At 45.9% G+C, this 277044-nt stretch overlaps 20 protein-coding genes and 7 long non-coding RNA genes across 57 annotated transcripts in view; 15 read left to right on the top strand and 12 right to left on the bottom strand.

Moving 5' to 3' along the window:
- Positions 1-1335: 1335 nt before the first annotated feature.
- Positions 1336-16650, top strand: ntn2 (netrin 2). 3 transcript variants are annotated; one of them, XM_037278502.1, is made up of 7 exons: positions 1336-1399; positions 5706-6955; positions 11406-11594; positions 12144-12293; positions 12812-12865; positions 14578-14652; positions 14719-16650. In XM_037278502.1, exons 2-7 carry the CDS (start codon positions 5917-5919, stop codon positions 15078-15080), a joined length of 1869 nt encoding a protein of 622 aa, XP_037134397.1. In that variant the 5' UTR covers positions 1336-1399; positions 5706-5916; the 3' UTR covers positions 15081-16650. The 3 variants fall into 3 exon arrangements, with proteins under 3 accessions (XP_037134397.1, XP_037134396.1, XP_037134395.1); XM_037278501.1 differs by lacking the exon at positions 1336-1399 and adding an exon at positions 1994-2148; XM_037278500.1 differs by lacking the exon at positions 1336-1399 and adding an exon at positions 3189-3352.
- A 3588-nt stretch (positions 16651-20238) lies between these two features.
- Positions 20239-27010, top strand: LOC119138494. Its single transcript, XR_005101157.1, has 3 exons — positions 20239-20335; positions 24744-24815; positions 26929-27010. It is a non-coding gene; the product is annotated as an uncharacterized LOC119138494 (long non-coding RNA).
- On the bottom strand, positions 25913-30778 carry LOC119138455 (alpha-1,6-mannosylglycoprotein 6-beta-N-acetylglucosaminyltransferase B-like). Of its 3 annotated transcripts, XM_037278498.1 has the most exons (17): positions 30612-30777; positions 30273-30341; positions 29495-29740; positions 29321-29433; positions 29192-29259; positions 28949-29122; positions 28716-28880; positions 28459-28628; positions 28256-28387; positions 28055-28188; positions 27365-27489; positions 27129-27284; positions 26901-27047; positions 26721-26837; positions 26588-26662; positions 26361-26521; positions 25913-26292 (listed from the first exon to the last, which is right to left on the bottom strand). In XM_037278498.1, the coding sequence occupies exons 2-17, from the start codon at positions 30320-30322 to the stop codon at positions 26103-26105; spliced, it is 2223 nt and encodes a 740-aa protein (XP_037134393.1). In that variant the 5' UTR covers positions 30323-30341; positions 30612-30777; the 3' UTR covers positions 25913-26102. The 3 variants fall into 3 exon arrangements, with proteins under 3 accessions (XP_037134393.1, XP_037134392.1, XP_037134391.1); XM_037278497.1 differs by having other exon boundaries at positions 26361-26662; positions 29192-29256; positions 30612-30778; XM_037278496.1 differs by having other exon boundaries at positions 26361-26662; positions 30612-30778.
- On the top strand, positions 27779-29631 carry LOC119138493. The gene is made up of 3 exons (XR_005101156.1): positions 27779-27930; positions 28444-29041; positions 29503-29631. It is a non-coding gene; the product is annotated as an uncharacterized LOC119138493 (long non-coding RNA).
- A 987-nt stretch (positions 30779-31765) lies between the features above and the next one.
- tbc1d24 (TBC1 domain family, member 24) lies at positions 31766-36240 on the top strand. Its single transcript, XM_037278516.1, has 7 exons — positions 31766-31854; positions 32585-33664; positions 33941-34099; positions 34158-34221; positions 34290-34385; positions 35062-35308; positions 35391-36240. The coding sequence occupies exons 2-7, from the start codon at positions 32682-32684 to the stop codon at positions 35543-35545; spliced, it is 1704 nt and encodes a 567-aa protein (XP_037134411.1). The 5' UTR covers positions 31766-31854; positions 32585-32681; the 3' UTR covers positions 35546-36240.
- Positions 36241-38327: 2087 nt separating this feature from the next.
- atp6v0cb (ATPase H+ transporting V0 subunit cb) lies at positions 38328-41854 on the top strand. The gene is made up of 3 exons (XM_037278555.1): positions 38328-38592; positions 40416-40599; positions 40857-41854. The coding sequence occupies exons 1-3, from the start codon at positions 38520-38522 to the stop codon at positions 41059-41061; spliced, it is 462 nt and encodes a 153-aa protein (XP_037134450.1). The 5' UTR covers positions 38328-38519; the 3' UTR covers positions 41062-41854.
- A 139-nt stretch (positions 41855-41993) lies between these two features.
- On the bottom strand, positions 41994-43733 carry nubp2 (nucleotide binding protein 2 (MinD homolog, E. coli)). The gene is made up of 7 exons (XM_037278539.1): positions 43623-43733; positions 43232-43350; positions 42882-43080; positions 42651-42808; positions 42456-42566; positions 42313-42382; positions 41994-42192 (listed from the first exon to the last, which is right to left on the bottom strand). The coding sequence occupies exons 1-7, from the start codon at positions 43660-43662 to the stop codon at positions 42053-42055; spliced, it is 837 nt and encodes a 278-aa protein (XP_037134434.1). The 5' UTR covers positions 43663-43733; the 3' UTR covers positions 41994-42052.
- A 1441-nt stretch (positions 43734-45174) lies between these two features.
- On the top strand, positions 45175-47034 carry spsb3b (splA/ryanodine receptor domain and SOCS box containing 3b). The gene is made up of 6 exons (XM_037278533.1): positions 45175-45281; positions 45359-45551; positions 45641-45828; positions 45906-46008; positions 46157-46282; positions 46345-47034. Exons 1-6 carry the CDS (start codon positions 45201-45203, stop codon positions 46752-46754), a joined length of 1101 nt encoding a protein of 366 aa, XP_037134428.1. The 5' UTR covers positions 45175-45200; the 3' UTR covers positions 46755-47034.
- A 164-nt stretch (positions 47035-47198) lies between these two features.
- On the bottom strand, positions 47199-49169 carry LOC119138468 (probable crossover junction endonuclease EME2). Its single transcript, XM_037278526.1, has 8 exons — positions 48721-49169; positions 48477-48598; positions 48306-48401; positions 48106-48218; positions 47954-48017; positions 47769-47884; positions 47484-47673; positions 47199-47412 (listed from the first exon to the last, which is right to left on the bottom strand). Exons 1-8 carry the CDS (start codon positions 49067-49069, stop codon positions 47257-47259), a joined length of 1206 nt encoding a protein of 401 aa, XP_037134421.1. The 5' UTR covers positions 49070-49169; the 3' UTR covers positions 47199-47256.
- mfsd1l (major facilitator superfamily domain containing 1-like) lies at positions 48515-52862 on the top strand. Of its 2 annotated transcripts, none has more exons than XM_037278518.1 (14): positions 48515-48615; positions 49875-49975; positions 50042-50151; positions 50251-50306; positions 50543-50686; positions 50789-50947; positions 51010-51125; positions 51205-51305; positions 51381-51492; positions 51567-51704; positions 51787-51926; positions 51992-52103; positions 52173-52361; positions 52555-52862. In XM_037278518.1, exons 2-13 carry the CDS (start codon positions 49943-49945, stop codon positions 52311-52313), a joined length of 1362 nt encoding a protein of 453 aa, XP_037134413.1. In that variant the 5' UTR covers positions 48515-48615; positions 49875-49942; the 3' UTR covers positions 52314-52361; positions 52555-52862. The 2 variants fall into 2 exon arrangements, with proteins under 2 accessions (XP_037134413.1, XP_037134412.1); XM_037278517.1 differs by lacking the exon at positions 48515-48615 and adding an exon at positions 49404-49583.
- Positions 52863-53416: 554 nt separating this feature from the next.
- Positions 53417-61899, top strand: LOC119138458 (actin-binding LIM protein 1-like). 12 transcript variants are annotated; one of them, XR_005101147.1, is made up of 21 exons: positions 53417-53898; positions 56167-56292; positions 57054-57237; positions 57338-57447; positions 57856-57982; positions 58063-58156; positions 58282-58369; positions 58432-58490; positions 58560-58616; positions 58867-58944; positions 59070-59231; positions 59369-59398; positions 59472-59592; positions 59717-59782; positions 59894-59941; positions 60076-60134; positions 60230-60275; positions 60358-60365; positions 60543-60621; positions 60750-60830; positions 60902-61899. XR_005101147.1 is itself a non-coding variant. In XM_037278504.1 (21 exons), exons 1-21 carry the CDS (start codon positions 53595-53597, stop codon positions 61013-61015), a joined length of 2037 nt encoding a protein of 678 aa, XP_037134399.1. In that variant the 5' UTR covers positions 53423-53594; the 3' UTR covers positions 61016-61894. The 12 variants fall into 12 exon arrangements, 10 of the variants coding, with proteins under 10 accessions (XP_037134405.1, XP_037134403.1, XP_037134404.1 ...); XM_037278504.1 differs by having other exon boundaries at positions 53423-53898; positions 60543-60617; positions 60902-61894; XM_037278511.1 differs by lacking the exon at positions 53417-53898 and adding an exon at positions 54301-54435 and having other exon boundaries at positions 60543-60617; positions 60902-61894.
- Positions 61900-62811: 912 nt separating this feature from the next.
- On the top strand, positions 62812-84375 carry si:ch73-103b11.2 (protein outspread). 6 transcript variants are annotated; one of them, XR_005101146.1, is made up of 27 exons: positions 62812-63457; positions 64894-64971; positions 66199-66264; positions 70275-70426; positions 70673-70757; positions 71001-71045; positions 71414-71633; positions 71693-72218; positions 72751-72880; positions 72951-73070; positions 73865-73921; positions 73997-74065; positions 74132-74221; positions 74752-74861; positions 74992-75030; positions 75742-76414; positions 76480-76596; positions 77240-80722; positions 80982-81129; positions 81276-81381; positions 81510-81669; positions 81740-81847; positions 81909-81995; positions 82100-82262; positions 82349-82434; positions 82538-82622; positions 83294-84375. XR_005101146.1 is itself a non-coding variant. In XM_037278463.1 (26 exons), the coding sequence occupies exons 1-26, from the start codon at positions 63338-63340 to the stop codon at positions 83363-83365; spliced, it is 7110 nt and encodes a 2369-aa protein (XP_037134358.1). In that variant the 5' UTR covers positions 62812-63337; the 3' UTR covers positions 83366-84375. The 6 variants fall into 6 exon arrangements, 5 of the variants coding, with proteins under 5 accessions (XP_037134358.1, XP_037134363.1, XP_037134359.1 ...); XM_037278463.1 differs by lacking the exon at positions 82538-82622; XM_037278468.1 differs by lacking the exon at positions 82538-82622 and having other exon boundaries at positions 71693-71873.
- LOC119138488 lies at positions 63294-63662 on the bottom strand. The gene is made up of 2 exons (XR_005101150.1): positions 63572-63662; positions 63294-63483 (listed from the first exon to the last, which is right to left on the bottom strand). It is a non-coding gene; the product is annotated as an uncharacterized LOC119138488 (long non-coding RNA).
- LOC119138489 lies at positions 82629-83093 on the top strand. The gene is made up of 2 exons (XR_005101151.1): positions 82629-82906; positions 82937-83093. It is a non-coding gene; the product is annotated as an uncharacterized LOC119138489 (long non-coding RNA).
- A 10289-nt stretch (positions 84376-94664) lies between the features above and the next one.
- On the top strand, positions 94665-95028 carry LOC119138496. The gene is made up of 2 exons (XR_005101159.1): positions 94665-94753; positions 94845-95028. It is a non-coding gene; the product is annotated as an uncharacterized LOC119138496 (long non-coding RNA).
- Positions 95029-95285: 257 nt separating this feature from the next.
- On the top strand, positions 95286-95806 carry LOC119138747. Its single transcript, XR_005101198.1, has 2 exons — positions 95286-95526; positions 95598-95806. It is a non-coding gene; the product is annotated as an uncharacterized LOC119138747 (long non-coding RNA).
- On the bottom strand, positions 95406-97170 carry LOC119138737. 2 transcript variants are annotated; one of them, XR_005101181.1, is made up of 3 exons: positions 97035-97170; positions 96728-96777; positions 95406-95773 (listed from the first exon to the last, which is right to left on the bottom strand). It is a non-coding gene; the product is annotated as an uncharacterized LOC119138737 (long non-coding RNA). The 2 variants fall into 2 exon arrangements; XR_005101180.1 differs by having other exon boundaries at positions 96728-97147.
- Positions 97171-97549: 379 nt separating this feature from the next.
- On the bottom strand, positions 97550-125185 carry plce1 (phospholipase C, epsilon 1). Of its 7 annotated transcripts, none has more exons than XM_037278567.1 (46): positions 125007-125185; positions 122597-122794; positions 121854-122301; positions 121422-121784; positions 121151-121351; positions 114341-114534; positions 113791-113936; positions 110383-110567; positions 110149-110316; positions 108868-109013; positions 108661-108808; positions 108413-108526; positions 108233-108342; positions 108063-108173; positions 107672-107704; positions 107344-107472; positions 107088-107224; positions 106918-107024; positions 106710-106834; positions 106428-106572; positions 106190-106354; positions 106010-106124; positions 105783-105939; positions 105595-105717; positions 105393-105523; positions 105082-105320; positions 104956-105017; positions 104728-104893; positions 104505-104612; positions 104319-104435; positions 104071-104229; positions 103865-104003; positions 103668-103709; positions 102751-102872; positions 102557-102674; positions 102269-102406; positions 101907-102200; positions 101677-101840; positions 101178-101439; positions 100861-101117; positions 100600-100797; positions 100227-100424; positions 99929-100141; positions 99752-99866; positions 99488-99499; positions 97550-99448 (listed from the first exon to the last, which is right to left on the bottom strand). In XM_037278567.1, exons 3-46 carry the CDS (start codon positions 122268-122270, stop codon positions 99315-99317), a joined length of 6927 nt encoding a protein of 2308 aa, XP_037134462.1. In that variant the 5' UTR covers positions 122271-122301; positions 122597-122794; positions 125007-125185; the 3' UTR covers positions 97550-99314. The 7 variants fall into 7 exon arrangements, 6 of the variants coding, with proteins under 6 accessions (XP_037134462.1, XP_037134460.1, XP_037134461.1 ...); XR_005101160.1 differs by having other exon boundaries at positions 99328-99448; positions 99654-99866; XM_037278565.1 differs by having other exon boundaries at positions 97550-99499.
- Positions 125186-126652: 1467 nt separating this feature from the next.
- Positions 126653-130114, bottom strand: slc35g1 (solute carrier family 35 member G1). The gene is made up of 5 exons (XM_037278932.1): positions 129670-130114; positions 129059-129233; positions 128351-128485; positions 128095-128291; positions 126653-128010 (listed from the first exon to the last, which is right to left on the bottom strand). The coding sequence occupies exons 1-5, from the start codon at positions 129971-129973 to the stop codon at positions 127598-127600; spliced, it is 1224 nt and encodes a 407-aa protein (XP_037134827.1). The 5' UTR covers positions 129974-130114; the 3' UTR covers positions 126653-127597.
- A 212-nt stretch (positions 130115-130326) lies between these two features.
- lgi1b (leucine-rich, glioma inactivated 1b) lies at positions 130327-136180 on the bottom strand. The gene is made up of 11 exons (XM_037278851.1): positions 136080-136180; positions 133996-134231; positions 133854-133925; positions 133467-133538; positions 133332-133403; positions 132540-132611; positions 132304-132473; positions 132076-132240; positions 131781-132001; positions 131467-131713; positions 130327-131400 (listed from the first exon to the last, which is right to left on the bottom strand). Exons 2-11 carry the CDS (start codon positions 134187-134189, stop codon positions 131051-131053), a joined length of 1635 nt encoding a protein of 544 aa, XP_037134746.1. The 5' UTR covers positions 134190-134231; positions 136080-136180; the 3' UTR covers positions 130327-131050.
- On the top strand, positions 135267-142816 carry fra10ac1 (FRA10A associated CGG repeat 1). Its single transcript, XM_037278981.1, has 14 exons — positions 135267-135390; positions 135740-135822; positions 135922-136014; positions 136115-136160; positions 136237-136313; positions 136386-136469; positions 136539-136623; positions 137284-137329; positions 141318-141431; positions 141827-141869; positions 141936-142045; positions 142138-142182; positions 142435-142516; positions 142699-142816. The coding sequence occupies exons 1-14, from the start codon at positions 135373-135375 to the stop codon at positions 142739-142741; spliced, it is 969 nt and encodes a 322-aa protein (XP_037134876.1). The 5' UTR covers positions 135267-135372; the 3' UTR covers positions 142742-142816.
- Positions 140839-150826, bottom strand: pde6c (phosphodiesterase 6C, cGMP-specific, cone, alpha prime). 2 transcript variants are annotated; one of them, XM_037278735.1, is made up of 22 exons: positions 149752-150826; positions 149007-149159; positions 148847-148936; positions 148630-148770; positions 148485-148559; positions 148346-148410; positions 147920-147986; positions 147756-147803; positions 147495-147644; positions 146906-147049; positions 146750-146815; positions 146533-146688; positions 146235-146342; positions 146063-146172; positions 145908-145995; positions 145740-145840; positions 145440-145547; positions 145304-145367; positions 145157-145231; positions 144976-145059; positions 144508-144661; positions 140839-141017 (listed from the first exon to the last, which is right to left on the bottom strand). In XM_037278735.1, the coding sequence occupies exons 1-22, from the start codon at positions 150217-150219 to the stop codon at positions 141013-141015; spliced, it is 2520 nt and encodes an 839-aa protein (XP_037134630.1). In that variant the 5' UTR covers positions 150220-150826; the 3' UTR covers positions 140839-141012. The 2 variants fall into 2 exon arrangements, with proteins under 2 accessions (XP_037134630.1, XP_037134629.1); XM_037278734.1 differs by lacking the exon at positions 140839-141017 and adding an exon at positions 143233-144255 and having other exon boundaries at positions 149752-150825.
- Positions 150827-152422: 1596 nt separating this feature from the next.
- Positions 152423-154419, top strand: rbp4 (retinol binding protein 4, plasma). Its single transcript, XM_037279020.1, has 6 exons — positions 152423-152577; positions 152712-152820; positions 152890-153026; positions 153099-153205; positions 153561-153773; positions 153862-154419. The coding sequence occupies exons 1-6, from the start codon at positions 152438-152440 to the stop codon at positions 153882-153884; spliced, it is 729 nt and encodes a 242-aa protein (XP_037134915.1). The 5' UTR covers positions 152423-152437; the 3' UTR covers positions 153885-154419.
- Positions 153995-159864, bottom strand: cep55l (centrosomal protein 55 like). Of its 2 annotated transcripts, none has more exons than XM_037278862.1 (11): positions 159758-159864; positions 159112-159364; positions 158887-158994; positions 158628-158783; positions 157589-157630; positions 157237-157524; positions 156973-157166; positions 156735-156858; positions 156571-156642; positions 155726-155851; positions 153995-155612 (listed from the first exon to the last, which is right to left on the bottom strand). In XM_037278862.1, exons 2-11 carry the CDS (start codon positions 159298-159300, stop codon positions 155409-155411), a joined length of 1503 nt encoding a protein of 500 aa, XP_037134757.1. In that variant the 5' UTR covers positions 159301-159364; positions 159758-159864; the 3' UTR covers positions 153995-155408. The 2 variants fall into 2 exon arrangements, with proteins under 2 accessions (XP_037134757.1, XP_037134758.1); XM_037278863.1 differs by having other exon boundaries at positions 159112-159321; positions 159758-159854.
- Positions 159865-166474: 6610 nt separating this feature from the next.
- On the bottom strand, positions 166475-257473 carry nrg3b (neuregulin 3b). The gene is made up of 10 exons (XM_037278801.1): positions 257463-257473; positions 238056-239475; positions 196749-196884; positions 181520-181593; positions 178255-178281; positions 176754-176856; positions 175700-175820; positions 172094-172188; positions 168690-168872; positions 166475-167390 (listed from the first exon to the last, which is right to left on the bottom strand). The coding sequence occupies exons 2-10, from the start codon at positions 238867-238869 to the stop codon at positions 166862-166864; spliced, it is 2082 nt and encodes a 693-aa protein (XP_037134696.1). The 5' UTR covers positions 238870-239475; positions 257463-257473; the 3' UTR covers positions 166475-166861.
- On the top strand, positions 257022-262402 carry gfra1b (gdnf family receptor alpha 1b). The gene is made up of 10 exons (XM_037278884.1): positions 257022-257488; positions 257582-257890; positions 257967-258050; positions 259828-260006; positions 260066-260238; positions 260466-260575; positions 260697-260831; positions 260896-261089; positions 261631-261678; positions 261759-262402. The coding sequence occupies exons 1-10, from the start codon at positions 257449-257451 to the stop codon at positions 261894-261896; spliced, it is 1410 nt and encodes a 469-aa protein (XP_037134779.1). The 5' UTR covers positions 257022-257448; the 3' UTR covers positions 261897-262402.
- Positions 262403-264632: 2230 nt separating this feature from the next.
- atrnl1b (attractin-like 1b) overlaps positions 264633-277044 on the bottom strand; it is a 22425-nt gene continuing 10013 nt past the window's right edge. The window contains exons 21-29 of the mRNA XM_037278647.1: positions 275540-275592; positions 274252-274346; positions 273973-274051; positions 272688-272845; positions 271572-271633; positions 270273-270351; positions 268129-268239; positions 266002-266116; positions 264633-265936 (exon numbers count right to left, since the gene is read on the bottom strand). Coding sequence (XP_037134542.1) covers positions 265812-265936; positions 266002-266116; positions 268129-268239; positions 270273-270351; positions 271572-271633; positions 272688-272845; positions 273973-274051; positions 274252-274346; positions 275540-275592 — 877 coding nt within the window. The 3' untranslated portion in view covers positions 264633-265811. The remainder of the gene's footprint in view (positions 265937-266001; positions 266117-268128; positions 268240-270272; positions 270352-271571; positions 271634-272687; positions 272846-273972; positions 274052-274251; positions 274347-275539; positions 275593-277044) is intronic.

Genomic DNA, 277044 nt, shown 5'->3' on the forward strand with positions numbered 1-277044 from the left:
TTCATTTGGCAAGTGTGGCCATTTTCGTGCGGTAATATCTTTGAAGAAATCGTCTTTGAATTCCACGGCTTACGGGAGGAAGATTTGACCATTCGCGACTACGACGTCACCCAAGAACACGTCGCCGATAACGACGATATTGTCAACGATGACAGGGACGATCACCACGTGGAGGATGCGGCCAATGAAAATGAGTTGCTAGTTAGCGCCAACCAGATTTTGGAGCAAGTAGACGAACACCCGTTGCCAACCATGCCGAACGTCAGATCCAAAGTTGAGGAAATCGACGACGAGGCTTTCCGATGGTGGCACGAGTTTGACTACAACTTTTCAGAGAGCGCCGGCATCGATGTCGACGAAGAAGATCCTCCGCCGCAGGGATCCGAGAAAAAGAAGCAAGAAGCCAAGAGAGACAAGAAGTCGGGATCGCACGGCATCGGGAACTTGGGTGAGGAAGAAGAGGCTTCCGAGGAAAGCGACTTTGTCTCGTGTTTCGCTGAAGTGGAAGTAGAGGCGGAGCCTTCGCCCGGACCATCCAGGAAGAGATCGAGAGAGGAGGCCGGCCTCAATCAAGAGCCGAGACGCAACAAACGTTTCTGTCGGTGGTCGGAATGCGATGCTAAGACTTCTGACGGGGGCGCTGAAGACTCGCTTGTGGGCGGAGCTACAAAAAGGTCATGAGATAAGTCCTGGGACCAAGACTGAGAATCTACACAGACTGTGTTTTGTTTTATTGTGGTTCATCAGATTTTCAAGGCAGTGCTGCCCGTGAATATGCACAATTTTTTTTTTATTATCATTTTCCAGGTTGCTGCTCCTCAATTTTTCAAACTCCTATCAAGTTCAAATAAGAACTGTTTAATTTTTTTGTTTTTTATCTCTGTTATGATTCAATAGAAAAGTTTCTTTTATTTTTTTCTCCTTTCTAATTCTTTTTTGTATTTGTTTATCGTCACATTGGCTATTTTTTGGATTCAATGTTTATATATTTCTACAAATGATCATTATATTTGTTTAATTTGTATATTTTGCTGCAATAAAGTTAAAAAAAACAAAAAGGGAGGAAATAAACATGTGGCCACCAGAGAGCGTCCATTCACCATTGAAGATCAGTTCCTGAGAGTTTTAAGCTCAGCAATGGGGCAAAACCTCAAGAAGAATAACTGGTAACTAACTTTTGATTTGGATGATTTCAAATTTGATGTAAATGTCAGACAAGCAAATTTTAGAAAGGAAAACGCTACCCAAAAATGTAACTCATTACTCCCTGCCTCTGCCAACAGGAGGTGCCAGAAATGAAGATTTCCCCCCAAAAAAACAAGCTGGCATTGATTGTCTTGTGTCCACTGCAAAGTGTCCCCATCTTGGACTACACCGTGTAAAAACTCCCTAGGACGCCGTAAGTGTTTCTTTTTGTTCCTTTTGTGACGCTCACGTTGACCTTTTTCACAGTTAATTGAAGAATTGATTACCATGGAGAAACCGCTGCGTCTCTTTGTGTCTGTTTTCTTTTTCTTTCAATGGAGCAAATGTTTGTTGTCGTTATCTCTGCCACTCACAATTCACATTCAACGATTATTCGAGTCATATGGGACATTTCACTGAAACAAATTAATATCGATTCGCGTGTCAGAGTCAGGTGACCTCTTTGACCCCTTAACTTTATTTTGAATGGTACAGTAGATTCTAAAGGAATGTTGATCAGCTTAGAGAGATTTTAGAGGCAAAGGGGAACAATCCACATTGTGTATTTCACACGCACTAATCAAATGTATGACAAAATAGTCGCTTTGGTTTTGGCTTGTGGTTGCTTTGTGGTTTCTTGGCAATGTTTTAATTTGTGCAAAATCAAGTCCAACAAGGAGAAAACACATTAAGAGTGTAATTGGAATATTTGGTTCCCCTCCTCTTTGCACACACACACACGCGTCGCCCCCCCCTCTTCTCCCGCACACACTTTGGGAAAATGTGTGTTTGATTTGAACGGGGAGTAGCCTCAGCCCGGGCTCGCTTTTCAACATATGGACGACTGCTCGCTTCTCACTTGGGTCCAGGCACGCATGAGAGAGAGGTGGTCCACATTTTCACTTGTGGGATTTAGTGGCATTTTTCTTTACTCTATTTAAAGGCTAATTTGGATTCAATAAGGTGAGTTGGATATGATTATTATTTGAACAAGCATGTGTTAGGCAATGACAGGTTACGTGAACCCGTTTTTTTTTTTAAATGAAGCTGCCGTTAGCTCGTGCACGCGCGTTCACAGACAGGTGCCACTCTGGAATTGGGTAGAAATAAGTGTGCAAGAGGAGGTGGAAGCTGAAGGGGCGATTGTGAGCCAAGAGTGCATGCGTGCCAAAGCAAGCGGCGCGCCTCTCGGCCGCCTTCGTCCTTCAACATGCGTTTGTCACTTCCAATATTTCCTCAGCGTGCACCCCCCCCCCCTTCTGAAAAGTTAAAGTTACACTGTAACGTTGCATTAGACATCAAATCTAAAAAAAAGTAAGTTTGATGAACTTAGCATCTTATGTCATTAAAATAATTATGGAGGATGTTCTGTAATTAATTCCTTCATCATTTCACCTCAATTCTATTGCGATTAGTGATTGCATCAAATATTTTGAAATATTATATAAGAAGTCAAAATGTACGTGCAAAATTATCAAAGTGAGTCATTCAAAATTGCACTCAAAACTGTTACATTTTAGTTGTGTGATGTCATCGACGATGACACATTTTTTTAAATTTAGGACATATTTTAGTTCCATTTAGTGCAAATCCAATCCAATTTTGGCTTGTTTGGTGTTTTCTGTGCTGACTTCCCCGAATATCAAACATGCTCCAATGTTAAACTCCGCCCCCTTGAAAGTGCACACAGCCTGCTCTCAAACAAGTCTGGAGCTGAAAGCGACAGTCCCGTCCGGCACTTGTTATCTTAACTGCTTGAATGGCCTTAAAGTATGCCCCTATTGCCCCCTTGAAACAGTGTCAGCCACTTGACCTACTTCTCACCATTAAGCGTCGGAGTCACTCCACGCAATCGGGAATCGTCTGTGATTATTTTCATCGGGTCCACCATCAGAAGAGGCGGTTGCAGTCGCATGATGTGTGCGAGATAATCCGAGGCAACACTCTGCAGATTTTGCTCATTGTGTCACTCATTCTCTAAGTTCCATTGAAGTGTGTGTGTGTGTGTGTGCTCCCCTCGCCTGTAAGCATTCAAATACCTGCTGTCCGTCGGCGTGACACTCCAGATGTGTCTGGCAACGGGAAGACGGTCCAGGAGCAAATATCGGCATGCTCGGTCCTGCCCGTCCCCCGCGTCCCGCTTGGCCTGCATGCACGTTTTCTCCAGGTGTGTGTGTGTGTGTGTGGTCTGTGTGCTTGTCATATCGGCATGTTTCTCAGCGGTCGTGTTTGGAATGTTTTGAAAATGTCTCGGGCTTTCCCCGTGCTTGACTGTTTTGTATCGTCGTGGCCAATTAACCCCGTTTAACCCTCGGGTCTTGCGTCATACCTCAAACTTTTACCCCTTTTTTGTTTTTTTTCCTCCCCTCCTCTGCCATGACCCTTTTTCACCAAAGCATTGACCTCGCAGAAAACGACATCGGCAATTTTGTCTGAGAGCTACCTTGACCTCGTTCTACACCTTGAACCTTCTCTGAGACATGAGAATTTGTCGGTGATCCCTCTGCTAATGACGCCCTCAGCTGGGAAAGTTGACCCCTTCCTGCCCTCCCCCCAAACACACACACGGGAATTGTCGTCACCACCGTGAAGATGGCCGTCATCGAGCGGGCCGCTGACCTCTGTTACCTGAGTCCTGTCAGTCATGTTGACTCACGTCGACATCTTTATTTGCTCTGTGTGTGTGTTCCATTTTTGGATTTTGCCCATTGTCGAACAGACTCAAAATAAACTCGTTTATCCGTCAGAATTGGCAATGTGTCAGCAATATTGACAAAAAATCCTCAGTAGTTGTGGAAAGATGCTAATAACCCCACCAGGGATTACTGTGCTGGAGGGGGACAGCAGGGTACCACATCGGGCCCCCTCTCACTGTCACCCGATAGAAGACCTCCCTCCGCTCCCCGTCTCAGAGAGGGGCTACCCGACCAGCGTGAAAGGCTCCCACTTGGGATACAAAGCGGCTCAGCTGTCCCCCCCCCCCTACCCGGAGCCCTCCACTATCCACCCAAGCCAAATAAAGCCTCTCAGCGACTTGTGTTTTCCTAATCGGTGAACTCCGACTAAGGCGCCCATGCTTGAAAGAGAAGCGAATCAACGTGGGATGATCTCCCGATGACGGGGGGGGGGAGAAGCTGAAAACCTCAAGACCACCCCGTCGTCCTCCCATCTACACATGAAACTTGTTTCTCATTATGATAAGTCATGAGGTAGAAGAAAAAAAACAAAGCTGGCGTCTCCTCTAGTGTGTTGTCACTGTTCCCAGTCGGTTGAAGCACCCACCCACCCACAGCTCTCCCATATTTAGTCATTCCAGGCACTGACACGCACCGTCGCAGTCGTCCACCTTAATCTGTCTCGCTCCATCCATCTCATATTTTCATGCCCTAGTCACCTTCCTCCATTAATCTCCAGGTCTGCTCTTCTTCCATTTATCACGTTGTCTTACTTTTCTTGACATTTTTGTCCAACACTAGAAAACAAGTGGGGGTGGGGGGGTTGTTTCCTTTTAGCACCACTTGAGAAGAGGCCAAATAGTTGGAGTGCAGATGAGTGCTCCCATTTGCCAGTTTTTTTTGTTTAGTTTTTGAAGGGTTGCAATCCCCGTAGCCCTTCACACGTAAGAAGAAGGAAACTTTTGTCTTTGCGACTGGCCTTTAACTCCCATCTGTCTGCTTTCCGCCGCGCTTGACTGAAGTGGATACAGAGGCCACCTTTTGTTCTTCTCTCTCAGATGAAGAGGGATGGATGGCGTTGTATGAAGGGGAGCCCGAGCGGGAGCGGCTGGCTGCCATTCATTGTAATTTAATAAATAGCACACAAAGAGGGATGCGGTTGCCTTCAGCTGTCACTTTTCAAATGAGGCACCTCTCGATTTGACACCCAGGGAAGGAAAAGGGGGATTAGGCGAGGAAAAGCCCCAGGCCGTATTCACCCCCCCCCCCCCTCCTCAAATGGCTTTCTCACCCCGAACCCCTTCTTTGGAACCAAGAGGCTCCTTGTCTAGCCGAGCATTGTAGAAACAATGTCACCCAGGTACCAAGCATGGAACCGTATCACTGGTGAATTGACTCATCGGGGAATGTCGGAATTTTTACCGTCACATCGTCTTTGATGAGAGTTTCTCTTTGGCGGTTTCACTTCTTCAAACACAGAGACCACATTTCTGGTCCGTCGCACCACACCATTACCAGGGATTATGGGATGCCATGCTACCCGAGCATGACCACAAAGCTCGGCTGCTTTTGACACCGGCGGAAGAACAGAAAGAGTCGGCCATTTTGGAGGCATCCACTTCTTTAAATGGCCCGTCTGTCAAGAAGTGTATATATTTTTTTATTCCAGCCAGCCAAGCATTTCAATCTTCTATGTTAATTAATGTCGGGATTTTTCAGACGGACGTGATTGCTCAGCCTTGGCAGAGGTCCGCGCTTGACTGAGTGGCCCTTTTTGGTGATTTCCTTTTGTGGTAACAATATGAGTTTGACACTGACCTCCGTGTTTGTATCTGTCTCCCGCAGGAAGGGCCTCGCGCCAAGGGTCACCGAGCACCGACAGTCTCCTTCCTCCGGGCCGCAATTAAGGCCGGCTCGGGAGATTTTTAGCGAGAAGTCGGACACGTCCGCACGCAGTCTCGCTCTGGCGTTTACTGGCGCAGCTTCTCCGCTCGACTCGCATCTATTTGCCTCCCAAGACGCGTGCGGTGGTCGGGAGCCGGGCCCTCGGAGCAGAATGAGGGAAGCCTGGACGTACTTGCTGTGCTTGAGCCTCCTGGCGGGCTCGGCGGGGTCGCACGGCGCCAACAACCCCTTCGCCGGACAGCAGACCCCCGCGGACCCTTGCTACGACGACGCCGGCGCGGCCCGCCGTTGCATCCCCGAGTTTATCAACGCCGCCTTTGGCAAGGAGGTGGCGGTGTCCAGCGTGTGCGGGCGCCCGGCGTCCCGCTCGTGCAGCGTGGTGGAGCGCGGAGACGAGCGGCCGTCGGTGCGAACGTGCCAGATCTGCGACGCCGCCGACCCCCGGCGCGCCCGCCCGCCTTCCTACCTCACCGATCTCAACTCGGCTCACAACCTGACCTGCTGGCAGTCGGAGAACCTCAACACCTCGCCGCACAATGTGACGCTAACGCTTTCCCTGGGCAAGAAGTTTGAGATCACCTACGTCAGCTTGCAGTTCTGCTCGCCCAGACCGGAGTCGCTGGCCATCTACAAGAGCATGGACTACGGCAAAACGTGGACGCCCTACCAGTTCTACTCGTCGCAATGTCGCCGCGTGTACAACCGGCCCAACAGAGCCGCCATCACCAAGCAGAACGAACAAGAGGCTCTGTGTAGCGACGGCCACACGGACCTCTACCCGCTCTCCGGAGGCCTCATCGCCTTCAGCACCTTGGACGGACGGCCGTCCGGCAAAGACTTTGACAACAGCCCGGTCCTCCAGGACTGGGTGACCGTCACGGATATCCGCGTGGTCTTCACCCGGCCCCAGCAATCGCGGGAGCCGGGACCGGCCGGGCGGGACGAAGACCCCGCGGCGGCGGCGGCGCCCGCCACGCTGCCGGCGTACTTCTACGCGGTGGGCGACTTCCAAGTGGGCGGGAGGTGCAAGTGCAACGGCCACGGTGCGCGCTGCCTGAAAGACAAGGAAGGCAAACTGGTGTGCGACTGCAAGCACAACACGGAAGGGCCCGAATGCGACCGCTGCAAGCCCTTTCACTACGACCGGCCGTGGCAGAGGGCCAGTGCCCGCGAGGCCAACGAATGTCTGCGTGAGTACTTTTTGTTTTTCTTCTCTTTGGGTCCAAAGTCAAAACAAATAGTCAGCCATACCATCGAGCCCTAACTGAGCACTTAGACACGGACCCGTCAAAATTGAATAAAGACAACCGCTGGCTGGCCAAATATCCAATGACCGCCTTTGGGCAGCCACAATCGAAAATAAAATGTTGATATTTGGAATCTTTTTTTTTTTGCTAGCCGCCCGCACTCGAAATCGGTCACTCGGCTGCGTTTCCCATCAAGCGTGTAAATGAAGTGCACCTCTTCAGGGAAACGCTCATGTTTTCTGGAAATGTCTAAACAGCGGATGACAACTATTCAACTCACTGGCACTCAGCGAGGGGTTAAATCATCCGAGTCGTCATGCGAGCGAGTCGTGTTTACGCTCTGGGGACCGGCCATGTCAAATTGTTATTCTTATTTACGTGCCAACGGCTGCTAATGTAATTGTATAGGCAGTTCCGTCGATTTTCATTTTGGACGGTCTGGCTTCATATTAGATTTGCGCACCTGTTTTAAATCAACAGACATCCAGTGAAATTGAATTCAGCTCAATTTGGCCTGTCGTGAAAAACGTGGCAGCGAATTAGTAAGCGCTGTCCCCGTTTTCACCTCGCTGATGAAGCCAGAAAGTTTCGGCGGGGGGAGGCAGGGAGGGAGGGCGGGCAAAAGTGTATATTTTTCTAACGTGTTGTAATTGCCCGGCGAGCTCGCCTGAGATCATATTTAGCAAATGCCAGATCTGCTTAAGGGTGACCAGGGGTGACAAAACCAAAGGCCAACTATGCAACAATATCCCAGCGCAGATCCCTCAGCGCTTTTCCTGCGCTTACGCCCTCTTTTAAATATCCCCTTGCTCTTTCCCAAATGTTACACCCGCTTTACGTATATGTCGCCGGGATTTGCCAATGAAAGCTCACTGGCCGCTTTACCTTCCTTCCTGGAACCCAAAGCGAGGCCTGAGGGCGCTTTTTAGTGAAAGGGAGCAGGGGCGTGGGGTCGTGACCTTTACGCAGGATGGTGACATGCTTAAGCTGACGGTGACATGTTGTTGGATGTCAGGAGACGTTTTGATTTTTGCCTCCCGAGTGGAGTACGGGCTCCTCTTTAGACCCATCTGGTGCCTCCATCTTGGTTTTTTAAAAAACCCCTCCGTCCTGGAGGTCGGCGAGGGCGACCCCGCTGCGATTTATCTGCCGAGTGGTGCGGGACAGAACGAGGAAACAGATGCGACGCTTGTGTTTGCTTGCCGTTTGTGATTGAGTATTGTTGTTTTTGCTGGCGTGCCCCACGCCGGAATGTAAATACTGTTTGTTGACTTTCAAATTAAGTCTGCTCAAAGAGACTGTATCGGATGAGAGGCCTCTTGTGGAGTCAAGTGACACCAGTCCGAGATGATTTATGGTACCGGCAAATTATTTTCCAGTCCTTCCCTCTTCCTCATTTGGAGCGCAGGAAGTGCAGCTCGGGGATGCTCCGAGGCCAGAAGCAGGCATCATCCATCGCTAATGGAGCTTAGCTTAGCCAGATCCAACAGTGCACCGACGCCACGGCTCATTTGCAAGCTGCAGGTTTATTTTTCAAGATTGCAGGTGAGCTGTGGTTGGCAGCGCCGTCGAGGGTGTGGCGCTCAATGTTTTATTAGTCAATCATTCAACCTAACCCTTTTAAATCACATCAGTCGAATAAATTAGTTGAAGGAAATTTCCTTCATTTGTTAAACCTAGAGGACGACGTCGTTATTTTTTTTCTCCCCTCTGACAAAGAGCAGATGGGTTTTTTTTATACTGATTAGAATTTCAAAATAGGCCTTCCATCCCTTCATTGCTTTTTTTTGTGTTACACTTCTCGACCAGCCGAGGCCAAGCCGGGGTCAGTCTGTGTTCTACTTTCACGATTTGAGAAATGAAAGTGAAAACGTCCGTGTCGTTTTTAATCGGTTGTAACGCGAGGATGTCGGATTCCCTTCAAATGGAACGCGCAATTTTCAAAGCTGTGTTCTTTCGCCTGAAGGCAACATGGGATAAAAGACCATGATGAGATTTATAATTTTAGAAAAGAAAAGCCGCTTTGATAGCGCTGCCCCCTATGTGTCATTATCCTACTTTTGCTAATCGACTCCCCGGAACTCCCGCGTCGCCGGAGGCTAGCTAGCGAGGGCTCGTCACATCATTTGAATTTTTTTTTTTTGCAGCTTATCCCAAGGTTGAATGGGTTTGATTGACACTTCTCCCATCAAGTCATTATAAAGAGGTGAAATCACGTTAATTGCGTTAATATGCGCCGCTCTATCAAGTCGCACACCCACACATGGTAGCAATCAACCCCGACTTTCCCACCAGTGACTTTTTCTATCAAGGAGCCCCTTCGGCTGAAATCAGAGCCTGGCTTTTTTGTCGTTGGAAATTTTGCCTTTTTTTTTTCAATGTTGTTGCAAGCCCGCGGGCTCTGCTAACTGCGGAACGATGCGGTTTCCAGCCGACACGCCGGCCGCTGTTGTTGGTGGCTGTTAAGCCAGAACATGAGTGCAGGAACTCTTCCGTGAACTCTTGTGTATATATGAAATTATATGAGAGTGTCATTAGCACATTTTTTTGTGTCTTTTTATTATTACAATCTTATTTTGTGTGGGTTTCACCACACTGTGTCGATGCCACGGATCCGACAAGGAGGTAATTAACCGGGTGTTCCCTCCCGGTGTCCTGAGCAGGTGGCTGGAGCAGCCAGACACTGTTCAGCTCACACACACACACACACACCATGTCGAGAGTAACACACGGTGTCTGGACGTCAGCCCGACCCGAGAAGAGAAAGATGGCGGTCAGTGTGGCCCTCCACTCTTTGAGGACCAATATTAGTTGAGGGGAGGGGTGAGTTGCACGGGCATCCAAAATGTTGGTAGAGGTGAAGGAAAAATAGAATTAGATTTATACGGAACATTTGCATTTTATTTGTTGAAATCGGTTTTCATTCAACAGGCCGATTTGTCACGTGGGGGGAAACGCCAAGCTGTTCTTGAGTCAATATGTTACCTGGCACGTTGTCGCTATTGAAAGGTCTTTGGAGATGGGGAAGTCAGAAACATGTGCGAAGGAGGAGGACGCTGGCTCCCGCTTGCGTGAAGCCGTCATTCCGTCGTCACGCAGTACCTCCAATTTGTTGCTCTTTATCTTAATGACTTATGGTTCTTTTCGTCTCCCGTACTAAAAAATGATTTGTCGTGGCTGTGTTTGCCAACCGCAGCTTGTTTGTTTTGCCATTTCCTTGACAACACGCGAATTCTTTTGGCTACATGCAAAGGGAATTTTCCTTTATTCTTTTTTTCCACACATAAGCTCAAAACAATAGATTTGCCGCTCGGTACTTTGAGTTGCCGCGCGGCCGTAAATCAACAAGATGCCAGAAATCTGCCGTCGGTTCTTCAGCTGCGCTCGCGATGCAAAACGTGATCCATCACTTTCATGTTCCAGTGCAAGGTGTTAATGGTCCCACATGCTCACAGCTGGATACGTGTTTGAGATGCTTGATGGCAGAAACAGCATCCTGCCTGCCCTGGAAATTTCCTTGGAATATTTCACACTTGTGGTGAAGATCACCTCGTCCACACCGACTCATTTTTTTAGTCAAATTTCAAATGCTATTTGATTAGCCTCTGAATTCCAAACAAATTGGGCTGTAACCATATGGAATTGGGAAACAGTCTGGGAATGTGCCCCCCCCCCACACACACACGCGACCCCTCCCACCCCCTTTTTTTTCCAGGATCTGGAACCAGGAGAAAAACACGGCCTCATTTCCCCGGCCCGGTGACAGGCTTCCTTTTTTAAATGTGGATCACGTACAGCTCTCGCCACAGTAGCGACAAAATGTCGTCGTCGTACCTTGAAAATAACAGCCGTGAATCAAAACACGTTAGGGCGGCGATGTTTCAATGCGGATGTGGTCTGTTAATTTTAACGTTGACGTTATGACAATGGATTTACTGCTTAAATACACAAACTGTCCGGGTTGCTAGAAAACAAAAACAATTATTCCTCGGAGCTACTTTAGCTCCTAAATCAAACTCTGCTTTCGTAATCGTCTCGGCAACCTCAGTGAACCAGTCGGATCTCCAGCTTGAACCGTTATATCCTGGCTCACCTCATCGGGAAGCTCAAATCTCTATGTGAGCCCGGTTTTCCTTTAATAGGTCATCAGTGAGATTGACGCCGGATTAACGTGTCTCGCTGCGGAGATTAATAAGTGATGGACTGAAGGAAGTTGGATTCATAAATCACCAAAAGGGAGAAATGAAGGCTACAAATATCATTTTGATGGATGGGAAGCAGAGCTGCCGCCAAGCTCGGAGCTGCCATGTTGTAAACGCTTACCAAACCACAGCGTCAAAGTAAATCTTAAAGGTACCGTGTATGTTCTGACAACTGTGTCGTCCGTCCGCAGCGTGTAACTGCAACCTCCACGCCCGGCGCTGTCGTTTCAACATGGAGTTGTACAAACTTTCGGGGAGGAAGAGCGGAGGCGTGTGCATGAACTGTCGCCACAACACGGCCGGCCGCCATTGCCACTACTGCAAGGAAGGCTTCTTCCGAGACATGGCCCGACTAATCACTCATCGACGGGCTTGCAAGGGTACGTGCTATTTCGATTTCTCCATGTGTTAGAGGTGAAAGTATGTTGAGTGTCACGTCTCAAGACAATAAAATACAGGTGTTTCCAAAAGGGGGGAGGCGGGGCAAGCGTCTGTTCCTAATCAGACCTGCTCTGCAAATGAGCGCCCATGAGAGCGGCGGGGAATGGAGCCATGAAAAATATCGTGAAGTGTAAAAAAAAAAAGAAAAACAATCATCCACAATTTGCAGAGGTTCGATGAAGAAAAGACCGTTTTAAAGGACTACAAATCCCAAGGCGACGTGTGTCACAGCTGCAGTCACGCAGGCTTGAAAAGTCATCAACATCTGAGGACTTTTTACTGCTTCTTAACTGGCCCAAGCCGCCTTGCTCATAAAACCTCGGGGAAAAAAAACAGTTTGAGGAGAAAAGGAGGGGGCAGAGATCAACACCCCCCCCTCCCTCTTCCCTTACGACCTGCTCATATTTGCCCGGTTGTTTACCGAACACGGTGGACAAAGACTATAAACTGTTTTGTCTCATGTTCTTGTTCCTGCGCCATCTTCTCAGCCTGCGACTGCCACCCCGTCGGAGCAGCGGGTAAGACGTGCAACCAGACCACAGGTCAGTGCCCCTGCAAAGATGGCGTCACCGGCAGCACCTGCAACCGCTGCGCCAAGGGCTACCAGCAGAGCCGATCTCCCGTGGCCCCTTGCATCAGTGAGTGGACGCTCTAGCTAGCTCAAAGCTAAATGGAGCTCTTTCAAAAATGACCTTTGCTGATGCAGCGTCACACTGCGCCACGCCACGCGGTGCCACATGGCGCCGTGTTGTTTCTCTCGCATTGCAGCTCCGGAGCAGATGGTCCAAAAAAAGCCACGGTCATGGATGGTCGACCCCGACCATTTCATTGCCGCTGAACCATCCCAGGCACCAAAGGGAACTAAGCGCGTGCATAAATTTAGCTCTATTAGGCTTAATGGCAACTTTGGGTGTGACAATATGGCCTCGTGGGGAGGGGAGGGGGCGAGGCTGTTAAGCAGCCAATTAGTATTAGTACGGATCCTTTCATTGAGCTTCACAAGATGTTTTTTTTTTTTTAATGCTGTCATGCATAATTTTAATGCAGATTTTTAATAGTCCAAATTGCCTTCCAAGATCTTCAAAAATGTGTTTGCCGCTCAAATCTAGCATTTATGTTTTAGCACAGCACTAAATGTTTGACGTTTGCGTTCCAGAGATCCCCGTGGTGAACCCCACAGCTGTGGTGAGCAGCACAGAAGAGCCAGCAGGTTGGTGTACGCTCACTCACACCCCGCCCCGTTCACCAGAAGAACAAAAACATCTTTTTTTTTTTTTCCCCCATATTTCTGGGCTCCAGTTTGAAGGTGTGGAATAAATATTAATGGCGGATGGGGCGCCTCCCTTTTTTGAAGTGCTTTGGCCCAGATGAGATTTTCCCCCTTTTGTCTCGGAATCCCAAAGCCCTCGGCCAAGTTTCCTCGACCTCGAAGCATCACGACAAGGCCGAGGTGATTGCTAGATAAAGTGGAAGGAAACGTTTTGAGGCGTGAAAAGACTTTTTGGCAACTTGAGGAAATTGATTCGGGCTCTCCCGTGGGAAAACATTTCCACCGGCGATTCTCCTCAAGCGCTCGAAAATACCTCATCCGTGTCTTTCTCTCCATCCTTAAACTTGAACTGTCCAAAATGTCGGTTTTTGTGTAGAAGGGGGCGGAGCACGCAATTTGTCCTTGTCGTATGTAGAGAAAAGTGTTTTCACTGGGCCGCTCTTCCGGGTCACTAGGCGATTATTTATTTTTTTCTTTTTTGCAAGAGCTTTTCCAGGTGAAAAGTGACTCCTCATGGGAAAAGGAGCTTTTGCCCGTTTTCTCGCTGCCAAGGTTTCAGCGCCAATACCTCGGAGAAGGAATGCGAGCATATTTGGCAGCGCTTTAATGAAATCCATGCGCATGTCATCTACATGCATGCGTGTCGCAGTTGCACGCGCACGTTCATGATAATGAGCTGAAAAGAAAAAAAAGAATCATTTCAATTTGGCAGGATTTTATTTTCACTTCCAGAGACTAGAAAAAAAAAATAATAATAATAAATATTTGTAATTAATAACAAAAAAATAATGAATTTTTTATTTCTTTTTTTAAACACCCCAATTTAGTTATTAAAACACTTTTTTTTCCCCCCCCTCTTCCTTCCTTTTTTCCCCTCACTGAGCCTTATAAAATCTCCTGCTCGCTGATTCACAGCCAAACATCCTGGATGTTTTTATGACTTTCTTGTCCTTCCTAAACTCCTTCAATTACTGCAAAAAAAAACAGCAAAACGCAACGCCCTTTTCGTGTGCAGCCGCTTTTGATTGATTTACTTTGGTAGCCGACATGACTGGCTGGTTTTTCCTCGCGAAAGTAGCGAGACCGCAAGGACCAGGTCCAGTTCTGTGTGTTTGGTAGTCTTGACATTCCAAGCAGGCAGCACGCTCGGCTTCCCGTGTCTCCGTCGGGACTTCAAACATGGGAAATGTTTTCCAATGTTGTCACTCCATCAACTACAAATATGCAAATTCAAAACCGTTCCACATTTTTTCTGAAGATAGCGCTCATCTGTTTTCAATATTTCATATGACCCCCCCCCCTTCTCTCTTTTCATCATCACACAATTTCAATTTTGATAACTATCAAACATTTCCATGTGCGTTCTCTCCGGCTTGCCTGAGGGCTCTCCGTCGAAAATTGAATTATTGTCTTTTTTTATTTTTTTTTCCGGGGCTTTCAGAATGTGAAACTCTGAGGGAAGAGCACATTTCCATTGCGGATTTACGAGCAGGATGACGGAGTCGTTAATATGGATCTGGCCAATGTGTGGTCTCGGGCATCACACTCGCTTCCACCTCGCTCTGTTTTTTCTCTCCCCAACCTCCAAAACATGTCAAAAGTTAACACTTTGAGTCCTCTGTTGTGTTTCAGCCGCCATGTTTGTTTTATAGATTGTGAGTCTTACTGCAAACCGGTGAAGGGGAACTTGAAGATCAACATGAAGAAATACTGCAAGAAGGATTATGGTGAGTTTGGAATTCATGACGTGACGTACGCACCGAGACCGCTCACCCGAGACTTGTCGTCCTCAGCGGTGCAAGTGAACGTGCTGGACATGGAGACGGTCGGCGACTGGGCCAAGTTTTCCGTCAACGTCATGTCCGTGTACAAGAGTCGCGGCGAGCCCTTAAAACGAGGCGACAACATCCTGTGGGTGCACATGAAGGATTTGGCCTGCAAGTGTCCCAAGATCCAAATGAGCAAGCGCTTCCTGGTTATGGGCGGCAGCGACGGCGGGACCGGCTCGGGGCCCGGGGTCGGGACCTCCAACCCGGAACGTGCTGGGCTGCTGGCTGATAAAAACAGCCTGGTGATCCAGTGGAGGGACGTTTGGACGAGACGACTGAGGAAGTTCCAGCGCAAAGAGAAGAAGGGCAAGTGCGGCAAAGCCTGATTGGACGGCGCCGTGGAAACTTAACCCCGCCCCCTTTTCCATTACGGGACATGACCAAGACTGCATGTACCCGAGGACCACATTTTGTGTATATTGTATAATTATTTTCCTTTTTATTTTTTATTTGTCACATCTTTCTCCTCCAACGGTTTGCCTTAAAAAGGGACCGCTAAGGGTACAAAGTTCCCGCCCTCGCTGACGACGTTGGAACCTTCCGCTCCGTTTCCAACCACTGCAACAATGAAATCCAAGGAATCACAACCTTTTTTTTTTTTTGGGATACCAGACATCAGGAGGAACTTTTTTTTAATCAAGTCTTTGGAATTTTCCACAACTGCCATCAGACTGGACTTATTCAAGTTGACATTTCTGAAGGCCACATGGTTGGACCCTCAGTTTCTGAAGGACGCCTAAAGTGTCATGTGACTGGCAGACAGAAGCGAGCGGAGCTGACTATTTAGTCTGAATGAACGAGGCTGGAACGTTCGTGGAGAGCATACCGTACTAGAACACGAGACTATCGCGTTTCAATCCTACAAAGTTTTGTCATGTTTGCATGTTTGTGGTTTGTGCTGGTCCATCAAAGCCCCCCCCCCCCCCCCCCCCCCATCCACCCAACCCACCCACCGCTCCAGAACCAAACCGTTGCCAGCATCCAAAAAAAAAAGTTATCTCCCCCTGTCATCCTTTGCCAAATGAGCACAGTCGGAGTTTTAAACCTAATTAAGAGACTCTGAAAGTCAAGAGAGGAGGAAAAAAAAAAGTCTGGTCGCTCTCCAGGTTTTCCTCCGCCTTTCATTCTGTGAAAGACATCATTGCAATGTCTCGCTATAAGCTAAACAAGAATCTGAAGTTTGCGTCGAGCTGGCGCGGCGGCCATCTTGCTGACAGGCATGTCTTGAAAGTTGTTTGGCTGCGGCCGCATGTTTGGCTTGTCGTTCTTCCAAAAGACTCTCCTCTGCTGCGTATCGGCCAAGCCCCCCATCACTCCCCCCCGCCCCCAGGAGCCATTTTTGCATGTTATGTATTGAGTGTCTTTGATAAGTGAGTTGGAGATTGCCAAATACGCTCAGTGGCGCACTGTACTCCTTTCCCGTCAAATGTCCGTCAAACTCTACCCCGCCCCCTTACAGCAACGACGTGAAGATAAGAGCTGGCCAGATGTTTTCTCGTCCTTTTTAGCGAAAGCCGTCATGTTGTTTAACGAGGCCTAAAGCTTGGCAATGGAAGCCGGTCCCCTTTCGTGCTTTGTTGCTTTCGCCGCCACTTTTTATTGCGCTTGCAGGTGTGTGTGAGAATACATCCATGTGTGTGTGTGTGTTAGTCCACGCAAGTAAACAAGTGATATGCACATCACAGAATGTTTTCTACGACAAACGTCCTATTGTAAATAACTCGGGGGGGCGGGGGGTGGACGTAAAGATGTGACACGGGGATGCTTGAGCTAAGCCCCGCCTCTTTCTGTTGGATGAATGTCTCGTCCCCATTTCTATATCCGAGTCTTCCTCGAGGCAACGAACCACTGACTTTTTCATCTAAGTGATACAAAATAAATTATTAGTTAATGAGCCGTGTGCCGTGTTTGATGATGTGTCTCGGTAATAGCGAGCTGCGGAAATTCTCATTTCCATTCGACCAGGTTGGGAATGCTCCCTTTGAGTCCAAATGTTCTGTAAATAAACGGTGAGGCCTCCAATCAATGTCAGGAAGGGTTTTTAAATCCCCTTGTATTTCACTCTGTCACCTTCAGGGTCCTCGTTGTCTGAATTCCCAATTTCTATCCAAACAAAATCCTCCTCTAAGCTGGAAAGGAACCATTTATCACCCCCCCCTAAATTGTGCCTGGATGTTTGTAGACCTTCAGCATCAAACACATCTGTCTTGGACATCCTGTCTTCCATCGAGTTGTTGTGCCAACTTGTATTACCGGACAACATTTCAACTTAATGGACACCACTTTACGGTGGGATCAGGGAGTCGGTGACGGGGGCAGATTGTTAGAGATTGGCCAGATCGGACTTTGAAAAATTGCCAAGTATTCCAAAGGAGGCTTCAAAATTGTTTGTGTGTGTTAGCCAGCAGCTGGTTTTTTTTTTTTTTTTTTAACACATGGTTTTGCCGAGCTGCTTTTTGGAAAAGCTGTTTTGAGGATTTGGAAAAGTATCCAAAGACGCCGCGTTCTCCTCCACATTCTTCTTCCAGCACTCGCCGAACTTGCTTTCATAAGCTGCCAGCGCAGCTTCGTTGGCTTTTAAATGGAGCCTCATTACCACTCGGCTTTAAAGTTCGACCGCCTTTTCCAGCATACGCTCAATTGTGTGTGTGTGTGTGTGTGTGTGTGTGTGTGTGTGTGTGTGTGTGTGTGTGTGTGTGTGTGTGTGTGTCTAACCACACATATAACCCCCCCCTCTTTTGTAAACCGCAAAAAATGTGGCAAGAAATCTTTGTAAGGGCTGCATCATAAATATTCAGCGCTGAAGGTCTGATCTGGATCTCTCTTTTTGGGCCGCACGTCTTCGCTTTGAGTGAAAGCAGCTGTCGTGTGAGGAGACAAAACGTACGTGATGATGCCTGAACCTCTGGAGGTAATTCATAATCACACTGTTGACGCACTCCCAATTTTCAAATTCCGCATTGTGAAGAACGAAGCCTTCTCCAACGCTTCCTCAGGGAGCCGAGGAGCACTTTCCCTCCGGGGGGGGAAGAGGGGGCGGGGTTACGGACAAGCGGGGCCTTGTGTCAACCCGACTCGGGCTTCTTACTTCAACAACAGCCCCCGCACCTGTCAAAATATGGCCGACGTATCCACGTATCAAAGCAAATAAGCACGCTTGGATGACAGGTGCCACTCGCCGTAGAACACCTCGCCGCTACCTATAGAGCCGTTTTATGTGTGTTTGGACCTTGCCAAACTTTTGCTCTCCATGGCAGAGCTACTGAGCAATAAATGTTTTGGATTGGCCTTTTTTTTTTTTTTTTTAATAACACATTCCAAAGAGGCTATGTCACATCTTGGCACCTCGGCAATAAAATCTGCGGAAACCTGACTTCCTGCTTCTGCTTCCTGTGCAGCAAAGCTTCAAGTCCGGCACCAGCCAGGATGGCACAATTGTGACCTCAGCGGTGGAATGACGCCACCGACCAAAAGTAAGTAATATAAGTATATATTCTTTATCCTCTGCACAAAAGTGACAGACTGCAAAAAACATTGAGACCTTTTGTACATCTGGGGAAGTTGGACTCCACGACCTTGACTATTTAATATCCATCGTAATGTTCGGATGACGTTGTTTGAAACCCTTTTTTTTTTTTCTTTACAAGTGCATATGGTTAATCTTTTTGTTTTCCTCACTTTTAAAAGACACCCAACGGACACTTCTGGAGTTCCACCTGTTGGACATCAAATAATAGCATTTTACCGTTATAATAATATTTCGAATGTTGTGCAACGTGAGAAATATCTGAGTCATTTCGCCGCAAACAACATAGTGAGCATTGATTTTTGGGTTTTGGGTTCCGTTTGGAATGTTGTGCTAGGACCCCAAGTGCAATGTGGCTCGGAGTCGCCGCCCTTGTTTCATTTTATTCCACGGAGGGGTCACAAGGCTAAAAGGGCCCTTTTGTCTGATTAATGGTGTTTGCTTCACTTGCATACTTGCTGCCCGGCGTTGATGAATCCCAGCGTCCTCGTAAAGTGAAAGCGCGCACAAGTTGTTTCTAAATGGCAATTGTTAACAGCTCGGTGGTCTCTGTAAACACGCACCGACGGAGATGGGGGGGGAACCGAAAAAAAAAAAAGTGAAAAAGACAGAGGCTGTTAAGATGTCATGTCGAGGTCGCCGACATGAAGCTTCATTTATGCTTCACCGGAGACCAAGTTTATTTATTAATTTTAATTTATTTATTGTGCAAGCCTCAAATAATTGACAGTTATGAAATTGTGCAGGGGCGGGTCCCTTAAAAAAAAAAAAAATTGTCTATTTGCTGGAGGTTACAGCTGTGTACACTTCAAATGTGCTCCGAGGTGAGATGTTGAGTGTTCCCCCGAGTCAGCATGTGATGTCTTCCTGTCAGCCCCCAAAGTGGTCCACGGCTGTTTTTTTGCCACATACGTGCAAAGCCTTGGACATCCCCCGTCAGCCGCTTTCTCACGTCCATCTCCGAGCCAGAAGATTCCTCTGGCTCGCTCTTTTTGCTTGTTTGTCTTGACACCTCTCCTCATGCGTGTCCACCTTGCAGCTTTTCTCCCACGCAGTCCCGAATGACCCCCCCCCCCTCTGCTTTATAGGGTCATGCACGCTGTAAAAAATACAACCTGATGTTTAAAAATGACATTGCATATTTGTGTTGCAATCCCATCTGCTGTGCGTGATTTCATTTCAGCTAATAGTCGGTGGATTGTTTTAACTACAAAGTTAATATCGGTGCTGAAACACGACCTGGGACTTTTCTTCTATTAAACACAACGCTGATTGTAATTGCAATTTGCTTACATTTTACAGATTGGGTGTTCGCACGAAAAGTTGGAAATCATATTCAAAGGTAAGCAAGCATTGCATATTTATTGTACAGGCAGCCATCTATATAGCTTATTGTTTTCCCCAACGTGAGCTCTGCCAGTTTTCTTTTCATTACCCGACCTGCAGGTTGAAGCGCCACTATCACAATAAGCTTTATTTTTATCGACGTGTCCAGACGGAAGCGGCATTCCTGAGAATTAGGCTCAATTTCACTTCTTGGCCTCCAGTGTTTTTAGGGACCCCCGCCCGCCCTCGCCATGATGTCTTTGCATAGTGCACCACCTTTGAGTTTATTGATCAAATGTATTTTTTTTAAATATTACCTTTCTGACCTCAGAATTGAACTGAAAATATCGGTGTCATGTTCTTTCATAGCAAGAAAAAAAATCCAGCAGTGGTGGTGCATGTTAATTTTGGATTTGCATGCAATATTTGACAAATATTTTCACCTGTTTTCATTCATGGGACTCAAATGTCCCCAAACAGGTGCAGGCATTCCTTTCTACTCTCGCTCCCTTTCCTATTGTTTAATTGCACTTGGGAAAAATGTCTAAATGTTCCCGCTTTGATGCATATGTGCATTCCTGGCATCTTTTGGATGTCAATGTGGCTTTGTGGTAATTCAAGCCTTCTTGAAAGGGGAAAAAGAAGGCAAGCCCGTTCTGGACAGACGGCGGCGGGGACACCTGCAGCTCTGGAACGGCAGTGACTACAGATGACAACACTCAACAGCAGGTTAGAAATGTGCACACACACATTGTCCAAATTGTGGGATTGCCAGCAGCACACCAAATGATGATTGCCAAATGCTTTTCAACAAATATGCATTGGCCAGGGTGTGAATTTGTGGAGGTGCTCCGGGGGGGCAGTCCAGGTCAAGCGGGTCACATGGCTGCGCTGGGAAGAATTTGTTTTAAATTCATCCCTACCTCCACTCCCACCTCTGTCAAATTGTTTCCAGCCCACGGCGGCCATCGCAACGCTGTTCTCGCTTCTTTCCGTCCTCATTCCTGCTCTTTGAGTCTTCGCTTACACAAATGGGGGAGGGGGCGGAGTCCGGTTCTGCCTGTGCGTGCACACTGCCTCGCTCGTCAAAGGTCGCCCCTCCAAAAAAGCCAGCGCCCGCCATAATTTCGAAACGATGTCTCGTGATTTCACGCATGCTTGGCTGAGGTAATCGATCTCTTTGAAGTAGCGGCCCGTCTCGTTTGGAAACCAAATCAATGGATAATTTCGCAGAGTTGTTTAACATCAGGTTGGATTGATTGCGGAAAATGAATTTGAATTGAATTCTAAATTTACGAGGGTCATTTTCTATAGATCGAAGATTTATAGCCCACAGCTTTAGACGAGAGTTCTAATGTGACTCTGGAGAGGAAGTCTCCTTAGAGTTGTGGTCGCAGGTCATGGTTCTGGATCCCAGCTGCGAGCGCTTTGATGCTTGGTTAAGTTCTTACGTGGAAAAAAAAACAAAACTTGAAGGCCAAAGGTGCAAGATTGCATATGTGTGAGGGAAATGGGAGAGTGCGAGTTCAAAATTGCCACCAGGAAAATCTGGAGATGCCGTGCAAGGCGAGGCCCGAGACTGAGGAAGGTGGAGGTCAATGAGAAGCAAATGTCGTCCCACAGATACCGGACCGAGAACGTATCATGCGCAGTAATCATCTTCCAAATGGAGAAGATCGGATTAATGGTATCCCCATTCATCTCTATGGGAAAGTTCATTTGAGTTACAAACTTTTGGTGAAGAGGCGGATGCCGATGGAGCCAAAGAGTGCATCCATGCACGGTGGATTGAAAGCACATGTGCTCGCCGGAGGTGAGGACACCGCCGCAACACATGCGAGGAACAAATGGCGTCACTCGGCCCCCACCGAGGACCACACGCCGCACGTTGTTTGCCCGTGCTGCCTTTCATCTCTTCTCACAACTTTTCTAATTTTATTTTGAAAATAATAATGGAAAAATATGGTTTTATCTTCAGTCTCCTGACAGAAGATACCTGTATGGAAGGAGATGGAAGAACCCCTAGTGGTGGTGAGACAACCGTGCTATGGGAAAAGGTTTTTTTGGGGTGAAACCGAATGAAGGAGAAGAAAAGCTGGACACAAAAGCCTTTGAAAAAGGCAGACAGCTCCCTTGACGCACGCCGCAAAAGAGATGCGGCTGCTCATGCCAAGAGGGGGGGAAAGGAGCCAGCGAAGGAACTGCGGAGACACTTTTTGAATGTCATAAAAGCTTGAAAACTTTGTTGCAAAGGGATTCTCAAAACTACCTTGGTGGTGCTCAAGTACCCTCCAGCATGTGTAAGTTTAATGGTGGTCTGGTATGGTAATGATCCAAACTTTGATGTGGTGCACGGGAGACTACATTGTTTGGCTCCTGATGAATTGATTGAATTTATTAGCTTTGTTTGATGGAACTCAACACCTGAACTTGTTTGGGAATCTTAATCTATATTGAAATGTAATATTTAGTTTAAAGGAGATGTTGATATGGAAAATGTTGGTCTTTGTGCCATTTGGCTGGTGCTATATTTTCATCCATTGTGTGTGACCCCGCCCCCCCTCATCGTACTAAATCCACACTGGACGCTGTCTCGTCCTCACACAAACAAACACACCCACTTTGTCTTCCTTCTGTGTCCCGCTCCTCCATGAAATCAATTCCAGGTCCCTTTTCTCCCACCAAAGAGCAAGACACATTTCCGTGCCAGCCTCGCAATTCCGCTCATCTACCCACAAGGCTTATTTGCCTCGCTCCCACAATTCATCAGTGCTCCATCTGAATCTTCTCAAATCCAAGTCAAATTGTTTGCTGCATGAATCGAATAGCAATATAAAGTGACTGGGGAAAAAAAAAAAGTTGAAAGGAAAAAAGGCCCCTCGCTCTCTTGCTTTTAGCCTTGACCTGCGAATCACAACCAGACCTCGACCCAAACATCGGAGCCTCATCGGTGATGTCATCGTGAGCCGCTCAAATTTGAAAAGCACGTGTTAGCAAAGAGGCGGCGCGACATTCGGAGGCTTCCATCGGCGCCGATTAACTCCGGAGAGCTTCTATCGAGAGAGACGGCGATACGGCGAGTCGTTAAAGCGGGATGTTATAAAAGTCGAGATGACACGTTCCAGATTCTTAGCGGATGAAGAGGAATTTTCCAGATTTGACCAAGTCGTAGAAAAGCTCGGGAATCGTCAGTGTAAATTAGAATCAGAGAAGGAATGAGCCTTGATGCTTTCCATATGATGGATGGGATGGCTGCTGGAAAAAAAAAAAAAAGAGACTTCACAGATTCTGAATTTTGGAATATTTTTCTTCTATTCAACCAATTTTTGGTTGTTTGGTTTAACACATTGTAGCACTTTTGTCTGGTGGGGTCATGTCAAAGAAGTGCTTTGGCGCACTAGACGTAATAAAACAGATGTTTGCTCATTGTGACTTGATGACAGAAGATCATCAAGAAGTTGGAAGCTCATTCAATCTTCTCATTTGATTCCAAATCCCCAAATTGGCTTCAAGTGAGGCAAGATGGTCATAGCGGAGCTTGTATCGTTGCCCCAGGTGATGCCCGCCACTTTTCCCCCTTAATCCGCACTGACAGGGTTGTCATCATCCGGCCGAGCGGGAATGATGGAGGACTCCTGGGAATGGGGACGAGGAGAGGGAGGGGGGAGGAGGAACTCTCCACTTCTCGCTCCACCCAGCAGCGCTTAGGGGTCTCGCGGCTTCAGCAAGGCCCCCTTTGTGTCGCTTATCACCAAGTGCTGAGTGATGCCGCCTCAAAGATGGAAGAGCTTTAGCTTGGAATGTTCCCAGGTGAGAATGGAAGAAAAGAAGGCGGCATTTGTAGCGATCTCGCAGGTGCAAGAAAAGAAAACGCGGGCGGAGTCCTGGGAGAAAAAAAAAATAATCAAGATGGCCGCCGTGATGTTTTGCCGTGGCAACCGCCTCCTTATCGTGGTAGATCTCCCCTTCCGCCCTCGACGCACCTGTGGTAGCTCCCTCATCTGTCTGCAGAGATAGCAGCATCACAAACATTCCTGGACCTGTGCACCTGGGCTGCAGGCTGTCATCGCCGTGGTAACCGGCCTCCAGCTGCCTGCGTCGCTATCATCTCCCTCATCTTCTCCGATAATAATTGGCCCGGCGAGAGCAAAAGATTGAAGTCAATCTTACCCTAAAAAAAAATCTCCACCTTGGACTAACTTTTCCTTCAGGTTGTCATCCAACTCCAAAGTGACATCACGCGTTAATAAAATCCACATGAAGAAAAAAAAAAAACACATGACCACCCAGATTAAAACATCAGGTCTTGTTATTCCAATTTAATACCACAAAAAAGGCCTCATTCCTGCCTTTTTAAAAGGTCAGGATCAGGCGTGAGGGAGGGGGAACAAGACTTTTAAAGGACCCCCTGCATGGGCGGCTTTTATGACATCACAGGAAGCGGCGGCGGCGGCGGCGCTTTAATGCCAACCACCCTGCTCGCCATCTTGTGACTCTTGAGTGAAAGCAGAAATGCCGTTTGCTAGCTTTTAACGCGCTAGCCGTGTGTGGCGTAAGCACCGTGCCGCATATGTGCAGGCGTGCCTGCAGCGAGAGGACATCAAAAGGTGGGGGCCGCTGCCCCCCCGCGGCACCCCGCCGCACAGCCCATTGCCACTCCATCCTCACTAAAACTCCCACCCCAAAAGGAGCCATTTATGAGACAATAAGAATGGATTTATGAGGCACCAGAAAATGAAGGCACTTTGGAGGTGTGGGATGAAAGATGACAAAAGGATTTCGTGGGAGGCAAGTTGCACTTTTCCCTCATGATGGCCTCCATCTTGAGAAAGCAGTAAGGATCCGAGATTTTATTGGCTTCCATCGAGGAGCTTTTTAGTTGTTCATTACAATCTTGGCACGCCAATAAGAGCTTTTTTAACGAGAGCAGATGCACGGGATTAAAATACTCTCTTCCCTCGCTATCTCCTTTTCGGAAATAACACACTGATTGGGCTTTGGTCCGAATCAGCATTTCTTTTTCTTGCGTGTTCTGGTTCAGTCATTTTTTTAGCATTGCCATGACTCCATATAGACAAAAATTGGGAGTCAAGCAATTATGCAGGAATTAACGAATGCATTTTTTTTTTTTTTTCAGTCCAAGAAATTTCCTGCAATCCTGTCGAAGAGCCTTCATTTTTCTTGGCTGCGAAGTGTGACTTTGTGAAAGGTAAAGCAAAATCCATTCCATCAAAACTTCCCGTCCCGTATGTAAAATTTCCAATAGCCAACCTGGAGTGTCAACATTCCTCGCTGTCTGTCAGCACGTGACCTCACTTGGTGTTTCCTTTTCGGCTCGCTCCATCAATCATCTCTTATTTTCACACCGTCTAATGGTTATTTCAACATGGACGAGGTGGCACGAAACTGGCACTTGGATAACATGGCCCAGGGTCGTTCAGAGATGGCTAATATAAAGTTTCGCAAGTTAAAAAAATGAAAAAATTCCAATGTCCTTGATTTCCTCCTTTGGTTGCACAATTAAGCCGAATTCACAAAGTGACCACACGTAATCAGCACCGTTGTTTACATTTTGGAGACCAGTGATGACATCATGGTTTTGCTCCATCCTGCTGTGACGATATATTCCCGTCGCACGGAGCGCATCAGAGTAAGAAAAAGATTCTCCCACTTTGGCCAATAAATGTCAATTCCGGGAAAAGTCTCCCGTCGGTTCCAGTTTGAAAGAGCGAGATTTGTTGACGCCGCTTTGGCCAACACAGCTGCAACGTATCGGGCCAGAATTAATCACACGGGTTTATTATGACCTGGATTTTGGACCTTATCATTTCTTTCATAAGGCATCTTCACATTTGTGCTCCAGAGCCACATTTCAATTTTAAAATCTACCAACGGCCTTGACTGACAGAATATGTGTCGGAAAGACAAACAGTGTGGTGGGGGCGGGGCTTGCAAGTTAAACAAAGCCAGGACAGTTGGGAAGTGGCGTTTCATATGACAATATAATCACGCTCATATGGCAGTGACCACCCAAAGGCATCCAGAGGTTATCCGTGATTCACTTCCATAATGAGCCTCATCACTTAGGCTGTCAAACTATCTCCTAAGAGGCCCCGGCCCATCATTTACAGCCCACCAGGAATCAAAGAACCATGCAAATGTGACCCGTATGATTCATTTGCAATTGTGCGTGATCCAGAACCCCAAAAAAGTGGAGTTCAGCTTTCACTGTAATTAAGAGATGGCGAATCCTCTTCTGGTGTATTTTATTTTTAACAAATAAGCAATAAATTCATTATTTATATATTACATCAAATTAATGAATTTAGGGAGACTAATTTGGTTTGCACACTTTGGCCACCAGGGGCAGTATAACACAGAAATAAAGACAAAAACAAAGAGGAGTTTCACAACTAAGCAAATATTCTGCAGTGATAGCAACAACAACAAAAAAAAATTAAATATGTGTAAAGGATTTGAAATACTTCCCTAAAGATTAAGGACTGAGTGCAACCTGTCCAGGTTGGTAAGTTCTGCACGGACACAAGCGGCGGTGAGAAGAGTCCGAACCGGCACAGCTGAACAACAGCGGCTCTTGCTGCAGGCGACAATGCCGACCCCACGGGGTGTAAGCGGGCAAGATGTGATTGACGTCCCGGGCCATGCTGGAACAATCGATCGCAAGCCTGTAAAATTGCATTAAGCGAAAGATTGAATCGAATCCATCGGTCAAGAAAATCATAACAAATTTAACCTTGCAAAGACTTCGGGGTTGTTGAGGCGGTGAAACTGAGAAGGTTCGCACACCAGCGAGGCGCGGGTGCACACGCTGACGCATGACTGCCCGAGGGGACCCATGTGCACCCTTAGCGCGCTTTCCGGCGGCCACGTGACGATTGATGGAGTACAGAAATTCTGGAAAATCACATTGGGGCTGATTAATGATATGTCAACATTTCTGCTTGGTGAATAAGACGTAACCTGCTGTGTGATATAATGATGAACCCGTTCCAGCATTCCCTCACAGGAGAACTCTCGAGGAGCGAGAGGCTTCACCTGCAAATTCAACGCAATGTAATTTCATGTCACGTAATGGAAAAGTATTTTGCGCTACCTCTGTGCGTAGAATTTCTCGGACCGCTTCCCGTACTCTCGTCTCATTGGTCACATCCACAGTCCACACGTGAGGTCTGCCAATGAATTCTTCAGCGTACGGGTGCTGGGAGGAGATCTGCCATTCAAAGTTGATTATTTTTATTCAAATTAATTGATTGTATTTTATTCCAACGCATACCTTTCTACTTGTGGGTTTGCCTTTGTAGAAGTCGTTATTGTCCGAGGAGTGAGGCGGGTCGAGTCGCGGCTGCAGGAAGACGCAGCCCAGAGCGATGGCCTCGATGGGCGCCGGACCCTCGTAGGGGAAACCGAGACCTACAAAAACCTGTCAGGAGGGGGTGAGTATGTTCTCCACTAACTGTTGACTTCAATCTGCAAGCAATGTGAAAAATGGCTGCTGTCCGACCTTGGCTCTGCGGAGAAGTCTCAAGAACTGCTTTTGAGAGAGCAGGCCGTGATTTCTTACATAGCTTGGCAAAGCGGAGACGTGTCCAGAAGGTTGGTAAACTGTAGCGTGAGTCTCCAGTTCTTCACTGATTACCTTTACATACTCTGAAAGCCCCTGAAATATTCACCAAAAAAGCAAGACAGCATGATTTTCCATGTAAAATTAAAAAAAATGTACATTGCTGTTTACATTACCTGCCACATGTACTCTTGTTTGCCGTAGATGACGGCAATCTTCTCTTTCCTGCTGAGGTCCGACTCCGGGCCTCTCTCCGCGTCCTCGCTTACAAAGCCCAGGAAGGAGTTATCAGGTGTATGAGCTACAAACAAAAAGGGAAGCATTTAGATTTGTGCAAATGGACCTAATGGAATGTCCAGTGCGTGATCAAACATATTGATTTGAATGGAGGAAACAGAACAGATTCAAACCCAGAAATTTTTACACTGCGAAATTGACGGTGAATTGATGTTTTGCATTGCTCTGTCGCCCTCTTGTGGTCAATGTCTGAAGCACACGCTTAAACCATTCTAAAATATAATATAATGGAATGTAATATATTCCCTATGTGTATTTTTGCCCCGCAGGCTGTGAGACAGAGAAAGTTTTTTATTATAAACCATCTGTCCAAAGTGGCCTTTAAACCTATCTATCACTCTCTCCTCCTTCGGCAGGGCAAATAAACACGTTCGGGGCCGAGGGATGAAAAGCGACTCATCTCGGCACATCCAGCTTGTCTCCATCTGCCAACGGGCCAGGAAAGGTGACAAGGCGAGGTGTTCCATTGAAAGTTCTGTCTGGACCACCAGTGGATTTCACCTCAACAATTATTTCTCACCATGAGAATACTTGAACGTATCTGAGGGAATTATGCAATACACACTTACGGAACATAGTCATGTACTGCAGAGGTTGAAGGCCCCAGCTACCCCAGAGTGTTTGAAAGCCATGGGCACGTGCGTAACTGGCCAAGTTGAAGGCTGGTTCGGTGCCAAACGAGTCCAGGATCCTGAAGCGGCATCTGAAGTACAATTTTAGAAGCATACGTTCAGAATAATTTCTCTCCTACAAATAATGGACAAACTTACTGGTAATGCTGGAAAGCCAGTCCCATGGCTCCTTGTAGGTGAGCAAGACCGTGATAGTCGGTATAGATGAGGTCAAAGGTCAGGGGCCCCTTGATGGGACAGCTGCCTCGGCCCGGAGCCGCACCGATCAGTCTGGACCATCCCCAAACATGCTCAGTTGCTTCTAATGTTCTAATTCTACTTGCCAGGTTTTGGTTGCCCACCTGTGGAGGTGATGTTGCGAGGTGGTGAGGATCACATCGTGACCCAGGATAGTCAAACAGGCGCTAAGGTCTGCCCACTGGACCAGCTCTCCAAGAGGACCCCCTGTGTCCACCGTGGCTTGGAAATGTTGGCCTGCAGGCCCAGCGAGAGCACCGGGGTAAAGCAGAACCTACAGGTCAATAGAAACACGAAAAGTTCAAACCTGTTGTGGCTCCGCCCCCCCAGTCTCTACCAGTGACAACAAGCATGTTCAAACCCTCATGAGGGATGCATGTGTCTTGTTCTGCTGCATCATCTTGAGGGCAGCCTGTCTCCAGCATTCCGACATCATTTCCACTCTGGAGCGCATGAATCCAAGTGCCGGGCCGCTGCTGTTATTGATGACTTCATAGAGTGAACTCATAGTCGTCCTTATCATTGCCTGCGTGAAAAGCAGCAAACTGGTGTAGGGATGTCAAGCAAGTGGAGTCCTCATTGAAATTCTGATACCTTCTTTGTGTAGGGCTGAGCTTTCTGATGCCAAGGAGGTGAAAAGTGGTTTCGTCCAGGTTGAGGCGGGCAGAAGTTTTCTATTTGACTGAGGTAAGTCAGTATGGAGCAGGCGGTACCATCCATGCCATAAAAGGCGTAGCAGGGGTCTGACTGCCATTTGGCCTGCAGGAACTTGAAGATAAATGAGAATTCCATCAAAATGATAAATACACATTTTTTAGAGAAAAAACACTTTGTCACCTCGACTTTCTCCGCACATAGTGGATAGGCAGGATCTACAGGCACCGCACATTCCTCTTTGGGTCCTACTAGGAAGATAGCAAAGATTTTTTTTTATCAATTATAATTGCAAAAAGACGTGGTTCTCACGTGTTGCGGCTGCATGAGACAAGCGATGATGATTGAATTGGTCCAGTTTCTGGGAAACCCTCTTTAGCTCGGTCTCCACCAAACGGGCCAAGCCTTGCTGGTCCTGTCGAAAGCTAATCATAATAATAATAAATTGGTTTTATTGTTATTTTATTTTATTATTATTATTATTACCTCTGTAGAAGCATGTGGAGAGCCTCTGAGGTCATGGTAGCATCACGCTCTCTGCTCAGCCGCTGCACCTGAGTACCAAGAGCTTCCAAGCGAAGGGCCAGCCTACGAAAACGAGGACCTCGCTGACCCTGGTCGTCAGCAGGAGACCTCCCAGCAGGGTCATGTGTGGACATTTCAAGAGGCACCCAGAATGTCTGCAGCAGCAAAGTGAAGGCAGACACACCAAGGCAGAGCACCAGGCAACCACTGGAGAACGCAATAGACAAGGTGAGATGAGCGTTTCAATCCTGACACCCTAACCGCCTTGTAATTCAAAACTTCTGCCGAGCTCAATAAAATTATTTTACTGGTTGATTTGTATGGAAATACAATTACATTTAAATACAATTTATTTTTTATTTTTATTGGAATAAATAGTCTGACAAAATATAGTACTATATAAAAAGAAAGCAATGTTTGGGAATCATTCATTCAAGCTGCAATATACTTTGTGTCCACAAGAGAGCGGTGTTTTACCAAAATACAGCAATTAATTAATTCTCTTTGTTTTAAAAACGCCCAGATTTCACCCAAAGTACATTTTTAAGTGACTAAAGGGTAAATGAAATAATTATGATTATTGTATTTTTATTAAAGAATTATATTATTATTATATTAAATTACATGTATCAACTAAATTGTCTACAACGTAATGTGCAAATAAAGTCATTCAGTTATTTGAGCTAAATCTGTTGCATTTGGAAACTGTGAGTATTAATCTGATGATGCTCAGTCTTACCTGCGTGGCCGCAGTGCAACACGCATGACCTCCTTTTTATGCAGTCGCATCTGTCGGTGTCGGGCCTCACTGCCAAACACAGGATGAATCGAACTGTACAACATCATTGAGTTAGACAATATCAAATTTTCAATTAATTATATCTTTATGTTATGCAAATGCGTGGCTGGCCAATAATCTGGCCTCGTGTGTTTGGCAGAAATTTCAATCGGCACATAAAAAAAAAAAAAAAAAAAAAAGCCAAGTCAGCAAATTGTGAATAGCATGATCTAGATGTCAACACTTGTTATAATAGACCAGCCACATGCACACACGCCAAACCTCCTGAGATCGGCTTACCCTCTGCCAGGCTCCCATCAGGCCTGTTTGCAAAACATACAGATTTAAAAAAAAAAAAAACAAGCAAAATAAATGAAGTCTGGAAAGTCGTTTTTTGTCTGCCGACGCTCTCTTTACATCCTTCTCTGGCAGCGCCCTTTCTCTGTCTCGCGACCCATGGGTGGGCATCCTGTGGTTGCCGTGGTAACCTGACTCCCCTTTTTAAGGGAAACAATACCCACTGTAGCACTGGGGCTTTTCACGGACACAATGGAACCCACGCTATAGGGGGACGGAGTTTTCTTTCAGGACTGCTAAACACAAGTCTGGGCTGTGAAATTGATAATAAGATGCTCCAAGCACCAATCACAAAAAGTATGTTTGCTGTTTATTTATTTATCCAAATGACACTTTCCTGCAGGGCGGTGCCACAAATAGAAAGTGGTCAAATACACAGAAGGTCATGACTTCTAGGCCCATCTTCCCTTTTTAGAATTAAGTAGTAGTAAGTATCCTGAACTCTGATTGGCTGAAAGCACCAACTGCTGGAAATCAAAAAATCGACTGTCAATGCTTTTAGGTCATCCATAGTTGTTGTTTTGTATTTGTTCACTCCTTGTTGATATCATGCCATGAGTGAGAGCGGAAAGATTTGACAAGCATAAATCTCCATAAGCTAGGCCCTGAAGGCTTACTGGCTTTGGACCCATCTGTCTCGCTCGCCGTCACGCATGCACAATCATGATATTTCACCACAAATATCTCACAATCATAAACTTAGCGTTTGACAAGGATTATGTATTATGTTTCCATCACCTGACTTGCAGTACAGTATTATAAAATGAATGACATCATGGAGCGACACAAGTTGTTGCAAGTTGCACGGAGGTTCTCCACAATTGAATTATCAGTAATAAGTGTCATGTGTTGGCTGGTTAGTCTTGGTGGTAACTTTGACCTGAGCACAAAGGAAGCTTTTGTTGCCTTATTAGGACGCTTCCTGTCCAACTGTCATCCACTTAGACAGCCTGGAGGTAAACAAGTAGCTTAGATAAGAAATACTGCATCTGGTCTTGGAAGGTGTGTGGAAGAGCTTTAGTCTTAACATTGAGTAAATATATCTAAAAATAAATAGTCCATTTGAGCTCTTGAGCTTCTCGTGCAACTGCAAATGGATCCTGGAGCAAAGTAGCTTTTAGGAGCAAATGCGCATGCGCGAGGCGACCATGAATTCCGCTTGACGTCTCAAGACATCTGCATCCAGGTAGGAGTAATGTCGGCATTTTTCTGCACCGAAACACGCTCTAACTCCCGAAGACTCATATCTGCTGCTTCCTGAAACCGGGGCTTAGATGCACTCGAGTCTGTTTCTTCATTGTGAAAAGTCAAGCGCCCTGTAAATTCGTGTGGCTGTAGGTGACATTTCTGCTAGCCGATGCTAAACTGTTAGCTGATACATTTATACGAAGTTATTTTGTGTCAGGGCGGATATTTGCACGGTTTGTGTGTATGCATAAGGCGTAAGTTGCTATGCGTTTCAAATTGTGGTAGTTTGTGTCAGTTTGACAGGAGCAGCTTGCTGCTAGCTCATGCTAACAAGGCTAACTTGACTAGAATGAATGAGACAGTTTCGTTTTTATTGCACCTTACCTAATTATATGAGGATCGCGTTTGGATTTTATTGCCTAAAATGCTTTAATTGCATTTTTGCAGCTTCATGTTGGTGCAACCAGGTGGTTGACCCTTCTTTCCATTAATTTGCAGGAGACTGCAATATTTATTTATGCTGCTTGTCAATGTTTTTAACATCTGGTGTAGTTTTTTGTGGCCTTATGTTTATTTCTGGGGCAAAATATAAAAACGAATACAAATTTAGCTGCATTCCAGTTACAGCTCAGATTCACTTGATCTAATTTTCCCAGATATTTTTGTGCAACCCGATTGGATTAGGCTGGCTCTCAAATTCTCTTTTCCCCACCCCATTTTCTTTGCAGCGACAGTCATGGGGCTCTCACTAGAATAGGCCGGTGATCAGCTGTGTGGAGGAGGCGTTCAGTCATAGCCTCCGTGAACCCCACTCGGTTTCCCAACATGGCCGAAGAGGACTATGGCACCTTTGTGGACTTCACCCAAATGGGGGATCTGGAGAAAAGCAGCGGGCCCACCAAGGTGGACTGCAAGGACCTGAGAGAGTTTAAGCAGATGGCTCGCCAGGGTTACTGGGCCAAGAATCACAAACTTCGGGCGCAGGTGTACCAGCAGCTGATCAAAAGCATCCCCTGCCGCACGGTGACACCGGACGCGGAAGTCTATCGAGACCTCATGGGAAGCGCGGCCGCCAAGAAGCCGTCCACCAATATCCCCCTGCCGGACTTTGTGGACGAGAACCCCGTGCCGCGTTACTGCCTGAAAGCAGACGCCGTCGGCTCCGCCCACCGCATCATCAACTGTCTGGCCGGTCAGTTTCCTGACATTTCCCACTGCCCCTCCCTGCCGGCCGTCACTTCTTTGCTTCTGCACTTTAGCGCCGACGAGGCTCAGTGTTTCGAGCACGTGAGCCGCATGCTGGCTTGCAACGAGCCGGGTAAGCGGCTCCTGGACCAGACCTTCCTGGCCTACGAGTCGGGCTGCATGACTTTCGGGGACCTGGCCAACAAGTACTGCGCGCCGGCGCATAAACTGATCGTAGCCACGGCCCGGGATGTTATGGAGGTTTACTCGGACTGGCAGCGATGGGTGCTGGGCGACTTGCCCTTCAGCCACATAGTTCGCATCCTGGACGTCTACCTGGTGGAGGGCTACAAGATTCTCTACCGCGTGGCCATAGCGGTACTCAAGTTCTACCGGAAACACAAGGCGGGAGCCGCCGCGGGGCCGGCAGACCAGCAGGATTCCGGCAAAGTCAGGTCGGACATTCAGGCCTTTGTCCAAGGAATCGCTTCGGTGGTTACGCCCGATAAGCTGCTAGAGAAGGCCTTCTCCATCCGGCTGCTGAGCCGCAAGGAGATCACCTTGCTGCAGCTCACCAATGAGAAGTCCCTGCAGCAAAAAGGCATCACTGTCAAGCAGAAGAGGTAAAACGAAGAGGTCAAGTGTGCTTGCTTCAAGCTGTTTATTTGTTTTGCGTTCTGTCCTTGTTTCCTCCTTAATTGTTCTTTGCCTTGTTCTATACATTTTCCATCTCACCGCCACTTCTGGTTCAGATTGAGGTGGGTTCTCACCTGTCGTCTCCCATCTCCATGCATTCATTTCCTTTCTTAATATGTTGCTAACTTATAAAGCACTCACGAGGACTGCAAGTAGATGACCAAGCGTCGCTTCCTTTGTTTTGCTTCCCTCGGCATGGCCAGGAGGAACGTGCAGCTGGCGCTTAACCCGGACACCTTCTCCTCGGAGATCGTCAGCGCTAAGGAGATGCGTGACATCTGGTCGTGGATCCCCGAGCGCTTCGCCTTGTGCCAACCGCAGCTCCTTTTCACCACCTCCACCCACGGCTGCAGCCTTAACAGGTACACTGAGTTTTTTTTGTACTGTTAAGCAGAGGTTAACCGTCACTTCTTCTCGCAGATTTTACGAGCATTGCGAAGGCTACGAACCCACGCTGCTCCTTATCCGAACCACAGACGGCGATGTAAGGCAGTTCCCAAACAAATGTTAAACATGATGAAGTGAATCATGATGTCGTGTCTTTGGGCTCAGGTGTGCGGAGCCTTCTTGTCTACCGACTGGGAAGAACGCAAGAGGGGAGGCAACAAGCTGAGCTTCTTTGGCACAGGGGAGTGCTTCGTCTTTAGGGTTAGTTGAATTTCCTTCTTTTCACAAACTGTTTTTCTTCCCTTTGCAAAAAAGAAAAGTATTTTGCGGCCACAAATCACCATTTTATTTGTGTGGTATGTCTAAATTGTAGTTGGTTATTTTTTTTATAAGGTCTGAGGCTAATCGTGTGCAGGCTGTGCTGTTTTGCATTATGGCCAGCAGAGGGTGCTGCGTATTCGTTTTTGACGCTCTTGAATTAGGCGTCATTGGCTGCTCCAAAAAACTTCTCAATTTCAGGAGCCAATTTTTTAGTCATGTTGGACATAAAAAAACACTCAATTGTCTGTTGCAATTCGGGAGTTTATTGCTTTAAAAATAGAAAGGCTATTATGTCTCATATTTAGCCTTTGTGTGAATTATTTACTCACCGTTGTTTGGGGTGTCAGCGCTGTGCACACCATCAAGCGCACACATGTTCAAGCGTGGGTAGATCCGGAGCAGCTGTAACCTGATCTGCTTTTTATTCATCCCGGCATCACATGACACCAGCATGAGTCAACGTGTGACGCTTATATGCTCCTCTAGCTGGTGCTGCGCTACTGTATTTATTTTGTGACTTAGCTTTGATTATTCTTCATTTGAGCTCAGGATGAATTTTCTTCAACACACATCCTCACTGACAATTCCTGACTGAATCCAAATTGTTTGTCGCCAGCTCAAGCCAGAGATGGAGCGCTACGAGTGGGTGGTGATCCGTCACCCGGAGTTAGCCTCCGCCGTTAAGAATCAAGTTCACGACGACACGGAGCCCTCCGAGAGCCAAAACTCTGACGGCGATAGTTTGCAGCAGCCAGAGAAGGCGCTCGGCGAGCTTTCGCCTTTCCTGTCCGCCCGCCACTTCAACCTCAACTCAAGGAACACGTCCATGTTCATGGCTGGGAACTTTGACTCCATCATTGTTGGTGAGTGGCAGACGGCACGGTCCAAAATAAAAAATAGGTTTTGCCAGATTCATTTAAAGTCAGATATATGTTCTCCGATCAGGTGGCGGCGAAGGCAACGCTCTCTACATCGACTCGGAACTCAACCACGGGCGTACCGGCCGCTGCACGACGTTCGACAACCCGCCGCTGTGCGCCGAGAGCTTCCAGGTGGCCCTGCTGGAAGCGTGGGGCTTCCAGGACACCATGGCAACATAATGCCACGCCCACCTTTCCGTAACAGTGAGCACTTCTTCTACTCTGCTCGCAAATAAAAGCCACAACAGAGACTGGGGGGGATTAGAGAAAGGCATAAAAGCGTACGTCCAGAGATTTTCCAAATTCAACTTCAGCCGTCCTTCATAATATCAATCCATGATTGTATTTGTCCAAAATGTGAGATTTTTTTTTTTTTTCGTGCTATATTTGTATGCATCTTGAGCGGAAGCAATTAAATTAGTGAATTTAAATGTCCGTTTGGTGTCGTGATGTTTCCAAGATTGTGGCAGTTCCCGAAAAAAAATGGCCGTGTTAGTCGTGTTTCCTCTCAAATAATGTGCAACCATGAAGTATTTTGTAAATGTGGGATGAACGAGATTCAAATGTCATAGTAATGTGGATTAGTATGAGCAATGTGCTTGTGATGAGACTTGCCGTTTTGCACTGTTTATTATGCCAAAGCTGCCGAGAGACTGACAGCTAAGCAAGCCATTTTTGTTTTTTTAATAAATGTCTATTTGTTTTGAAAGCAATGCTAACTATCCTCCGTTTACCGTTTGGATTTTCCGTCCTTGTGAATCGAGGCCTGAAATCGTCTCACTTCTGCAACCTTTTTGATTTTTGATATGTGTGGATAAAATGTCTATTAAAATGTCACAGGTGAATTCCATGTCATAATACAGCACTTAATCGAGTGTCTTGAGGTCTTCTTTCTTTCCTTCACTCCCTGAAGTATGCCAGATGCCTTTTAAGGTCAGCTGACCTGGAATTTAAACCTTTAATCCGTATCTGCTTGTGTGCCTCGCTCGTAACTCATTCTCTGAGTTAGTACTGCAATTTTATTTCCGTGGGATAGTCTTGTTTTATGCGCAACAATTTTAATGAACTTAATGATGCTTTTAAATCGTTAATATAGCACTTTAAGTCCATGGAAATAGATATGTGCATGTGCAGGGAAAGAATTTACTCACCTCTATTTTTGTTGTTTATATAGGGGAAGTTACTGACTGAAGGGCATTAATGGAAATTATGTACACAGTTTGCAGTCTGTCGGTAATTCCTTTTTTTTATTCATTTAAATAAAATTTGTGTAACGTGTTGGGTTTGACATTAACACAAAGTAGGAAGTCAACATTTAATACAATTATTTGAGCCACTGTAACACGCACAGATTAAAAAATTATTTCAGCAATACTTTTGCGCACCACTAGAGGGAGTCTGTGAGCTACAATATTGAAATTAACTGATTAAAAGAATTTATTTAAGAAATATTAAAGTATTAACACCTGCCTCACAGTTCCGAGGTCGAGGTATCCATTTTGGACTTCGGCCTTCCTGTGGGGTGTTTTTTGACAAATCAATATAACCACAATTGAAACATTACCCATTGTTATAGTAGACACAATGATTTAAAACTCGTTATTAAGAGCCAATTCATTTGCAGTGGGTGTGGCTGCGTAATGCATCCTGTGAGATGTCATATCCGGGATGGTAAAGCGGCGTCGTAATTCCCACTTTACGATAAGTGCCATTGACTCTGGCTTGCCAAGGCTCCACTCTTCATTGAGGATTCTGCTAATCACGCATGCGCTTCTATATTTAGCTGCTGCTTTGGGTGTTGGTCTGGCGCATCTCATGAAGAACATGCTTTCCAGCATCCCCTGCAATAAAATGCTTATGGCTTAACCCTAGATGGGCTTCTTCTCTCCACTAGCCCCCCCTTTAAAAATAAACAAGGACTTTAAGAAGCAGTTATGTGTCATGTGAGAGGGGGGGGGGGGTGCTTTTAGAGTACCACTGTGACCTCATCATGCCCTTGTGAGAATTTGTCACATTTCCCCTTTACAGAGGCTCTGACAAGGACAGTCATGCTACAAATGTTGGTTTCTCTGTCCTTACCTGATTAGTATAATAACCTAAAATTGTGACCAATATTTTTTATCGTGCAGCCACTTGAAAAAGAAGGCTGCTGGTGAAATTGTGACGTGTGATGGGGCTTTGCTGTGACACAAGGGGGGGCGGGGGGGTCTGTAGTGCTGACTGGGCTGCAGAGGAGGAAGGATGGAGGAAGAGGAGGCAATTTCTGACGCACGCACTAGCTCCCCATCCCCTCTCTGAGCCGCCTGGAGGAGAGGGGATTTCTCAGCAACCACCCCCACGTCAACATGCGCACGCTGCCTCAAATTCTCTCACTCTTGTGCCCCACGTTGCACCATGTCACAGCCAACTGCAAAGCACCCGCCGCTGCACTGTAGAGTAACAGTGCAAAATGCAGGAATATGTGTGAACGCATGGTCTCATTCAGTTACGTCAATTCATTGTGCTGCTCCCTCTGCTGTGCACGCCTTTGCCACCAGGGGGCGGTTTAATGCAGTCATACAGACAAAAACAAACACGTCACTACTAATATCCGTGGCTCAAAAAGCTACAATAATAGAAAGTGTCATAAAATTCATACACAAATATTCTTCATCTTTTGTGATAACAACTGTCAAAGATGTTAAATTATTGGATTCTGTTGATGTTGCCTCCAAACGGTCCAAAGGACGCCCGCAGCGGACTGTACCAAACGGACTCCTACATAGGGGTGACCTTCAACAAATGAGCGACAAAAATCAGTATTTTGTCCAAAGTATAAGAGAGCTTGGATATATTTTTAATTTAAACGCCGTTTTAGACATTTCCCGTGGAATACGTTATCAGCTAATGTTCGCTTAATGTAAATAGACACGTTGATGGCCCCGAGACTGGTCAGGTGATACATTCCGCTTCGCCATTTTGTGCCTCTGCACCCGGTATTTATCACAAGAGTCGTGACTGAGGTGCGATACAAGCTACTGCTAGTTTAGTTGGACGCGTCTTGCCTTTTTCATCCGCCTACTCAAGCCCTTCGGCTGGGTTTCCCTTTTTCACTCGACGTAGTCACCTCACTCCTTTTCTGCTGTCTTTTTTAAAACGTATTTTTTGTGGAACCATGTCGGCCGAAAGTCCCGAATACGCCTCGTTCTTCGCAGTGATGGGTGCCTCTGCGGCGATGGTGTTTAGCGGTAACTATCACTCAAGCTTGTCTTTAATATCGTCAAAATATTATGCTTATTTTTTTTTATAACCATGTTGTTTTCAACAAAATGGCGACGTGTGTGTTTTTATTGTCATTTTACGCCAACAGCTTCCACCAAGTTCCGCTCGAAATGACAACCGTGAAATGGGTCTTCAAGCTAGCTCGCTAATGTCAGTTGCTCAATTTAATTAAAAAAGCATTTGTTTTCGGTTTAGTCGAGTCGTAGCTGAATGGTTTTATCACAGTATAGCAGGCAATCAAGCTAATAGTGCTAAAGCTAACAGATGACGTCCACCAAAATGAACCTAAATTTAAACAGACTGAAAAATAAATTCTCACATTATCAATTCTCACACACGGAAACACTCGTATAAATAATGCATTAGAATCAACAAAGTAGAATCCTTAAATGGTTTGACGAATATCACAGAGGCTGGCCACAAAATTCCACGTGTAACGTCAGAAGAATGAAGAATTATTATGACATTGGAACTGCAGTAGACTGTTTTCCCCTGTAGACCAAACAGATTGATCGATTGTTCTAGTCTGCACCACAAGATAATTATGCAAGATTTCCGTGTAGTTTGGTGTATCATAGCTAATACAGTCCTAGTTGTGGTTTATTGAATTGGGCATTTACGGACAGGCCATATTTTAAAGTCTCTGTCAGAGTTGAATCACTCTTGGGGGATTGAGAATATCACGAACTGTCGTTTTGGGAACTGGGCTCGGAGGGCTAACTTCCTTGTAGCTCACAGGAATGACACCAAGTCACATGACAATCACATGATGAGCCTTCTGACTCGTACCAGCCATCTGACTGGTCTTGTGAAAAATTCTTGAGAGGAATACCTTGACGTGACGTCTGTTTAACGTGTCAGGTGTTTTATTTTATGGACACGAAACAAGACTCTGCGGTCTTTAGGCTAAACCGCAAGGTAGCTGCAACACCGAATTGATCAGAAGTTAGATCGCTAGGAGCAATGTCGAGAAGTGACAGCTGGGGAATTAGCATCCTGTGGGGTGAGGGGTTTGCGCTTTCTTGGAGAGAGAGAGAAGCGGAACTAATCAAGTTGGTGCCGTGGCGACATTACCTGCTGTTTCTGCTTGGCTTCACAAGCTTCAGTCAACATAATGTGTGCTTTTGGGATTTTACGATTCATTTAGCTGCAATAAGATCTCTTTCCTCCGATGGAAAGCATTGTGTGCACTCAATGTATTGAATTAAGTATCAGTAGTTAAATGATCCCACGGCTAATCTTGGCTACGCCAGCTCTCAACACATTGCCACAAGAAACGAGTTAAGTGAGAGCATCCCCAAGATGTCTCTTGAGGCCTTTTAGATGCTATTAAGTGTTCTGTAGAGAGCTCCCGTGCACTTCTCCATGTCTTTTGTTCACAGGCCACATCAGCAATGCAGCGTGTTGACTGAGCCACGTAGGAACCAGCTTTATTTGGTTACTAATTTCTAAGCTGGGTATTTGTAATGCTCTCAAGAGGCACATGCGTGGGGCCTTGTGCTTCTTCTGTGTCAGTCTGATTGGAAGAGGAAAAAAAAAAAAGCAATTTGCTAGCTGTCTTTTGCAGCTGCCAAGTCAAGTTCAGGCTTGAAATCCAATTGTGATATGACCTTGGAACAGGAACTATCTTCTACTCTATTTGAATGGAAACAAATTTCCCCCCATGTCAGCATGCTGGATTTTTGCGAGGAACTGAAAGCGACGAGACTTTTTCACATTTCGTCATTCGGACGCGATGTCTCGTCTGTGCAAATCCTAACTGGTTTCGTTTTGTCCTGTTCCACGGTAGCCCTGGGAGCGGCCTACGGCACGGCCAAGAGCGGCACGGGCATCGCCGCCATGTCGGTGATGAGGCCGGAGCTCATCATGAAGTCCATCATCCCTGTGGTCATGGCGGGCATCATCGCCATCTACGGCCTCGTCGTCGCCGTGCTGATTGCCAACAGCATCACAGAGCGGGTCACCCTCTACAAGTGAGTTTACTTCCATGCAATTTTGTCACCCGTTTTTATGAAACAAATTTTGAAGAGAAAACAATACACTGAATTAATTGAATTAAAAAAAAAAAACAAAAAAAAACAATAGAATAAAATACAAATACTATTCAAAATGTCAGTTTTCACATGCCTTCAAACTAAAACCTGTACCTTAACAGGAAATGCAAAAATAAAACACCAAAGCAAACGTCAAGAATAAAACTTAAATAAGACTTTCTGTCTCCGTGTTCAAGGAGCTTCCTCCACCTGGGGGCCGGCCTAAGCGTGGGCCTGAGCGGGCTGGCGGCCGGCTTCGCCATCGGGATAGTGGGCGACGCGGGCGTCAGGGGCACGGCTCAGCAGCCGCGACTTTTCGTGGGCATGATCCTCATCTTGATTTTCGCCGAGGTCTTGGGTCTCTACGGGCTCATCGTCGCCCTCATTCTGTCCACGAAATAAACGCGGGCCGCCACGCATCACCTCTCCGCTACAAGATCTGGCCCACGTGTCGCTGCTGGAGAAGGAGTGTGAATTGTGTGTGAGTGTGCGTGTGTGTTGTGAGGGTGGGGTGGTCTATTTGTAAAATTTCTCCAACACCAAGTGGAAGAAGAGAAGATGGTATCAAAAAGAATCAAAATGGCTCCGTGATAGGGTCTCATCTCAACAATGTGTACAAATTTGGTAGTCGACTTGTAAATGAGCTATATAGTCATTTGTCTGTCTTGTGTGTGTGTGTGTTTGCGTTTCAAAACAATTGTATGATGAAAGTTCCTCAGCACCCCCCACTCTCCACTCCACTCCACTTATTTGGGGCCTGGAGCAGCGCTCTTGAAAGAGCTGACCAAATTCTCCTGCGGGATGATCTCGAGGATCTCTTTGTAAAATGGACTTTTTTTTTCCTTTCTCCTCTCCGCTGATTTTATTTATAAGAAATTGTCCATTAAACTGTTGATATGCATCAAGTCTAACTTCCCAAGATATATATTTACATCTATACAGACATAGATAGGTTGAATATGCTAAGTGGCTGGAATTCTTCAGGATGTAGTTGTCGGTTTCCTCATTTCCGACGGCCCAGGCTGTGTCGCTGTTGGGCCGGGAGTTGTCATGTGTAGCTGTGTTCCAATCATTAACTGCGAAAAAAATCGTTCTCAATGTTTTTCCCTGTAGTACTGATGTTTGCATTAAAGGCGCGAGCGTGCGTGTGCCCAGTTTCGGGTCTCCCAAACGCTCCCCATCATCGTACCCCTTATCTGTTGCTGTACCTCGTTTTTTTTTTCCCCTTCCATTCCAGCAGCTTGAATCCTGCACGGATATATTTCGCAAGTCCTGAATGCACAAACCTTATGATCCTGTATTATATTTTCACAAGCAAATTAGTACAGTCAAAGCCAAGTTCATAAATTCTTGTTTATTTTTTAGTTTTAACACACTGGGATAAACTTTTCATTCAGGTGATTTGAAGGCTGTTGAGGAGAGTCTGAGTAATTCCGCTAATGGCACTGAAGGTGGCGCTGTCTGGGAATGACTTGAGGAAGTCTTTGCCTTGCTCCACACTTGCGCTCAGCTGAGGATCCAAAGGCACCGAACCTGGATGGGAGACGGATGCCCATCACTTATGACACTCAATGATTTGGATCTTAATAAGCCATTATTAATTTAACTATCACATTTCCTCGCTGACAATATGGTCAATTTGTTTTAACTCACCTAAGAAAGGTGAGCCGGTAAGTTTGGCCAACTCTTCACCACCACCTTTGGAAAATATATTACTGCATTCCTAGAAGAAAAGGAAGAATATTAGTCAAAATATTTTTGGTAAAAAAAAGGAGCCGGGACAAAATTCCACTCACTGAGCAGTGCGGGCAAACGAAGCCGCTCATGTTTTCTACGATCCCGAGGATGCGCACTCCAGTTTTCTTGCAGAAAGTCGCCTCTCTCCTGACATCCCCCGTTGACACCGCCTGCAAGACCATGCAAGGGGCTTTTAAGAAAACGTCGAAAAATGTAAGTGTTGAAGTTCACGTCATCTGTCGTGTGTTCTTTACCTGAGGGGTGGTGACTAAAACCGCCCCGTCAACTACTTTGTGCTTCTTGAGGTTCTCCAAGATGGACAAATGCTCGTCAGATGTCCCCGGCGGCGTGTCCACCAGCAGGACATCCAACTCGCCCCATGCCACGTCTGACACAAACTGACCAATCATTGCTAGGAAGACAAAAAGGTGCAAAAAAAAATTCTCATGAAGGTTCCCTCCACATTTGATTAGAAACTAGGCAACCTGTTTTCTTGGGCCCCCTCCACACCACAGCTTCGTCCGGGTTGTCCAGTAGGAAGCCGATGGACATGAGAGCTAGGTTTTTCTCCGCGTCGGCATACACGGGCACCCAGCCCGAGTCGCACTGGTGCACATCTTGACGATGCACGTTCAGCATGCGCGGGATGCTCGGGCCGCACAGGTCGACGTCCAGGATGCCAACCTGGTGGAATAAAAAGTTATTGTGCTGTACATGATGGCCCAAAAGGTTGGGTGATAATGCTGACATTTATGACAGGGACTTCCTTTTGGCCCAGCATGTAAAAGTAATATAATCAAATGAGCTTTTCTTTGAGTTATAAATGATCACCAGCCTTTTTGCCAGCATGCCTCAGTGCCAGAGCTAGCTCGGTGGTGATAGTGCTCTTCCCCACACCTCCTTTTCCGGACAGAACCAAGATCACATGGCGCACTTGGGCTAGGCTGCTGCTATCTAGAAAGGAAGAACACGTTATGTGTAGTGGTGGGAATGAATGGACAACAAACATCGCGTTATTGCACTTTATTTTTAAGGTAAAACTACTTTCTGTTTGTCCGTTTTTCAAAATATGAATGCAATTACAAAATACAGCAGTAAACGAATCCAACGACATTCGGATTTTTTGCTTGTATTAGCCATTTGAAAGACGCTTAAACGTTTTATTCGTATCTGTTATTATAATCCTACAGGTGTCTAGAAGAATTGTAAACTGACGAAACACTCACCGTTCTGTTCCATAACTGTTATTAGTAAACTACGCAGCATCGGTACACATTGAATGCCGAGCGCACTTCCGTAAATGGCCACCTGACTAATCTCAGCCAATCGAATGCCGCTTACAACTCTAAAGTGGCCAACGGCAGAGCGCGTGGCGTTCAATTCCTTCATAGTTGCTCGGATTTTTTTTTATTTTAATTTGCAGTAACTGTAACTGACTTATCATACTCGAGAGATATGCTTAGTCGTAGAAGTAACCGTTTAATATATTTTCTTAAATTAATGTAATTTAAAAAATATATTGATGACTGCAAGGAGCACGGACGCAAAACCCCTCCCACTTGTAGGTCTTATCCAATGAGCGGAAGACGGAGGCGTGGCCAGGTCATGTTTACGTCTGGGGGGAGAGGAAGTGGGCCACAGCAGAGTGCACCTGTCGCACGCTCGGTGTGGTGGCACGCTGACCGTGAAATGAGCCACTGCTGCGAGGCAAGTCACTAGAACATTCCAGTAAGGTAAGACCACGAACCTTTTGTTTTTAATATAACTTAGACTGACAAAATTTCATTTCTGCACGCTGAGGCTGCACATGTGCTATCTGATGTCACATCGCTGTCTGACAGTTCAACCACTTGCTGGCTTTGATTTGATGATGTCATTACAATTGCATTGGCAATGCTTATTAGTATTCGAAACGAATGTCAAACTAACTCATTGAAGCTGTTCACTCACACCACAATACTGGCTGCTCATGAGTCCAGATGATGCATTTCCAGTATGTAGGCCAAAACCCACTTAAAGCGAACCCAGCCCCAGACTAACTAATCTAAATTGTTGGCAATTATCTGGTCCACCTGCTTGGAAAAGCAGTGACCAGCTGCTATGAACACTGGTGGCGCGGGCCCAGGCAAATCGATCTACAGTACTACTGCAATTTCTCATGTAACAGGTTAAGATGACTTACAGTAACTTGTGAATTTGTCAATCATTATTTAAAAAAACTTTTTTTTTTTTTTAAAGTTCCCTCAGCTATTTTCTATTCTATATTTTATTGCTATAATTTACATTATGCCCTGTTGTATATCTTATAATGAAATAAATAGCATACTTCTTTGAAAGGAGTTGGAAATGATCTTTCAGAAGCTGCAAGGTGAACGTCAAATGCTCGACATACAGTATGTGACCTAATTTGTGCACAAGTATAGATGAGACTTGCTCCAGCCGACATGGCGGCACACTATCAGCAGAAGGCTGGATTTAAACGTTGCACATACCAATTGCGGCATATGGGAGAGGTAGAAAATAGGCACACTAGAACGCAACGCTGCGTATGCTGACTGCGAGGAACCTGAATGAAATAAAACGCAGGGTAATACACCGTACCGTATTAAAGTCATGTATCTTTTATTGATTTCAGAGCTTGATCTGATTTGAGGGAAGCTACAATACCAAAAGAAGGTAAGTTGCCATCTAATGAATTGAGTTGACAGTATTTCCTATGGGAAGAATGGACTACAAATTACAATGATTGACTTGAAAATGCTGCCTTCTCGGAACAGGGGGCTTGACATTTGGCCAGGAACGAAATGTCCCAGGGGATGGATTCCGTCACGATGATGCCAATATCATCTGAAGGGCAAGAATGGGAAAGCCAAACAACAACACAGGTCCAGTGTCAATCAAACTTGCATTGATTGATGATTGATCACTTTCCCAAACTGGAATACACTGTTGTATCATGCAGATCAGTGACGTGGAGTCTGAGGTGGATGACCTGGTGACCCAGACGGGCCCTGAGCTGATGGAAGTGGTGTCCCCATCCAGACTGGCGCCCGTGCTCGGGGAGGCTTTCTGCCAATGTGCCTGGGGAGACGAGCCGAACCCGGGCTTTGGGATCAGCGCCGACTGCCTCTGTGGGGAGGACGACGACGTCGACGGTGTGCTCAACAGTGGATGTTCATTTAAAAAAAAAAAAAAAAAGTATGAGATCGTATGAATGTTTGTTCCTAATCATATCTATCTTCAGACTTTGACTGGGTATGGGACCAACGCATGAAGTCGTCCGGCGCCTTCCTCAGCTGCGACGACCGGAAGGTGAGCTTCCACTCGGACTACAGCTGCGGCACGGCCGCCATCCGCGGAACCAGAGAGCTCACCGAGGGTCAACACTTCTGGGAAGTCAAGATGACCTCGCCCGTCTACGGAACGGACATGGTATATACTCATAATAGTATACTCGTAATAAAATATGTAAGGTCTCTCTTCCACTTGCTTGTATGTGTTTTCTGCAGATGGTTGGAATTGGAACTGCAGAGGTGAACCTGGAGAAGTTCAAGTATAACTTTGGCAGCCTGTTGGGTCACGACGAAGACAGCTGGGGGCTCTCCTACACAGGTTTGGGGTTGAAACTGGGATTAGCGATAGTCTCGTTTTAAAGGAAAGATGTTGCTTTGTCGCCGCCTTGTGGTTTCTTCGGGAAATTACAAGCATTTTGGGCCTTGCTGTTTTTGTCTTGAAAATATGTTTTTTATGTCTTGTATAGGTCTCCTCCAGCATAAAGGTGAGAAAGTGGACTTCTCCTCTCAGTTCGGTCAAGGCTCCATCATCGGACTGCACTTGGACACCTGGCACGGTACCTTGACCATCTACAAGAATCGACGCTGCGTAGGTGTGTTCCTCAACTTTTTGGGTCACTTGCCAGGGCCAACATCTCAATTATCTGCCCTCCAGGTGTCGCTGCCACCAAGCTGCAGAACAAGAAGCTCTACCCCATGTTGTGCTCCACAGCAGCCAAGAGCAGCATGAAGGTGATCCGCGCCTGTTACACGCCCACATCCCTGCAGTACCTCTGCTGCACGCGCCTTCGCCAAATCCTCCCCGCCTGCCCGGATGTTCTGAGCGCCCTGGAGCTGCCTCCGGGCCTGCTCGCGCTCCTACGCCGGAGGCTCGGCTGGGTGTTCTCCGTTATGCAAGACGAGGGGTCAGGCCCAGTCGTCCTCAGTGCCTGCGACTCGCCCAGTTCGGAAGCGGAACATTGTCCCGAGTCACCGTGTGGTCGCTCCCCGCTGACGCCGCCCAGCAGCGACAACGAAAGTTCAGAGCCAGAAGATCATCAGAGTAAAAGATGCCGCTGGACATGAAGCCTGCCGCTCCCATCAGTAAGTCTGTGGCAATTGTTGCCGTTTAAGATGAATTGAACGCTCAACTTGTCTGAACTGAAATGTGACAATTGACAAGCATCATTTCTAGCGGTAGAGCTTCAAGCGGAAATGACGGCAAACATTTTCTTTGTACTATGCAGCCCCATTAGTCTAAATGTGCTAGCCAGATTAATATTGCATTCATTACTTGGACTTGGCTTCTGCTTTGCTCTCTTTGTAAGCGATATTCAACAGATTAGACCCCCCCCCCTGAAAAAATTTAAAAAAAAAAAAGTGGAGGGAAAAGCTCAGTTGAAATGTAATAGGAGCGATCCATATCAGGAAAGAAATTAATGACTTTTTGATACTATGAATATAACCTTTTGTAACATCACTTTCTTACTTGTACACTAAAAAATAAAAACCAAAAGACAAAAAAAAAAGTTCTGCTGCAGGTTTTTAAGTGAATGCTGTAACAAGATGTACTGTAAACATTTTCAAGTCAGTCCAGGACTAGTTCCGGGTTTTGAGCGGTGAGGCAGCGGTAAACTCTAGTAGAAATCTCGGGTCCCACCCGCCTGTCTTTGCCTTCGCCCTTCACTGCCAGATCGGCCAGCAGTTTCTTTCGTTCCGCCTCTGAGCCTGATGCCTTGTAAGCCTGCAATGTAATCAACCGAGAATTATTCTCACACACACACTTGATACACCTCACTGAGGTCCAAGGCGTACCTGCAGCAGTAGCTGCGGCGACGGGTAAGCGGCTGTCACACAGGAAGCCGTGGCCTGACTGACTCTGTTGAGCTGCTGGATCTGCTTGCTCCACACCTGCTTGAGCCCGGAGCCGTCCTTCTCCACCCGCACCCCGCTGGCCCACGAGCCGTCCACGCAAAAGGGCAGCTCCGACTGCTCCGTCAGCTGCCTATACGGAGAAGCGGAACAAGAGGTGGGAGTAACTCGCATGCGTTCTCTGACATTGTGCTGTCGATTTAAATTCACCCCTCTGGAGCGACGTACTTAAAAGGGCGTTTGGACAAGGACTTGGTGACGGCGCACACGTGGTCAGTGACGTCCTGCCAGCCATTCACAAAGACCACGGATATGTTCTTATGAAGCTGCAGATACACGAGAACCTGAGCAGAATGCAAAGGACGCGTTCAGTATGTCTTTTCAGCAACGGCAGCAGATGCGATATGACTAACCTCCTCTACGTCCAAATTCCCCCCGCCGTATTTGGATTGGATTGTTTCCCCTAATGTGTGTCTCCTGTTGGTTAGAAGCACATCATCTGCAGTTGACAAACCTGACTCAAAAACAAGGTATGACGAATGATAGTGTATCTTTTGACAGTCACCTGTAATCCATCTGGGACTCGGTTACCAAGAGAGTGATCGCCTTTACACCGTCCCGATCGAGGAAAGGACCGAGGACAGAGTCCACCACTGGTTCTTCCTCATTGTCCATCATCTGTAGTAATAATTACACATGCAAGTAAATTCAGGTGGGATTTTTCTTGTCTCCATAAATACCAGACGCACAGGAACAGCCACTTACTTTTTTCACAGAGGTAACCATGTCTAAGAATTCAGATGGACGTAGCACCTGCACGAGCTGGTCCTCCGCAACCGTTCCAGCGCCATCCTCAGCCAGCTGGACACAGTCAGACATTTTACGGTGATGATCACTCTTTGCTATGTTCATAAAAAGAGAGAGGGATTCTTTCACCTGAGGTAAATCCCTGATCCATGTGATGCTGTTTGGAAGGCGCTGCTGTTGGATGCTGTACCTCCATTCAAAAGATGACAGGGTGCCTAACAGGATGTCACAGCCTCCCTGTTGCAGGAGAGCTGCAGCCAAAGGACAGGTAAGCCGAAAAAAAAATTTCAAATGGTATTAGAATATTTTTGATGGTTTTAGGAAAGAGGTGGGGTTAAATGTGATCAATAGCAACTTTATAAAAGCAGCAAACCTGAATCGATGCAGACTGTTAAGCGTTTGAGATAATTCTCCGGCTTGAGACTGTTAAGATGTTGTGCAGCTTCTTTTCTTTCCTGCTGCTCCTTTCTCTTCTCTTGCTTCTCTCGCTCCTTCGCAGCTCGCTTCTTCTCTCGAGCCTCCCTCCGTTGCAACGCTCTCTCCCTATCCGCCTCGATTTCCTCCTTGGAACGGCGTTTTTTTGCTGGACTCGGCCGATCGTGCCCTGGCGGGGAAAAGTTTCGATCTCCGGAGTCTTTAGCACTTTCGTCACGCTGTAAATCGTCTTTTGATTCTTCATCGACCTCAGTATCTGAATCGGAAATTTCCCATATCGCAGACATTTTAATCAGAAAAATGCTACAAATCCCAACGATCGATTAAAAAACGTTTTGTTTACATTCTGCATGTGACGGTGTCCTCCGAGGGTCATTTCAGAAAGGCACCTTACGGTGTTCGTTGGTGATCAAATTTAAAAACCGCGTTTAATATTTTTGGCTGTAACACACTAACATGTGTTATAGAATGTTAGTATCAGTGCTTTAATATTCAATAAGAACAATTTGAAGACGTTTTAATTGCCTATGGGTGGTAAAATGGCTCAACAGTTTTTGAGACTATCACGTGATGAAGGTAGTAGCATCTGCGCTTGCGCAACGTCAGCACTGATTTGTAAACAACTTTCGGCCATGACAGTGCACGAGCCGCATCCACGTTGTTGTGAGATTTAATGTTCGGTCGTTTGCTAATGTCCACCTAAACAACACTAGTAGCTCTTGTAAACTGGACTTTCCCCCTTTTTCTTTTCTTCATTCAGTCTTCTTTATCCTCTCAGCATGGCACAACCGGCAGAAAAAGGTACGTTTCACATAAACGCATAATTCTGCTTAGTTAGTCGCGTGACAATATTTTTCCTGTGTCGTTTAACGGGGACACTTAAATAGCCAACTCAGCATGCTTGCAGTGTCAAAAGTCAGGAATGGGAATTTTAACAAAACCTATTTGAATGAATGCACACTGAGATAGCAAATAACTTAGTGTAACCATCTTTGCATTATGAAAGCCACTGCAAAAAAAAATAAAAGTCATAATGAGCACTGAGCTCTAATTAATTGATAAACTGTCATTTTTATAAAACGTTTTTTCCAGGTTATTATCGCTTCGTGGTGCTGCTCTTCAATTGCTTACTGACTTTCGGCTCCTACTTCTGTTTTGATATGCCCAGCGTTTTGCAAAACCAGTTTCAAGGGGTATGTAAAGTTGCATCCTAGTTGTTCTGTCAAATTAATCACATGATAACCTCTCCATCCCCCAAGAACCTGACATGCCCCAATGCAACTGTAATCAATGGGACAATGGACTGTGTGGAGGGCTTGGGGATGACCCCCCAGGAGTACAATCTTCTCTACGCTATCTATGCATGGACGTAAGTACCCAAAAGCAGGGGGTTCTCAATATTTGATCTGATGCACACAGGGTTAGGTACTTTTTAAAAGATGGTTGATGGTGTTTCTCTCATCTTCAGGAATGCAATTGTGGTGATCTTGGCTGGCTTCCTGATTGACAAATTGGGCAACCGATGTAAGACCATTACCATATCACTCTGTGTTTTTATTATATTTTCAAACCAAAGTTGTGGTAGGAACAAAAACTTACCAAAATCAATAATTTTGTTGACAAATTAACGTTTGTATTGGTTATCTATGTAGTCAAGCTGATTACATCCCCAGTTGATCAACTTATAGAGCACTCAGTCACTTTGATATTGATTTTGGCCAGGGACTTCTGCTAAAAGTTTTGTTTTTGGTTCTCCACAGTTGGAGTGTTTGTTTTCTCCTTCTTGTGCGTTTTGGGCTCCTCCCTGTTCGCTCTGGGCTCCCACTTTAAAGGAACTCCCTACCTGCTGCCCCTGATGCTCACAGGACGACTCCTCTTCGGGTCTGGCAATGGATCTCTGACCAGTAAGAATCAAAACTGCAATCACTTTGGAATGATATGAAACTGTTTTGAATTGATAGCGGGGGGGGAAATACTTGATGTATAATTAAAGTGTTCTTCTCCAGTTGTTCAGAACCGCATCACTGCCTTCTGGTTCAAGGGGAAGGAACTGGCCTTAGCCTTCGGGCTGACCTTGGCCTTCTCGCGCCTGGGCTCAGTCCTCAACTTCTTCCTCACGCAGCGCTTTGAAGAAAGGTTTGGCATGCAGTGGACCCTCTGGGGTGGTAAGTAACAACAAACTGTGATTATTCCGTAAGCCTGCTGCCATCTTACTGTACTTCTTTAGGTGCACTCTTGTGTGTGCTGGGCTTTACGTCTGCCATCATCGTGAGCTCGCTGGACAAGGTGGGAATGAGGCAGCTAGGTCTTGATGGGGTCATCCAAGAGGAGTCTCGCAAAGTGGTACAAAACCTGACTTTGGTTTCTGTTATACGAATCAATCATATCGATATAATTCCTAATTCCTGTGTTGCTTCTGTAGAGAATTCAGGATGTGAAGCAGCTGTCCCTAAGGTACTGGCTGCTGGTTCTGACCATCATGTTCTTTTACAACGGAATCTTCCCTTTCATTGCTGATGCCAGGTATTGAGAAAAAGAGGAGAGCACGCATTTCCAGGCTTTTGATGAAAAATCTTGACATTGTGATGATCTGTGCAGTAAGTTCATTCAGGATAAGTACGACGACTACACTCAGAAGGAGGCGTCCTACGTGGCCGGGGCCGTTTACGACAGCTCCCTCGTCCTCTCCGCCTGCGTCGGCATTCTTATCGTAAGTTGAGAGGATGTTTTTATTATATCGGAATCGATAGTGAATTGAGAAATTTGTTCCTGTGTCTCTTTTAGGATTACGTGGGTCTGCGGGGCATCTTCGCCGTGTCCTGTGCCGTACTAACGCTGCCCGTGTTTGGACTGCTGGCGTTCACCTTTGTGGCTCCTCTGGTCTCCACTATCTGGCTGGGAGTCACCTACTCCTTTGCTGCCGTCAGTTTGGCTCTCCCTCCAAGCCAACGCTTAATATTGCATTCATTTTTCCATTTAATTGGCATTCTGTGCTGTGGTTCAGGCAAGCATGTGGCCATCTATTCCTCTGGTGGTGCCTCAAGCGACCATCGGCACAGCCATGGGCATCGCCACCTCCGTCCAGATGATTGGGATCGGGATTTCCAATCTGGTTGTCGGGCAGATTTTGGGCACCGAGTTCAGGTAGGGAATCCCGCACAGTGCATCGTCGTTGCGGTGCATAATGTTTTGATTTCCTGGCCACTCAGTGACACAAAGATCCCGCTGTGGCGCTGGCAGAGGATGATGATCTTCATGTTGGCCAACACCATCGCTTGCATCGTCACCTCGGTGCTGCTCAACATCGTCGATGGCAGACAGGTCTCGCTTCTATTTCCTCGATTTGAAATGACTTCCTCCCTCTTTGGGACTAAAATGTGTTTGTTTTAGGGCGGGACTCTGAACAAGTTAAGCAAAAGATCGACACAGGCAGAAGCGGAGTCCGACACGGAGCCGCTCACCCGTGGAGAAGAAGTGGACGATGAGGACGAGAGGGATGCACGGTCGCCGTCTCGCTCCATCAACTCCTGACTTCTCCATTGTCCTCAAGTTTGAGCATTTCTCTAAGCTTATTTGATTACTGAGCCGTTTGACTTTATAGTGACTTACTGTCAATGAACACTTCATGATTTTTACAAGAAGCTCAATGAAGAGCAGTGCTTTTGTTTTTAAACTCAAAATATATTGCATGATTTTAATAGTTCTGAAGAGTAGATTCAGATCCATACAAAACAATTAATCAAAGCACATTGTCTTGAAAATAATACCTCTGACTGTTACAGTTTTATTCCACAGCTATATGGTTGATCTATTTGAATTTTTAAATTTACGGCTAGTGATTTTAATATATTCTTGAAGAAGGGAATTATATCAAGCCATAAAAGATTTTTTTTATTTTATGAAAAAAGGTTTACCAAAAGTGACCACACTTCAAAACTTTACAATGACGTATACAGATGTGACTTCAATGTCATGTGCAGGAGATGAATTGATATCGCCGCAGTTGTTTTTACAAACATAACCATTAAAATATGACTTGAAAAATAAATTAAAAATGATACATTTCTTTTCATGACTCAACTGACGTTTTTCTATGAAGAGGCTTTTTTTTTTTCCGTGTGAACATTTGACACATTATAGTCTATAGGTGGAGCTGTGACACTAGCAAACAAGCATTTACACCGCCTAAAATGGATTTGTCAAATCTGTATTTATTTATTTGATTCATTTCATTAAATAACTGCTCCTTTGTTGTTTTAATGTCATCCACAAATCAATCCTTTTGTCATAGCACAGAAAGTGGATTAGTAAAAAAAACAATCACAAGTTGTGTTTTCGGCCAGTAGTTATTTGGTACAGTTGTTTCTTTTAATCCGACTCAAACTCAGATAGAAAAAAAAAAAAAAAAAATCAATTTTGATGCCTTGTTGTCTCCTGTGAGTGCTCATGCATTACATAGAAAAAAAAAACAAGTGACAAAGAGGGACTATATTTAAAAATCAAATTTAACAACCAAAATACAAACTAAATCATTTCCCATGATGCACCTGATGATCTCTATCTCCGCACAATGGTTCAGTTACTTTCTTCTACTTGCTGCGTTGCCTCCCATGGTGACATACTTGGAAGAATGTAACCTGCGAGACTCTGTTCACTGCGAAGAGAAACACTAAAAATACACCTGCCTTAATCTTCTTACAGGACCTGTGCTGCCTGATGGACCACACACACACACACGCACACACACAAAGGCAGATTGATCCTTAAGAGCAACCTAATTCGTCGAATCATCTCGTTCCAGGGTCCGCTCGTATGGTTTCTCTGCTGGAGGGGCTGTGCGGCCCGGACTGTTTGGACGAGATGAACATGTCGAGCCGCCTCAGCCTCAACAGCCTGGGTCGCATCTGCGGAATCGGACCCAACAACGACACGGTGGTGCTGGACCGGGTCAAGCGGAAGAACTCGGTCAGGCGCATGTCCATCATCGAGGACGGGCAGATCGCCGAGGTGCTCTACTTGATCCCCAAGCAGTGCATGATGGAGCAGCTGCCGTTCCTCAATCCCAATGACTACGTCCTGTGCGAGAAGTTGGCGGGCATACCTGCTGATGTGTCAGGTACCCACACACACACACGCCACGTTTTTCCCCCCATAATCTGAAAAAGTTTCTTTTTAGGGACATTTTTAAATCCTCTTTTAGTCCCTCTGGTCACCAAATATGTCCAAAAAGGTGAAATCATCATATGCAATGTTTCTTTGTTGTTTGATTGCAAACTACGAGACTTAATTGGTGAAATGAATTGGCTGATTAATTTAAAAATATATATCCTCCTCAAAAAAAAAAGCCAAGGAACCACTGTATCTATTTCCGTGCGTACGTTCGTGCAGACTAAAGGAAAAAACACACATACTTTCCATCGAGCGGATGATGTCATGGCTCAGAAGCACATTTACTCCCTTAGCTTTCATTTAGAACACACACACACACATGTTCCCCCTGCACACACATTTTGTCACATGCACGCTCGGCCTGCTGGGACCGCCCCTCTCCCATTGTGAAGCAATAGTCCAGCTTGTTCCCGTTCTCGCTCCGATTCACTGCAGTCAAGAATTCTCGCCGAAAGACGCGCAGTCACCGCCATGAAAGAGAAAGGTAGTGTGTGTACATGTGTATGCATCTTTAAAGTTATTTTTTTCCCCAGGGAAATTATGATCAGCTCAAAAGTTCATAGCATATTTTTATTATTCCTACTTGTAGCATGTTGATTTGATATGACAATTTGAAATGATGACTTTGGAAAGTGTTTGAAAGGATTTGCTGTTGTATTTATGTATGACACGCGACTCCTTTGAGTTCATCTTTATAGCCGCAAAGTTTCCAAAAAAGTTTCAAGAAACCCAGACTTGCAACGTTTACGGAAGGAAAGAAACTGGAGGGAAAAGACATTTCTTATTTTCAGCTCCGATGCGCATCACCCTTGACCTCAGTGCGTCTTTCCAGAAATGTTTAAACTGACAGAAGGAGAAAATAGTCGGGAAGCAAAATGAAGGGATCCAAACTTTGTTGTTGCCAAGTGTGGAAAAGAGAAAGCTCAGCTGGTGCAGTTAAACATAGAGCAGCATGTGGATTGTGCATGACCATTGAAGAAAGAAAAGGCTCCTTTCACATACCTACTATTATTTTATTTTTCTTACACAAGTGCTCTTTTGTGACTTATCTGCTTCGTCAGGGCGAGACGTTTTTCACTTGCAATCATAAGTGGGAAAGAAGTTCTCTCCTGAGACATTCCACAAGAATCTCATGAGCTGCCTCTCAGCTTACCTCACAATTACAAGGTCATCGTTTTGCTCAAATGTGACTCATGGCCAAATCAAATCCCCTCCCAAGTTTTCTGTAAAAGAATACAACATTGTTTAACGCTTCCTGTCTGCGACGTAAAGATAAATCGCGATACCTTAAATAGATTCTCGGCCGCACGATTAGGTGAGCGTCTCGGGTTTCTCGCCATTTGCTGTCTTTCTAAATCTACCGTTTGCTAATACCTGACAGCAGATCAGCTTCACGGGCAGAACTTAAGAACTGCGCGGTGTCGTTCGGATTGCCTCATCGATTCCACGCATTTACGCATTTTATTATATACAGCGGTGATTGTGCGCCCTCTAGTGGTGTGTGAAAGTATCACTTAAATTGATTTGACAGAGTGATTATTTTTATTTAATCATATTTTTGCACATGTAATAAAAAAAAAAAGTCAAATGAAGGAAAATGTTTGCTATGTTGCCAAAGATTAGCATGATTTTTCAACGTGCTAGCACACGATGTTGAAAAGATGACCAGTCCGGGCCCCTCTCTGAGTATAGCTTAATCAGTTAACGTCATCCTTTGGAAAGCATGTTCTTGTAATCTTGTTTGTTGCTGCATACATGCCTGTAACCATGGCAACAAATCTCTTCTATAGCAAGGCCGCATACCGATGTCTCAATTTTATTAGCTTTCACGAGGCGGAGGTACGCAGTCGCGTTAGTTTTTAAGTTCAGCTGAGATACCAAAAGAAAAAAAGCCATCCGCATGCAGAGTGGGAGAAGCAAAGCTGTCAATGTGTCACATTTGTTCCTCTGCCAATCACAAGCGGGACCTTTTGCAGTGGCCTGTGATTAGATTGTGCAGGCATCCTCGCTTTCTGGCTGCCAGTGAGTGTAGATAGAAGAAGAAGAATGCTGCCCCAAGCGCATGCTGCCATGTGACATAACTCGTTTGCGAGCCGCCAAGTCTCTGAGGGGAAAACACATTTTTTGTATTTTAATGATTAATATTTTTTTTCATACAAGCTGTATCTGTTTACCGTCAAGTCATGCCGATGACCTTGTGTTCTCCCCCTCGCAGTGCTTCACACTCACTCTCCCGCACCCAAGCGGGTCATCAGATGCGTCAAATGCAGGGAGGTCTGCAAAGGGGAGGTGCTTCGAGTCCAGTCCAGTCACTTCCACATCAAATGTTTCACCTGCAAAGGTCGGTGTACCGTTCCGATGACACCCGCAAAGCAATGTGAGCAGGTGGAAATACTGTAATGCTGCCAAAGCTGTTCTATTGGCCTTTCACAAGGATACATTTAATAAAATAAAAAGTTGATTACACAGTTCCAAATTGCCGCTTTAATTATTCAAGCTCGATTCATTGCAGAATATTCCCTTTTCAATGGGCTCTCGTGGTTGCCAGACAACCACGTACCGGAGTAACGGCTTCATGTTTACCCAGCAGGCCTTTGTCTTCACCTAATTGAGCCTGACAGGCTTCTCACGTTGTTTTCTTGTGCTGAGTTTACATCAAAAGTGCAGTATCAATTAATAAACAGATAAAAATAGTAGGAATTCAAAATTTCAGATTCAAACCCAGATGGTGTAGCTATATTTTTTTGGAAGCTATCAAATGACACAACACTGTTTTATCAGTAATCCCTAAACCTTTGACTAGTTAAAATGTAATAAATTGACTGAACGAGAGGACAGATGCTTGTTTTCATTGTGTCCAACAATGTTCTTGTATGACCGAGTCCCAAGACAGAAATAGACAGCCCTTGGCCTTCGAGTGCATTCTGTCGAGGTGCAACTGTTACGGGCTCAGATGGAGTCAAATACTTTAGATTTTTATTTTTTTTCATTTGTCTTCCAGCTGTCCAAATCATTTTTAAACAGGAAAAATATTTGGTGTGCAGGGATTTTTTTTTGTTACTCATTGTGCAATGTTTTTCTTCTCCCGGTGTGTTTGTGTAGTTTGTGGCTGCGACTTGACCAGGTCGGGCTTCTTCATAAAGAACGGCGACTGCCTCTGTCCGCTGGACTACCAGAGGCTTCATGGCACGGTCTGCAACAGCTGCGGGGGATTTGTGGAGGGAGACGTGGTCGCCGTTTTGGGCAAGACTTATCACCCGACCTGCTTTGTGTGCACCATTTGCAAGTAATATTAAAACATTTCTGTTGTGCTCCTAGTTTATAAAGGTGAATTTGTGATGACTGAACTGCAAATCAACTGTCCCAAAATGTTTGTTATTCCTCAGGCAACCTTTTCCCGCGGGTGATTGCGTCACCTTCAGTGGGAAAGAGTGCATCTGTCAGCGGTGTGTTAACCCGTTGACCCCTCCGCCAACTGGTATCAGATACTCCGACAGTAGGTGCATCTTTGTGTCATTTTCAGGGGAACAATGTGTCTTAAAGGCTTTTATTTTTCCTATTTCGATACATGTACACTTTTCGGTTTTTCTTTTGGGAGCGCGTCAAGCGACTCGGTGACCTGAGCTTGACTTGACCTCACTTGGAACTGTGCAGCGATCGAGCCAAGTCTCGGGATTAGAAAGACAATTGTGCTCAACACAAAGGGATGAGACAGGCTGGTGTTTACTTTTTGCACTTATAATGCGCTCAGGTCGCTACTTTGTCCGGAACGGCATCCTTTGGAACATTTACTTGAACACAACATGTCGAGGACATCTGCTAGCTAGCTGAATTGAAAGCATTTTGCTAATGCTTGGGCCATGTTCGTATTAGCAAACATAATGTTGTGTTTGGATCCTCGTAGACTGCAACGGCTGCGGACGCGATATCAAGAACGGGCAGGCTTTACTCGCTCTGGGCAGCCAGTGGCACCTCGGCTGCTTCAAGTGCAACATCTGCACAAAATTGCTGAGTGGAGAATACATCAGCAAGTAAATAACAAAACGGATTATTGCATATTTTACATTGGATAAATCTTATGGCATTCTACTGTGTCATGTTCACCTCGCAGGGATGGCGTTCCATATTGTGAGAGGGACTACCAGCTTCAATTTGGGGTGCAGTGTGACGCATGTCAGAAGTTTATAACGGGGAAAGTCCTTGAGGTACCGTCGTTTACATTCATTCCATTTTTTTTTATGTTTGTTTCCTAAGCTATTTTTTTTATCATAGCATATAAGCTATGTCCACTTTGTTTAACTGCGTCATGATCGTTTCCGATTTTCAAAAGGCGGGGGACAAACATTATCACCCGGAATGCGCGAGATGCAGCCGATGTGACAAAATGTTCACCGAGGGCGAAGAAATGTATTTGCAAGGTTAGTGTGAACGCAGGATTATGCGTCAATTGTTAAGTGATGAAACGTCCTCCGTTTACTAGGCTCAGCAGTGTGGCACCCGGACTGCAGAGAGAGGAGCAGGAACCATCACAGCAACAGGGTAAAAATTCAACACTTAAAATGAGGGATGAAATGCAAGTCTTAGCCAATGGGATCTACTTCTCCTCAGGTCCGACGAAGCAAAACACCTTGTCTTGATTTCTTTTACCCTCCGAGTGAACTGAAGGTTAATCTGATGAGCGGCCTTTGCAGTTTGATCTGTTTTTTTGTGTTATGTCGTAGTTTGAGATTCAGCAGCTGCCATCTTGCGTCACAACACATGCCTCCTTAACTCTTTGCTCACTTTTGTCTGTGTTTGATATCATTGTCATATTTTGACACAACCATTGTAACCTTTATGCACATTATAGTCTTTTGGCATGTGCAATAAGAAAATAGAAGAAAGAAAAATTCAAATGCGTCTTTCTCTCCCTCAGTCGACTCTGACTTCGTCCGAAAGCTCCTGCTCCAGACCCGGCTCGTGTACCCCTGGAAGCCCCGGTCGCTCCATTTGTGTAAGTCACGGAAATGTTGTTCGTCCCCTGTCCGACATTGACAAGCGTGCAAACTGTCTCAAGCCGTAATGTTCCAACCCTTCTCCTATTGCCGCCACCTCCCACTCCCACTGTCCCCCACCCAGGCCAAAGTAGATGATGAGATCATTGATTACCGAGACTTAGCAGCAATTCCCAGAGTCAAGGCTATTTATGACATAGAGCATCCCGATATGATGTCCTATAAGAGTGACGACCTCACCTCAGCTGCTTTGGACGGCACACGGGACAGAAAAAGCTCTGCCGAGGTAACGTCATTCAGCGGATGCCAAAATGTGCCATATTTAACCTTCATCTCTTTTTAGTTTTTAAAACCACAAAAAATAAGCGGTGCGTCCAAGTTGAGTCTTGCTGGCTAATTCTGTGCATCTTTTTTTTTTTTTAGTCTCCAGCAAATGCATCCGAGACCACCGAGGTAAATATAGTCAGCGTTCAATCAGTATAACATCAACAATCATCCATTTGTATCCTTTTTTTTTTCTTTCAAGGAAGGTTACGAGCTGAGGAAATGCATTCCCAAATCGGCGAGCCACGGATCATTCGGCGTTCGGTCGTACAGTCGTCACAGCTACACGCCGACGCGATCGCCTCAACACTTCCACCGGCCCGGTAAGACTCTCGAGATTTTTTTATTCCAACTCAATAGCGCCCCCTCTCCCTCTTGCTTCTACACCTGGCCGCCTTTCCACGTTTTCATCCTCCACTCCCTTCCTTCCTCTGGAATAACAAATAGGCTCATTATTTTCTGCCAACGACACCTTGGCAACTTCCTGTCACCTCTTAGCTCCTGACAGCGCAGGTAAGATCACAACAACCTCTGCTACTGCGCACTACCCTTATTTTGAAAAATGTGATGGATGATGGCACGTGTTGTCAAACATTTGTTAATGCCACTTTTGTCCCGTTACAGATCAAGGTTTCAACATGTACAGAAAACCTCCAATTTTCAAGCAGCAAGGTACTTTGAAGTGTTTGTTTCATAAAACAACAAGGTTGCCATGGCGGCAACATGTACACATACAGCATGGCGGCAGAAATTGACAAAATAATTGTGAAGAGACTGAGAGAATCTGCTATTTGACATTGACATAGATCCAAACTCCACCCAAACGTCCTCTTTGCCTGGATACAGTTGCAACGGCCTCAGTCCAGTAGGTCACTTTATTCTTATTTTTATTCAGGCTGCCATTACGGACCCCCATTTTGAGAAATTATACATCATTTTTGTTTATTTTTTCCTACTCAGCCACAATCTACTGAATTCCTCCGAAGCAGCGGCGACACATTAAGAGGTATTTTTCTTTTTTTCTTGAAACTCTCATCACTGTTCTTGTTTTGTGTCAATCATTCTAAAGCAAGTACTTTCCTTTTCAGATTTCAAGGTACGTGAGAGGACTTAAATCCGTAACACTTCTTCTTCTCCCCAATCAAGCCTCCACGTAACATAATGGCGTCTTGATTAACCTCACAATCTAAAACCGCACACGATTAGTTAAATTTGCCTTTTAGGCTTAACGGTGACTAACCTCATTGCGGCAAGTGTTTGCTTGTGTCTGTAGCTCCCCCATGACTGCCTGCATCCATTTGCACGAATGGACAGAGGAGTGTCAATGCCTAATTTGCTGGAGCCAAAAGCAAGTATTGGCGCTTCCTTCCAAGTTGTTGTTACTCTTTGCTAACTAAAACTAACCAAGCATGTATTTTTTTGCCCATACTTTGACCATTGAAAACATATCCTGTATTTTGTCCTGCTTTGTTGTGTCAAGGTCTACCCGTATGAAATGCTCACGGTTGCCAACAGGGGGCGTGCGAAACTTCCCAGAGAGGTTGACAGAACAAGATTAGAGGTAAGGTAACGGCATCAGTTTTGCTCCGACCGGTGGAATTTGAAAATTGCTTTTGCATTCTTTTATTTCAGCGTCATCTGTCCACAGAGTCCTTCTTTGAAATCTTTGGCATGACCATAAGAGAATTTGACAAACTGCCGCTTTGGAAACGAAACGACATGAAGAAACAGGCCAATCTCTTTTAAATCATTGCTATGTTCTTTTATTTATTGTCAGATTGCTCTGACTCCATCTTCCTCATGGGGGCACTAGAGCAGCAAAAACATTTTTTTTTTCTTTCCTCCCTGTCTGTTCAACTTCTCATATTGAAGGATTCCGTGGACTAAATGATCTGAGCTAAAAGCTGAATCATAGGAATGTCTGCGCGTGGAATGTTATGTTAAAGCAATCTGGAAGATCTCAACGCGGGGCTTCCAATGTTAAGCTTCCCATCTTACCATTGCGACACTCATGCCTCAGTTTATACTTGCCTTCAGAAAATTATACAAGACTTATTAGGGGATATATATGTATATATTTCTAAAATTGCTGCAATCATAATCATACATTCAAAGAGAGAAAATAAAGTGTATTAGCCTGCCATAAAAAAAAAAAGTTATTGATTGGGCGATGATGTCATGTATTAGTACTGTATTGTTTTAAATCTGCTTACAAATATTGAAAGGTATATAAAAATAGCTATTCAAGCGCTGTAAAAATATGAGCCAAAGTGGATATTCATGCCTATGTGTGTGTTTCACATTTTAAAATTATTTTTGGCTCACGTCCCTAAAGAGTTGCACATGAATGCCTCAAATGAAAAGTACCGGGTTGTCATTTTCCACTTTCATGTGGACCTCAAAGAACCAGTTTATGATGACAGATGACTTGATCTGCTTATCTGGACTGTGTAGAGAAAGATACTCTGTATCTTTTGGGCTATTATCCTGTCTGCAGATTATTTTGAGCTAATTTCAATTACAGTCTATGAAGAAAGCGGTAGAAAAAGTATTGCTATTTCCATCCTGTTTTCTTCTTTAATTTTGAATCTATTCTTAAATTAAACCTGCTTTTTGCCTTCTTTACTGTATTCTTCACTGTATTTCAGATGCTTCTTTTTTTTTCCTCTTCTTTCTTTTCTTCAAAATGTTTGCGTCTTTAATTCTGTCCCCGGCTTGGTTGTCTCATCCCCAAACGTGATGTCATGTGTTTTGACTGAGTTTCAACGAAGCTGCCAACATTTTGCAAATGTTTTGACACTGTCATCTTTCCTGTGTGTCCTTTGTCCTGTTTTTCTGAACTTGCAGAGATTTACACAGCAGACAACTAAACAAATTATCAGCTGAAGAAATAACCTTGACTGATAACGAGAGTAAGCTGAATAAACGGAGGAGAAAGAATGAAAAACATTGTCTCAGGTTGATGTGGAAATGACTTTTTTTGTAATCACATATTCTTTAAAACAGTGTTCCTAAGTCATTTTGTGACACAAACTGGTTATATTTGTCATATTTTAGCATCTTCATTTCCTTCACCTTGACCAAGGTACTGGTTTCATCTGTGGATATGGTGTTGTTCTTTCAGTTGAGTTGTACAGGATGAAAAGGTTTTCAAATGATTTATCATGGTTGCATTTTTCAACACATAAACCTGCCATTTGATTTGTATCTTCATTTCAGAGTCTGTATTTTGTTATTTGAGTTGATCACTGCTTGTACAGATGACCACTTTTTTATTTTAATTTTATTTTAAATAACACCTTTGTCTTTATTCATCTGTATCCTTAGGAGTACTTTTGCTACCTCTGTCCAGTACCGAATGTCCCACGGAACGGTTCCGGTCCGCGGCCCTGTGGTTGGTGACCAAAACTTTAAAGCCCACCTAACAGAGGAAAGGTGGGTCTTCATCGGCGTCCAATTGGTTAATTTACAGAGCGTCCGCACGGGCAGGCGCCTGATTGGCCAATGTTGCAGTCAATCACCAACTTAGCCCCGCCCTTCTTTGCAGACAGTTGATGTCCGGCCACTAGCAGCATTTAGACGAAAACATTCAACTCAGCTGCACGAATTGAGCAGCGTCCATGGCGTGTTTTTCAACGTGAATTATGTCCGGACTGGAACCCAATCGCGTATGAACGCTCGTTAAATAGCAGTCCGGAGGTGGAGGAGGCGGATTGGACTCCCTTCGGTAAGTTGGCGTCGTTCCCCCCGCGATGGAGGCTGCTGACGGGACCCGCCAGGACCACCGCAGTGTCGTCCACCACTCGTCGACGCTTGGTTGAGCAACGCATGTTCGACCCAAACATTGCGCACTCCTGTCTCCATTAGTCGACATCATCCAGAACTTCTTGGTCGGCTCCAGAGACAGCGAGAAGTTCTAACGGGTGAACGTTAGCCCCCCTGGAGCACGATGACCAGCATAGACGTGACCTAAAGAGCCATTTCGTATCATTTGTTTCCCCCCCCAAAAGTAATTTGTTTTTTCAATTTTGAAAGAGAACACACATCCCGTCCTATCCTCGACCCACCATGTCAGTCAAAGAGAACCCCTGTAGGAAATTCCAAGCCAACATTTTTAATAAGAGCAAATGTCAAAATTGTTTTAAGCCTCGAGAATCTCACCTGCTCAACGACGAAGACCTCAACCAGGTGAGTATTTGGTCCCTGCAGTGTTTCTGTGCAAAAAAGTCAAAGTACTCTTTACCCCAAGTAGAATTAGAGAGCCTAAAGTTTTGATTCAACTTAAGAGTAAACAAGACTCACCATGAGAATGAATGGCCTTGCGCTTAGGTGTGTTTTTGCTTCATGTGTCAACATAGGCTAGAAGTGCAAAGGTTTCTTTCTCTGAATTCAATTAGTCATCAACCCAGGGATGCTTATTGACCTTAATTTCACGCAGAACTCCCAAAGCTTTCGACTCAAACAATCACCAGCTTCATCATCTATTTGTCACACTGTCCAAACTCTTATGTGGCTATGCTCCCCGCAAATCGCATTACTGTATGTTCCATTTGGTTGATTAATTACAAATGGTCATATTCCAACAGTATTTCCCAGCTGGTCAGAGAGTGATGTCTCTGGAAACGTAACAGCGCACTTTCCTTCAAATATGATGGAAAATAGCTCGTCTTTCCCTGCGGAACACCGGCTGTCAACCTCCAACCCAGCCAGTCGTGTCTTAGTTGTAAAGTTTTCCGACAGCGGTGCGCTTGGAGGCACGCCGGTGTCATTGGGTTCATGTCTCGAGCCCAGCCGGATAACATTTTAGAAATCTTTTTTTTTTTTGCCATAAGAAACAATTGGAACTGACATTAGGCCACGTTCTAATTGGTTGAACGAGGAGGTCGGGGGCTGTGGCGACACGCGCCGTTTAACCACCAAAGCAATGAAGGGGAAAGCTTGACCTGAAATGATCAGAGTGTATTTTTCAAACGGGGCCTGCTGTTAGGTCACGTGAGGAAAGACGACAGCTCCTTTTGGGTTTCGGGCATATTTTTACAGGCTATCAGCGCAATTCCTTCCTACAGGCGGGCCCGTTATCAGATAGCCTGGCCGCAAAGTTCAGATTGGAAAATTGCGGTTCTTTTATTTTGTTTACAGAGCGACCGTAGCTGAGCTCTGTCCCGCCGTACCTTTTGCAATCAAAACAAAAGCGGATTTTAAGGTGGATTAGATGTGGCTTTGCGTGGGATGAAGTTATGACTGTAATCAAAACCCCCCCGACGGAGGAGCCGGCCGGCCGTAAATGTCAGAGCTTAATTTCTAGCCCACTGTTTTGTAGATTATTCATTCGATTTATTATTTTACATCTTATCATCTGAGCGGCAACGTCTGGCAAAATTCCTCGCGACATTTCTCACCATGCACACATCAAGCCAGCCAGCTGTGGTTAGGCCGGGCTTGTTTGACTCGAAATAACTGCTGACTACTCAAGTGGCAGGAGTTCAAGTATGTGGCACAACTATTTAAGAAAGCATGCCAGGCCAGGCTAGCCCACCTTTGTCGAGTTGAAATTGCAAATTTATAACTTTCCCTTTTCCCCTCTCAAACAGTTGATGTTTATAATCGCATCTTCTTATCAACAGGCGAAGCCGATTTATGGTGGATGGTTGCTGCTCGCGCCAGAGGGAACCAATTTTGACAATCCCTTACACAGATCTCGGGTAAGTGGCTTCAATTCATTATGAAATGGATTAAAGAAGCTGGCGTCATGATTTATATTTCAAGAAATTAAACGGCCAATTTATTTTTTAATTCACGTCGACTTTCACGTCTCGTCAAAAGATATTTATTTTCACTTTGCCAATGGCTGTTTTCATTTTGCTATCTTTACTTACACTCTTTGGGAAAAACTTGACTTTAGCTTCCTGTGGGAGCGTTTGGGTTTTTTTTTCCCCCCAGAGCGACAAATGGTTCACAAGCAATAACGATCCCGATATTGACATGATTCCGCGAACCCTGCTCCCCTTTGGCACGGTGAAACGCGAGCCTGCCTCCGTCGAGCCTCCTTCTTTATCAACCCCCAGATAAAACCGTGGCGATGCATCCCAAAAGCGGAGCTGGGAGAATGTGGGGGAGGTGATGGAAAAGTCCCAGTTCTCACAGCCGCTCTGATGGATTCCACATGTTTTGTTTTTCAAGGGGGGTCGTTCACCCCTACGTTTGTCAATAGCCTGCTGTTTACATTGACGACACTGATTTGGTCGACCTCGTCCGATTGACTGCGCTAAAAAAAAATTGTGGGGAAATCAAAAAAAAAAAAAATCAATCTTCAAAACTGATGTGTTCCATGCTAAAATAGAATACACTTTCCAACATCACATGGTAAATGTTTACCAAAGGTTGGCTTGTATATTTGCATTTTGCATGTGTGTGCACTAGAGTGCATTGATCTATTCCCCCCCCCCCCCCCCCCCCCCCCTCCTTTAAAACTTGGAATGTGATTGCAGGGCGGCATGGTAGCGTAGCGGTTAGCACGTGCCCTGCAGTTAAAGTCGGGGGGTTCGAATCCATACCGCCTGCTAGTGATCACTCCCACAATTCCTGACGTGCAGAAAATGTTCAGCAACATTTTCTTTTTCTCCTTTTCTGCGCCTCTCATTCCTCCACCGTGTGAGAAAACCACGTCGTTGGGAGCCAAATGTGGCTCGAAGGGCGGGGAGTGACAAATATAAAATAAAAAAATTTGACACTTTGAACAGTTGTGTGCCAGTTGTACGCCGCCGGTTCCAAAACGCTCAGAAGCTTTTCTAGTCTGGGAGCACGGGACTGATTTTCTCCAAATTCCTTGACTTCGGTTCATAAAATTTGAAACCTCCAGCGCATTCTAAGTTTTCCAACGTTGTCTACCTGTCATTGTTTATAATGCACATCTTTGTCTTTGAATGCAGAAATGGCAAAGGAGGTTTTTCATCCTTTACGAGCACGGCTTACTCCGCTACGCTCTGGACGAAATGGTGAGTAAGAACATTTTTATCTCCACTTTTTGTAGAATTTTCCACCTTAAGTACTTTTCACTATAACATTGCTTATCTTCTCCCTCAAATCTTCTTTTGTAATTTTGTCTCATCAAACGTATCGGTTTCTCCTCGGCCGATTCTTTCTTTATACCTGCCGGTAATGAAAACGCTCACTGTATTAGACACCAGGATTGAAGTGACCGCCCCCCTCCCGAGATCTCTCCTTTGAAACTCATGGTCCAAAGTAGCGTGGCCGTGTCTGGAGGAATGAAGTTCCACCACACACGGTGTTGATGCGGCGTCATGCTCTCTGTTTGCTTTGTGGCCTGTTCAAATATTGTGCAAGGCCCTCGTGATAGCGTTGGCTTCCCAAACGAAAAGTGGATGAGATGGTTTTTACAGTTCTGTATTGTATCAACTCGCCGGTGTTTTTGTAAGTCACCTGTTCTGGCTGCAGCGTGTCATGCGATTGAACCAGAAGCGGCGCTCGTATTCTGGTCAAGCATCAGCACATCCTTTATTTCAGCTTTTGTGGCATGTTCTGGCACAAGAGCGTGAAGAAAAAGCTGGCCCGTGTGTCCTCTGTGCATTGTTGGCCGGATGTCAATCATCCTCTGTTAATCTCCTTACTGAATGTCGGAGGGTCGCTCGATATACTTGGAAAATGTCATTTTGTTGTTCCAGCACGTACGTCTATGGCAAGAACATCGATTCGCTTTCAGCGAATAACCGAGGACTATTCAAGTCTCCTGTACTCAACTCTAAAAGCCGGTTTCCCGGGGCAACCGGCACAGTTATTTCAGAGGGGGGACTTTGTTGCCAAGGGCAACATGATCTGTCATTTATTGCTGCAACAAATGCCCAAGACATGTACTGTAGAACAATGGACAGAGTTAGCTTCTCTTCTTCTCCTCTTTGCAAAAGTGAGCAAGTCACTCGGGTGAGCTCGATCAGAACAAGTGCGTCGGCCGAGCTCAAATATATAATATATTATATAAAAAATGGAGAAGTGGCTTTTTGTTCTTTTTTTTTTTGCTGACTTGCAGGTGTTCTTGTGTGTGGTCAAGGGCGCTTGACTGCGTCAAGAACATGTGCTGCCCGCGGAAACTTCAGCGTCGTTACCATAGTTGAAGTCTTAAACCGTTCGAGCCCGTCCGTCCAGGTACACGAAAAGCAGACGCGCGCATTGCTGCGTCACGTGGTGCTCAGGACTTGTCAGATGGGCGTTAAGAACTCTCCACCGGCACGTGGATGAGTGATAATGACCAACACCCACGTTCAAATAACCGCTCGACATTGCTCATCTAACCATTAGTAAGTGGCGGCTTAATGCACTTTTGTCCAGCTCGTCAAAAATAGCTTGTGGGAGGCGGTACTGCTGTTAGCTTGCGCTCAAACATTGTACAAGTTTCATTTGGAATTGTTGTAAAAATAATGGCCACTGGGGAAAAAAAAAAATATCAGTGATGTCATCGATTACTTTACATGGGTGGTCGGCTATAAAAAATGTTATTTTTCGAGCCCTAATACAAAAGTGACTTAAATCAAAACGGACTGTTAAGTGTGTCGACCGCATCCCCTCATTATTCTCCACAAGAACATGATGTGCTCATGTTGTTTTTCTTTTTTTTAGTTCTTTTCAATTCATTTCCTGTGTTTACTGGAATTCAAAGATGTCAGACCTCTGCTCTACAGTCCGGACAGAGAAGCACCCGTTTGTAGCGGGCTGAAGGAAGGCGTGTCGACATCTAAGAAAGACACGATTGTTGTATTCGTCAAAGAAATGTTATCAGTCTGGGAAAGAGCACACCCACTCGGGCTAATTCTGGTAAGACGGGGCGAGTGTGAGCAACGGGCCACATGACAAAAGTTGAGCGGAGCACCTGTTTCGCTCTCTTTTCCCAGCATATCTGTCACCATCTGAAATTATTTCTCACAAGTCCATGATCGTTCGGAGACATTACGTAACGCTTGCACGTTAAAAAGTGCGTGTGTGTGTTTGGCATCATCTTTCTTAATACAACAACCAATTTGGAAATAGTGACGGTGAACCTTCTCTTCATCCTCTGACACTTCCCTCCTCTTCCTCCTCCGCATCCATGACGATGCCGGCCTCCGAACAGGCCGCGCGAAACCGCCCACGCTGCTCTCGCTATTTGCAGCGAGGACCAAACGCTGCGGCTGCCCACGCTCTCCCAAATACCTGCTGGCAAATGTGTGAAGCGCGTTCGCAGCTGGTCGAGTTTGGATGTGGATGGACTTTGGAGGTGATTCCCGAGGCCATTTCCTCCCCGCGGCTTACACTCGTGTTTACCTCTATTGTCCCGAGTTGCTAGGGAAAGTTTTCTGTTATCGGTAATGAGCAGGATGTCGGAGACCCGACCGCTTGCCATATTTGTGAGTCAGGGTGATTCAGTGCCAGCTCATCGTCGTTCCTCCGCACAAAAGGCGAGCGAGCGAGCGACCGTGGGCGCCGGCTTGGGAACCTGTTTGAGGGTTCCTGTTGTTGCACGTCAAGGCGTTTGAATTTGTCAATCCCGGCAGACGAGTGACACCTAACACCAGACAGATGTTTACAAACTTCTTACAGGTTTTTGGAGCTGAGCAATATCCATCGCCGAAGTTCTGATTTGAGAAAGAGCGCTCGTACAGTTCCACTGTAGCTGACAATCCCACATTGTGTGAACTTGCGCCGCCCCACAAAGGCCCCATTGTGCTCGGACATGGCCCGGAGAGAGGGGACGGGGTCTGAGATAGGTGACAGCGGTGTGGGTTCAAGGGGGGCCCGCTCTGGGGGCAACAGCGGACCCAAATAGTGTGTGGCCATTGCTGGGAGGGTCCACACGTGTGAGCGGAGTCTCGTGCTGCTTTTCCTCTTTCCTCTGATTGCCATGTCATTTAAAATTTTACCGCTTAAGAACTTGTGGAACTGTTCCCAGAATCACAAATTTCTGTTTTGACTCCCAAGTCCAGGACAAGACTTGCGCAAGCAGGGGCGTCCTCTCAATTTTGTTTACGCAGACCGATGGGCAGCCCACTAAAAGCATTTATTGCCCACCGACCGGTTGGAGATCCCTAATCCGCCCCGCCACTTTTCCTTCCTGGCTCCTCCGGGCCAAGTCTGAGAGTGACAGGGCTCTCAGGTCAAGCTGACGCCAGTCTCCCCTTTTTGCCATCTGAAGCAGGCCCACCAGGCCCTCGCCCAGCTGTCCCAGAGTCTGTTTGTCCGTCTCGCTGTCAAGCACAGCTGTCGTGCCGACCTCTCACCCAATGGAGGGCCCTTCATTGGTTTTAATCCACGGGCGAGTGGCTACCACTGTGGCACACCGAGTCATGATTTGGTGATGTCGCGAATGATTAAGTGTCACCACATCAGCATTTGGAGCCGGTTTAGAATGCAAAAGAGGTCAGCGGTTAAAGTCACGGGGACACGCAGCTAGTCGACCGCCCTCGGGGTGGGATTACCATCAAGTATTGACTTCTCCATCCACATCAGAGGCCATGCGCCCGATTTAATTGCTCTGGTAAGAGTCATGGCACGGTTAATGCTGCACAAATAGGTTTTCCTGAATGTGATTTATTGGCTCAGCGGCCAAGTCGAGTGCGATGCCTTTTAATCTCGTCCCGACGCACAGAGGGCTGTAATTTATCATTTGTGGCTGGTACTTATAGACACCAAGACACCGCAGCGGTCGCGTGCTGTAATGTTTCCCGTATGTGACGGCGGAACGCAAACGTTGTTCAAAGAATGCTCGTTCCGCTCCGCATGACTCACTTGACTCCTTTCAATGACTATAGAACATATTTCAAAAGTGGACAAGAAAACCAAAATGTCACAATGCCTCCTTTATTGTCTTCTTAAATCACATTTGGAGTCGAAGCGCCGACTGTTGATGTCTGCTGTGCAAATTCTGGCACCGTGTTGACGTCTGGGCGGATTATGCGAGAAAATCACGCCGCCGCCCTTCTGTCGCACTTCCTGCATGTCCTTCTGTTGTGTCTTCCAGCCCAGCACTCTTCCCCAGGGCACCATCAATATGAACCAGTGCTCCGATGTCATCGACGGAGAGTCCAGGACGGGTCAGAAGAACTCCTTGTGCATCCTAACCCCTGACAAGGAGCACTTCATTCGAGCCGAGTGTAAAGAAATCATTAACGGGTAAGCGGGCTTCTGAAAGAACTGGGTCAGGTGAGCTCGGAGTTACGGGCCGAGTTTAAAAGACGAGAACGCGATTGGTTTCGCTATCAGAGCGACTCTGCCCTCTGCTGGCTTCTTTGGAGTACTTGTCCTTGGTGACTCAAACGCACATTGTTGGTAATCAATCAAGTGTGCCGAGCCCTAAAATGCATTTTTGGGCCGAATGAAATATCACGTTTGTTTACGAAATGTTCTCTCACTCTACAGATGGCAGGAAGCTCTGACCGTGTACCCCAGAACAAACAAGCAGAATCAGAAGAAGAAGCGCAAGGTGGATCCGCCCACTCAGCAGGTAACGCATTGCTTGCCACTTCACCCGCAATGTTGTGTGTGCTCACAAAGTTTCCTCTGAGGTCCATTGTTTGGTCCCCCTAATGACGCTGGCATAAATGAGGCCGAGTTGACGGACGTTACATAACTCAGAGTGGCTGACACTCCATAAAGTCTGCCTCTTTCTAAAAATGATGCAAAAAACTTTGTAGTGTAATGGTAACTTTGAAAGTATATGAAATAAAAAAAAGCTTTGTGTGATCAGCAGAGGGGGCAATGGTTTTCCACCAAGGACATGAATGGACATCCAGTGAGTCAGCTCCAAAAATGCAGAAGCAGATTGTCTATTTAACATTTTTCTTCTAACATGGAAAGGCTTGATTGGAATTGCATGTTGGCGGTGATTGACAACATTGGGGGCTGACACAATCAGGTGTTGGAAAAAAAAAAAAAAAAAATCAATACACAATTTTCCTAAAGGCAAATATAGGATCAACATAACAAATTTCAGTTGAGTGCTTTTATTTTTATTTCTTTCATCAATCAAGTCACCAAATATTTCTTCTTTTTGTGTACTAAGATGAAATGAATTTTGCGCTTCTATTCTCATTTTTCCCCTAGTCTCAATTTGACCTCTCCTCCTCCCTCCCCCTCCTTCCATCCCAAACCCCCGTCCAGGAACCGGGTCCGGCCAAGGTGACGGTGACTAGCGGCGGAGGCAGCATCTCGTGCCTGCCCGGCGGCATCGCCAGCGCCGAGCGCGTCCCGATGAGCCGGGCCACTTTGTGGCAGGAGGAGAACCGCTGGAGTCGGGCCACCATCCCCTGTAGCCGCAGCGCCTCCTGTCTTAGCCAGCTGGGCCAGAGCCAGCCCGACTCCACCGTCACGACTCAAGATGGTTAGGACAATCATTTGCTTAGTAAAAAAGAAAAAATCAACAACTTATATGAATTACAGATGGCGGAATGATGAGCACTGGACGCAAAGTACGAGTGGAGAGCGGTTACTTTTCCCTGGAAAAAAACAAGTCGGAGCCTTCTCCAAAATCCGCACAGAATTCCCAACCAGCGCAGCCACCCCAGCAACTCCCCCTGTCCTCGTCCACCTCCTCCTGTTCCTTAGGAGCATCCGGTCACAGGTACAACTCTGAACCCGAAGGCCAAATTCCCCCCTGTCCCCCCTCCCCAGGAGCCCTCGCGTCCCCTAGCTACTCCACCGTCAGTTCCTCCCAGAGCTCCCTGGACTCGGAACCCAGCGGCGCCACCGCCGCCTGGGAGGTCCGCGGCGGAGGGAGCGACGCTTGCGCCAATAGCAGAGGGGGTCGCGCAGGCAGGCAGTACGCGGCGCTTTCGGACGTGCCGCGAGCGCGCAGGATGACCTACCGCGAAGCCTTCCGTGCGGAAAAGAAGCAACAAGAGCTAAGAGCGCGCACGCGGAGTCCCGGACGAGAAGAGGTGGCCCGGCTGTTTGGGGAGGAGCGCAGGTGAGAGGAAATGGATCCCAGTCTTGCATGGCATCTTCTTGACCAAGACGTAGATTCTATTTCGGGGGTGCATGCGTTACTTTCTTTGCTGTGGCTCCTTTCCACTTTTTGCTAGCTCCTTTTGTCGTTTTGATCTTTTCCAGGGGCTTCTGAACAGCAACCCCTCCGACTCTATCCCAAAGCTGTTCCCTGGCGGTCACCGTCGGTTCCTGCTTTCTCTCATTTCATCTCTTCTCCGCCTGGGAGCGCACACACACAAACGCACACACGCTATCGTTTACACGCACACACGCTCACGTTACTCACGTTTGCTGGTACAGTACATTGGTTTCCTCTCTTTTTCTGACGCCACCTTAACCGATATTTGTCATCGCTGCTTCTCCTGCAAAGCGGCCATCTTCCAAATCTCTTTTAATTGAACTGCCGCGTATCATTTCACAATTTACTCTCTGACGTATTGTCAAGTGCATCTCTCGGGGAGAACTTTAAGTTTTATTTATTGAACAGCAAGGTGATCTTCTGTCGTTCACAGACGTTCGCAAGTCATCGGCCGATTCAAGGAGGAGCGGATGGACACGAGCGGCTCCAGCGAACCGTCATCAGACGTCACCCGCGTGCCGCGACAAGGCCGCAGCGAGAGACGTTATCTGGCCTTCAAACCTGTACGTGGAGCTCTGAAGTCCGCTTGACTTACTTCCATTACTGAGAGCTCGTTCTCTGGTGTTGTCGTAGGACACGTCGTCATCGGAAGCCGGGAATGAGCGCTCGGTCCCGGACGTGTCCGTCTCCACTTTTGCAAACTTAAGAAGAGCCAAATCGCTTGACCGCAGAGTCACCGAGTCCTCCATGACTGTGAGTTCCTCCAATCGTGTAAATAAAGAAAATTGTACAGGACTTGCGCCAGCCAGCCAAACAGAGAAAAATGGAGTCCAGAGTGTCAGATGAGCTTAAAAAAATAAATCGTACATGCCATATTTAGTTGAATACCCGGGAATGTGCCAAGGGTGATTGGAAGTGTTTACTCCTTCCACACTATGAATACGTGTAAAAGTATCCTTAGTTCCTCCACGCGGGATTAAAGCGCTGGCCGGCAAGCTGCTTAAGGGCGCAAAGGTGTCCTCCCTCACAACGTGAGCCGCTGACCCCAGACCTGCTCAGAGACTTGCGGTAATCGCCACGGTGGCTCCCTGCAATTTAGCCGCAGCTGCCAACGACCCCGCCCACCCGCTCGCTCCCACACACTGACAGCGCCACCGCCGCTACTGCCGTTTTATAAATAGCCGACGGTGACAGTTACAGTCGAGCGTGCTGAGAGTCGTGTCCCCCCCCTCCTCTCGGGGTAGAGCGACAGCAGAGTGGATTGTCAACACATGAAGTGAAGGCAGATAGGCGTCGCGATGACTCTCTGCCAGACGGTGACTCCGCCGCGCCTGATGAAGCTAAACAAAAACAAGGTAGAGTGCGCGCGGGCCCCGTTCGGACGTTTGCGTTTGACCTCGCTCTCGTCACCTTTTGGCACTTGCGCTGACTCGGCGGAGGTGGTGAGCTGAAAATCACAAAGCGGTTCATCTTAAGTCAATTTGCCGGTGTCGCACAAACAACTCATGGCCAATGCTAATTGAACTCCTCCTTTGTCCTCACTACAGCCCGATCTGCTGAACTTCAAAAAAGGATGGATGACCAAGCTCTATGAAGATGGAATGGTAATCCTCTTTATGGCATCTGCTACATTGTACGCTGCCCGAGTCTATAACTCACCCCCCCCCTCCCCTCCTCAGTGGAAGAAACACTGGTTTGTCCTCACAGATCAGAGTCTGCGCTACTACAAGGACTCCATAGCTGAAGAGGTGAAGAAGTGTGTCCAAGAGACAATTCTTGTTCCACGTGTTGACAACCTGCTCCGCTCTTCCCAGGCTTCCGAAGTGGACGGCGAGATTGATCTTTCCACATGTTACGACGTCAAGGAGTTCCCCGTCCAGAGGAATTATGGCTTCCAAATCCTGGTTAGTGCGTGTCATCCATCGTGTTGCGTCATTTATCACCAGTCGGGATTGAAAAGGACGCGTCGTCGGCTCGTTTAGCCGGGCTGCCCGTTGCCAGTCTATAAACGGCGTTCAGACGCCATGCGGTGCAACTTAAGGTATCGGGTTTTGCTTTTTGAAGTGATTCTTTGTCTGTCACTTGACTTGTCATGTCACCGTGACATCAGCGTCTAAATCTGACGCATCGGTTACCGGCCTCGCTTGCATAATGGCTTTGTAAACATTTGAAACAATGTCAAGAAAAGTAGATTTCACGAGAGCAATAGCTTTAAAGTGGTTATCTTTTGTTTACATTTACTCGAATGATCTTCCGTGGCTATTTTTTGGCGGATGTCAGAAATAGAGTCGCCGAGGGGATCGTCGTGTCTTTGGCGGAGTTGATGTCAAGAAATTAATAACTCCAGTATTTATATCCGCAATTTGCTCTCACGACAGAGAGGCTCCTGTAAATGCAGTCACACCTTTCTAACCCTTGCCCATTGTGTTGTCAGTGTGCAGAAGGCGCGTGCACCCTCTCAGCCATGACCTCCGGAATCCGCCGCAACTGGATCCAGGCCATTATGAAGAACGCTCGACCCACCGTCGCCCCCGACGTCACTCGGTAATACCCGGAGAGATGCAACACGGATGCCAGCGCCGCTTTTCTCACCTACTTGAACTTACTCCCTCCCCCCCACCCTCTGTTTCCTCCTCTTCCTCCTCCCAAACCGGTGTTTACAACCTGCTTCCAGGAAAAACATCTCACTGAAACTATCGGTTCTGAAGCCCAGGTTGGAAAGCTTGTGCGTTGAATGTCACCTAACCCCTCCCAACTTGCCTTCTTCCTCTAAAAAGTGATGTCATTGTCCTGCCCGATGTCATGTGACGTTGAGTCGTGTCTCCTTGTCAGCCGGCTCGCTCGACATCCTCGGATAACCCCCGCTCGATCGGCAGCGACCGACTTGTCGGAATGAAGATGTGCGTCGTCATGTCAGGCATGCCGGTATTAGCTCGGGTGACATGTCGATATACATTCTCTGACGGTCGTAAAGACAATCTCAACCTACTAGTGTGTCTCGTAGGCTGGAGGTGTGGTATTTTTGGCATTTCTGCAGTTAGCGCCTTCTCACCAGGGAGCGACCCGTCCTGACGGAATCATCTGGCTCCATTGTGTCACTTTTTAAAAACCGCCCTGCCTGTCAATTCCAAACACGGCAATCCATCCAGTTTACCGCAAATACATTCTTCACGCTGAGCCGGTGTATAAATGGCATTAAGAGAAGGCGTCTGCCATCGGGCTTATTTTAGCTTCTGTGTATAAACACTAAAGCTGCTTTCAGACCGGTGCGTCGTGCGCTTGGATTTTCATGTGTCTAACTGTGTGTCTGTTTTTTTTTTAAGCACGCAGTTCAATGTGGCTCCACTGAATGTTCCCAAAGATTTGTAAATACGTGGGAAAGGCCTGATGTGTGTTTTTGTTTTTGTTTTTCCTCCCCATTCAGATCCGTCTCCGAGGAGAAAATACAAACGCAGGTGCTGCTGGAGCCGTGTCAACAGGTCAAGCCCGAGCCGAGCCCCTGTCCCGGCGGGCCCCCCGATACCGACGGCCCCAGGCAACCCACGGACAACGGGGCCTCCGCGCCTCCCTCGGAAGCGCGGAAAAGCAGAGTTCGCGAGCGCAGACGGGAAGGCCGCTCCAAGACATTTGACTGGTCCGAGTTCAAAACCGAAAAGAAAGACAAGCCGGCCAACGAGCGAGCGGACACCGTCGACCACGGCTCGTCACTTTCCACCACCGCATCCCGCTGCTCCGTTTCCCCCTCCCCAGTCCCTACCTCGGCCCTGCAAACCCGCCGTGTATCGGACGCCTGCCCCGCCTCCACGACAGAAGATAACAACGCGAGCCACTTACCGAATCCCGTTCTGGTCACTTCCACCTTGAATACCGTCTCTCCCGCGCAACCGTCCTTACCTGATCGACAAGAGCAAGGGCGGATGGAGGTGGACCGCAACGAAGATGGGTCGGGCGTGAAGGAGGAGATCGAGCAGCGGTGGCACCAGGTGGAGACCACACCGCTAAGAGAGGAGAAGCAAGTGCCCATCAGCACCACGACACACAATTCCGACGCTGACAGACTGCCCGCGCACGAGCTGGCTGCACTGCTAGACAAAGAGGTCGGACTTTAAAAAAAGAAATCCTCAAAGTCTGTTTTTGAATTTGACTCCGTTTTGCTTTTCAGTTGGGGCAGAAGCAAAAAGAGCTGGACCAACTTCAGAGACAGAACAATTTGTTAAAGGAGCAGCTGGAAGACGCGCTGGGAAGAGAGCAAAGTGCTCGAGATGGCTACGTCCTGCAGGTAAGGAAAAATGGCCGAAAATATCAACGGTATTGCATCAATGTAACCTGGATGGAATCGAACTAACCGGGTGCGGGTTCTAATCTGAATCTGAAATGCATGATTGTGATCTTTAGCATGTGGTTTATCCATGCTTTGTTACGGAGTTTCACATCTCCTGGGAACGTAACTCACTGGAATTTGACGAGAGGGCCTTGCGCTGTGCTTTTTCCTTTGTTTCATCTGTGCTTTGTGTGTATGTGTCGTTTCTTGGCCTGTTTTTTTTTTTTTTCTCCTAAGAAATGAAATTAACCGTGGATGGATGGGTCTATTTTGCATGGATTTTGTGAATTTTTGACCTGATGGCTCTTTTGGAATTAATTGCGTATTGACCATGCATGCTAAACAGTTTGGTTTTGTTTTCCCCATCACATCAGAAAAGAGTGTCACATTTGTTTACAGTTTTGGTTCACTACATTCATCGACCCGCCCCCCACATTTCTCAATTGTTTTTTTGTCACGTCACCCCTGAAAAAGCACAGCAATGGAGGGAGAGGAAAAAAAAAAATTGGCGTCAAGAAACTCGAGATGTGGTTCTCCGTATCAAAACAGGGAACGCGAGGCGACGCAACTAATCGAGCTTGTTTGATCGATCTCTTTAAAGAGTGCCACGCCCCCCACCTTCTCGCCATGGCAACACTTGCACAAGCTAAACCAAGACTTGCAGGGCGAGTTAGAGTCCCAAAAGCGCAAGCAAGACCTCGCTCACCAGCAGATCAAAACACTCAAACGGAGCTACACCCAAGCCCAGAGCGCCGCCGACCGCCACGAGGCGGATATTCAAGCCCTGCAGTCCAAGCTGGCGTCCGCCTTGGCTGAAATCTCAGCCAGCGAACAAGCCGTGGCTCGTATGCGCAATGAGCTCAAGCTGGAGCAAGAGCGATCCAAGGAGCAAGAAGAGGAATACGGACGCAGCGAAGCCACCTTGCGAGCCCAGCTCAAAGACAGCGAAAGCAGACTCCGTGAGGTGGAGGCCAGCCTTTTAGAGAGGAACCAGGCCCTCCGGCAGCTGGAGCACCAGCAGGCCCTACAGCGAGACCACGTGAGAGAAATCCAGAGGTTACAGGATAAACTGCAAGAGGTGACCGCACGACTGGCCGCCACAGAAGAAGGGCAGGCGTTGAAGGACGAGCGCCTGAGAAAGGAGCAGCTTGGCCTTCAAGAATGCCACGAGAGGGAAAGACAGAATCTGTGCAGGAGGTTAGCTGAAGCGGAGAGCACGCAGAAGGAAATGGAGGTCAGACTAGGGGAGGCCCAACAGCAGGTGGAGGCCCTGTTAAGGGGCCGGCGGGGCTCGGCGGCAATCGAGCGCAATGAGGAATTGCTCAAGTTGCAGGAAGAGCTCACCCAAAAGAGCAATACGTCGGAGGCCCTGAGAGAGAGCGTCCGTCGACTGGAAGAAGAGAGAGCTCTGCTCACGCGCCGTTGTCAGGAGCTCCTCAACCAGATTGCCGAGGCGGACCGGGAGGTCAACAAACTCCGCGAGCGCCTCCGAGGCGAAGAGGCGGATTATTGCTCTCTGGAAAACTCGTACGAGAGGGCCACCCGGGAGTTTCAGAGGATCAGCCAATTCCTCCGGGAAAAAGAGGAGGAGATCCGTCAGACTAAGGAAACGTACGAACGGCTGATGAAGCGCAAAGAGGAGGACTTGAAAGAGGCTCTGGTTAAAATGACCGCGCTGGGCAACAGCTTGGAAGAAACGGAACAGAAGCTCCAAGCTAAGGAGGATCTTCTCTGTCGAATGACGCAACCGGTCGAGCCCGGCGGCGCTGAGCAAAATATAAAAGCCAAGCTGGCGCTGGCGGAGAATCGCATCGCCGAACTGGAGCGGCACCTCGACGCGCTGCAGCTCGGCTACGCCGATCTCCAACTGAGGAAGAAACACGTCCAAGAACAGAGCCCGCGAGGAAGTTTGATTCCGGATGAGGAGAGCCCGCCGTCCAAAACAGAGGACGCAGACGAGGAGTCCCGAGCCAAGAAACCGAGAATCCGTTTTTCCAACATTCAGTGCCAAAAATATAACTGCCCGGACGATTGCCGTAACGATGATGTTAACCAGACAGACTTTGATTCCACTCCAGCACTTTGCTCCCCCGATACCGCCTTCCCGCATCCCAGTGACTCCGAGAAGTTTATCTCCATCGTACGTGCCCTGGAAACTAAACTGCTCGCCACGGAGGAAAAGCTCAAAAATCTCACTCGAAATCTCCAGGAGCGTCGTTCCACACACGCCGAAGATCAGAAGACGGTCCAAAAGGAGCCTTTAGGTTGCGACGACAGCGGCGGGCCTCAGATAACGGATCCTTACGCCAAGGCCCTCCTTTGCGTGGAAACCAGTCGGCAGAAAGTCAAGGCCTTTTTGTCGGGCTCTCACGATAACTCTGAGTCACAGCTTCACTCCTTGTCACAAGTGGAGAAAGAACTTTTCAGCGCATCGGCGTATATCCGCCACGGCCAGAAGACCTTGGAGGAACTGTCGCCGTCCGGCCCTCAAATGCAGACCGAGGAAGCTTTGGATCAAGAAGCAATCCACCTCTTTGCCAAAACACTGTCTTTCGAAGCGCTCGTTCTGAATAAAATGGCCTCGCTTCTACAGACGTCTGAGTCGGACCTTCTCCAAACGCTGAGCGCCGTTTGGGAAGACGCGGAGGACATTCAAAGCGCCGATTGTTTAGCAATCGTTTACGCCGACGTCCTGAGCAGAAAGTTGACGTTAGAGGCCGAATTGCGGAAAGAGCCGGAGAGGGAGGCGACACCCCGGGACGGCGCCACATCGCAAGACGTTACGGCTGAGCCGGACGTTAACGCCACAGCCGTCTTTAATAGCGTCATCAAAGCAGAAGTGTCCTACTCCATTCAAAACCTGAAGCTCGGCTACGAAGAGAAAGTCCGGCTACTTCAAGGGCAGCTGGCCGAAGCCCACCGCAAACTCCGTGAAAGGGAAACGGCCTTGAAAGCCATCATCGATGCGTCCAAGAGGTCCGATTTAAAAAGCGTGATCAAAGAAGTCAAGAGCAACTTTGGCTCGGGCAAACAAAAGTTAGCCGACATCTGCCCGCCCGAACTGGCGCCGTACGCCGAGCAGATCCAATCGCAGGAAGCCCGCGACCTGGCCGAAAGAATCGTCGAGCGCCATCTGGACGGCGTCGACTCGGCCGAGTCTCTTCAAAGCGCCCATCGCGGCTTGGCCGCCGAGCTTCGACAACAAGCGGAAAAGCTCCACGAGTACGCTCAAGAAATACAAAACACCGGGAAGCACCCCGAGCTGGCCAAAATGCTCTCTGCGCTTTTCGGGCCCGGGACATCCCACCTTTTCACGAGCACGTCACTTTGCATGCGCGAAGCTCTCATCCAGGCTCAGGTGGCCTACGTGGCGTGCAGGTTGCGATGGGCTCACCGACGAAACGTGGCCCGCTGCGAGCGGACGCAGCAGAGCATGGACGCTCTGGTGCGGCAGCACGCCCGCAGCGTCAGGGCCATTCAAGAGAAATACCAAACATCTCTCCAGCGGGAGCGCCACCACTTAGAGCAGGCCCTGGAGCAGCTCCAGAAGGAGAACGCCACCCTCAAGGAGGAAGTGGGCCAGCGTTCAACACAACTGTCAAAACAGCAAGAGCAGCTGGCCCAACTGGGGGAACATTTTCAGATCCAAGTGGAAGAGCTGGAGCAGAAGCACCGGGAAGAGCTACGCCGAGCTGAGAAAGACCACACCGCGACGGAGCTGGCTCTCTCGGAGGCGGCAGCGGACAGCCGGCAACAGCTGAAGGACCTGCTGGCCGACATGGACGCCATGAAGGAGCGGCACCAGAGTCACGTCAAAACGATCCAGGCCGACTTTGAGCAGAGAATCGCCGGGCTTCGGCGGATCTACGAAGACCAGATTGTCACCGTGCGGTCTCCGATGGAAGAGGAGGAAGAAGGCGGGGCGGCCAAGTCCGAGGGGCAGACCGTGGTTCTTCTGAGGGACAGGATCCAGGAACTGGAGACTCAGATGAACACCATGAGGGACGAACTGGAGAGCAAGCACCTGGAAGGAGATGTGGCCAGCCTGAGGGCGAAATACCAGCGAGACCTTGAAAGTCTGAAGGTTTTTGTCGTTCCACTTTTACTCTAGCAATCTCGTAAGTAGAATTTAGCGATGATTCTGAACGGCGTAGTAGATCCATTTCCGCCTGCGCTGACTTGCTTCAACCTAATTTTAACCCTCTTCAACTCGCATAGCTCAGCTTGAGGTGTTTTGCTTGCATGACCGCATGGAGACGATAAATGTGCACGCAATTAGATCAACTTTAGCAATCTTTTTTTTTTTGGGGGGGTGACTAAACTTGCTTGCCTTTTTTTGTCAGGCCACGTGCGAGCGTGGCTTTACAGCGATGGAGGAAACCCACCACAAGGTGGTTGAAGACCTCCAAAGGCAGCATCAGAGAGAGATCGCCAAACTGATGGAGGAACGAGAGAGGCTCCTGGCTGAGGAGACGGCTGCTACCATTGCTGGTACATCCCCGCCGGCCAAGCGCGATGCTAATTTCCTTAGCGTGTGAATGGCCTTTCTCATTGTAGGTTTGCATTCAGCTAACTGACTTTTATCCTCCAAGTGTAATTGTGCGCAATGTCTCCTTCCCCCCCCCCCCCCTCGCTAGCTATCGAAGCTATGAAGAATGCACACAAGGAGGAACTGGAGAAGAACCAGCGCTCCCAGCTCAGCGGCCTCAACTCTGATATTGATGAACTTCGATTACAATACGAGTATGATTTTTTAGTTGCGGAAGTGGAAGTAAAATCAAACAACATAGCTAGCCTAATAGCATAGTCATCTTTGAATTTTTTTTTTTTTTGCAAATTGATATGAACTCGAGTTGTACATGACTGTCCAGGGAGGAGCTGCAGTCCATCCAGAGGGAGCTGGAGGTTTTGTCCGAGCAGTATTCTCAGAAATGTCTGGAGAACGCCCACTTGGCTCAGGCCCTGGAGGCCGAGCGGCAGGCCCTCAGGCAGTGCCAGCGAGAGAACCAGGAGCTCAACGCTCACAACCAGGTTGGAACGTGTCCGTGCGTGCTTGCCCGCTCAAGGTCGCCGCTCCCTTAACTCCGTGCCGGTCCGGCAGGAATTGAATAATCGTCTGAGCGCCGAGATCACGCGGATGCGCTCGTCTTTCAGCGGCGAGACGGCGCTGTCGCCCACCACGCAAGGCAAAGACGTCTACGAACTGGAGGTGTGTTGAAGCCTCGCGCTTGGCATTTAAAACGTCGTTAACTTTGTCGGTCGTCCCGAAGGTGCTGCTTCGGATCAAGGAGTCCGAGATTCAGTATCTGAAACAGGAAATCCACTCTTTGAAGGATGAGCTGCAGTCGGCGCTCCGGGTCAGTACATGGTCATGGTTTGGTGGAGTTTTGATTTGTTTATTTCTTTATTTTTGGCAGAGTAAATTACACGAGATGATGTCATTCATGCGTTCTGCCAACAGGATAAGAAGTACACCACGGACAAATATAAAGACATCTATACGGAGCTGAGCATTGTCAAAGCAAAGGCCGACTGCGATATCGGAAAACTGAAGGAGAAGCTGCTCATTGCCACCGAAGCGTTAGGCGAGAGGAGCGTGGACGGGACCGTTACTTCAGGATACGGTGACTCATCGCTAAGTGCGACGAGAACAATCTTTGACTGCGACCATTCAACCAAAAGTGTCATGTCGTGCTGGTTGTCTTTGCAGACATCATGAAATCCAAAAGTAACCCTGACTTCACGAAAAAAGAACAAACGACAACCTCCAAGCCATCCAGGGGTGTCAGGTCAAAGGCAAGTGTCACCTTATTTTTTATTTCTTTTTTTGGCTGTGCGGTGAAATCCATTCGCTTGTCAAATGGTGCGTGGCTTGTCATGCGTGTGTTTTGTCCGCCAGTCTGTCACTGGACAGGTGTCGTGGGATAGCTGACACTCCTCATGCGGGTCTTAAGCCCTCCCCCAAAACCCGCCCGTGAGACACCGTATGTATATATCTCCAAATAAGCACGTTGTGGAACAAAAGCATCCTTTGCATGACATTGACCTCACCTCCTTTCTGCTTATATGATGCACTCACCTCCCGGACAACTAATTGCAGAACTATGAAAAGCGTGAGGCTAATTTGCATGCTGTCATTTGACCACATTTCACAATATTAGCGAGCTGAAGACTTTTTATCACGACCTCAAGGATGTTCAGGCCACAATCTTAAAAGATATCACCCAGAAGCGCCTTGACTTTCGGGTTCAATTCATTCCAAACCAAGGTAAAGGTTGAAAAGCTACATGGTACCAAGGTAAAGGTTGAAAAGCTACATGGTATTTTAAAACAAAAAAAAAAGCAATGCATAACATTGCACTCTGGCCTTTTTCCTGATTTCTCTTATCTACTGCCCCCTGGTGGCCAAACCATGCACATCAGAAGAACCAATACAGTAACCATTGACAAATCATGCACAAACTGTTCACTTTTTTTAATTATTTGTCAAACTACGAATGAATGTTTGTAAAATACTATGCTGTGGATGCCCGCCCCATTTCCCGTCCTCCGTGCGCATCCTTTTTGCCATCGTCTTTCCGCCGCTCGCTCGCTCGCTCGCTCGCTCGCTGTTGTGTCCTCCCAAATTGTCATGGTCCTGTGTTGTCTTTGGCAGAGCCTGAAAGAGGGACTGAGCGTGCAAGAGCGCATGAAGCTGTTTGAGGCAAAAGATTCCAAAAACATCTGAATACCACAACCCCGAAGCTTCTCCTCTCTTCACCGGCACTTGTTTTTATAATATCCTTTTTTTTTGCCATGAGCTCAATTTAGGACAGGTGAGAGTGAAAGGTCTGCTTTCAAGACAAAAAGCCTCTGATTTCCTAGAAGGCAAAATTTTGCATGTTCAACTAACAGTCTTACTGGACTGAACAAACAAGTCTCATAGTAAAAAAAGAAAAGAAAAATGGTCATTTAAGTTGGGGAAGTGCAAAATAAGCTGTGAGGGATACATGGCAGCATTTTTAACCCCCCTTCCCATATGCCAAAATAAATTACACTCTGAAATAATATATACAGTATATATTTCCTGACATTAATAATTTGTCTGCTGTAATTTATTCTTATTGTTACAATTTCTATATCGGAATGATTTTAATGTGTTTGGTGTACTTAACTACTTGAGATTCAGTATGTAAGCGTGTGGTTTGTTCTGTTGACTGAGGCATCTGCTGTAATATCTATTTGAGTTTGTGGAATTTTTGTGATGCTTATATAAGGTTTTGTATTTTTGTTTTTATATCCAATAAATTGTCTGTGTGATGGGGTAGGGAAAGGTTGAACATGGCGATTGGCTGACGCTTCAATCTGGAAGTCGTCTGTATTTCAGTTTGTGTGACAATACATGTTTGGCATGATTATATTGAGCACGCGGCCTCAACTTCCTATTTTGACACTTAAGTGCGTAACTCTCGTTACATAAGCTCTGCTTTGCAAGTCCTACTGTTTCACTGTTACTGTGAGGTGCAATTCCCAGAAGCACTTGGCCCGACCCCTGACCTCTCATTTGCATTCTAATTGTGCCTCAACCCAGTGGAAAAACACAAACCACTCATAATGAATCCCAATACATATTTAAATAAACAGAAACGTGCAGCTATTGAGACACACTGTATAGTATTGAAATGCTTTTGAGATATATATATATATATACATATATATATATGTATATATATGAAATAAATGTTTGGAAAATTCCAATATTTTTCTCCTGTGATCTGTCACTCTCTTCCAAAAGGTCTTCAAAGGAGAGGAAAGAAATGTAACAGCATTTGGCCCTCATCACGATTGAAGGAATTGTTGATTGACATCCGAGCATTGTGGAAATACAAATTGAAAATCAATCTGTTAGCAGACTTTTCCTTATTCGTTCCAGACAACAAATAAGGAACTGAAGCTGTACAACAATTTTAGTGTTTCTATTTTAAAAGTAAAACAACCATGCATTTTACCATGTGTTATATCTGCTTCCAAACCTAATACTGTCCTTATAATAAACAAAAACCTAATCCTAAACAGTACAAACGTGTATAATAAAAAAAAAATAAAAAAAAAGGTAAAGACCCAATGATTGTCTCACACACACACACACTTCTGGGTGTGGTGAAATTTGTCTCTGCATTTAACCCATCCCCGAAGGGAGCAGTGAGCAGCAGCGGTGCCGCGCCCGGGAATCATTTGGTGATCTAACCCCCCAATTCCAACCCTTAATGCTGAGTGCCAAGCAGGGAGGCAATGGGTCCCATTTTTATAGTCTAGTCAGCAGTAGTCACCATGACAGGTCACCTGGTGGCGCTAGTGTGCAAAGCGCCGTTGGACGAGCAGGCGAAGAAGATTTGAATTGACGGATGTGACGTCATATCTTCAGGTGACCTGGAGACGGGTGTGCTCAAGGGAATGTGGGTGTGTTGCCAGCACACACGTTTCTGACGAGTCTTTTTCTTGTTTGTAGCAGGATTTCTTTGGCATTTTCTCAGGTAAGCGAGCAAACGAACAAACGTCTGTCGTTTATTGCCGTTTCTTACGACGCTTTTTATTGTATCTCTCGGCTGGCCTGGGAACGCCTTGGTATCCTCCAGGATGAGCTCGATGAAGTGGGGCGAGGGAAGTCTGAGAGTCCCTCCTAAAGCTGCTGCCCCCGCGACCACTTGACCACCGTAAGTAAGATCTCGAATGGCCGAATGGTTATAGCTTTTCCCTTGAGTTTGGGAGAGGCGGGTTCGAATCTTATGTCACTCTATTTAATTTGCAAAAGCTGCAAAGTGTAAGTCTCGAACCCGAGGCTGCTCGACACCGACCCAAGTCATAAACCATTCAGCCATTTTGGCGTTGAAGCTTTCCAAGTTTTTTTATGTATTCATAGTACATGTCTCACGAAATAGATAAAATTAGCAAATCACCGAACCAGTGCAGAACACCAACTGGTGTAATGGTTAACGCTTTTGCCTTATGTTCGGGAGAACCGAGTTCGAGTCTCACACTATGCAAACTTTAGCTCAAAGTCCGCTTCGTGTGGGGCTCGAACCATAGTCTCCCGAACACCGGGTAAAGTTATAAACCATTCTGCCATTTTGGTGGGGAAATCCGGCCGTTTTTTTTTGGTAGTGTACTGAACATAGAGGACGTCTGGTGAAAAGGAAAAATTGCCATGTTCATTTTACGCTGGGTTACATACAAGTGAATGGGGGCACTGCCATCTCGCGGTTGCAAGTTATTAAATGTAATGAGGATGTTTGTGGAGAAGGTAACATGGATATAATACAAAAGACAATGTCTGTGCCACTTTCGATTTATTCTGTGCAGAAATACTTAGTTTTACAAATAGACAGAGTTGACAAGCGTCATTTAATTTATTTTTGATAAAGGTTGTAGTTGGTATTTCAATTTCTGCGTCCGGTTTTCCCGGAACTACAATTTTGTCGCCCCTTCTGTCAGTGAACATCCCCAATGATAAACCTTTTAAATGTTAGCCAATCACCAGGGACATCAATATTTCCTTCCTCCAATAATAATCCTTGTTAGTGTCATGTGGCCGAGCAATGCGGAAATAAGACAAGGCTCTGCAACGTCTTTGCATGCTTTACGTTTGTCTTTGTGGATTTAACATTTTTTTCGATTTCACTCGGTAAGACTAATAGTTTCCTTGACAATATAAAATAGTGTTTCATTAATGAGTTTATCAGTAATCTTGTCGCCCGGCGGTACGTTTAACATGCTAGTTACGTGAAGTGTGTAATCGTGCAGGTCCAAACTCCTTGCATGATTTTCATTACATTTTACAAATGACATTTGTAACATTAAACTGTAACAATATTTATGAAACTGTCTTCAACTCTAAATAAAGAACAACTGCATTAAATGATGATTTTAACGCCCACATTTGATGGAATGTGCTTGTGTGTTCGCCAGGAGCCTGAGCCGCTCTTCAAAGTGTGTGCAGAAAAGTTGATCGAGGAGCTGCGCATGCAAAAACAGTCTGAGCCGCATCTCATGGAAAACAAGTGAAGAACACGTTAAAAAGGCATGCAGGAAACATGAACGACAACTTATCTCACTTCTGCTTTCTTTTATTGTTGGGAGAAAGATCAACGCTGGTGTAAATACAACAAATGTATGTTTTAACAGCTAGAATAAAATGTTTGAAAACTGTATAATGTATAGTTTAATGTAGTTTTAAATAATGTGTATGCATATATACGCCTAAATATTGTTATCCAATATATCTACTGCAATTTCACATTGGATTGCTGGTTTGAAATGTACTTTTAATATTATTTTTAATAAACTTGTTAAAACTTGTCTGGTGTTTTATTCCTTGTTTTTATATTCGTCAATTAAAACATAAAAATCTGACATTTGGTTAACTGCTTTATATGACACTATGTGTATGTATATCTACTGCAATGTCACATTAGATTGCTGGTTTGAGATGTACTTTTATTATTATTATTTTAATATACATTAAAAACCTGTTAAAACTTGTCTGGTGTTTTATTCTTCGTTTTTATTTTTTTGGGCATGAAAACAAAAATTTGACATTTGGTTAACTGCTTTATATGACAATATGTATGTGTTTTACGTTGTGTAATATGTGTTGGTGTTCCCCAAAATAAAGAGCAAGTAGTCAAATACACATTCTTGACACGTACAAACAATGCATAAAGTTATTAGGTACACCTGAAAATGGTGGTGTACCTAATGTAGTGTCCGTGTGACGTCACAGATTAACCAGCCAATCAGAAAGTGGGGGTGAGGGCGGGTGTGGCACTTTTCACTTTCAGTTAAGCTTTGGCCATGATTTTTCCCTAATGAACTGGCCTGTTATTAGGTACACTTGAAAATGGCGGTGTACCTAATGGTGTGTCCAAGTGACGTCACGGATCAAACAGCCAATCAGAAAGTGGGAGTGAGGGCGGGTGTGGCACTTTTCACTTAAACCAGGGGTGCCGAACTCCAGTCCACAAGGGGCCGCGTTCCAATATGTTTTCCAAGTGACCCTCGTTAAGCGCACCTGCGTGAAAACTTTTAGCTTCTTTCACGTTCTGCAGGAGCTAAAACTTTTCACGCAGGTGCACTTAACGAGGGAATCACACAGACACTCCATTAGGTACACCGCCATTTTCAAGTGTACCTAATAACAGGCCACTTTATTAGGGAAATATCATGGTCAAAGGTCACAGGTGTCAAGCTCCAGTCCTCGGGGCCGCGTTCCAACATGTTTTCCAAGTGACCCTCGTTAAGCGCACCTGCGTGAAAAGTTTTAGCTTCTTTCACGTTCTGCAGGAGCTAAAACTTTTCACGCAGGTGCACTTAACGAGGGAATCACACGGACACTCCATTAGGTACACCGCCATTTTCAAGTGTACCTAATCACAGGCCACTTTATTAGGGAAATATCATGGTCAAAGGTCACAGGTGTCAAGCTCTAGTCCTCGTGGCCGCGTTCCAACATGTTTTCCAAGTGACCCTCGTTAAGCGCACCTGCGTGAAAAGTTTTAGCTTCTTTCACGTTCTGCAGGAGCTAAAACTTTTCACGCAGGTGCACTTAACGAGGGACTCACACGGACACTCCATTAGGTACACCGCCATTTTCAAGTGTACCTAATCACAGGCCACTTAATTAGGGAAATATCATGGTCAAAGGTCACAGGTGTCAAGCTCTAGACCTCGGGGCCACGTTCCAACATGTTTTCCAAGTGACCCTCGTTAAGCGCACCTGCGTGAAAACTTTTAGCTTCTTTCACGTTCTGCAGGAGCTAAAACTTTTCACGCAGGTGCACTTAACGAGGGAATCACACAGACACTCCATTAGGTACACCGCCATTTTCAAGTGTACCTAATAACAGGCCACTTTATTAGGGAAATATCATGGTCAAAGGTCACAGGTGTCAAGCTCCAGTCCTCGGGGCCGCGTTCCAACATGTTTTCCAAGTGACCCTCGTTAAGCGCACCTGCGTGAAAAGTTTTAGCTTCTTTCACGTTCTGCAGGAGCTAAAACTTTTCACGCAGGTGCACTTAACGAGGGAATCACACAGACACTCCATTAGGTACACCGCCATTTTCAAGTGTACCTAATAACAGGCCACTTTATTAGGGAAATATCATGGTCAAAGGTCACAGGTGTCAAGCTCCAGTCCTCGGGGCCGCGTTCCAACATGTTTTCCAAGTGACCCTCGTTAAGTGCAGGTGCGTGAAAAGTTTTAGCTCCTGCGGAACGTGAAAGAAGCTAAAACTTTTCACGCAGGTGTGTTTAACGAGCTCCCAAGAGGACACTTTCTGATTGGCTGGTTGATCTGTGACGTCACTCGGACACTCCATTAGGTACACCGACATTTTTAGGTGTACCTAAACAAGTGCCACACCCGCCCTCACCCCCACTTTGTGATTGGCTGGTTGATCTATGACGTCACACGGACACTCCATTAAATACGGGTTCCTTTCCGAGGATTCACAGTGACAGACTGTGACAGTTGCTGCTATGCCAGTGTGTCGACACGTTATGCCGACATTGATGTTTTAATTTTATATTGGTTGGATTGTAGTTGATGGTGTTATTATACCGAATGAGATTGTGTTTGAATAAAAGGTTGAAAAGAAAAATTAATTGGCGGATATAAAAACAAGGACTAAAACACCAGACAAGTTTTAACATAAATGTTTATTTAAAAAAAAAACAATAATAATAAAAGTACATTTCAAGCCAGCAATCTAATGTGAAATTTCAGTAGATATATTGGATAACAATATTTAGGCGTATATATGCATACACGTTATTTAAAACTACTATGAGTGTTATCAAATCAAGATTACCCAAAGAGAAGCATAATCTCCCCGTTGTTGCAAAACGGGGTTGTTTCTTTCCTTGGCAAATCGTAAATCGACTTTCTGGCTTCCATAGTTCACGCCATGAGACGCAACACGTTCACTGACTGATCCGTTGGTGCACGAGGGAAGGTAGGGAGTTCACTCGTTGACTCGGAAGTCAGGTGTGCTTGATTTGGTTCCCCCGTGAGATTTTGTTCCCCCTGCCGCGGGAGCGCGCACGCCTTATTTGGAAAGCGAAAAACCGATGTCGTACGGTGTTGCAAAGCCCACTTTGTCCATTAACTTGGTAGCCAAACGGAACCGAGGGACGCCCCTTCCTGACTACTACGGTGCAGGACTGCGCCTTCCGTGCTTGCACTACCCTGGTAAGCACAATAACTTCAATTTTCATTTTTGCAGAAACACACATTCTCTGTTTAAATGATGAATTATGGCTTTCGGTTGTCATGCGATCGTGGCAAGTTAACGAGTCTCTCACGTCGATACTGCTAGATCGAACGAGTGAAATGTGTTTCTCATTTGCAGTTGATATTATTCGGAGCAGTTTTGTCATGGAGATTTCATTTGAAGGCAAGGCTCTGGTCACCGGGGCAGGAAAAGGTAAACACAATGGCAAAAAGACTGCTATTATTATTATTATATTATTATTTTGCGCTATATACTGACTGTCCGCTGTATGCACAATTGCTCCATTACGACCATGTTGCGCTTATTTATTTATTGATTTATTTATTGATTGATTTATTGATTCACTGCTCTTATTTATTCATTGTATGTGCCTTCTTGTTTTTACTTTTTGTATTGTTTACTTGAATGTTTTGTTTGTCCGTGGACAAATATATATAATATGTAATATGTCTCGTCACCGTGGGATAGTAGGAAACGCAGTTTCGATCTCTTTGTGTGTCTTGACGTGAAGAAATTGACAATAAAACAGACTTTGACTTTGATATTATTATTTTCATTAAATAATATTATATTATAATTTTAATTAATATTGGGCTTTTGACTATCCTTAATAAAGCGCTACATGTAATGACGGCAAGCTACCGCGAGATGGCAGTGCCCCCATTCACTTGTATGTAACCCAGCGTAAAATGAACATGGCAATTTTTCCTTTTCACGACCAGACGTCCTTTATGTTCACTTTGTAACCCTAACCTTGATTTAAAACCCTAGTCGGAAACCCTAACCCTAGCTTGAAACCCTAATTAGCAATGGCAAAACTCCTTGGAAACCCTGGTCGAAAACCCTAACCCTAGTTTTGAAAGCCTAGTTAGAAACCCTAATCTTAGAAACCCTAAAAGTAGTTTGAAACCCTCGTTGGAAACCCTAACCTTAGCTTTAAAACCTAGTTTGTAACCCTAAGCTTGGTTTAAAACCCTAGTCGGAAACCCTAACCCTTGTTTGAAACTTTAATTAGCGATGGCAAAACTCCATGGAAACCCTGGTCGGAAACCCTAACCCTAGTTTTGAAAGCCTAGTTAGAAACCCTGATCTTAGAAACCATCAAAGTAGTTTGAAACCCTCGTTGGAAACCCTAACCCTAGCATTAAAATCAAGTTTGTAACCCTAACCTTTGTTTAAAACCCTAGTCGGAAACCCTAACCCCAGTTTGAAACCCTAAATAGCAATGGCAAAACTCCTTGGAAACCCTGGTCGGAAACCCTAACCCTCGTTTTGAAAGCCTAGTTAGAAACCCTAATCTTAGAAACTCTAAAAGTAGTTTGAAACCCTCGTTGGAAACCCTAACCCTCGCTTTAAAACCTAGTTTGAAACCCTAACCTTGGTTTAAAACCCTAGTCGGAAACCCTGAGCCTAGTTTGAAACCCTAATTAGCGATGGCAAAACTCCTTGGAAACCCTAGTCGGAAACCCTAACCCTAGTTTTGAAAGCCTAGTTAGAAACCCTAACCCTAACCCTAGTTTTGAAAGCCTAGTTAGTAACCCTAACCCTAACTCTAACCCTAACTCTAACCCTAACTCTAACCCTAACTCTAACCCTAACCCTAGTTTTGAAAGCCTAGTTAGAAACCCTAACCCCAACCCTAATCCTAACCCTAATTTTGGAAACCCTAGTCGAAAACCCTAACCCTCGTTTTGAAAGCCTAGTTAGAAACCCTAATCTTAGAAACCCTAAAAGTAGTTTGAAACCCTCGTTGGAAACCCTAACCCTAGCTTTAAAACCTAGTTTGAAACCCTAACCTTGGTTTAAAACCCTAGTCGGAAACCCTGAGCCTAGTTTGAAACCCTAATTAGCGATGGCAAAACTCCTTGGAAACCCTAGTCGGAAACCCTAACCCTAGTTTTGAAAGCCTAGTTAGAAACCCTAACCCTAACCCTAGTTTTGAAAGCCTAGTTAGTAACCCTAACCCTAACTCTAACCCTAACTCTAACCCTAACCCTAGTTTTGAAAGCCTAGTTAGTAACCCTAACCCCAACCCTAATCCTAACCCTAATTTTGGAAACCCTAGTCGAAAACCCTAACCCTCGTTTTGAAAGCCTAGTTAGAAACCCTAATCTTAGAAACCCTAAAAGTAGTTTGAAACCCTCGTTGGAAACCCTAACCTTAGCTTTAAAACCTAGTTTGTAACCCTAAGCTTGGTTTAAAACCCTAGTCGGAAACCCTAACCCTTGTTTGAAACTTTAATTAGCGATGGCAAAACTCCATGGAAACCCTGGTCGGAAACCCTAACCCTAGTTTTGAAAGCCTAGTTAGAAACCCTGATCTTAGAAACCATCAAAGTAGTTTGAAACCCTCGTTGGAAACCCTAACCCTAGCATTAAAATCAAGTTTGTAACCCTAACCTTTGTTTAAAACCCTAGTCGGAAACCCTAACCCCAGTTTGAAACCCTAAATAGCAATGGCAAAACTCCTTGGAAACCCTGGTCGGAAACCCTAACCCTCGTTTTGAAAGCCTAGTTAGAAACCCTAATCTTAGAAACTCTAAAAGTAGTTTGAAACCCTCGTTGGAAACCCTAACCCTCGCTTTAAAACCTAGTTTGAAACCCTAACCTTGGTTTAAAACCCTAGTCGGAAACCCTGAGCCTAGTTTGAAACCCTAATTAGCGATGGCAAAACTCCTTGGAAACCCTAGTCGGAAACCCTAACCCTAGTTTTGAAAGCCTAGTTAGAAACCCTAACCCTAACCCTAACTCTAGTTTTGAAAGCCTAGTTAGTAACCCTAACCCTAACTCTAACCCTAACCCTAGTTTTGAAAGTCTAGTTAGAAACCCTAACCCCAACCCTAATCCTAACCCTAATTTTGGAAACCCTAGTCGAAAACCCTAACCCTCGTTTTGAAAGCCTAGTTAGAAACCCTAATCTTAGAAACCCTAAAAGTAGTTTGAAACCCTCGTTGGAAACCCTAACCCTAGCTTTAAAACCTAGTTTGAAACCCTAACCTTGGTTTAAAACCCTAGTCGGAAACCCTGAGCCTAGTTTGAAACCCTAATTAGCGATGGCAAAACTCCTTGGAAACCCTAGTCGGAAACCCTAACCCTAGTTTTGAAAGCCTAGTTAGAAACCCTAACCCTAACCCTAGTTTTGAAAGCCTAGTTAGTAACCCTAACCCTAACTCTAACCCTAACTCTAACCCTAACCCTAGTTTTGAAAGCCTAGTTAGTAACCCTAACCCCAACCCTAATCCTAACCCTAATTTTGGAAACCCTAGTCGAAAACCCTAACCCTCGTTTTGAAAGCCTAGTTAGAAACCCTAATCTTAGAAACCCTAAAAGTAGTTTGAAACCCTCGTTGGAAACCCTAACCCTAGCTTTAAAACCTAGTTTGAAACCCTAACCTTGGTTTAAAACCCTAGTCGGAAACCCTGAGCCTAGTTTGAAACCCTAATTAGCGATGGCAAAACTCCTTGGAAACCCTAGTCGGAAACCCTAACCCTAGTTTTGAAAGCCTAGTTAGAAACCCTAACCCTAACCCTAGTTTTGAAAGCCTAGTTAGTAACCCTAACCCTAACTCTAACCCTAACTCTAACCCTAACCCTAACCCTAGTTTTGAAAGCCTAGTTAGTAACCCTAACCCCAACCCTAATCCTAACCCTAATTTTGGAAACCCTAGTCGAAAACCCTAACCCTAGTTTTGAAAGCCTAGTTAGAAACCCTAATCTTAGAAACCCTAAAAGTAGTTTGAAAGCCTCGTTGGAAACCTTAAGCCTAGCTTTAAAACCTAGTTTGTAACCCTAACCTTGGTTTAAAACCCTAGTCGGAAACCCTAACCCTAATTTGAAACCCTAATTAGCGATGGCAAAACTCCTTGGAAACCCTGGTCGGAAACCCTAACCCTAGTTTTGAAAGCCTAGTTAGAAACCCTAACCCTAGTTTTGAAAGCCTAGTTAGTAACCCTAACCCTAACCCTAACTCTAACTCTAACCCTAGTTTTGAAAGGCTAGTTAGAAACCCTAATCTTAGAAACCCTAAAAGTAGTTTGAAAGCCTCGTTGGAAACCTTAAGCCTAGCTTTAAAACCTAGTTTGTAACCCTAACCTTGGTTTAAAACCCTAGTCGGAAACCCTAACCCTAATTTGAAACCCTAATTAGCAATGGCAAAACTCCTTGGAAACCCTGGTCGGAAACCCTAACCCTAGTTTTGAAAGCCTAGTTAGAAACCCTATTCTTAGAAACCCTAAAAGTAGTTTGAAACTAGGGGTGTAACAATTCATCGATACACATCGATTAATCGATATAATGCTCTACGATTTGTTGGCATCGATGCTAAACGTAAACATCGATCTATATCGCACGTTTTTGACCTCGGACATTAGACGCGACTTTATTTGGAAATCCAGTTCATTGTTGCTTGCTTCCTCTTTCCGGGAGCAGTGCGCGACGTGTTGTGTTGTGAGCAGAGCAGGCACGTGAAAGGGGAGCCGACAACTACGTGGCTCCTGGGCTGGTGCTATGGCTAGTGTCTGTCCAAGAAGACGACATGCCCCCTTCACATTTCTGACTGCCCCCTCTTACGTGCATTCCTAGAACCGGCCCTGCAAACAATTGAAGCATGCAACGGTGGTAAGTACATGTACATTTTGAAAACTGAAGCACGTACCGTGTGGAAAGATGACTAACATTATTTGCACAAACATTTAATTTTCTACTTTCTGTCTGCAGGTGCAAACTCTCAAAACGAGCCCGTCATGGCCGACTGACTTTGTGAGTTTTAAAGTCAACTCTCTCAATCGACTGCTTCTAATTGTCTTCTCATTTCTGTCCACAGGCCTGCATCTGGAACTGAGGGAACAGGTTGACTGCAAAACGGCAAAAATATTTTTATTAGCAAGGCATCTTGTCAAATAACTTAAGCAAACATTTGTTCTTTTTCTTTTGTCTGCAGAGTCCAAAATGGCCACCTTGCAGTCCTCTCATGGCTTCATGGGACACTTGCAGGTCTACTCTTGCTCAATTTGCTTGTTAGGCTGAAAATGTAAAAGCAGAATGGTTGTAACGTTACCGTGTCTTTCAGACCAGCGAGCTGTGGTTGGAGAGACGTCCGGTGCTGCCCTCCATTCGTCACTGGTGAAACACGCACGCGTCCAAACGTTTGACACGGGTCAAACATTTCAGCATGTTCTTTGTCTTTCTTTTGTCCACCAGGTGGTGCCAAAGGACCTAGCTTCTGCAGCATGGATCTACTGGTGTGGATCTACAAGGTTTTGAACCTGTGGAATCATCAACCTCTTGTCTGACCTGCTGATTTGCTTGGCATTATTTAAAAGCACTTAGGTGCTTTTTTTATGCCTCCCTCTTTCTGCAGAGCAGTTTCCAGTAAGGATACCAGCAGCACTTTGGTGTTATTTACTTATTTACTCAGCTCTAAGGCAACCTGAGAAGTGAGGCACTTTAAATGCTCCTCATTGCACACTTATCTTTATTCCAATAATTTTTTTTCTCCCATTTTCTGACAGGAAGCAAGGAACAAAATCGACTTCCCGGGTCATGCAGCAAGGAACAAAATCGGCTTCCTCGTCATGCAGCTTGCAATACTCGGTGCCATAAACAACTCTACTTGCGCACTGGTATGTTTCATGCCAAAACATTTTCTGCACAAAAGCTTAGCTTTTTACTTACCGATCTCTTTTTGTCTCAGGTCCAGGCATGGAGTCCCACTGGCCGACCCCTCGTCCCGCTGGCCGACCCCTCGTCCCGCTGGCCGACCCCTCGTCCCGCTGGCCGACCCCTCGTCCCGCTGGCCGACCACTTCACCACTCGGCAATGAGCAGACTGCCATTCAACTTGTTACTTTGTTGTGATTGAATGTTTACTCTGCAAAAGAAATAAAGCTTTATTACAAATAATGCAAACTTTCAACTCTTCATTTTCAAACATCACAACTTAACTTTGAAACAATACAAAATATATTTTCTTTCCAATACAATATTTTTTATATTTTTTTCCCCCCCCTAAAAGATTTCTGGATTTTTTTTTTTTCTAGTGACATTTTTGAGAAATGGGGTGGGACCACTACTGGAATACTGCTTAATGATTGGCTGAGGGCTCTAAAACTGGGTGGAGCAATGAGAATAAAAGGCTGTGGTTGGCTGAAAAGCGGGCGTAGATATGCAAATGAGGTGCTCTGTGATTGGTTGGATTCTGAGTGGGCGTGGTTTCTTTAAAATGAAGCAATCTGATTGGTCAGATGTGCAAATGCTGCGTTCTGATTGTCTGGCAGAATGTGGGCGTGGGTATGCAAATTTTGAGCAGAGTCGTGATTGGCCAGGCTGAATTTGGGCAAAGTGGCACTTAGGTTTTGGAAGGCTCTTTTCAGCTTGGAGTTGAGTGTTTGTCTTCAGCCACTGAACAGAGCCAAGTGTTTGACTGCTTCTCTCTGTCTCCACGTGACTCAAAGTGACTGGAATTGTACAATTGCATCACTTTGACTCATGTGCACACAGAGAGAAGCAGCAAAGACTTGTGTCTGTTGCAGTGACACTCACCTCAAGGCTGAAAACTTGTGTGGACACTTAGGTATTCAACCAGTGCTTTGCCAATGCAGTGACCACCAAGCATGAAAGACTTCAAATGAGCACATTTGCTCATAAATCACAAAGACTCGGATTCCACTTGAACAATTTATCGAATAGAAAAGCAGTTTGAAAAGGCCCTGCCTGCATGGAAACAGATTAAGTGGTTGATGAGCTCAGGTATGATGTCACTTACTTCTCGTGGCAGGCACTAGGGGGTAGGTGAGCACATGCAAACAGTAAAATGGGGAGGTACCTTTCGAGATATGCAGATGGACGACCAGCAGCCGACGTGGAGCCTCCAGTCTTCAAGTTGGACATGGAAAAACATAGAAAACCAACGTTCAAATCAAACGCTTTCCTTGATAATCCATTGATTGACAGCCGAGTGAGTGCTGCTTGTGGGCGTGCTAGCTAAAGCTCCACCTCGTGTTTCACGAGAGCTAGCGAGTTCCACTGACGTAACGACTAACAATGATTCTCCTTTCATGTCATTGTTTACATGTACGCATTTACATACATACAGCAAGTTTAAGAGCTTGGAAAAAGTTGACATGACTCACTCGAAAGCCCAAAAGGTAGCAACCTGAAGAGCTACCTGCTCACTGAAGCGGAAGTGTACGGTAGCCGAGAAAGCTCAATTCAAATGACCAAAAAGCGCGACTTTGGCAGCCTGCAGAAAAGACACTCCCACATCATGCATACAACACTAGTTCGGATAATATAGTAAACACGCATAAAAAAAAAATGCTCAAAACCTAGTTAAAAAAACCGGCCTTGTCAAAAAATAATATTCTGTCATATTGTTTGACTTTCATACAAATTTGTGTTGTACCTTTGATCAAGTTTGACAGTGATCGTAAATTATTTAAAATAATTTATATGGGGCAGGTCCGGATTCGTTCCCTCACTGATCCGTTCTCGCGATGAACTGGAAATGCAAATCACTCACTCACTGACTCACTCACAGATCCGTTCAGTTGGGGAACTGGAAATGCAATTTACGCTTCTGTAATTTTGCTTGACAACATGAACCCAAACAATTCAAAGTATCCTATAATGCACAACAGTCACTTACCATGGTGTATATATTTTTTAAATTGTATTCTACTATGCAACAAATCCACAAATATTCATCCAATTAAAATTCAAGTAACAAGACAAACTTTGCTGTCATCATGGTGAATGTTAACTTACAACTTTATGGGAACGATCATTTACAAAGTCAAAAAATTGTCAGTGGATGTGTATATAGTGAATAAACTGCTAAAATGTATATTAAGAAAAAATAGTGTTACCTTTCTCCAGCTAGTTGACCTGTTTGAAAAGAGGAATTTGTCGAAATGCCAGAACTATTAAAAGGATGAATGGTTGACTGGATACTTTTCACATTCATTAATAATTCATCACAATCATAATAAACACAATCTCCTTTTTCAGAGCATTAAAATAAATTAAAAACAACAACACATCCACCAAATAACAATTGAATGCCAACCAGGGCTTTAAAAGTCAAATAAATAACATCTGTCTCAAAAATTAAGAAACATAATAATAAATCCTGGGGGGAACAAAGTTTTGAAAAAGAAGAAACTGTGACAACCATGGGACTAAATCCCTTCCTGTTAAATTAATATTTGCTAAAAATTATGTGAGCCCTTGAAAATGAAGTTCTACTTAACAAGATTAGCTACCACTGCTATTCAATCTTTGGACTGGGACAGCTACAAATACAGCAAGAGATATTTCATTAATTCACATTATTAAAGACTGGTAGTTCTTTTGTCTAGTCTTAACATCTGTAAAGACAAAATGATCACTATTACCTTCAATCGATAAAAATTGTGTTCCTTTTAGAAATTGGAATGTGAATTAATGCCAACTCCCCGCAACAAGATATTGACAGAGATGACATTGTATGTCTTCAATGAAGTTATTTAGTGTTATTATATTGTAGTGTAGTTTTCTTTTGTCTACTAAAAAGAACATGGAAAGAAAAGCATTGTAAAATGTGAAAACCCTGTACATCCAAAAGGGTAAAACGGCCCCAAATAGGTTTAAAAGTCAAACATTATAATGAACATACTGTCATCAGAATGAGTTCAAACTGAAGAAGAAAAACCTCTTTAAAAAAAAAAAAATAAAAAAAAAATAGAAAATTTGGGTTTTCTTTTCAACTCGGCTAAAATCTAAAGAAATCAATAGGATGATCTTTTTTGTTTTGACCGTCCAATCAGATTCAAGCCTCTTGAAACCAACTTTGAAAATGTACACAAAAAAAAAAAAAAAAAAGAAAATGTGCAAAATGCTGTTTAAAGACCTCGGTGCCGCATTGGCCCAACTAGCCCTAAATCTGACCTGACTTATTACTTTGTATCTATTTTTAAATCTTCCTTATTATAATGTTTTTAAAGAGATCACATGAGCACAAAATTAGCAAACACATAAATAAAGAAGTAGTGCGACATTTTGACAATGCTGGTCAGTAACTGAAAAAAGTGATTCATTTAAAGGAGTGACTGACCACCTCACAAGCTGACATCTGTGTTTCGTGCCCTGCTTCATCTTTAAATGTGCATTTTTTTTCCCGACGTTACTACGCAAAATGTCCTCTTACAGTACAGTACGCAGACACAGTAAGACAGAAAGTAAACAAGCCAGCTCGTCTCTCTTGTCTCTAAACCTTTCTGTTTCTTCACACGAGCACGCCCGCCATCGCCCCGATTCATCTGCGAACGTCCTGGCCACGAAGCCGCCGCCGCCGCCGCTGACGTGTGAGCTCTGTTGCGCGCTCCTTCAAGCAAGCAAGAAAATGGGCCACAAAGATGTCATGACGATCTCCATCATTTGTGGACCTTCCAGTTCTGAAGGATGTGAAGCTTCCACGCCGCCAGGCTGAAGGAGTTGGCGGCAAAGACGTTGGGTCTTTGCTGCCATCTTGTGGGCGTGGGAGACGAGGCCTGCGGGTGACATCCCGCCCCCGCTGTACTCTCTGCCATCCATGCCTTCAGTCTCGAGCTTGTGTACCCTTGTAAAAAGGGAGAGTTGTTGAAAGCTCGCTTTGAGTGTTGGGCAAAATCTGTCAGGGTTAAACGGCCATCCCGACTAACGTAACGTTAACACACGGCACGATACTCGGTGCAAGTTAAGGTTGTTAGACGACAATGCGGTTGGTACGATACCTCTGCATCAACTCGCCATGCACGGAGCAGAGTGCGATGCGAGGCTCACTCGTGCAGCTCGGTGAGCGCCACGCAGCATGCAGCCCTCTCGTCCTTACTGTGGACGGCGCCGTCCACCACGATGGCGCCCGTCGCCAGGCCGCGATTGCGGCTCGTCAACTTCTTCAGCTCGCTGGCGAACGACATCACCTTCTTCTTGTCCTCGCGTGCCACCTGCGTAGAGAAGAATGTCATTTTTGATGGTCGGTGGAGGGTTCTGCAAATCATGGTACTACCTGCTCTTTCAGCTTGAGAATGAACTTTCCGGCACCCCTCCAGTGACTCTGGGCGTGATAGACGCACTCCTGATCCAGAAGCACGCGCTGGACAGGCTTGGCGGCGCACGACTTCTTGGAGCCGGTGTCTTTGGTCACCTCCTCCATGAGGACGTAGTCGCTGGGGTTGGGGTTGGAAAGGATGCTGCACGAGTATTTGGCCTTTGACAGAGTCTGTGAGGAGAGGGGGGGGGGGGGGGTCATGTTTACAACGTTCCAGAAAATTCTGGAAAGCGAAACCCGGTGTTCTCCTCCAAACCTGCTGTATGATGTCCTGAGCGGAGCTGTAGCGCGGAGCCTTGATGACGGTATGAGGCTGCTCCGGGGACACCTCGTGCACCTGGACAAAGAACACGTCCTCCTCTACGCCGACTTCTCCTCCTCGTCCTCCTCCGCCGCCACCAGCGATGACAACCTCCTCCTCGCCCTCTGCTACCGCCGTCTTCTCGTTTAGATTCTAACACCGTCAGAACCAACAGTTGAAAACAACCGGTTTGCCTAATTTAATAAAAATGTGAAGCAACTCAGAGATTTCCTTTTCTGGAGTTGCTGAATAAAAAAAACACTTTCTCTTCAATATCCATTGGCTGTAATGACAAATTGGCCACCACAAGAGGGAGCCAGACTCGTACCTCCTCTCTGGTCTGGAGACAGATTCTCCCCACAAAGCCATCCTCGACGTCCCAGCCGGAGACCACCTGCACCAGCGTCTCGTCAGGCGCGAGAGGGCGGCGCTGAGAGCAGCGTTTGGTCTCGCCGCGCTCTTTGGACAGGGGAAGCTTTTCCTCACTTAGGAAGTAGTCGGCCGGGCTCCCCACAGTGGTCACGATCTGAATGTTTGAAAATATCTGCCAGGTGTTAAAATCTCAAACCATTTATTTACTCTTACCGACCGTGTCTAATAGTTGTTTGCTAGTCGTGTGCTCCGTGATGGAGAACACTGTGAAAGGTTCTGGTCCAGGATCTCCGTGTACTGTTACTCTGTGCTGTGGCGGCGCATTCTTCTCCTCGGGGTTGAGCAGCTCACTCGACGGTCTCCCCTGGGACGAAGGACACGTTGGACCTTCTTCAACTCTTTTACTGTAGATGAACAAACTGGACACTTCCATAGGCTCGTTATGTTGCGTTCTCAGCTGCACGTGTCGGTAACCTGAAACACGCAAATGACGGTCAGATGCAGTCACGTGAGGTGGTCCCGCGCAATCCCAACCTGCTTTGAGAGCCTTGAGGGGGAGGGTCCTCTGCGCGGTGGTCTGCGAGCTGTTGTTCTCCACCACGGCCAAGCGCAGGAAGCACAGCTCCTCAAAGTGCACGCTGAAGTGGAAGCGCTCGCTCCACATGGGGTTGAGCGTGTTGCGGTGGATGGGCTTGGTGCGAAAGTGGCAACTGTCCACCGGCGCGCCCAGGACGTCCACCTCCACGCAGGGGCTGCCGGAGCCATTGGCCGGACACACGTTCTGACCGGATACGATCTGGAATTTCATTTGGCCAACTGTTACAAATTCCTGACATTCAAAGACTATCATTGAGAAGCTTTACGAGGCTCTGGTCCTGCTCACTATTGTACCAAAGACATCCTGTTTACTTTCATGGTTGTCAAATGATGAAATTTACAGGTGACCCTCATCATCAAGTTGTCCAAACATATTCAAATGGAGGAATTTAAAAGGTGCTTGAAATTCCTGCCCATGAAAACAAACACAACTCACAGTGAGGGAATAGACGGCCGGGTTGCTCCTCTCCACGTCTCTCTCCATGGGACAGAACTGCTGGGAGAGAGGAGAGCTTCGGTCCCAAAGCACGGCCGGCTTCAGGACGTAACCGCAGCCGCCGTTGGCCTCGAACAGCGCCGTGTTCAAATGCATGGGCAGATCTGCGGACAAAAAGACAATGGATTTTAGCCGCTGACATTCGTCGTCTCTTTTTTTTTTTTGCTGACCGTCCGTTTGGTAGTTGAGCGCCACCAGCTGGATGCCGTGTAACCAGAAGAGGAGCGGGTTGGGGTTGGCCGAGTCGATGCGGGTGGCGGCCGGGTAGGTCCGGAGAAGCTGGCACGCCGTGTGCTGGATGAGCTTCTGCGAATAGCGCCGGCACAGGCGCTTGGCGGCGTTCTCGTTGACCGAGGAGATGTGGTAGCACTTGGGCGTACGGATGATGGCGCTCAGCGACGTCTGCGTGTTGAGGGCCGGTGGCGTCTGCTGCTGCTCGTCCCAGCTCAGACGTTCGGCGCCGTCTACGGGAAAAGAACTTTTATTGAGTCACATTGGCAAAATGTCAGGACCAAACAAAATGTCACAGTACTTTTCCCGGTTGCGCGGCTCTGCGCCGAGACCTCCCCAGTTGGGCCGCAGCGAGCCGGAGCCGTGCCAAATATGGACTTCCTGCTTTTGCCGCGGTCTTTCCCCCTGCCTGAGCCGGACGGAGACAGCGTGGACAAGCCTGTGTGGGGTCCCGCAAATCAGTAAGATCATGCAGAAATACTTGTCTTGCCTATTTATAATATAGAATGAGATGGGGGAAAAAAATGAGAACAACCAAAAAAAAAAAAAAAGATCTGAGAATGTGAAAATTCCAGGGAGGTCTGCTCACCTGGGAATTTGACAGCCTGGCAGTAGATGACAAGGTCAGACAGCTCCTGAGCGATTTGCCGACTCTCCTTCTTGTTCTGAGGCAGGTAGAACTCCTCGCCCAGCTCCATGTCAAACACCTGCGGGCGGGTTCAACATTAGCAAAAGCTTTCTTTTGGTCGGCAGGGTGTCCCGCTGCTGCTTAAGTGCTCTGACCTTTCCTTTACTCTGAGTGCCGCTGTCGGCCTTCTTCACACGCTTGGGCGCTTCGTCCGCAGGTTGCTGCTCCTCCTTGTCTACCGAGCTCTTGCCTTCGCATTTTTCCTCCAGGAGGTTATCTGTCAACACATTTTTTCCACCTTTGATCTAGGAAATCCAATCTTTCATTTCATTCTTGCCTCTTGTCCACTGCACAGATTTTGCCCGTTCTGTTTGAAAACGACGTCCACGGGAGAATTGAAGCAAAACCAGGATTTCCTGTATTTAGCCATCTGGTAGAGGGTCATTTTATCCACTGGGCTTCCCTCAGCTAACATGTTAAGGAAGTGAAATTTAGCTTGTGTCAATTGACTGTTGCCTTCAGCTCAGGATGTAACGTGGCTACACCATCAGGAGTAATTGTCATAAAATTCTCCAAAGATGGGAAAGCACTAAGGGGTGGGGGGGGGCATCAGGAGAGAGTTAATGCTGAGAGTGGGATAGGGTAGTTTCCCCTGGCCCGTTATTTGGCGTGGGGGCAGCGGAGGGCCTGAGAAACCAGATGGTTCTGTTTTGTTTCCCTGACGAGGCGAGGTCACAGACAAAAACAGTGCGCAGAGGGTAGCACGAAGGGAGGTGATGTGTTTGTGGAAAAAGAAGAAAGCATCCAGACAATGTAACTCTTAAAAGTGACTGACTGGGAAGAAAAAAAAAAGAAAAGGCTTGTAAGTTGTATGCCAATTCTTTTTTTTTTTTGAATGGAGGAAGTGGATGCAGTGAGGCAGGCAAACACACAGGCACAAATCTTCAATCATAATGACAGCACTCATGTAATGTAAACACCAGCCATAATAGATGCACGTAAAAAAAATAATTTTATGTATACGGTCAGAGCACAATGACAATGGGAGCATGAAAGCGCAAGAGAGGTTTACCTTCCAGCCCGTAGGAGGCGGTAGAAGCATTGAGGACATCGGCTAAGAGGAGAAGAGGTCAAATCAAGGGACAGACGGCAGCGAGGAAGTTAAAGGAAAAAAAAGAAATGACACGGGATAAATGAAGGAGTGCAAAACCATAAAGGACACAAAGTGAGACGAGGGGTCGCGCGACGGCAGGTATAACCATCGCTTACCGTCCGATAAGGACTCGTAATCGTAGTCGTAGTCGTCTTCATCCTCCTCTTCTTCCTCGTTGGTGTGGCTTCCGGGCGAGGCGCTCCCCCCCGGTGATCCGTTGCTGGCTTGGGCCTGCAAGTTGGCCAGCTGGTGAGCCTGCAAAAAGAAAGACAAAGTTGACGGAGGTGTGCCGACCGGCCTTTGAAATGAGCGCGTGCGTCACCTTCTGCTTCAAAATGTCCACAGGTGCCTGGTGGGCTTTGAGCTTCTTGTTTTTCAGCACGACCCTCCCGCGAAGCTGCAGCGGCGACGGCAGGTGAGGGTCGTCGCCAAAGTCGCCCTCGAAGAGGAAGCGCGTCACCAGACGCTCCCCGAACACCGTCTAGAAGTTGGAATGGAAGACAAAAAATAAATTGCAGAAGGAAGAAAAAGAAATACAATTTATTTATTTATTTTTCTTCACAGCCGTACCTTAAAGATGTCGGCCATCTTGCGTTGCTGCGGAAGAGAGCAGTGGTTCTCTATGGACAGGACGACCGGCATGTCCGAGTTGACGAATGCCGAGCGGTTGATTGCTTCCACCACATCCTGAGGAACCGCAGGAGAACTTGATCGGATCAAATGATTCTGGAATATGACATCACATTAGCTTATTACCTTAAAAGGTATTTTGGTGGTGAGCGTGTGTCCGTGATAGATGACCGGCATGCCGTCATCGCCGTCCCAACAGTCCAGTTCCACGCTCCTGCAGCCTTGAAGCAGCACCTTCCAGAGTAGACATGAACACAACTGCTTCCAACGTGTACCAAATCTCCTCCCATCAAATCTGGATGAACATTTGGCCCAAATATCTATCCAAAAAAACAAATGCTCTACTGACCTGACTGTAAAGCTCAACGGAGGACTCTCCTTTGAGCTGGTGTCCGGTCAGGTAGGTGTTGTGAGAAGACTCGATGTAGTAGTAGGACAGAGGGTACTGCAGCTCCTCGGGCTTCATCTGGGATTCGTCGTTACGGCAGGCAAAGTTCTCCTTGTCCATGAGGTACCTGGTAGAGACGCGAGCGTAAGAGTTGATCCCGGGGCCCGAGAGTCTTTCCTCCGAGTCTACCTGGCGAAGCCTTCGAATGACATCCAGCCCATCAGCCTCATGTTTGACGACGGCTCAAATGTCTGCAACGCAAATCGCTTCGTCAGCATGGATCCATCTCCATTTTTACTTCTGTCTGAGGTTCACCTGTATAATGCTGAGGATCTCGTCGTAGCTCAGATGCTCCCTCTGACAGTTGACCAGGAAGTCGTTGAGCTGAGGGATGCCTAAGCCCAAGACGCCCAGCGACACGTTCTCCACGCCCGTCCCGTTGGTCACGATGCTGGCGGCGGCGATAGCGTCCGAGATCTGCTTCTGGTTGTCGGACAGTTGCTGCCTGGTCCGGATGAACAGGTTGAGGTTGGAGCCGTTCCGAGTCAGAAGGTCTACAGACGGGTAGGGAAGGTCATTAGGACAGCGTGGAGGTTCGCGAAGGCTCTAAAGTTCCGTCTCAGTACCCAGCTCCGGTTGTAGGCCCACCACCCTGTCGTCTATCTTCAGGCTGGTGTAGAGAGGAGCCGACTCGGAACGACCGCAAGGCACGGCGAATGTGTCGAAAAGCTCCTTCAGGTCCTTTCTGCTCCGGATACTGGCACCAAAAAAAAAAAAACATGATTATGATTTCCAAAATGATCTCGTTGTAAAAATCCAAACATCTACCTGAAAGACTTGAAGAGTTCCACAAACTCCACGAAGCTCATGGTACTGTCGGAGATCATGAGGTTCTGGAAGCCTTTGAAGCAGCCTTTGGCCCGACCGTGCCAAGACCTGCTGCTCCACGCCCTGCTCGCCAAAAACACAATCACTTACATGTGACGTGAAATTGACCTTCTGTATGCCAAACGTACCCCGGCTGCGCCTTGGCGGGCCCCGAGAGGACCGGAGAGGATTGCGGCCGGGACTGGTTGGAGCTGCTCATACTGGAGGAGGAGGAAGAGGAGGAGGAAGAGGCAAGCGATCCAGGACTTCCTTTGGAGGTGAGGGAGAAGGGTCCGGGGAAGTCGTCTGTCGAGGTTGGAAATAGATTTAAAATGCCCTCAAATGACTTGCCTGTAAAAAAAGATGGAAAGGTCACCTGGATCTTCTTGGTCTAAGCCGTCCAACTCTGTTCCATTCCGATATAATCCCTCTTTACAGCTGCGCGTTTTCCTGGAAACCATCTCGTCGTCGGTGGCATCCCCGCTGTCTCCCTGCGTCCCGATCGACAAGCCGTCAATAAAGAGCCACAAACCTTCAAGACGAGAGGAGAACCCACCCGAACGAGGGCTTTCTTCTTCTTCTTGGCCTTCTCGTTGATTCCCAGAGGAGAGCTTTTGGGAGCTCCCGACTTCTCCCCTCCGCTGGCGGCCATGTTCCACCTGCGTCCACCAAAAAGCTCGATGGCTTGGGCCAGCGTCGGACCTTCATGTCGACCTTCCTCCTGGTGAAGAAGACAACAAAAGTCAAGGCGCCCAAACGGATGACTCCGCTTGGATCCCATTTCGGCCTGGTACCTGATACAGACTGACATACTGCCGTCTGAGCCACTGCAGGCGCTGGTCCGGAAACTTCTTCAGCTTCCTGCTTGCGTTCACCAATTCTGACAGACCCTTGTAAAGCATTTGGGCCGTGTGGTCGGGGGCCACAAAGTGCAGCAGTCTAATGGAGAAAAAGAAAAAATTACATTTGATCTATTTTTATTTAATTTTTATTTAATTTGGAGAAAAAAAAACGAAAAAGAAAACAAAATATACATAAACCCGAACGTACAGTACGATAGCAAATGAGGTCTTGACCTGTTGTCGGTAGTACTGAGGCCGTAGAGGAGGCTGAGGGTGTTCTCCTCCACACTCATCTGGCTCAGTTTGTTCTGCAAACAAACCGTGTGGACATCCACTCCCTGGTGCCCCAGGAAGACAGCCTGGAAGTGTATACAGGCACAACATTACAAAACCAAAAACTGCAAGTCAAAAAAAAAAGAAAGCTGATTTTCAAAAGACCAACCTTCACCACCACGAGGTCCAGCAGACCTTCTGCCAGCCCTGCCGCCACACTCTGTCCCAGTCCCGGTGGTTGCTCCGTGGGAGAGACTCCTCCATTCGGAGGCTTCCCTGCCACACATAATAATAACAATAACAACAATAATAATAACAATAATAATATTAAATAATCACCCCAAGTGAGCGTGGTGTTGTCAGGCTGGAGTCTGAGCAAGCAGCGGGCCGTCAGGTGGCTGTCCTGGTCGTAGTGGATGACGGTGGCGCCCTGCAGCAGGAACTGATGGACATCTGGTTGCAGGGACAACACGTACCTTAAAAAAAAAAAAGATTCAATTGTGTGTCATCTCTGCTATGCAAATGTTTGGACTCAAGGAGATATTTTCTGGACTGATAACTTTGTTTCCTTTTCTAAATGGAGCTGGTGTCTCACCAAGGAATGAGCTCAGTGCCATGACCAAACGCTCTGTTTGTCTTCTCCGTGCCCTGGAATTCCATCTCGTTGGCCGAGGGCTCCGACGACAGGTCGCCTTCTGAATCCGACAGGTCGCCCACGGTAAACCTGACAAAACAAAAATGAATTGGAATGACAAATAGGCTAAGATAAAAAAATAATAATAATGGAGACGGAGGTGTTGATGGCATCAAAATGCAACAAGTGCTAACTCTTCATGCGCCACTACTTGGCGAAAAACAAGCTCAAACAATAAAATCAGACCATGCTGATGTTAGCATGAACCAAAGTTTAACAAACCACTTACGAGACAACTTTTGGCCTCCTAAATGATTGGGAACTGTAGAAGTTTAGGGAGTAAAAAAAAAAAAAAAAGATTGAGAGGAGTGCGTCAAAAGTCTTCATAACACAGGAACAGAAATAAAACTCCTGCGCACTAACATAAACATAAAGTGCAAGTCCAAGAAGATAAAGTAGGTTTGCTTTGCACAAACACCGCAGGCCACACGAGAGAATTGTGTCCAGATTCCAGCCGGTGTCATCGCTTGCGTGCCGCCACTGCCGTGAAAAGGAGCAGAACTCTGCTCCTTCCTGCCCTGACGGGAAACTTTCATTCTCTTTCACACCGAAACCTTTTCTGCTCTCATCATCATCATGGGCACATTTTAAGAGTATCCTGGGGTCACTCAAATACTGACTGATAGCGGCAGCGCTCCCTGACGGAGTTGTTTCTGGAAGCTGGGCCAGAAGAAGGAGGACTGGTGCAGGCCTCGTCGGGATCCTCCGCCTCCAAACTGCGATTGCATGACCTGCGCGGGAAGCGAGTTAGATGGCCGTTAACAAGAGTGACATCAGATGTGCGAGCGACCTAATGATCTGCAGGATGTTGCTGACGGTGGCTTCTTTCTCTGGCACGTGAAGTCCGTCCGCGCCCATGCGGGAAAGGAACTTGTGCTGGCCGCTGTAGTCGGAGACAAACTGGGAAGGACGCAGAGGAGATTGGACGGTGAAACCGAATGTTCGGGCGGGCGGGGTGCTTAACGCGTACCTCGATGGAGTCCTCGGGCGTGTTGTCCTCGGGCGTTTGAAGATGGATGATGCTCGCTGTTCCGTCTAATGCGTCGCTGAGCTCCTTCAGGAACACCCCGCAGAACGGGACCACCTTTGTTTGTTTGCAGGGAAAACATTTGCAGGGCTCAAATAACACTAAACCAGAAAATCAGGTGAGGGGGGGGTTTGCTTTTGGAGTGGTTTCAAAACAACAATTTGACTTTTACTCATTGAGCGGCTTCTCACTTTGCATCCTGGGATATTGAGCGCTCTGGTGACCACCTTCTTATACTCCGAGGAGGTCTCGTGCTGCGCCATGGCGTCCTTCAGGCTTCTCATGGTCTCAATGTCCGACTGGTCCATGAACTGCCACATCTTCAGCACCTTGCGGGATCTGGAAGCGGTGAACATTTATTTTCAGGTACCACTTTTGAGATGTGCGTGGCGGCTAACCTGAGTCCAGCCAGAAATTCCATCACGCCGTTGTAGTTGCCCATGTTCCAGCAGCACTTGGCCACGTGGACCAGGTAGGAGAACACGTCCCGCTTTTCCTCCATGGAGCTGGCAGTCAGAACCAGCCAGGTGACCCAGGAACTCACCTGTGAGCAGGTACAACATGGCTACAAAGTTAAGTACAACAAACCTATGCGGGAAATATTTTGTTGCTCAACCAAACAATTGCAGTCATTAAGAAAAAATCTTCGGGGGAAAATTGAGACCATTTTTGGACCGTGTCAACGAGTATAAACACACACTTGGACCTGATCCAAATCAAACTGTGACACGTTATGTGCACATATTTCATGTTGGTTTTATTTCCCATTATCTACGACACACCGAAAATAAAAATAAACACCCGAGGCTTGCTAAAGTCCAGAGAGAAAGCTTTATGGGGCCCCTCAGTTCCGGCAAATGAAAACATGATGACATCATCATCTGACTAAGCTCAGGAAGTCCCAAATGACAGCACACGGCTGCGAGCATCTCATCTCACTCGGCGAGCTCGCCAATGTATGCGCCCGCCCCGACACGCACGCGGAGGGAGCTATCTGTTACCCGCTTATGTAATAAGCCCGCCCTGGTCTCACTTCAAAGGGTCCAAATTGAAGAGACACATGGAAATATGCAAACACACACACACACACATTTGTTCTCGAGGTGTTTCCATGGGCAATTCAGATTTGTTTTTTTTGGTGGCGCCTACTTTCGTCCTTCTCCAAAGTGTCCTCTTGAACTTGCTTTATTGACTCCAGCTGACAAATAGCAAACATTCAAATTTGAATTAGGTCTATATTTGCTGTCAAGCTAATTTCACAGCAGGCAACGAATTGGACCGCCTAACAGCCACTGAAATTGAAAGACGTTTTTTTTTTTTTTTTTTAAATGCTTCATCCGTTTTCCGAGAAGCGAGCCCATACATCTCGCGGCTTCCCAGCATGCGTGAGCGGGGCGGCGTGGCTTGGCCGAAACGCTCTCTCGGGCTCCTTCAGCAGAAGGCCAATCTCTGTCAACAGCTGGCTAGTGTTACTCTCGCCATTTCAACTCCTTTGACCAACTGCGACGCGCTTTTTTTTTTTTTTTTTTCCTGCAGGTATCTCCTCTGTTATTCCATACGGTGAAAGGGAAGCGCGCCCACATGGTGTGAATGAGATCGAATTAAGCGGGGGAAAGTAATACGGGGCAGGAGATCCAATGAGAAGAGTGACTCTTTCCTCACGCACACACATTTCTGACCTCATTGAAGCGCGCCACCAGGTCCTCCACAGCGTTACTGCGCTGCGCCGTCTGGGTGGGCATGTTGGGGGCCGACAGCGAGGCCTTGAGGTTGGGGTGCCGCCTGCTTTGACTCTCGGGGCTGCTGAGTTCTCGCGTCAGAAAGCGCAGGTAGTCCAAGGGGAACACCTGCGACCACAGCCATGATGTGTTAGACCGTCAGATATGCGCTTGTTTTTTTTTTTCTTGTCCCACCCGCTGGTAGAGCTGCTGCTCCTGCTCAGTGAGGATGCAGGCGACCTCCTCGGGGAACTGCACCAGGTGCTGGAGGTCGGCCAGCTCCTTGCTGATGCCGCTCACGTTGGCGGGAAGTGTGCCGCTGCTGCCGTTCCCGCCGCCGCCGCCGCCGCTGCTGGTCATGCTGTTGGCCAGCTGACGCTCTGCGGATTTCACAGCAGGAGACGCAAGATAAGACCAGATTGGGACATTCGTGAAAGACCAAAAAGCTCGTCTACTTGCTTAGTTGTTTGATTTGGAAAACAGAGGCTCGCCTCAAAGGAGAGAAATGAATTTCCAATGACCAATCATTCATTTATTCCTTCTTGGATAATCGACATCCTCAGCCAAGACGGCGACAAAACGCTTTCGAGAGGCTCGGCGCAAAGGATGAAACGCACGAATACATATCATTTGCCCGTACTCTTTACACCTAATGAATACAAATGTAAGTCGACGTGCATTTATTCAAAAGCGCACCCTTGACCTTTGCGGCCGGCCAGGAAATGCGAGCCCTCCCGCTGTGAAGAAAAAACGTGATGTTTATGCATGGTGTGCACACGTGCATTCAAATGGGCGCATGTCCAAATCTGAACATCCTACTTGGTGACGCGCTCATGGAAGAAAATGGCATGCTGGATTTATCGAGAAACGACGTTTTGAGGCACTTGTGCGTTTCTGCAACAGAGACTCCGCACCCTTCGCTTTTTTTTTTAATTTTAATCCACGGGTATGTATGAAGATATATACTGTATCTATATTTACTAAGACACGAACATGAGGTTGGAGGACAAAAATATTGGGACACCTGGCTTTTAAACCACAGCCCAAATCTAGATGGATTTTGTGGTTGATTAATTTTGCAAGTGTTTTTTCCATACAGCGTATTAAAACTAAATAGCGTCCACTCGCTATCAACTAACAACGGACTCATATTAAAGTGCCGTTAAGTGACGATAATCAATGCGGCAGGAAATGAAGAACCTTGAGAGAGCTCTTGTCTTGATGGCTGCGCGCATCATAACTTATTCATAACGAGCGAAAATGGAGCGAAACCTTGAACGAGAACTCGTCGCAATCAACTTAACAACTGCAGCAACAAAAATAAAAACTCCCTCAACCATCATCAGGTGGACGCATGAAGGAAATTTGCATTTTCCCCGAAAGAGTCACGGCGACCCTCGTCCCACCTCCGCTACTGGGAAAGGTCTTTTTATAACAGCTAGTTCCTCGCTTCACGTGTCGATGTGTCAAAGTCTAGCGTCTAAGTCCTCGGAAGACGACACATGAAAGGGGTCCACTTGCACACACGCACATTCAACACATTGTAAACGGCGCTATAAGAGGACACGTCTGCGTTCGAGCGATACCAACACATCACTGCGTCCGTATACGCTCAATTTTAAACACACAACAAGGCGCATTCGCAACTAAAATTTAAAAAATATAAACTCAACTACAAGTGGAAAACACTTGCATGACATTGACAATATTTTTATTTGCAACTGCAAAGTACGTTGCTGCATCCTTGAGGCCGCAACAAAAGCGTGACCTTGTGGGTCAAAAAGGCCCTCGATGTCTGCGACGCACGACACAAAACGTGCAAATGACAAGACTAAAAAAAAAAAAAAAAAGGTTTACGATGCGAATCCGTTCCAGCTTTGTGAAGCCCCCGTATCGGAGTCAACACGTGCCGGAGAAGACCCGGTGAGCGCGTCTCTACTTACTGAACAGCTTGAGGTCCGTTCTATTTGAGTGCTTCATGCCTGCCCAGTGCAGCTGACCACTCCGCCGCCGCCGCCGCCACCGATGCGAGGTGCACCCGCCGCGCACACTGAAGCCGGCGCTCCGGTTTCATCTCCTCCTCCTCCTCCTCCCTCGCTCTCTCTCTCTCTCTCCCCACCTCGCCCGCCCCTTCCCCTCGACAGTAAACACTCTTAACATGTTCTTTTGCTTGACTACATTCAGTCCCCCTCTCTCAGTCTGCCCCCGCCGCCCCCCCTTGCATAGTTCACAGCCATGTGCGAGAGTTCCACCAAGCAGGCAACCATTCGCGCAGCGCTGGGACTAACAATCCTGGCAACAGGGACCTTGGGTACAAAACACATTGAAAGACTTTTGCTTTTATGAGGAAAAATATCACACTGCATTATTGCAATATCAAATTTACATAAGAATATAGATTTTTTTTTTTTTTTACTTCAATTTGAATTGTGCTGCTCCTGGTCGTGATGTTCATGCTAAAGCAGTGAAATGTTTTTCCTCTATATTTTGATTTTAACCACGTTGCACTCATTTGTACACGGGGAAAGACGTCACAAACTAGTTACTATTACAATACAACAGAAAAGCGTTCACATGGATATTTTTAGCAATTGAATGGTGGCGTAAACAATACGCAATCCTCGAGACTTCCCTCCACGGTGACGTCGGCTGTCAGTGGCTCTTAGATACAATGTAGGACGACGACAGAAGGGCAGACAGAAAAAGGGGCAAGGAAGAAAAGTAAATTGAAACGAGGGCGATATTGAGCCGGGCGGGACGGGACGCCGGCCCGACCGACTTCCTTTTCAGCGCCGCGGCAAATTGTGTTACCAAGGAAATGAGGCTCCAAACGCTCCCATTTCTATTTCGCAGGGACACGGTGAAACCTGGGTGGGATCAAGTCATTTTGGAGGCTGTCGATCAGTTCTCAGAAAATCGAATACTGTATATGAATAGTCCCAGGACAGCGTTATTATTACAAAGAGGACCGACCAATTTAAAATAATAGCGGCGCTCCTAACTGAGAATCTTACATTATTGATTCCGAACGGCCGCTTCCACTCGGTTCGTCACGTGAAGACGCGCCGACCCCCGCCGGTGATTAATAGCTCAAGGTCTGGGACACTCCGTTTGAAGGTGGGCAATAAGACGGGGAACCCTTACCATACATGGTAACGAGCAAATTGATGCAGCGTCCAAAAGTTCAGTTTGAAACATCTCTTATTACACCCACTAATGACTTTAACCCTTACAAACTTAAGTCCTCATAGTCGCATCTTAGAATAAAAGGCAGCCGTCGGCGGTGCTTTTATCCGTCGGATAAGAGCGCAACCTCGGAGCCGGCCAAACATCCTCTGTGTGGAGCTTAAGAGACGTCACGTTTGAAAGATGGGAAGGCTCGGCTTACATTCGGGTCATACGTAACATTGTTGCAGAGAAGCTGCGTGGCCGGCGAGCAGCTGAGTAACTGCCTGGGCGCTTACTCATACGGTCATTTGACTTTTAGGATTACGTGCGTACGGGAGTAGACTGTGGAGAAAAAAAAAAAAGCGCATCTATAGACTGAAGACAATTTACATCCCGGAACCAGCGCCGATTAATTCTCGTTAGACGGACACCCACCTTTCAGCACGCCGTGGCTGCTGTTGGGGGACTGGCCGAGCGGGCAGGGCAAGGCCGAGCGGGCGCCGAGCGCGGCTGTGGCTTCCAAAAGGGCTCCGCTCAGCAGGGAGCAAACAGATGTCCTCTGAGTGCACGCCAGATAAAACCTAGAAAGAGAGAGAGAGAAAAAATGAGGAACTAAGAAAGGTGAGTCATTCAAAAGGGGAGTTTTCCCTCATAAGTGCGCAGTTACAGGGAACGGAATGATTCAGAAAATATATTTGCTTCACCTGCCAGAAAATCAAAGAGTATAAAGTGTTTCAACAAAAAGTCCATTTTAGTCAGCTTGATCATTTTGAGCAGGAATCTCAAGCATTTTGGTTGTGCTCTGGTTCGATACACAATGTGTGATTCTCTTTGTTTTCGGTTCAATTTGGTAGCGTACCTCAAGCGGGAGTGGCATTTAACAACTTCAAACGTTCTTACCGCTTGCCAAACGAGATTCTTGGCAGCGTGCGGCAACAAAAAAAAACATCAAAAGGACAACTGGCTGGAATTGAAACGTACAAACCTGGGTGGGTAAGAAGATCCCCGGCTGGGATCAGGACGGGTGATCAGAGCCGGTCCGGGTGGACGCCCGCTGACAGGGGGCAGCGGCCAGAAAGAAATGATGAAGCTGATGCATTCAGTCGCGGGCGGCAGCAGGAGCTTCTTGGCAGGGTGAGTCAGGTTAAGTGCAGCAGCATCTTGAACAGTGTGTGCTACCTGGAGAGCAAAAGAAAAGGATGATGGATGGAAAAGTGGCAAGGAGAATGGATGGAAAAAGACAACAAGCAGGACATTGTGGACTCTTTTGAACACCATCCATTTGCGGCAATTCTGTGCTGTCGACTACTTGGCCTCTTTGGAGTGCAGAAAAGTCAAGATGGCTGCCCACAACAAAAGACGTCCCAATACTTTTAGTCTCACCCTGGCCAAATTAAGAGTCCAACTCTTTCAGCCAGTATTAAACAAACATAATAGGTCCAACTAGAGGGATGGGTTTCCTGCTCGCATGATCAGATCTGGACCGTCCCGGGGGGAAATGGGAGCTACCAGGATGCACGTTTGCAGAGGGCGGGCGAGTGCCACTTAACTCAGCCACAATGAGTCCAATATGTCTGTCAAATCACACACAAAAAAAAAAAGGCAGCTTCCATTAGGATATTCTCTGAATGACTATCAGAACATGACCCGCAATCATCTCCAGACTTCTTAGTGCCAACTAGGCAGACATAAAGTCCGCTAGAGGAACAATGCATTTTTGTCCACATTGAAGATAAGGCTCGAAGCAAAACATTGTGCATCGCCCGCATGCCTTTCTTAGTGACTGCGTTTTTCGGCTTGAAAACGTTCGATTGACAAACTCGGCCCACGCGGTCAAACGGCTCCCGTGTAACTTTCATTCCATGTCGATGAACTCACTTCGAGCTCAAACGGTTAGCTCGGCCGAGGACAACTCAATGACAGATGAACCGAAACGTAACGGGGTCAACGTGATGACTCAAGAGTTGCTGCCGGTAGGCCAGGCCACACCCCCTGAAACACAGACCGACCAATCGCAGCACCGGATGGAGTGAGACGTTTCACAACAGATTCAGACTTTATTTCTGCTGCATTCTCACTTTTCCCCCTCAGCCTGTAAACACTTAAAAGACGGGACTGCGTGTCTGTGGGAGGAGAGGCCGACAACAAAGGAGACTGCGGCGAAGCTTGTTGCTGCCTCTGACTGACGGACACCCGGCAGCTGCCTTTGCCACGCACGCACACACGCATTCTTGTCACAAGAGACCTGCTTCCCATCAAAATGTTCGGCCTCTGCTTACTGTAATGAGATTAAAGTCGACCAGAAACACAAAGTTAACACAAGCATGACAAGACTTGGCCACCTGGGGGCAGTATAATATACATTTTGCTGTTGTTTTTTTGCAGAGGATAAAGAATATATGCTAGTGAGGGTGTCATGGCGCTCATTTGCATCTCTCAAAGGGTTACAAACTGCAACACCGATGCTATATGTAAGCCGTTGTGCAATTTCTTTCTTAGCATTGAGCTAAGTGAACATTCCAAAGGCAAAGCTATGTGGTCGCTTTACATACAGACACTTCTCACCAGTTCAGCCCTGTGGCTCAAGTTACTCCAAGTAATGGTTTGAGTCCAGTGAAAGTAAATTAGAGGCCACTAGTGGCAGCTGCTCCCCAATTTAGAGTTGTGATGAAGAGTACATTTCCTCCTTCATAAGCATGAGGGATATTAAAAAACTCAAAAGGTAGCTAGTTGACAAAGCCATGGGTGAATCTCAAAGACGCCGCTTCTAACTACTAGTCCCAAATCCAGCGATAAAAAGTCATTAGCAGGCTACATTACATTTTCCATTAAGATGTATTAGCAATCCATTGGGTTCAATTCTCTGCCCCGCAACAGCCATTTTGGGAAGGGATTAGCAGAGGGCACAGTTGTGCCGACCCAAACAACTTGAAGCTGGAATGCGCACATGCCAAGATGAGCGCATAGAAACGTCGACGTGCACCTCGCAGGTGACGCGCTGACTCGACGACACATTTCTGCCGCTCTCCCACCATTCAAAGAAGATGCATCGCTTCTCCCGAGAGCTACTTTTAGCCGACTCATGAAAGCCAGGGTGAAGGTTAGCCCGAGCCTGGCGGGAGAGGGGTCGCCATTAAAAGATCTCTGTTATTCTGCTCAGTGGTCTCAGAGATGAGGTCAGCGCAGAGACGTCAGCCGTGACCTTTTGCTTCTCACGGGAGGCCGTGTACTATACAGTTTGTACATACGATCGTTTAGGAAAAAAAACAAAACACTGACTCAATATGGTCGAGTTCAATCAGAGGCAAGAGATAGTCGTGGCAACGCTGAAGGAAGCCTGGCTTTGAATCAATAGCGCTTTATCGCGTTCAAAAGGCGGCCGCTATGTTCAGCAGCTTTGGTATTTGACGAAGCAGACGCTTTTAAGCCCACCTGCCCCGGACTGCGTGCGAAAGTGGGTTAAGAGACAGAAAGTGGAACACGTACCCAAACAAGCGGTGCAGACATAGCAGGGAAAATGAATCGCGTGCGCCACAATCATTTTGAGCATTTTTCTTTTGTGTGTGTGTCTTCACAAGGTAATGTTTGCTCGCCGCAGACAGAGTCTGGACTTTCTCAATTATGTTCTATTGTTGTGAGAAAAAAAGTGAAAGGCTACAAAACATACACGTGTATGTCGCACTGAATAATCGAAATGCTAAGTAAGCTTTGGCTTTCTTATTGCTCGTGCTGAGTCATCATTTAAGAAGAATATGAAGAGGTCGGGGGGGAAAAAAAATACGATTGTTGGTTCCTGGATGGAGGTGGATGTCTGCTGGGCCTCGGTTCATAATGCTCTGCTGAATTTCACGCAAGCTTGCTTGAGTGGAGTAAAGCCTACCCCCGGAGCGCCTCCTCGCACCTTTTTCCGAGCTGGCGGCATCGCACTATGTACATAGCGGCCTGTGCGTCTGGGGACACGCGCTGAGAGCATTGGTAAACAACACAAAACTGTCACAGTACGCTTAGTTTGGGAGAGAAGAGAGAAAAAAAAGAAAAGCTTTGGACAGCACCGAGAGAAACTGGATACATTAGTAAGGTTGAGGGGGGGGGGGGGGGGGGGAAAAAAGCTCGTTGTAGGCGATGAGGTCAGCGTACGGAGATTGCTTGAAAAATGATCTTCATAAAGTTAACCCAATCAGCGTCTCGGATTTCAAGGACAATCGTGCGCTTGATGGATCTCGCGTGCTCCTCTCATCCCCGGAAGGAGGAAAAAAAAACTGTTGAGCTTTAACAGGCGAGTTACACTTAGATGAATAACAAGGATTAAATCATTACAAAACAATTATTTGGATGTTCTTCCGTGATGCATGCAAAAAAAAAAAAAAAAGTTCTATACGTTGCGCATCATCTTCACTTCACAGCAGACTCATTCAGACTCACGTTCGACCTTTACGCTTAACAAACCTACGAGAATACTGAGCGCGATAGAGACACCGGCAAAATTTCAGAATGAAAAGATAATGCTGATAAGGCTGTAACTTACAGTTCCGATATTTTGCTGTTCAAATCCCTCCTTGCCTGAGAAACGTCAAAGAGTGAAAGTACATCTGAAGGACGGAAAAAGCGCAAGACTGATGAAGAAAGGGTGGGAGTGCGTGTTCCCTGCATCAACATAGCTTGCGAAAAGAGAGCGAGCAAAGAGCGAGAGAGAGAGAGAGGAGGGAAGCAAATAAATGTGAGGGACAAAACAAGGAGAGAAAAAAAAAAAAGGGGCCTGATATCTGTGCCTAGGGGAACCCCCATATTAGGTTATAATGCAACGGGCCGGCAAGATGCTATCGCCAAACACATAGCTGGAGGGGGAGACGCTGGAGCTATACGTCCTATTTTCATCCATCCATCCTCCTCAACAAAATGGATCTGGTCGCAAAGATTCTTCCAAAATGTGTGATATTGATTTGGATTATTCTAAAAGCGTGCTCAGTGGCTAATCGAGTGCAAACGTTAGCATCGAAGATGCGCTGAGAACAATGCAAACAGCTGGCGACCGCCTCAGTCCTCACTTTGCATATCTTTGATCATCGTTGGCTTGCTAATGAGGCCACGTATTTATCATCAAGTGTGCAACACTGATTGTTTGCACACAATACAAAGTCTCCCATTGGTGGGAATCTGGAGAGCGCAGCAACGTTGTCCTCTAGTGGCTGACTAAGGACAGGTTCCTATTTTCTGTGCACTACTGAGTTGCGTCCACAAGGTGGCGCCAAATGATTCCTTTCCATTTGTCACTTTGCTCTCATTCCATTATGCAAGTGTACCCAAACGTGACGTCACAGTTTGTTTCAATTGGGGTTAAACCTGAATCCGCTGAGCGTTCGGGTCAACAAAGGGGCCGGACCTATTTTTACATCAATTGTACGATTCATCGAGTACGCCTCAAAATAGCACGGAACACAACAACTACAAGTGTTTATTTAATCCACTTTGGGGTGGGCCTTGATAATCCAAATTGAGCTGAATCAGTCTAAAGTGCTATCACGTCACGCATAGTCCGTTATTGCCGTACACGCGACTTGGCTTTACGTGGCAATTAGCTTGCCAAAATAATAAAAGCCTTCAAGATGACACCTACATCCTGCAAATTTTCTCTCCGTGAGACGTGAAGGGCCTGAACTAGCGTGCACACATTTCCAGCTGATGAAATGGGGAAAAACACGCCCAGATGCAGTTTTGACACTCGAGTGTCATCCCGAGAGTTTCAGCAAAAACAAACATCGCCCGCTGTTTGAGAAGCCTAGCAACGGTTAACGGCAGCGTTGCCTGCAGATACCGCAGAATTCAGTGCTTAGTAGACATCGGACGAAATGAGAGTGTTTTGCACGCAAAAACTGGAACCCCATCATCACACACACACATACGCTAATCTCTCCGGCTAAGCTCCAACACGCAGCTGAACAAGAAAGTGGCCTACTCGGCACATTCCTTTGTTGTGGAACAACACAGCGAGAGAATAAAGGAATGATAATAATCCTCACGGGGTATGCCCCTAACTTGCAATTTCATGAGGAGGTTTTGGCATACTTGTTTGCTAACTAACAAAATATAAATCCCAAGCGGAGGTAAAAAAAAAAAGAAATCTAACAACTAGAAATATCTTCTTTTGTTTTTTGGGATACACAAAAGCAATTCATCTCAACATTGTAAAACCATGCAGAGTTCCACTGTCCTCATACTGATAAGCTCTTCAATGATATCTTCCCACCAGACAGGAAATGATGCATTCCGTTAGCTCGCTTGGATTTTTATGCAGCTCCACAACGGCATTCCGACAAATCACAAATCTCCGTTTCGGCCTTCGTCTCTATCTGCACGAGAAGAATCTCAACGCCATCTTAATACGCTCCAAAATACGCTGACATGAGTACCCCGTGAGAAAGCGCATTTTTCCGCCTCTTATTTACTTTCCCACGACGCGGATGGACGGCAACATTACGGGCCCGAGTCGGCTTGGGATGAAACGGCCGGGCCGAGGAGTAAAACACGAGTCCCTTTGGGGATACGCTCTGCATCTCTGACCGTCACTTACCGCTTTGGTTCGAGATTGGACGGTGCCGTCGTTGCTACAAGAGAAAAAGACGCTTCTGCTTGGAAAGCCTGTCTGTGCCAGGTGTGCGTGTCTTTGACTTCCTCTTTGTCTGCTTAACTTCCCTGGCACTTATCAGAAAAGCTCGACGGGCGATAAAGCGGACCGTTTTCTTTTAAGAGTGCTTAAAATCTATTTGTGACACTTGAGATGTTAAAAATACTTTTACTTTAGCATCTTACGTTATTACACTTCCCATCCGCTCAAAGTTTTTGACTTTGCTGCTACTTTTTCCACCACTCAAATCTAATTTTCTCGCACGGGTTTGAATGTGGCTCTACTCATATTCCACCCTCATATAATCCTGTATTCTTTGGCTCGCGTTGTAGCAATAAACATGTGGGGGCTGCGGGATAGCCCAGGGAAAAAGGAAAAAAAAAAAGACTTTGCACAGGAAGGTGTACCAAACGTCGAGCGTGAGTGAAATCTAATCACTTGAAATGCTTTTTGATATCAATCTTCTATTTCTTTCTATCAAATGACACAACTGCATGCACATTTTAATGATGGCAGCTCAGCTCTCTGCTCATTGTGAGTCACCCAAGTAGCTCGGGTGGACGAGGTGGGGGGGGGGAGTGCCGGCGACTTATTTGACTGCGAGGCCGTTGAGGCCTCGTACAAACACGCGGCTGCCCGAGACAGTGACATGCTTTGTTGTTGGAGCAGTCTGCCGTGTGTACCAACAAAGCCGCAAAATTTGAATGCTATAGGTCCATAGAACAGCGCAACAAAGTCGGATTAAATGGCTTAAAACTAAAAAAGACACGCGAGCAGCACAGTTTGTGACCTCCAACATTCAAGTTGTCAAGCATCTCCTTCTCATTTTTGCCTTGCTTTCAGTTTTTGCGGCTTTTCCAGCTTGCCAACTCTGCTCAGTGCATTTAACGCGCGAGCACACACACACACACACACACGCACACACACACACGCACACACACACACACAGACACACACACAGGAGGACAGAGGGTGCAGTCATTGGGCCTGTCAGTAATATGGCGAGCAGAACTAACCGGAGAATAAATCACTTTTCCGAAGCCTGAACAAAGAGCCTGTGTGTGTGTTGCTCTATTAACACACTTGGAGAAAACATTATTCATCTGTAATGCATCGCAGGCTTCAAATTTCAAGCCAAATAGGAGAAATTTTCAAAACACGCTAAGGGCTTACCTTGTGCATCTTGGCCCAGACGAAGTTCAACACTCGTTGGCAGACTTTGATGTCTTCTGCCGCCGCACTTTGCCCCGGGGCCGGCAGCAAATCTTTCTTGCTGGGTCGCGGCGGCAGGCGCCAGAGGACCTCCTCCGAGATGCGGCCCGATGGCAGGGTCCGCACGATGGCTCTGGTTCCGGTGCACACCGACTTGGTCATCTTCCAGAAAGACAAATGATGCTCAGTAATAGGTTGAATCAAGGCCTGGTTTGTCGACACGCGTCAGTACCTTCTGATTATTCTTGAAGAATCGTCTCACCAGGACCGTGGAACGTTCCCTACGGTTCCTGACAAACTCTGAGTCATCCAGTAGTTCTTCTTCATCGCTGCTGCTGCCCCCGCCGCAGCTACTTCCCCTCGTCCCTTGCGAGGACAGCCTCTCGTTGCTGGTGGATTGGAAAAATCTCTCCAGGGAGCGAGTCTTCCTGTTGAGCCGCTCCAAGCTAGAGAAGCCGCCTTTGAGCGGGCGATGGTGAACGTGCCCGTTGCGTCGCAGCTGCCGGTCAGCGGGCAAGGGGGAGCCGCAGGGGGACGCCACCGAGGAATTGGGTTCACTGGAGGGGCTGCGTAGAGAGGAGCAGCGTGGTGATGTCTGGAAAACATTCAACACATAGGCCCGTTTACATCCAAGTCGGAGTTGACCCTTCCACAGCTTTCCTACCGTGTGGAGATCAAGTGTTGCTACGGGAAGGCTGGAGCGGCGGGTATGCTGCCAATAGACGCGAGCGAGCAAGGGGCTGTCGCTCGAGCAGGTCGGGGGACGCTGGTGGCAAGCCGTGGAGTCCCGGCTGCAGGAGCAAGGACCTGCGCTTAGCTTTGAGGTGATTGCTTCTATACTTTTGCCAACCGGTTGCTCTGGGTACAGCTTGAGCTCAAGAGAGTCCAAAATGGCCTCGTCGTCATGGTCGGCGGACAACTTCCTGTAATAAAGTAGAGCGGGGCTACTCCGCTGCTTTGGAAGCCACGACTGCTCCGGGCGCTGACGGCTTTCCTTTCCGTTTGAGCGTCTGCTTTCTCTGCACGACGGAGGTGTAGCGTGCGGCGGGTTCGAGACCATCTGGTTCTCTTCGGTGGCCATCGCCGACGTGTCGCCACGCTTGTTTCAGAGGCTGAAAAATACAATTTGGTGTTGATGACAGTCCAGACTGGCTAACAAACACGTCAGCTGAGATGTTTCCTTTGGTCCTCAATGCAAACACAAGTCTATTCCCAGACGGTGTGTTAAGCAAGCAGTGCCATTGCAATTATTGACTCCATAAAGCAGCAAAAGGAAATGAGCTCTGCAGAGGAAATGAACTCTGCAGGTTTATGAACGGAGGACGCTCGTGTTTGCCCATCTCCAAATAAGCTCTTCATAAAAAGTGATTGAGCAAATATCTTGTAAATGACTTTCATAATACTTACACAGATGATCAGAAGGATCCAAGTCCGATCGGAAGGCGCCAAAGTCTCCCTTTACATTTGTCAGTGTGGAAACAGAAGCTTATGCAGCTGCACAAAGCGCCTGAGGTGACCTGGGAATTTCCTTGGGAGCAGGAATGGCTCACGGTCGCAGTTTACGAGGCCAAATGTGAGCTAGGTCCCGGCATGTCGTGGCAGGTCCTGAGGGAGAAACAAAAGGAGCATGAAAATCCCCAGTTATCAATCACTACAATATAGCTAGCGAAAGCTAGTTGACATTTACAACATTTTTTGTCAGCACCATTGTGTTTTGAGCCTTGTTACAAAAAAAACCCCAGCCTTATCTACAGAAAGGGAACTCAGGAGCCATTGTAATCAAAACAAGTGAAAAAAATACACGTGAAATTTGTAAAAACAAAAAAAACATAGAATAATTTACTCAACAAGCAGATGTACCGTATTTCCCGGATATAAGTCGCTCCAGGGTACAAGTCGCACCAGCCATAAAACGCATAATAAAGAAGAAAAAGACATATGAGCGCCCTCTTGCGGTTTAAAGGAAAAATAACATGTGAACTAATATAATGTACTCAACAAGCAGGCTAGCTAAAGGGTTATGTAATTTAAAAGAAAAAAAAAAAAAGTTGCGTTAACTGCCAGTCAACTCGATATTGTCATTCAGGAAGCAATACACATTGATTCAAATCAATAAATGACAAAGGCGCGTGGGAGGATATGTACTATGACACCCATGTTGTAACATACTTGACATAGTTCCTTCCTGTTCTCATCATTCTCTGGACTATGATCCAACAATTTGATGTCAAACAACAGTCCCTCACTGAGATTCTCAAAGTGACCTGATAACTTCGGATGATTCACGCAAGCTAAAAGGTCACCGAAACCAATTCACACTTAAGAATTTTGGGTTGAGCGTGGCGAGCGTAGGACGTGGGAGTGTCTTTTTGCCTGCGGCGACACTTCCAGTCAACCAATCAACCCACAACAGTTGGAATTTTGCTCTCATGACACTGACGAGAAGCTTTCACACTCTGACGGAAGGCCTGCTTTTTTTGCTATCAGCTACACACTGAGCCAAAGCAAACAAAGCAAATGATTCTGCTGGGTAAAATCTCAGCCTGGAGCCCAAGCGGACACACAAAAACACACAAAATCAGGTCACATGAAGTGACAGGTGCACTGAGCAAGAAACTTGTCCATCCATTCTGCTTAATGGCACAGAGGAACATCAATTGCTGGGCCCACACAGAGCAGAGGGAACCATTGTTGGAGAAATTTCATTTGCGTGTGGATACTAACAATGCTCAACAACAGCTGTGGCCTGACCATTTGAAGTTGTGATCACACCCAATAACCTCACTGATGCAATATGAGTTCAAATCTAAAAAAAAAAAAAAGGGGGGCGCTTGGAAACACTCCCAAATCATTGTTCCCCTCTACAAGAGCTCATAAAAGCCTCTTTTTTTCCCCCTCCCGTCTTTGTTCATGTGCATCATTTCCCCAATTCATCCAAATGATGACTCACTGCCTGCTATGCTGAGATTCGGCCCGACCTTGCATCCTGCACGGGAGGTGAGACCCAAAAAGAGGAGAACTGTACAAATGGGGGGTCATATAAGGGAGGGGCAGGATTCCACATGTCTATTGTGTTGTGGGGGACTCAAGAAAAAGGCTTGGGGGTGACAAAAGAGAGACAAAAAACAGAGCTGGGTCAAGAAAAGGGGGCCTCGTTCCTTAACACTGCTTTGTGTCACTGCACCAAAAAAAAAAGAGGAATGATAATAATAAAACAATGGCAGCAGAGGAGAAGGCGAGATGAAACCGCAAGCTGCAATGTGCAGCAGGTTGCTTTCAATGTCAACACCGAGCACAAGCAACTTTTCATGCAGCACATATGGCTTTGATTAGAGGGCAGCAAGAAAGTCGTCAGTGGAAAGAGAGCGAGAGAGGCGCAAAAAGGACTGCAAATGCTCTGTTTACATGTTTGCAAGTGCAAAGTCAAATATGACTCATGATGAAGACCACTGGGGTTCCAGCTATCGCATATTTGAAGAAGCATATTTTAAAGTCCAAGCAAATTTCACGAGTGTCAACACAACTGCAGCCATGATGCAAAACAACCCACAACACTGTTGACCTGCACAAATTCACCATGCATGCAGTTGAACATTTGCAATGTAAAAAAATAATAATCCCATTTTATTCAAATTCCCCCCCACTAAACTCCAAAATGTGCTCTCAAGTAAATTGTAGCTAAAAACACGACTTCACCTTTCCAGGCTGTTGATGTCAACAAACATTTGACGTGGACACGCGTCTTAACTATAGCGTCAATGGAGTGCAAAAGCAACGTGTCCGGCAAAAGTTTATGGACGTCGCAGCTCAAACTTACCGACATTTTATCGAGCTAGGATCCAGGAAAGTTTGGGTCAGGTGCTGAAGTGTCCAGCGAGTGAGCGTAGTGAAAGCAAAGGTTGATTGAACAGTTTGAGTTCGCGGATGCCTTCAGGGACACCTCGGAAATCTTTGGTGCGCAATTGACGCGGTGGCTTCGTGAATATCTGAAAGCAAAACAAATCTATAGACATTGCATATTGTAATTCGTCTATTATTTATTTATCTAGTATTATATCATTTTAATGTGATTTTATTTCAAATCATTACTTTTGTTCATTTATAATATGGACTCTACATACACAGTATATTTACCCTGTGATACAGCGATGCTTATAAAAATATTTGCAAAATACGATTTTCCTTGCGATCTTCAACCGGGTGCTAGAACATGTACGTGAACGCAGCGTTTCTGTAGTTACTGAGCTATGGACAGGAAGACAATAAGTGAGTCTGGTCTAATTGTGCGTGTGTCACCCGTTTGGAATGTCTGGCAAATGCAATTTAGCAACTCACTATTGCCAGATGTCCATTTTATGCTATATATTAGGTGGCAATTACACTATTGACCTTGTCACTTGGGGTTTGTGCTAATTGGTAGCACTGTATCCAGTCTACAGTATGTTTGCAAGTTTTATTATTAATTCTTCTGAACTGACGCATGCTTCACGAGTGCTTTCAACAAGGGAGCCTATTTCATTTTGGAAAATTGAGGGATTATTTTCCCTCCCTTTCACGCTGATGGGAAGCATGATGCCATGCTGCAGGAATGTGTAATCCCCCTAAAAAAAAAGAACATTAAAGTCCAACAGCACTCCTCGCCACCAAGTGTGTGTGTGTGTGTGCATTCTTTGGGATTCCCCCACTTTTTGGACAAAGGCAGGTATTTTTTCCCATCTGTCTTTATTCTACACTAAAAATGAGCTCAGATTAGAATGACTGAAAAAACAGAGATGGAATAGAAATTTCACCCTGCACATGTATCATTGAAAGGTACAGAAGTTGTTGGATTGGACCAGTTAGCGGTTGTGGAATTTATGATCACTACAGGACACGATATTGTCTTCAGACGCAACACTGCCGCCATCTCCTGGTCAGTAACGGAAATGTTGCCAGGGTGCAAATATTGTCGCCATCGCCTGGTCAGTTTGGGAAATGCTGCCAGAGTCTCGTATTTTTGTTTTAGGAATAAGATTTGACAAATTAACTTCTATTTACGCTTTCTAGACAACAAATGAGAAAATTGAACTGTATTTCGCTTTTGGTATTTTTATATTAAAATAAATTAAATAACGAGCCGTTTTTCTATTTTGCATAACTGCTTTGTCACTAACTTAAATTTTTTCCCCCCACTTATCTGAACCGGAATATTTGATAAAAGTCTCTGTGCAGGGAGCAGTGTTAATGTGGAATAAAGGGAGAATAAAAAAAGAAGTTTGCACACGCACACACACAACAATGCATCCAAGGCGTGTGTTATCCTCTCACCGGTCTCGATTGTATTTCTTTTCTTCTTCGTCTTTTTACCCTTTGTAACCTTTTGGAGGCTTTAGTGTTGGGCAAGGTTTTGTGTTTCACCATTTTATTTTATTTTTTAAACAGGAGAGTCTGTAAAAACCAAACCATAGCCAAACACATCAGGTATAAATGAATAAGATCATTGGTACTTTATTACTGAACCATGTCAGAAATAGAATCTATTTATATGTAGAAATGGATAGAATGTCAAAAATGACAGAAATAAATAGAAGTGAAAGCACAACTTCTAACTTTTTTTTTTTTAAAGCTTTTAGCAAATTTAGTTCTTACAGCATTTCAGTCTATAATTCTTCCAAGGGGCTTTTATGAACCTTCAGTGCAAGTATTGGAACACAACTATTAGTTTATCATTCAATATTTGGGCTAGCTAAACATCTTGTTTGGTCACGTGCCCCAATTTTTTTTTTTTTCTTTTTTGCCCAAAGCTGCTTCTTTGCAGCCAAGGCACATTTCTAGTTCAAATATCAAGTTACAGTACATTGCTGTTCACATATGTTTTGGTAGAGGGAATTAATTCTTCCAGTGGTTAATTCAAGCGATCCCTGAGAGAACCCTACTACACGTAAACCGAGAAATGTAACAAAAAGCTCCATACGTGCTTAAAATAAAATGTTTAAGGTGTAGGAATTCAATTGTTAGCAATTCTGATTGTGTGGAATTGAATCGACAAACAAAAACACCATCCTGAGCTTAAGTGCTAAAACTGCTGGTGCGCATCATGCTGGGTTTCTTATTCACGTCTTTTTTAAGACTATTTTTGAGGGGGGGGCACAGTGCAAGTGGTCCTAATGCTGGTTTTGTTTATTTCATTTAGGCTCGACTTTGATAATGCGAGGGATAGCGAGCTAAGGCCGTTCTTAATCAAATCGTTGTTCAGCATTTTTTGTATTGCACATAATAGACAAAAAGGTGCAAGTTTAGCCTTCTTACTTGATGGTGGGCTCCACCGCTGTAGGTTTGCTTCGTAACAAATAAAGCACAGAAGGAACAGAGAGCGCTAGCGGATGAAAGCGAAAACAATGAATAGCAATGATACCTAATGACTGGCATTCAGCTCTTGCGTGAGTTGATGTACCACTTCCTCAACGCCACGCCGCTGGTGCTCAACACGATGCACAGGGCCCCGCCGAGGCTCCACCAGCTGGGCGCGTGGCCCAAGAAGATGAACTGGAAGAAGAAAGCCAGCACCACGTCCACCGTCCTGGTCAGGGCCACGGGGCCGGCCTCCTCTCGCTGCAGCGCTTTGGTCAGGAAGCTTTGGCCGGCGATGCCCAGCACGGCGATCAACATCAGCAGCCAGCGGTCTTGGCCGCAAAAGGGCAGCTTCCATTCGCCCAAGATGCTGACGGTGATGACGCACTCGATGAAACCGATGACGGCGTAATACCACACCGAGAGGTAGTAATGGACGCTCTTTCCTATCTTGCGGAGTACAACCATGGTACACGCGGCTCCAATTGCACCTACGGAAAAGCGGAAACAGGATTTTTTTTTTTTCCCCTCGATAAGAGATTTCATTTGCAATTTAAGAAGCCATTTTTTGTAACCTGCAAAAGCCGCGATCGTTCCCTTGATGTGGTTTGTGTAGTTTCCCTCGATTCCCTGGATATGTTCTCCGAAGAGAAAGGGCGGCCGGGCGATGAGGATGACCCCGGTCAAGGTGAAGACGGTGAACACGCAGTCCCAGATGGTACACCTCTCCTTCAGGAAGACCCAAGCCAGCAGCGAAGTGAAGACGGGATTACTGTTTCCAAGCAAAACATATTCACCTCATGACCCAAATCTCACGTGTTTTCATCTCACCTGAACATGATGACGATGGCATCGGCCAGAGGCATCTGCTGCACAGCGTAGAAGAGCAGGATCATGGCGTTGGAGCCCAGGAAGCCTCGCAGCATTAGATACGGGCGTTTATTCCGGGGACCCAGGAAGCCTGTCCTGCAGGAGCAAAGATATGAGGGTGACGGATGAATGGAAAACAAGATGGATGACGAGGGGTAGGGGGGGGATTGACCAGACGGTGATGCTCGTAAATTACATTTTGGGGACGGGAGATGACACAAGGATGGATGCATGGGCTGAAAAGTGGTCCAGATGTAATTTTGTTGGGGTGGATTCATGGGTGAAAAAAAAATAAATAAAAAAAATGATAGATGGGCGGAAATGCCGGTGAGTCTTCATCTATTTTAAACCATCATTCAATCAATAAAACCTTTAGATTATATAAAATGTCCAGCATAAAATGATTTTTTGTGAGATACCATAAATATACCATCGGCCTGACAATATTCGTTCATTGCTGTTATAAAAGTGAGTGATTGCATGGAAAATGGAACATTTACCTATATTTATATTTGATCACAAATATAAATGCTGGGGGAAAAAGAGCCTATTATTGCATCCATATACTGTATTAACATACAGTAAATGTTCTTCCCCTTTTCGGAGCTGAATAATCCTTTTATCTCACACAAGATAAACTTGATTTTCCAGTTTCCCAATCAGGCTTACTTGTGGTAAATAAGTAAGGGCGCGATGAAGAGCATCTGGAAGAAGCAGCGGATGCCGCTGATCTCGATAGCGTGCACTCCCTGGATGGTCTTTACCAAGAGGGAGATGATGGAAAAGAAGACTGTGGACAGAAAGGCATAAAACAAACCAAGACCGGGGCATCTCTTAGGTTTCTCTGCGGAAAGAAAACAAGAAAAGGGAGAGTTAAGGTTTGTCTAACTTTCAAAAACATCTCAGGAGATTAAATTCCCACTGTTTTGTGATCCGACAGCATGACGTCTATTTTCAATCCCTTATATCAAATGACTTGTTCTAACCTTTATTCTGAAAGGCCCAATTGTTCAGATGAGGGTGGTAGCAATTACAGGCGTCAATGCTTTTAATAGTATCCAATTGCAATTTCCCTGTACAGTTCCAAAAAGAACTTCAATACTTGTTTTCGACGAGTCACGTCGGTCACGTGACGTGCGTACCGTTATCGCTGGGGCGTGACGTCACGCGATAGTAAATCAAGGTGTCATTGAGTCATAATGAAACTGTTCTTATGAAAAACGTTAAATAGAATTAAGGTACACACGGAGGGAAAAAATAAATAAAAAAATCAAGTCTACCTTGGCTTGCGCTCTGGTCGGTGGATGCTGCCTTCCTTGTGACGTGCGACTCCGGCCAACTGAGCGTTTCGCTCTCGCCGCTGTCCGGCAACTTGGAAGCGGCCGTGTCCTCCTCGGCATCCCCGTCGAGGTAGCGCCACGCTCGGAAGTGGATCTTCTCCTTGGACGGCTCGCTGTCGCTGCAACAACAGCCGTCTTCGCTGCTGCTATGTTCGCCATGACTGGCAACTTTTTGGAACACGACCGTTACGTGGTCGGCCGCTGCAAAATCGCTCTCCGGTGGGCAGTGCTCGCGGTCAGCCATACTAAGATGTGAGCACCGGGCGGCAGCATACCTCGGCAGGGCGACTGCCCGGCTCTTGGTTCCCCAGAAGTGACTGGAAAGGCTAAGTTAATAACTAACCTTGCATTGCCCGGACGCGGCCGACAATTCGCATGCAGTGCCGACTTTGGGCACAGGAGGGCAGTCAAATAGACCTTAAGTACACACACTTTGACGGACGTTCACGCCCCCTGCATTATGGTGAGGAGAGTCACGTTTGCAACCATCACTTGACGTGCATGACTTTTATTAAGCCTATTAAACGACAATAAACGCATTATTTGTCACAACGTGTATCCCTTGAATCAGAGGTGGAAAAAAAGTCACACTGTACAAAGCTACTGTTGATTTCACAATTCAATTTTGACTAGAGATGCCGCATAAAATGTCTCTAAAATATGAGCTGGTAGTATTTTGTTTCTTTGAATGTAAATAGGTTGGATCGAGCTTAAAGAAAGGACCTAACGATTTTTCATTTTAATGACATTTTACTGTCTAACATCACGTGACACAAAAAAAATTAAGACTAATTCTATTCAAAAAATAAAACACTGGTCATTTCTACCTACAAAAGCTGTATCGTATAAATTACTTTTTACAGTATTATAAAAAAGGAGGGAAAAATTGGCAAATTGTTGTCAGTAATTTTTTTTTTTTTTAGAATTCCCACGAATAGAGAGGACTGTGTGAAAGCACGGCTACCGGTACTGCAAATACAAACAATGCTTTTGTCAATGAGGGCAAAAAAGGGGCAAGAGTGCAGTGAAAGGGAAAGAGGTGGGTGACACAGTGGGACGCTTCTAGTGAGTCATTCATCCGAAAAGCGACACTGCGAGTGTCCGCATCGAGTCTTGCGTAAGCGATGGCCGCAGAGAAGAGCTAAGCGGATTCTTCTTTCCGTGCTCTGTAAGTGGCGGGTGGTGAGCGATGAATGTCATTGTCACTATGGAGCGTGTTTTTTGCTCATGCTAAATTTAAGCCCGGTCCCAGTCGGGCCATGTCCTCTTCTTCATACTTGTGCTATCCAAATGTCAGATAAACAATGACTGCGTGGCCAATTCAATTGCTAAGATCGATCATGAGATGCTCGTATATCTGAGACTTCCCCTTAAAGCTGGACGCAATCAGGAAGTCTCGCCCGTCGACCGATACCAGAGAAAAGCCTCGCGGCGCCTGGATGCTCACCTCCTGGGACGGGACGAACTGACCTCGCTTGGCGTCCCACAGGTAGACCTGCGTCAGCGAATAATCGCTGCCCAGGATGGCGTACTGCCAGTTGCCGATGGAGACGGGCTGGAAAACCATAGAACCGCGGGAGGGGAACGTCTGGACCTCCTTGAACATGGCGCCGTCCCAACGCATCACCTTGGAGTCCCCGATGAATCTCGTCAAGCATATGAACAGCTCACCTTTGCAAAAGGACAAAGGTTCAAAAGAGCCTCGACGTAATTACAGGCAGGCTGGCAAGCTCTTACTTTTGACCCGGAAGTGTTGGACGGATAGGACGTCCTCCATGTCTGGTAAGTCGGTCCTGCGCTCAAACCTCTTCTGGCTCCTGTTCCACTGATAAACGACCGGCCTCTGGGAGCTGCTGGACAAGATCAGGTGGGCTTTGTTGGAGATCTCCAAGTACTCCACGTCCGTATCTCGGTACCACGGGTGGAGGGATTGGTGGGAGTAGAATCCGTTGCCGTTCCATTTGTATATCGTCGTGGAGCCGGCCTAGGAGTGTGTCACGTGTTTGAAATGACGAAACCACGAGAGAATGAAATAAGACCAAACGGAAAACCTTGGAGCTATCCGCAATGACAAAGAACGACTCCCCGTCGATGACGAAGGTCTCGATGTCGTTAGGTTTGCGGATTTTCAGGATGTCGATGTCCTGGATCTTGATGAATTTGCTGGCGGAAATGTCTCGTTTGTAAATATGGGAGCCGCCAAACAGCTGCGCCACAATGACAAAAAGGTGGTTGCGGATGGTCAAGGGTTTGCAGACCACAGTGGAAGTGCCTGGAAATGACGAAGAACCGTTAGCGCCTCGCTTAGAAGCCTCGCCTCGCGCTTTTGCGGCCCGTCTTACTTACTTTCAATGGTGTCAAAGCTTCTGAAGATCATCTCGACGTGATCCCATTCCAGGAAGCTGCACGTCCCGGCAAACGGTTGCGCAAACACAACGTACTGATCTTTACCAAGGGTGAAGGCCTCTACGGAAATGGACTCAAACTTCAGCGACTGATAGGCGGCAAATTCTGCAAAGAACACAAGCGCTCAGTCTTGACGCGCATCCGGTAGGTAACTTTGTCTTTTGATACCGGACGTGATGCAGTCGAAGGAATGCGGCAGCAGGTCGTTGATCTTCTTGCCCTGGTGGATGGGCGGCCCGCTACAATGGATCTGGTCCAGCGTGGCGTTGGTGTGGTGCATCCACTCCACCAGCCATTTGAGTTTGCAATCGCACGACAGGTTGTTGCCTCGCAGATCCCTTCGTGAGTGATTCTTTTTATTTGATGATTATTTCCATGTTGGCCTATGACTGAAAAATACTCACACTTTAGTCAAAGCATCCATTCCCTTGAAGACATCCTTCGGCAGCGTCTCCAGGTTGTTGTAAGCCAGACTCCTTCAAAAGAAACAATTGTAAGTGAAGGTCCGTTTGGTCCCGTAGCGGAACAAAAGGAAGCTTATAGAACCAAAATTCTGCTTCATTCGAGCGGGCTGCATTATTTATTTGGAACTCGGTGTTCCGAGTGAAGAATTTTTGCATGGCTGCACTCTCTAAACGCGTGATGACAGAACAGAAGGAGGGGGAGATTTCTAACTGCATACGTCAGACGACTGTAGCTTTACCAAAACTATAATGGCCCCCAAACTTGTGCTACTACCTAAATATCTTGGGTCTTTTTTTAAGGACTTGCTTTTTCTTTACCCCTTACTAATTGCGGTTTCCTAGCAACCTTTGAGCGGTCTTCCAGGAAGTCACTTACGCAGCCCGGAGGAACATCACATCCTGAATTAGTTTCTTGTGGCTTGAAACAATTCATGTTTCATTAGCCCAAGTCTTCGCTGTACCGCACTGTAAATCCTCTCAGAATGACTTGAGAGAAAACCTCCGAAAAAGATTATAGGTCACCTGGTTGGCGGTTATGTCGCGGGGCTATTTTTAGTCTCAACCTGCAGGTCACACGCTCGCCACACTATCTTTGCACAAGTGAACATGCCGTTGAGGAAACCGATATGTGTCAGAAATTGTACTGCGATGTGTCGCTTGGCTTGAGCGTTGTTAAAATGATGTAGACGCTAACTTATATTTTTGGAAAAGCCACAAGCAAACAATACTCACAGATGAATCAATGATTTGAGGCCCCGGAATGCAAAGGGGGAGATAGTTGCAATCTTGTTATTTTCAATGAATCTGGAAAAGATATTATATTAACAATATCTGCAACAACATGTTTAAAAAAAACAAAAAACTTACAGATATTCGAGATGTGGCAGACCGCTGAAGGCGTCGTCATCGATGAAATCAAAGGAATTAGCCGTAAACAATCTGTGAAGACAAAATATACACGAGAGGGAATCAAGACAATGACTCATTTGGCTCATTATCCTTCGACTTGCGTGGAAGCAATCAACTGGCATGGCGTCCCACGTGGTTCTCATTATTTATGAATGATCTCAACTTCACACATGGCGCCGTGTTTCTCACACAAGTTGCAGAGAGTACCAGGTCTCCACTCGGGGCTTACAATTTGCCCAAATGCATTTTTAAGCCATTTTTTTTGTTCAAAAACACATTTTCAAATAATATTAAATACAGGGGCACATGGCGTGCATGTTATGGAAATAGTAAAGATGGACTCACAGGAGTTGCAGGGCAGGTGTATGCACAAAGCTTCCTGCTGTGATTTCAGTGAATCCAGACTTGACAAAAGACCTCAACGACAAATATATTCAGAATCAATATTTCAGCAAGCACACGAAGCAGCAAACCAACCACGACTTACAAGGAGAGCACGTCCGAAGGGAAGGCGTGAGGCACGGATCGGACGTTCTCGCACAGGGCGTTATCTTTGGTGCAAGTACATCCGGCGGGACATCGGGGCTGCTTGGCTCTCCGTCCGGCCGCCAGAAGTGAATACGCGGCGAGCACCCAAAGCGCAAGCGTCCAGCCTCTCACGCTTCTGCTCGACGATGCCATTCTCTCTTGTCCCGCTTGAGACTCGCAACCATGCAACTTCTCCTGGTGAAAGAAAAAAAAAAGAAATCAGAAAAAGTCTGCTGTTTTTGTGCAAAGCTTATAGATCCGAGGCAGCGGTCCAGGATGCGGGACTCCAAATGGGCACAGAAAACAGGACCCAGATTGATGTCACCCTGCTAAATAGCATCCCCCCACCCCACCTCCTGCCTCTCTTTCTCTCCTGGCTCACTCCTCAAAATGTTGTCTGCTTCTTATTAGTCTGCTGAATACAAAGAAGTTGGACCCCATTACTGGGGAGCAAGACAAATTAGGAGGGGGGTGGGGGGTCTAAGGGGGGCCTCCCTCGCTGTCTTATCAGCCACCCCAGCTTTTATTGTCATTATTTACACACGCTTCTAAAGGCTCTTCGCGGCTATTTGGGAGGCTATTCATTCACGGGGCTCTAAGCAAATGCACCTGCCTCAGTGAAATGATGACCCCCTTTTTTTCTTGCACGCTTTTCTATGGTAATAAGATACAGCAAATATTATTTGGCTGCACGAGAGACATTTTAATAGGCAAACCCCCCAAATTAATGGCATTGTTGTCGAGCTGTAATGAAAAATAGGCAAAATATATCAGATTTATTTTTCTTTCTTTCACTCTCTCGGTCTCTCTCTCTTTTTTTTTTAAAGGAGAGACATAAGCTATTGCATTATTGATAAAAATCTCTCAACAGTAATCACTGCCCGTTGTGTACATGTTGGACCCACATTGGTCCCTTTGTTCTGTGCGGGTGGAAAACATGACACAAAACACAAGACTTCTTTCTTCACCACCTTGACAAACGGACGACTTGAAACTTTTCACACATAATAGCCTCTTTATATTCCAACTCGGAATTTAAACGAGGACATGGACCCCTTTTGTGCAGAATTCTCGAATTAAACCTCCCATTCATTAGATAACATTATCAGTCGCGTTTCAGTATTCTATCAATTTATTATGTTTTCATTTTTTCTAATTCTTTTCATAATATATATACCTATGTCGTTATTTATACAAGGAATCGTTACATTTTCAGTCACAATGGAATGATTTTAAATAGTGACCTACTTCAGACGTCATCAATGTGCGCGCTCGCTTATGAAAACGTCATTTTCCAGCGACGCCTTTTTGTAAACATTGCCGAGGAGCGTTTTCGATGGATAATCTCGTCAAAGTTCGTATTGATTTGATGTCATTTGTGAATATTCAATGCAACAATTCATTTAGTTTAAGAGTCGACGACGTATTAACGCGAGGCGATTATCGCTACATTACATCGTTAATGCATAGCTAAGTCATTGAGTTCATATGTACACATAAAGATAGTGTAGCAGTTAACCAATTTCTTTTTCCGACTGTTTAGATCATAAAATGATTATTGCTGTCATTATTTCGTTTATGCAACCCGATCCTCTATTGCAGTTTTTTCCTTTTAAATATGCCGTGGAGCAAATCGTACATGCCCTGCACAGTCTAATGAATAATAAGATAGAGCAACACAACAATTCTTTGTGCATTGCAAGGTGCACGCTGGCGGCACCAACTACGACTCGGATTTCAGTGACGACGAGAAACAAGGAGAGACCTCCGAGAGCAGGCTTAAAAGGTAAGATATGAGGCTATAACATGCAATATCCTGGTTAAATTCGCCTCTTCGGGGTATTGTTGCAAAGGAAAGCAAAGTTTATATTTTTTCTAATGGCAGGAAACATGAAGAGGAAATTTTACAGAAGCCTTTCCAGAAAGGTCGACACGCTCAGGTGGCTCACCGCAATTTTCATTCCAATGAAGTGGACAGGTATGTTGCAATCTATCCCATATATTTTAAATTCCTTGAATGTACTTTAGTTGAAATCTCCTCACCTGTCGGATGGCAAATCTGTGTTTTTGTTTTGCAGAGAGGAAGCCAGGAACAGAAGAGCCCACTTGATCTCACTGACTGCTGTATCCTGCATTGAATTGACCTTTAACGTATACAAAATAAATGTTGAGATTAACATCCTTAACTGGCTGCCTCCAGTTTGAGAGACATAAGAAGTTTGTCGGCGACTACATACTTTTCTATGGAGGACATATGGCCGACTTCAAACGCTCCACGTACGCATTTTGTTTTCACTTAAGACAAACCAGACCCTGATCATCCCCACTTAAACATTTTCTTCCCTTCAGCGCAAATGACAAAACCGACTCGGACGTTCTACGGGAGAATCATCGTTTCCTCTGGCGGGATGAGGATGAAGAGGACATGACCTGGTAATACTTCTGCATTTTCTCTGGACAGTTTGTGGTTTCTAACTTGCCTCTGGTATTTTTGTGTCCCAGGGAGAAAGAACTGGCGAAGAAATATTACGACAAGCTGTTTAAGGAATACTGCATAGCCGATCTGAGTCGGTACAAGGAAAACAAGGTGCATTTTTTTCTTTGTACAGCCAAAGGATGTCACACTGTTATCTTGACACTTGTCTGCATAATAAAAACTACCCTAGAATGACTTCACTGGACTGTTGTCATGGTAGCGGCAATTGAAGTTGAATGGGAGATAATAGCCGAGATGGTCTCAATTGTGTGAAACTCATAAAGTGCACTAGGTTTCACACAAAGGCCTTTCATTGCACAGAATTACACCTCATTTATTTATTCATTAATCTATGACAAGTTGCAAATGGGGATGGAGAGTGAAAGTCAAAGTTAATTCGCACCAATCGTACTGTTCCTCACACATAATGTCGTCATCTGATTAAATGTTCTATTTTGTCAGCGGGGCCGGCTGACCTGACTCCCATTCTAACATTAATACTTAATTCGCCGTATCGCGGTGAGGATGGGCTCGGCGGAGCGTGAGCCAAGGAAAGAAGCCATTACACTTCGGCTCGGATCCATTTAACAATAAAAGAACCAACGAAATGGCGTTTTATTTTCACACCGGCCTTGGCAGAAGTCTGCACCGGCCGAAATGCCCTTCCGATTATCGCTGCTCTGATGTAGATGGAAACCGGCGCTACTTTGTAAGTGGTGCTTTAAAAGCATCACGTGAAGTGACTTTTTCTATTTATTTCTCTTTCCAAAGTTTGGATTCCGCTGGCGAACGGAGAGCGAGGTTGTCTCGGGCAAAGGTAAGCAAAGTGCAATTTTTGAAATGTATCACTAGAGAACGAATTATGCTTAAATACAGGTGGAAAAAAAACACTTGGAGTACAAATGAGAAAGTTCATACAATGCAAATGTACTTACAGTAAGCGCTGGTTCCCAGTTGAAGAAGCTCTTGGCAATTTATTACAATTTGAGCTAAAACAACAAAAATCAGTTTAATACAACAAACATTTCCTCCTAAAAACATATTTTCAATACTAACCTGACAATGAAGACATCAACCGTCACCACAAGATGGCGACAGAGACGAGCTGGTGGGCAGCAGTCTGCCTCTTCTTTGCTCAATCCCCACTTGAGATGTGTCACTAGACTTTGGCCTCCATCTTGACAAAATGGCATCGCCAAGCCTTACAGATGTCTGACCTTTTCTTGTAAAGCTTTTCAAATGCGAGACCTTTTCCTCTTCTACCCTTATTCTTTAACAACGGGGGTCTTCTCAGTTCATCTGCTGCCTTCCGTGTTTGCTTTGCCACCAAGTGGGCCTCGGATGATGCATTTTACAGAAATTTTACAACCTTCGCCTCTCGTGCATTTTTTGCCTGCGACTTTTTCTCATTTGCAAAGCGTTGACATCGACACAACCTCTGCACACACACACATGCGAGGTGCGTCTTGAGATAGCTGACTTAAACCAATATATTGTTCCAGATTAAGTCTGTGTAATCCCGCTCGGTCACATTTCAAGCTCCGGCGGCAAAACTTGACAGGAAGCGGGATTAAACCCGACCGAAGCGAGCCGTCGTGTCTTCCTCACGCCGATTCCGCCAGGAGCACTTTCATAAACGCAGTAGCTAAATCAATACTAATCAAACTATGCAAGGTAAAGGTGGAGGAGGTTGTCTTGAGTATGATGATGATTTATCGATTAGTCACCACTGGAAAACTTGCTTTCATTTTTATGATTATAACTCACTTGGGGGGGCTTAGCAGAGTGCTGGCCTTCTTCGACAGGGTCGCGGTGTGATTATGAGATGAAGAGGAGTCGCGGCATCATGTATGACGTCATCCTCACCGACCTTCTGCTCTTTTTTTCCCCCCCATCCTTTGTCTGTTCCAAGAAGGGGGTAATCAGTAAAATCATGAATTTTGTTTTTTTAGAATGGAAACTGACATTTTTAACGGCAGACCTTTCAAAAACGTAGGGATCAGTGGTGTGCCTTTCCAAAAGGGCTTCATGGCAGCCGCCCAAATGTCTCGGCACGTCCCATACGTGAACTCCTGCAGCAGATGTAGCATGATGTGAAGGAATGCAGAAAAACAAAATGTACTCTTACCGTTTGTCTTTTGGCGTGCTGTCAGTTGGAAGGTAGCTGAGGCAAGTTTATTATATATATTTTTTTCTTGGTGATTTATCTATCCCGCAGCACACACTCTGTTACTGAAAAAGAAATTGTTCATTTTAGAAAATGTTTTGGCCTCTACAACGCGAGGAAAAAGAAATATTCTATCCTGTATGTTTTGTTAACTCAAGACGAGATGAGCTTTTAGTCTTCTCCTCTCTTCGGCAAAATGAAAACGCAGTGTGTGCCAAGGAGACAACTTGAATAATTTAAATGAAAACACACTGCTGCGTTTCCATAATTGACATGGGCGGCCGGGGGGTGGGGGCAAAAGCAAGTCAAATGATGTTGGACACGAGGTGATTACGCAGGACGTGTTTTGACAGGGAAGAACTTTAGCTTGTCGGCTTTCTTGTTGAACAGCTGGAAGTGCTTGTTGCTGTCGCTGCGCCCGTATATCAGTAAAGATACCTGCGCTTGACCTTGAAAGGGGCCTCAGTTTGGTTCCGTCCACCCCGGCCGACGCTAATATCCCTCCTGTGTTTTTTTACGTCAAGCGCCCTTTGCTCCGCACTGTCAGCCGCTCTCTGCGGAATAAATAAACGTTACGACACCGAGCCAGCGTTGCACCTCGGCTCGGCAGCCCGCCGGCCTTCTTGTCAGAGGCAAAGCAAACAAACAACACAGAAAAAAAAAAAACAGGCAGCTTCAGCTTAACCTCTCGCTTGCAAGTCGGGGTGAAGATTATCGAGGCGGTGGTTGACGAGCGCTGTTAATGACCTGACCCGTTTAAATGGCTCGCGCGATGTACTTTTTTTTTTTTTTTTTTTAGTTTTGCTGGATTGTCTCCTCATGAGGTTGCCTAGCAACGGGGTGGGGGAAAAAGAAGAGCCCTGCAAATAGAGCAAACAAGCTGCAAAATGCTCATTAGCAAGCCAGGGAGGATCTGCCAGCCGTATTTTATTGGACTCTTTGTCGTCGGACCAAAGGCTACACCGGTGACACACGAGCCAATCCCCCCGACTCGCTTTGAATGTCGGCAGGCTCGCGTAATGAACGCCGCATAGTTCTCAATTCACCTTCTCAGACGTGTAACTCCAAATCCACTTTACGGGGTCGTCAACGTCGACTACAAAGCCTGACATTGAAAAGAATGGAATGAAAAATTCCATAGAAAATGAGTACAAATAAAAGTTCAAATTGACTGTCTGCATTTTCAGCGGAATCTTTTTGTTCCCTACGCTGCCAGTATTTATTTTCAATGCCAACACATAATAGCAGCGTAACGGCGCCACATGGCTGGAGAATAAAAGCAAACTATCCGAATACAAATAACTTTTCAATTATTTTTGAATTCGCCTTGAAATGTTAATTTGGGTTACAAGCAGACCACAATGTTGACTTTCCGAAGACCATCAAACTTTGCTAAGTGCTCCTTCATCTGACTCTTTGTTTGACATCTCATGCTAAAGTCCTCCAGACTTGTGATAACGAGCTTCTGCCGCTCGCTAACGACCGCCGCCGCGCTGTCAATCACGCGAACGTCAAAGAGCGTCAGCGATGCTCGCCCGGGGTCACGACCTCACCACGTCACCGAGTCGATTGTTAATCACGCGGCCATCTGCCTCTCGGTGCGCCCGCCTTGATCTGCGCCCGCCGAGCGGCAGGATTTAGGAGCCCTTGACGTAAGAGGGGCAGGAGTTTCCTCACTTAACGGGTTTACTCAGACACATCAGTGCCAACGCTTTGAAGCACGTGAGGGTGATTCATTGTGGCAAACTTTTTTTTGAATGGACTCAACGCCAGCTCTCTATTCTTGGTCATCTGCGGCCTGTGACTTGACAGCATATGTCAGGTCAGAAAATTGGACAAAAAATAAATAAATCACACTTTTGAAGCAGCTAAAATCCATTGTGTGCCTCACGTCGTGATTTATATCGATATTTTTTTGTTGGGGTGTATAACTAAGACAAAAAGTAGTGTCATCACAAAGCACCAGAGCCTGCAGGGCTTTTTTTTGTTTGTTTTTGAAATGGCCCCTTAAATCCAATCCAGCATGTGAGGACAAAGCCCGTCCCGCTCGCGGGCGAAAGTGTTGCCCTCCCGCTGTCCCGGGGTTAGGAGCATCGTTAGCTCTCGTGCCAAGTTGGGACCCGTGTGACGCACTCTCACCTGCTGTTGCAATCTGGAGGAAACCCGAGCTGATCTTAAGCTCGTCTAAGGATCACAGGAGGGCCAGGCGGCGGATGATGATGAGGAGGAAAGGGCAATGAGAGCACGTTTAGTAGGAGGGTGGAGATGGATGGAGGCAGTCATGGAGAACACCAGGCAATGGACTTTGCTAGCAAAACAACTCCATTTCTCAGCTAACCTTCAGGGGAAAAAAATACACAATATATCAGGACAGCCTGGTCTTTTTATTATTGAAATGAAGTTTTTGAAGGAACTGCTCAAATAAATCAAAAGTGATGCTTATGTTGTGGTAGTTGCATTTGAAAGAACATCCCAGTCCTGCTCGTTATTTTGTCCTTCAAATGAATTTCTGCCTAAAAAAAGTTAATGAGTGCCACAGGACTTAGTCCTTTGCCCACTTCTTCTCCCACACATGTCTTTGTATTGCATGAACAGCTAAAACAAAGACTAGCTCAGTGATGTGTTTGTGGTCTTCTAGGTCAGTTCCAGTGTGGGAACAAACGCTGTGAGAAGCAGGAAGGCCTGAAAAGCTGGGAGGTGAATTTTGCCTACGTGGAACACGGCGACAAGAAGAACGCGTTGGTCAAACTGCGTAAGTATAGCTGTGTGGGTTGCTGTCTCCTGTGGTTCTTGTTCAAGAGGCAGCTCATAATAATCCTTCAGGTATCATAGCGCAGAAAATCCTGTTAGAATAATTACAGTAATTGGAGGGGCTCACCAGCGCCAGACACCTCGGCCCCGCACCAAATGAAACAAGCTTGCTGACAATTTTTTAATAAGCTCATTTGTCAACATTGGTCAAAACCAAATTTGACCTACCCCTCACTTTGTACTCAATTTATAATTAGGAATGCTTCAAAATGTATTTATTTTTGTTTTAAGAAGCTTGCCGTTTTTTTTTTCCTCTTGCAATATATTACACTTTCATCTTAAAATGAAAATAAATCCCTTCTAAGTAAAAAGATTAAATGTGAATTTGTCTTCTAGGACTTTGCCCGGAATGTTCTTTCAAACTCAACTACCACCACAAGTAAGCATGGAGACATTCTTCAATAGTTACATTTTCAGTCACCTGACTTGTTTTTCCCCTTTGTAGACGCAAGGAGGTGAAAGCCAAAAAGGCGGAGAGGAAGGTACAAGAGGAGAACCAAGAGCCGTCTCGGAAGAAGAAAAAGACAAAGAAGCACAAACACCGCAAGCAGAGGGGTAACAACCCAGCCCTATAAATTTTGCACTCTCCGTTTTGTCACCCAAGCGACTCCCCGCTGATTGAGACGTACTCTCTTGTCTCCTCGCAGATCCATCCACCTCCCCCAGCAGCACGGAGGAGTCGCGGGGCAAAGGTAAACACACTGCCGAGCGCATACGGGCCGGCATTTGTCATCTTTGACAGACAATGTGATACGCCTCACTCGCGGGCCTTCGGGCAAACTAGCCCAAAATGAAAACAGAAGCCATTAGCCCGCAGGCATGACTGCTTTTTCCTCAGCTGTCTCGCTCCCCTTATGTTTACATATAATACTCCTGTTTCCCCAAGATTGTGTTTTGGGGTGGCAAGCATTTTGCACAAATCATCATCTCGATTCCAATTGCAGATTCTGAAACAGACGAGCCAGAGTGTCAGTCCGAGTCGGACCACTGGCGAGGACCCGCCCCGGCAGTGGAGGAAAGGTCAAGGTGAGGGATTAGCGTTGACGTTAAAACGACCCCTGCTAAGCCAGCGTAATGCAATCACACAAAGGTGTAGCCTACATAACGGATGCATGGGCGACCACCTTTAAATACCTTCTTGACCTTCTCTTGACTCACTGCTCTTTTGTCATATATAACATTAATTTGGATGCATTTTGTCCTCTCAGGGAGGAAGAGTTTGATGACTACTTTGAAGACTTGTTCCTCTAAACGCCTGCCTCTGCTGAGATTCAAGGACGTTTGTGTTTTTGAGAAATAAACTCATCTACGTTTTCCGTCTCATCACTATCTGTACTCTTTTTTTTTTCTCATTAACTTTTTAAAATATGTTGACTTGTATTTTCAGACAGCGGTGCCCTTTGAGCTTTTACACAGCACTGCACATTATTCAGATTTTCTGAATGGGAGCATTTCCTCCGCTTTAATTTTTTCTCCTTTCACTATATCTTCGAACGACGACAGTTGCTTTACGGGATGTCGAACACGGCCAGACAATGTCGAATCGGGCGAGGGATCAGAAGCAATCCGCTGATCCTCTTTCCTGCCAGGCTCATCCAGCTTTGGAGCCTCTAAGATCCCTGCACGAGATGCGACCTAAGAAGGAACGTTTGTTTCTTTCTGCTAAGCCACGATGGGTGGACTCGGGGGGGGGGGGGGGGGGGGGGCTACCTCAATGCGTGCGATGAAGCGACACCTACAACTGCATGCAGCTGTTTTATTTCTCTTGACAAGTATACATACATACAGTGAGAGGTCATTTCATATGGAAAGATTCCTAATAGGATGAGGACATGAGGGTGGTGAGGTCATTTTGGGAGGATGCCTCTGTGGTAGAAGGGAGGGTGGGGGGGGAGTTCCAGGGAGTTGTGAATCTCCTTGATTGGATTAGGGACCTTTGATTAACACCTCATTGATTAGAAGTGAAAACATTGTGTAAGAAGAGGAAGAGGAGGAGGAGGGTTTAGGGAAAGTGCAGAGCGACACAGTTCCGACATCCAGGCAGAGGTTGCGCAAGCGAAATCGGACTTGGACCTGATCAATAACACGACACGTGTCACATTATCAACACAACATATTGATAAGGCTTGGCTAGTCATGCAATCAGACCTCCTATGGGATTCCCACTATCTTTTTTTTCTTACACAGTAAATGCAAAAAAAAAAAAGTGCTTTTTCCATCTCTCAAATCCATTTCATGCCGGGGTTATTTCTAGACTTTCTTCTTTTTGGAGTACTATGTCATCCACTATGTAGTTTGCGCGTGAAATCGTGCAAGTCAAGCATACGAGACATTTTTTTGCCGTTTGAATTCATATCACATCATCACAGATAAAGGGTGACATGTTGTGGAAAGTCAGATTCTTTTCTTTTTCCGCGCCCCACCCCAACTAGCAACTACCAGCTAATTGGCTAGCAGGATCATGTCCATGGATGGCGTCCGAAAAAGTAAAGCAGTTTCCCCTGAGAAAAATGATTCCATGGTCCCACTTGTCCTTAAAGTCCTCCCATTGTTCATCATGGTTTTTAGATTCTTGCCTCCTTGGGATGCTAATCCAGGTGGAATTAGGTGAGACTAAAAAAAGTGGTCTAGACCAGAACAGGAAAAACTATTTGTATAGATCCAATCAGAAGGCTGAACCAGTCCAGTTGTAGTCCGTATCTGAATGTTGCGAAGAGGAATTTAGCAGATTGTGCACGTTTTTGACTTCCCATCACCGCCACCAGCTAGGCAACAAAAAGCAAGAATGTTACGCAATCATATTTTTTTTTATTCTACATTGAGGAAATTCAAATAGATAATTTGACTAGACTTGTTTTTTTTTGTGTGTAATTCTATTTATTTTCTATTTATCTTTTTAATTGCTCAACCAATAAAATGTGTCTTTTTTTTGTATTACATAAACCTTTTGATTTGTTTTAGATTTGTTTTGTTTTTTTTGAAAGGGGGTTGGCGGCAATGCGCCAAGTGGACACTACCTTTCCGGGCTTCCTCATCCTCTAGTCTCTTCTTCTCATCCTCGATGGCCTTCATCTTGGCGTTGTACACCTCGGCCTGCTCGTTCCAGTGGGCCCGGTTGTTGTTGAGCCCGTCAAACATGGGCGTGATCTCCTTGTGGAAGCGGGCAAACTCCTGACAACACAGACGGAGAAGGTGCCTTTTATGTTTTGAACTGTCTTTATTGCTGCCGCAAATATTGTGCACACAAAACGCTAATGACTAATTTGAAGGAGGATGACGCAAAAGACATTTAACGAGGAAGAATACCAATGATGGCAAACAAGCTCCAAAAACCTATCATCGATTATTGGCTCCATGTTATGTTTAAATTCCAAAATGGGTGGCGGCGACGAGCTTTTCCACCAAGTCGTTATGCAAATAGCTTTTCTGCTTTCCATCACGGCCTTATCGCGACGCGGCGCCAACGCCGCTAATGAACTCATTACCTTGTACACAAACGAGCACACAAAGTCAATGAAACCGCACTGCATCTTGGGGAGCTGCTCGGCGCAGTTCCTGTCCATCATGGGCTGGAAATCAAACAGACACACAAAAAGAGCCATTTTTAGTTGAGAGATAAAAAAAAAAAAAAGGGGGAGCAGCAATAAAAGAAGAGGGGGCCGTTACGATGGGTTGCTGGTCCAAAACCGTCCTCTCCAAATCTCCCTGTTCCCAGAATTCCGCGGCGACCATCAGTGCCACCTGCAAACACACGAGAGTGACACGTAAAAAAATATATACACACGTACGATATACTATATAGCGGCCACCCACCTTGCTCTGCACCTCCCACGGTTTGGTGATGGCTGACAAATCACAGCCTGTCATCATCATGGCCCTTGAGGGGATTGTTGAGGAAAAACAAAATGAATCCACCGGTCATGACCAACAGACATGAAATCTCCCTTACATGACGATCTCCTTCCTGGTGGAGTTGTTGGATATAAAAGCCGTGGCCTCCTTTTCATCCGCCATTGGCTCGGTGGCATTGACGATATTTTGGAACATGGTTCTCTTCCTAACGGATGCGCACAGATGGAAAATGGTCATCCAGAGCCAGACCACAAATTAGTAGCAAATCAATTCTGCCCAGCAACAATTTGTTTTATTTTGTGTTTTTTTTTTTCTGCATTGTGTGCCAGCAGAGCAAAAGTTAGCAGGTCATGTAGTCTGCCTAGCAACAAGTGAGTGTCAAAAGATCGCGACGCACTTGAAGTAAAGCGCCAAATCGGTCGCGATGATGCAGACGTCAAACAAGTGCTGCACCGTCTCAAACTGGCGCTTCTGAAGATTGCAGAAGATGTTCAAACTCTGCCAAAAAAAAAAAATCATTAATGGAAGGAACGAATGAACCACTGTCATCATACGCGCCTTGTACCTCCTCGCCCATGAGGGTCTTGCTGTACTCTAAGTGGTGCCTCTCCATGATGGATGAGCCGTGAAGTTTGGCCAGAGGAGATGTGCTCCTGCGTGATGAAGAGCGAGGTGATCAGCGACTCACAAACACACACATGGCAACGTGTTTGGACTTACTTGGTCTGGTAGAGATTGTTTGTGCCTCTGTGGTCGATATCGTGGCAGAAAGCGGCAGCCACCATGGCGAAGGCATCCAGGTCCGAGTAGTACCTCCTCAGCTTCCCTGTCTGCAAAAAAAACATTTTCAAGTCTCTATGCTGATTTAGCGACAGGCAGAAAAAATGGCTACCTGGAGCAGGCAGAACATGGTGTGGCCCACATTGAAGCCGTGCCGCCAGTTGTGGTAGGTGATGGCGCGGTAGCCCTTCCGCACCGTGTACATCCAGCGGGTCAGCGTCTGAGGGAGGACACAAAATCGACGTGAACTTCCCGACTCCTTCCCGACTCCTTCCCTCGCCTCACAAAGGAAGACGGATGATTGATTTCCATCTCTGCTTTGTGTTGGAGAATTCGCTCAGAGAAAGGACGCGGTTGACCTCTGACCCCACGAGCGAATACCCAAACGTCAATCTGGGGATTGGGCTCACCTCGGCGGGGACTTTGAACTTCTCCACCACCCCGAGTTCAAAGAATATGCGAATGCCGGCCTTGATGAGGTCGAACTCGGAGACGGGGAAGTCGCTGAAGCCGAACGAGTACAAGTTCTCGCCGTTGACGTTGTCGGCCGCCGGGCACGTCGTTCTCTGCGGGACGAAAGGAAGTCTTATTTGTTTGTTTGGCCATTAAAACAAAATGCAGTCCTACCAATAGCTTGTACATCTCCTTCTGGTCGCAGTCCTCGGGCTCACTATCAAACTTCTCTTTGGTGTTCTGGATGTCGAGGGGGAAAGAAACGACTCCATGAAAACAATGAAACGTTTGGGCCCGATTATTTACGGCGCGACGATGCGGAGTTCTGACCAGGATGGACTGCAGCTCAGCGGTGGTGCACCTGCTCTGGTACATGAGCATCTCCTGGGCGATGTCTTTCCTGTACTCCATGTGGTTGAGTCGGTCGTAGGTGTCGCAGTTGAGCACGGACCAGCCGAGGAACTGGGTCAGCGCCTGCGGAGCGCCGGGGTTGTCAAAAATGAGCAGAGAGCAAAACTTTTTGACAAAGCCTCAGAGCAAAAACAAACAAACAAAGATGAAGGAAGAGGATGTGAGGGAGCTCCTGCACCAGGGAACGAGGACCGACTGATGTATCACTAACTCATCTAATTACTACCTCATTAATTTAACTCATTCCCAAAATGAGTGGCAAATTTGTTTGGATACGTTTCCTTCCCACTGATAAAGGGAGACGCTGATGTGCAATTTCAATTCCCGCAGACCTTTTGCTGATGTGTTCATTGAGATTAAATTAATGAGATTTAAAAGATACAATGGCGCCTCGTAATATGACAACAAAAAAATGCTTTGTTAGCATTTTAGCTTTCAATGGGACCCGATTTGAAATGGAGCAAATGAGAACAGGCGTGACCCTAAGATCGAAATCTGAATGTCCCACCTCTGTGATCTGCTCGTCGTGTTCGTCGAAGGGCTTGCCGTCTTTTCTGTTGAAGAAAGTGGCGATGCCCACTATTTCTTCTTTCTTATTGACGATGGGCAGAGACAGCACGTTCTTGATGACGAAACCCGTCTCGTCCACGGCCTCTTTCTGTGAGGGAGAGGGGACAGTCGATACAAGTTTGCCTAAAGTATCGATGGCTGGTATCGGCCTGATACGAGAACTGATGTCAGTACTCGCCCATCTCTTCCTAGCACGCACCTGAAAAGTGAAGAAGTCATCTGCGGCCACGTTCATCATGTTGCAAATCTGCAAAAAACAAAAACACGAACGCATGAGAATCTTAGTCCAATGATGGCAAACTTGGATCCGCTTTAAACTGAATCATTGTTTGTGTGTGTGTGGGAGGGGCGAGCGGGACCCACAAAGCCGTTCTCCGCCACGTAGGTGGGTAGTCCGCTAACCAAAGCCCAATGATCTGCAGGAGGACCGCTGAAAGAAACAAAGAGCCGCTTTGAAGAACAACTCACACACATTGAGACGACGTGTATCATTTTGGGAGAATTGATTATGAAATGAAAACCAATTGGCCTGGGGGTAAAATGTGTCAAATCCTTTTGTCAGTTCTAGCAAAGCAGGAGCCGTTTCATTTGGGGCCACTTTTCAGCTCAGAACTTTTAATGTCTGACGGACTAATGCGAGCAATTAATGAATGTTCCGACTCGGCGCTACGGGGTGCTAATCCACCTTGGGACTGTTTGGCCTTGGAGGAGGTCGGCGGCACAAAATTGATGGATTGTATTGTGCCGCTGCCGTGTGCAATTATGTGGACTGAGTTTGATTCCACTCACGGTATGACTTTAATTTCCTCCTTGCCCTCCAGGAGGTAGTCGATGATCTTGTAAAATATGACCTCCTGCGTTGGAAGGAAGCAAATGTAAGAGCAAAAAAAGGGGAGCAATAAAAGCCACCTTGAGAAGATTTTGGTACCCTTCCGTCTGGCGTTTTGGGGCCTTTGTAAGGTTCCACGTCTCCCAGTTTCACCGGCCACTCGTCGTAGAATTCCTAATCAAAGCCAGAAGTTGGAGCTTAGAATCAGACGTCAACGCGAGGCGTCTCAGCGAGTCCAACCAACCTTCTCTTTGGTCATGTCCAGGAGGCCCACCGAGTATCTTTCGCAGTTCAGGTAAATCCTGACGGTGTAGAGAGCTTTGTGGAACTGTCGCTCGATGTCGGTCAATTCTTCAAAAACTTTGCTAGCTGACCACAGCAGCACCTAAACGCGGAGGGAGGGAGGAAGCAGAAAATATTTTGGTTTGCGCTCCAGCACGGGTTTGTTGTGTGACGCTTACCTGACTCCTCCTGGACTCCACGTTGAACATGTAGGTGGTGTGATGCTGCAGGGCGATGACGTGAGCGAAGGTCATGTACTTGTGGAAGAGCTGAGGAGCACAGATTAGAGGCGTTGGATCAGAGCCATAAAAAAAACATTTTCGCAGTATTTGGCAGTACCGCTTCATCCTCGGGTGTGAAGTGAGCCGCTCCGATCTTGTTGAGCGCCGTGACCACCCCGATGCACTCTTTGTCGGCCATGAGGGGATACGTGAGCAAACATTTGGTCTTGTAGCCCGTCTGCTTGTCCACAAAGTCGCAGAACTTTTTATTCTGGAAGACGACAAGAAGGTTTGACATCCATTTAATCCCATGCGCTTTAATTAAGGACGTTACACAATAGCGCCGCTGCCGAGACCACATCGATCAATTTTGATATTTCTCCGGCAAAATGAAACACATCTTGCCGGCTTTCATAAATAAACGCCTTGTCGGTCATAAAACTCGACGACAGTCAACACTGAACGACGGGCAAGGAATTAATCACGCCTTTTAATTACTTTTTAGCAGAAATCAGCGCTCCTCTTGATTGCGTAATATCCTTTGAGTGATGATGAAGTACGAAGCAGGCAGCAGTTAAAAAGTTCTCCAATGCTTCGTATTTCATTCTTGACAAATTGAGGCTTCACCTTCCATATACTTTGTTTAAATAAATTAAACGGCGCAAGGACGCTTTTGGACCCGAGCTTCCTTTTTATAGCCCCGTTTAAGAGCATTAGCGAGATGGACAGCCGGCGGACATAACATTAAGCATGCAGGTGACGGAATAACATTCAGTACTGTGATTGACAATTTTCTCATTCACTCCCATGGACGGATTTCGAGTAAAAAAAAAAAGAAAAACACAGTGTGGTGGTCTCCTCACCTGGGAAACATCAGGAACGCTTTGGGGCTTTTTGGAGGTGGCGGTAAAGCCCACGATGCCCATCTCCAGCGGGAACACGATCTCGGTTTGGGGGTGCACCAGGTTGGTCTCGTATTTGGACGTCGGGGTGACGTCGAAGAGACACGTAGCCAGCTCGGGTATCCCGTTCCTGGACCTGCACTGGTAATAGCTGACCCTGTCGGCCTGCAGGATGAGGGCCACCCGCTGCAGCACCTTGTGCAGAGATTCCTCCACCACGCCTTGCATCTGCATGGCCTGCACCAGCTCAAAGATGATAGCGGCCTCCTGCACCGAGTTGACATCCTTGAAGGAGGCCGTGTCCTTCACTTGGAGGGTGGAGGAGAAGGCGGCCGTGAGGGCTTCCGCCCGGACCTTCTTATCAAAATACTCTTTGGCATACTGGGGGTTGTTGTCCAGATATTTCTCCACGCTGTCCTTATCTGCCATTCTCACAACTTTTTCAAAATTGAAGCATCAAGCTGGGGGAAAGAAAAAAAAAAAAGTCCTACAGGGGCGAGCGCATCCTCCTTCGCGGCGCGAACGGGAATCACTGACAGTGCCCGGGGACGTACCACGGCTTAGAGGCTGAAAGGATCAAAGTGGCCGCTAATTAATGTGACGTCATGACATTAAAAGCCCTGCGCTAAGCGTCCTTAACCCCGGCAAATCCCACCACTGATCATTTTCTATCCTGTGTGCAGCAGGAGAGTGACTTCAGGTGTGTTGCAGCGACAAGCAAAGGCCTTGCCCACAACACAATCAAAATTCTGAGTCGGGTTGGAGTGGCCACTTGCAACCTGCAGCGAGAATTTAAAAAAATCTTGGGTTGGGGAAAATATTTTTATGTGATATTGCTTATCGAGAACCTGGTCAGAGAATAGGGAGTCAAACATAAGTTGATTGTTTGCCAACATATCTTGTTGGTCCTACCCGGGGAACCCTTCTCTGATCAGCTAACGAGCTTTAGTTAAAAATATCGACGGGTAAGCTTGTACGTAAATGCTGAGGGGTTCTCCGAGTGTACGCCTCGAAAAAATACCATGACGTCTCCAACGGCGTCGCGCCAAAACGCGACTGAAATATTACAATGTACAAGCTGAATATTTGTGTATTTTTTTTATTTTTTTATATTGAACTCTTGTTGTGAGTTTTCCTGAGGCTGACAATACGAGACAATCACGGTAAAAAAAAAAAAAAAAAAAAGACACTGAGGTTGCACAATGGTGAAAAAAAAAATCCAACTTGAGGAATTCAGACCTTGGAGAATGTTCACTAAGCTGTCAAATATGAGTTATGCGCAGCTTTGTTTTTTTTCCCTCACTTAAATTTTATCATGCAAAAACACTGTCCAGCTTGCTCCTAATTATACGTTAAAGACTTGTTGCCCAAGGTAGTGTTTGCAAAGTTCTCCAGAATTGAACTCCCTAAAGGTCACGTCGAGGCCCGCAACTCATTTCAGCCAACGCAGAATAACTACGTCGTTTTGTTCCGCCTCATCATTTGTCTGAAGTTACTTTCTCTTTTACTTATATAACAGCGGGGGAATGTTAATTATTGTTTAAAACATTGCCTCTGCATTTACAGGTTTAATGATGCACGGCGTACATAGTGTACCGCGGCTTCTCGCACTGTTCACTGGGCTTGGCAATTGGCAAAACTTCTTCCTAATGAAGACTCATCACGGAAGTCTCCGTCCTCAAAGTTTAAATTGGCCAATTAATAGGACTCGGGGCGTCTGAGACCTAAACAAAGATGGCCGGCTATTATTAACCGCCCCCGTGGTGCGTCTGCTTCGCTTAGCTGCCTGGCAAGACGACTGCTGTCTCTCTCTCTCGCTCTTTGTTTTCTAGATGGAGATTAAGGTGATCTTAGCCTGGGGGAGAGCTCCACAAGGTGTGGGGGCGGAGGGGAGGAATGCTGCAAGTAAAGTAGATGTATAGGTGACAGGGGGTGTTAAATACACAAAAAATGCACCGCAATCCTTTTGTGCGGATCATTTGTGGGTTCTTTTAAGTCTGGAACTTGTGTCATTTTACTCAATTATTTGAAATAAAAAAATCTAATAAATATATAAATAAAAAATATTTATATATAAATAATATATTTCAAAATATATTTTTCTATATATATAAATAATATATATATGTCAAAAAGCTCTACGACGCAAAGCACAGTTAACTCCCTAAAGGATGGTCGGGGAGGATTTACAGCCAAGTTGATACATTGGATTGCATAAGCTCGTCCTCCCGATGAAAAGTATATATCACCTCCCGAGCCGACGCTGATGATTGTGAAATGTAGCGCTTGCCTTTGGAGGCCTTCCAGCAGCGATTCATTTGACGGAAAATCGGCAAGGGGCCCTCGGGTTACGCAGGCTGCAGATGTCAGTTTTTTTTTTTTTTTTTTGCCCTGTTCTTATTTAAGAGTCAGATGAGATTGCAAAACATTGTTTATGCAAGATGAGAGAGGACTTATACAACCGTTTAAATCTGTCTGTGTTGAACAACTGAGCAAATCAAAACCACATTGTTTTTAAAACCTGCTCCAAAGGTGATTCAATATTGAGGGTTCTGAAAACGTGCCCGCTCGATGCCGCCGGTTGTTTTCATAAGATGAGAACAAAAAACACATCTGGCAAAAAAGTTAACTGAGGCGTGCAGCCGTCATGTCAATACTGGTCCAATGGAAGGCGGGTCGAGGGGAGGTTCAGGTCTCCGGGAGTTGTTACGCAACTGCGGCTGACAGTATAAAAGCCCCTCGGCGCGACCCGTCAGTGGGAGCTGACTTCTTCTCTTTGCTAACAAGGTTGGTATTGATCACATCGCTGCGCTCTTGTCTTAACTGGACCCTGGATGCAAATGATTGGCACTTTTGAAATGACGCAATTACTGAAATGTCACAAAGCTAAATCGTCTTCCATTCTTCGGGCCTCCGCACAGAACCAGAATGCTGTGGTACGTGGTGTGCCTGTGTTTCCTGACCCTGGCCTGGGCGCAGGACTGCCAGGTGGCCAACATTCAGGTCGTTCAGAATTTCGACAGGAACCGGGTGAGTTTTCAAAAACATTTTTTCTTAGTTGTGTCCCAGACTAAGTCCAGGTTGGTCTTTTGCCCAAAGTACGCAGGGAAGTGGTACGCCGTGGCAAAGAAGGACCCGGAAGGTTTGTTCCTCATCGACAACATCGAGGCCGAGTTTATCGTGGCAGAGGACGGCACCATGACCGCCAATGCAAGAGGCAGAGTTATCATTCTCAAGTGAGTTGACTTTTGTATATCTTAAGCTTTGTCGCCACGACAACGTCCAACGTGTCTTTGTTGGCATCCTAGCAATTGGGAGCTGTGCGCCGAGATGGTCGCCTCCTTCGAGGAAACTGCCCAACCTGCTAAATTCAGGATGAAGTATTGGGGAGTGGCAGCCTACCTGCAGACTGGAAGTAAGTCTTGGGACCTGGACTAGGAAATCATTCCAAATAGCCAATGCGTGACTTGAATGTGTACTTTATAAGAGCATTTCATTTCCGTGAAACCCGATGCCAGAACGATTATTCAATCAAAAAGCTGATAAGGAGACCCAATCAAAGCGGGTCTACCCACTCACAGTCGGACTATCAGATTCAATTTTGGGACTTTTGGACCTTGACGACGACCCCTACTCACGTCAGGGTTATCCTAACCGCCAGCGACTTACCTACAATGACGCGGGTTATGGACTTCAACCGCTACCGACTAATCATTCACGAAAAATATTTCGCTGGCTTCCGAGCCTGACGCCGGTTCTTTGCCTTTCAGATGACGACCACTGGGTCATCGACACAGACTACGACAACTACGCCATCCACTATTCCTGCAGATTGCTGGATGCGGACGGCACTTGTCTGGACAGCTACTCTTTCATATTCTCCAGACACATCACGGGCTTGAGGACACAGGACCAACAAGCGGTCACCCAGAAGAAGATGGAGCTGTGCCTGCTGGGCAAGTACAGACGCGTCATGCACACGGGTGAGTCGACTGCGACTGGGCGCGTCTCTTCTGGGGTGGCTTTTAAACATTCAGCGTGTCTGAGAATTCTCTTGTCTTTGCTCTGCAGGCTTCTGCTACGGCAGCAGTTGATCTATTCCCGCTCAGGGACTTTCTTATTGAAGCACCCGCGAGAGGGATTGAGCACCCCCCCCACCACCATCGACGTGGAGTGTTTAAACAGAAGCCAGCCTTTTTTTTTCTTCAAAACAAAGCAGAAAATGTCACAAGTGCGGCGTTTACTGAAACCCGATGTTCCCAGAAGTCTTTAAATATTACCCTCTGTCGCTTCTTCTCATCACGTATATATGCATCAGCCGGGAACTACTTAAGAGAAAGCCAATGTTACAAAAATGTCTTCATATATAATAATATACAGTTTGTGTTTGATGTGAGGCTGAACTCTCAGCAGGAGCGCATCTCTGGAGGAGTCTACCTGGCATGTTTACAAGAAGAAAAAAAGAAAAGAAAAAAGGCTTCAAAAATCACTGGCAATACTTTGGTCTCCTTGTGCACGAATAGACCTCGTTAACACGGATAAATTAAGTCACGGGCTTGGTATCATTACGGCACGATGATTTTATTCGACGTACTTGATAGAGTTTTGTGAAATAAATCATTCATACTGTCGGCTCATTCACTTTTTATTGTGCTGAAATATTTATTTAAGTTGCAAGGTGCGAATAAGAAATTCATGCCTTCGCCTTTGGACCCGACTGAAAAGTTTGCGTTTGAATCTTTCATTGCGGCGAGCGGCTCGACTCGACGGAGTCGGTGCCAGCTACTCGGTAATTGGACAAAGCATCATAGCGGGTCACTATGGAAACAGGTCAGAGAAAAACAACCAACTCACAAGGTTTAAATATAATTGGAAGGAGTGTATTTTTATCAGAAAATCCACAGAGGTCTTATCAAGTTGCCTTACACCATTATTATACAATACGAGAAATGAACACAATTACAGGTAATAAACCCAACAAAATGAGAAAAAATAAAGTTTAAAAAAAGTCACATTGCCGAGGGGGCAGAAACCGAGACGCCTTTCTCTTGTCCGAGCAAACTAATCTGCTGCCTTAAATAGTTTAGCGCAAGGAATTAACTCAATGCAATCTCACCGCAGTCTCGAGGGGCTGCAGGCAGACATGTAAAGTCAAGGCGGAGATTGAAAAAGCCTGATGAAAAATAGAAACGGCAGAATGCTAAGAAGGCTGCAATGTCACCACCTGCCTGCTTGAGAAAAATGATCTATTCAAATTTCACACTCTAAAAAAAAATAAAAAATAAATTCAACTCTGGTGTTGCACCTGCTGAACAACACAGCTATTTAAAAACGACTGCAGGCAGGTGTTGCAATAATACTTGCCAAAATATGTTTTGTTCCATGATGATACAAAAGGATATGCATGATCGCGCATTGCTTCGAAAGCTTCCATCCCTCGATGGTTTAAAAAGAATAAAATATGATTACAACTTCAAAACGTAGCTCACTGGAAAACCACCCAAAAAATAAATATGACAAAACGCAAGCACAAGTCACTAAGAGCTTTGACCTCCCCAAACCCGCCCTGAATAAAAATCAAGTATGGAGAAAGATTTGACTTCATAGGTGTCAGCACGTCAGGCCAAGCAGAAGTCGATGTGAGCCAGAAGCTCCCGGTGGCGGCTGGTGGGGTAGTGAGCCCGGCAGCGGGGGCACTCCAGGAAGCTTTCGTCCAGAAGGCCGCCCGCTTTGGACGGCGAGCGCGGCTCGTCCAGACTGAGGCGCTGCACGTCCAGACGATCGTAAGAGCTGGGCTCCGAGAAACGGCTGTTGGGCTGCTTCTGCAAGGACAACGGAGAAGTCTCGTTCAACAGCCAGAAAAGATGCGTCAAGATGTATTCAAATTTCTGTTTGATGACATATTTGGGCGATAAAGGTCTGAAAAGATACTTACAGCCGACTCCAGTTTGGTGATCTGATCGCGGGCCTTGCGGAGCTCCTTGAGGACTTTGTGAAGCTGATGCTGAACGCTCTGACGGTCCAGTTTCTCGTTCTCAAAATCTTTGACGGAGAGCTGGATCTTTGAGGCGGAACAGATGAAAAGCCTTCGTAACCGTCGGCTACAAAATGCCAACCGAAATGTACCGAAATGACGTTGCCTCCACAGTTTTTGGGTGTTGATAGCTTCCTCCAAAGACAAGTGGACACATTTTCTTTGGAAACAAATTCTGAACCACTTCCTGGTCCCTGATCCACAGAAGTCAACTGACAAACTTTTGACTCCGGAAAACAGCGTTACGTTGACCTTTCACCCCCAAAAGTTTTGTGTTGGAGTTGTACCATAAAACAAAATGTTATTTTTTTTTTTTGGTGAGGCTGCGGGATGTGGCCGCAACTGCTACCCAAGAAAAAAAAAAAAAGAAACTTGCAAGTCACGCTTTCTTTGTCACGTGTGGATTGTTTACAACAAGATGGAACCAAGGACAGCTCATTATTATTTTTCTCTTTTTTTCATGATATGATTTAGTACTGTCAAGTCGTTTAACAAATATCGTCTTTTATTAAAAATTCTCCTCAATTATGTACAGTTATTATTTTACTATAATTCGTATTTGATCATTTTTAACAACTCAGAATTGCACTCAAAAATATCTTTGTGTGTTTATTTTATCTGATATTTTGCATCTTTTTTTTATCATATTTGTTATTTTTAGGGTGAATTGTGATGGCCAAACATGGCCGACTAAATAGGAACCAATAGTGTGCCTTCATAAGTGTCTTGGTCTGTTGCAGTGTTACCTGCTGCTCCAGCGCCGCTATCCTCCTCTGCTCCTCATTTTGGCTCAGCAGAGACTTTTGCAGCAGGTTGACCTGTCAAGTTGAGATTTTTTGTTTCAGCGCAATTTTTTTTTTTTAATATTGTGCCGATTTGTGAGCCTCAAATGGCTCGCTTATTAAATTACTTGGAGCAGAAGTTCGGCAGATCTCTTCCGCTCCTCCTCCAGTCTGAGGTCCAGGCTCTCCATTTCGGCTCTCATCCTGTCCGCGCGCACCGAGGACAGCTGTCTCTCCTCAGAAACAGCAGACCTGCGTGGAACAACAAATACACCGTACACTTTGATGATGTCACAATCTCTGATGGCGTTACGAAAAGGCGCTCTGTAGCATACACTGAAAAACGTCTTTGAGTTTTGCTTCTACCTGCTGCTGAGCCGCTCCGTCTGCATCTGCAGCCTGGTGTCCTCAAGCTCTTTGGCCCTCTCTTTGTATTTCCTCTGCAGGGACGACAGCTCATCACATTTGTGGTCGTAGCGCCGCTGCAGCGTGCTCATCTCCTCCTCCAGCTGGGCAAGGCGCTCGGTCTGACGCTGCAGCTCGGCGTGATTTTTGACGCCCTGTGTGGCCCCGCCAGAAGTTGTTAGGATGAGCTGCACATATTAAAAAAAACACAACAACAATGTGCACCTGCTCCTTCTGCGTGAGCAGCTCCTGCTGGGTTCTGGCCAGCTCATCTTTCTGCTGGTCCAGTTGTTTCTGCGAGGCCAATAAGGACTGCTCGTAGCGGCTCTTGAGTTGCGCTTCCTTTTCCGAGCATTCGGAAATAGCCTCCGGCGTGGCACCAGTAGAAGTCGAGTCCTGCTGCTTGGCCTGGCTCAGCTGTTGCTCCAGCTCGTGCGTGCGAGCGAGGACCGACTGGACGAAGACCTCCCGCTGCTGGTCGTACACCAGCCACTGTTGGTTTTTCTCCAGGGCCTGGCGGAGACACGAGGGTTGTACTTTGGAGCACATCACTCGTCACCAATTTGGGGGTACTCACATCTCGCAGCTGATCCTGTACCAAGGAGGAGGCCTGTCCATTCTGAAACCACAAAGAAAACAAAAGATAAATAATATTTATTGAGGTACCATGTCTATTTCCCTTTTATGTGCAACACAATTTAAATGGACTATTTTTTGTTTATATTACGGCACTGTTAATGTTTGAAATGGACATACAGTGGCTTACTATATTAAATGTGGTCCGCATTTGCAATCATGCTTTTTTCTACTTTTTGTTAAGTTTGAAAATGTTTGTCTCTTTACTTTTATTTATTTTTTTAATTAAGTTTTTCTCCGAAGGCGGTGTTGTGCTGTTTAAATCAGTCAAGAAAGCACAAACTTTTTGCCTATTTATAGCCAGACAAAAAAATAAATAAAAATCAAACAGAACACAACAAAGCATAGACACGAAAGGGGTTTTGGTGTGGCTTCCCGCTGGGCTGCGGCAATGTTGATGTTTTGACACACATAATTGCAAGGCTGAACAGGGCAAACAGTCCCACCTAGTGGTCAGAGCTATAAGTGCTGTTGACAATAATCCTCAATTCTATTGACAAATATACTACAAGTTCGTTTTCTGTACTAACTGTCAAATTATGAACTACTATTTTTCCTAAAACTTATTGTTATTCAGTCTGACAAAGAATAAATAATCATTGGCCACTATTACATAGAAAACAATGCAGTTTATTTACATACTGCAACTATGCTAACAACAATTGTTAGCAGGTATTTACAGTATGTAAGGGTATTAAAAATGTCTTGGGTGATTTAGCAGTCTTTCATGAATATTCACCCGCATGGAGGAATAAATAAACCGACAGTTCAAATTTTATTTTTTTTTTTAGAACCAGTGAGCATAATTAAGATATCAATTCTCCGCTGGCTGAACCACTGCCTGATTAGTCATCAAAATTGAATTTGTTCTAATCTAAACTAATTTTCAAGTAATTAACTGAAAAATACCATTAGGGGGGAAAAAAAACAGTCAGATAACCCCAAAAAGGATTCTTAATGTTGTTGAATGATCAACATACCGCCGCTTGCGTCTCCAGAGATTGACAGCGGGCGGAAACCGTGGCCAGCTTGTTCTTCAGGTTCTCCGTTTCCTGAGACAGAGTCTGCACGTGTAGGTCCCTCTGCTCGACATCTTTGCGTCGCTCATCCAGCTGGGACTGCAGCGCCGCCACCACCTACAGCACATTTCACAGAAGCCATCAAAGATCTATTGTATTGGGCTACAATTAGACAAAAAGGCATGCATAGTGACATTTTACAAGAAATAAAAAGTCATGCCTCTCCCCCTTTCGCTGCCAGCTGCTGCCTCACAGTTTCCAACTCTTGTTCCTTGACGAGCAACTGTTGATTGTTCCTCTCGCGAAGGGTCTCCAGCGAAACAATCCTCTGCAAGACAGCAACGCGCAGCACACAAGGGAGATTGAAGCAGTCAATCATAGCAGACCACTGAGTGAAACTTGCTGATTGCTCAGACGTCCCGTCCCCCACACGTCCGGTCCTCACTTCCAACAGCTTGCTTTTGTCCGCGTCAGGCGACTTGATGTGTCGCTTGGCCAACTCGTCAATCTTCCTCCTGAGATGCGCGTTCTCCTTCTTGACTCGCTCTATCTCTGCCTCGGTTTTGGAAGCAGAGCTGCTGGATTTGAAGCCCAGTTTGGCGACAAAGCTGTCCTTTGCCCCCTTTGATGTCATGGTGGCTCAGGAATTGGACAACTATGAGAGGATATGTGGTTTGTTCAGTCTTCACACACTCTGACTGAATTTAAAGCAGACTATTAATATTACAAAGGCTCTGTTTTGACAGTAATTAAGCTAGCAGATATATTTAAGACAACACTACATTTTTAAAAATGTCTTTAGCTTGTAAAAATTAATTTAAAGCATCTTCTCACTCACTCATTTGGTCATTAAACATCCAGCAAGTGCTGTATTGCTATTTTATTTCTTTCAAAAGCCAAATAAACACGTTAGCCAAAACTAAGCATTGGTGGGACGCCCTGATGAGGCGGAGAGACACCTGGCATTAGACGACACCCTAACGTTTCATTTGTAATGTAATAGAAATAAAACGCTCGCTTTGCACCTAAAAAATAATAATATAGCAATCACTGCCTTCATTGGGAAAAAAATAACACACAAATAAACTCACGGACGAGTGGAAGAGTTCGTTGGTATCTTTGTTTGGCACTTCCTCAAACGACTTGCACTTCCTGTAGTTTGAATCAGAGCGCCGTAACGCCACTTCCGCAAAGACGGTAGGGTGCGCTTGTTTTGTTATTCAAAATGACGCCGCCCGGTGCTGCCGATGAAGAAAACATCGGTTCTGCATTTCATATGACCATATTGCATTTTAAACATTTGGAAACGTTTGTAGAATAATGTGATTTGTTCTCAAAATGTAACATTTACGTCTAAATTAGTTCTAATAATGTCAAACACTGTTGTGAATCAACATCACCGGACTGACGGTTACATCTAATGAAGCGCGCACACGTTAGGGACTATTTCCTGCCTTTTTTTAAATTATCATTATTATTGTAGCGTATGAAATGACAATTATTGCTTTTCTCATAATGAAATGCAAAATTCAAACGGGAACAAAATATAATTAAATCAAATGCAATATAAAATTAACTCGGGCTTTTCAAATAGCTTGTATTTGTCAATTATACTAACGAGATAAGTTTTTTTCTGTGATGAATAAAAACAATAACCTTGCTGTAAACAGAAACCGAAACATTATCAGCCTTGTAGCAGCTGCAATAGATTGCAGGACACTGCAAGGGAGGAGAACAACACAATTTTTCTCCCTTTAATTTGGATCGTCTATTTTTGATGAATTTGTGGGAGGAAACAGTCTGTGCAACGCATTCCAATAATGCTTGAACTTAAAATTGCAAAAGCTGACTTTTGCATCCCAGTGGAAAGGGAAGTAAATCATGAATGTTCGTAAAAAGGCTAAAATAATGCATGCAAGTGGGGTGATGTTGGCACTTGGGGGATGCAGAGCAATTCCAATGTAAAGATTTTTTTTTAACCCCCACTGAAACAGCAGCCTGAGGAAAACACAAGGCAGCGGCAGGTTTGCGGCCTCATTAAGGCAAGAATAAGTTGCATCCACAATATTCATTATAGCGCATGGAAGAAGGCATATCTGTCGAACAAATCATCATTATCCACCTGTGAGGGATGCATTGTTTCAGTGGAGTTTATAGTAAAACAAAAAGCCAGCCTGAGCAGGATAAAGGCAGAATATATATCAACAGAGCCGGCTCACTTCTCTGAGGTGGAAAAGAGTCTTTCTGGTTCAGAGAATTTTTACTTTCAATTTCAGTATATTTCCTCTTTTGCGCTTCACTGTTCTGGGATTCAGATTTCATGGCATCGCCTTGGTTTTCAAAGCTACACTCCAAAAGACACAATAGATTTTGTTTTTCCACATCAAATGATTCACCTTATTTCACCCACTGCGGGCTGTGGAATTGAACACACAAAAAACTCTTGATTTATTGATGCACGCTTTGTTTGGCTGTGTTGCTTTGCAGTATTTTGTTTTTGAACAAGGCAATTTTGCCATAGTTAGCAGCATTAATGAAGGTGTAATGTAAATGTGATAGTGTTTTAAAAATAAGTTAGCCCCTATCAAATGTCAAATGGTGAAAACGGTTCCCTTTCACATAGAGCTGATTAAAAGTACAGCAGCGACACAACAGCACGACACGTCACACGTCACCGCTCTGAATTTAGAAGGCAACCTGGAAAAGTGACTAGAAACCAACGAGACGGGATCACATTCTGGGGATTTTTTTTATTTTTTTATTTTCACCATCTGTTTCTTGGTGATTCACTAACTTGGCAGAAATTGAGCCTCCTAACGAAAGCTGGCGGCTAATGTGTGTGTGTGTGGGGTGGGGGGGGGTTGTCTTGGCTGGTGGATTAATCTCATGGTGAGTTGTATCAGCATGATCGCCGAAAACGGCTCCACCGCTTGGCCTTGTTCCCATTATGGTTGACCTTTGGACGCCCACTAGCAATTTTTAGTCTGGCGGCTTGGCGATGGGGTCATGTCCTTAAAAAAATGACTCCCAAAGATTCCCAAACTGTGACAAAGGAGTGGCCAATATTTGGAATAAAAACAAAAATAGTCGCCATCTTTTGCAATCGTGGCTAATCGTAATAACTCATTTGCGGTTATATTCCAAACCTCGCCGTACCGCCTCCTTGTATCTTGATCTCGAATGGAACAAAACAATATAGACAGCACTTCATCCACCCGCGAAACATGTTTACACGCAAATTTTTTATTTGCTAACCTTCAGTGCAGCAAATGAAGCGCACTTTATGTAGCGTCTCAGCAGGTACTAGGCGGCCGTAGTAAAACAAAAGTCTTAACACAATAATAACCTTGTCAACCTCTGACACGTTTCAGATTGATTTTTGCCACGGATCCAAATGTTGCAGATGATTACGTGCCGTCCTCAGACACAAAGAGCGAGCGACACTTTGCGGCAGTAAATCACTGACGCAGTCTTCTCTGCATGACCGAGCAACCAAATCGGATCTTTACTTTTTATGACTCGGTACCGGCGACGGTCATAGCTGGCGGCTGGGCCCATTCCCCTTATGAAAGCAATATCTCAGGAGCAGCTGAGAGGGGATTTCATTACATCTGGCACAAACTTCCACTTAGACTCCCCATTCAAAGGTCACTGCCACTCTGATATCAAAATACATTTTTTTTTTTACCATAATTCCAAATGGAGCAAACATGAACCTACTGTTTATACTCCATTGCTTCAAAATTGGCAGTTGGAATTATCTATTTTTGTGTTCTTTGTTGTGGCATGAAAGAACGTGGAGGAAAATGGAAGCTTCTGTGACAGCGACTACTCATTTGTTTATTGACGACAAAGAGGAAAGATGTGGCCTTGATTATGCGGCACAATAATGAGACCGTCTTTCTGATTGGTCCTCCTATGTGCTTTGCTGACACACTTTGCACATCATTAAATGTTTACGATGGCAAATCGTCAACTTTTAAAGCGGGGGTGGGTTATAAAGGAGAAAGCGGCGTGGTTAGGTTTACAGCACTGATGTTATCTTATTATAAAAAAGTACAAAACCATTAAGGCCCGCAAAGTTTGCTCAATGGCAGTTTCACTTGCTCTGACTGCAGTTAAAATCTTCACAGATGCGAAACATGTTTAAATGTTCAACTTATAGCGCCACCACCTGGTCAATTATATTTAAATGAAAAAAAACAAAAAGCATACACTGAACAACACATAGGTTAAAACATTCATGTTATTCAGTGGTACTTTGACTTCATTCCGTGACTCTGCTTGAAACTCAAAACATGAAATGAATGGAAATGACTCAATCTGTTCCAGCGTGCCCCAAAATAAAAAAACTTCTGAACAATAATCATCACATTACATTGGTATTGTTTCTTTTCCATAAAGCGGAAACACTTTCCACCTGTTTATTCCCCAAACCGCAACGCTTGCTAGGAAATCTCCCCTCATTACACAGCTGAATTGATCGTTCCGTGTAGAAATGTCACCAGCCGGGGCGTTATACACGCCTCCCGAGAAGTGAGATTTAATCGCTCGCTCAAATCATTCTGCTGCGTCGCTGCTTGCGACTTTGCTTTTAACAGCACAATTATCTTACAAGTCTCTAATCGGCTGCTTTAAAAGTTCTCTCACGGTTTAAATGGCCTAAAATCTACCATGTGTAAGAAAAGCCGGTCAAGAGAGAAACTTGACTTTTTGGGCTCTAAACATTTTCACTGCTTATTTTAATCCAAAAAGTATTCACAGAGATTTTAAATGATTTAAAATAGCACATAAGCTAGCCCTCATTCACTTAGCTGGCTAGCACCACGGACAGCGGCAAAGTAGCACATAAGCTAGCCCTCATTCGCTTAGCTGGCTAGCACCACGGACAGCGGCAAAGTAGCACATAAGCTAGCCCTCATTCGCTTAGCTGGGTAGCACCATGGACAGCGACAGGCACCAAAGTAGCATGCTATCATCATTTTAGAGATATTACAAGTTACACCGGTACTATAAATTAAAATTGTATCCGTTTGGTGACCACTTTTGTACCTTTAATAATATTCAATCATTCCCCCCCCCCCTCCAAATTATATTGGAAAGAAGCCACATGTCAAGTGTGATGAAACACCACATTCATATTTACGCCGCGCAAACGGCAGTAAGCACAAAACCGACTTTCACTGTTATTACACTTGAGTGATCCTAAGAGCTTTGAAAATAGTCATAAATGCGTATGAAGCCTCCGTGCGGCACCTCATCCAGAGGGGTTGTCACAGCTCGGAGTTGAAAAACGCTAAACTTTATTTGAATCTTTCGCGCAATAAACCTGACATCCAATTCCGCCACCGGGATTTGATCTCGGCGCAACAAAGATGGAATTGACCGTTTATAGCAAACGCTTTTGATTTATCTCAGCTCTCTTGGAGGCTTTTAAAGAAGAAAATTAGTCCCTGGGGAAAACGTGGCGTTCCAGCAAACACTATCGTACCTGAAACCTTTGTGGAGCCAGCCATGCCAAAAGATGAGCTCATAAAATGGGACTTGGGTTACACAGCGCATGAAGGCAATATTCATTGCAAACACTGTAAAAATAAAAAAAACACAAGGGGAGGGGGTGACCTGTTATTTACCAACTAAAGTATTTATTTGTCCATTAAAAATTAAAAAATTGGGTGGGCATCTTCACACGATCCTTTATTGACTTTCACTGCATTTCAAAATAGCTTCAAGGAATATCTATTTCTCCACAGGTGAAGCGCACTTGACGGGGAGCAGACAATGTCATTAAAAACACATCGCCCCTGCCTAAGGGGGGTACCCAAGCAGGAATATTAACGTCCCGAGACCCGCCGCATAAAAGTGACAAGGACGTTTGGCTTCATGCGGAAACAAGGTGGGATGAAAATAGAATAAATTGGCGAGGCTGCCGTTTGGAACTCAAAATAGCTCATGTTTACAAAGCTAAGCTTCATGTGTTCGGGTCCATCTTTTGCATTTAAATATCTGTCACTAAAAGGATGATGTGACTGCCATATCGTTTGACTTGAAGAATAAACAAATCATTTTTTTGGTAAGCTCACCTGAGCCCCTCCGCCGAACCGACTGATTCCCTTTGACACTGACGTGTCGGACTACGATTTAAAGAGACAACACCTCAGGTGTTATGAGAGCTCGGGTCAGTTTGGAGGTCTTCTTTTATTTACCAGGGTAGCAGCTGCCACGTAAACGTCCAAGTATCCTAAAGCGCAGGACACCTTCCATCATGCGTGTAACATGACCGAGGTTCTTCTAAGCCACTCGTGTTGCTCTGTGGAGACTTACTTGACCACCTTTTACACTGAAAGCCATCCATTTGTCTTCACTAATATGCCAACAAGTCTATTGATCTGTCCGGAGAGGAGAGAATTGATTGAAAGCGTTCTTTTACGACTGCGTGAAGGCTTCCAGTGCACACAAGCAAAGCCAAAACAATAAAAGGTCATCTAACTACTGAGTGCTTTCATTGCATCCCGGGCTTTTAGTCGTGTCCAATGTTAAATCACTGCAAAAGCACACATTTTTTAAATAATCAAATCCAATCCAATCAAACACTAATCGAAGGCTATCGTGCTGTGTGAAATATAGCTGAGCTTTGAAATGCTAATTGGAATGTTCTCACGCGGATGAAAGAATACATGTCGATATTATAATTCATGCACATATCATCTAAAATTTAAATGAAATAACTCCAATTAAATAGGTCGCTCAAGGTACTGACTATGAATAAAATATTCCGGATTGATTTTCCTTATGCAGCATTACTTTCTGGATTGTTGTTTCCGTCAGTTAAACATCAACCGTTGAAAAGGAAAAACAGAACGGGACCAACAAGGGATCCCTGAGGTACTCCGCAGGGGGGCTATTGTTGATTTATGTATTCCGCCTTCTTCCCTAGTGCAATTCAATTATAACTGACTCACCTAATTAACTGCATTTCTGCTTAGCGAGACAGGAAAGCCACAAGCTAAAAGCCGTAAGCAAAAGAGCTACATTATTTATCGTTAAGCTTTTAGTTGCCTCGAGTGACATCCCGTGAAAATTGTTGACTTTGCATAACTCCTGGGACAAACCAAACATCTGTGGCACTTTTCCCAAACCAGTAAACATACTTAAATCAGCGGGATCAGACAAGACCCAAATTTTGCTCCATCTGAACACACTCGCCCTGTTTTTGAACTCTGACGACTATCAAAGTGTGACAGCTCGCGCATAGGAAATGTCAGATTATAGCCGAGACGAAAAGAGCCCGCGTGAGGTCGTGATGGAATCTGTCTCGCTTGGCGTCCCCCGGAGGACAGCGAGGGGCGGGTCTTGACCCAGCAATGCTCGGCAATCATAGCAGTCACGGGGTCAACGCGTCTTGCGGGAGAGCCTTGTCACTGTCACTCATGCTTTTGGCACTTCATTTGTCACCAAGACCGGGTCGGAAAGGAGGGGCGTTTACAGACATCACGAGTCTTGCGGCAAGTCTTCAGACCATCTGGCGAGGGAGGGGAACCACGCCGTCCCCAACTACATTAGCATTCCGCTCACGTCGAGCGCCGGACACTGATATGAAGGGAAGTCGACAGCCACCCGGTTTGTTGAACCTGCTGTTTCATGTGAGAAGAATTGGAGTCTATTGTTTCTTCTTTTGGCATCTTCTCAGAATTTTTAAATGTAATTTCGCCCATTCATTTTGTGTTTGCGGGTTCAGAACGAGGAGGTTTGGTTGGTTCCGCGCCGTCCGAGGACATCGTCAAAGAGGACTCGAGATGACCAAGGTCTTAATGAACACTATTATCTTGGTCTTTATTTTGTCACAATTGCATGTCAAATATATATACGTCTATGTGACATATATAAGATGACATATACTGTTTCATTTCATTTCTTTACAATAGAGAAACAACATAGAGACACACTATTTTGGTTTCTAGGTAGAAGCTCCCTTTAAATAGTTTTCTTTTCTTTTCCACTTGAGCTCCCACTCGCAGTTTGTTGTCCTGTTATGAGTTTATCCACAATGTGTGCTTGTTTGGGTCAATATATATATTTTTTGGGGTCCTTCGTCCTTTGCGGTTCATCGAAGGGCCTCCGATATCGGCGGCCGCACAGATGGTCCCGAAGGTATCGGCTCCGACTTCTTCTGAAACTTTGCAAAGTTAATCCAATCAACTCAAATTTCCCATTCCTCTGCAGATGGCCGAGGGACCGTTTGAGTTCTCCATGGCGGCGTAACCTTGGCCCGCCATCTTGAAACCACGGATTCCAGTGCCTGTTTGCTCTCTGGCAGAAGAGCGGCTACTTTGTCCAGTCTCGACTTCAACGGCACCCCTGCGGTCCACGCGAGTCGCCAAAGTCTTCGCGGAATGACTCGAAAGGTTTTGGGGATCGAGTCGTGCGGTCGTTACAACGGAGGGCGTCTGAGGGCGAACACTAATGGGCACGGCGCTCGGAGAGGAAGGGCCGGCGGCGGCGACCAGACACCCCCCTGGGTTCTGCGTATCCAAACGCTTTCCCTCAAGGTCGCTCGCCTGCAGCGAGGGGATGATGGGAACGGAACGGGCGCGCGGCGAGGACGGAGGGAAGCAGCATCCTTTATCCAGACGAGTGCAAGGCACCTCGGTCCATCCCCTTCTCCCGGCAAAGTGAGATGTCCCGCCGAGCAGGGCGCCGACCTTTCCCCTGCTGGCATCACACCTTGAGGCGGGAGAGAATGAAACGGGAAATAGAGAGAAAGTCATTGCCATGGCGACCTTTACACATATTTCACGTGGAAAGTACGTCAAAATTCTGCACCCCCCCCTCCCATCCGCCCGCCGTCTTCATTCTTGTTTGTAGTCGATCTAATTGAATTACGTCTCGGCTCCCCTCGGTATTAGAAGGGGGAAATGCAAGCTGGAGGTAAATCCGGCAAAAGCAAAACACATCTAAAAATAAACCCGGTTGCAAAAGTTGCCTTCAGTTGGCCTTATCTGTGACGGGTAAATATGTTTTGATGCTGGATAATAAAAGTGACAAGACTCAGCGGGGGATTTGTTGTCTCCAAATGGGAAAATGTGCAGGGGCACTTCCCGACTTTCTGCTCAACCCTGTTTTTACACCCCCCCCCCTCATTTTTATCCTCCTCTTTTGCTGCACTATCGTCACAATCTCCCCTCACTTTACCTCCCACTACTCCTATCCAGAGATGAGACGGCGTATCCATGGCAACTGCGAAGAAGGGAGGAGTGGGGTGAGGAGTTGGGGAGGGGTGGGGGGTGTCTGCTCTGAAGCTTGGTGTTGTATTGCTGCTCAGTCCAGAAATAGGTCACTTGAACCTGCTAGAGGGACATCTGGAACTGCATCGATGGCTAATTGGATTGAAATGTGTTCAACTGACTAGTTAGCTTCAATCGCTCGTGGCTCATTTGCTTTTCCGTGAGTAGACATATCTACTCATCGGCCTTAAATTAATAAAGTACTTTTTTTTTTGGGAGAGAGGGGGGGGGGTCTGGTCCATGAAATTTGAAGCGGTGAAAAAAGTAAGGCTGAATCTCTGGAGTATTTGTGGAAATGGCATCAGAAGTACAGCAGAACATGACGGCGAGTGTCTGTTGAGTGACTGATGAGAGCACATTTCACACTCATTCCCTTTCAAAATGGAGACAAAAGCCCTGACCTCAATTGGGGATACGCCGATGCTGGGACTGCTCGGTTTTGACAAGCTTTGTTGAAGGGGAAAAAAAAAATAGGTCATATAAAGAGTTTGGGAAGTTGCCGTGATGTTCAATCAGAGGCGCCTCGCTAATAGGAGCGTCGCCGGGGACGCCGCCGCTCGCTTTAATGATCAAGTTGCACAGTCTGACAGCAAACGAACTAGCTTTCGGAGTGACGGCCCGACAAGCAGCTCGAGTCAAGGGTGTCAGGTTTTTCTCACTGGCATCTTCTGAGTTTTTTTTTTTTACGTGGTGGTTTAGCTGAAGTTTGGGAAATACTCCTTGAGAAGGCCAAGTGTACCTCCTGAAGGACTCAGAGTGGCCGGGGCGCTCCTCCCGCAGGTGCTTGTAGATGTGAGAAGACGTTCGCGAGGCGTCCGCCAGATTGGACCGCAGCTTCATCTTTCCTCTAGAAATGGGCGGCGTCCTGAAATGATTGGTCTCCTTGCGTCGTAGCGCCGGGCTGAGCGAGAGGGAACTGCTCCTGGAAGCACAGAAGAGGAAACGTCGGCGTGGGTGGATGAATTTCGGGGATTTAACGTAATAAGCTGCGCGGCCGTACCGATTCAATAATCCCTTGTAAAATCTTTATCTCATCCTTGTTTGGATTGACCTTTCGGCTAAACGCCCAAACGGAAGCGGGAGGAATTTACAATGTTCGTTAAAAACGTGGCAGGGATATGATAATTATGGGAAACAGATGTCATTCATCAGTTCTACTTTTTTTCGCATTTTCATGCAGTGGTGCCCGAGGAGCGAGGAGAAAGAAGGGAGGAAAGCTGAGGGAGGCTCATAAAAGTGCCGTCCGTGGCTTTGCAGGTGTTCGGGCGGCCATAAATCAACACGGCGGGCATGCCGCCGATGGCACCGCGGGAAAAGTCAAAGAAGAAGGTCAGAAGAAGAACAAAAGAAAAAAAAAGTGTGAAGCATTTCTGTCAAGTGAAGGGAGAAAATAGACTTTCACGACACATAAAAAAAAAATCTGTCATTGGTGGTCAATCTTAAAAGCTATAATTGAAGAAATCACAGTGTCCGAAGAAAAACAACCAATCCAAGAGGGAAGGCATGGCTGATGAGATGTCAATCAAACACAGATTTAAATTGTGCATTCCAAAAATATCATGGTTCAACCGAGTTGTTTGACAATGACATCGTTTTCCTCACGATTGTTTTTTTATTTTGCATGAAACAGATGCCAGGTTTACCTAAAACAAGATGCCCCCTGGGACCAAAACTCTCGATTCATCAAGAGCTGCTTTGTTTTTGTTGAACGGCGGTAGCAGCGTGTTAACACGTTCTTCTCGCCGTCGTTCGCTCAGCTTGATATTTGGCGACGAGGATATTGAAGTCGATGCGCAAAGGTTTGGAGCTCGTCTGTGCGAGCACATTTCCCGCAGTTTTGAAGCCTAATAAAAATAGAATAAAATAAAAATCGACCTCAGCTGCAGCTGTTCAGCCATTTTTGATTGTGGATTGTGTTTTATCACTCTTGTTATTGTTGCCGACATCTCAGGAAGTCGAGATCATAAAAAAAAAAGCAAAGGCTAGATTCCAAAACAAGCATCCTGATGTGACCCGCTCGCAAGCCCAATTAATCCTACGCCAACGGATCACTCGTTTTACGTATTTTATTGAACTGAACCCGAGCCAAGCGCGAAGTTGCCAATAAATATATTTCTACTTTCACTTCATTGATTAAGCCCTCACGAGTTCTTCATAATTCAATTATGACATTCAAATGTTCAAAGCGGCCGGCCGACACGCCATCAACTGACGAGCGGCGCCATCATTACACATCGATTGGCAAAAACGTTACGTGCGTCAAACTTTGCGAGGCGAGTCGCTCGGGAGCCGGCGAAGTGCTTTTATTCGCCGCGCATCACTCTTATGAAACGATTGATCGAGGCGCTCATTGATCTGCCGGGATACGAGTCCGAGGAACAAAAGAGATGAGCCCGATTGTTGCTCTTGTACACCTGCTCCCGTAAAAGAAGACTTGTTTTGTTCCTTTCCTTTGTTTATTACCTCAGTAACTACGCGGCGCCTTTTTTCTTTCAATTTCATACACAGGAGCAATTCTGCTGGAAAATGAATGCGAGTATCCACAAATAGCGCCTGCGGGCATTTTGTCTACGGCGGATCGGGGAGACGTCAATTGGCTGGAAAGCTTTATTTGGAATAACACTGCAACAGCGGTGCTGCTATATTACAATTATGGATGGATCTAGCGTGGAGGGAGCAACACGTTCTAAAGCGACCACACTATCACAAAGCCCCATCTTCAAGCTCGCTGTCACGTCGGGTTTTAAAAAGAAAACGTATATAGCTTTCTCTCCATGGCGTGCATGCACTCGTGGCCGACAACGAGGCGCTCTAAAGCCATCGCGCCAGCACAAATCCCCCATTCACACACTTTTATTTTTATATATGATTTTCAAATTTTATTTGCTATATATTTTTACATCGCTTTCTCTCATGCACTCGTGGCCGACAACGAGGCGCTCTAAAGCCATCGCGCCAGCACAAATCCCCCATTCACACACTTTTATTTTTATATATGATTTTCAAATTTTATTTGCTATATATTTTTACATCGCTTTCTCTCATGCACTCGTGGCCGACAACGAGGCGCTCTAAAGCGTGAGCAAAAAGAAACCGGCTGGGATGCTTAGTATGGAGTAGGTACGCTTTGGGTCATCCTGACAGCTTTTTATGAGCCTTTTTATCCGGGATGGCTCACAGTGCGCCGCACTTTCTCGGGTCAATAGCCGAAAACATCTCCAAATCATCCATCAGAGTCTAATTCGACTCCGCCTCGTCCGACTCCGACAAGCGGAAACAAATGATTGACTGTCCGTTGCCCCGGTTGAAACACCTGCGTGGCGCGGTGGAGCCCCCCCCCCCCCCAGGAATTTGTTGCCTGTCAGCCGTTGGTCCGCAATCAGCCGCCACATCCTGCGTGTCCTTGCTCTATCACGCCCAAAGCTGCACTCATCACACCGACTTTAAATAAACGCGCGGCGTTTTATGCACCGTCTTGTCTTATTTGCATCCCATTACGTGGCAGATTTACGGCCGTCTTTGCGGCGCTGCCCATAATTAGGACAAGAGCCATACATCAAGCGGGAAGCAGACATTTACCGTCACTCATTTCTGGTGATTTGCCAGCAGTGAGTACGAGCGAGCGAGCGGCGCCTGCCCGCCTGCGGGACGACGAGCGAGTTGCGTCGCTTGCCTGACATGAATGTTATTACGCGCCAGAGTGAGTTGGCAGACGTTTGGCAGAGGCAAAAAAGAGGTAAAATAAAAACACAAACACTTTTCCGTTGACTTCCCAGACGAGGAGGTTATTGTTGCACGCGCCAGCCGCATCACACTCCCCCTTGTCCCGCTAGCTATGTTTACAAAGCACAAGCACCTCCGAGATCACTCACAGCCAAGATGAGGCATTTTGCTCAATATTTTCTCGGATGAAGCAGGGCGAGGACTGGCAAAGCTCTAAAATGAAAAAAAAAAAAAAACGGAACCTTGAAAGCCGCATCCACTCGACAAAGACAAAGCGGGATCCATTTCACGTGAAAATTACCCAGCACACAGTGCGGCATCCGTCACAATTGCACACATCATGGCTTTTGTGTCGAAAGGTCAGCAACATATTGCGGCTTGATTGCTTTCCTCGCGTGAGCGATGCGCCGCCGTTTTCACCTGAAGCGTTTTCCTTTGCACCGCGCCCTGACGAGAACTCGCGGCGAGGCCGTGGACGCTCCAGGGTCGGCAGCGCCGTCGTGGGTGCCGCAGGCCTGCAAAGAGACACATGACGTGAGCGTGTGGATTGTGACCGGGGTTAACGTCTGAGATGACCTTCAGAGGAACAGCTGCTAAATCATCGTGACCAACCGCCGCCTCGCCTCGCCGCAATGACAATACTGTCGTGTCCTTGTCGTGCTCGGCAATCTCGAAGATTCGTGACACCTTTTGCGTCAAGCTTATTTCAAGTGAGCTACCCTATTTTCATTTTCGAGAAGAATACAGGATCAAAAACGACAAGAATCATCTCGTCAATACCTCATTCACCGCCAGTTAATATCTTTGACGTCTAGACGAGTTCAAAATCACCAAAGTAGATTTCGTGGCTTAGGAATTCAATTACACTTATGAACTGTAGAGGGAGCCCCGGAGCACTAAAAATCCAATTATCTCTCAATGCCGATTATATTCATACAGCTCCATTTTTAGCAGCGGTCCACATAAAAACATGCTGCAAGTGATGTAAGACGGCGCAGTGAAAGAGCTCGGGGGTAAATACATAATGTGGGACGAGAGCCCAGTATCAGCGCACTCCCTAAGGTTTACGTCCCCCGTCAGCGCTCTCGCTCGTATTCCCCTATGCTCGGGCGCTGTCTTTAATTACGCTTTACATTTAAAAGCTCAGATTAGAAGGGGACGCTTTGTGCACGGAGCAGCACACTGGCCCTCGCAGACAACAATTAATCCCACGTAAGATTACGTTAATGGCTACCCCCCCGTCCCGCTCTCTGTTGGTCTTATCACAATGAGCAACGTTCTCTGTCAACAATCCCGGGGAAACACCCGCAGGAGCACCCCGGTGAAAATCAGGAGATCATTTTGTTATTCCTGCTTTGACCTTTTATTGTTCTTGGATGTCGATAGCGTTATCAGCATGTCCCTCGACGTCAATGTTTTGGTTTTCATATTATACATTTAAATAAATAAATAAAATAAATTTTGACCTGCAATGGGAATATTAAGGATTTGATTTAAAAATGTAAATAAATAAAATAAAATAAATAAACATTTTGGACCTGCAATGGCGGGAAGAAAAAGCTTTCCAAATTGTTCAGCCCTAGTCAGAAGTAGGTGGCGTCTCCAAATTCCGTTAACTTGTCAGGGGGACGACAAGGGGAGCACCCATCCGTGCATTTTCTCGCGCTTATCCTGTTCAGGGTCACGGGTGAACTGGAGCTGATCCCAGCTGAATGCTGGAGAATGGCAGTCTCCACGCCGGATTGGTCACCAGTCAATCGCATCGGGAAACAGACACGGAGAGGGAAGAGAGCCCGACCCGACCGCTCCATCACCGCTGACTCGAGTCGAAGAGTCAAACCGCGAGGCTCCGTTCGGACTCAGAGCGACGAACAAAAAGGAAGACGTTGCAAGGTGTAACCACTTTGCTAACTTGCCTGTTTGTTTGTGGCCGTGTTTTACGACTCTTTTACACAGGAGGACACAGGAGCCCAATAAAAAGCTATAGAAAACCTCTGCATTCAGCCTTACATTAATCCTAGCCTTCTTTATGGGCCCTGTTTGGATTCTTAAATAAACAGCAGTAGGATAATTAAGAACTGCGCACAGCTACACACTTTTTGGCACTGCCTGGTATCTCGGCGTTGTTGCGTAATGGCGCACCTGCATGCAGATTTGCATAAACTGTTGGCGGCATGACCTGTCAAGCTGCACGATGCTGCCATGTCATTAATTATGGAGATACAAGCCTGTCGCTGTCACTTACAAAACAAGACGCCAATTAGATTCGGTAGCCTCTCTAAAGCCTTCAGAAAAGGTTTTAGATGTTCCCTGTGGAACACCTTTTAATGAGACACTTGAAGACCGGGCCAATAGAAATCAGAGATCCAACCCAGGACCCTGATTTCGAACTATAGGTGACATATTTTAGAGGTTCCAGAACGCAGCCCTGCGGAACACCATGTGGTACTCGCCATCGAAAAGTCTCCCGGGTTCTTCCGACCTCTGTTTTTTTTGCCAGTCCATTAGTCAGCACCACATTAACATTATGCTGATGGGAGTTTAATTTCCTTGGTGACCTCATTCGACACCTGTCGGTGGCACATCATTTTGACATCAGCTCGGCAATCTCATTCCAACAGATATGAATTTGCGCTCATCTCCCTCCCTCCATTCTCAGCGGCAACAAAGGCTGCTTAGTGTGTGAAATTTCCCTTCCACTTTCATTTGCCATCCTTTGAACAAATCATTTCATATTTGACCCCCCTCGGCTGTGCAATTCAACGGCCTATTCCGGCACATGTACAGGGACAATATGCGCTGCAGAGAAACAATGTTTTGAGATTATGTTCAAAAAAAATAACAGCAACAGCAGGCGTTTCCAAGATGGCTGCAAGCCACGGTGCGGTGGCTGGCTAATCTTACCTCGGACTCTGCAGATCATTCCTTCTCCCGGGTGCTTAAGGCCATTGAACTAACTTAAGCTTCCCTCACACCGCTCTGTTTTTATGTTTGTGTCATCCTGTTCTCCTTGGCATCCTACGAGGTCTTAAAGTAATGTGGAGAAAAAAAGGGCTTTAAAGTGCCGGGATTGGTTTTGGTGTCAAACTTTGCGGACAGTGGTTTCCGAAATTGTTTTGAGAAGGAGAAATTGTACCCTGCCAAGATGTACGTTGAACATTTTAACACTTCTCAGCTGTCAACTGTCATTTTAGATGACAGTCAAAAAAAAAAAAAAAAAAAAAGGCTTTTAAGAGTCTGCAAAGTAAGTTTCTGTGGGTGGGGCTCACTTTCGGGGGTGTTTGTTTCAGAGGTAGACATTGCTAAATTATTGAAGAGCCTCTGTAAGAGCTCCACTCTGCGAGGTACTTACGCAAAAGAGATGCAACAAACCTGCATTGAACTCGAAAATACTACGGGTTCTCCAGCGACTTTATTGCTTATTAAAAGCAGATGAATGTTTCGGCCTGCCGAAACCTCCCTGCAGCCTTTTCAGCCATTTCAAATATGAGCAAGAGTGCTGATTAAATAGAAGAAGCGGCCATTCCTCGCGCAAACAACAAGCCCTGTATTTAGACTCACTAATGTATTTTGCACATTGCCATTACATGAGAGAAATAAGGTAGCACATGCAGGACCGGCAATAAAAGCCACGGTCAGTAGACTAGAGATTTTATTTATTTATTCATTTATTTGTTTATTTTTATTATTATGTTTTGAGGTTCAGGCTATATGGATAATATGAGGGGTAAAAAACAAAAAAAGGAAGGTCACGAGGATCGGCTTGAAATGTCCCGGTGTCGTGTTCTTCCTGGCATTAATAATTAAATCCCGTATCTTCATCTACTTTCATCCTCGCAAGAGTCACTTCTTGTACAAATGTTCTTGTCTTAGTGTGCATTATGGTTTTTAGCATTTACAAGCAAGAGATACATTATTCAAATGAAGGCACCAGCTAAATGCCATTTATGCAAGAATGGTAGTTTCCAGCAAGCAATATTTCTTTCGAAATTGATACCATAGAGCTCTAAAGAGTCTTGAACTTGCCTTGTGGAGCGTGTACTGTGTTCTGAAGGCAGATTTAGACATCAGACCCGAGGCGTTGATACCGCAGTCCCGCAAGCTGCGACTTTCGGAGAAATGAGCCTGGAGTTTTTGTCGGTGTCTCCTGCAAGTCAAAAAAATGGAAGCAAAAAGCCATATTAGAATAGAATAGGATGTTACCGTGTCTTCGCCATTCTCATTGAAATAAAAATCAACCAAAGCAACAAATAGTATTTTATTTTTATTTGAATCGTATGAAGAAAACGTCTGAATTGCACTTCCCTTCCCTTTGGATTCAACTTTGATCAAATTAAATATTAACAGATTCCTAAAACTTTGGAATGAAATGTTAATTTGCCATTAATAGTTCATCTTAAAAAACATGGGGGGGCTGCTAAACTCTCCGCAGCGCTGCATACTAATTACTTTCTGACTAAAAGGCATGGAAACAAGACGGTATTGTTTCACACAAAGTTTTAAAACTTTTCAACGAAAATAATCATCAGGATATGTAGGGATTAGATTTTCAACCGAAACCGAAGCCGAGCAAATTGATTCGGGCCGCGTGCTGGGTCACGCCGAGCCATTTGTGGCGGAGCCCGCCAGAGCGCCGCAGTACAGCAAAGCCAACCCGATTCTTATTTATCAAGACACATTCAATTAAGACAATTTATAAGCGGCATTAACTCCTTCCCCCTTACAGACCGCTCTTAATTCTCTTTGTCTGCATTCCTTTTCCTTTCTGCTTCTCTGCATGTGAGTAATTGAGGTTGGCAGGCTGATTCAGCAGCCATTCACAAAATCTTTTCATTTCCAATCAATTCCCTCCAGTGAAAAGATTAAAAATTTCCCACCATTATACCGCCCTCATTAACCGTTTTGTAACATATTTTGCTGCAATATAAATATAAATAAATAAATGTAAAAAATATATATAAATATTTTATATAGTTAATATATTTGATATATAAATATAAATAAATAAAGATAAATATAAAGTGATTTTGCTCCAAGAGCCTTTTGCCTCCTCAATTATTTGCAAAGTCATGAAACTTACTTGTTGTGCCGGTAGAGAGCCATGCACGCCACTCCGAGGAGACACATCCCCGAGGCGATGCTGAAGATGGACAACACTTGCCTCTGGTAGGTGTCACCGCTCTCTGCGTGGGGAAGAAAATACAGGCCGTTAAATATCGCCAATTGACACACAGGCTACCATCAAATTTGAAGGGAGGAATTCATCATGCGTCAACCGTCATACAAAGCGCGCACTCGGCATTAGCATGACGCTACCGACGGAGCTTTCAGGAAATGTCATTGTGCGAGATGTGCTAACTGATGTGAGATAATTGGAGCATTAAGACCAGTTCCAGGCGGAATGGCCGACTAACCTCCGATGGATGTGTCACATCAGCGAGCGAGGCGACGGGGAATTTGCAAATGCCGCCGGAGCCTTTTGTCAAGAATGCTGCACATCAGCTGCCGAGGCTTAAGGTCATGAACGGTTGGGACAAGTGGCAGTTTGATCCCGGCAGAGATAGAAGGGACTGTGCGAGAGTGTTCTTTTAACACTTCTTTTACGGCTCTGACATGTCACCTGTGGCGGACGACGAGGCACTCTAAAGTAGAGACGACGCGGGAGTGGACTTGAAGATTAGGCTGCAGGCTGCTGTCTTTTAACTCTATTCAAATAAAGTTGGAAGAATCCCACCTCAAATTGGAATCCCGCTAAAAGTTACCGGGGACAACAGCGCAGCCCGGATGTGACCTCGGTTGGCACGTCTGCGGTTTTTGAGGCTGTCAACAGAGAGCGGTCCCGGGAGGTCTTTCCTCATCTGTGCTTGTCTGCTTACGTTTTTATCAAGCCGTCGCAACGGTTGTTTGGGAGCACGCGCGCAGCGGGGTTGAGTGCTTCCTGTGGTCACAATCTTGTGAGCGCAGCAGGCGTTGAGTTGCACTTTACTTTGAAGACGCGTCCTCTGTTGTGGGCGAGCCAGTGTCAAGAAGTGTCAGCCCTGTCGCCGTCAACTAAATCACCTCTCAAGAAGTCTCGGATGAGACGAGACGGAGGCCGGGGGAAAAAAAACAACAACTAAGTGACGTAGGAACCACGCGAGCGATTCTTCTGGTTGAGGAACATGTGTGTCGGACGTCGCAAAGACGAGTCGGGGGGGGGGGAAATGAAAAACAGTCGGAATGTGCGGACTGCATTCCCTCTGGACAAAGAGCAACGTGCTCTTATTACGGCAAAAGAGGTGAGTAATTGTTTCAAAAGATTTGTTATCCACGCGGCGGGCAATAATGTCAGCCCATTCCCATGGCGCATCCAATTGCATTTTGTATTCCAAACACTTGTTTAGCTCACAAACACGACCCGCTGTCTTTTTTAGCCCCGTTGCTCCGACGCCAAAACAAAAAAGCAACATACACCTAATTCCTAGCTGCCGTGTTTCCATGACGACCGGCCCACATTCATTTTTTTTTCTTCCCAAGGTGAGGTTGTTGATGTACTATGGATGCTACAATTTTTTTTTCTTTCCACCACGTCGTTGCCTTACCCATAAACTCAATTCCGAGTTCATCTGCTGTTGGATCGGAGGCCAGATGGAAGCATTGGGGGGGGGGAGAGGAAAAAAAAAACATGAGTCAAAATTCACCTTCAGACAAGCTTTGAATGCAAACAGGATTAGAGTCATGAAAATAAAAGTTTGCAAAATGACACATTTATGTCACGATTGCTGCTGCTGTCTTTTTTTCTCTCCTCCTATTGATTTTAGCTGCAGGCTTTGCGGTAATTGTACCCACTCTGTCTCCCAGCGTCGCTTCCCGATACTCGCTAGCTGGTAGCTTCAAGACACGTCCTATCTCATGTACACCCGCGCGCACACACACGTCTCACACACACGTCTCACACACTTTGACATACGCCCTCGGACAGCTAAGTCGAATCCCAACGCTGCGGGGACTGATAAAAAAGCAGCACTCGTGTTCTTCTCCGTTGCGACAGTGCCCTTTTTTCATGTCACTGTAATGTAATCGCATTTAAATTAAAATGAAAGCCCTCAGCGGTAATTGCTTTTCTGACAGAGGTGGGCCCGTTCGGAAACAGAAAAGGCGGCTTGCCGTGCCGCTGACAGATTATTTGGTGCTTTTGGAAGTCGTAAAAAAAAACGATGGATTTGGATTGCAGAAGTCTGTCATCAATGGGTTACTATGGCAATTAAAGAAATGTATTTCCCAATTGCTTGGTAAACATACAATCATTTAAAGACATTAAAAGGCATCCGAAAAGTGCTCGCCAGCACAAAGTGTTTGTTTTGGTCGCAAATGAAAGAGTCTCCGGGGGCAGGTTGAAAGGCGGTGAGAGCGAGCGGCCATTTTTATTTTTGAGACCACGCCATCCTCATCATTTTTTTTTTTTTTTTGGGAACCCAATGAACAGCAAGTCCACTTGCAGATTTATCTCCAGCTCCCCTCAAGGATTAATAAACAAATGTCAAGCTTTATTTCACGCTCCATCTGATTCATAGTCGGGGTTCAGCGTTGTGAATGATTAAAAGCCATCAATTACAGCGGCCGGACGTTATGATTTCAGGTTGGTCAGAAGGTTCAATTTAGAGCTGCAAACGTCCATTCAAGGCTTTCTTTCTCCTCCATGGCTCTTGGCAAGGCTTTGGGAATCCCTCAAACGGCTTCCTCTCGCTTTGTCTCACGCCATCATAATATCGCCCAATCCCTCGCTCTGGCAACGCAAAGCACCCCTGGGAGTCATTTACACGCGAGGCGGCAGAATAGCCGCGTCAGATGCTTTCGGCCTGATTAGGAGACTGAAAAGTCGCTGCGGGAAGGAGACAATGACAGGATGAATCCAATCCCAACGATTGAAAATGGATCAATCGAGGGTTCGGATGCACCGTCTTGTTTCTTGTGTTGCATCTTTTTTTGCACTTTACATCTCGGCCTCCGACCGCAAGATGTCTTCCCGAGGCGACTCCCCGGCGGGGGGTTCCTCGGTTCCCTCGCCGTCACCTCCACTCGTCTTTGTGCCTCGCCGAGGATGCTCACTTACGGCGAGTCGATAGCCAGACAAAGGAGGAGCAAGCGTGATTGGAAGGCGCGATGAAGGATTGATTCGGCTGGGCCGAGAAGTTTTTACTTGACTCCTCGCCTCGGAGATTGGGGGGAGGGAGGGGCGGAGTCAACCAACAAGCCTGCTTAGGTCGACACAATGAATTCCGTGAGTGCTTGTTCCACTTGTAGCTGCTATTAGCGTGTGTGTGTGCGTGTGTGTGTTTGTGTGTGTTGGGACTTGTTTTGGCTTTGGAAAGCAGGATAATCCTCCGATCCATGGGTAATCTGGGTAAATTTAGATGACTTTGTATCAACGGAGACATAAAATAGGCTGTCTTTTAAATCTTCCTGGCCACATTTCATCTGCGCTGCCGGTAAAAGAATGGGACGATTCAAAGCTGTTGCACGGCTGCATTTTTTTTTTTTATCCAGCTCGAAAATCATCCTGGGCTTTTAAATTAGAACAACTCCAATATTGTTCTTTTGTGCCTGATTAAAGTGGTCAACATTTTAGGGAGAGTACACAAGTACGGCGCTTTTGTGCCCATATATTTAAAATAAAAATAATTTAAAAATTAGGCCTCTTCAGGAGCCTGTGCACCATGCAATAGAAATAAGCAAAACTAAAATAAAAGAAAAGAAAAATGATTAGATCTCCCCCTCTTCTGGAGCCAGTACAATACGTCAATAGAAAAAGCAAAAAAATAAAAAATAAAAGAAGAGCTCATGCTCTTGTGGAGCCAGTGCGTGGTGTAAAAAAAAAACCGAATTACAATAAAATAAAATAAAAATAAATAAGAGCTCCTGCAGTGAAAAGTCAGCGCCATGAGGGAGGTATAAAGCACACAATGCTTTGTGACACTGACTTGCGACCCCATTAAGGGAGTCTCACGGGGCCTGCTGGTATGAAACACACGAGGAATTAAGCTCTCAGTGCAGAGGCGCATAAAAACAGTGCACATTCTCAACACGGCGGGCTCGAGGGAGAGACCTTGTACCTCTGACTCCCGCTTTGATTCACTTTTTAAGCGCAACTGTTGCATGAAATGCGAAAAAGCTCAAGGATGAGTGCAATGGACGTGGAGACCAAAAACAAAAAAAAACAAAAAAAGACGCAGGAGGTTTTTACATGCGGGCTTTGCTCTGAATCGGCGATATAAAGTAATAAAGAAAAAAGAGCCCTCGTGATGCACATTTTGACTGGAGGTGACCCCGATGTGGGAAGGGACGCCGACGACAGCTGGAAGGGCTAAAATCAGTCGTTGCCAACGACCGTCATTCAAGTCGCCGGGGTCAAACTGTCAAGTGGAGGCGAAGGTGCTAGCTAAAAAATATTCCGATTTTTCTTTCATTTTATTTCATTTTGACTTGATTTATTTGACTTATTTTATCTGATGCCAATTGGCTGGGCATGCAGGATGGGCCGGTGATTATTATTGTTTGCTTTCTTTCCCTGTATTTGGATATATTTAAAACACATTTATGGTCGAGATGAACCAGTTTCTGTTTTGGTTGATGGGCTTAATAACTCGGGCATCCATCTGTATGCCCATCTGTTGGGATTACACAAAAACTGGAGAGCTGATCCTCCTCACACACACACGCACTCATTTTTAAACCTAACTCAATTTTCCTTCCAATATTTGTCATGCTGCTTGGACAAACACTGACTACGTAATTGAGAAGTGTCAGATTTAAATACACTAGAATGGCATTTAGTAAAGAATTTAAAGAATCAAAAAGAGGACATACTTGGGTCGGACAAGATGGCGTCCGTTTTGGGTACGAACTGGTCACAGCGGAGACCGTGGTAGCCTTCCTTACATCTGCGGGACACAAAAAGAAAGAAATCGGGATTACAAAAAAAAAAACAAGATGTCTGACAGGACAGCGCAAAAAACAACCCCCAACATATTCCTGGCAAAATGTCCGCCAGTGAAACTGACTTGGTTGCCAGTCAGAAATCAAAACGTCACTTGTCAGCTATTGACTTGGAAAAATATCTTTTTTTGACGCAAACCGGAGAAGCTCTTTTGAACATTTTGCATCGATCAATCATTTCCAAAAGTAACAGACCGGCCCTGGGGCTTGGTAGCCATTCATGAAAAAATACGAGATTGACATTTCCCAAACATCACAAAGTTGCGTGAACGGACTTTTCTGTAGATGCTTTACTCGATGTTCTTTCCAACATCTGACAAGGAAGCGGCTTCACCATCTTGCCACCTTTGTACACGCTAAGCCTTGACAGCGACGCGGCCCAACCTCGACTGTCTTGATCATCTCGACCCGTATCATCTCAGCCGGCTCGTTGCTCGCCGGCTCTCTGGCATGTCGTGATAGCGCACACACACAAACATATCCCGGCTGGATGAAAAATGATGCTGAAAGAAGTTGGAAATCTTTGCAGGCCTCCGGGGGAAAGCAGCTGACAACTCGGTCTTGTGAATTTGTGTGTGTCTGTGAGATTCACTTCAGATTACACACTGTCACGCCATCCATTGTTCCCGTTCCCGTTAGAACGAGACCTTCCTTAGACCGAAATCCGTCGAAACGAGAAAAGTACGTTTTGGGTGGCGTGTTTGCAAAAAAAAAATAAAAAATAGAGAACTAAAGCAGATTTGGGTGTGAACAGCCTGACTGAGTCATATGACGACCCAGCTGCTTTTAACACATGTTCAAGATGGCGGGGCGAGCTACACCTCCCAGTCTGGAGGACGATGAGCGTCACCTCATCGCTAATCGGTTTTAATTAGCACGGGGTAAATAAAACAGGTCGGTGGGGAAGATGCGAGAGCCTGGTGACTTTTGCAACTTTTATGATTCTTTAAAAATGTTTTCCAGACGCGCTCACTAAACGACCGAGTGATATTTAAGAATGAATCACCTTTTTATCGAGGGGAGGCGTGATAAAATATGTAATTGTTCTTGAAGACTGGATGGCGACTGTACACACATTCGGATTGGTGCCGCCGCCGCCGCCGCCGCCATCTCGTTTTCACAAGCGTTCACGTTCAAAGGTGCTTGCGCAAAGCGTGATAATGAACACACCGTTATCACGCTCTTTTAATGAGCTCACTTTCCTATTAATCACTTTTTGGCAGCAGGCGTTCCGACAGGCCCGGTTGACAAATTCATCACGCGTTTGACTCGTCGCCACGATTCATAAGGACCACCGACGGCGGCGCTTGAGCTGATGTTACACTTCGTTTCCGCAACTTAACCTGCTGCACGTTATGCATGCTGGCGAAAACATGACAAAAATATTAAATATGAATACGTCTTTTTACCTCTTTATTTATTTTTATTATTTTATTTTTTTAATTCATTATTCATTATTCTTTTTCCACCCACTGCATACTTTTTGATTTGTATTTATTTGCCTTGACAGCTGCATAATTTAGTTTTGACCTCCTGCTAAAAAATGATATTTTCATTTCTCTCGAACAACAACTGTGAACATCTCACGCAGCATCACGGGACAAGAATCCCTTCCATTTTGGAATTGAATCGCCCAGACTGGTGCTCCGTCCACGCGGTGACATTTGCAAGCGCCATCTGGAAGGACAAACCCTTCCACAAATGGACAATCAAATGTCAAAGCCTAAATCAGCATCAAATGGTAACTTGGCAACCATGTTCTTCTCTCTGCCTCCAAAAACTCATTAAAGCCCAGGCGGGATGACGAAGTCCCAGCTTGTTTGCGCATCAGCGGGGCTTCCAATCATAGTGGCGGCGGCGTATTACCAAGTAGCCGGCGCCGCCGAGCTGCTCTAACAGGTGGCGTCGTTTCAAAGCACAGAAGACATACTCAAGCTTGGGGGGGCGGAGGTGTATTACTCTTCAACTTCAGATGTTTTTTTTTTAACCTCGCTGGATGACTACTGCACAACGCCGTAAAGAGGAAGGAAAAAAAATCAATAGTGTTTGAAGAGAATATGTCTTTAAGCTTTGCACTTGAAGTGTAAAACGAGCGCCCCCACCCTCCCCACCTCGCAGGTTAAATATTTAAGTGTGGAACTACTACAACACTCCACAGCAGAAGTGTGCCCCACTAACCGCTTTCCCTAACTTTTATTGTGGCGAGGCTTTCATCATCTTACGGCTGACAACGAGGCACTCTAAAGGGCCTGTCAACTGGCCAACTGCGTATTGGCTGTGAAACATGAAAACTACATTTTTTTTTCTTACATTTTAAAACGTGTCTTGTCAGGGGGAGCCCCCGCTGAGTTAAATAATTCACCTGCCGCAGGAGGCCGGAAACGCCGGCGACATCGGTACCAACGTACGGTACAAAGCTCTCTGACGCTCGCTCGCGTGTTACACGGAAAAAACATTAGTGGCGAGCGACAGCGTGCATTTGCTGCACATGCGTTCAAATATTCACGACCACGTCGGTCGGCACGGTTTCACTCAAGTTTTCTTCTCGCCGGCTTTGTTGACTGATGGCAAAATATTCTTTTCCTTTTTTTTTTTTTAAAGCAGGTGGTAAATGTAAAATAAACGTCTTGATTGTTGTCTTTGCCAGAAAGGGCAGCTGACACGATGATACGATAACCACGCTCCATGGTTTCCTCCTCGGCGCTCTTGACTAGCACTTGACATGGAGTACATTTAAATACAGTTATTAAGCCTCTTTGAAAGAGCACGAGAGTCGTGTTAACTTTTTTTTTCTGCCGCTGCTCGCTTTACATCAGTTTCATTTCTTGTGCATTGCTTGTCAATCCAGATTTTTTTTTTAACTCATTCATTGCCAACCCAGTTCATATCTAGAACCGTCAATAGTGCTGAATGGGTTAACGGGGTCTTTAATTTTCCGAACCTTGTTTGGCTGACTTGTATTGGGCTTTGCATCAGATCCACAAAAACTTTTTTGGGAGGAGGGAAGATCGTTCGCAGCAACATCACATGATTGCGTCTGATTCGACAGAGCGGCTTCAAAGACTTGAAGTTGGCTTCAATTTTTGTCTACAGGCCCACCCGCCGCTCAGCACGGCAGCGGAGCTTTTTGAAAAACGATTTGACTGTAAAATGGAGAGGACAGCAACGCCGGCTTTTTAGGAGCTCTCTTTCGGTTGATGTCCGCTTTTTTACAGCGCTACTCAATCACCACGACGTTTGCTTAGGCACATTTGAAGGCTGACAATCTGGAATTCCGATTCGTCGACGTTGTCATCGTGGGGTAAATGACAAATAGTGACCATTTCCTGCCGTTATAGTGCACTTGCGTGAAGTTGGAGGCGGAGCTTGACCGCCTGTTATTAGCTGGACTGGTTTTCTGGACAGTGGCTCTGTATCAGCTTTCAAAGATGGATGATGCGCGCCGAGAACTACTCACACATTTAATAAGGCGCACCAATATGTGTGTGTGTGTGTGTGTTTATCGGTCGCAATTGGTCAACTTGCAGTCACACCGCGGGGGACTGCAAGATGATGTAATTCATCGACTTTTAAGGTGAATACTTTTTAGGGGAGTTCAAGTTAGATCTGGAGGTAATGGATGTAACGTCCTCGTGCGTGCGCGCGAGCGACACGTGACTACGATGGCTTTTCCGAAGAGTGCACTAGTACTACTTAGACTTGCCGGCGCTTGTACGCTCGCGGCGCGATCCATCATACTGTCATAAGCGAGCGGCCTTGAATAGATGGCCGCCTTCCTCGCGGCCTGCAGGGAGGCAGCACGCGTTAAAAGACACCTAAGCGGACCGACGCTTAACAACGACATGTGACGGGACAATTACGGCGGGTGAGAAGCAAATTGATAGCCAGGTGTGACAAATCGGACTAAAACTAGAAAACTTGGTGGGGGAAAAAAACAAAACGCTCTCCAAAATGATTAAAAGGATGGATTTTACATTTGGAGATGAAAAATGAGGCAGCGGAGCAAATTTATAGTCTGGATGCTAATTGGAAGAGGAGAAGGAAAAAAAATGTGTCTCAGCAGATGCCAAGCATATGGATTGTCTGAGCGAAAACGTATTTTTACTCCACGCTTTGTAAATAGCGCCCATATTTGATCAGTTACCGATTCCGAGCCAAGTGAAACATTTTTTAAACACGCCAGACAGCTTTGTATTGCTATTGATCACGCTCTAATTCTCTTCTCTTCATTTTGTTGCTATTGCCAAACAGATTGGGCCCTGAGGTACGGCCCGTCCGAGAACCCAAACTATCAAATTTAGCTTTAAGGGCTCCCGAAATGAAAGCGGGATACTCGGAAGTCCATCGTCGCCGCTGCCGCGCGGCTCGTCTTGTGAGCGAGGTGCTGCGCTTGATGCTAATTACTTTTCTTAACGCTCGGCTGATTAGCTTTGCCTGCAGCTGGAAGATCCTCGCGTGTTTGCGAGCGAGCGAGCGAACGCCGAGGATCCTAATCACTTGTGTTGCCGCTGAAATAACAACGCGTCTGCAAAAGCCATTTAATTGCAGCCGGTAAACAATCAGGCTTTATGAAGATGAAGAATGAGGGAAAAGAACAAAAACGCAAAGTTGGCGTTGCAGCCAGGAATGACAATGAGCCAGTTTGCATTTTGTTCCAATATCCATATTTCTTAGTATCTGTTGCTGTAATACATTTAAAACAAAACAAATCTCTTTAGGGGGGCTGGAGCCCCCTGAAAAATGGGCTAGAAGCGCCCATGGCGGGAACGTAAAAGCGCAGTCGTTAAAGTGCGAGCTGGACGGCGTTTCTTAATTAAAGCCAGCGATAAGTCCCACCTAAAGAGCATCACTTGAGCCAATATGTATAGGCCCCTAAATTACACGCACACACAAAGGTTCCGATCTCAATAACTCTTCGATTCGATTATGCCGCATTGCAACCTATGCTCTGGCCTTGATATGCTCGTGCACAGTTGAGTCTGATAATCAGTTCATGAAAAGATTTCATTTCAATGCATGTTTAAAATAAAGGCCCAGTGTCGGAAAGAATTATGCGAGTTTTACGTGACACATAAGGAAAACGGAAAGATTATTTTCACATAGCGCGAAAAAGATACAAGGACACGTCCAGGTAAAGTGATGGATTGACGGCCGGCGATGTTTGCCAGACAAATTCCCAGTTTTCAAGGACGAGGTGACGACGCTACAGTAGTTGACGTGATTGATTGCGGCGGCCGCTGTAAAAGGTGCACCATCATTCATTTTACATGAGAACCTTTAAATGACTCCACGCATGCATAATGCATTCAAAGCTTTTAGTATCTATTTTATAGGTTAAAGTTCTTGTAAAATAACGCTTTATTGATTGCAAGGCTTTAGGTTCAAATCCCTCAATTTGGGTTGGCCTGAATAAATGTTTACTAAACAACGCAACTCCGCTTGGAATTTTGTCCAACAAGTAAGTTCAAATGTTTTGCATTAGCTTTCCATCTCAATTCAAATCGCTGGTCTCGAAAGACCGAAGTGCATTTAGTAAGCGATTGGCGGCAAATTAGCAAGCTAACATTTTTGGAGCCGCTAATGATTGGATCGGAAAACTCGTTATCCCTTTGGCTCGCGTTGGAAAGCGAGGGACCACGGCCCGGGAAAGTAGATTACATCTCGTTTTAGCTGCCGGGCGATGATTAGCGGGTTAAGCTAGCTTGGAGTCATGCAAGGAAAAAACAAAATGTTTTCTCCAGCGAACTTTCTTCGGTTTCTACGGTTACGGCATTAGCGGCATTAGGTTAAAGGTCATTCGGTCATTACGCCGCTTGTTCCCAGCAATTGGCTATTTCGGGAAAACACCTCAATAAATCCTCGAATCATCTTCAAATATGATGCCCTTGAAATGTTGAATCAATAGACTTATTGATCAGCAATGTTTCCCATCATGCGTTCTGGAAAAAAACTGATAAGAGGTTAACATTTAATTAGATAGAGAAAAAAAAAGTAATGTGTTACCATGGCAACATGCTTGTTGTTATTTTTCCTCACCCTGCTCTGACCAAACAATAGCACATCCATTTTTTTTTTCATTTTGGTCACCTCAATGTGAGGAGGGCGTTCCCGCTCGCTCTTATCAGCACAAAACCACATCCACTCATCCGAGCCAAAAAGCGACCCCAGAGTCCTTTCCGACCTCCTGATGAATGATCTGACGGCCTTTTTTGTCTGAGAGACACCCAAAAAGAAAAATGAGCTACTAAAGTACGTCGTTTGGCTGATGAATATAAGACAGAATCGAATTTGTGACTCTGTTGGAACGACTTTTTGATTCATTACCAAATGAAAGCGTTTTCCACAGCAATATCATTCGGGCTGCACGCAAAGTCGCGATTCATCGTCAGGTTAGGCGGACCTTAATGTGAGCTGTGGGTAAACAATGATCGGCGCTGCAAAAAAAAAAAAAAAAAAGATTTGACTCATTCTTCACCACGAGGTGCTGATTGGAAGAGGCTTTAAAAGATTATTTAAGTTTGTGACAAAGCGGGAGACGTGTGCAAAAGTTTGATCGGCTTACTCCTGATATTTCAGGTGCGGGATCTGCCACGTTCAGATACGAAAAGGCCGGCGGCACATTTGCTGCCGTGGGATAACGAGTGAGGCTAAAGACTTGCCGCCGACATGAAATAACGGCGGTAATTCAGCACAGCGTGCCAGAATATTCCTCTTATCGGTGGGATTCCAAACGCTTGCAGGGGCGGGCTAATGCGAACTTTGAGTGCAGCGGCTCCCTGGCGGCGTATTGGATTCGCAGAAATGTTCTTACCAAACTTCTTGATGGCTTCGTACAAGAAAGATGGCTCTCGGTAAGACCTAATCAAAAGTTGGACTGCTGGCGTTCTTGTTAATTTTTCCTAAGGTGTATCTGAAATGATCTTTTTTTTTTTCTCCTGCAAGAGTGGCTAACGCCTCACCTCAACACATTTCAACACATCTTTGCCATTTGCACAAGGGAAATATGAAATTGACTGAATCGGATTGAATTTGACGAGTCGCTTGCAAACGACGCCAACCGCCGCTCGGGCTGACCTCGATGAACAAATAAAACGAGCGCGCTCATTAGCATGAATGTTTCATGAATGCCAATGAGATTGTAAAGTATGTTTCTCACACTTAAGCTGTAAAAAGCCGAAGATTGAACGCAATCCAAACTGGAAGCTTGACCGGCGTCCCGAAACTGTTTCCGATTACACATCACAATTAAATTATTCTCCGAGAGCCAGCGGAATGAGTGACAATCCGATGGAAGTCTGTCAGGCATCAGCGTGTCGTCTCGGGACGCCGTCACACTTAGCGGCTATAGATTTTCCCGTCTCTTTTCAATGCGGCAGGAAATTCAGTCGCGCTTTAATAGCTCCTCGGAGCAGATGAATACGATAGGCATCTCGGCTTCCTGTCCTAAATGCAGCAAAGTGACAACCTCGCTGCAGCCCTGATTGTGACAAGGGAGAAAAGCTGCCCGCTCAAGGAAACACACACACACACACACACATCAAGTGTCTTCTCTGACATGGCACACTATGGAGACAAAGAGCCCACCGAGGAAGCTCACTGGGGATAAGGATAATTAGGATGACTGGCTGGTGATTTTCATTTTATTTTTGTGCTCGGTGTCACAGTGGGATTCGTCAGCTCGACACAAACAAGCAGAGACCAAACGCACACAAATTCCAATTCGGTATTTCTTTTTATATTGTATATTTCGGAATTGTTGCTGGTGAAACCAATCTTTTTGATTGGGTTGTTGTTTTTGTTGTTTTTTTTAAATACAATTGAGGCGGGAATTATAAGTGGTTTCATTTGCGGGTCAAATTTGGTCACTCAATGTATTATAAATCACAAAACTATCGAGATCTCAGTCAGTCTTTTCGTCCATTAAAAATATAGTTGTAGAAAATCGGTAAATTGTCTGATTGGCAATTAGGCAACTTGAATCGTTAGATGTCGATTAATCGGCTACCGTATTTTCCGGACTATAAATGGTTTCATTTTCTCCAAAATCAGCATTGTGCCTTGTAATCTGGTTTCTTACATCATTATAAATGCGTTAGCCTTGGATCTCTACAATGACTACAGATTGAAGTACCTCGGGAGTGAGAAAAAAAAAAACATCACAGCAAGACGGGGACAAAAAAAATGGGGAGCAGTGAAATAATGAGCTTGCTTGAAAATTGCCAAAAAGCTCCAAGCGGCCGACGGCGCTGCAGAGTAATGAGCCCGACTGGGTTCCCACGTTTGACATCACACTGTCAATTCAAGGGGGTTACTTATATTACCCCCGCCCCCTCAAAAACACACAAAATGGCTGCTTTAAATAAATCATTTGCTGTAAACATGACTGCTTTTGGGGGTGAAAGGAAGCGTGGCAAATGTTTAACAAGTTCCAATAAATTGGGACGTTGAAATTTCCCTGCAGCCTATAGCCATGGAAACAGAGCATGCGTGTGTGTGTGTGTGTGTACAGAAGGGGAGTGAAAGATCCACTGCATGGCGGCAGATAAGAGACTGGCTGACAAGGTGGGAGTGAAGGTGGGTTGTGCGCCGAATAAATGGAGTCTGCTCTTAAATACGGAGACGGCGTCGGCTTTCCAAATCGCGGAAGCTCGTTCACGTGGAGGCTTGCTTTTTTTTTTTTTTGTCTGAGCGCTTTTTCATTCCCCTTCTTTTCAAACTCGGGTCTGACTAATCCGCCGAGGCCACCAGATTGCGTGTCCATCATGGTCGCTCTCTGTTTAATTTCGAGGCAAAAATACAGCGTTGGGAAAGAAATATTTTGGCTGGCTTTGCCTTGATATTTGCCTCGCCGCAACTTTGCCTTTAAGGAAAAAAAAGGCAAGTTAAGCGAACAGATCGATGGTCCAATTACTGTCGCTAACACGCAAATCCATACACCGCGTTCTGGAAGACTGTGTACGAATCCATCCGAGTCCTGTCTCAAATTTGGATGACAAACAGAGCGAGACGGCAGAGCGTCACCGTCAAACATCTGTTGCGCTGACGTGCGAAGGGACGTTGAAATGCCGCCAAGCACCGAATTGTGTTATTCCAGGAAGTGGAGAACGACACGCTCATTTCTGCGATAGGGCACAGATGATCCAGCAGATCCGCCTCCTAATCTCGCCGCTTCCCCTGCGATGACACAGGCATTAGCATGCGGAGATAAATAGTGACGAAGGAACGTGCTCCGGGGCTTTCACAATCGTCATTTTTTTTGCTTTTTTTAGCATCACGTTGAATCTGCTTGTCAATTCATGATGAATGAGTCTGGCTAACTCGACTTTCCATATCATGATGATTTATACTCATGATAAAGCTTGATAATTGATTTTATTGTATTCATCTACATACCATGTTTCAGATGGAAGTAATCAAACACAATGAAATCAGCAGAGGCCCTAAAATGGAACCCTGCGGAACGCCATACGGAATAGCTACATCTTTTATCTGCACATTCTCACGTATTTTCCTAAATTTGCCACCTTCTTTTTTTACAATCCAACACCCGACTGACGAGCACATTCAGATTCGTCCCAGTACTCGGACAAACTCCCCAAACTTTGCCTATTTTTGACAATTAGCTCTTAGCTTCTGAGTATTCCGCGAGAACTTAGCAGAGGGTACTGGCGCACTTATTTGCACACATTTGCATCTCGTTAGCACTTCAAACCTACAAACTTGAAAGACTCCTTGTCAGGGAACTCTAATCTTCCTCGCTCTGCCTCACACTCCCGGGTAACCCCCACCCACCCTTTTTCTCTTTCTCATGGCTAGCGATGAAGGAACTCGAGGACATCAATTGAGTAGCTCAACCTCCTGCTCGGACTTATGACAGCCGCCGATGTGTTTCGCAGAGATGTGCAAATTAAAAAGACACAAAAGATGAATTCATTTGTTTGAGATAGCCCTGACAAGTATTCCCACTTTTTCTCGCCCGCAGGCATCAAACACCCCGCCGTTTAATAAGCGAGTTAAGTTGAGTTGGAACAACGGGATTCAATTGTCCGTCTCTTCTCATTTGCAACTTGACTGCATTACACCCCAAATTAAATTGAGCAGGTCAATAAGCGTCGAGCCGAGGCTCCAGCGCAAACATGCCAAAAGCAAGGAAGAGTCCAGGAAATCACGATTGGCATCGGTTTGTTTGGGGGAACAAAACTCACTCAACTAATTGAGTGAATTTGTATTCATCTTGTTAGCGGGGCGCCCTCTGGTGGATTAAGATTTCCTCGTATAAACCAAGGTTACTACGGTGAACAAAAATTGACAAAACCCAAATTGGAAAAAAAAAACACTGGGCATTTTTAGGCTACAAAAATGATTTGATACCGCTAGTACTCGTGTTGTATAAGATTCCCGAAATTACTCGGTAAGTGGCAGCAAAGATGGCGAACATCTTTGATTCCTTCTACGTAAACAACATCGAGAGCATGTTGTCCAAAGAATGTGCTTTTACAGGTACCGAGTACCCAGTTCAACAAGTACAGGCGCTCTCAAAGACAGCCGCAAGTAATTGTCTTCACAAGTGCGCAAGTCTCAAGAAAGCAACCTCACAGGTACCCAAGACTCACAATTAAATTACAAGGACACCTCGTCCCAGTTTGTGGTTCTCTTACTTCTGTCCTGCTCAAAATGGTCACACATATCTGAAAACTTGAACTTTAATTTCTGACAAGCCGTCTCGCTCGCATATAGCTTGAATGACAACAAAGGGAGGCCTTGTCGCCTCCACGCTCACAAGTGATTCTTTCATTTGCTCGTATCTGCTGAATCTCCGCCGAAAAGGAGTGACCTCGCGCAGTGAACCCATGTTTGCTGTGTGCGTACATTGGGAAGAAGCCGCATGATATATATTTATTTATTTATTATTTATTCATTGCTCTTATTTATTCATTGTATGTGCCTTCTTGTTTTTACCTTTTGTATTGTTTACTTAAATGTTTTGTTTGTCCGTGGACCAACATAATATTATATATATAATATCCTATATGTCTTGTCACCGTGGGATGGTAGGAAACGCAATTTCGATCTCTTTGTGTGTCTTGACATGTGAAGAAATTGACAATAAAGCATACTTTGACTTTGATTTATATACTATATGTGCATAAATAAAAATCCAATAGATATATAAAGAAATAAAAACCAAATAATATATCTATAAATACACATATATTTTTGTAAAATCAAAACAGATGCTAACTATATAATCAACTTTTTTTCTTTTTTTTTTTTGCTGCAGCGAGCATGATTGTGTTTGTTCCTTTTGGGAGATTTGATGTGTTTCCTCATCTAGCTGGAAGTCCCCCGAGGCGCACATGCATGATGAAATATTGGTCTGAATCTCCATTTGCACTGATGGCTTTGGAGGAGCAAACATCAAAAAAGTGATCAATCTTCATTTCATTATGATCTCATAACCGGCGTCGGCGTGCCTTTGGGCCAAACAATCTAACGTGGAAATCTTCCCATGAATTATTCAGCGGTGCGGTCAATCACAGAGTTAGGTGGCAATTATCCTTCAGGTCTGATCAATCACAAAAATACGCCGCAAAAATAAATGACGGGGGTGGGATTGCAATTAAATTTAATCGGAGAGGCAAATTATCATTAAACAAATGAAAGCAAGGTTGCGTCACCTGCATGGTTAATTTTTATCGAGTTAGAATTTTTGTCCATTATTCGATGAATCGGACTTTAAAAAGATTTCATTTCCATCTCTTTACTAAAAAACAGGACATCCGTTGGAATATTTTCACAAGGTCTCGAAACAATTATCCAAATGATTGATTCATTGGAGTATCGATTAATCGTCGCAGTAGTGTAACTTGATTACTTTGCCGTCAAATATGTGCAGGCGGTTTTTGAAAGCAAAGAACTTTCAAAAGACATTTTAAACAAAGAATCCGATTCAATCCGAATGTTTGAAGGACTCCTTCAGCAATGTGAAGCATGCCGGGAAAAATAAAAAGCAAATTTTCATCAAATGAATGGCCTGTGAACTCTTGTTGGGGTTATAAATACAAAAATATCAGCAGGGAACATCAACGCAAAAAAAAAAGAAAAAATAATAATTGAAGTCTCAACTTTGGAGGACACATCAGGGCATGTACAATATGTGAGGAAAAAAAAATGCAGACCTGTGTCAAATAAGTGACCCGTTACATAACGACATCAAGTTCTGCAAGCAAAACATCAGCACCCTTAATTGTGCTGGCGTAAGTTCTGGTTGCCACGGCAACCCTTCTTTCATCATCACCGCCTTTATCCATCTCGCTCGGCAGACGTGGACTACGACCCAAATTATTCGTCACTTAGGCAAAATTCCTGCGTTTGATTTGATGTTGCTGCCGCTGACTTATCACTCGATCTGAATGCCGGTCGTTAATTGGCTGTTAATTAATTGCCGATGATAAAAATGATTGATTGAAATGCAAACTTTTCCCTTCGGAATTAGTTTCCGAGCACACGTCTAGAGCGGCGCATTTGCATTTTTATGTAATAATGACGGATTTACATATAAATCGGAACGAAGCGCTGATAAAGGAAACACAAAGAAAAAAAAAAGAAATGGCGGCTTCCAGGAGGAAATGCAGAAGTGGGCTGCTCTTAACTTTCTGTTATTTTCTTTCGGTCCAAGTTGTTGCGCTTGCAGCAGCTTTGCGTCATCTTTGCATCACAAGCTAGGAAACACTTTGACGTGCAAACTCCGCCGCCTCAGTCAAATGATAAAAAAGGATTCGACTTGTGCGAAGGCAAAACACTCAAGTTGGCCAACCTATGGCCAGAGGGCCAGTTTTGGCCCGTGACAGCATGCTCCGATTAACATAAGAAAAATAAAATAAGAAGCAGAAAATGCTGCCAGCAGGTACTAGTTCGGACAACATTAGCAACTCACCTCAACAATTTGACGCATTAACTCTCAATTTCAAGTCAATTTCTTTTAAACGCGGTAGGACGACATCTTTGCCGAGGACGTGTCATCAATAAAGTCTTAGCCCGTCCAAGGTCATCCATGCGAAATGATCAACTATGACACCGTTATTTCCATAAGATATGGTCACGGGCTAAAAAAAGGCCCGAGGTGTTTACTCGCAAGCTGCCACAATATCATTTTATCCAGCGGACCTCACACACCGCTCGTCCGTCATTTGTTTACAGCCGCGATTAAAATCCAAATCCATCACCATTTCGGCGCTTACACGTGTTGGCCAAGGCAAAGCGCACCATAAAAAGCCCGCACGGCCAGCCGTAAAACAAACTATTGTCATTTTAATAAAAGGCTGTAATTGGCCTTTTTCCATGCGTCTGATTTTTATGTCCCACCGAGGTGGTGTGTGTCTGTGTGTGTGTGAACAAGCATGCGAGCGTGAAGGTGAAGTTGCCTGCAGCTATCCAGCTCCTCCTCGTTTCTCGACTTTGTTCTGATGTGTTCCGGACTCAAAAATATTCGCTCGGGTTAGAGAATTCCTTATAGACGTATTCATGGAGGAATTCATTTCATTGCTACTTAATTAATCGGCGGGTTCATCGGTTATCGAAATTTCCCTCGGCCAAATATCGGAATCTGCATCGGCCTCTGATTTCCGTGCTGCGTCTGCGTATGTCAGTGCCCTCTAGTGGTAAGCAATTGAATTAGATGATTCAAACATTTAACGTGATTCTAAATTTTAGCACTAATTCAATCAGTTTGTGAATTTCCCAGCAAATCTGGTCAAGTACACATCTGCTGTATCAGCAAATTTGATCATAACACGAATGCATCTCCAAACAAGACAATATCGACATTCGCTGTCCAATATGTCAACGCAACTTCAATACATTCAATCCAAAATAATTTGCCTCGAGGTGTCCGATAAAATTTGACCTGTGTTTGATAGCTGGTGGAGGCAGCAATCAAAAGCGAAAAATGCGTACTTGAATCAATTATGACAGCGGTCATCAATAGCGCCGTGATTAGTCCGCAATCAATCGTGACTGTCTTGATGATGACGCGTGAAGGTAAATATGTCTTCCCCTGCGCCCACAATCACGGGAGAAGCCGTTACCATGGCGCCAGCGCACACAAAGCGGATTTTTCCTTTTGATTTGCTGGACTAAATATTATTTGAATTCAAACAACGGCCAGCAGAGGGAGACATTACAGAAAGCCTGACGATTGGCCCAAAACGGCGACCCGGTTCCCGTTTGACTACCACTTGAATAAACAGCAATGTGGCTCCCTTTCACATGATTTCGCAGACTGTTTACGCTTCCAGCAAGAAACCGTCCAACATGTCCAAACGTCGCCGTCCCTCCGCTCGACTGTGCGAAGGCGAGAACGGCGGAGCCAGGCGAGGCGCTCACGTGGAAGTAGGTCTTAAAACAAATTTGCATGTTTATTCTGGGAGCCTTATTAGCATTGGCAAACATGAACATCCTGCACGTGGAAGGCAGCGAGAAGAAAGCAAAATGCGATTTTTTTTTCATCAACTATTCAGCGGTTTCAATCATTGTGTGACAGCGATTGCTTCAACACCATTGTGTATTTTCCGACTGATGTATATTTAAAGATGGTGAACGAAGCCTCCGAGGGGGATTTCAGATGCAGGCTGGACGGTCTGAAGCAACAACTTGTATTTGAAAATATCAACTTGCCTATTTCATGCAATAAAAATCAAACGTTGACATCGAGACAAGAATGACGGAAGATGATTTGGACTTGGGAGATTTCCTTTCAACACTTGAAATCTTCCAAGTACTTTTGACAACCACTTCCCCAGATGTTCGAGTGTGTTTATTTAACGTAATCCATCTGACTAAAAGCCAACTTTACACGCTACTTCAATATGTAATTAGTTTTCAGACTCGCTTTTATGACGCCAATCCTGGAACTTTTCAGACAGCCGATTGTGTTTAGCGCTTGTTCTATTTCCCGCCACTATTTGTTTGCACGGATCAGCCATTGAGCGCAAGCTAATGCGGCCAAAGCATCTCTGATCCGTCAGTTAGCGGTTGAGGCGATTATCTTCCGTTTGCATGATCGGGGAAAAATAAAAAAAATAAAAATACGAGCACTCACCTGCAGTGTCGATGGACCCCGGCCACCGTCTCGATGATGGAGCACTCGCCGTCGTTGAGGCAAAAGGCCAAGTCCTTATCTTCCACGCAAGGCTTGAAAACCTCCGAGCGCAGGCTGGGCTGTGTCGGTGCCATCGCTGAAAGAAACACAAAAAGAAATTTAGGACCACAAATGCAAAAGCTGATATGATCTATAGGCGCGATCCCGTTCCAGTTTGGATTGGATTGGGGCCGGTTCAAACCGGTCGCCAGAGTGGAAATAAAAAATAGCATGGCTGCAACACGAGCGTCTCTTTTGACCTTTTTTGAGTTTAGCGTTGGACAGAGGAAGAGCTATGTTGCGAGATTTGGCCGGCTAAAGAGATAAGCGGCGGTGAACCCGTTCAGCGATGAGCCGTCTTACTCCTAAAAGCCTTGAAAACAAATCATCAAGGTCTTTCAAGACAAATCCTGCTTGTCAATGTCTCTTGCAGCTATGTTTCCATCACAATCGGGTTGATTTCCTTTTCACACGGGAAAAAAAATTCACCTGAACAATGCATATTTTAAAACGTTGTCAGCGACATGACGGTAACAAATCACAAAGCGAAGCAGCAATCTGTTAAGAGTCGGCCAACGCCGGGCCCTGTGATGCGCACTTAATTCCCTGGGCTGCTCTGACCCTGAGCGGCCCCCGCAACATCAAGAGCCGGCCTGCTTGGCCGCCATCTTTCAGCACCGCAATGCAGACAGCTCCGCCCGGTGATATATGCACAGCTGTCAGGCAAGCTGTCGTGGGAACATATGAATATCGGGAGCGAGCAAGTGTAGCTACATGCTAGCGCGCGAGGGCGACCCACAAACACGACTTGTAATCGTGGAGCACTGCAAATGGGATTGAGTGGCGTTACGCTCAATAGCTCGCCATCACAATTGGATTACGTATCATTCTCCCTTTTCATCCCTTGACGTTATTTGCGGGAGTGCAGTTGGGGAAAATCCCAGATACCGATATTTTTTCCTAATTGCCATTCTGAGCCCGTGTCGATCATCTGGCGCGCATTTGACGGCCATGCGTGCCGCGCGGCTGTTGGCCGGCGGCCGCCTCCCGACAGATGCTCTCGCCAACGATCACTCGTGGCAAAATAAAAACACTGTAATCTGTTTGTTGTGCCCCAGTGTCTCGTTCAATCTGTGTTTTGTTTATGGCCATTGATCGATCAATCTGGGGCTCATGATGGAAAGCCCAAGAGACGAGAGATCAAAAAGAGAAATATGTTTCTCTCGGGACCAAACACTGACGGGTTGAGCTAAACCAAATCACTATGTGGTGCCAATCTGGAACATGCAAATGTGCGCTTTTCCTAAAATTATTCATGAGGAAAGACACAAACGAGCTGCCAAATATGATCCAATGTTCAACTAGACAAAATGTGTTACCATCCTAGAAGCATTTTGCGAATTGAAGGGTTCCTTGGATGGAACCCTGAGGGATGCCATTAGTAATTAAGGAAAAGCAATCTAAAAGTTATTTGCAGAGGCCAATAAAAAGTCATTTTTCACTTCTCCATTACTTTGGTTACCTAATTTAGGAATTGAAATATTAAGATGTGAGCATGTGTGTGTGTGTGTGGGGGGGGGGGGGTCTTCAATCCAGAACTGGACAAATTTGATCAATTCCCACTGGACAACATTTAAAAGGTTTTCTATTTCAAGATGCAACTTTAAAAATAGAAAATAGAACAGAACGTTCTCCCGTGCGGGATGCCAGTCCCCAGCAATAATTGTCACGGCGTTTTGAGTCCCTCTCAGCTTTTATCTCAAGAGCAGCAGCAGTGACCACATTAGGTATGCTAGAAAAAGAAAAAAAAAAAATCCCCTTTGGTGCATGCTATGTTAGGTCAGAAAAGCACACAAAGAGATGCTCCTACCGTTAAACAATGTTGATTTCTTTCTGATACAGTGAGATTGGAAAAGTCAAGGGCCGGCAGCTTTTTTTAGCAGTTACAAGATTTCAGTTCAAAACTTGAATTCCCTTATTTGTCATTCTCTATTGGCTCGCGAGGCAGGAAGTGAGCAACACAAGGTTGCAGGGACACCAGTGACACAGCACTTTGGGAATTGATGATGATGTATGATGTCGCATCGGAGAAAAAAAGAAAGCTGTCTGGACTTGAAGGCGCATTTTGGCAGCCCCTTTTTTTGTGAACGTCTTCAGCCAGAGGGAGCCGGGCTGTCAGGTCAGCCTTAAATTCAACATGGGATGGCATATTCTACCCCAGGACCTGATCAATCAAACGTGCTGTGGTTTCTCAAATATAAGACAAACCTGAACTCATGAATCTTGGATGGTGGTTTCTCCCAAATGATTTATAAGACAAAAATCTCAAATGGACAGCCTCCACTGCAATCTGATTCTGGATATGTCATTGCATTAATTCCGGTACCCTACACGGCTGTATAAGAGACTCAAAATATGTTGGATACTTTTTGAAAATATACAAAATCATTCATTCTGAAGCATTGAGAAAACTGAAGGGGCTCTTGGATGGAGCCTTGAGGGATGCCAGCTATCTTATTTGAGTGATTTATCATATAAATTGTGTATTTGTTTAACTTATCAATGTCATTGTGGTTTTCACCGTTTAAGAAGTTGCCTAAATACTCCATGTGCAGTCAGTAATGGCGTTTTAATTGACTTATTTCCTAAGGGCAAAATTAGAAGTAAACTCCACTATATTTGAAAGTGGCTCTTTATAGCTCCATCTCTTCAGCCTCTTTACAGTAGTTACAATCCGAGTGAAGCACGGTGACAAATTAGAAGTGACAAACAAGCAGAGTATTGAGTTCACTTAATGATCTTGAATTAAAATGAAATCCCTGCCAGCAAAGTCTATACGGATGAAAATGCACTCATAAAAGGCAACCGAGGCTGCGGCTGCGATTCATCGTGCGCTCTTTGAAATCACGTCTCCCGCTTTTCAGAGAAGCCACAATGAGATTCGCTGATTCGCCGAGTAACTTTCAAGGCTTTCTCGCCGCTGAGAATTCTAAGGCCGGCGCTGCAGCTGGTGCACCACTTGCATATTATTTGCGGTAGGTGGTAATAGTAAAAAAAAAAGTGCGGCAGCAGACACAATGTCAAGGTCGGTCCCCGCTCTCAGCGTGCTCACGCCCGAGGTTCCTCGGCAGGGGCAAACAACCCGCGAGACCATTCCGTTTACAATTGTAGCCTTTTCCCCTCCACGGCTTCCTCCTAATGCACTCATTAGTGTTGTTGTGCAGGGCTTTGCCGCCCCTGGAGACGCCGGCGCTCGTTGGGAGAGCACTGCCAGCGTTGACGGCAGAAGACACCAAAGGCCCCTTTCAAACATGGACGAGAGAGAGAGAGAGAGAGAGAAGCTGCTGATTGCTTAGCCAACATGCACCGCTGCCTTACGGGCAGGCGCCGAATCACAGATGGCTTTAAAGCTGCGGGGATGGACGTCACATTGTTATGCTATGTTCAGAGTTGGTGGAGAATTCAGCAGAAGTGGAAATATAAGTGCAAACTAAGGCCAGAAGGAAGAATGGGAGGCAATACTCGCCCCTGCAGCTTGCTGGTTATTATGGCAATTTTTTTGAAATGTCAATTTGACCCTCAAGATATTTTCGACAACATGGGAACTTGAAACATAAAGGAGCTTCATCCAACTATACCGCATATACAATTCGGTTTTATAAGCGCCATAAACACAATGATTTTATTTTTTTTCGCACCGAAAAACACGGCATCCATAGATTGCCTTGCGAGATAAAAGCGAGCCACAAAAAAAGAGGAGACAATACACCTCCGAGTTCGTTCGAGTTATTGGATGCTTGGAGGCAGCCGAACACAAAGCTCATTATGGATGAACATGAACTGAAAACGATGCACCCGGCCGAGAGTATCAATATCAAAAGCCCAGAGGACTCGACAGGTACCGAGGCGGCCATATTTGTCATGCGACGCAAAGGCAGATGTTGCAGACATAGAAGCTCCCCGACATGATTTTATGAGTCAATGTAGTCATTAGCACGCAGTCGTTAGTCGGCGGACACCCGAGCGCCTGCCGCCGATGATCCGAAGCAGCGGGTTAATAAAGTCCGGCCTGCACTGAGCCAAACGTGCAATAAAAGCTCGAGGGGGGCCGCGCGCCGCCCTTCAGCCCGTCCGCGTTCCTAATTAGCCGCCCACCTCTCGCGCCAGCCGCATCTTCATTAAAGTTCACACGGTCGCCGTACACACGCACGCACACGTGGCGGAGTTCCCGGGCAGGGGACGTAACCTTGATAAGTCATTCACTTAGTTAGCAATGATACTATTCATAGCTACCAACTGAGGAAATAAATCCCGTATCTTCATGCTTGTGCTGCAAGACGGGATAAAAAAAAAAGCCTCCTAGAACTTCCCAAATCACAAAGACCAATTTTTGAAAATCAATGGATGGATGGATGTATTAGGTAGGGTTAGGGTTAGGGTTAGGGTTAGGTAAAATCTGTCTCTTTATGGATGAGTGAAAGTGGCTCAAGCTGGTGCCGTCTTCAAAATAAATATTCTCTCCATGTGGAGGCGCGGAATTATTCACTGCGGCGGCGGCTAAGCGTGAGACAGGAAAGACAAGACTCCGGAATGGAAATTTTCCGATACTTGATAGGCGGGACGGACTCCCGTCTTCTTTTTGTTTCTCGGGGGACGTCCAGCATTATGCCGAGGCGACATTGGTGAGAGACAACACGTCGGGAGTTAAACGATCCCGCAAGACGTGGACGGCAGAGCGGCTTCCTGTCGGCACGCTTGATTAAAATTCCGAGGCGTGAGAATACGGGGCGTGATGTACGACGAGCAGGTGGCGGGGCTTTTTAATATGCATGAGCGCAAGGGCTCCCGCATCTGCAGACTGGCAGTCACTGAGCTTGTCTGTCCACTCTCTTGGCAGTTCTCTGGGCACACTGGAGGGGAGGGGGGGAGCGGGCGGGCGGGCGGGCACACATCAGCACAGCACGACGGGTGGGCGGTTTGATAAAATGCACTCTGAAGATCAGCAGTTCTTTTTTTTTGTAGAGCTTCACGTTGTCTTACTTGAAGCAGCAAAGACGGAGGGAGAAGGCGGCCATTTGCAATTTTGATTGATTTCACACAGATCCAAAGAGGCCTCGGAAAATAACGTCACGTGCATCTCGCTCACTTGAATATTTACATCAGTTGTGCTCACGTGGGCTGGCCTGGCCGACTCGAGATGCTGCATTCAGGTTGCGTGCGTGTGTTGCCTAGCAACATAGTGGGCAAGGTGCTCGCGCATTTCTCTCAACCTTTGCTTTTAATGTGCACAATGGAGATGATACATTTTGTGTTTCTTTACTACACTGATGAGTCGGCGATGACGACGTTGCTATTTGCGAGACGCAACCAAAAAGTCTTTTGAATTACCCAAATCAATTGCAATATATTATCCTTGTTGGCATTTTTTTCCATTTATTTATTTGTATTTTTCTATTTATTTTGGTTTTCTATTTATTTATTTACTTTCCATATTAGTCTTAATGACCCAAACTAAAAAGGCTCCACTTTCAGGCCAATTGAGGGCGCGCAATCAAAGCAACACTTAAGTGGGCGTGTACCTCGCCGCCCCTGTCCACCCGAGCGAGCGCAAAACAAACAGGAGGTGCCACATGAGGCCAAGTTGACGTCAAAATTGCAGTGCGCCGTTAAATTGCCGTCCGCAGAATCCCCTCCGTCCCTCGACATGAAAATAACGAGCGGATTGCGGAGCGAGGACATAAAAGCAGAAGCCCGTAATCCGGCTGCATGGAAGAATTGCTCTCTAATAACACTCCGGTGAATCAATGACCTCAGATTTCGAGATTGACCATCGGAGACCAATTAAGGGAGGTTCCAATTCTGTTGTGTCACGTTATTATGTCTGCACCAAAATTGGTATTTTGCTAACGCGGCTAAAATCGGCCAAAATATCATTAAATCGGTCAAAATCATAGTTTTTCCCGGAAAATACGTAGTGAGATGCCGGTGAAGTCTGATGTTGGATCCGAGAAATCCTGTTAAGTCAACCGCGACACCCCCCCCATAGCCTCGGGATGATGTCTGGCTTATATTTCCGGCCAAATTATGAGCTGTTTAACACCTCGCCACCTGCCGTGTTTATCCGCCTGCGTGGGAGAGGCCGACGAGGAGGAGGAGAAGGTGTTTTTTTTTTCCTTGTCTCTCGAGTATACATGTAACCACCCTCAACCGACCTTTCACAGTCGCATGTCATCCAAAGAATTTTTGTTTGTTAGCTCGCGGGCTCTCATCATTCTCAACGCTAAGGCGGCTCAGCGGCGCCAAAGTGACGAGGCGGTGCAATTTGGTGTCGCCTCCGCACGCAAATAAATTGGCATTCAGTCCTCCCGTGGCCTTCCGCACGAGACGGATGAAAACATTGAAGCTGACGGACGCAAATGTTGCACGTGAAGGATGGGCCGGGCGGCGGGCAAAGCGCTTCTCTCCGATGCATAACGCCGGCTAACGGACGGATTCATCAAAGGCGTTGCGCTCGCAGCCATTCGCCGGATGAATACGTTACGGTCCCGTAGCGCGACGCTCGTGTGTCACCGCTCGCCGACGGCCGACATGCGTCAAAGGCCGAGCGGTACGTCTGCTACGAGATTGCGACCGCTTGTAACAACAAAACAGCGGCGAGCACCCCGTCATTCCTTTTGTGCCACTTTCATATTTCGTACACAACTAGAGAGCACAAAAATAGATACAGAGTAGATAGCAAAAGTCTACACACCCGTTTTGAAAGACCAGCTATATAAATAAAAGCTCCAAATTGGCGCTAATGAACCTATAAAGCCCGGCCGGCAGCCTTAATGACTCCGCCGATGCCTCAAAGCCATTTTCTTCGAGCGAGACGAGAGCGCAAACATCAAAACTTTGGCTCAGCGGGTTCCCATCAAAGATGCCAAGCGGGGAAGCTCAGCGGTTGTCAGGCCGCCGTGTGGCGCAGATGGCGGCGACGGAGATGACAAGGCAAGCTCGCAGGAAAAAAAAAACAAAACTAGGTCACAAAGTGACACGTTCGACAACAAAAGTCCTTCCCTCCGACAATGTTTCCGTTGCACTCGGCGATTAAATTCCTTGCTGGGCCTGGATCCTAAAAGCAACATTTGTTTTTTTTGGCTAGCGTGTACCACCAGAGGATTACTTTTCCAGTTAAATCTGCGTGCTGTGAAATACACGACGGAAAATCTTTATTATCGCCGAGCCGATTACGACGACGCTCATCCCGTTGAGAGAGGCTTTTTGTTGGAGAAAGACGACAATGAAAGCACAAAGACGCACGAGGAGATGTTTCCTTAAATTCTTTTCTCCTAATTTAATCATTTTGTTTGTTCGGCTAATGATCAAGCCTTGATATTGCTCGGTGCGATTTACGAGCGTCCCGACAAATACACTAAACGTGTCTTTGATTTACTCGGGCTCTTAATGACCTTTTGTTTCTTCCGTCTGCACATTACGGCCTCGCTCCATCCAAATATTCCTCATCAACCCGACTTGTCGATGACACAGACGCCGGCGGAAAAGTTATAAAAGCACGATATATGCCTCGGCTTTCATTTGGCCAAAATGACATTTTAATTACGTGCGGCATCAATCGGCCCGCCGCTACGTGATGAAAAACAAACATTTGTCGCCCTAAATGGCCTTTTATGATCCAATTACTTTGCGCTTTATGTGAGTTAATATACTGTACGCAGTCCAACAATAATTCCCCCGGGCCTGCTGGCCAATGACCGGCGGCCGTTTTGAGTGATGAAGGCGTGTTGGTCGTGGAGCAAACACACGCGGCGAGCGTCGTTGAACCGACGCAAATGTTGTTTACGTCTGGCTTATGGCTCTCGTTGTAATTCAACACAAATCTGTCACACTCCAAATGACACGCCATGCGCCCCGCAGTCACCGAGCGAGTAGCCATCAATTCACACTAGCGCCAGACCTCGCTCTCGCTCCCCCCCTCCCCTGCCCTTCCCTGCACCCGAATTAATTCGTCCCCAGAGCTGATGGTCCGCGCTCCGCTGCAGCCGATCTGTATAATTAGGCCGTCAGCAACGCGAGTCGGCCTCCGAGTCCATTTCGATACGGGGCGCGACGATGGTTTTCTTAACCGTGATAAAAAGTCTTCGATATTTGCCGCCTTATAACTCGCCGCGTTTCCTTGTAAGCGGGGAGGATTTTTTTTTTTCCAAGCGGTCTGGCATCCTTTGGGTTCTGCGAAGCATTTTGGTGGTCATTAGCGATGAATCACAAGCGAGAGCCTTAATGGTCATATTAGCAGAAGAAAGCTTTTTTTTTTATGTGGTGCAAATGCTTTGCAGCCTATTTTCGAAAAAAATCTTCAAAAGCAACCTCGTTCCACGTACATCCATTCTCCCGGCTCAAGGTTGTGGGGGGAGCTGAAGCGTATCCCAACTGACTTTGGGCAAAACGGCAAACTACACCCAGAAGTGTCCGGCAATCAATCTTCGGGCTGACAAGAGCACATTTGTATTAATAGCTGCTGGTTACAAAAAAAACAAAATCGAAGCTGGAAAAAGCCAGGACTGATTGTGTTTTGTCTTCTTGCTATTCAAAAGCCAGCGTCTTTGTGGCGATAATTAGCAAAAGCGGCTATCCGGAGCATGGGCGCTCTTTCCATTGGCCGTCTCCGTAAGGCGGCAATTACGTGGCCTTGTTTTGACGCTTCTTCTCACTCCATATGGTGACAGTTTCGCTAATCGCCACCTCGCTGAGAGCTGCTGCATGACAGTCTGTGTGTCAAACTCACTAAGGGGGAGCTGCACCCCCCCATCACCACTTTCACTGCGTAGGACGGAGGGAATGGGAAAAATTAGCCAGAGCAAACAAAGTCAATGAGGCATGAAGGTGGCTTCCCCCTCCTGAGTACTCCGGGGAGCCAGAGAAGGAGGGCAAATAGAAGCCCGGAGGGAGCGGCGAAGGAGAATTCCGTTCATTTACTTGCGACACGACACACCCCGACCCCAAAGTGGGATCTGACGTTAAGCAGCAATGCATTTCGGCCCGCCTGGCGTACTGCACAATAATATCAAAGATTGACGCTATTACAATGGCAATGAGCTGCACTCATTGCTGGCTGACTAATCACCGCTGGGAAAGAGGGAAATGGCCTGCACCACCCCCAAGCTCATTGTTACACACTTACGTATATGAAGAGCAGAAAGTACCGTTCAGTAAAGCAAGATTATGGAACGCAAGCATGCAGCAGCACATATAGACAGACAAATTGACACCTAGTCATATTTGATCCTAATAAGTGAATAAATGTGAGCAAAAGGAGCCTTTGCTTCTCAAGAGAAAAGCACTACAACAAAAACAACCAGGCTGAATAAGTACCCGAGTCCGGTTCTCCATCTCGCGTAGCTCGGAATCTAACAGTTTTATTAGCAACTTATCGTTTCTGCGTTAGCAAGTCGCTGGCTCTAACGACGCCGCAGTTGCGGTTGGCTACGCAGCAGGTATGCTCCGAGGAGTTTTAAAAACTCTTTTGCCTGCTGCTGCTGAAAACGACACAATGGGAGCTCGGAGAGCCGAGCCGAGCACTAAAGTTGCCGGCTGAACAATTAGTTGAAATTTGCTGCGAAGCCGGGCGGGGAGCTTCAAAGAGAACAAACGGCCGAGCCTCCGTAGGCTCGGCGCCGTGCGGCGGCGGCGGCGGGCCTTACATAATAATGCCGTGCGTTATTTGATATGACGTCGCTGGCGGCTTGGAAACGATCGCGCTGCTGTGTTTATACGCGCATTCTGGCCCAAGAATATAAATCGGCCAATCATCCTTCGCAACAATGGGATATTACGTGGTAAACTACAATACACAGAGATAATGACCTCAATGGGGACGCCATTGATTGGTCGCGGCTTCCTCGGCGTGCTCTGATTGAAGCAAGCCGCCCCGTCGTACACAAAAGCGCAGCGGCAATTTATCTGCCTTCCAATCATCATTAGCGTTTTGATACGTCTAACCTTTAGAGGCCGCGGGGAAACGACAAGATTAATTACCACCGCCGATAGCGTTGTTATTTGGATTCCGGAGCCGATAACGTGTTTTTTTTTTCACGTTCCGTTGGGATGCTGAGACGATGGTGTGTTCGAGGCGGGGTCCGTGATAGAATTGTTGTCACTGTAAAATGGCATCCGACTTTATTTATAATGTAGCAGCAAGATTCACCCAACTACACCTTGGGCTGTCACGGAATCTCGCACATTTGCCGTGATCAGGTCATTTACAATTCCGCAACGTGTTCATTTGGTATCAAGGAAGTTATTGAAGCATGGATTGGGATTCATAAATGGAAAATAGCCCTTTGGCTATTTCTGGGGCAGCTACAGAAATGTGCATTGATGGACACCGTCCCGATCAAAAAAACAAAAATAAATAAAATAAATAAAATAAATAAAATAAATAAAAATATAGATAAATAAGAATGAAATAAAATAATAAAAGCATCTTCCATGACTGAATAAATTCCTCCAGCGCTGCTTAGCAAGTCAAGTGTGAAGCAACACGCAAGTCAGCGTGAAATGTGTTCTGCTACAACTTGGACATGGGGAGTGGCGGTTAGCATGTGGCGCCACAAGCGCACTGACGGTAGCTGCATTTGGGCGGCTGCATTTGGGCGGCGCCAATGGCTTTTGCCGCGTCTCCATTTAGTTCCACATGAATATTCATGAGACGCGTTAGGGCGACAGCCTCATTGGGAAGAACTACGAATGATTGTGTTGATATTTTACACGGGAAAAAAGTGGACATTGAGAGTCAAAACAATCTGTGGTCGCATGCATCTGCCTCACGTTGACACTTTGATTCATCACTTGTCGATGCATATCTAAATCTCCCCCATTTCCTCATCTCGACACTCCCTGGCCAAATAGCGCTTAGCTCGGCATGATGCATTGTTATTATTAGCCTTGCTCAGATATGCAAAATACAAGTACTTTATTTGCTATCAATCATGATCAACGAAAGATGAAATAAAATGACAGCTCGCTTTTCAAATGCAACGCCACCGCAACAAGGCAAGCTTCTCGTCTTTAATATTAACGTCTTTTCTTTCTTCTTCCCTGAGTTTACTGAGGCGTGCAACATGCAGCAGATCATGTGCGCTCAGGAATAAAGGAACTCATTTCTGTGACAGGGAGATTAAAGTAAGCCCATCCTCTCCTCTTCAGTGTATAGGCGGTGACGTAAACAATGTCGTTCCTTTCATCTGTCATAGTTCAGCGAGGCATCTCAAGAAGCGTGTTTTTCCGTGGCGGCGATGTCAAAGTGGCTCTTACGTCGCAATTGTGCAATGTCGAGGCACAGCAGCAACTTTGAACAGAAAGAATGAATCATCCCGATTTTGTGCTTCGATTCAATTCATGGTGCTGCTACTTGTGGTATTCCTGCCTTGACCACCAACGAAGCTCAGTTTTGCATCACACCTCTAGGGGGAGGCCTGGAAGCAACACAAATAAAATCTTCTCTAGATGGAAAGGGTGACTGAATCACTACGGCTCCTGTCAGAAAGCCTTTTAGTTTGCCGCATCAGCGCCCCAACCCGCCCGAGGTGATGCCACTACCCTGCCAAGAGGTGACCTTTGATCGACAAGAGTGAGGGAGAAAAAAATAAAAGGCCCCGGAAGGTCTCGTCGGGAACATCGCAAACGACAAGAGCCTTTAACCGGGACGGCGTGAAAACATTAGCGTCCTCTGTCAACACACATTAACGTTTTCAAGTTAAGCGAGCGTCAGTGCGGATAAAACACGCGCCGCACTGACAAGCCGATCCGTGCAAACGCTCACTACATCGAAAGGGAATGCCACGTATCTATATTGGGTGTCCCGATACGAAGCGTTTGAGCTCCGATCACTTCGTTATACGTTCATCACCGAAAAAATGGTCTTCGCAAATGGAACTGTTGGCAGAACACTGAGCCGTATCCATTTCATCTTCGGCTCTGTTTGAATTCCCACTGCACATTATTGGGTCAGGTGATATCCTGTCTTCGGGATGTGCTTCCCCACATCAGTGAGTGGAAAGACCGATTGAGTCGTACTTACACTGGGAAAAAATAAAAAGGTCTGAAGCAGCGAGGGATGACTAATACATTAGTGATTGTTATCTTTAGTGACCCACGTTACTATTTTTATCGCACGCACATATGATCCTAATGAGCTGGATACTTGGCTCCAGAATCAGATAAAGTGTTCAAATCCAAGGGGGGGGGGGGGGGAGCACATAAGTTATCCGGCACGAGGCGAGTCGACCGGCGTGCCAAGAGTAAACAAAATTCCCAGATGGACCGCCGGCCGTCCCTGATGCTAATGATTGTTGGCTACTTCAAAATATTTACTGTTTGATTTGATTTGCCAGTGCTTTTTGTTTGTTGTGCTCACATATTTGAGTTCTTTGAGATGTTTTTTTTTATAACCCACTGGAGATACCACAAATTACAAGTTGCCATTATGTCATTGTGGCTTGACTGGACAATGGAAGGGCGAACGGCGGCCATGTTTGTATTGCATCACACATCGTGCAAAACGGGGGCGGCAGAGCGCAATTGTTGCCCTGTAGCCACAGTAAGTTGGTTAAGAAACTGGAAGGGTGTGATTTCCCCCAACAGTGGAGCTGTCAGCGTGTTAATTAGACACAGTGCTTTATCAGAGCTGGCCACTCGTAACCCGAGCAACCATATTAGCATAAACGCCTTTTCTATCAGCCGCCACATGCAAGGAACATTATAGCGTGCAATCTAATTCCACAATCATTTGGCTTAATTATGCTTTGCGAAACAAGGTAGCCACGATATTTTCTTGTTTCTTTGAAGCGAGAATCGGATTAATTTCGGATGACATTTGTTGTTGTGTTGTGTAGCGAAGTGCAAAGGTCACTGCCAAGTTCTCGGCTTTTAAATTTGAATGATATCTGACACAGTATGGAGATGAAGAGTGGGCTGTCACAACATTTTAGCTATCTTTGAAACATTCCTATCTTTGGCCATCATCATTCAGGATGCTAATTGGACCAGTATTTAATGTGCTGCCTTTGGCTCGCTGCTGGCAAACACAATAAATCGTAGGAAGATAAATCAATTAGGAAAAGTTGGCTCGGTCAAAAAGAGCGAGAGAGAGAGAACCGTGCGGTCATTTGTCTGCTTTTCAACTTCCGAGATCTTACGATGCAGTTTGCCTGCAGCTATTCCATATTGTGGTTGATATATATATTCGTGAATATAAAAAGGGGGCGGGGCAAGCCGGAGCAGTTTATTCACCCTGAAGACAGTTGATATCATAATCACCTCCCAACAAAAATGAAAAGCAGCGAGTGCAAAAAAAAAAAAAAAGTAGGCCGATGAATTATTCAAGAGCTTCGAGTGTGGCACCAACTCAGCATTTAGCTCCAGGAAACATTGGCCCAACTCTACGAGGGATACCATTGTTCCCGCCGTTTATCAGTCAACAGCCGTTTTGACCCGACGACAACAAATGAGCCGACAGAAAACGGCAGCAAATTACTAAACAACGGCCGGTGAACAAACACATTTCCTATGCTCGTGCAATAAATAGAAAAATGCTGACCGAAGCGCTCACGGTAGCTCGCACCCCTCCAGAAAGATATCGTCCGCTCCGCTCGGCGAGATTGTACTAAGTGAAGTGGCGTGGAAAATCAAAGGCAAAATGAATCCCGCTTAAACGGAAGCGTGGGTAGCGAAGGCCGTGCACGGCGTCTTCATCTAATTTCCACAAGCTGACTGCCGTGCCCTTGAGCCCATTATTTGCCGTGCCGTGGGTGAAAATGGGAGATAACGGGGTCACCGGCGAGAAGGGGGGGCAAGCCGTTTAAAAAAAAGCCACGATAAACGCACCGTATCGGAATGTCCTCAAAGAGACGAGAGGAACGAGTAGTAAATCTCGCGCGGTGTCCATTTTGGAAATGAGTTTTGTTTCAAATGGAGTTGCCAAAGAATCAGTTTGTGATCGACGCGGCAATAAACGGACGCCATCCATTTGCCGTTCCATTTCCGCCATGACGTTGCCACTTTGGCTCCCGGCCACTTTATGAATAATCTTCGGCGGGAATCAAAGTCGTGTTTTTGTTCGAGCGCGACGATAAAGAACGTGAGAAATAAACACAGCGGGAATATATCAAGCTAACAAGCTAACCATTTTTTTTATACATTGTTCTGTGCTATTTTGAAATTGAAAGACATAAAATAAAATAAAATAAAATAAAATAAAATTAAATTAAATTAAATTAAATTAAATTAAATTAAATTAAATTAAATTAAATTAAATTAAATTAAATTAAATTCTCTTCACCAAAAAATCTAATAAACACGTACATCCTGGTCCTCCAAGCCAAATAAGGTGAATCAACTGATTAGCATGTCGTTTCGCGTGTGCCGCAGGTTAACTTGTGCTTCAAGCATGCACGCACATTTCCTGTTTGCGCAGGCTCTTCAAAAGCAAATTGTCAATAACGCCCAACGCGCATTGCTCACAGTTGGAACGACATGCCCGAGGTTGTCCAGTCACTTTGTTTGTTTTGGCCGAGCAGATTGGACAGAGCAAAGTCATGCTGCCGCGTGCTTCGCCCCCCATTACGAGAATGACTTCGAACGGTGCCAACATTGTTTGTGGAAATCCTGAGAGGCTTCACACGCATGGACAAGAAGTCAATGCCTCGCTTCCACAAACAAGAGCGTCAGATGTGAGCTTTGCAAGCCGGGCCTGATTCATCTCAACTTTTTCTGCAACATGTCAAAGATGAAAGCAGGCGTAAAAGTTCAAGTGGTCTTTAGCGCGAGTCTGCTGGATTCAATCAAAACGAGGTGCTAAGGCTCCTCCTGACCTCCATTCAACATTCACACTTTGCTTTCTAAATGTTATTTGGCTGCTGGAATGAAAAGTTGCTCAAAGAGCGCTGGAAAGATTCAATGCAATTTTGGAGCAAAAGAAGACTCAAACTTGTCATGGTCAGATAATTGAAGAAGATTATGATGTTTGCCAACTCCACTCTCCCGGGCTCGAGATAGACAAACATTATAAATCTGTGATGAGTTTCACAAATGAATCAAGCGTGATGCCAGCAAAACTTTTCCATATCAGCGATCCGTCATCGTCGGGACAACGCAAATCGCGGGTTCGGCGTTCACCGTGGCATTTTCCATCTGGCAGATGATTCGTTGCGAGGAAAGGTTGCGTAACTAAGCATCTGAAGCGAGATGCCATCAGATTGCCAGCTTTTTATGGGCTGGAGTGCATTGGAAGCGTACAGACTGATATTTTGGCACTAACACTTCAAATATGGACAAATAAGTTTGTGTGTGGGTAGCAAAGCTGTCTTGCCAGTCTCGAGCTGGAAATTGCAAATTAAAACGCTTTGAGTGTGATGAGGGATCTTCTCGGTGGAAGCTACGACAAGAGGATTGGAAGCTAATTTGCTTTGCTAGTGGCTAGCCTGGCCATCTTTCTGCCTCTTTAACCACCGTTCCACACGACCTTTCGCCTCCCTGTTGGGATTTGCGCTGAAGACATCTCCACTTGTTTTTTTTTGTTTTTTTCCTCGCGCACCTCCAGCGGCTGCCCACTGCTCGTGACACCTCGTTTCTTACATCAATTCATCTGGCCTCCTCCAGAAACCCACTCCTACATACTCGGAGCGGAGGAGCGAGCCATCCGTGTAAGTTGTGGACAGAGGATAGCAAAAAAAAATGCGATAAATCTTTAAGCAGGTGTTTATTTTCTAATACCCCCTTTGGTAGCTCGGGAGCGGCTACTCGATGATGGATGATGATTATTTACTCTGGCAAAGCTGACATTCATCTTACGGGGCTTCATCTCGCAAGCTCCTGCCCATTAGTCAGCTGCGTTCATGGTTTAAAAAAATAAAATAAAAAAACGTGACAGAGGGAATTAAGTGTGTTTTTTTTCCTCGGCACGCACGTGAGGCCGTTTCCAAGATGGCCGCGGGGACTTGGTTTTGATGAATTTTGTAGACAGGTAAAATCATTTGCCCGTATTTGTTTCAGGGGGCGCCGGAACAGAGTCGGCTTTGAACCTTGTCAAACGATCGGCCCGTCCGACGGTGTTTCCTACCAAGGCTAGCAGGGAAGTTCATTCGATAGCTCGTCGTCGAAAAGCCTTTGACGCGGCAACTCAAAACGACGTGCCGCTGATTCTTAAGTCTCTTTTGTAAAATGATTCGCTGAGGCGGAAGGTAGATAAGCAATGAGAGAAAAGGAACAAATGACGTGAAGACAATTGTCAAAACATGACAAAAAGGATGAAATATACTAACTCATTCAGTGCCATTGACGGTTAAAGATGTTAAAGAGGGACTTTTCCACTGGATGCAAAGAGGACACGCTAGCTTTGTTGTTATTTCTTTGAACGCCAAGATCCATTCTAGCAAATGACTCGAAATGGATTACGCCAAAAGTTTGAACTTTTGAGACGGAGGGAGCAAATAAAGGACAAGAAAGTATGAGCAGACAAGTGTCTGGCCCTCGGCTCTCTACCAGAAGATTAAAAAGAAGACAAATACAAAGTCGGCGGCGCTGGTGATTGGCCAAAGTTGAATACGAGCGACGGCTGTCAGAAACGCCGCGCCGGCTTCCAATCTGACGGCGCACTTTTGACGGCGAATAAACATGACAAGCGTTTATTGCCACTTCTCCACCGGCCTCAGGAACGACTCCGAGCGTGAATTCCAAAATGTCATTCTCAAAAATATAATTGTCCACTTGATGTTTGTTTTGACGTCCGAATAAATAAACTGTGAATTGCCTTTTGCTTTGACATCTTTTTCCATCGTCGTGAAATATAAAAAAGGTCTAATTTGTATCAGCGGAAAAAGACAGCTACGATACGGCGAGACCTTCAGTCGCCGCCGCCGAGGCCTTCACATAAATGTTCCGCGTGGGATCCTGATTGCAGCCTGCGGCATTTTTTCTTCTTTTGTCAAACTCTAGGCGACCTCGGCACAGACCCAAGCGGAACATTGCGAACATGACGAAGCGGACGGATGACGAAGGTGGACACGGCAGAAGATCGGAGGACCTCCCAGAGGCGTCATATGTATTGGTGTACGCTGACTCAACCCATTGCCGGCAGTGGAGACGGACAATAGAATAGCAGCACGGGCGGTGTTAGAGGGTGGGCCGTGGGGGCAATGCCTCCCCGTCAGATATTCTTAAAGACATCTGAAAACACATTTTTTGTTGCAAAGTAGCGCACTGACAAAAAGCCATGAGTCAGCAGCTCATTCAGCTGCCCTATTAGCGGACCACTAGATGGCGCAAAAAAAAAAAAAAAAGCAACCCGCACCGATGACGCACAAATCTACCCCGTTCTCCAGACATTTTGCAGTGGTGATAATCCCCCGCTGATCCCTTCCCGCCATGTGCAAGCGTGAGCGGCAAAGAGACTGACAAGCCGAATAAAGAAGTAGAGACAGCGATTTAAAGAGACAAAATAAGACGGACAGCGAGAATTGAGAGGGGAGTCCCGCCAAGCCAAGCCAAGCCCCGCCTCCTGCTTCTCGCGCGTGATGTCACAAAGGCTCAATGTGCCACCACGCTGCTGCACATGATATGCTGGGGAGGATTAGGCTGTAATCACACGGGCTTGGCCGTGTAGTCATGAGGGAGTGCCTGCAAGCTATAAACCCCCCCCCCCCTCCTTACTCCGCCCCTCCCATCCCAGAAGCTCTTGAGCCCTCTACTGGCTCGTTGAGAGACAATGTACCGGAAACAACGATTGGCGGAAAACAACATCCAGGAAGGATTCACAAGTGTCTCGACGCTCTTTGAAAGAACAAATGCAAGAATCGGAGACACAAGTGCTGCATGGTGGCGATATCATGTTTCATGTTTATGCTTCATGTCACTATTGTGGTATTTTTCAAATCTTGCAGGAGTTGCACATACTGAAAGGAAAATAATTTGCACAATTTACGGAACTATTTAGCCAGTTCATGTGAGTTGAAATTGGCATTGACACACTTTTTTTTAATAACATATACAAGAGCATCACATGTTAAAAGTGGGAAGGCAATTACGATTGCTTTGAATTGAAAAGCATGTGAGATCTAATCATGAAAGATGATGCAATCATCTTCATGCGAACTGACTGGCCATCATTTTTTCTGAATGCTAAGTGCATCGATGCGGCCGATGGCTTCATCCTTTAGGTGCAATTATGGTCATAAATGGAGCACTGCGAGGGTTTGTTGTTTTGCGCCACACAAACATCTGTGCTAGCGTAGCAGATGTCAACGCGTCGCTATCTCCACATTTCAGCCCTCCGACCTGCAGCCCCTTCCAAAAAATTACCCCCCAGAGTGAGTAAATCTGGGCTGGGTGTTAAAGGATGGTGAAAAATATGTGACAAATCTGCCCGGCGAAGGTCTGCCGGGCAGTAAAGTTAGGACAAGCTAAAGCCAAACTTCACTTTGCCGCCATCACTCATTTTAATCGGAAATATCCTCACGATGCAATCGGGCGCTGGTCCGAAAACTGGACCGCTACGTTCCAACTCCATTTGGACTTACTGGCAGGCGAGCAGAAATCTGGTCAAAATACATGACTCAGCATATTCTATTATTCGAGTTTTTGAAGCGTAGCAATATGCAATAATTGGACCAGGGCCGCAACGATTCATCGAATAACCCGATTAATCGAATAACTCCATTATGAGATCAAAAGGATCCGTCAAAACTCTGCTGCAAGTTTCAGCTAGTTTTTTTTCCCGCATTGGACAAACAATATCTTATAACAAGCAGACTTGTATCCGTGTTGTTGCTATGGCAACATTACATCGCCTACTTTCGCAATCTGTTCTATTGACGAACCAGCCAAGTCACCTCTCATGTTAGCAACACACATCATAAAACAACAGTAAATCTTCACGCCGAGACGGTTCACATGCCTTGGTAGGTGCTGCTGTTTTGGTTAGCGCCGGTTAACTTCCCGTGAAATTGTCGAACGTGATTGATACGCCCGATGAGCAATTGGGCGTAGAGGAACGCCAACTATCAATTTGTAACTGTAGGGGGTGCTCTACAAAGTCAACAACGACAAAAACTCATTACTGCTCTTGGTGGTATGGAGCCTGTTTCCATAGCGACCACCCTAAGTAACATTTATTGCATGTTTGAGTGTGAACACCACGATTGAGTCAAATTTCCTTTGGGAAGTATCTTCACACACGACGTTAGTACCTCGCACTTCCTTAATCAACAGAACTTCATGGAAAAATGAAGCTACGGTCGGTCCCTTCCCAAGTCCAACGGCCCCCGGGGCCTTGACCCCCATTTGGCTTATTGCTGCTGTTCACAACTTCCCATTCTCCCAAATTAGGCGGTAACGAGACGACGGGCACAGCGAGGTGCCGCGTCGTTCTCCGCGGAGGAAATGTTTGCTTTTCAGCCTCGTTTTCCGTTCTCCCCCGATGTGGTTTCAGCCGAGACGGGGGCGGGGCGGCTCTCTCCGAATGTGTGCCAAAACTACATTTGGGAGAGCACCAGCGCAATGGTAAACACGAGATCTGACAAGAAATGCACAACAAAAGCTAGAATCCAGATCAAAACTGGCCTTTTTTTTTTTTTTTTATGGATTTTCGTAACATGTTTTATTCGGCGCTCCTCCGAGAGTTTGGGCTTCTTTTGAACGATGCAATTCGAAAAGTGCAAGACAGGAAAGGCAGGAAAGACTTTCATCTGTCGTCTCTCATTAAAAGCAGGAAGTTGAATTTTGCCGTGGCCAAGATATTTTTATTCGTATATTTTTGTTCTTTTCTGGACGTGACCTTGCAGGCTACTTCCTTGGATGACAACATGTTTTTTTTTTTGTTTTGTTTTTTTAAATCTGCATATTAGCTAGGAGTGTCAAGTTTGTGTCGGGACAGGCTACTTCCTGGCTGACAAGGTTAGCAACAGATTGCATTTCTGGAAATAGAATCCTCTATCTGCAGTTTGGTTGCGAGTTTCCGCTCGGCTCCAACTTGCAACCAATCGGGCGCGCTAACGAAGAAACGCCAGTCGATACGGCACTTGGCTGAAGTGACGAGGCTCGAGCTGTTCTTTTTGCCGAGCGGGGATAAGGAGTAAAAGCAAGCAGACGATCGTTGTCGGCTCTCGACGATAAGAATGCGAGACAAATATGTCAGCTACACGTTTTTTCCAGTTTGCAAAAGAGTGTTCAAGTGATTTTTTTTTTCCATTCTGGTGAATAAGGTCGGGTTTTACATTTCTTGTATCGTATTATCAAGCACATTCCATCTTTGGCCGTGGTCAATCCCGACCGAGCATACAGAATACGAGCAAATCCTTCATTTTCTGCGATTCCTCATCTGGGCTCGGAACGACCTCGTTGTATTTGTACGCCTGTGAAAGATGACTATGAGCTTGACATTTTAGGTTGTGTGTTTTATATGAATATTTCCCGCGCTATAAAATGTCAAGAGATAAAGTGAAGCCGCTTGCGAGGAAAACACAATCGGCCTCAATAGCCGGCTGATGGTTTCCGAGAAATGGCGTTCAAATCTGATCAAATGACTTGACGGGCTGCTGGAAAATAAGAAACTGCCACTTGATTGAAACACCTTTTTTCAAAGATGCATGATTAGCGAGTGTGACTTTTTGGGAAAAAAGGCACACAGAAAAAAATGGACTTTTTTGGGCGTTGACCAAAAGACACTTGTTTATTTGATCGATTGACGCCATCACGGCTTAAGAGGATCGTCCGAGCCCGACGCTTTCTGGCAGCCAAAAACGCTCGTCAATCACTCGCAAAGTCCATCAAGCAAATCCCGGTGACGACGATATTCCACGTGTGCCTGTGAAAGAGCATCTTGCTGACCTCTGATGAAAAAGCTAATTGCCTCTCTTCAATTCAAACGCTAGCGTCATTAAAGTGGAGGAGGGCGACTCTCCAAATCAGCCCAGCTCGTGGATTTGCAGGCTCAAACCTGTCTAAGGCCATCGAGGAAACTTTTTTTTTTTTAAGGTGAAGAGGGAGGAAGAAAGAAAACGGATAAATGAAGCTAATAGCTATTTTTTAGGGTATTTTACAGGAACCGTGCTGCTACACATTCACTCGCCGACGTTCGTCTTAGTTCTGTTTGGTTTAATAGCAAGAGCACAAAAGCCAAGTCTTGCTTTCATTAACCGCTCGTATATAATAAGTAACTCGCGTCACGCCACTTTTGTATTCGACACCACGGGCCTTCTGGTACTGCGTTACCATGGTTACTCCTCTCACATGTGGAACAGTGCCTTCAATATGAGGCAAGTAAGATGTTAAAAGAAAAAAAAAAAAAAACACAGTCCAGCAATGCTGTAGAACACTTTTTAGAAACCACCGATTGTTGCCGTCGTTATACGATGCACGTGATGTCCCCAAAAAGTCAATATCCCCAGCAGGGGGTCGTCGACGCTTCAGTAAGGCCGGAGTTGGAGAGGAGGCACGCTCGACTGCGGGCCTCCTGCCGAGCCGCGCTGATCCCTTCCCCGGACCGTTGCTCCCTTCCCCGATCGACGCCGGCACGCCGATTTCCAGGACAGGGTGCTTGGCAGCGTGTCGTTTGATGCAATTACATGGCAAAAGCGCCACTTGTTTCCCGTAAGCTGCAGTAAACACTTTTCTCCGGCGGCATGATTACGATGTTGAGACGCGCATTTCGATCGGTCGCCAACGCGACGGCTTAAGTCTTGATTTCCATTCACCTGGAATTGGCTTCAAACGGGTGAAAATATTCCCGTCTCTAACAAGACTCTGCAAGTTGGAACGTCACTCGCCTCAACATTGTTTGGCCCTGCAGCTTGTGTCAGAGCTTGGCTGTGTTGACAAGCCACATGGCGTAAAAAAAAAACCCTCGCGGTCAGATTTGCATACTGACAAACACATCAAGTCAAGTGTAAACAAAGCGCCCCGAAAGCCTTCACGCAAATATCCACTCCAAAATCAAGCCTTGTCTCTTTCAATTCACATCTGTCTTTTTTACACGGGGGTATCGATTTCTGCCCAAATGCCAAAACAAAAAGCCCGCCCTCCAACGGTCCGACTTGCTTTCCACTAGCTCCAAAGTGCAACGTGGGTTGCTTTGACTTGACAGCAGTCTCGCTGTCCTCCCCTGCAGCAAAGCTACTATCTCCCGCAGCACGGCTGAGCCCCTCAGATCCATCCGCCCACCACGTCCTCGCAAGACTCCACCGAAAGTTGCGTACGGCAGGTATGCCGCGGCGCAGCAAAGCGAAACGGCCGAGCCTTCCATAATGGTTCTGTCAAGGTTCTTTTTGGAAAGCATAAGGTGAGCGCAAAGGTCAAATCCTGCTCAATCCCCAAAAGTCGTACTGCCTTTACAAAAACATCTATAGGAGAGATATAGGAAGGATTTGGTGACATACCAAGTCGGCGATGGAGCATATGTTGGATAATCTGAAGCTGGGAACATTTGGTGCCCACGGTCGGAATGGCTTTCCGAATAAGAGTAGTGGTCAAGTATGATTCATTCAAACTGGGCTCGCCTTATGGTTATTTTATTTTATTCACTTTTTAATCGTGGCGTAAATTTGGTCACTTTGAAGAGTGGAATTAACGTGTCAGCTCTTCAACGGCCTTCTTTTGTGGACAGCAAATGGCAAAATGTCGTTTTTGGCTCAAACCACTCACGAGCCCTTTGGCCAATTCCACGCCCACTTCATCATTAGCCACCGTAAAAAAAAAAAAAGGCCAAGGCTGGGCTCCCCGCAGAGAAAGTCACACTGCGGCGGTGCAAGCCGAGCACGCCGTGTTCCCTTCTTGTACTTTCGGGAAGTAATCATATTCTTTCTTTGGTCTTACAACAAAACGGCAACTTTTCACACGTTTGGCAAAAACGTCTTCCTGATTTTGATCATTGATTTGTCCGTTAAAAATAAGTCCGCCCCTTCTCGCTTAAGGGTCAACGTAAAGAAGTCCAATTTCACGGTGTCTCGTGTAAGAAACGATGCGCCGTTTTGACTCGGAGGCAACTGATGTATTGAAATATTAAGACTTTGTGATGATTCACGCGGCGTTTCCTTCCAAATGTTCCATTAGCACAATATGCTCTTTTATTATCAGCAGTCAATGACCCTTGACCAGAAAAGAAAATGGACAAGCGGGATCCTCGCAGCTTGCTGACAAATGACGCCGATGATCATCAACATTCATTTTGGCTTGTCTACAGGCAAACGGCGGACATGACACCTTCTGATGACATGATAGACGCTTTTTTTTTTTTTTCTTGCCCAGACTTTCCAAAGTGACCCTTTGCGGCAGTGAGCAGCAACATCTAATAACATTTACAACGGCAACACTTTGTTAGCCCTCCTGACGGGGAACGTACGCCGTTACCGGTTTAATGATCCACGGCTACGCGAGAGCAAACTAGCGCTACCGCTCGCCCGCGGTTTTTCCACATCCGCCAGCCGCTGAGTCAAATTATACTTTCCGTCCAACGGTGAAAGTGTTCGATCCAAAGTAGGCCGACATTTGCATCAAATGTCAATAGCCATGTATCCAAAATGTGGACATCGAATTTGACCAACAATCTGAAAAATTTCTTTGGGTAAGAGGAAAATTGTCAGAGATGAGCGTAATAATTGATTCATCACTTGTCCACCATTGATTGCTAATGTGAAAGTGATGGATGAGGCAAGCGGGGCGCGTGATCATTCGTTTAGAAAACCAATCGATAATTCAACGTCGTACTTTCTGTTTCCGTCGGTGGAGCTTTGAAATGACTTTCTTCCCGTTTAAGAATTCTGAAATGCTCAATAACCCGTCAGCCCTATATTGTTAAATATCCTCTCAAAGACATAGGGAAGGAAAATAAATTCAACCACACCACTTTAATTAAAATATAATACAAAAGACAAGTCAAATAAACTCATCCTGCACTGGAAAGTATGTATAAGACAACGGTACGCAACCTGCGGCTCCCGGGCTAAACGCGGCCCTCCCACTGAGGTCTGAATACCGCAGGGAGGTGAAAATACGGACATTTTATCTTATAAATTATAGTGTATGATAAACGCTGTCTTTTCAGAATCATCGCCAGGGTATGCACTTTGATCTGCCAGTAAAATTTGATTCAGGACAATCTCTTGACATTTCTCCAGCGTGACAGAGAAGAGCGCCTAATGATGACGGTTCTTCAAAGACTGAGGAGATGAAGTCTCACTTGAGGTCATCATTATTTTAACTCGGGGATTTTTTTTTTTTTTTAGTGATAGAGTGCTCGTGCGTGTCTGTCTCAGAATCAAGAAATTGGCCCGCAGCGTATCCTTTTCCCATTTCTACTTAGCTTTAAACATTTATCAGTGTCTATTAGGAAAAAAATAATAATAAAACAAACCAAGGCGTCTTTGAATGCAAAATTCACTAACGCAATTCGGGGAATTTTTGCGTGATTGAAACCCGTTTTAAATTTGACTTAATAGAGGTCGTTCAGCTATTTAGAGTCTTCTAATTAATCCGCGTTAGGAATTTCTTTTTTTTTGCTGACACGCAAGTTATTCTGCGGGAAAATTGAAAGTCATTCATGCATTGGAAAATAGATTACTGGAGACAATGAGAAAAAAAAAAGAAAAGAATGCTTTTTTTGGGCCAAGCTATTAAAAAGGAGTTGCAAGATCTTGGGGCATTGATTATCTTACATGAGATGAGGCACGTGTTATGTCACACGGCCTCTGAGTCACGTCGCTACGGCGTGGGAGGACTCGCTGCACTGCTCGTGCTCGTCTTTTGCTTGTGTACGTTTCAAAAGCACTTCAGCGCCACTCCAAACAATCATTATCAGTCTGCGTCGTTTCCTCTGTCCTTTGTTCAGTGACAAAATATGCAATTATGACATCATGAGATGATGAGATGGCATTTTATAAAAGGCTCTTTTGGCAGAATACTAGCGAGGAAGTAATTCTTGTTATTCGGCTTGAATGTCTGAAGCCTCACGTCTTTTTTGTCGGCGGATTTTCAGGACGAGAGGTTGCACGCATTTGGATAAATAAAAACAATCAAAATAAATATATAAATATAAACATAAAAATGAATATAAAAATAAATACAAAGCAAAACATGTCTGATTTCAAATGCAACAAAAGGACAAGATGTGCTGAAAAAGTCTTCATGAATTCTTAATTCGGGATCATACGGATGAAGGACGACCGAACACATTCGGAGTCACCTGGCGCGAATTCGACAGTCTGGGCGCCGAAGGTCGAGCGGTCGGTCGCCATTGTATATTCTCCCACTGTCATTTGACCCCCACCTCCCAAATAGAGTATCCCGAAAATGCCGAGTGAATGCAAAGACAACAACTTCCACGACCTTGAGCGCTCAACACCAATTAAATGGAAAGCAAGATGGGAAAAAAAAAAAAAACGCTTTCTTGTCATTGCGAAATTGAGAAAATTAGTGTTCTCCCCTGCCTGGTAATCTGGTATCATTCTAAGAGCGTTTGCAGGAGGTGGAACCACAAAGTTGGACATCTGTTGCGTGGAGATTAAGCCACATCAGAAGATCACACACATACATGCTTTCAATCGCGCTTAAGCAACAAACCAAAAAAGAAGAGGAGTTGAACCGATAGCTGGCTTGATCACACAAACATACAACGGTCTTCAAGGTCTGGCTCTCGGGCTGCATGTGGCCCATTTGAATTCAAAACAAGTCCTGATCGTTTTTGTAGATAAAGACATAAAAGCACATTTTAGTGCTATAGGAGGTGTAACTAATATGTTTTCAATGGATCCAATTTGGAATCTCAAACAAATTGCTGGTCATTCCATTCCATTCCAGCCGCGTGTGAATTTGATCCTTACCGGAGTGCTTAGCAAGCTGGTTGAGAAGATAACAGCTTTCAGCAGCTTTTGAAATGTGCCGGGAAGGACGTTTCAGGGAGCCCGCATAGCAACATTGGCGTTGCCAGTCATTATAGCTGATTAGATCTCAGCTCAAGCCTCAAGTGGCACTGGGGTTATATTTGGCACGGGTATTTTTCATGCTCCACAGGTTGCCTTAAAATAAGAAAGGGGAATATTAGCGTGGCGTGTCGTCTGCTTATTGGTGCAGAGTGAAGAGAGGGGGAAAAAGGCAGGATTGAAATTGACAGATGTCCTTCAAACGGGACAAGGCAGAGAAGGAGACAAAAGCTTCAATGGTGCTTGATACATTCAAAGAGAGTGAAGGTCAAGTCAATCGCACAATGGATATGCTAATATTCTAGCATGCTAATATAGAAGAATGAGAATCTGTTATATTGGGAACTATTTATAAATTGATTTTTGGTTTATTTTGATTTATTTTTCATTTTTAGATATATTATTTTATTTATCAATTAATTTTGGGTTGAGTATGTTTTGGAAAATTGTGAATTTTTGCAACGGAAGACTTGAATAGCCAGGACTTTTGGATTTTTTCTTCAATCCAAATCATGTGAATTGGAGGAATTATGTGAAAGTAGACGCACGTCAAAACATAACGATCACTCAGACGTTCCAATACTGATTGAAGGACGACAAATCTATTTCACGCAGTTTAATTCGTGTGAACGGGAAAAAGCGACGAGCAGACGGAAAGCGGGCCTTTTGCGTGACACCAGTTAATTCATCTGACAGGCGAGCACGCTTAACTTTGACACTCAATTAGAAATGACACACAGAAACAATTTGAATGTCCTCTGTCACACTAATATTTCATCGGCTGACATTAGCAATGATAAAGGAACGTGTCATTTCGGGAAACGCCGATGAAGTTATTAACTTTTAACACACAAATTAAACTCGACTGCTTTGTCTCGCTCGGCTTAAAAAAAAACAGGCGGGGGAATTCTCCACGGGAAGCCCGGCTGAGGAAATTGGCTTGGCCCGACTGTAAACGGATAACAATTTGATGTGGAGGTGAAATGATGGCATTGGGTGATAGCAACCCGTGAAGAGCTTTCCCGTCGCTTTTTTTCCGCCGCGAGGTGTTAAGATCCGTCCGGCTCGGCCATTACGCACGAGGCCCGGATCGCTTAAAAGCAGTTCAGGGAACATCCACTTTGCTGCTTGACTGCGAGACGCTTGCATCGTTTTACGGGTCAATCTTTCTGAACCAACAAGAGCAACATCAAGTTGGCCTAAGTGCCACTTGTCCGCCAAGCCTGTTTGTTGGTTCGTGTGCAAAATCTGTTCACGCGGCTCCATTTAATTCATATTTTATTCCAGACGTGAATGGCAGTTTTCAACTTTCTGTAGCTCGTCTGGAACTTTATTTCCCCCCATCAATTGCATTTCTTTTTCAAATCCAGGCGATTTTCATTTAGTCACAGTCTGTGATGCTAGCCATCGATCACCAGGACAGCAACAGGAAGTGCAATCAGTCAGTGTCAGCCTGAAATGTGTTTTTTTTCCCCCCCCCCCTCCCTCCACTGTCCCGAATTTGTTTTGGTTCCCACATCCAGGATTCATTAATGTGACCAAGTACGGAATAAACTAGCTTAATTGCGCACATTGATCACAAACCAAGAAACAAATTGCGGTATTAGTGTAGCATTAGCATGGAGAGGCAGGAGCAGACTCGCTCTCAAATTGACAAATGACTATTTGGATTTTTTTATTTTTTTTTAGCACACCTACACTTAAAAGCTCTCGGATGTTCGTAATCCATTTAACATCTAAATCATCTCGAAGTGCGTGTGAATCATTGTCGCCCTATTTCTTTGGAAGTAGGGCCTGACCGTGATGGCTTTCTGGGGAAAAGTATCAAATCGCAAGTGTGGCTGTTTTAAGAGTAAAGGTCGAGGCTGATTAATAGCAACAGTTGAGAAATAGCGAGGCGACAGATCAGGCTCTCATCTTGAGCATGCTGTTGGAGATCACCTTTTCAAAAGGTCAAAGCGTCATAATTAGAAGGCCAATCGCTCAGCGTCACATCGTCACCAATTCCTCCGCTTATTTATTACATTTCGGCTCGTTTGCGGGCTGCGGGAAGGAAAGAAATAAAAAATGACGGCAAAGGCCGTTTGGCGTACCTTTGCTGCGAATCAATGAAGGTGACACGAAAACCTCTGTGGCTTCAAGCAAAGTCGCAGCTAAACTGGCAGCCAATTAAAGGCAAAGCTGCCCCGGACTTCATTGCGCATTAGTCAGCTTTGTGACAGGGCCAATAGATCTACAACTCCTGGAGCTGCCTGGAAATGCTACTACTTCCTGCTCCTCGGGAGTTCTGGGCTTGCAGGTTGGGTTTTGGACTTTAGCGATTAGGCCTTTCGGATACGCTGTCATTAAGACAACCCAGGAATCAATCATAATTGTGGGCTTGAAGAGGCGGAGCCTGTCCTGGTTGGTGAGTGACGTGGGTGCCAAGAGCAATTGCAAATATTATATACGCTACTCTACGATGCGACATAGTTGGCAGATATTCAAATGTCAACATATCAGATGCCAGCGTCCCTTTGGCGCTTTAGCGGCCTATTCACAACAACTCGGAGGCATCCAGAGCAATAATAAATACCGCAAGTGTCTTTATAGCTTCAGCATACATGGTCGAACAGCAAAGGGACGCCCAAGGTCCCATTTTACGTCAGCCTGCGCAAATTTTCATTACAACGTGGCTTCAGCGGCAGCAGCCGGCGTGTCATTATTCCACGACGCCACTCTGTCGCGCCGCTGATTGATTAAAACCTTCACAATTCAGGCAGACACTCCCGAGTCAACATATTTGATCAACAAAAAAAGCACATTTCTCAAAAGATAAAATATGTCTTATTTACTCACAAGCACAGAATCCATTGAGGGAGAGCTTGATGGCGGGAAAAGACAGGCTCCATATTTTATCAGAGTGTCTAAAGTAGCAATATGCATGATGGCGCCACTAAATTGGAGGCGCATCTTTCTTGTCTTGCCGTCAAAGCGCTCATTTAAAATCAGCTCTTCATTTCGAGACGCCGCCGCAACATCACAAGGCTGAGACAAATGAGCAGTGACAAACGACCATTACCGGCGCATTGCCGAATAACCGTATTACAAAATGATAACTAGTTTTAATTGAGACATCACTAAAACTACCATCGCGTGAACAAAATCCATCGATCACGTTTGGTAAATGAGCGCCGAATCCGAAGCCTCGGCGATGACGCGTGGCCCCGTCCCGGGAGGTGTGGGAGGCTAAGTGGGTGCGCGCGCCTCGTAAATTACGATGAGGCCAAGTTATCGCACGTGGAAATGAGGCGTAATTGATACGATTTGTAGCGGCCCCCCCCGCCCGGCTGCGGATAGCCATGACGGGAACCTTTTTGTTGCTGCCCACTTAAAAACATGATGGAAATGGAAAGTAGGGATTATAAGAATATTTTCTGGGCATTCACACCAATGCTCACGTGTTTTTTCGATATCCATTTAATGACGCCAAAGAGGAAAACCGTGATCAGATTTGTCTCGTTTGCGCTCGGGCTTTTCTCAACCACATCCTTTGTGGCCTGAGTGGTGATGATGGGTTCATATTTTTTGGGATGTAGCCCCCACCCCCACTAAAAAAAAAAAAAAAGTGTTTGTGAGGTTATTCTGAATAATGTCCCTAATGGGCTCTCTCACTGAGCCAACTCTATTGTGTGACTCATTCGAGTTGCAGCTAAATTTCAATTTTGCTTGACGCGTGACAAGGTTCAATTCACAGACCTCCGACCGTCATTCAAATCGGAACATGATTGGCTGGCCGGAATAAAGCACCGGGGATCCGCTCAGACGACATTTCCACCTCAGCGCCCGAGGGGGCGTGGCAAACGCCAATGAGTAAACCATGCATTGAGCTGGATCGATTTGACTTGTGAAGTCTGTGGCGCTTATCTGCTCGGACCATTTTGGAGAATGTCACGTGACGATAGCAACACAAAAATATGCCTGGAGATGTTTGAAAGCTGTTCTCGCATCTGCACCGTTTAACCCGAAGATATCGCTGTCTGCTCCGTTTGCATGGCATGGCAGGAGCGATGCAAGTCGCATTTCTTGTGAAAATGATGAAGGTCGTCGTAATTTACTAAGGGCATTGCTTTCAAAGGTGTCATGTAAGAAATGAAGGGTAACAACTGTTGAGCCCATCACAAGCCTCTTATATAAATAAATAATAAAATAGTCAATCTAATAATAATCAATAAATATATAGAATAAATCTACATTTAAAGCTTTTAACCTCCCGGCGCACTGGCAAATTAAAATGCGATTCTTACACTACAAGGTTCCAGTGGGCTCCCTGATATCTTCAGGTAACTCCGCAGCATCCTGTCACTTTAAGATAAACACGCGGGTATATTTATCTATAGCGGCAGAAGACTTGAAGTGCTTTCTGTGCGGCGCGCCCCCTCTTTGACCCGCGCGTACGCGCACACTCGGCTCGGCCCGGCCCGGCCCGGCCCTACCTGAGCACCGGGACGAGCTGTCAAGCCGCCAGTCAAGTGAAAGATGGCAACATCAATATGTCATAAAGCAGGCCGACAGAGCTCTGCCTACTCAGACGCGCACATATATTCCCGCAGACATGTTTACTCAGCATGCAAGGTCTGGCTAAGCCCGCGTGCGAGCTAGCAGGCACGCAAAGCTGCCTCACATTTACTTTGGGAGGGGTCCATTTTGGCAGCCCCTCCCAGCCACCCACCATCTTGGATGAAAATGTCAGCCTGCTGTATTTCACCACGTATTTGTATCTTTTTGAATGGAGGCGGGTTGCTGGGGTGTGAAGACAGCTTTTCCTCCACCTCCATCATATTGCGCTCTCCTCGTGGCACGCAGTCATCTGCTCCTTTCCTCACTCTCGCCAAAGAGGAGGGAATTTGCGCTGTCACACACACACACACACACACACATTTTGAAGCATACGCCTTGAAACATTCATATGCCTCCATTAGGGGCCCGTCAGGTGGCCCGCTTAAGAGAAGCACATTAGAGGTACGCTTTAATGTCCTCTCCAGACACACTCACATCGAATTAGATCAGAGGTGTCGCAACTTTTATTTTCTTTCCAAATACAGAAACTAGAAGGCCACTTTGAAACTCTTTGCTTTTTATTTATTTGGCGTGTTTATTTCGCGAAGTAATCCTCACGTGTACTTAAGCATTTGCTAGGCTATATATTTTACAGTATACGTAGCATTTCGGGGCAAATATCTTTGTTTCTCTCAGGGCTCAGTTGTCAGTTCAAACTTAACATCGTGTGGATAATTGGATGAGAGCACAAAAACACACATTGTGTTTGTTAAGGTGACATCAAGCGGAAACATGGAGATGCGTACGAGTTAATTAGGCCCCCAGTTGCACAACGTCTGAGAAGAATAGCCAACGCCAAAGGAGAAGGGGGCGCATAAATAAAACATCCAAAGCGACACTGGGAAATTGTCAAGGCTGTCAATTAAAGCCGGCGAAGCTTTTTTTGGTTGTTGTTATTTTAATGATTTAATTCACTTGCAATTAAACAATTTTAGACTGAAAGCCAAACAAAAAACTGGAAAATGAAATTCAAGTTGCCTGTAGTGCTGCGCTAACTGGTGATTATTTTTGTTTCCAGGAGTGAAGGAGGCACATTGTATTATTCATGAGGCTCTGATGAAAGTTATGTCACGCGCAATTGTAAAGCAAACGCCACTGGATTGCTCTCGGCTAATACTTACAACTGACGTCACAGTACGACACCATTCATGATTCATTATGCAAGTATTTCATCAAATAATAGCGTCACACACACACACACACACACACACACGTGTCTGTACACGTACTGTACAGTACACGTCGCTCAGGCACAATCATCATTTGGATCCTCCAGTGGATCCATTTTTTTCCCTAAATACTAATAAAATAATTAATAATTAATAATAATAACATATTCTAATGATAGCCACATTTTTGGGACGTTTTCCACGCAGTGGAGCGACCGACTCAGCCCAGTGAGAAATTCACCCATTCATTTTTTTCCTAAATAATAATAAAATAATAATAATTATAATAATCACATATTTGGATGATATCCACATTTTTGGGACGTTTTCCAAGCAGCTTCTGTTTTTTTTTTTGCAAGAGCGCTTTCTGCTCTTCACAGCACTGATTGCTATTGGAGCGATTTCAGCACTGGACAGCTCCACTGAGCGCAATAGCCATTCACTCCCTATACGCGGTGCTTGTTTTGCATACAGGAGCATCTCCCGGCTGACTTTGAGGGGCGAGACTTGGGGTACACCCTGGACTGGTTTCCGGGCAATCAACCAGTCAGCAAGAACTTCAAAAGAACAAATGACTCCTCTGCAACCGGCATCTCTGGCTCACTCAATGGAGATTGCACCTCACACTCAGGTTCCACTCAGCGCTAAAATTATCTCCATTAGCTCAGTATTAGGCTCATTAGCTCCATTGTCACGGCAAAACATTCAATGATGACACGTGTCGGGCCGAGGGTTTTGCTTTGCCATCACGCGTAATTGCCTGTGTGTTTTGTTGAGATGAGAGGACGCGCAAGGTGGGAAGGAGGGAGGGAGGGAGGAAGGGTGGCGTCGCATTAGCACGCGGGTTGGCACGCACAGGCAGGCCACCTCCGAGGACACCGACTGAGAGATGGAATGAATCAATGAGGAGTGGAGACGGCGGGGAAAAAGAGAAATGGAATGGCAGGTGTCGCTCGCTCTATGCTTCCAAACTGGAACAGTCGAAAATATGGTTTAAGAAATATTTTGACGGCCATTAAGAAGGGAAAGAAAGTGGTCGAAGGTGAATGAGTCAGCCTGTGTCCTTTTTTTTTTTTTTTTGAGGGGAACACTCGGACGGAAAGCGTCAGCAGCACTCCAGGGAGCGCCAAGACAGATTAATGCAGGGGCTTTAATATTTCACATGAGAATGTACGACTGCTCTCTCTCTCTCTCTCTCTCTCTCTCGCTCCCTCGTTCATCTCTCTCTGGCTTCAAGCATGAATGTGTTCTGCTGAAGGGGAAGATTTCCCCATCCCAAAGCTTCTGGCTCCACTCTTTGTGACAGCAAGTGGCAGATCAGCCTCTTAGAAAAGGAGACGACCAAAGTAGTCCTCTGTCTTTCTGTCTGTCTGTCTCCCACCGTTCTAAAAAGCTCCAGACCTCGCTCGCACCTGCTGACTTCCAGCTCAGAGTCACCTTGAATGACAATCATCCCCTTCTCTCAGATTGCCGCCCCTCCCCTCCCCGAAATCCCTCGTGGTGTGAAGATTTACTAAACGATATATTACAGCATGTGCGGGTCTGCAGCATGTCTGCTGGCAAGTAAATCCAGCCTAAGAAGATTAGACGAGAGAATGCCTCTCCAGTGTGCCATCGGGCCCACCCGCTCACTCTGGCTTTATTAGTCACTATTGTCACATATCTGCCCCACTTTTGCTTTACATGCGGCCATGTTCCTTCCATAGCAGGTCTGTCAGAACCATAGCAGTAATCCATTTTATGGATTTTTTTTTTTCTCAAGGCTGATGGCTCTTCTGATAGTCTCTGTCATCCCGATTCCAAATTGTTTGACCTTGTTGAAAGATGGAGACGTTTTTTGCGAGCCTAGCATCTTGCCCGTGGGCAATCCTTGATGAAAACACTCAACGGTTAAAAGAAAAAGCGGAAGTGACCTCTCCGACGTCTCAAATAAGAAAGCCGGAGCGCCCGCGGAGGCATCGCCTTTGCTTTTGTGCCGACTCAGCGGCGCTGCCGCGAGAACAAAGTCATTGGCTGCGCATTTACATTAAGGCTCATACTTCTTCGCCCAGCGCGTGAATAATGTGCATTCAATTCAAATTCCAAAAAACAGGGATGAATCTCGAGTATCCCTTTCGCCTTTATCTAGGCCAGCAGAGTTACACAGCTGGACGCATTGGAACTCCGGTTATACTTCTCGCTTTGTCTCATACACACACATACGTGTACGCACGCACACACACATGCGTGATGTCCAGCACGCACGTACGCACGCACGGACCAGCTGTCGTGGATTAGCAAAGAACAAGAGCTTCTCTGTGCTGCAGGCCGACGTTGGATGCTCATGGCCTGGTTGTGACCTAAAGCCAAGATTGATTTTCTTGTTCTTCCAAAACGGTTTAAGCATCGGCCAGTGACTACTAAGGGAAAAAGAATTGCTCTTATTGTGAAATTACGGGTTTGCTTAACCGTAGGCAAAAGCGGACGATTCAAAACTCGCTGTGTTTGCTCGGGATCCATCTCGAATTGCCTTTATCCATTGATCCCGCTGACTCTTCAATCTCCCCGCCGCCGGATCGCGCTTTAATCTTCATTATTCTCCTTAAAGCCGCAGACTCTTTCTGATGACAGTCTCATCTGGAACACCCCCCCCCCCCCAAACAGATTGGCGCTTCATTAAAACCGACTCCAGTGTAAATGGATGCCCTCAATCTCGAGCAATTTTCATGTAATTATATCAAATAAATACATTTAATAAATACATTTAATTTAAATATATTTTAATAATACATTTAAATGTAAATAAATAAATATCCTCCTTTGGGAAAATTGTATTTTTCCCTTCATTCAAGCATACACAAAACTTGTTTGTCTCTCAATTTTTTTGAATGATGAAACTACCGGTTAAACACGCTTTAAATATGCAATGTGGAAGGTTGAACTAAGAGCACGCGCTAAAGACTCGCTAGAGCGACAAGCAGCACTCGCCCGGGCTTTCTCGCAAACCGCCATAAAATATTCCATCATATCCTGGAGCATCCCCGACTCCAGCTGGGATCAAAGTGTGGACTTGATGACGGTGCAAGGAGCGCACATTAGTGCCTCCTACGGCTCTTTTCAGCCCGCATGCGCTGAGCCCCTCATTCCCTTCCATTAATAGATGCCGTGAAAAATACATGATAGGCTTTGCTTTTACCATTTTGCCGGCCGAGTATCGAAACATAACCCGAGGGGACACGCGGCGACGGAAGACTGACGGTCGTACGCTTGCAAAATATTAATGGCGCCGTGTTTTGGGGGAAAATCTCAAGGTGGAAACTCTTAAGGTCGTCACTCCTAGTCAAGAGGGGGCAGTGTTTTAAATTGGAGCCAACTATTTGCTGATGACAAAAGTGGCTCTCTACTGCATATTTTTAGAGCTCAGCAATCATATTGGAGTGATGCCTTGACTTAAAAAAAAATATCGTACTTCACGAGCGATATCGTGTTTCTGAATTCCGAGACAGCTTTGTACCAACTAGAGTTATCTGGCTCCACTGCGCTGTGGCAAAGTCAACTGCGCCGCTTGATGGATGACTACAAAGCCCTTCAAAATGAACCGGGAGGACATTTTTTTTTTTACAAAGATTCTCACAGGCTGCCGGTGACAGGGCTTGTAATGGCTGCGGTTGACATTGTCCTATCAATGATTCAAAGCAGCACACACATGATGGTCGGAGGCCTGACAGGAACATTTCTCTGCTAGGATGTTCGGGGAGGGGGGGGTGGGGACTTACGATATATAATTCACGGAGACTGTGCTCAAGCCTTTCTGAACTTGATTGACTTTTTACATTGAAGCAAGCGGGCCGGCTGGAGTAACACGACCCTCACGCCTGCTCAATCAGCTCGCAAGCGCCGTGAGTCATAAAAACGATTAAATCAGAGGACGCCGTCTACAATGTTAGCCGTGCTGGTTATTCATCGCTAATGGGTCAAGCGAAGGTTCAACTCGGACAGACGCTAGATCTGCACAAATGTTTGCGGTTCGCTCAGGAAGAACCGGGTGAACGCAAATGTTTTTATTCTAGGGGCGGGACCTTCAGCCGTAAAATAGATTCATAAAATAAATATGTTGAAATTATTCATATGTTACAATAAAATAAAATAAAATAAAATAAAATAAAATAAAATAAAATAAAATAAAATAAAATAAAAAACAAATCTGACTGAATCACTGAGACAGCTCCGGTGCGGCAAACCATTTTGGTTTTATATAGACGGGACAAAAATAAGTGCCGCTCGTCGGCCGGGACACCCACTCGCTCGCTTTGCACTTATCGTCATCATATGACATGATGAAATCACACCACCGTAAAAGGTAGCCTCCGCATTCAATATTGTCATCTTCCTACACTCCCCTGCAGGCTTTGATTTGGAATGTATAGTTGCCAAGCAAAACAGAGGCGCTACTTGAAACCAAATGCCATTTCCGACCGCCGTCGATAACATTCGCGTGTGTTTATGTTAATCGGTGATCTCCGCCGACAAACCCAGCGGACGGCTCGTCGCGTAAAATGGCAGATTAGTGGCGAATATGAACGACGGCACGCAAAAGGGGCTTTTGTCTTGTTATCTTCCCAAGGGAGTTGACATTATCCCGGCGGATCAGCTTTGGACAATGCGTGGATTACCGCTACGAGACAAACCCCGTCGCGAGAAGACATCACGAGAGGACCTCTTGAACTTTACGTGGAAAAGGTCACTGCAATAAAAATAAAGCTAGAAGTGTGGCGATGATTTCGCCTCGAGCTGATAACGCTAGCTGGTGTTTGAAGCGATAACTTGAAGTTTGCCTGTATTGTGAACGTTCTTTTTTTCAAGTTTAAATGTGTTTCAAGTGTGTGGGAAGAAAATTATGTAACTCAAAGAAGGAAAAACTCCCGCACACTGTCTCACTCTAAGTCCTTTAATGTGGGATTAAAGGACTTTGACTGAGACAGTGGGAGTGCGGGAATTTTTCCTTCTTTGAGTTTGACTCTTCTCCTCCGCGCCTGTCACCTACAGGTGTGCAAAATAAAAGATGTACTGAAGTTTTTTATGCGTTTGTGAACCTGGAAACGTTCAATATAACTTTGCTCGCAGTCATATAGTCTTCGTCCTCTGCAAAGAGTTTCTTATACTGCCCCCTTGTGGCCAATTATTCGATGTGGAAACAAAATGAGGTAGACATGATGATTTAAATAGAAGTTTTAAATTCAATGGGATAGCAAGAGAATTTTTTTAATATATTTTTTTAAATTTTTAAAAATGACAACTGTTTAATTTAATTCGAAAATTTAAATTCAATGATGGGATACCAAGAGATTTTTTTTTTTTTTTAAATACCCAAAGATGTCTCCCTCTTTCTCTCCTGTGTTTTTCCAACCTGATAACACGAGCAGCTCACCCCACTGGGTCGCCGATTTAATACGGGGACTCTAACGCTCTCAGATTACATTTAATGGCGTGTAATTCTCAGCGCCCGCCGCCACCGCCGCCTGTGTGCGCTTCTTCCTCCCCCGCCACGCTTTCCGTTCCGTGCAAATGAAGAAGTCAACCATTTCACGACTAGCTGAATTATTGAGAGCGGATTTGTGCTTAACAAGCAGGCGGAAACCTTTCCTAAAAAGCATCTGTATCAAAATTGTATTTGGGATATTTGATTGTGAGGAAGCCGCCGATCAATAATTGAACTCAGTTTGTTGATTTTTTTTGAGGTAAACACGTTTTTTTGCTAGCAACATTCTCGGTCGGGATATTTGCGGAGCTCAAAGTGGGAATTTTAACCTGGCGTGTATCGGAACATCCTTCAGCGTGTTGTGGCCATTAGGCCCCACACACACACACACGCACACACACACGTGCGGGACATCTCCAGCACTTCACAAATGGGACAAGCCATCAATTATTCACATTTCCTGCAGTGCACGTTTGCCTTTCTGGACATGAATTTTTAAGCGGCCGGCGCGACCACCGAGGCCGGCCGAGTCCACGGCGAATCCTTTTGTCACCTCCCCGCAGGAGCGTTTGTCGACACCACGCGCTGAGATTTGTAGTGTGTACTTACAGCGACGCTTCACTTATATTTACTCTGCGGGATGAGAGTGAAGAAATACCGAGGGGGGGGAGGGAGGCCACATCCTCCCGTCTTGAGTCTACACTTTAGCGGCTGAGGTTAATGTCAGGCCCAAGATCAGCCGATACGAGCGCAAGAACTATTGACAGCCAACAAGGGATCAAGTTTCGCACTTGGAGTGCTGCAGTGTCACGCGACCGCGGCAGATTATCCCAGCGCCCGCAGCGCAGGATGTACACCGGAAGCCGCTGGTGTTTATCCATCAATGGCTTTTCCCGGGTTTTTTTTTCCGATCCATTGAGACGTCAAGGTCACGGCAGATTGCCTCCCAGGATCCCTCATGTCTCGGGCCACGCCTGGCCCCGAAGTAATCCGGCGTCCTCACTTTGGACAATCGTACGCTTCCAAGTGTTCGCTCGCAGTCTGCACGCTCCATAAAGCCGCCGTTTTATCGAGCGATCGATGAAACCTCTCATAAAGCTTCGAGACCGACTCCATTTTTCTTTACATGTTCAATTCCCTTCAGCCCCCTCCCCTCCCAAGCCAAGGCGGTTCAGACACAAACATAAAGTCCGGCCCGGCTCGATCACGGAATTCTCAGTCGAGGGAGCTGCTTTAAAAGTCACCTCGCTGACATGGAGTTCCTCGGGGCTCAGACATGAAGGTCACGCAGTCCTCCCCGTTGTGTTAGCAGATGAACGATTCCTCGCAGAGCGCAGCACTCTTCTCTCTCTCTCTCTCTCTCGCTCGCCCGACGGCGAAGTCCGAGACTATAATAGGCTGACAATCTGATTTACATTTCCGGCTCATTCGCTTCTTTGTCGCCGACATGGCGCTGACACCGGTAGAAGAATAGAAGGCAAGGTGGCGATACCTGACGGGTCATAAGAAAGCTGGCAGCCGATTGGTCGGATCTAACGTGTGATTATTTTTTGACTCTGGATTGCCGTCATTGTTTTGACACCCCATTAAGTTCATTTTCGGAGTATCTCCGAATTCCAAAACACAGTCTTGTTTGTCTCTTTAAGCTCAGCTCTCATTACTCCAAGCCGCCGCAGCCCTCCTCTTTCTACTTTATTGATCCGCCGAGAGTCAGTGGGCCGTGCTGGGCGCTCGCAACGGAAAAGGGCAGAGGGATCAATTTCCACAAAATTCCACATATTCGCTCGGCCTGTCAGTCCGGGATAATTTGTCTGCGAGGCTTGTATGTATGGGGCTTTGTAATTGGCGCCCGTCGGTGTCAAGTGTCTCGGCTAGCTAAGATGTCTGAGGCCGAGCGCGCGCTTTCATTTGCATATTTTAACCATGAGATTTTATGCAAATACTTTGAGGATTTTTCTTTTTTTTTTTTTCAAAAACAGCTCCAAAAGAATTAAGAGCACATCCTCGCATTGTCTAAACACGTTTGCCGATTGAGATCATCGAGCTCGGGCTCTTTTCCGAGGCTTACGAGATGGCTTTGTAGCTACAAAGGCAAGCGGCTCTCAATCTAATAACAGGAAGTAAAGGCAGGGCTTAAAGTTTCTTAGCAACTAAGCCCGACGCAATAGAAAGTCGCGTCGTCCGTGTTTAATTGCACGCGGGAGGTCCCGACAAAGTGTCCCAGATGGATGGGAGCGGTTGTTACAGGACGGCCAGCAAATCTGAGCCTGACCTTCTGGGAGCGTGAGAGAAAGACGAGCAGCAAACTGGATTTCTATCTTTGCTTTTAATCCGCCGCCGAGGCTTTATGTATCGTCAGACATGAAAATCAAGAGTTTGCGTGTCTGGCTCGTGCTTTTTTTTGTTTTTTCACTCTCGGCGAGGCCTAACAACCGCTTGGCTTTTGACTTGAGCTGCTCATTCCGACTTGAATAGAATTTTGTTAGCGTGGCCGGCTCACTTTGGCACGGCTTTAGCGACGGTGATCCAATTGGCGCCTCGTGATGTCATTTCCAGGACACCAGGCAATTGACGGCGCCAAACGGCTTACGGTGACTCTGATGAAGCTGATCAAAGTCTTTATGTCGACCGATACCATGAACTGCAAACTCGTTTTTTTCAAGTTGACCAAACACGAGGACGACGCCACGTGGACGGCGCCGTCATCGTCGGCGATTCGAGCAAAACGGCGCCAACACGCCTCAATAGCACACACACGCACACAAAGCACGATTGAGTATTTGCACACAAAGTGACACGTTTGCAAGCTACGTTAAGTGTGCCAAATCTGCCAGACGCTCCTGACAGGAAGAATAAAAGGAAACGGGGAGCACAAAAATATACGGAGGAGGAGATTAGCACAGACAGTGCTGGAAAAATGACATCACCATCGGACTGTCGTTTATTTCCATCTTTCTGCCGTGGCTTTAGCCAGAGAGTCTTATACGTGCATTATTCCCCTAACTTAGCAATGTAGCGGATCAATTGGCAGCGGATGCAAGGGGGGAGGAGGGGGGGGGGGAGTACCTGGAGCCGGCCGGGCTTTGCACAGCGTTTCATCACTTTTTTATTCTGTTGTGTTATTACATCTTAAACACACTGCCTTGCACATAACTAGCAGATATTTCAGCAAGCTAATACGGCCACACTTTAAAAGGACGCAAAGAAATTAAGAGGTTAGCTTCTGGAAAGGACGGAAGGATTTTTTTTTTTTTTAAAGGGTAAAAGCGGTGCAGATACTCGACGGCAAAGGTTATTCGAGGGCAATTCTGAAAGTCGGCCATCCGAAGAAAAGTGAGGTCATTAGGATGGTTGTTTCTACATTTCTGCAGCCGAGCTCCATTTGTTATCGTCGTTCATGGAACGTATCGAACGGACGGCGCTGCCTCTTTCATGCAACGCTGCTCCACTCTAACATCAGACAGTCCATTGGATTCCCGCCATGAGGAAGTCAGAACTCACCTTTTGCCCCTCCCCTGCTTATCTGAACCCACAAACCGGCCCTCCTCAATCACAGCAAGCTCTCGACAAAAACTGCCAACCAAGGAAATCAAATCTTCCGGTGGATTATCGGATTAATGCATAAGTGAAAGATAAAGACGAGAAGGGGCGAAACCCCTGAGGATCTGCCCGGGTATCAGTTTGGGCTAATGAAGACAATTAATGATAATCTGTCCACTCTCCACTTCCCGGGGGGTTAATAAAAGCAATGTTTTACATTTTCAGACCATGAGTCATTGTTAATCCAGTTCACTCTTGCGATTAGAAGTAGCATTCTGTTATTAGCCCACTACCATGAAAGTCCAGCGTAGTCTCGAGGAGCCACGAGGAACTGGAGGTCGAGTGCCTCCGATGAGGTCACAGAAGTATTGATTGATCTTACACATGGAAAACAATTGGCCCAGAAGTCACCTTCAAACTGTGTGATGTTGACCTGATGTCTTCTCAGTCTCCGGCATCTAGGAAAGCTGCCGGAGACTTAACGTGAAGACAGCAGGTCGCCATCCCGACACGTGATATAGGAAAAGTAGTGACTCACGTGTCCGGAAGCGGTGGTGCGGTCGAGTGGCCAGTGCCTTTCCTTGCCGCCCGTGAGTCCAACGAGCCGTGGGCTTGACTGGCTGAGAGGCGCTCGTCGTCGTCGGGGCCTTTGTGGTGATCCTCACAGTGGTGGTGGTGGTGGTGGTGCTGGAGGTCGCCGAGGCCCCGGTTGTGGAGGGGGTCAGTCCGGGTTTTGAGTGGCCGGCCCCGTTGCGCCCGCCGCTTCCTTTTCTGACCGTGCTGCGAGGGGTCACTTCCTTCCTGCCGGGCGGCGGCGTCATTCGGGGGGCGCGGGTGGCGGACACGGTCGGCGTGGTCCCGCCCACTCGGGTGCCAACGCGGTTGTGGAGGTGCGGGGCCCGGTTGCCTTCGCCGTTGGCCGTATGGTTGGCCGGCGGCCCGGATCGAGTTCTCGGCGCCGGCGCGGTGCCGTCGGCGGCTAGCGGCGTTGTCGTGGAAACCGTGGCGGCGGTAGACGTGGTGGCGGTAGAAATGTCCGGCCCCTTGGGCATGGCGCTGGGTTTGGAAAGGAATATGGGGTCCTGTCCCATGCTCCCTTTGGGATCCACCAGGTCGGTGGGGACGTAGTCTTGGACGGATCCCACCACAATCCATTTGAGCAGCATGAGACTGAGGCCCAGGCCCACAAAGCCCATCACCAAGGGCACGGCGCACAGCCAGGTCTGCTGGCGAGGCCACACGGCGCAGGGGCCGCAGCGGAAAGGGCCCGGGGCCCGGGGGGACGCTTGCTCCGCCCCCGGCTCCTCCAACGTCATAGCCGCCAGCGTGCTGGCGCCCGAGTGCTCGCTCATCCTGCTTTCCGTCTCTCGGGGGAGCTTTTGGAGGTCAAACGGGTTTCCAAAAGATCAAGTGGCGCAGCCAAGGAAGGGAGGGTGGCGAACCAAAGCGGCACATCTTACATACACGGCAAGCCTTTCTATTTACAGGCACATGCATACGCGCACCACTCGAGCACATGTGACAGTCATGGAAGTCGTTAAACGCTGGCACAGCACTCGCATGCAGACACACAAGCCGTACTCCCTCTGGCGGAGCGCAAGGAAGTACACACACAAGCGCACAGGTTACAAACAGGTGAGATGGAGCGATGGAGGGACGGAAGGAAAGGAGGGTGGGTGGGTGGGGGGGGCCTCAAACGAAGCGACGGTAAATCCCGAGATGCTTCACTCCCTTGTTTAAAAAAAAAAAAAAAACTGGGTATCGATCCGTCGCAAGGTGGAGGAGACCAGAGCTGTAAATCCAAGCGCGGTCGTCAGAAAAATTGTCGTTCCCTCGTTCAGTTGGGCCATCCGAGTTCAAGTTTGCCCGCTCGCCCCGTTCTTATTTTGCTGTTTTAGTAATCCACCGTGGACGTGAAGTCCGAGTGAGATGATGATCCAACCGATCCGGGGTGACAGCTGGATGGGTTCCCCAAGTGGACTGGAGGGGGGGAGAGGGGGGGGGGGGTGGCTCGGTAGGTGTCCGACCGCCCGCAGCCCGCTTCTCGTCTCTGTAAATAGCTCCGCTCCCGGCGCCAGGATTCATCGACACCTTTGCGACTGATTCACCTCCGCCGCATTCCCACAGTGGCGCAAGCAGCAGAATTGGAGATGGAGAGCCAAGGAGGGGTTGGGAGGGAAGAAAAAAAAAAAAAAAAAAACCCGATGCAGCGGCGGCAGCGGCTCCTGGAGACGGAGCGACGGACGGACAGCTGGCTCAATCCAGTGATGCGTCGCCGCGCGTCCCAGCTGACGTCCTCAACACTTCCAAAGTGACGCCCGGCGATTGTCCCGTCTCCATAGCTGCGGGAAAAAAAAGAAAAAGATGAAATAGATGATGATGATGACGGAGCGCGTTCGAGATGCGTTGGCTAAGCTCTGCAGCAGATGCAGAAGGAAAGAAGGGAGGGAGGCGGCAACGGCGGCGCCGCGCACACACACATGTACACACACACACTCGCGCTGCATGGAGAGGAGAGGCAGACACACCCCAGGGAGGGGAGGGATGGAGAGAGGATGAGGAGGGGCGAGCCAGCGAGCCAGCGAGCCAGCGAGCAGGGCGCCGGGCTTCCACCCAACAAACAAAACCAAACAGCAGCATGAAAATTGAAGAGCGACTTGACTTCAAGTTGAGACTTCAACACTTGTTTGAAGCTCGCAGCTTTTTTTTTTTTTTGCGTTCCACCTTCAAGCGAGCTCCGTCTCGATTCAAGATCCACGGCCGCACGTGTGACGTATGGATTTTGAAAGTACGCAGCATCACTGAAATTGACCAGGGCCTGTACATGGCGGCATATCATAGCAAGACCCTGGGTGCAATACAAGTGCGCCCCCTAGTGGCAGGAGAAGTAACAGCTAGATGTTGAGGCACAACATTGGGGTTGCTCGTCTCGGGGTGGTGAGAGTAAAAAAAAGAATCTTGAGCGTATCACGCGAGTGCTGAGGCGAGCAAATTGAGGGAGATGAGACGAGGAGGAAAGTTAGGTCGCAGTGGGCGGGGAAAGATGGCGGCTCTTCCCGCATCTAAGATTCCCAAGCGAGCGCGTCATCTCTTCATAAACATCAAGCGCTGGCGGCGACGTGCTAATCTAGTTCCCCCGCCGCTGACCCCAAAATTTGAAGATATTTTTTCAAATCATTTGCATCTGGATGTAATCTCAGGAGGATTTAGTAGAATTTCAGACATTAAAAAAATTCATTCTTTGCTAAAGCGCTACTATGACCAGTTCACAGTAAAAAAAAATAATAATTCTATCCTGTGCTGCAATAATTCCTCCCATCCTTGCCATGGCCTCTTTTATAAAGCACAAAGGGTGAAATACATTCTTGGGATCCAACAGTGTGAAATAGGATTATGTTTAATGGGGTTGGCCCATTTCAATAAGAAGCTTAATCCCGCCCCTTTTTTTTCCCCAAAGAACTCCACCTGACTCGGGATTGTTTTGCGTCGCCGGACATCTATTGTCGGCGGGCGGGTAATTAATCCATCATCTCGGGAGGCCCGGCTGGCTTCATCCATCGTGGCTTGAAGGCAAGCATTTCTCTGGATATCATTACGTTCAACCTTTGACCGGGAGCTTTCAGGGAACGGGTCCGGCGAGACCGAGCTCGCTTCTCCGCCTGGCTGCGTCGGTGCCGACTCTCCATCCTGTGATGCTTTTGGAAGAAAAATCGAAAAGAGCTTGTTGGCTTTTGGCCTCTTCTATTTGCCTTGTGTGGTGGGACCAAAGATCAAGAGTCAGAGTCAAAGACCTTGGCCGAAGTAGGCTCGGCTTGAACGAGAATTTGCAGAAAGACCAACTGGATTCTTTTTTTTTTTGCCCGTCAACCACATATGAAGACGTTCACCACGGCGTCCTTCACGCTCCGTTTGTTTGCTTTAAACGAGCTCGGACTCACTTCACTCGATTGGCCGAGCGTTTCCCACCCACCCACTCGACCGACCTCCATCGACTCATCGACGAGCACTTGAGCTCCACGTGTCACTCGACGGCGGCCGAGTAAAAAAGACGTAAAATTACATTTGGCGGCCTTTCATATTTTTCTATTCTCGGACGACGTGGACGTACTTCGTGCATTGACTTGTGGAAATTCCCGCCTTGTAATCCGGTCTTGCAACGCTCACAAACTGTTCAAGCGAGTCTTTGCCTGCGTCTCATTAATTCAAGCTGCGGGCCAGCGCGGCTACAAGAATAATTTGGGAAACACCGGCCTTTATGTATTATTCACCCCGCTTCTTAATAATGCATGGATGGACTGCGCTGTTAGATGGCGACGTTGGGATGTTTGTTGTAAATTTTCCTCCTTAATTGGCCAGAGGTGCTCGCCAATCTGACCGCCGGCCTATTTAGAAGAAATGAAGTCGGCAAATAAAATGATGGAGGCTTGTTTACGAGACATTTACACGCACGAAAAAAAAATCCCGAGAGACTTAATGAAGAGCCGAACATCGGAAAAAGCCTCGACCGATGGGAGCGGCTTTTGTCATTTTGTGAAATTCATTTGAACAATGCTTCAATGGCCAGCACAGCTGCCAAATGCTGCTTCACCACGTTTGCTTCAAAAGCACATTTTTTTAAACAGTTGAATGAACGCCGTGCCCTTTTTGACTGAATGTGTTTGTGTGTATGCACATGACATCACACACACACACACACACAGTGAGAAGGCGCAGACGGGAGCTTTTAGTGACGTTGTCGCGACGGAAAACAGCACTTGAGTGTTAACCTTGGAACGTAAGGTTCAGCGTCCACAAGAAAGCACAAATGTAGGCAGGCTGCCAGAGAAACAACTTCTATTCCCTTCCGGGATGGCCGCGACATCCATTTCTCCATCACCTCAGCTCTCATTTATGAATGAAAAGCGGAACTTGCACGTCATCCACATTTGAATTTGTTCTCGCGTTTGCTTTTTAACGGTTGACATCGATCATATTTATCAGCCTTAATTAAAAATTGTCGGGGTAAGGCCGTCGCCAAGACTGACAGACCCTTCTTTTTTTAATGCCGCCTAAAATAACAACCACTGGAAATGGCGCTAATTTGCTAAAAAAAGGAACTGTGCTGTGCGTACACATACATATATGTTTCATAATGGTGAGATCAAGCTGGCATGTTTATTTATTTTTTTCCGCTAATGATCAAAATGTTCAATTATCACAGCGCGAGCGATCAAAACAATCGCTTGGCTGTCTTGCAGACAAAACATCTCGCGCATTCCCATCTACAAAAGAATCCAACCGGTGACTGACGTCCTAAGCTTTAATTGTGCTTCACGCCGACTACTCAAAAATGCCAAAACTTGAGTTGAAAGAAGACAGCTGCAGCGCACCGGCCTTGTTTGGAAGCTTCAGCATCGGAACGGCTCGATGGATCCCCTCGGGGCGCCGAGGCACCAAAGTCCGACTAAGAGCAAAGGCCCCTCGCGTACATGTGACAAGCCGGTCGATAAGTGGGCACGGTGCGTGAACATGCTCCACTCTTGCGCAACCACGTCCATTTGTTAGGAACGCTCAATAATATGTGGATGACTGCAAACTTGAGTCATCGTCTGTCCCGCTAATGCAATTCCGATGACTCTTTCGATTCACTTCCGATTCTTTTATTTCCTATGGGGGAAATATTTACGACAGCTCCGCGTTTTGTTTTTCACACGTCGGGCGTGCGTAAGCTCGAGTGCGCTTCTCGTTTCGGGAAGAGACCGGTTGAGTCACGATTCCCATCAATGAAACGATAATTACAGAGAGATGAGTGATTTCTTTTTTGACTTGGAAATAAGATGAGGGTGGCACAATGGCACGTGCTGGTAACCATGGCGATGATGGTTCAAGCTAGGTTCAAAGACCTTGTGATGTTGAAGATGATTTTTTTTGGTCTTATTTTTGCCGCAGCAAGTGTTGATTTTCCAAAGAGCGGCTTTGTTTCGATGTTGGAATCCACGGGCCGATTACATGCCTTCATTTCTCCCCTCGCAGCTACAAATTGAAAGCAAACAGTCTCTTATGCTAATGGATTGAGCAGATCACGGCTCGGTGGCTGCCGGGCAATTTGCCCGCCTTTTATGGCGCCGCCGTCCCCGCGTGCTAAAGACAACAATCGGTAATACGATTGCACTTTTAACTCGGCGGGTGGGAAGCATCCAGCGGGAAGCTTTCGTACCTGAGAGGAAGTCCTAGCGCGGTTCAAAGACAAGGCGGCTTCTCTAATCGCCTTTTCGCGTCCGCCGCCCGGGCTCGTCGCTTATCGGCCTTTTATCATTTGTCACGCGCGATATTGTCTCACTCTGCGTTTGCTTTTCTCCAACGACTCCCCAGCAGTCGCCGCTGATACTTTTATGACCGTGGCCAAACACGACGTCCCTCTGTGCGGCGGTATCGCTTTGCTTTTTTTTCCCCTTAGTTGTGACAGCGGCCATTTTACAGCAATACAATCTCAGAGTTCACATTTGCACATTGCAGCGTACAGGCTAATAAATATTCAGCGGAGCCGAATCAGCACACTGACTCACGACTCCTTCACTGCTGGTGGCAATTCTCTTTCGTCGCTTGCCACTCGCGTTTCGACTGGCACGCCACGTGTGCACGTGCCAAAGCGGCATGCCAAATGTTGCCCGAGAGGTATTTAAAAAGCACGACCTGGTGTGAACCCGCTAACTTTTATTTCTTAAGTGTCATTGCGATACTAATGATTTCTCAGCCCTTCTCGCCGTCCATTGTTCAAACTTTCCGCGTGTTTGCGAGGTGCTCGGCGCCATACCCTCCTGACCCGCAAATAAAACCAAGGGAGCCATAAAGAGAAAACGAGATTTGAATTTCAAAACTCCACACAGCGCCGCTTTCTCTTCCTAGAGTTCACGACCCGTGACTATGTCCCCGGGCCTCGCGCTAGAAGTCTCCCGGCGGGGGAGACCGGCGAGCCTTCAAACCGGCCACCATGAAAAGAGGCCGAAGACGCCTCGGGGAGGGTGGGGGGTGGACAAGATGGCTCCCGCGGCAACAAGGAGGCGCGTGATGGAGAATACTAAACGCGTAATGGAAAAAGATGAGCGGGGGTGAAACAACAAAGAAGCCTGGCTTGCTATAATTACATCCCAGGTGACTTGTAATTAATTTCAGCGAATATTCACAGAGCTGCCCCGAAGACACCGAGAACAATATTTATGATCAGGCAGCTTGCCAGCCACTTTACTTATGTTTGTCATAAGCAGAATTTTGGTGGCTTATATATTGGATGAGATTTTTTTTTTTTTTTCAAGCATCCGGATGACTTTCGGAATCTAAAATTCAAATAGAAGCAATAATAATGATGGCTCAGTTGAAATGAAGTCAGTCAAATGGCATCTACTATGATCATGTTAAAATATCCAAGTTGCCTAGCAACCGTCAACGCGATAGCTCATGTTGCCATTCACCCACCCTTAAAATAAAGTTAATCATTTGAATATATGATTTACTTTCCTCTCAAAATATATAGGCACCTTTTTTTTCACCCCCTCTCCCTCCATCTGAAGTCTTGACATTCTCCTTTAGGTACATTTCTAATCTTAATTGGATTCCCCTCACTATGAATAGATGGCCCAAAAGTGCTCGCGGCTATCTTGACTCGCATTTCACCATTCAAGATTTTTTTTTGCCATCATTATCACACCCAAATGAAAAAAAATCCACAAGTGTCAGGGGGTACTTTTGGGAAGTTTGAAGCAAAAGGTACTCAACGTAAAGTGTGTAATTTAGAAGCTGCTCTTATCTTCACGCGGCACCTTTTGTTGATGTCCATTTGGCTTTTTACAGCGTCGATATTTTGCTGACGTGTTCCGTTTGGTTATCATTGCCGTAAAAAGGTGTAAAAGTGCGCCGTTAATTGAAATTACATTGTGATTTAGTTCTCGCACAATCGCGATTTGCCACTTTCATTAGGACGCGTTTTAAGACTCGTCTCAAATCAAACCCGACTGGCGAGCGAGTCGGTTCGGGGAGAACGTTTGCATGTGGCTGCTATGGAAACAGATTGTGTCATCCAAAAAATAGGAGTATGAAATGTGCTGTGATGTTTACTTTGAGCTGTTTAATTCTTTTTTTGAATGAAATCATTTCATTTTTCTTTCATTTCAATACAATGAACACATGGTACTGTTTTATTTATTTCCCCTTAGCGGTTCTTTTCCACTCCCGCGAAATGCTAAACGTCACCGCCGAGACATCTCAACAAATAGAGCCGTGATGATGACGGATGGGATCAATCGGACTCAGCCCGGCTTTGTCTTGGCGCTCACGCGCTACGTTTGCAAGCCACGGACTTTGAAAACAACACTGCGGGAGGCTTACGACTCACAGACCGACTCTGACAATCGTCCTCGGGAATAATCAAAGCCCTCGTTTGAAAATGAAGATGACGAGAGCGGAATCTAGCGCCGACCACTTCGAAGACATCGTCCTTGAAGAGCCCGCCGCTTTCCCATTCCACGCGTCTGTCTTTTTTGGACGGCACTGTTATTATTTGGTGGCGGCAAAGCACTATTTTATTGTGGTGCTCCCGGGCCAGGATGGCTGCAGAGTGTCCCATTAAGCAGCTGGCACATCATGAGTCCACATCGCTTTTATTCCAGGCCGCCGCAATATGGCTCCGGTCCACACGGCCGAATGGAAATTACGCTAACTCCGAGGTCATTCCAATGCTAATGCTAAGCTTTGGATTAGAACGCTCGCTGGAGCGTTCTTGAAATACCTGCCGGTGCCCCCCCGGCGGCTATGAAAAAGCCACGGATGAAAAGGCCCCATCAAGGTCACAACAAAAGCGAAAGCGAGCGAGCACATTCGACAATCATTCGGCGAATTAATAATACACACGGCCGACACGCTTTGCTAGCGGTGTTATTTTTCTTGATGAAAATACGTCGTCCAAAATAGTCAACAAATCTCGGTGGCGAAATGCAGCCCCCCACCTTGGCCCTATCAATTGCATGAAGACACACAAAATTGGAAAATTCATTGCAAATCGTGTTCTACTGATCGAAATTGCCAACGCGTGGACTTATAAATAAAGTTAACAAGCCGACATTAAAAGTCATCAGCCGTGAATTCTATTTTTAGTTTGACGAAAGCTTCTCGCAGCCCGGCCTGTTGCCAGAGTGAAAAGCACTTCACTTTAATCAGCAGACGGCAACAAATGAAAAAAAAATGGAACTCGGCATCAACATCACAAGGGCATGTTGTTACATCCAAACGCTTCTTTTCTGCCGCCAATTAGTGATGGCGGCGCCATCTGTTCACGTCGTCCCGCCTCCCGTCGCCGCTGACGTGACGCTCGCCGGGTTTAAACGTATGCCAATTAGAATGTCGCTGATTCAGCAAACGGAAATGTTTTAAAAACTTCAATTGTTATTCTTGTAAAGGCGCAATTGTTGATTTGCAAGCCGCTTTAAATGCAACTATATTCCCTGCACGGGAGATCTCCATTGATTTTCCTTGAATGCATTATGTAAAAAAATAAATAAAAAAATTGAAGTCAGCGTTTGAAACCGCCTCCTTCATATTTCAAGCTATAAAATTCATTTTGCTTCATGCTCAATGCGACTTGATCAGATAGTCTGTAAAAGGGGCCCACCCAAACTCACAAGGCTTGAATATTTCAGTCCGACTAAAATCGATCCGATTTTTTAGATTCTAACTCGTTAGTGCGTGGAATAGCCAGACAAGATTGTTTGAGCTAGTTTCGTCCAAATTGCAGACATCAACACGTGTGCACGGGCCCGAAGACAGTTTTCGGCGGACGTGAGCAGCTGGCGAAAGGTAAATAGAGCAGCTGAAGAAAAGCAACAGATGCGAGAGGCCATCGAGGGACGCCAACCTACAAATGGGCTGCTGAGCCAGCACGCCACCCCGAGAAACCGGCCGTCCTACTTGCGCTAAGGGCACAGCTGCTCGGGGCCGGCCTAGAAAGTAAAAACAAAATGTGTGCAAATACTCGACAAAAAATTCCAAAAGATCAGAAGCGATCTGGCTCAAATCAAAAAAAGGGCATCACGGCTATTTTCACCTGCCATGTTGCAATCGCCTCGCTCACACCCTCACCGGCGCACTGCCCCCCGCCCGCCAAAGTGTCAAGGAGAGCGCCTCATAAATTATTCCTGCCTTTGCATTCTCAGTGCAGACACGAGCAGCTTGCAAAGAGAAAAAAAACAAAAAAAAAACAGGCATCAGTCACTGGCGGACAGAGCAAAGTGTGTTGCTTGCTTGCTTGCACGGGATTTAAGATCGCGAGGGAGGGAGGGACGACGGACGGGGGCGCCGTTTATTGTTAGCAGCAAACATCTAGCTAACCAATGAGCTCAAAGAACAGGTAGTGGTTGCCATGGCAGCCACATTACCTCGCACAAAAGACGCATTATTCGCGTTGCCTTTGAGAAGCCCAGTTTGTTTCTTTTTAAAATGAATCGGGAATACAACAGACTGGAAACCAAAATAATCTTGGCAGCGGGCAAACGGAAGCTATGAGACTATTTAGATTCACAATTTGGGAAAGAAATCTGGGAAAGTGATATTTTGCAATTGTTGAGTACTCCTGCCAGCATTACCAAAACGTAGTATTTTGAGTCGTGAATCCTTGCGAATCGAATCAAGCTCCTTTTCCTGTTTGGACTCAGACGAATGTTTGCTTACTCGCACTGCCCAAATATTGTGACATCTGTCGCCGGCGATTTGGTCACTAAGCACCTTGGCATGCCACGTTCCAAGCCGCATAGATGCGCTGCTTGACCTACTTAACATCCGCCTGGGAAGGAATTTCACTTTCAACACGAAAACGGACGGCGATGACGGCCAAGTGATGCTGAACCCTAACTTTTTTTTTAAAATATATATAAATTGCCAAAACGATGCTCCAAATACGAACACTAGCTTCGATTTCCTCTACAAAGTTTACATTTTGCAGAATGTCAAGGCCGATCCCATTAGGGTTCCTCCTCGCTGAACGGATGATGCAAAAAGAGGCCATGTTTCTCTTTGCTTGGTTTCAGATGGTGGTCATAATCCTTTAATGCTATTATCCCTCCCCGCCAAAAAGGTAATGACACCCAAATGGTTCTTTTGCCGCCACATTGCCCGCACAGGAGACGAGCCCGCTCGAGTCATTTCAAGCATATTACGCCGACGCTACACAAAAGTGGACACTTGATTAGACACACTGGCATCGCCTAATGTATGGAATCGTCTGCTTTTACGATATTATTGTTCAGTTTGGAGAGGCGTGCAACTGCCCGACCCAACTCCAAGGTCGAGATTCTTTCCGTTGCCCACGGCCGTCCGTGTTTTGCACCTTTCCTCCCAGATGGACATGATTTTTAAAAAAAACGTCAATGTTTGCGACGCAGCCTCGAAGGTTCTCGCCCGGTTTCGCCATAAATCTGATCGGATCTGCTAAAGAAGCGTGAAATGAAGCCGCCGCTTGGTAATGGGCTCCCAAACGGCCCGAATCAAACAATACTGTGCATTCCAACAATAAAATAATGGATTCAAATGCTTTCAAGACAAAGCAGACGATTAAATATGATGTACTGGATGTAAAGATCATGTGGGAAGCCGAAACTAATTAATGCACGGGAGGCTGACATAATAGCTAGAATGGTTTTTTTTTTTTTTTTTTTAAATTGGCTGCCCTATCCTGTCCTATATAGGGACGCAAAAAAATGAGTTACACTGAATCCCTAATTGAACTGCTTATATTGTGTATTTTGCAGAGTAAGCATTTAATCCTTCTCGCCGCCACGACTTTCCACTCACTTGTTAACGTCTTGTTCTTGTCCACTTCTCAGACGGGCGTTGTAAAATCGCTTTGGTTCTCCAGCCACTCCTGAGGGACGCGTTGCCTTTTCAGCCGCTAAATTCTCCACTTTGCTCCCCCAATTCATCATGTCGTGCGGCCGGCCGGCGTTTTGCGGCGAGCGCCGAGCCCTAAAAACGGTGACAGAAAAGCAATAAGTTATTTTCTCCGACGGCGGGGAGAAAAAGTTGCAGAGTTGATCATTTGCCGCACATCCGTTATTCGGAGCGACACCGCTTGACATTTCATATGCGGTTGCTTTAAAACAATTGAAGTTAAGGCCACTTTAGCTTTGACAAATATGAACAAGAGAAGACAGTAGGAAGGAAGGGAAATACTTATAAATTAAATTCCAGGTTGCATATAACAAGAAAAGTGACAGAGCAGTCAGCGCTATCGGGGCCATTCATATCTTTATTCATCTCTCAATATCATTGATGTACTATACAGTGACAGGCAGAACAATTAACCTGCTGGTAGAAGATTAATTAAAATGTCATTCTACCTGTTGCTATCCATATAACAAAATAAGAGCGTTATGCTCAACAACTGTGTCATCGCCGAGCACCGTTGTCAGGCAGGGGACAGGCTTCGCAGTGTAATGACGACCTGACGGGGGTCATGGGGGTCAAGTTTCGCTTTAAAAAAACTTTAATTACCTCCTGACTTAAGTGGGCTCATGAAAAATGCAGCATGTGAGCTTACATCACAGGCTGCTATATTATTTAGCACCGCTGCGGCTGGTTGGCTGCAGACGGCCACCCGCAAATCAAGTGTTGAGCTTCCATCTCACAGTCGACACAGAATTTCCAAATTCATTGAGGGGGAAAAAAACCGCTGTGATTATTAAAATATAGCAAAATGATGCCAAAGTGTCGTTGCCACAGAAACCGAGGCGAACTCATATATACATATGGATGGCATTGGTCACTTAAGAAGCTCCTGGCACTTGAATTATAGAATAATAAGACTGCCAGCCGGCCTTCCGGCACATCACAGCCTAACCTAGTTGGGATTTTCTCATGTAGGTCAGGCCTCATACAAAAAAGATTGAGTCTCATTCCTGGCCCTCGTGAGCCGAGCTCACATCTCGACGAGGAATGTTGAAAAAATATTTATGTGGAGCTCATGAATAGGTAGCTGGTCTTGAACTGTTAATGAGGTTTACTCACATGGCAAAAAAACTAAAAGCAACACGGAGTCAGCCATTTTGCATTATTCATCTCTTCGGGGAGCGCCAGATAGCCATTTTCAACACCATGTTCCAGTCCTCGTTATCTTATTTTCATTCCGGCTCACTGTTTGTTCTCTTCATGTTTCTGCGTAATGATGGACGCAGCACTGAGAGGTTGACCTAGATGAATCCATTCGGCCCAAAGTAGTGCTTACGTACGTACTTACTTGGAGTCTGGGAATTCCCAAGCTGTGATGGAAAATTCTGCTTGCTTCATAAATTGTCCACCTCGCCAAATTGATGATATCAAGCTATCGACTTCGATATTAGGGTTATAAATTTAGCAGCGGCACCCACTTGGACTCATGTTACTGCCCCCTATAGGTCTGAATTCAATCTGTATAAACCAACAATGCTTTGACATTGCGTAAAACCCGGGCGCCCGCTTCACGTCGTCTCGACGGCCTCGGCTATTGTGCGTCGGCGAAGGCTTGTCGAAGAAGCACAAAGGCAGTAAAACAGCAGACAGACTGACAAGAGTAGAGACGGCCTCCTATGGCGGGTTTATTTCACTTCAAGTGTCAGCGGCTGCTCAAAGACACAAGTCGCCGTGGAGACGGAGCCATTGAGGATGGAACGGTTTGGCCGTTCGGAAGCATCGCAGGACGTCGTTAGTGCGACTTGACTTGTCCAGACGGAGAATAGCACAAGATTCAAGATGGCGCCGCTTAGTATGCAACTTGGGTCACTTTAGCAAGCCAGACTTGTTATCCGCTGGTGTTTGGTGGGCGCCACTTCCTTTTCGTATCTGCCCGAGGAAGGCAAATTCATCGACGGAAGCGGTGGTGAGACATTGGCGCGCCGGTGCGATAAAGGCATTTTATCAGTTTAGCGGCTGCGGGTCTTATCGGCGCACCTTCGGTCGGCGTGGCATTATAAATTGTTCAATTAAAAGCGGCAATGGCGGCGGCGCCGCGCCGGCTTAGTGGCCATTCACCTGCAGGATGCACTTCCAGCTGTGTAGATAGCACGTAGGGAGATTTATTTTGATGTGGAAATAATAGCCCGAATTACCTGTTTTCCTTTTTTATTTGCTCCTCGGCGGCGGAAATGATATGAAATATTTTTGAGGAATCATTTCTTGTGCAGCAATGCGTTGGCGACCTCTTTTTGCACTTCAATACTTTTTTTTTTTTCAAATCAGATTCTTTTTTTTTTTTATATCTACATTTTATTTGTCAAGGTTTGTTTTTCAGTGCCAATGGTTTTTTTGGTGGCGTGAAATCGTTTTGGACAAATTGTTGACGTTCCGCCTTATCTTGACTAAGCTCATTAAACACCTGACGCGTTTTTCCCGCTTCACTTTGCAGTAAACGGTGGCACAAATCTACTCTGTAAACATCTTGCAATCGTTTTACACATTTGAGATTTGCCATTTGAGCTGTGATGAATGCTCAAAAAAAGAAAAAAAGCAGATGTCAGGCAAAGTATGACTTGAGCGGCGGCGGACTCGGCTGAGTAGTCCACATGTCACCTTTGCGCCGTATCTTCATCTGATCGAGTGCAGTCCAAACAAGGAGCAAGTGTCATCTGCTGAACTGGCGCTATCTAACTTTTTTTTTTTTTATCAGCCTTTTGATTTATATACACTCACGGCGCAGCACCACAGAACAGTGGGCCTTATCTTTTATCAAATGAAGATAAGACTTCTTTGAGCAGCAGTCAGCAAGTCATGAAACTGAAACAACATCTGACTTTGAGGCTCCCAAATGTCACTCGGCCTTATTTCCATTAGTCAGTCGTGTTGCGTTTGAATGTTGCCCCCATTCCCTTTTTTTTTCCCCCTGCTCTCAGCGATGTCCCCAAACAAATGGAGATTGCTTCGATAAAAATTAATCAACGCTGGAGAACCCAACCCTCCCCCCCGCCGGGAAAAAGGGAGTGGGCATATTTTTCCCTGCCAGACGCGCTCATTTGAATTTCATGCCGGATGAAACTTATGCATGGCTCAGAATGGCTGAAAGGAGAGAAAAAAGGATGCAAAGCAACTTAATGAACTACTCCAGTCATTCCCAACCACTGGGAAATGATCCAATTTCACTTAATGGCTCCATGATTATTATTTATTTCATATATTTTTCTGCATCTATCTTTGCCAGCCATGTACAGTGACAGGCAGAAAAATATTTTTCCATTCTTCATTTGCATGCCGGATCGCGCGTTACCGACTTTAGCATTAGCATCAGCGGAACTATTTTGACGATGGTGGGAAAATGGCGATTATTTTGTTCCTGTTTGCAAGCCTTATTCCAGTTGTGGGCAAACAACTGATGTGTGATTTTTTTTTTTTCCTGGAATAGGAGATTCTGCAAAGCTCCCGATGAGAGTACTAAATAGTGACACGTGTGGGTTGTATGTCTGCAGCACTTTGTATGCACAGCATGTGCAGAGGTCTTCCTCGGGCAGCACTCCATCAATATCCCTCCACACACACACACATACATACACACACACACACAAGCAACAGTAGAGTGTATTCCTTGAGAACAAACTACAAAGTGAAGACGGGAGACTGGTGAAAATAAATGACTCTTGAGACATGGTTTGATAAATGGTTCCCTCCTCTCAAATTGTTTTCCACACACATGAATATTGGCGCTTCGCACAGTCGACTCGTCGGTTAAAAATCACCGCCGATACGTAAATAAATAAAAGGGGAAAAGTACAAAAGAGGATTAGGGGCCAGTGAAGAAAAAAAAAAAAAAAAAGTTGACAGGGTTCTGAATTTTTATCTCAGAATTCTGAGAAAGTTTTCAAGTCAGAATTCTGAGGATAAAGTCAGAATTCAGTCAGTTGAGGTTGGGAAATGGAGACTTTTTTTTTCCCCAGTAAGATGACACCACCAATAAACAGTAAAGTTACCTCATGACTTTCTTGTTCTTGTGCCCCAAGATAATTCTGACTCAGTTCACTTCCCGGGCAACTTTTCTTTTTTTTTTGCCTGTTTATTTACTGCGCTCACGTGGCACCCTAACGTTGTAAAAATGGGTTTGTCATACCTTCAAGCGGGCCGCTGCGGAGACATCTCATTTAATCAGTCAAAGCCATCCATCAGAGCGCAGGGGACGGGGACGCCACGCCATTTTTCAAAGTTATATATCGGAAGGCTGTGGGGCTGTGTGTGTGTGGGGGGGGGGGGGATCTGTAAAATGGCATAAACAATTCAAGTCGCATCAGCACGCTACAACGGTCATGGAAAAAAATATAAATATATTCTCCAAAAATAAAGGATTAAAGCTTAAAATAATACATCCAATATTCCCATTCACAAAATACTGAAAAAAAGTGATTGTACATTTCTCCAAGAGCTAATCTGAGAGGTAATAGCTTGGTGATTACAGTACTGTACTCGTTGGATGTCATTAGGGCCAGATGCACATCGCTGTTTTTAATGGCTGCTAATGAGCCTCCTAATTGACGCAAACACCGCAGGCAGTGAACTCTGAACTTTAATTGTGACAAGTCTGCTCATATATTTGCCTTTATTGTCCCTTCCAAGGGGGACTTTGCAATGGTGTCTTTTTATCGCGGCAAATAACAATCGGCGCTCCGCCCGTCGAAAGGAGAAGTCATTTGCCGCCGCCGCAGATTTATGGTTAGCGGGCGGCGGCGAGGGAGACGCTAGGCCAACAATATCTAATTAAAAAACATTGTTCTGCTGCCATCTTGTGGTATGTTAAGGTACTTCAGAATGAGCATCCCAATAGCAGTGTGGATCCTTTATAGAATAGCTACGCTCCGTCTGGACCGTGCTGGGAGTTTTGTGTGCATATATATCACATGTCAATTAATAATAAATCTGCTCGGGGGTTTAAAATACATTTAGAGAATTGTTGAAAAGGGAATAAGCGGTCCGGCCGGGCGATCCGTTTCTGCTCAGAGCCGCTGTTTGCCCTTGCGTGTCGCATTACGCCGTCTTATCGCGTCAAGGATAATTGGAAGTGTGGGAGGGAATACCAAGCGGGGATAGCGAGGGCGGCCACGCAGGAAGGCAGGCCAAAAAAAAATCAAAGGACAATATTCACAAGCAAAACGGTGAGATATGATGGCAGTTGATGGAGCCTTGGAGGACAAATATTTCATTTGACTGCTGCAGGTGGATAAGAGAAAGACAAATAGATCTTAATTTGTGTCCTGCATGATTTGTACACCTCAGAGGACTGATAAAGCAATGTCATTTGAAAGGCTGTCTGTAACCCCGAATCATATATCACCATTGAAGTTTTTTTTAGATTTTTATTCCCTATTTACTCTAGATCTTTTTTAATGCAGGATTTTTATCCAGTGACTTAATTTAACTATATTTACATTGGATTATTTCATGCAATTATATTTTTTTCCATTAAAAGCTTGCGCGAATGGGGTATGATGGGTATTTTTTTTTTTTTTTTTTTGTGTCAGAGTAGCAAGATATGCAGCAACATCTGTCCATGGGTCAACACTGACCCCTGGTGACTTTTTGGAGTTTTTGCAGAAGGCCCAACTTGCATTGACTTCAACATTTGAAATGTGACCTGAGTCATACACCTTATTACAAAAATGTTCACATTCATTGAATGTTATCTGTCCCGAAAGTGACTCCTTAAATTTCCCTTGGGGAAAATGTGACTTCAACAAAGGCCTGATTTTTTTTTTTTTTTGCTCATTTACAATTTCAAAACTAAAGCGAAGGGGGGGGGGGGGGGGGTGTCGGGGAGTGCTAATCAGATTGTGTCCTCCTGAGACGGCATTGTGTGTTGTCCGTGCTGCGTTATCATGCAAGGAAATTAATTAGGAGTTTCAACTTTTCCTTCTACAGAGTCATTAAAAAAAATAACACAATGAGAAAATGAAAAGAGTTCACCGGGCCTCTCGGGGGGAATAAACGTGGGAGGCGCTGCACGGGAAATGACCCACATCTCGGGTCTGGTGGTGATAATAATAAAATATGGATTGAGTAGAACAAAACACTGGCAACTGCTCAAAAAAAAAATATTTAATACGAGATGGCCGTGTCCTTAGTATGATTGGATATGATTCAGCAGGAAAAATAAATACAAGTGTGTACTTGTTCATATTGTCCACTTAGTGGCACTGTTGTTTTGGACAACATTAAGCTTATTTAGTTTAGTGATCAACTTGATAGATTAGGCGGAGGCATTTATACGGGGTCATGCCATTTATTGACCTTTCGGACAAAGCCATCAAATATTCAAAAGCGCCGTTTCTTTTAAGTTGCGTTTACGACCGGGCCTTTAGGAGCAAATGAATCCTTTTAGGGGAAAGTGAACGAAGGCCATCTGCTGCTTATCTTTGTGACAAAGTAAACGCACGGCGCTATTGATTAGTCCAATCTCATCCTGCCACTGTTTACGAGTGACACATTAAAGGAATGAATGTCAGCGGTTAGTTGAGATAGCGCTGACAAGGGAGCTTTTCATCCCCCTTGCACTTTCTGTGTTTATTTTTCATCCAATATAGATTTGCTTAAGTGTAAGTAGCACGGTTCCTTTCCTCAAGGCGTCAAATCAATAGATTGGCAGCTAGCCCTGATGTTCAAATCTTGTCACCTTTAGACTCGCCGTCTTTTGCCGTTGAAGCTAAGATAAAAAAAAAAATGCATTCATTTTTGGCAGTTTTCTTTTTACACATGACAAAAATGCTTAGCATTAAAGGGACAGTGTAGATTTTTTTTTTCTATTTTGCAAGTGAATTAAATTTGTAGTAAATGTTATTTTAAAATACTTTTATGAACTGTTATTTGTTTTATTATTTTATATATTTTTTTTACCAGTCCACATTCCATCACTGGTGTGGAGCACAGCATTACTGCTGACATGAAAACAACACACTGCAGCGAGGATTACATGAAGACGATCTGCATGGCACAAGCAAATTGTTGACATGAGGCTTAAATCACTTGGCCGGCCGCTTCTAGTGTAACAAACATGTTCGATTCACAGCACTCGGAGCTGCACAAATATTGACTTTGGGTGCATTTACTAGGCCGGTGCAATCGTCTCAAAACACTCCATTGATATCTGCCAAACAAAAGGAAGCCGAAGCGGGGAATTTAAAGCAACTTAAGGAAAAAAAGAGCAATAAATTGAGCAGTCAATTTGTTAAATGCCTGCAGGCACTGACGCAATCGATGCCTCCTCGCTCATTATCAGTCCGCTCACACTATCTTGGCATTGAGCATTACATAATTGTTTTGATATATAATTAAACGCGCAGAAAGATTGGGTGGAAAGTTTTCATAGGTGACCTCCAAAGGCATATTTTTAAGGCAGATTTTATTGTGTATCTAATATAGTGTCCGTAAGTAGGTGACCCATTTTGTGCGGAGGGAGGGTGCACCGTAATGAAATTTGATGGTGGTGGCGGTGGTGGTGGGTGAGCGCGCAACGTCACGCCCCTCGCCTCTCTCGCTTCATCCCCGACAAACCCACTTGGTCTTTTGCAGCCACCTGAGTCCAGACGCATTCGTCTCTCCTCCACCACCGAACAGGATTTATACTTTGTATCTTTTGGAGGGATTTCAACTTGTTTTGGATGACCGGAAAAGCGCAATGACGGAGGGTTAAACTTTACGCGCAAGAAGAAGCGCAACTAGCTTTGAAAAAGATTGGTTTTGAGACAAAGAGTGATTTTCTAATACTTACGCGGCGTTTTGGTAGCCCTGGTGTGGATGCTGGGCTGCAGGGTGACGCGGGAGATGATTCGGCGTGGTCCCAAACGCGTGGAACGGATGCTTTTGTGCATGCCGGTGAGCCAACAGGATGCGCACGCATGATGACCACTTGTGTATAATCGCTGGAGCATCGCTTTAAAGAAAGAAGAAAGAAAAAAAAACAACCCACGATGATTTTAACAACTTTTGCAATCCTCTTGTCATTTCCCGGTAAGTCATTTTTTGCGTCGAAAAGTGTGCGGGTTTTTTTTTTTTTTTTAACGTGTGCGTAATAGTGAGCGAGATTCTTCCCGCAACTCGCAGACTTGGCGTCCACCTTGAAGGGGGTCGACGCCAGGGCAGGCGCCGGCGCGCGTTTGGACTGCGTCAAGGCCAGCGAGCAATGCCTGAAGGAGGCCACCTGCAGCACCAAGTACCGAACCATGAGGCAGTGCGTGGCGGGCAGGCAGAGCGGCGCGAGTGCCGTGACGGCTCCGGAGACGCAGGGCGAGTGCCGCAGCGCCATGGAGGCCATGAAGCAGAACCCGCTCAACCGCTGCAGGTGCAGGAGGGGCATGAAGAAGGAGAAGAACTGCCTGCGCATCTTTTGGAGCATTTATCAGAGTTTACAGGGTACATCGAGTCTGTTTGAGGTGTTCCTAATCAAATGACGCACATGGCGTAATATGTCATCATGTTCCCCCCACAGGTAATGATTTACTTGAATATTCCCCGTACGAGCCAGTCAACAGCCGCCTTTCGGATATCTTTCGCTTGGCTCCCATCATTGCAGGTAAGACGGCATTTTCATTTGGGTTCTTTTATTATGTTGGCCAGAAATGTTCTCGGGAATGTTGTCGCCGCTAAGCATGTTGAGCGACAATGAAAAGACACAAACGAAAGAGCCGTTAACCATCTGTCTGCACCGTCAGAGTGCATCTGTGCACGCGCGTTTGGCTTGAGGGTGTGTCCTGCTCAGGCTGTCAATCAACAAACTGACACGCAAAAGGGTTTACAGATTATCTTGATCGTATGATTATGTTGGAATGTAGACTAGAATTACTAACTTTGTTTCAACCTTTTACCTTTCCTTGACTCTGAAAAGTTTAACCATTCAGTTGGTGAAACTTTCCAAATGGTTTGGAAACATTCTTGCTTAGTTAGTCATCTAGAATGCTCCGCTAGTCCCCGTTTCCACGACCTGGTAAAACAATGAGCTGGGACCCTCCGCACTGATTAACCAGTTGCTGAGGTGACCTCCATCCTGTCCAATCTCACCCCCACCCTGTTTCTCTCAATAAAAATGCTCTTGCAAGAGGCCTGAGTCGGACCTCATTCGATCATCGCTGTACGCACAGCGACGAACGGCTCTCCATTTGCAAATGATTAAAAAGGGCCTACTGTCTCCCATGTGGTTCTTGCAAAAATAAGTTGGAGTGAGCACCACTCTAACATATAGTGTAATCAAATCCCTCTGTGGTTGCAGAAGCACACTCTCAAAGTTGCAGAATCAAGCCCCTCCCATGGCCATCTCACACTACTTTAAAATGATTTCCTACAAATGACTCAACATATTTCATTGTTGCCCTGATTGATCCCAAATGTGCCGATTCTACAGTGTAGCATTTAAATATGACTTTCCAGAATGTTTCTCTTGTTTATAGTATATTGGTTTTCTTTGCGCGCAGCGTTTGGTGGGGAGGCGGCGCAGGAAAATAAATGGAATTGGAAACAAATGGTTGGGAGGTTTGCAGATAAGAAACAAGGCTCCCCATGAATCAAAACAAAGACTGTTTTAACACAAAAGGAGAAAAAGGGATCTTTTTTTGCAACATTGGATGCGGTTGAGATAAGGGCAAGTGAAGCGTGCCTGAGCATACGTGAGCAGCTGCCTTGTGGAGTCAATTATAGGGATGAGATGGTTATTTATTGACTACCATCCCCCAGACGACTTCTCTTCAGCTTAATGCTAATAAAGGGCGCAAAAGAAATATTGATCAGCTAACAAATAGCATCAATGTTGCAGGGCGGTAGCCAAATGCAGGCATGTATTCTTTATCCTCTGTCAGGAACCACTAAGATTAAGACAGCTTATTGAGGAGGACCATGATGCAGGCAGGACACCTTGCATGAGTCGTGTCGGTCACACGTTATTGCATCATGACTCACGAGAGAAATGTCAGTAAGCAACACACACACGCATTCCCCGGCATGACCCCACCAAGATGGCTGCCCACGATGCCTAATGGTGGCTCTGCCTGTGGAAAAGACACAACAAGAACACAAATACCTTTGAAATGTTTTTCTTCTTATGGATTGAGAGCATGTTTTTATTTTATTTGCATTCACTCATTGAAATGGAACGAGACACCAGAGAGCCAATATGACCTCCCGGTGGACTTATTAAGAGCGGAAAACGGAAAGGTTTTCTTCTGCCGAGGGCGCTTTGCGTTTTATGAAGAGTCACTCATCGGAGTCCTTGGCAACACACGCGCTCATAATGTTATCTTAAGGAAGCGAAAAATGCCAAAAAGTGAAACACTCGCACCGTTTGTTTATGCGGCCGTCAGCCGAGCCGGCGTCGGCCAAGGAGAACAACTGCCTGAACGCGGCCAAGGCGTGCAACCTCAACGACACGTGCAAGAAGTACCGCTCGGCCTACATCAACCCGTGCACCACCCGGGTGTCGGCCTCCGAGGTGTGCAACAAGCGCAAATGTCACAAGGCCCTGAGACACTTCTTCGACAAGGTAACGCGGGAATTTATTTACCCGACGGGAAGAAATCTCTAAATTGTTTTCCGACGCAGGTCCCGACCAAATACAGCTACGGGATGCTCTTCTGCTCGTGTCCGGCCGGCGACCAGACGGCGTGCGCCGAGCGCCGCCGCCAGACCATCGTGCCGGCGTGCTCGTACGAGGACAAAGACAAAGCCAACTGCCTGTCTCTGCAGAACGCCTGCAAGACCAACTACATCTGCAAGTGAGTTCTCTCTCATTATCTTGCCAAAGCGTCAAGCGGTGTTAATGGAAAGAAAATTGCTTTCATGATTTTGGTCATGTTCAAATGTCAGATCGGAACTATAATAATAGTAATCACTCCAAATGATTAAGTAAATGAGAGTTCCGAAATAGACGCCAGCCGCTTGGAAACATCGGCAAAGTGTTCCACACGGCACAACAAATGGTGGTTTTGGTGCTCGTTTGCAGGTCTCGGCTGGCGGATTTTATGAGCAGCTGTCAGTCGGAAGCTCGCTCCATATCGGGCTGCCTGCGAGAGAACTACGCCGACTGTCTGCTCGCCTATTCCGGCCTCATCGGTGAGCGCCGGTGTCGCTTTTTCAAATCGCGCAAAAGAGTATCGGACGTTTGGTGTCGGCCTACACGTCGCAAGCTAACGGCACAGTTCATCAAAGACTTTTCTGGTCTTCCATTTTGCAGGTACGGTCATCACGCCCAACTACGAGCGGTCGCTGGGCATTAGCCTGTCGCCGTGGTGCGACTGCAGCAGCAGCGGCAACAACAAGCCCGAGTGCGACAAGTTTGTGGAGTTCTTCACCAACAACCGTTGTCTCCGTGAGTGCCGAGGCTAAAAAAAATAGTTTTTAAGCGGAGCTGATGTTTGCGACCTCCCCCGCAGGGAACGCCATCCAGGCATTTGGAAACGGCACCGACGTGGGGGTGTGGCAGCCTCAGCCCCCCGTCGAGCCGACGCCGGCGTTGCCTAGCGCCGCGCGGCGGGGGAAAGACGCGAGCGGCGGCGACGCGCTCGCCGGCCCGAGCAAATTGGACCTGGACAACGACCTGTCGTACCACATTTGCGGGACCTTGCAGGTGCGCATTTTCCCAACCTTGGTGTCACTATTTTGTCAAAGCAATAACCTAATTTATTTTAGGACGAGTCTCCTGTAGACTAAAAAAAAGAGACTTTTGGTGTTGTGTATTTTTCAAAGATGTTATCTCCTATCTTAAGCGAGAGAATCTATCAAATTGGCTTTTAATGGCGATGATTTGATTGATGGCAGCTAAAAGGAAAACCGAGAGAGCAATTCATCATCCTCGCGGAATTCTCCTTGTGGAGTGTTTGTGCAAGCCAAAGATGCCTCATCATCGCTTCCTGTGGCCATGTGCTTTTTTTTTTTTTTTTTTTTTAATCAATTTTAATTTGAAGAAACATTTTTTTAATCAATTTTAATTTAAAGAAACTTAAAAGTAAATTTTTTTTTAATCCATTTTAATTTAAAGAAACTTAAAAGTATTCTCTTTGTATGGAATTCTAGATTAGGACCAATCACGTGTTCTGACCTAGTGACCTTTGACCCTGACTTCATTTCATAGCCTTCTATATTGATAACAAAAGCTTTTCTCCTCCCAGGCCCAAAAACTGGTGTCCAATCGCACGGACGATTCCACATTGTGCGCGGTAAGAGCAGCTTCGATTATTTTAAGTTTACATTTAAAGCCATTTAAATCAAAAGCCACCTGTAAATTTTTTTCCGTCAGGCGGGCGACTCAAACGCCATCACGAGAAACTCACCGGCCGAACTCGTCCGTCCACGTGTGTGGAGTCTGCTCCTGGCTCTGGCCTTGGCTTTCTCACAGACGACGACGTTACAGTTCGATGGAGTCCCGACCTTGTAAAGCCTGAAGGAGCAAGGATCAAGTCAGGAATGAAACATCAACAAGGGATATTTACAGACTCGTTTCGGACCTTAAACAGACGCCCGGCGTGAAGAAACGTGGATCATTTTCAAATCTCTATGTGCTGTGGTTTGTCCCGTCAATTGAAACTGCAATCGCTCAAGAAGATGACAAGTCGAGTTCTGCTGTCCAACAAAGTTGTCCCTCCCAAAAAATGACCCGAGGGCCGCAAATGGGTCAGGTATTAGGTCAACAAAACAGTTTGTGGGTTGAAAAAGAATATTTTGTAAATATCAAAACATGTCTGCGATGAGGATTCTGACAAGCATTGTTGTAGTGTCTTCAAAGGCAGCAAATATTTAGTAAAAAAAAAAAAAGAAAAAAAGAAAACATTTCTTTTGTCATGCAGTCTCCATTTGGTAAGGCCAGAAATTTTCCATGCATGCAAATAAATAAAATTATATATATAACGGAAATAAGCTGCCTGTTGTAAAAAACAAAACAGTTTCATTTTAATAATTAAACATCCCAAAACACTCCAAAACATCATAGGAAAAATAACAATACTGTATTTCATAACAATGTACAACCCAGACTCTGAATGATAATTATGTCAATAATAAACCTTGTTTTTGCAAATGTGTTGACTTGTTGGTGTTCGCGTCTCCAGCAATGTTATGATTTAAGACTTTTCATTACTTTGCTCAAAAGTCAGCCTGCCACTCCACAAACCTTATAAGCAGGTTGAAAATTAAATGTTATATGAGTCTTAGAAGACTTTATGGTTGCATTTAAAATGAAAAAAGGTCTTACCTTTACGAAACGGAAGCCATATTAGCATTTAACGTGCTAATCCGTTGTGTGCACAGCTGATGATAATCGGTCAATGCTGCATGTGATGATGCATTCGAGGAGAGTGGGAAATCTTCGTGCACTTGAACGCCTCTTTTAACTAGGAGTCACAGTGCATTGCAAAACTTAATTTACAAGATTACAAACATATAGATTTATTTATAATGATAATTATTTAGTGGGGGGTGGATTGTACACTTTTTTTTACATAATATGCATTCTATACATTTCCTACTTCCATCCAACTGTTCCTTTTTTTTGTTGCATCAAGCCGGTCAGGGAGTTTCCACTATTGTCAGTCACCTCACATCAGAGCCACGCAGGCGAACAAGGACGCCAGCCTTGATAGAGGACAGACTGTAGAGGAGACAAGGAGGAGGATGTGAGAAGGTACATGGAGGGAGGGAGGGAGGGAGGGGGGATGCTGTCTGGTCAGGAATATGGTCCACCTGTTTGAACAAAGTGATGGACTACTGGACCAAGAGAGAGCACATAAGATTTATTAGACGTGCCAGCAGCTCCAAAAAGACACAAAATGTTCTCTACGTGTCACGCATGGTGACAAGATGGCCACTGTGGATGGACAGTGTGTGTGTGTGTTTTTTTTAATGATGCAGCAACCTGCCTCTTAAGCGTGAAATCGCACATTTGGATCTTTTCAGTGGCATTCGGGAGCGCAGATAAATCAGCCACAAATTGAGTCCATCTAATAAAAAATAAATACAACTTTATAAACCCCTCGATAAGTAGATAAGATGATGACCTTTAAGAGCTGTAACTTTTCTTCTGAAGCAAAAAAGTACAAGCTGTGAGCTGGATAGAAAAAGTCCACACACCCCTCTTCAAATGCAAAATATTTTTCTTTTTTTTTTCCAAAACGAAATATTTTTAATAGTCATCTCTGCTGTGCGAGATGGAGGACAAGAGTGTGACACCTCCCTGATACAAAAAGCCGTCAAATGGATCGTTTGCAGCACAAGCAAACCGTCGGCGATAAGCGGCAGATGCCAATCACGGCACAGATGGAAGCCCGAGGGCTGCTGCCACCCAAAAAAAAAAAAAATCTCTAAAACAGTGTAGATGTAATTATGATATGGAAAAGGTAGTGAGGCAAAGTGTCACATAAAAGCTGCTTCCATTTTTTTTGCTTGTCAGGCAGCAAGTGTCAACATTTCTGCAGCGGTGTTGCAGCAAAGCATGATGGGTGAATTTTTTTGGGCTACCCTAATGAGCACTGTGGTTCAATGTGGGGTTGCTACACTGTACTGTGAGGAGGATTTTTTTTTTTTCGCCCCATAGCTCTTCGATGTCCAGTAAATCCCAATACAGCAAGGTGGACAAGCCATTAAAAGCTCAAATGTGGCTCAGGTATAAAAGTCCAATCGTTTGCTTGGCTTGTCCCAAGATGGGATTTCTGTGAGTCAAATTGACAGATTGAATGTTCTCGCTCATCAGGAGTGACTCAGCCTCTATTTCTCCTTTTGGCCTCATCCAAAACTGGCCGATGATGTCATTTTCGGGAACAGTCTGGCAGACGACGCACTTTCATTTAGCAAGGACAACGTGAGGTCACTTTATACAAGGAGGATGAAATTTAGATCTTGAGATCCAAAATGTTGTTTCGCACACTTAACGAGTGAAGAGTATTTAAAAAAAAAAAGGAGACACGGAAGGCCGACCTTCATGTGGACTGTAATTCTCAATGATTTAAACAGCCGCCTGTGTTACCTTCAAGGTGGTCGCGTCTTTTCGCTACTTTTAGTGGAATTACACTAAAGTAACTCACCCGGGGGCTGCTATTGTCACACGATGACAATGCAAAAAAAAAAAAAAAATGAAAACACTTCCATCCCGTGACAGAAAACGCAATGAAAACACTTGACATTTATCTGGTCTTTTTTAATATTCAATCATGTCAATCATTCTTAAAATACATTGATAATTACTGACAGGCAGTCTCTAGCGTCGCTTGCTTTTTTTTTTTTCTTCTCCTCCCTCAACTCTCTCCTTTTTGTTTCCAGCAAGACCCTGATTCCTGTGTAATGACACCGTCAGATGATCACACTACAAAGACACACAATTAGGAACAGGTTAGCTGACTTAATCTGATTTTAAGAGATGTAACAGAATGACCATTTTAGGCACCACAATGCCCGGAAGGGGGGGAGGGTGGTTTTAAAAAAAACAACAAACGGTGTTTTAAAAAAACAACCAACTATCAAAATTTTTTTTTCAATGTGCTATTACACAGGAATCGTGTTAAATATCAAAACATCAACAGAAAGGCTCTTTTTCTTTTTCACAATTGCGTGGTAAATATAGTAAGGGATAAATGAAAATATCTGGCCCAATCTGTCATAGAAAGCGGACAAACGACGGGAAATATCAAGAGAAGAGAGTGACAAAAGACTCAAACAGCTTTGAAAATCGGGCCGTCCGCGTTACAAAAAAGGGGGACGGACGGCGGGGTCAAGTCATACAAAAAAACAAAGTCAGCCAGAAGCAGAATGTCCGCGCTTCGAGTGCATGACGTCGCCTCGTGTCCCAAAAAGCGACCCGACGACATTTTCCAGTCTTAAATGCTAAACGAGACACGTCGGAGTGTGCGGGATTTCCTTCAGGCAGCAAACGAGAGGAGCTTATAGCACCGTGAAACACTTGTGGCCGTGCATAAACAAAAAATAAAGGAAGAAGAATCGGGCAGCATGTAACAGGCCCAGCTTTAAATCAACTGCATAGCGATAATGTTTTTTTTTTAGTTTTTTTTTTTTTTTTTACTCATGCCGAGCAAAAGGAACGTGGAGGTATTGAAACACAAACGAAGTCAAACTTGAAAAAAAAAATCCTCCGTTTGCAAGCTCTTCGGGTCCTGCGGGGGTGTCAAAGCCTTCGACGCAGGGAAAGGTCAAGTATGGTTGCGCTCGTCGGGGGGGGGGGGGGGTTTTCTTCATTTCCGTCCCCGCGGAAGTCGAGCGTCACGGCCAAATTGGCTATATTCCGCGTCGACGAGGGAACGACGTCCGCCGGGAATCGGCGATGGTACGGGACCGCCGAAGACGGCGCTCAGACGCAGGTGCCCTGGTGTGTCGGCGCCAGGGCCTTGCGGTTCTTCAGGCCCAGCGACTTCTCCTTGAAATCCGACGGCTTCTGCTGGGAAACGTCGATCAGTGCGCTGGCGACGATCAGGCCTGAAAGAAAAAAAAAAATCCTTAAAAAGCCGTTTCACTCTTTGACCTGGTCCAGGTTGAGCTACCTGACTGGCCCGGCGGAGGCAAGCGGGTTGGTCCCGACGGCAGCCGCATCAGGACGGTCAACACGGCAGCTTTGCTTCCGGAGCACGGCTCCATGGCGACGGGTTTTGGCGCACCCTGTCCAGGAGAAAAATCAAAACCGCGTCAACAAAGCGAAACCTTTCGACCCAAGCAGACTTTAAGACTTTAATTGGTCACACAGCGGCGACGACAACAACAACAAAGATGGCGATGACACCCGGCTGACAGTCGGCGCGTTGTGAAAAGCAACACTTAGAGCCACAAAAAGTGAGGCGTGAAAAACATGTCATCCTTACAATGAACGTCAAGAGGTTTTCAGCGGTATGTTTGGGAGAAATTGGGGAGTAATAACACATCTGACCACAATTGACTTCTTTGTGTCTGCCAGCCTGCGAATTGTGATGTGAGGCGGACGCTCCAAAACACGGGAATGCGTGCTCAGGGACTAATTCCTTTCGAGTGGATTTATTCCTTTGGGTATACTCGGGCAAACTCTTCATTTCAATACTTTTTTGCAAGACTTTATTGTAACTGTCCACTTTGGGTTTTATCCTCACAATATCCAGAAAGTCCTTAAAATGATCAATTCTGGTCTTTATTTTTCTTAAAGGTTATCGGAGGACTAAAATGGCCTGGAGAGCAAAACGGTTGTGAGCAATATTCATGAAGCACACGCTGATGAATAAAGTCAAAACGCATGTCAACAATTTTTGTCACGGAAGATGAATATTGATGCGCGATTCACACGAGGCAATTAGGTCACGTGACCAGAGGAAAACATTAGCGTGCATCTGCTCGGGCGCAATCGGCTTGTCAGACGGCTTCACGGGCACTCAGGTGATCCCCGCTAATGAGTAGCTCGAAAAAGAAAAACAGGGGAAATGGTCTCGTGCTAATCTAAGGATAAATCAGAATGGGCCGCATTCCGTTGCTTACACGCTTCGCCGGCTGAGACGTCATTACAGACAACAAACATATTTTGCTTCTATCTGGAGACCAAAACAAAAGCCTTAAATAGGAGTCGAGTCGTCAAATGCAAATAGGCGCTCGGTAAAACGTGTTGTCGGTGTCCTCTTTGACATCGACGAGTATTTCCAACAGTTAAGTGACGCCAGATGCTGAGCAATTAGGCTCGGGGAGAAAAAAAACAAAACAAAACAAAAAAAAAAGCTTTATGTTGATAAGGGTTCACCTTCAGCTGCTGCCAAACGATGCCATCAAAGAAGCGAATTGGCCGTTTCACTTGACTCAGCATTCTTTAAAATGAGTCCAAATCATAACACGTATGATTGGAAAGCAATAACGTGCGGGAGTTGACATTTCAAATTGGTTCTCAAGTGCTGGCAACATCTTTCAAAAGACAGTCCGCCATTTTCTTTTTGGTTCACGCTGCATCTTGTGAGGGTCAACAAACAGGAGGAGGCTGGATTTGGGTTTTTTTTATCTTTTCCACAACAGCTTGGGAGAGCGTTTAGCGCAAATTGTCTCCGGTGGCCGCAAATCTTTTTTTCCTTAATGCGCTCTGACAAACAAACACTTTTGCCAGGCACCCAAAAAAGGGACGGACACAAAGTCGCGGAACTAATTGGGCCATAATTAATTTTACACTCACAAATAGCTCGCAATGTTTTTGTTTTTTTTTCTCTCTCTGCGCTGTCCTTCACCACGACGGCCGGCGTAATGGGCGGCGAGAGGCGCTCAGCAATACACTAATGGCTAATGTAGTGGCTCCTCGCCGGTTGCCACAGCGATTTTATTTCTCTCGGCGGCAGGTGACAGAGGCGGGCGGGCGGCCTTGGCTGAGGAAACACTCTTGCTCCTCCGATGTCAATTTGAGCAAGGAGCTCCCTTTTATTGCTTCCAGCTACGCTTTTATCCCCAATGACATTGAGCCCGCCCGCCCGACCGCCCGCCCGCCCGCTGCTGTTCTTCTTTCAACATTTCTTTTTCTGTTTCGTGATGTCTTTGAATGATTGGAAGGAAGGTCACATGATTCGTTTTGGCTTGACACTTTCAAAGACAAACTCTGCAAAGATAACCATGTATTGTACAGACACTTTATTTTAAACTATTATTTTTAAAAAACAATTATTTGATTCATCACTTACGTCAGCCATGGGCGGCAGCATCTCCGTTTGCTCGCCTCCTCTGGCGTCCAGCACGACGGCAGCCGAAGCAAAAGGACGACTGGCCATTTGTTGACGCTCCCTCATGAGTTGCTAGAAGGGAGAAAAAAAATGCAAATAAAGAATAGCAAAAAAAAAAATGCCCACAAAAAATGATCTGTGTTTATCGAAAAGTAAAGAAAATGGGGTCAAAGGTCATCTGCCAGGTGGGATTGATTTTCCTCCCGTGTGTTGAAACTTTAAGCCGCCGCATTGTTGCATCTTCTAGCCACATCGCATCTAGAAATAAAAGCCGGCGGGCTCAGCCGAAGGTCAACAACGAGGAAATTTGCCCTTCTCCCAGAGATAAAGCCAGCGGGCGGGCCTTTTGGACCAATGTTTTTTTTTTTGTGTCCTCCTTGTTGTTGTAATTTCCAACACCGAAGCTTCAAATCCAAAATCATCCATCCTAAATGTCAGATAGCCACAATGTTATTTATCACGTCGCGAGGTTCATTTAAAGCCACAAAGCGGCCGAGAGGGGAAGCAAAGACGTCGGGCGATGCCGTAAAAACGCGCTGGGGCAATACAATCGGACGAGATTCCAGAAATGAATAACTTAAGTCGACGACAAAAGGCCAGAACCGAATGGCTAAAAGCAATTAACGAGTGATTTTGTGGAGAACACAAGCTGGAGCCTTTCATTGGTGCGATAAGCGAGCGCACGGGCCGCATTAATATGCAATTTGATTCATTTGGCCAGCGAGCGCGGGAATTATCTGGCCTGCCCAAGAACGGCCGTGCCCTCCTTTCAGGAAAACACGCCGACCCTCCTCGGAGACCTTAGCGGGTCACTTTGGGCTTTTTATTCTTGCGTCACAGTGTGCTCCCGCAGGCCCCCATCCGTTTGGGCAAAAATTGGGCAAGCACGAGTAGGTTAAAAAAAAAAAATAATAATTCAAGTGGTGCTCACATTCCACAGCGATAAGACGTATCTTGAGAATTCTTTGCTTTCAGGTAGGGAACCAAAAGAGTGAAATTCTTATCGGGTGTCTTTAGAGGAAATGAGTCCAACTCAAATCCTTGAGCCCGCAAGTCATTTTTCTAAGTTGAGGAATTAGCAAAGCTTCTTGTGTAAGCAAAGGGTAATCGTATTAAAACGATGCATGAGGTGTTGATTGAGCTCTTGGAGGGGAGCCGTCTTTTCAGTGGAGAAGAGAATCAACGTGGTCAAAAAGTCACACGGGCGCAAAGTATAAAAGCTCATTATCCCATCCAGCGGGCTCCATTCAAACTAAGTGCGTGCAAAGTACACATTTGCATAATTGACACTCGCACGTACTTGTGGAAGCACTTTTGCATTTTCAAACTGCAGCCTTGCAAAATACTGGTGCAAAGACGACCGGCTTGAAGTACAAAAATGCAAATGTAAAAATATTTATTTGAATGCAGCAAAGTGTGCAGATTTGACATCAAAGTCGGTTTTGTTTTTTAATGTAGGCAATTTAAAAAAATTAAAACTAATGAAATACTAAAGATTTTTTTTTAACAAATTAAAACTAATAAAAAAATCAAATGAAATACTAACAAAGAAATAAAAACTAATTCTGAGGAAAATTCAGGGTCATTATTTGACCTCACATTTTAGTGGGCCGTAAACACAAAGTTCGACACTGGCTCCAAACATCTTTGACCGTATGCCGCCGTCTCGTGAAGCGAAATGTCAGCGCCCCCACCGACCGGGTCAGCGCCGACGTCCTGCTCTGCGGCATTTACAGCTGTTGTCGCTTCTTACCTTTGTCCGCGCTCGTGATCCAACACCCGTCACGTGACCTCCATGCAAATTACACAAACGAGGCGAATAGAAAAATCTCATCGCATCCATAATGGCTGAACTTTGATTCTGCTGAACTGTTTATTTTGATACGGGAGCTGAAGGGCAGTGACCAACACCGACCGAGGTCCCCAAAAAAAAAAAAATGACAGCGGCCCATCTGCACGCAATCATTATTTCCCCCCACTTTAATTCTTTAGACTGGCACGATTCTCAGTCAGGATTTAAATTCATGGATCAATTAGTGGCGCTTGCCGATGATCAATGTCAGTCCTTGTCAAATTAGTCCTGGTTGAATTTGGAGGGCACTTACTTCTCGGCGCCGCGACGCCCAGCAGGTCTGCTTGATTTTCCACACCACGGCTGCCACCAGCAGAAGCGACAGGAAACAACTACAAGGAGACAAAAATGTTACCATTGAAAATGTTTTCTTCGCTGTATATTGATCGAAGCATAATTGCTGAATCAGCCAGTTCATCTGGGATGTTCCGCCCCATGGTATTGGTCGTTAAGAAGCTAATTGGTGAGTCTCTAAATCACGTGTCGACACTAATGTCCAAGTTACATGGCAATGTGAGTCTACGGGGACAAAGATAATCTACTTCCTGTAATTCGAGCAACAAGCCCCCGTCTTCGGGGGCCGTCATCTGCTTTCAGCTCGGACGCATTACCGATTCGGACCCGATGAACTCGCGGTTGATATTGTAAGCCGAGCGGGCTATCGGGGAGATATACGGCCGGGATGGGCGTGACCGTGAGAACCGGCGACGGGCGATGAAACGTGATCGCCCTGGCAAGGACGACAAGCGAGCGGGGTGAAGAGAAAAGGTGAAATCCGCTGGAAGCGACGGGAAACATCAAACTGCGCGTCGTCACGTTTTGCAGCGCGGGAATGCTTTCGCTCTCTTGAATAAAATAATACGGTATCAACATTGCCTTGCGTCACTTTGAAGATAAGCAGCGATGATATTCAAATGTGGCGAGGGATCGAGTACAAACGCAAAATGCAAACAAAACAATCTTTCTCTTCAGTAAGATAAGTGGCAGCAATACGAAACCAAAAAGCGCAAAAATATTCGTATCATATTTTTGCTATAAGTAGACCAAAAGTATTTTGCAACCATTAATACGAATTGCAAACAAACTCTTTCTTCCATATGGGAGTGAATATATCTCTTTGACAAGTTTCCTTTGCCAGAATGCCCGAGTCGGGTTGTAATTGGAGCCGGCGGACGCGTCCGATATCTGGCTAGCAGCTTAGCGGGTGACGGACAGGCGCCTCGGGCGACCTGACAGCCACGTACATAATATGCGAGTCCGTCACACAACAAGCTCACCTTACACATTCATGCTTAACCTTAATAAAGCCGCGGAAAAGCTTTTTTTTTTTTTCAGCTAGAAATGAGTCGTGATTTATGAGCGTTTTAAAGACCTCATGAAACGATCAATTCGTTTAAATTTACTGCCCGGGTGAGACAAGACGTCCGTGAGGTGCATTCGGCTGACTGTTAAACAGGTGGAGGAAAAAGAAAAAAAAAAAAAAAAATCAATGAGATTAACTAAGCAAATAAAGACGAGCAGATAAACAGCTAATCGAAAATATGAGACTCACCTGAAAAAGGTCACAAAGAACTGCACCAGGTCCATGATGCTGTTGTGTTGGGAAAAGGAAATCTGGTGGGGCAAAAAAACATAAAAAGGTCAGAAGTGAATCTGTTCCAATACTTTTGCTCATTGATGGAGCAGAAGATTTGCTGTTGGAGTTCATAATTGTAATATTTCATTTCTGGGCAGGGAGGGGGGTGACAATGGCGGCTGTGTGACAAGTCATATCATGGTGACACATGATTATCTAGCGCAGACGCTTGGGAGGCATCGTGCCCTGAAAACGACAACAGCGGCCTGATGCCTTGGGGGCAAGATTGCGCAACAGGAGAATCATTTGCCGCGGCACGAGGAAAATACAAATATTTAGATGACGATTGTCGGAAGGAGTCAATTTGAAGACCTTAAAAAATGGAAAAAATAAATGAATGCAAAAAAAAAAAGGAATGGAGCGGGATGAGAAGCGCTGCGATACCGCTAAGACTTTCTAATAACGAGTCCAGATGGTCTGGATGGGGGTCAAAGTCATACGTTTGGGGTTAATTCGCTTTCAAGACGGATCAATGCAATTGTTTGAGGAAAACATTTTTGGAATCGAGCGCTCTGGCAACAATTCCACTGGCTCTGCAAAATACCTTGTTGCGCTTTTTTCCAAATCAATTAGCAGATTTGGCCCTTTGGAAGGCTTTGAATTGGATTTTATTTTGTGCAAGGAAAGGAGAGACCTTCTCCCATTCTCCCAGCGGCTTTAACAACTCAGACCGCTCCATAAATAAGCTGTTGTTTGCCAGGGAATTTAATAGAAAACTATTATTGGAACACCTCGATGGATGAGGTGACCCCGTTAAGGTCCAACAATCTACCCGGCAACAGAGAGGGCGGCGACAATCAATACAACAGGAGACTAAATAATTTGCAAAAAGAAACTTTGCCATATTTAATTACGCATGTCGGAAAACTATTTTGATCTGCCAAAAAAATAAATAAAAAATGAGCGGTGGTGTTCGACCTCACTTCATTACAACGGGATTTGTTCCAAAGGCTAGCGCAGCATAAACGTTTTATCTGCACAAATTGGATTGCTCCAAGGTCGCCAAGCAAAAAAAACAAAAAAAGCCCTTACCTGAATCTTGACGGGCCACGAAAAGTTACTGACGTAGACATAAAAGGTGATGTTGGGGTTGGTCCTGAAGGTAAACTTCTCACAGGAGAAGCTGTCGCCGTATTCCTTGATGTTGTTCTTGGACACGATGGGCACCTCCTCGCCCGAGATGGTGCCGGCTGTAGGCCCCGAGAGTGCACAATTAGACATTTCAGACATCTTTTGTCTTCCCAAGAGTAGCAAAGGAAGCAAATGTGAGCAATTTAATAATCCATCAGAATCTGAAACGGATTAAACGAATCCATTTGACATCTATTGGATTGTCATTTGGTAGCCACGCCGGTGTCGACGGCCTCGAGTCGTCGCGTTGACATTCCAACCCGCCGGCGGGAAATAAAAGGCAAAATCACAGCTTGAGTGCGGCGACGTGCGTTGTGTTTATCTTAATTGAAATCGCCCTCCTGCGCCGCCCAAAGGCGCTCCAGGCTCTTGTCAATTGTGGAGAGGATCGGCCGTGACTTCGCAGACAAAATATATTTGGTGAAGGAGTGAATGTGAGGGGGGGGGGCACCTAACTTCAAATATTAATAACAGCACGCTGAAAAAGGTGAAGGTGGCTGCAGAGGAGCATGGTTTTTTTTTTTTTTTTTTTTAGCGGTGGTCAGGTGGCGAGAGAGAAAGTGGCGTCGGGCGGGCTCGGGTGGAGGAGGAAGGAGATAAACACACCAGAGCTGGACGTCTGCAGTGTCCTTGCTTGTCTTTACGCCAGCGTCCCGCAATATCCGCTAGACGTCTCACAATAAAACGCAGCGCATTTTTCTCAGCTTTAATTTAAGCTATCGGGTACTCGCAGAAGCTGCTGATGCCAGACGCGCCGATACTTTAGGCAACAACCAGAACAAATCTGCTCATTCCTCCTCGGCGGTAGTTGGCGCTATGCTGCTACATTTGCGTTTTTTTTCAAACGCTACTTTTAAAATGTGGCCCAGCACATTGTCAAATAAAGCTGCCTCGCCTTCTCTGGCTAGCTCCTGACCGCAAATGTTTTACATTGACATGCAAACCACGGTTAATTTAGTTTTATATTTGAATGGCAGTTAATATTAAAAAATGAGATGCATCGGTGCCACTGACATTTACTGCCCCTTCCTTTATGGCTGTTAAAATTAAGAGAGTGTTTTATTATTTTCAAGGTATTAGAACCCAAGCGGCTAACGTCTGTGTTGAATTCAAACGTTGCTTGATGGGCAAAGTTTTGAGCGCTTCAATTCGTTTCTCCCAGTACGACGCTATTTGAAGTAAATACCTGTCGATCCCACGGACCAGGTGACATTGAGGTTGAAGTTGTTGGAGGCATTAATGAACATTTCCAAGTTCTTGTTGGCCTTTGGATGAGAAACAAAATGGATAAGAAATCAGGCAAAAAAGGGAACATGAATCAGAAGGTCGCGTTGTGTCCTCGATAAGCCGAGAATACATTTGGGGCTGCGAGTCACCGATTCGTCACGGATGGCGTTAAAATTATCAAATGACATCGGGGGCGGCCGAATAGGACTGAGTCACTTGTCGACTCGCTTTGCGTTACCTGCTCGGGCGAGGCCATGAAGTTGATGGCCGTGTAGTGGTTATCGTCTTCTTGGATGAGACTGAAGGTGAAGTGGTAGTCGATGAGTAGATTGTCTGTTGGAGAAATGACCGAGACGCGTTATTAAAAACTTCGTGGCGCCACCTCTATGAAGAGAAAACTGAAAATATCCCAAAAATGGTTCCGAGCAGGAGTCTGACTGATGAACACGCGTGAAATTAAAACTTGATTGTAATTATTAGATGCAATCAGGGTGGTCCAATATTCTCATCAAGTGCCCAAAAAATAATAATAAATTACACAGCAGGCTCCAAAACTCAAACAATGATTAATAAATACTGACAGAATTTTGTCATTGTTTGCTACATGAATACATTGAAGATCTTTTCATATTTTTTTTTTTTTCACCACTGCTATTTTTCACAATCATGTCCAATTATACATCCATTCAGTCTTGACCACATGATTTGATTTACGTTGTGCACAAAACGAGACAAACACAATGCCATCTTGCGCTCGGGTGTCCCTCAGCGTGTTCCGTCGGTAACAGAGAGGGTCGGGAGCAAGTGTCGGTGATGCGGGGAGGTTTAAAACAGGCCCGGGGCTTGAACTTCTCGTCTTCTCATTGAGCTCGGCGTCACGCGATGGCATTTCAAAAGGGGACAAAAGCTTGGCCGAAGCTCTGTTGTCTGAAGAGTGTGACGCGAGAGGGGGGGGGGGGGGGTATATTTATATAAGATGCACCGTGAAGGGCAGCGGCTCGAGCACATCAACGTACAAAGTGACACCATTTGGGTCACCTTTTGTTTTCCCCCCCCGAGTCCATTGTTGTATGGTGTTCCACAGGGCTCTGTTTTAGGCTTCTTTATTTGTACTCTGAAGGGTTTTTGCTCACCCTGCAAGGCCACCGAGTTCGTTTTAGGCAAACCACTAAAAGTCTTACATATGCGCTTTCAATGTGATGAGTCATCCTCTAAGGGCATAACAAGAACGTGGCCCGTGATGTAAGCGAGTGTGACACGTCGGCTCGAAAACGAGCGAAGAAGTAGGTGGGCGACTGAGTGACCCCCCCCCCCCCCCCCTCCCCTTGATTAGCTCAGATCGCTCACTCCTCGTGATGCGCTTGACATTTTCACGGCAAGTCATTCTGTCAGCGAGCAAGCGCGGCGGGTGGCAAAGCGCTAAGACGGCCCATCTGCCGCCGGCCGGGCGGGCTTCAAGTAAAGACGGCGGAAAGATCCAAGACGACGCGGCTGGGAATAATCAAGTGCGGTGGAAATGTACTCACAGTAACAGGTTCCCCTGAGTGGATTGCCAAGGTAACGGTTTTCTGAGTCACACCTGCACAGAAGAAAGGAGAATGGAGAGCCCAGATGATTGCTGAGCACTTAGCCTCTACTGCACGCACCACTTTGGAATTTTATCAAAATTAACACGGTGACAAGAAATCCTACTGAACGGAAAAAATAATCCGCCATGTGCCAATCGGGTGTTTTTTTTTTTTTCAACGGAATTGCACAGTATGTAAATGATTATATTTTGGGGATGCAAGTTGCAACGGCGACACGAACGTGTTTTGCATCATGCGACAACGCGGATGTTGCCGTTTGATAAGCGCGAGCAGGCGGCAAACATCTTTGCGGGGCTCCGAGCAAAACTGACTTTCATCTGCCGTTTTGGACTCGGCTCAAAAAAAAAAAAAAAAAAAGTTGAGTCATACAAACTTAAGCGGTTGGGAATTCTAAACTGAAAAGAGAGTGACAGAAATTCCAAAGTCGAGGGCGTCGGCCAATCATTCTCCGGCAATAAATTGCTGAAACAAAAATATCTCTGGATGCACTTCTGCAGTGCATTCTGGAAACACAATAAGCGTGCAATTAACATATGGGCCCGCGTGAAATGACTCTAAAGCCGGGGCCAATTAATCTACCAACGCCACTAATGAGGGTCCTAACTCGAGGGGCTAAAATTAAAACGGGCTGTGAGGAGGAAAATAAGAGTTGCCGGACTGGCTGGCGTTTTGCCTCCGAGCCATGTTGTCATTTGACAGCGTTGTGGTTTTCGAGTCCCACCGGCGGCGGCGGCGGCGGCATCTCGCGACAAAACAGACGCACACACCATCTGAACGGCAAAGATGGAAAGCGGCATGACTAAACAGCGTCCGGCCTTTAGTCTGTCTGCGAGGACGCGAGCGATGACAGCAGTACTTGTGAGCTTTGATTGCTATCAGGGAGAGAATGTCAGACGTTTGCATCACGCTATGAATCACCGGACGTCCGTTTTTGGCTGTTCGGGAAAGGAAGTGAAGAACCACTGCAAGCAAACTCTATTTTGGACGTTTTCAACTGAGTCATCCGTCAGAATGAATCGTATGTTAACTCCAGTGAATCATACCGTATTCCCGTTCAAGAGAATCGAATCATAATTCGATTCAACCGAATCTTTTCTTTCGTGAATCGTACTGTATTTCCATTCGAGAAAGTCGGATCAGATTTGAGCGAATCCTAATTCGATTCAACCGAATCGTGTCTTTTGTTTTGCAAGTTTGAACGAATCGGTTGGCTTGTTTTCAGAGCGACTCCCCGAAACCAAGGGCGAGCGCGAGAGAAAACAAAATAGACGGACGATACAGAGCCTCAATTATGAGCGGGAACATATGGCACCCCCCCCACCACCTACGCATGGCTCCTTCCATCTATACAAGCTTTTCATTTAATGCCCCACAGTACATTCAGAAGTCATGGCCGTGACATAACGACATTTTGACCTGCTAGATGGCTTATTATTATGATT

This window comes from Syngnathus acus, chromosome 19, assembly GCF_901709675.1.
Source record: "Syngnathus acus chromosome 19, fSynAcu1.2, whole genome shotgun sequence".
Lineage (NCBI taxonomy): Eukaryota > Metazoa > Chordata > Actinopteri > Syngnathiformes > Syngnathidae > Syngnathus > Syngnathus acus.

Excerpts from the sequence above, each read along its gene's own strand:
- mfsd1l (XM_037278517.1), top strand. The coding sequence starts at position 49,562 with ATGGCACAACCGGCAGAAAAAG. Across the intron at positions 49,584-49,874 it reads GGCACAACCGGCAGAAAAAG|GTTATTATCGCTTCGTGGTG; the intron begins GTACGTTTCACA and ends CGTTTTTTCCAG. Across the intron at positions 51,493-51,566 it reads CCTGCGTCGGCATTCTTATC|GATTACGTGGGTCTGCGGGG; the intron begins GTAAGTTGAGAG and ends TGTCTCTTTTAG.
- slc35g1 (XM_037278932.1), bottom strand. The coding sequence starts at position 129,973 with ATGGCTGACCGCGAGCACTGCCCACCGGAGAGCGATTTTGCAGCGGCC. Across the intron at positions 129,234-129,669 it reads CGACCAGAGCGCAAGCCAAG|AGAAACCTAAGAGATGCCCC; the intron begins GTAGACTTGATT and ends TTCTTTCCGCAG. Across the intron at positions 128,011-128,094 it reads AACGATCGCGGCTTTTGCAG|GTGCAATTGGAGCCGCGTGT; the intron begins GTTACAAAAAAT and ends GCTTTTCCGTAG.
- plce1 (XM_037278565.1), bottom strand. The coding sequence starts at position 122,270 with ATGGCCACCGAAGAGAACCAGATGGTCTCGAACCCGCCGCACGCTACA. Across the intron at positions 114,535-121,150 it reads TCTGGGCCAAGATGCACAAG|GTAGCACACACTGTTCAAGA; the intron begins GTAAGCCCTTAG and ends TTTGCTCTCCAG. Across the intron at positions 104,894-104,955 it reads TCATTCGAAGGCTTCGCCAG|GTACCTCATGGACAAGGAGA; the intron begins GTAGACTCGGAG and ends CGTCTCTACCAG.
- nubp2 (XM_037278539.1), bottom strand. The coding sequence starts at position 43,662 with ATGCTGCGTAGTTTACTAATAACAGTTATGGAACAGAACG. Across the intron at positions 42,567-42,650 it reads TTTTAGTCACCACCCCTCAG|GCGGTGTCAACGGGGGATGT; the intron begins GTAAAGAACACA and ends ATGGTCTTGCAG. Across the intron at positions 42,193-42,312 it reads TACCGGCTCACCTTTCTTAG|GTTCGGTGCCTTTGGATCCT; the intron begins GTGAGTTAAAAC and ends TCTCCCATCCAG.
- lgi1b (XM_037278851.1), bottom strand. The coding sequence starts at position 134,189 with ATGGCATCGTCGAGCAGAAGCGTGAGAGGCTGGACGCTTGCGCTTTGG. Across the intron at positions 133,404-133,466 it reads CTGCCACATCTCGAATATCT|ATTCATTGAAAATAACAAGA; the intron begins GTAAGTTTTTTG and ends TATCTTTTCCAG. Across the intron at positions 131,401-131,466 it reads CCAACACTTCCGGGTCAAAA|GTGAGCTGTTCATATGCTTG; the intron begins GTAAGAGCTTGC and ends CCTTTTGCAAAG.
- tbc1d24 (XM_037278516.1), top strand. The coding sequence starts at position 32,682 with ATGGCCGAAGAGGACTATGGCACCTTTGTGGACTTCACCCAAATGGGG. Across the intron at positions 34,386-35,061 it reads GGGAGTGCTTCGTCTTTAGG|CTCAAGCCAGAGATGGAGCG; the intron begins GTTAGTTGAATT and ends GTTTGTCGCCAG. Across the intron at positions 35,309-35,390 it reads CTTTGACTCCATCATTGTTG|GTGGCGGCGAAGGCAACGCT; the intron begins GTGAGTGGCAGA and ends TTCTCCGATCAG.
- LOC119138458 (XM_037278504.1), top strand. The coding sequence starts at position 53,595 with ATGGTTTCTCTGCTGGAGGGGCTGTGCGGCCCGGACTGTTTGGACGAG. Across the intron at positions 53,899-56,166 it reads CATACCTGCTGATGTGTCAG|TGCTTCACACTCACTCTCCC; the intron begins GTACCCACACAC and ends TCCCCCTCGCAG. Across the intron at positions 58,617-58,866 it reads ACCCTCCGAGTGAACTGAAG|TCGACTCTGACTTCGTCCGA; the intron begins GTTAATCTGATG and ends TCTCTCCCTCAG.
- nrg3b (XM_037278801.1), bottom strand. The coding sequence starts at position 238,869 with ATGAGCGAGCACTCGGGCGCCAGCACGCTGGCGGCTATGACGTTGGAG. Across the intron at positions 168,873-172,093 it reads TGCAAAGGAAAACGCTTCAG|GAGCAGTTCCCTCTCGCTCA; the intron begins GTGAAAACGGCG and ends CTGTGCTTCCAG. Across the intron at positions 167,391-168,689 it reads CACTCTGAGTCCTTCAGGAG|GTGTGATGCCAGCAGGGGAA; the intron begins GTACACTTGGCC and ends TCCCGCCTCAAG.
- si:ch73-103b11.2 (XM_037278463.1), top strand. The coding sequence starts at position 63,338 with ATGTCAGTCAAAGAGAACCCCTGTAGGAAATTCCAAGCCAACATTTTT. Across the intron at positions 66,265-70,274 it reads GCTACGCTCTGGACGAAATG|CCCAGCACTCTTCCCCAGGG; the intron begins GTGAGTAAGAAC and ends TGTGTCTTCCAG. Across the intron at positions 70,758-71,000 it reads TGGATCCGCCCACTCAGCAG|CAGAGGGGGCAATGGTTTTC; the intron begins GTAACGCATTGC and ends TTGTGTGATCAG.
- rbp4 (XM_037279020.1), top strand. The coding sequence starts at position 152,438 with ATGTCAATACTGGTCCAATGGAAGGCGGGTCGAGGGGAGGTTCAGGTC. Across the intron at positions 153,206-153,560 it reads AGCCTACCTGCAGACTGGAA|ATGACGACCACTGGGTCATC; the intron begins GTAAGTCTTGGG and ends TTTGCCTTTCAG. Across the intron at positions 153,774-153,861 it reads CAGACGCGTCATGCACACGG|GCTTCTGCTACGGCAGCAGT; the intron begins GTGAGTCGACTG and ends TTTGCTCTGCAG.
- ntn2 (XM_037278500.1), top strand. The coding sequence starts at position 3,252 with ATGTGTCTGGCAACGGGAAGACGGTCCAGGAGCAAATATCGGCATGCT. Across the intron at positions 11,595-12,143 it reads TCATCGACGGGCTTGCAAGG|CCTGCGACTGCCACCCCGTC; the intron begins GTACGTGCTATT and ends CCATCTTCTCAG. Across the intron at positions 12,866-14,577 it reads CAGCACAGAAGAGCCAGCAG|ATTGTGAGTCTTACTGCAAA; the intron begins GTTGGTGTACGC and ends TTTGTTTTATAG.
- atp6v0cb (XM_037278555.1), top strand. The coding sequence starts at position 38,520 with ATGTCGGCCGAAAGTCCCGAATACGCCTCGTTCTTCGCAGTGATGGGT. Across the intron at positions 38,593-40,415 it reads TGCGGCGATGGTGTTTAGCG|CCCTGGGAGCGGCCTACGGC; the intron begins GTAACTATCACT and ends GTTCCACGGTAG. Across the intron at positions 40,600-40,856 it reads GAGCGGGTCACCCTCTACAA|GAGCTTCCTCCACCTGGGGG; the intron begins GTGAGTTTACTT and ends TCCGTGTTCAAG.
- pde6c (XM_037278734.1), bottom strand. The coding sequence starts at position 150,219 with ATGGCAGATAAGGACAGCGTGGAGAAATATCTGGACAACAACCCCCAG. Across the intron at positions 147,645-147,755 it reads ATGACTTCTTCACTTTTCAG|AAAGAGGCCGTGGACGAGAC; the intron begins GTGCGTGCTAGG and ends TCTCCCTCACAG. Across the intron at positions 145,996-146,062 it reads AACAATCTCTACCAGACCAA|GAGCACATCTCCTCTGGCCA; the intron begins GTAAGTCCAAAC and ends TTCATCACGCAG.
- LOC119138455 (XM_037278496.1), bottom strand. The coding sequence starts at position 30,322 with ATGCGACTGCATAAAAAGGAGGTCATGCGTGTTGCACTGCGGCCACGC. Across the intron at positions 29,260-29,320 it reads GTCTCATGCAGCCGCAACAC|TAGGACCCAAAGAGGAATGT; the intron begins GTGAGAACCACG and ends CTATCTTCCTAG. Across the intron at positions 27,490-28,054 it reads GCAGTACATGACTATGTTCC|CTCATACACCTGATAACTCC; the intron begins GTAAGTGTGTAT and ends TTTTGTTTGTAG.
- LOC119138468 (XM_037278526.1), bottom strand. The coding sequence starts at position 49,069 with ATGTCTGCGATATGGGAAATTTCCGATTCAGATACTGAGGTCGATGAA. Across the intron at positions 48,599-48,720 it reads AACAGTCTGCATCGATTCAG|CTCTCCTGCAACAGGGAGGC; the intron begins GTTTGCTGCTTT and ends CTTTGGCTGCAG. Across the intron at positions 47,674-47,768 it reads TTGTCCAAACGCCCTTTTAA|GCAGCTGACGGAGCAGTCGG; the intron begins GTACGTCGCTCC and ends TTCTCCGTATAG.
- cep55l (XM_037278862.1), bottom strand. The coding sequence starts at position 159,300 with ATGACATCAAAGGGGGCAAAGGACAGCTTTGTCGCCAAACTGGGCTTC. Across the intron at positions 158,995-159,111 it reads ACAAAAGCAAGCTGTTGGAA|AGGATTGTTTCGCTGGAGAC; the intron begins GTGAGGACCGGA and ends GCTGTCTTGCAG. Across the intron at positions 155,852-156,570 it reads TAGCGGCGCTGGAGCAGCAG|ATCCAGCTCTCCGTCAAAGA; the intron begins GTAACACTGCAA and ends TCCGCCTCAAAG.
- spsb3b (XM_037278533.1), top strand. The coding sequence starts at position 45,201 with ATGTCCCAGGGGATGGATTCCGTCACGATGATGCCAATATCATCTGAA. Across the intron at positions 46,009-46,156 it reads CTGGGGGCTCTCCTACACAG|GTCTCCTCCAGCATAAAGGT; the intron begins GTTTGGGGTTGA and ends TGTCTTGTATAG. Across the intron at positions 46,283-46,344 it reads CAAGAATCGACGCTGCGTAG|GTGTCGCTGCCACCAAGCTG; the intron begins GTGTGTTCCTCA and ends TCTGCCCTCCAG.
- gfra1b (XM_037278884.1), top strand. The coding sequence starts at position 257,449 with ATGATTTTAACAACTTTTGCAATCCTCTTGTCATTTCCCG. Across the intron at positions 260,007-260,065 it reads TGAGACACTTCTTCGACAAG|GTCCCGACCAAATACAGCTA; the intron begins GTAACGCGGGAA and ends TTTCCGACGCAG. Across the intron at positions 261,090-261,630 it reads ACATTTGCGGGACCTTGCAG|GCCCAAAAACTGGTGTCCAA; the intron begins GTGCGCATTTTC and ends TTCTCCTCCCAG.
- fra10ac1 (XM_037278981.1), top strand. Across the intron at positions 136,314-136,385 it reads GCCGACTTCAAACGCTCCAC|CGCAAATGACAAAACCGACT; the intron begins GTACGCATTTTG and ends TCTTCCCTTCAG. Across the intron at positions 141,432-141,826 it reads GAACGCGTTGGTCAAACTGC|GACTTTGCCCGGAATGTTCT; the intron begins GTAAGTATAGCT and ends TTTGTCTTCTAG.